General features: G+C 40.0%; 1 protein-coding gene and 2 long non-coding RNA genes across 5 annotated transcripts; 1 reads left to right on the plus strand and 2 right to left on the minus strand.

Annotated features, from left to right (window-relative positions):
* Positions 1–628: 628 nt before the first annotated feature.
* Positions 629–174,557, minus strand: LOC120556420 (carbohydrate sulfotransferase 8-like). 3 transcript variants are annotated; one of them, XM_039796027.1, is made up of 5 exons: positions 173,852–174,557; positions 170,414–170,530; positions 133,172–133,365; positions 6,372–6,409; positions 629–4,912 (listed from the first exon to the last, which is right to left on the minus strand). In XM_039796027.1, exons 3-5 carry the CDS (start codon positions 133,329–133,331, stop codon positions 3,671–3,673), a joined length of 1,440 nt encoding a protein of 479 aa, XP_039651961.1. In that variant the 5' UTR covers positions 133,332–133,365; positions 170,414–170,530; positions 173,852–174,557; the 3' UTR covers positions 629–3,670. The 3 variants fall into 3 exon arrangements, with proteins under 3 accessions (XP_039651961.1, XP_039651960.1, XP_039651962.1); XM_039796026.1 differs by lacking the exon at positions 170,414–170,530; XM_039796028.1 differs by lacking the exons at positions 133,172–133,365; positions 170,414–170,530.
* Positions 174,558–231,647: 57,090 nt separating this feature from the next.
* On the minus strand, positions 231,648–235,306 carry LOC120555521. The gene is made up of 4 exons (XR_005638724.1): positions 235,243–235,306; positions 234,815–234,843; positions 233,739–233,863; positions 231,648–232,354 (listed from the first exon to the last, which is right to left on the minus strand). It is a non-coding gene; the product is annotated as an uncharacterized LOC120555521 (long non-coding RNA).
* Positions 235,307–237,496: 2,190 nt separating this feature from the next.
* LOC120555549 lies at positions 237,497–241,550 on the plus strand. Its single transcript, XR_005638731.1, has 3 exons — positions 237,497–237,784; positions 238,340–238,506; positions 240,903–241,550. It is a non-coding gene; the product is annotated as an uncharacterized LOC120555549 (long non-coding RNA).
* Positions 241,551–272,832: the final 31,282 nt, after the last annotated feature.

The raw sequence follows: 272,832 nt of genomic DNA on the forward strand, positions 1-272,832 counted from the left end.
TCCACATCTCTGACTACATGGATTGGCACATATTGTTGAAAAGACTTTCATAGTTCCCAGACAATGTATTTTACTTTTCCTCCTGCACCACCATGAGGTTTACATTTGTGGCTTTAAGTGAAATGTTTCAACAACTATTGGATGAATTACCATGGCATTTGGTACATCCATGCCCCCCTCAGGATGAATTGTAACTTTGATGATCCCCTGATGTATCATTGAGCACCAACATCAGGTTAAAATTTTAACTTACTTTGGTTTAAATACCTGCAAAAGCAGTGGCATCCCATCAGCTGCACTATGTGCTGAACATGGTAAACATTATACCTGACATCAGCGAGTTAACATTGTCATTGTGAGCATGCTAGCATGCTGGCATTAGCCTTTAACTCGAAACACTGCTTGCCTACAGGCTCCCGATCCCAAAGCACTGCCACGCGTTTAACATAATAAGAATGAAAAAGTCACAAATACAAATGTACCCACAAACAATGAGCCAAAGGCCAAGCTTTGCACTACTGATTCTTATCCTTGAGCTCATCAGGTCATCAACTGACTCTCCAAAGTTCAGAAACTACACTGGACTTAAGACAACCAAACTAACAATGCAACTGCAAGAAAACACGCATTAAAATGCTAAAGACAATTTATTAGTAGACACTCATTAGTCAGAAATAATAATCTCCTGAAGAATGTCTTCCTGAAATACACCATTTGATTGGCAGTGTAAAATAAGGCAAAGGGCTTAAGATCGTACACTTTTACACCAACAATAAACAGTTATACATTCACTTGTTACTGTAATTACGCTTTTGATAAATCTGTCCATACACCCACATACCAAGAAAACTTTATTAGCAGGGGGGGGCGGGAGGGGGGCAGGGACGGACAGAGTTTTAGCAGAGTAATACTCAGCATAATGCAGTAGCTCTTTTGGCCAGATATTGGCTATACCTACATAGAATCCGACCACAACCTAAACAAAGATTTTGGAATTGCAAAAGCCAACACAGTATACTGACAAAGTTCAGACAATTACCATCATTGTGAAACGTTACTACCACCAAAATTGTTAAAGGTGTTCAAAAGTTGGTTATAGTGTGTATAGATTTAAATTATATAAATTTCCCCTTACTCATAGGCAAATATGTCTCTTTATAAAGTATTTTGTTACATAAAACACATTTTCAGTGAGCTGCAAAGTGTATAGCTGAATAGTGATTGCTACTTTATAGGAGACTAGCCACAGATTGTTGTAGCATCAGAATAAATACAGTTCAGCTTTGCAACGCGCCCTCTTTAAAAATACACTGCTACCCACTTTGGTTGTAGCCAGACTTGTTATTTTGATTTAAATTGGTTTTACTCTGTATTTTGTTTATTAAAAGGTATTTCTGTGTAAATGTAAGTATTTATTTGCAACAGTTATTTTGGTGTCACAGTTATCATGTGTATTCACTTAAACCCAGCGTTTTGTCTGAGGTCTCTATTTAGTCAATATAATCTTGGAGATTTTCTGAACGTGATTATCTTATGAATGGGTCTGTTCCTTTTTACCCAATATTAAATCTTTTTGTATCTTGGACATGTTTAATGTTAGAAAGGGTTATTATACAGTAGAGCCCCAATTTAAGAAAGGTTTGAGTTCTCAGGAAGTAAGAATTGCAAGTCTCTGTGCAGTTTTCACTAGAGCTCATTATGTGTTCTGACCTGCACCAAGTCGTAATTAAGAAAAAAGCTTTTCCGACTTTAGTACCAGCTGGATGGTGTCTTGGAGATATAGCAGTAAAGTAATGTTACACACAGGATAGTCTACCCTTTTAGTGTCTTTTAGCAATGTGTGCATGTTTCCAAAAGATGCAGGAAGAAGATTGCAAAACATCTACAGCTCTTTCAGTACCACACACACGCACATAGAGGAGTTGCTATGGGTAAAAATGTCATTAGCCAGGATGAGTAACTAGGTGGAATGCAGCTCATCTGTACAGGGTCTATTATCATATAGATAGACCAAACAGAAGTAATTGAAGAGCTAATTTCCAAAAATGTATACATCCATTTTCATTAAAAACAATATTTAACTACCTCTAAAGCACCGACTGGTATCAATTCATCAATCAAACTTTTTCAGTTATCTTCCTCCACTTTAAATGGCACCGCAAAGGTTTTTCAGTCATTTAGTTTCTTGAGAGTAATACTTCTGGTTTTCAGCTGGTGGATATTTTATTTTGGAAAGTAACTCTTCTGTTACACAACAACTCTACAGAACAAATGACATCAAAAAGGAAATAAAAATACTTTCACCATAAGCACTGAATATATATTTTAGAAATACATAGAAAAATATATAGTCATCTGAATGCCCATTATACTTTGTACAATTGTACACAGTAGTGTCCGAAAAAAGCCTATATGGTGATGTAGAATAGATGTGATAACTACAGACGCTATGGAATTACTGAAAGTTTGAGATTCGTACGTGATAGCAGTTCAGGGGGTGTTTAGTGTGACGGATGGAGAAGTTTGGGCACACTCTTTTCATTTTCTCATCCTCAAAATGTCCAAACCATACATTTGTCATAATACAAAGTCTTAACATCTGTTTTTGTGTTGTTTTTTGTTGACTTTTACCAATTTGCTTGCCAACTCCATCAACAGGCTCTAAAACGGAATGATTAGTAAGTCTTTAACACTGACAGGCATTAGGAGGCATTGTCAGCAACACTTTGTACCCTGCAAATACCTGGATGTCCTCCCAACAAACCTAACCAACAAAGTTAGAAATACAAAAATGCTACAATAAGTGCACACAGCTTTAGAGTGGGCAACACTTGACACATTTTAAAGATGTATACAATATATAGTTTTTAATTTAGCTATGGTTTATGTTTAGTAAAACCATTTACATGAAATATCTGTATTAGTATGCACTGATACATAGAGGTATACTGATGCCTAACCTGCTGTAGGTCAAATAGTAAATGCAAATATATCAAATAAATTACTGTACAATTAAAATGCAGTGAGTTCAGATGAACAAATTGCAGTACATGGTGGTGATCATTACTTGATCTTAATATGAGGTCAACCAAGGACTAGATAAACTATTCATAAATTTGATATCATTATTCTAAAGGTAGGTTATAGGGACTTACATAACATACTGTTCTGTATAGTGAAATCACTTCTGGCACTTCTTTAGCAATGTGATTAGAAGCTATATTAAAGTGCACCCAGGTGGTGCCTATGTTAAATCAAATCATAAAACACATATGCAAATCCTATTTGACTTACAGTAAGGCATACCGTAATTTAAATCCAGTTGAACAATAATACACTTGTTTTTTAGAAGCATAACATTTATTATTTTAATATTCTACCTCACCATGTGCTAGCATTGAATAAATAACCAATTACCATTTCAGGCCAATTTAAAATAATTGGAATCACATGAACCTTTTCATCTCATCTCATATTTGTCTGAAAATGAAGATTATCTGGTAGAAATGTATCCATAAAAAGCAAAATCAGAGGAAGTTTAGTTTCTGATCCGTCTGCTTCGATGCAAAGATCCATGTGAGCGTGCGAGTTAGCATCTTGATGTTAATACTATCATGGTAGAGATGTAGATGTGAAATGTGACTGTGATTCAAGAGTTGATTAGAGTCAGTCAATATAAATCTTTAAAAGGCTTGGTGTAGTTAAACATCAGATAGTCTGTGTAGTAGAAGTCATAGATACGCTGTCTCTCCAACGTGCTGACCTGTGAAAAGTATTTTTCTGTGATCTCCGTAGATGTTCTCTTGTCAGCTGGGTTCCTATCTTTAAAACTGGGCAGCTTGACGTTGGGTGGTGCCCCAGTCAATCGCAGGAGAAAGTTGGACTCTTCCTCCATGCTCTCAAACTTGCCGATGAAGTCATAGTCTATGAGACAAGGGTTGCAGAGCTGGTTTGCCTGCTCCCAGTGGATGTCCATTCCCACGGGCCGGTGGACATCCAGCAGGTACTGGACAAACTCCTTGAACGTGACCCCATTGCCTGTCTTTAGGGCCTCAGCGGATGGGTTCGCCCTGTACTTGGAGATGATGGGTTTCCCAAACAGGTTGTGGTAGTAGTCGTTAGGATTTTCAAACTTGTCCCTATAAGCTGACACTATTCTCTCTAAAGGCTCTCGGACAAACATGACTTTGGTGTAGGTCTCCAGACGGTGCATGACTCCTTTGTGGTCAAAGGTTCTAAGCTCCCTGAGATGGTTGCCGTCATGTACTGTGTCGTGTTTAATGCTCTGAGCATTGGGGGCCATGCCTGCCAGCACCATCAGGGTCCTCTTCCAGTTGGAACAGCCCGCCTTCGGCACCTGGCAGTACAACAACTTGTACTTGTCCTCCACAAAGAGGTTTTTCACATGATGACCTGTGATGGTCTTGGAGATGTTGCTTTTGTACTTGGCACAGATCTCCTTCATCAGTTGCCGGCGTGCAACCTGAATATCGGCAAGCTTTTTCCACCTGTCAAGGATGGAAGAGCCAAAGACAGAAGGGGAGGAAACTGAGGATGAGGAGGAGGAGGAAGAAGAAGAGGACAAGGGAGAAGAAGGGGATGAGGAATCCTTTTTGGTGGTGTGATGGATTGGAGGACTTGTTTTCAGCAGTTTGCGGTGTCTTTTAGAGACATGAAGGGAGGTTATGTCCTGCTCCCGAGACCAAGTGGTGAGCATCTGTCTATTCTGCTCTCGAGACCCAGGGATAGCCGTCTGTCTACTCTGCTCCAGAGACCCAAGGGTGGCCGCCTGTCTACTCTCCTCAAAGTGTGGGAACTGCATTGGAGGGATTGGGCTGGACAAGATGTCGTCTGTTTCTTGTAGCTGATAATTATCAGATTTGCCTCTGTCTTTGTCTTGCATGGAAAGAGTCTACAAAACAAAAACAAGACGGGTTGTAGTAAACAGTAGCAGATATGTGTTCAGACCAAACAAACAGCAACATTTTCAGATGATAACAAGGATATGTGTGCAAGAAAATAGAATTTATGCTTTGTACCTAATGGGGTGGTAAATCTGAGCTGTATTACCAGAAACAACCACATGCTGCCTTCAGTAGTCACATAGGCCACTTGATGGTGCTGTTTCACTACACCTTAAACAAAGTTCTAACTTTGTTACACACAAATGTCACACACCACCCAATGCCATCCATGACCTATCAATAAACTGAGCTCTAACATCAAATAAATGTCTTATAAACACTTAATGGGGAATGTAAATTAGAATCATCTACTGCCTAATTACCATCAGATGATGCCCAAGGCCATTATGCATTCTGACATTTTATTTCAATTAAATGCTGTAATGGCATCATAAAGCCAATGGACTGGATGTATAATTTTAATTTTACAACAGACAAGGTGATGAAACCATTATGAATCCTGGCTCATCCCCCTCCTGACTTAAATGGCCATATTTGTTCATATGCAGGGACAACTGCAGGAGGGGGTGGTTCCTCCCTGTCTATTTAATGTGCAAGGCGAGCACGGGGCAGCAACCTATACACCAGACATCACGTACTTCAGGGTTTGCACTGATGCAAGTCTCTCCTTGGTGCTGATGATCACAGCAGAGACGAGTGCAAGCAGGGGTCAGCTGAGAGCAGATACGGTAGTACGCTCGCTGCATGTCTGACATAGAAACCTTGTTTATGGATTGTCTTGGAGTCAAACAAGATGTTGCTCTCTCTTCTAATCTCACCTATCTGACCCTTGCAGCTATCCATGACTAATGCTGTGTGGCAATTTAGGACACATTTTTAACCCCTGCAAGTGTTTATTCAAACCTTGAAGCTTTAATTTAGTTTTGTTCGGGCACAAGAGAACAATTCCCTACAAACTTGTTCTTGTGCAAATAACTGTCTAACAATACAGGAACTGGCTTCAAAATGCAGAGCTGTACGTGTACCAAGGGATGGATAATCATAGTTTGTTGTTACTGTGATCCAGTAGCTACTAATGCTGGAAAAGCCTAATGTAATAAATGAGATTCTTTGTTTATACATGCTGGTTCGTCATTCTTCAATAATGGATATAAACTAGCCAACAAGATAAATACAAGAAAGGAAACTTCAACTGTGGTAGATTTAAAAAAAAAAAAAAAAATAGGTGTGATTACACTTTGAGGAACCTAGGCCTTGTTCGACTTGGACCGTTTACTCAGTAAAGTCTGACTGGCTGAATGCACAGTGTGAGGTCAGCCTCTCTACACAGATACTATCAGACACACTGAGAGGTACAAGGCTGACAATCACTTTTTTTTTGCAATAGATAACAGTTGGGAGCAACCTGTGGATCTGTGTTTTGGGAGAATTGGAGTAAACATTTACCTCTCTGGACTGCCGTTGAGTGCTTCCAAGCTTCACACCTGGGGAAAGAGAAGAGAAAAGAGACAAGAAAATCAGCACTAAGTAAACAACGTTTATTTTTGTCCTTGTAGAAAAGAGTTAGGCGCCTCCGATGCATCAGAGGCTCCCAATTATTTAACGTTTCCTATCACTTAGTAGACTGCTTTTGATCCCCAGGATAACCACCACTGCTCTACTAGTCCACAGAGGAAAGACAGGTAGCTCAATATGTGTAATGAGCATCCACAAGCATAAAAAGCTGGTAAATGAGTGGTGCTCCCAGTAGCAAGCAGTGAGGACGAGACAGGGGAAACAGCACAAGAAAGAGAGGGAAGGAAGCAAGGAAGGAAGGAGGAAAGACAGAAACAGAGCCAGCAAACCAGCAAATAGAGAAGATGTAGTTTGCAGACCAGAGGAAAGGCAGGAAGACAGAGCAAGATAAATATGCAGTTTGCTAAATTTCTAGAGGACAGCAAGAGAGTGATAGAGACATACAGATTGGTTTTGTGGCAGACTGGCAGCCTTGGGGACAGGTAGTAGGTATTGGCAGATGTGTGGCAGCCGGACAGACGACGTGTTTAGTGGTCTGTCTCCAGCTGGACATCTCCTTTACTTGGGTCCCCCCATCCTGCTGATATATAATCAGGCTGACAGCTCTGAGTGGGGCTGCATGGCTGCTGATGGGGGGAGTGAAGACACCTCTGCCTGAGTGGCCTGTCACTTCCAATTTGAGGGTGGAAGTGATTGGAACCTGCACAAGGGGTGCGGGGGAGGGCTGTTGATGCAGGCCACAACCTTGCCTAAGTGATGAGATCTGCAGAGCCCTATCTCACACTTAAACACGCCTCAGTGGGGAGGGAATAGAACGCGTTGCCCAGATGCAATGTTGTTTTAGATTAGTATGCGCTGGAGAGCTCTGTGTTGCTGTCCGGGTCTGTGTGGTGAATCTTTTTCTTGTCTCCATTCTTCTGAACGAGACACGGGAGGAAGAGGCGGAGGAGGAAAACGAAAGGGGAGTGGGCTAAAGAGGTGGCGTGTGACATTTTCTAATCTTGTTTGGGTGTTGCTGTGCTATTTGATCTCCTAACCTCCAAATAATAGCCCATGTAGGTTGTGCATCTTTTGATATCAGTTTCCATTTGCACATCATGTGAAACACATGAATATTTATCACAACACGCACAGATGCCATTGCCAGGGAAACACGTCCACAGCAGCAACGGTCAGTGTCTGCTGTTCTAAACTGATGGAGCGGCACGCGAGCCCCTTGTAGCCCTGACTATCTTGTCAAGATACACGCTTAGTTATTGATCTTGAAAAGCCCATTCAAGGTGGTAATTGAAATCTCCAAAGGTTTAATTGGTTCCTTCTAAGAGGTGTTTTATCTGGCCGTTGTTACAAGTTTGTCACAGCTGTTGATATCAATACTGTCACACTTTCCCATTCAATGTCACACCTTCAAGCAGAGTAACATTTTAAACCCTTTATTATGCCAGGTCTGCTGAACCACTGACAGAATTCTGCAGACGTGAATTTTTCAGGACAACAATGTTTGATGCAATACATGCATTTAGTTGAATATTTGACATGTATTTATATCATTTATTCAAAGGGAAAGGCTTTAAGAAACAGGAAAAAGGTTCAACTAGATTGAAGCCCGAGGCATTGAACTGAGAATACAGGACACTCATTTGTTCTGTGACAACTGTGTCTTGTTAAAGTTGTTTTGAAAATGAACCTGACATGGCTTGATTTGATTTGATAAATCTAGGCTTGAAAAATCTGTTACAGAAAGGGAATGAATTCTGGCTCTGAAAATGCATCACTCTCTCAAGTAGGGAGCCCAAATTACATTTCATGAGAGGAACATTTTTTCCAAGATCGAGGACAACTGAAACAAGTAATATAACAATGTAAACTGAATTTCAGCGGGGATTTGTAAACATAATTTTCTCTGTAGTATCTATTTGGTTGAGGGTAATAGTTGCTGTTTGATTGCAATTTCACACTCAGTCAATTCCACTCAGTATAACTATGTTATTGATTTTTACTGCTGCGTGCTGAAACAGTGATAAATTGTGAAGACTGAGGTTTCATCCTGTGAGATGCAGACAATTAATCATTGTAATTCCACATATAGATGTAGTAGCTACAGTAGCCACGTTTGTTTTGAAATAATTTTGTAAATAATCTAATAATGCAATATTAATGTTTCTCCCAAGGTATAATTTTATAATTTTGCCCAGAGATGTGTGGTTACTGTATACTGCAGCATTCACAAAAAGGATTCTCTGCAGCCCTAATGGAGATATCTATCTATAAATGGGTGTTACCGCCTTTGACTCTTTTCCTGCTTCCAACGTTAGCTACATGATTGCTGGATATACCAAACTTACTTTTTTTCACTTTCCTGGAGCACGAGCGGATAGCTGAAAGGAACATAGCGACTGTTGTGTGGAATAAGGTTGGCGAAAAAAAGGCCCTACGCTTTTCCGTGTCTATTTTTTCGCCAACAGGAAACTCAACAAAAAGCCATTTGCCAACACTAAATATCAAGGGGGGGAAGAAATCTCCATCATGATGAACAATGTATTTTATTTTATTTTTTGGTGTGTCATTGCTTATTACTGCTTTGCATAGTTGCATGTTTCAAGAAAATGGCTATAATCTGTGATGCTTGGGTGTATTGTGTTGTTTGCACGGCTTCATGTACTGAATGTGGGTACTGTTGATGTGTAACTTTACTAATGTCTTGCTGCTTCCTGTCACTCTGCAAGGCTTCTTGAGAAAGCTTGTTAAATGGTCTCTCATTGACGTCTGTCTGTACATTTTAACCTGAGTTAATGTCTCGTTGTTTCCTGTTGCTCTGGTCTCCAAACATCTGGCCAAAGGATATGGCACATTTATAGAAATGTTGATTAATGTCTTGTCCTTTATACATAAATGAAAATGAAATATATCTAAAGAGCTCCTCCTCTAACTTATGCTTTGATTTTCAGGTATTACCCTTTTATTTTGCCGATGACGGAAGCTGATTTAAAAGCAGAATCGGCTCTCGAGCCTCATCGTCCTCTGTTGCCCTCTAAAGTAACCTTGAGCATCCACCTCCCTCTCAAAGACAAAGCCTCTGAATATTCATGCAGACGACCCAGCATTACTGCAAGGATCCATATAAGCAAGGGCCACATCATTAGCGCATCCATTATCATCCTTCCCTCTCAAAGACCCTTGTACAACTTTTTAACAGAGACACACATCAAACATCCTTTTCCCGGCCACTGCCGCCGAGGAGGAGCAAAGGATAAAAACAATGTGAAATAATGAGCTTATTAAGTAAAGGATTGTGGGCCCTATGTTCTGCGAAAAAATGGCAAACGCCTGGTGTTAACCGGAGACAGCCCAGGAGGGTGCTAGAAACCAGACAAGGCGTGTCCTCCTCCAGCCCGCTACTGCGACTAGGCAGCCATCGCTGCTCCACCATAAACCTTTCATTAGTCATGCAGCACACTGAGCCACTGTGACCCCAACCAGCTGCACTCCCCTCTCTACCCAACAAACCACCCACACCTGCACTCTGCACACATGCTCCTCCTCCACTTGACTCTGTGTGGGAATAGAGGGCTGTGGCACGCTGGGGTGGTTTATCAGAGGAAAAACGCTTGAGAACGAAGGTATTACGTTTTAATCTCTGGTCCATTGATGTCTTAACTCGTTGTGGTAAGAGATAAAACGATGTTTCAGTTGGTGCTGAAATCCTCCAGGACTGGGCCAGAGAGAGCAGGTGCTGGGGAGGGGGAGGAGGAGGAGGAGGCGATGGGTGAGGAATCAGTGATTCGGGATTGAAGACATGCCTGCTGAGGCTCTTGAAACACCAAACATGGTCCAGCTAAAACTTGTGTGTATCCTCATCTGAGGGCTGTCTTGTGTTGCTAAGGCCGGCTCGGAAGCTTTGAGGCTTTCCTAAGTGTTCACAACTCACACAAGCACAGTTTGGCCAAGAATTAATTAATAACGCATCTTTGATCTGTAAATGAAACAAACAAATGAGGACAAACAGATTCTTCCCACTGTTTCAGTAGTAGGAACCATGACGCCATACCAGACGCAGTCAATCAGTAGGATTTAGTATTAGAAAAGATTAACGGCAATAGACAATGTTCTTTAATTTGATTAATCACAGTTTTACATACTAAATCTGAACTGCTGCATATGAAACTCTCCAATCAGAGACCTAGGAGTCAATTACACAGGGTCATGCGCTGACTAGTCCATATCCACGACGTTCCACTGCTGGGATTGCTGCGGTGCTGACGGACTTTTCGGCTGGATGTCCGTTACCTTCCACTTTCTTTGTGTTGGAATTTTAATCTCTGGAGGATTTATGAGGACTACGGTTAACTTCTCAGATCTCTGCAGGGTAAATCCAGACAGCTAGCTAGACTATCTGTCCAATCGGAGTTTTCTATTGCACGACTAAAACAACTTTTGAACATACATGTTCCACCAAAACAACTTCCTTCCAGAGGCTATTTTGCAGCGGCACCGTGGCTCTGTCTGGCGCTTAGTGCCGCCCAAGACGATTGTGATTGGTTTAAAGAAATACCAATAAACCAGAGCACGTTTTTCTCCCATCCTGGAATGCTGTGTGGACTCACCAGTCCCTCCTCCGTATCGCTGTGGAGGAAGGTCTGGCAATGCAAGTCTATGCGCTGACTTAAGCCCATGATCGTAGGAATTAAGTCCATATTGGACAATCCTGCAAGCCACGATTTACCAGTGGTGGAAAGTAACTAAGTACTTACTTACTAAAGTACTGTACTTGAGTGCAGACTTTTTCTGCATTTGTATGCCTTTATTACAGACAGAAGAGAGACAACAGCAAATTAGGTTGAAAGTCAATCAACAAATGTCCTCCGCCAGACTCAAACTCTGAGGTTCCTTGTCAGCATTTTAACCACTAAACTAGAGGGATGCCTCACAATATCTGTTTCATGCTAGTTTATACTTTTACTCCACTAAATCTTTGAAAGAATATTGCACTTTTTACCCTATCAAATGTCTGTGAAAGGCCAATATTCACTCCCCTCTACACTCCTCTGACAACTCCTGAGGGAAATATCGGGCTCTTTAGCTGCTAAATGCTCCACTGTGTTCACCAGCTAGTCACTAACTGTGTCTGTCCACAGTCCCTTGCTGGGCAGGTATAGTTTACAGTGGCTTTTTGATATTTTTTTCTCCTGAAGATAGATGCATTAGAGCAGTGAAACTGAAACTTCAAAACCAAAACAATGCTAAAATATAAATAAAAAAATAGTAAAAATATTTTTTTTCCAAAAAATGACTCATCAGTCACTGGAATTCTCACTCTCCTCTTCCTACCTACTGAACTAATCTTTGACGGAGCACAGTGCCCTGAGCAATCAGAAGACATGCCACCTACAAAGGTTACAAAGCGTCAAAGCTGAAATGTGTTGACAAAGCCGTTTCATTATTGCTGGATTTTGCATGGTGGCACCTTCTTTATTAATTTGACATTTTTGTGTCTAGCTCTATGTCCTAATTATACGTTATTAGTCTGTGTTTGTTGTTTGTTCCAAGCACAGGATGATTAATTACAGACTTTATGTCACTGCAGTTCCTTCTGCTGATCAGTATAGGTTGATAAATGTCATAGATGACTATGCTTCTTTAAAGCTACGTTATAGTTAATGAGGTGTTATGGTGTGGTGATATGGTACTATGACTTTATAGTAGGGCTTGGACGATATGCCTTTGTCCCGATTCGATTCTTTTACGATACATGGTTGCCGATTCAATTTGTATTGTGATTCAATAGTATTGAGTGTTGCGATTTTCTTTTCCTTCTTTAACAAAAACAAAGGTTGAATAATGCCCTTCAAGAGACAATATATCATGAGACATTTCTAAAAACGAATTGTTTTCTAAGAAGAATGCACATCACATGTCAGTCAGTCAGTCTGACATTTATTTCATTTGTAAAGAAGTACATAACATGGGTTTTCTGCATTTTCTGCTTTCGGTCTGTGTTGCTGGAAATGGATATGATGTAGTAGTAGTAGTAGTGATGTAGTCAGCGGTAACGTATAAACAGAAAATATTTAGGTGACTCATTGTTAAAAAAAAACTAAAAATATCGATTCTAGGGAAAAGAATGGATTTTGAAAAAATCGTCACAAAAAATATCCTGATGCATACGATTTCTACTTTATAGTACATTCATGAGAGCCTGATGTGGCGTGGGAGAGGGTGTGACATGTGAGTTGTTGACAATAACAGTTTATGGACATTTTGTTTAGTGTAGATCAGCGCTGTATTCAAAGCTTGTGTAGATTTAAATGAAAAAAATAATGTTACGTGTGGTCATTTTTATGATAAAGGACAATGTCATTTTATAAACAGTGGCTTGCTAACCAGCGGTGTGTTAACCTGCCTCTCGAGCTCCCCTCCTTAACCCCATCATGACATTCTCCTGATCTCCTCAACGCAATTCCTTTTTACTGCCCCTCAGAGGGTGCACACAGGGATAAAGTTATCAGTGAAATCCATAAATTACATGAGGTTCACAATGCCATGTATTGCTTCCCCTTACAACTCTGACCCCATATGGTCATGTGTTGGGAAGATTCAGCAGGGATGCACTCTCTTATTAGCTGAAATTCAAATGAAAAAGAGCACACTTTCTCCAATCCCCGGCCACATTAAATGCCTTGCATGTGTGTATGCACCATAAATAACACATGGTTTGGCTCATGATTGTCTGTAGCAGAGCGCAGGCTAAGCATACAAAGACTGCATCAACATTCAGCGAGATTAAAAACTGAGCTCGGTAGAAGACTATATTCATGACGTGAGTCTGTGGTGCTGCATTGACACCTTTGCACTATTTTCAGAGCACTTTGCTCTCCTTTTCTCTGAGGCAGTGCAGCTGCATGGCTCATGCATCGTCACTTTCATCATCCTTCCAATGTATGAGTTTGTGAATGGGTTAAAAATATTACATTACAAAATGGTGTATATATATATAGTACTGGATTAAATATGTTCAAAAAGCACTGGGTTTATCTTTTATACTGTTTTGAAGACGTTTCACAGAAAGGATCTGCTATATCTCAGAGCTATTAAATGAGGAAACTGAGGCAATGGGATTTTTCCCCTTTAAATGGACATGCTGTATATTGCTTTAGGAATAAAACCCTCTATACAGAACCAAAAACACGAGAAACTGCATTTAATGATAAAAAGAAACTGCCTCTGTGGGGCAATAAAGTGGGTAGCTATAAAAATCAGCCTCAAGTTTTTAAATTTGCTCCAATCTTGGGCTTCTTTTTCTGTGCAATCTTCAAATTATGTTCTCATGCTGCGAACGCTGGGCACTGAACACAGCAGGAGGGTAAATAATGAACTACACAGATAGGAAGCTGCTGAAAGGGGGTATTAAACATGGCACTGATTACCGTTATGACAATTCATTTTGACAACAATATATTCTTACAGTTGATGCTACTGGGGTACTTTCAAGGTTACGAGAGGGAAAGACTTCCCAGGGCAGATTTCCATGGAAACAAAGAGTCAGAGAGCTGCATGTTGGCGGTGGGATGCGACTTGTTTTAATACCATATAGAAGACAAGTTCTGGCAGCTTGCATAAGGAGGGATGTGCAACCAAATGCTACCTGTTAGCTGCGAGTCCGGGGTTAAGTGAATTATCTCGGCCGAGACGAGGTGCAGGAGGCTTTAATTGGCACGTCTTATTCAGATTCTGCATAGCTCTTGACCTAGGCAAGTACTCACTGCAGAACTCCCTTTGTGAGCCACTCCCTTGCTGATGAAAATGGGAAGCCGATACGATCCAAAAAGTCCACACAGTGTGTGGAGATTTTGTAAAGTTTTTCTGGTTTGAAGCCAGAAATGTGTGAGAGGAGTTCACACAGTCAAATGTGGTGCAGGTGGAGCTGCTGTATGCTGTCCTGGAACTGGCACAGGCACTGCTGGATAAACAGAGCTGATGATGACATGAGAGGAGCGATGTGCTCTCATGTATACATAGCCTGAGTACCGAGTCCCACAGACGCACTGTGAAGAGAGCTGCAGTTCTGACAAACTCTACGGGCGGCTGTGTGAACAAAGCAGTCAGTGAAATAGAAGGATGACTGTGAAAAAGATTTGGCAACGGCATTATGTATCTTAGAGTAATACTCACTAACCACAAATCTGGTCCTCCACAAAGATAATTTGGCGCAAAACCAAGTTTCTTTGTTGGACATCAAAACTTTTAGCTATGTTCCACAAATTCACTTAAGCTATAACAATATAATGATACAGTCCATTTTAGTTTTCCCATGCAAAAGCTGGTGTAACAATATCATATTAATATATTATATTTCTTCAGGAAAAACAAGACAGAGCTGAATCACAGATATGAAGCTCTTAACATCCTTACATGTATTTCTTGTAATTCTATTCTTTATATTATTTTAGTCCACCATTTTGTACACACAACATAAAGTTGCCAATTGAGAGTAGCCTCTGGTCTTAGAAGTTCCTCATTTCCCCATTCTGTATAACCATTTCAATTGTTTCTTTAAACAATATCCTTAATTTAACTAATAGGGACACAGGACTCTCCCGGATGATGTAAAGACCCTATAAGTTTATGTTATGGCCACCAATTTAAATTATTTCAACTTATTTTCTGAAAAATCATATTTTTTGTTCATGATTTTGGTGGACAGGTCTAAATACTACAAAACCCGTGAGCTTCAAGGTGTGAATCAGAGTGGTGGCAAATTCTAAACGCTTCAACGTTACAGTTGAGGACAATACACAGCACCATAGTTGCATAATTCACCCACAATTGTACCAGAATTTAAAAGTAGACTGAGCTGCAGAATGTTTTATTTTTTTTGTTTTCTCAACAACGACATCTTTAACTTCCATCCACCGTGTACGTCACAGAATTATAAGTTCAGTAGTTGTATGTTTTATGTCAAAATGCACCTTGGGAGTCATAGTTAATGTATTTACCTTGAAGCTTTGATGTACACAAGCTTGTAGAATTTAATGCCGATCCGACACAGAGGGTGTCGTATGCTGTATGGATTATAAAATCCCTTGAGGCAAATTTGTGATTTGTGATATTGGGCCAGAAATAAAATTGATCTGACTTGTGCATTTACTCCTGTAAAACCTAGAGTCACAGGAACCACCCCAAACTACCCTTCATTGATTTCAGCAATCAATTATTGTACGTTTAAGCAACACACCCAAGATCGGTAAGGATTGACAACACACTCATCACCACTGTCATCACCAACACAAGCGCATACAGGGCTGCGTCCTCATTCTAGTCCTCTAAAGTTTTCTATAAAGAGCCATCAGTCCAGTCCAGTCATGTTATACAGAATGAAAATGTTTGCTTTTTCCTAAAAAAAATTACATATACAGTTGTTCACCTGATTACTCTCACTACTATTTGCTTGAAACTGCCCTAACATGGAAAGCACACACAATTGTGACTGACTGACTACTTGATCTACTATGGCTTTACTCGCCTTCCCTCCCATTTGCTAATACAGGATAATCATGTACAGGACGGCCTGCTTCTGCAAAAGTTTTATTCCCCTTATCCCCGCTACATGTTACATTCTAAATGAATACATACGCAGCAAATGAGAACTCCAGAACGTTTTAAAAGTTTAACACACTAGTTTGACAAGGGTGAGGATGGTGACTTCACACAGTTGGGCCATCGACGACTTACGGTGCTTAATTTAAGGGCTACATTTACCTGAAAAAATCCCCAACTAAATTAATTAAACAATACCATGAAAATGTTTTAGTATTATATCAAAAGAGATTATAGTATTTGCTAAAAGCGATAGCTACTGAAAAGACACCCGTCTGGAATTGGCTAAAAAGGGTAGGAAAATCATTCTCTTTATCCTTTTATAGTAAAACTACAGTTTCATTATCCACCATGTTTCTTCTTTGATTTGAGAGTGCCCTGATGGCTTTTATTGGAAAAGGGGCGCTGACTTTGAACGTACCCTTCAAACGAATAAAAGAATTCAACATCACTTCAACATAATTGCGCATAGTGCTGTGTTTTTATTATTATCATTTTTTCTTTCTTTTCACAAAGCCATTTAAGGCTTTGTGCTTTGGCTTTTGGGAGGGATTAAATGAGTTGTTTGATGACCTCTTTTAAGTCTTTTTTTTTCTCCACAATTTTCATTTCTTGTAGATTAAAGTCAGTGCCAAATCCTTTTATTGTGACCAGTTGGTGCACTGGCGTCGCGCTGAGGTGCTGTGATCAGATGCTGCTATGTCTTCGTTAAGCCTCTGTACTCCCCTGTTCACCTCTATTTGCAATGAGATTGGGAACTGGAATTGGGCCTGTCACTGTTTACCCTGGCCTCTCATTTGAGTTAGCTTCACGTTCCCCTACACACCCCTTGTTTTCCTGTCAGAGCACTACTGATTACAGCAGAAACTGATGAGTCCGGACATGTGAGTAAAGCACAGGGACCACGTCTGAATACCAACGCGTCAGCAGTCACCCTCTGCAGAACATGCAGAAAGAGGATTTAGAACCAAATGCAGTCAATGAAATACTACTACATTAGGTTTCATGAAATACAGGATATATATAGTCTACATATATCCTGTAATTCATGAAACCTGTTCGAAGATTTCTGAAAAACTAGACTTTTTGCAACAAAAAGATATTTAAAGGGCATATTTGTAGTCTTGGGGTTTCCCAGAATAGGTTTACATGCTTTGATGTTCAAAAAACACATTATGTTTCTCATACTGCCCATGGCTGCAGTGCCTCCCCCTGAAACAGACTGTCTGAGCTCTTGGCCCGCCTTCCTGAAAAGCCCAGTCTGCTCTGATTGGTCAGCTAGCCCACTCTGTTGTGATTGGTCAACCAAATTCAAACAAGCCACTGGGAGGGCTGTGCTTGCTCAGACAACACCTATGGGCCAACCCAGTCTCATGGCAGAACGTGAAATGGTCACGTTATTTAATCTATTGATACGTGTTCACGGGGACGTTTTTGTCGTTTTGTTTTCCCGTTACCCGTCCCGTTATTGTCGCGCGTTCGCTGCGGCTGTCTCCCAGCGTGTGAGGTTGTCCTTTCCCTGTTGTTTTTTTCCTAAACCCAACCTCTGCCATCCCGTTGTTGTCGCGTGTCCCCCGCGGTCGTGTCCCGGCATGTGAGGCGTCCTCCCCCGCGGGCGTGTGAGGCCTCCTTTCTCCGTTGTTCCCGTCATTGTCGCGCGTCCCCCGTGGTCGTGTCCCGGCATGTGAGGCGTCCTCCCCTGCGGCCGTTTCCTGGCGTGTGAGGCGTCCTTTCCCCGTTGTATTTGTCCTAAACCCAACCTCCGCCATCCCGTTATTGTTTCGCGTCACCCGCGACCGTCTCCCGAGGTGTGAGGCGTCCTCCCCCGGGGTGTGGCGTTTGCTTTCCCCGTTAATGGTATAGACCATTTTGTGCTGGCCACCACGAAAAAAAACGACAAAAACGTCCCCGTGAACACGAATCAATAGATTAAACATAACGTCATCATTTCACGAGCTACCGTGAGACCGTGTTGTATGGGCAGCACATATGAAAAACTGGGCTGGCTTTCTCAATCTTTGACATCACTAATTGAAGAATTTCAAACAGGAATGTGGACGAGATGTTTTAGACATTAGAGAAAAAGTGCTCTGTGTAGGAGAGAAATCTCCATTTGGAGTGAAATGTGTTTTTTTGTACTTTATACACGTATTACATACACAAATAACTACATAACACACTTACAGATGGGGAAAAAATCCAAAAAAGCATAATAGGGGCTCTTTAAAACTTTTACAGATACCAAACTGCTACTGACAGGAGCAAGATGGAGTTTGTGGAAATATGATGAAAAAGAAATCGCTTCATAAAAAAATCACAGACGAGCACAAGCCTTTAATAAAATGTGGTAGTTATTAAGGAGGAAGCTGATTCAGGGCTTAAGCTCTATTTGAACCACATTAGTTTCATTATGACCAGTCAAACGATTTTAACTATAAGAGATACAGAGTTGTCGACACTTTTAATGAGTTTCGAAAGTAAACTTTCTGAACGTGCAAATTACCTTATGACTTGATCAAAACTGGAGCTGTGATTGACATGTAATTTGTGATACTTTTGGCAGCTATCAGATTGTCCATTGCAGCAGTGCTGCAGTGTCTCCCCTGTGGTTTAGCAATGAATAGTTTTATGTTTTTAGTGGCTGTGCTTGTTAAGTGAGAGTCAACATACAGAATGAAGAGTGGACTGTAACCTTGCAAATCTGGTAAACCAGCAGTCATTTGAATGAAATCACAAGGTTCCTTAAACCTGTACAATCCCCTGGGATTACACACATAGTGCTAATAAAAATGACATATAACCCTCCCAGGAAAACCAATCCAGCTCAGAGAGATGCTGTAGATGATTGCGGAAAAAAAATCACTGAAGTGTAAATATCTCAAAACGCACATTATGAGTTGGAAAGAACATGACCTGGGTTCACTCCTCCAAGCAACCTTATTTGTCTGTCAGTGGCCCTGAAGCCATGCGTTCCTAACATGCCTGCTAGCTCACCTCTGTGCTCCAACCACCCCACAAACAAGACCATTCCAGGCCTTAGCAACTCCTGATTAGCCTTGAGCACTTTATTCTGTTTTCTATCCTTGCCTCTGGTCTCGCCTCGGTTTTCCTCTGCATTCGCTCCATTATCATTCTTTCCCCCTCCAGATGCTGGTCTTTTATTCTATCCTCTCCTAAGTGTCTTATCTCTCTCCTCTCCCCACAACTCTGCTCTTCTCCGGCGCATCACCTCTGACCTCCAGTTTCCAACCTATAATTTCCTCTTGCCTCCGTCTGTGCCCTCTGCCTCGCTCCCCAGCCACATTCTTGATAACCAGCAAAACAATATAAAAAAAAGAAAGAAAAAAACCACAACAACACGCCTACTAAATCTGCGCCGTTACAACTCCTGTGACTACAGAAGGTTTCTCTCCGTCTTCGGCACTGCATGTTAATAATGCTGGAAATAAAGATGGTAAAAGTTTCTTTCTCAGACAGCAGCCTCTCGTCCCACAGTGCTCTGCGTGGTTGGGCTCTGACAGCCAGTAAAGTGTGTGTCTGAACATCTGAACACAGCAGCACTTACTCAACTTCTCTACAGCTCTGTGCTAATGAGGTGTGTGTGTGTGCGTGTGTCTGTGTGTCTGTGTGTCTGTGTGTGTGTGTGTCTGTGTGTCTGTGTGTGTGTGTGTGTGTGTCTGTGTGTGTGTCTGTGTGTGTGTGATTTCGCACTGACTGACACTCCCTTATGCCTGAAATAACTCCCGTCAGGTGGCTGTTGCCCTAAGGTCCCAAGAGCTGAGGTGTCATTTAAGAAACAGTTTGTTTTTGCTGCAGCTTACATGCTGCTGACTGCCAGCCCACTGTTCTGCTTATTCTGGAGGAAAACAAAACCAAAGAAATTAACCGATATAAATGCAACAACGCCTGGGCAGATACTGACCTTGAATATGACCAAAGAATGTCTGAAATCTGCAGCTATAATACTGCAATTATTTTTATGTTGCCCAGGTTTTTTTTAAACAATAGGTTTTTCTCTGATTTGCTTTTTCAGTCCAGGGATCTAATCTAGCAGCCTTCTGTTCACATGCTATGTTAGCCTTAGCTTATTGCTGCCTACTTTGTGAAAACAAACCCAGAAAGAAATAAAAAGCCTTTTCATAAGGGAGCATGAACTTCTTTATTTATTTTATTTGGTTGTTTATTTATTTATTTTTTGTCTAAGCACCTGGTAACTGACCATTAATATAATACAGCCTTGCCTGGAAAATCAGCTGAAAACCATCCATGGCAAAAAGTCTTCGATCCCACAGTTCTCTCCTGGTCTCACTGAGTCTGTCTGATTACCTGGCTTCAGCATTTAAAGTGCTCATTGAGCCCCAAGCCCTCCCTCGTTCTGCTATCTCAGGCTCCTTTCTTCTCCCTGTCAGGGAAAATGCCAGAGAGGTGCAGTGAGAGCCATGCTCCGCTTCCAGCACTGGTAATTTGACAGCGAGTAGAGAAGGTGCAGAATAATTGGAATAGCATTTATGTGTCAATGTGACACTGACGGAGAGAGCTCAACATTTAACACGTCCGATTGGAATCGGAGAGAGGCGAATAAAATGCAAGTCTGAGATTCCTGCAATAGATTTCACAAGTTGTCTAGCTAAAGAAGCGGTGGGTTAATCAAACAAACTAGACATCTGGCCTTTTGTCAAAGCTATTTGTGTCTGAGGCTCTGGGAGATCACACTGTCACAAATTGTGAGTTTGGTGGAACTGCGGTCTTGTGAACAACAAGCCAATGCTGGGGCTTGTTGATGGTTATAACTGGACCAAACTCAGTGGGGCAGATGCATCCAAAGGCAATAGGATGATATGACTGCCAGCTTTTCACTGATATTTTTCAGAGAGCCAATCTTCCTGTTATCAACTGATGCAAGAAGTAAAACAGCAAGTCATTTTTGTCTGAAAGTGTGTGTCTGTCAACTAAAATTAAAAAAAGCAGGATAACGATAGACTGGCAGGTGTCACAGAACTTTTGCTTCCTTTCATAGAACAATGCAGACTCCCATCTTCCAATGTAAAAAGAGTAGGCTACATTTTCCTTTTAGCAAATGACACAGGAGCAAAACAGCATGAGTCTGTAGTTCTGTGCTTTTGTACATCTTGGACAATAGAGGCTGCCATGTTGCTGAGATGCTGTACGTATTCATTTATCAGAGTTTGTGTTTGCATGTCGGCCAAAGAAAGGTCTACAGGGAAGGATGTAATCATATAGACAAAGACAAGACAGTAAAACTACTGGTTACAGTCTCTCTTTCGTGCTGGATAGCCAGTGTCCCTGCTCTCATAATGGCTGCTGCTGCTGCCAGTCTCACAATAGAGGGACAGCACAGTGTAATGAGCAGGATTACCAAGGGAGACTGGCAGGAATAGTATGGTATCAAAGGAAATCCAGTCAGTGAGGGATATTCAGACAGCACTCGCGTTCTTTTATTCATTGCCTGCACGCCCAGAGTGACTCAGCTCACTCTCCTGCTGTCAAACCCTGTCATTATCCATTAGTGTGTTTCTGCCTCGCCGGGGACCGCCCACTGCTGCTGCTGGCATGTGTGAGTAGTGTGTGTGCTCTATGCACCTGTGCATGTGTATGTCGTGTACGTTTGTTTGTGTGTGTGTATTTGTTCACATTGCACTCTTCGAGTACACACTTGAGGTTAGTGTTTGCCCTGCAGGCTGCTGATAGTGGGCAGATTTTCTGCCATGATTGTTGTAGCCATGGTAATGCCTTGTTAAGCTCAGTGAGTTTGATATAGCAGTAACAAAGCCTCCATTAAGACAATTCAAACTAATAAAAAGATAGATCACTTGCAGGGTTCTGAGAGGATGGCAGTCAATGTGTTCTTTTTAATTGCAGTTCTGCATTTACATGATGGAAAATGATTATGTTCCCAGTAATGCTTCATTATATGGGTCCGTCATTTTTAAAATAATGTCCTTATTATATCCTTAGATGTTCACCGGAAATAACGATATAATTTAGTACTAATTGTAGGAAAAAAAGCTCTATTTTAACTATTTAATTAAATAATTAAAATTAATTAAAATATTAATTATTCAATTATATTATAGACTTTATCAGATATTGAATTATATGCATTCCTGTTGACACATTTCACATTTTTGCATGTTCAGTTAATGTATAAAACCCCTCCTTAGTTAGCAAGAAGCCAGCAATTCATTAATTAGAAAAGTACCAACCTTTTTCTCTTGATTAATACCAAATGACATAGTTCTTAGGGAATTATTAAAAAACATTAAAGACCAGTAAGATGTGGCATTGCCCCCCACATGTTATAGCCTTTAACTATTTCTATTAGATAATTATGTTGAATAAAGAACATGAGTGTGATTTTAAGTGAGACAAAAGTAAGTAACTTTTGCTAGACAGTGGCCACAGTGGACAAAGTGGTAATTTCAAGACACTGTCATCATTTGGCAACTTAAATGGGTAAATGCTAAATCAGATCTGCTAGACGTGTCGACCTAGTTAGGTTTAGGCATGAGGAGTGAGGATTGATTAGGGTCAGGGTAAGAATAACAGGGTAAGCCAATCAGAGGCAGAATAAGGCAAAATCACATTTTGTGACGTAAACATGTCTAGCTGATCCGATCTAGCATCTACAAATTAAATGATGAAAGTGAGTGGACCAAAAGCAAAAAAAACATCCATACGTTGTTTTTTTAAGTAAATTCTATGAAACAGAAGCATTGCAGCAAGGTCACAACAAGATGTATTCACTTGCAAATACTTGTAGTCTCTCTTCATTTACAGGTAGAGAATGTCAAAACCTTTTCACGACACCTTGCTTGTCAGCCTGTATAAGCCAAGGTCTTTCGGATTTTGTCTGCAAGCGATCTGCTAAGCAGCACTTCACTAAAAAGTGTCACCTTTAGAAGGTAGCTGTCTGCTCTGTCATACTATCAGGAGGGCTGAGGCACATTGCTCCCTTCTTTTACCAGTGCCATATACACCTTGACATTGCTGCAAGGCCAGTTTGTTATAATTGTTCGTAAAATCAAAAGCTCCTTAAATTGCTGCGAAAACTGTGATTGATCAGGAAATTTACCCATGAGAATTGCAATTTAGTCAAGTTGAAAGGACACTAGTGTTCATTTATAACTCCATACATGTTTGGTGGGTTGAGCATATGACAGTGTGTGTGTGTGTGTGTGTATGATAAGGCTAAGGAGGCTGGGGTTTAGGCGTTGCTCTTCTTTTCTCTCCGCTCAGCTGTGTCCCCCCGAGGAGGGCAGGCAACGGGCCAGAACTGCCGGGCTGGTACAGATCCAGATAAGATGGACAGAAAGAAAGAGAGAAGGGGATATGTGCATCGGGGCGTGCGTGCGTGCACGCACATGTGAATGAGGGTGGAAGAGGAAACATATATCTTGACAATGAAAAAGGAAAAGTGAAATAAGATGAGAAAAAGACAGGAAGAAAACAAAGCGAGAGAAGAGGGAGCAGAGGGAAATAGAGACTAATATATTGAGAGAGAGAGAAAGAGAAGACAGACAAATGTGATGGAAAGAAACAAAAAACGTTTGAACGACAAGAGCTGCATAAGGAAAAGAGGCGGAGGGAGTGAGGCTAAAATGTAATAGAAAAAGGGACAGAGACAGAGTGATGTAAACAAAGAGTGAGAGACAAAATGGGAGCGAGAGAGCGAGAGAGAGAGAGAATAAACTGACTGAAGGAGAGAAAGAAATGGCAGAAATAGCATACATGAAATGGAGTGAGAGAGTTTCATGCCAGCAGTGATTTCTTTCAGGCCTTCTGTCAGCTGTGTCCACCTGAGGGGAAAGTCCTCTTTGGCCATCTGTAACATACAGCCTCAACTCAACCCAACACCAAGGCTGATGTGCTTACTTTTTTCAGCATCAAGCAGTGTATTGAAACACTTCTTATCCAATTGTTTCAAGTGGAAGAGAGAAGAGAACACTTTACTACAGTGCGTCTCTATTGCTGTCCTCCAAGCCTGATTCGTTCATTTGCTTTTAGTGTAGTCTAAGTAAGATAGTGGGGGTGTAGAAGAAGAGGGAGGTGGAGCAGCCAACTACTAAAACAATCTCTTGAATATCTCCGCAACTGCAATTGATTAGAGCAAGATTAGAAAATATAATATAAACAGAATTTTAAAGTGGCCATATTATGCTCATTTCAGGTTCATTGTTGTATTTTGAGGTTGTACCAGAATAGGTTTACATGGTTTAATTTTCAAAAATCACCATATTTTTGTTGTACTGCACATTGCTGCAGCTCCTCTTTTCACCCTATGTGTTCAGGTCTCTGTTTTAGCTACAGAGTGAGGCATCGCACTTCTATCCCATCTTTGTAGGGAGGTGCACATGCGCAGTAGCTAGGTAAGGATCAGTGTTTGTTTCTACAACTTCAGTTAGTACAAGGCAGCATTAGCTTGGACACTTCTTCTAAACGAGGGCGCACTTCCAACTTTGCGTGGAATACCTGCAGAACAGGGACATGTTTTGCCATTCAGAACGACCTAGCATGCTAGCGCTAACATGCTACGGTTAGCAGTGTTAGGAGTAACGGGGTTTAAGTATAACGGTGTTACTAATGTCGTTATTTTTTCAGTAACGGAGTAATCTAATGAATTACTTTTCCCATCATTGCAACGCCGTTATCGTTACTGAGAATTTAAAGTGGCGCGTTACTACAATTTGGTTGAATGAAGCGCGATGTGTCAGGCTTTGGCTCCACACCAGCTGCCTGGAGAGAGCAGGGGTGGGGATGATGACACCGTTGCAAATGCGATGATGATTGGCTGGGTGGGCGGATGCCCTGCTCGCGCTGTCTCACCACACGCTCCGACTACCACTAAACACAAGACAGCGACAATGGCATCGAGCCAGGGAAATTCAAAGGTAGCGTTCTCGAACTGGAAGTACCCGGCACTACTTCTCCCTCATTGAAATTAAAGGCAAGAGTGTTTATGTAACATGCACGCTATGCCCAGGAAAAAAGACTTTATCCACGTCTGCCTCAAGCAACTCGAATCTTATGAAGCACCTCACATCAACACATGCTAACACGACACTGGTTGCTGCTGCTAACCCAACCCCAAGCCCAAATGCAGCTAGCGTGAGCTCCAGCGAAGGAGACGGAGCCACTCTGTTACGGTTAAAACCATAGACTGTAACAGTCTATGGTTAAAACAAGCAACGCTCGATTTTTCTTTCTTTGACGTTAAAGATGTTATAGAACGTAATAGCGTTATAGAATATAAAAAATAACGTCACAGTTACTTTGCTGAGTAACTAATTACTTTTACAATGTGGTAACTGAGTTACTAACTCAATTACGTTTTGGGAGAAGCAATTTGTAACTGTAACTAATTACTTTTTTAAAGTAAGATGACCAACACTGACGGTTAGCCACCTCGTTTCAGCTAGTGACGTAGAAAGCCGTGCAGATTTTCAACAGCTCACCCGGAGACTGAAGGCAGGAAACATTCAAAACCCATATCTTACTCAAAACAGCATGGATGGTTTTTTTTCCAAGTTTGTATGCGTGTGGAAGCACCAGAGACACAAAATAAAAAGAAAGAGTGAAAAAGTGTTTTTTTCATAATATGGGCACTTTAAGAAGAGCAAACCTGAGTTAAAGGAGGAAGGTTATATACTGACAAAAAACTCAGACAATGAATTGAATGATTCAATGTTAACATACTGTTTAGATTGCTGCAGTAGTAGTGATGACAGCATGTTGGGTTAACTGTGGGCAATCAATTTCATCAACCTATCTGATGATTCATTACAAAGAGAGAACATACTTTAGATCAGTTGTAGTTTAATTGTGTATTTCCTTCAATAAACATGCATTCATCAACTCTTTTAATGGCCTCAGAATAGATTTGCACCTCCTGAGTCTGTCGCTCTAAATTAACTATGGAATCTATAGTGTATATGTGTCATTTATCTTGTATGCCACAGTTGTTACACTGCCTTCGCAGATTAAAAAATAAATAAATCATTTTAAGTTTTAACATGTTTCACGAGTCTTGTTGTCAAAACTAAGGGCAAAGGCTGCAGCCAAGAAAAGCTGATTTACTGGAAGAGGTACGTGCTACAAAATTGGGGATGCATTGTGCTATAAAATGAATGGGTACATTGTGCTATTTTGTCTGACACAATTTGGTTTAAGTCCATCATAATCAAGGAGAGAGAATCCAGTGCTGCACAATTGTACAGGGAGAAAACTCACTGTCCTGTCCTTACTGTCTTATTGCTATTGTCCATATATGTGCAAAACTGTATTGCTGCAAGTCCAATTAACTTGGCTTTAAGTCTTATGAAAATGTCTCATTATATAAAAGCTCAATCATCTTATGAAGTAGTATTAAAGTTAAGGCAGGTTGAGGTTTGGATAGGCGAATTACAGCACTAGCTTTAAGTCTTATGAAAATGTCTCATTATATAAAAGCTCAATCATCTTATGAGGTAGTATTAAAGTTAAGGCAGGTTGAGGTTTGGATAGGCGAATTACAGCACTTCATTGCAAAATAACTCTTATGATAAATATTACAGACTGATGAGACATAATAGTGGACTGTTTTGAGCATGAAGTTTCTCTTTACTGTACTCCACAGCTTTAGAGAAGCTCATTTGCTGGTGAACAGTAGAGGACTGCAGCTCTGATGGGCAGCTGAGCTTCAGTTTGTGTTACTGTGTGTTGCAGAAAGTGTTCACTTCAGCTCCATGGCCAGTCATCTTAGGTTAAAACTATGTAGCTTCCCCAACGCTGTTATTGTGCTTCAGGCTGTTTGATGTTGCTGACCTAAAACTTTAAGCTTATTTTATCATTGCACTCACAGCATCGGTGAAATGCCTACAATGAAAAAGTGAAAGTAGCTATTCTTTCCCCCCGCTGTGGCTGCTTGCTTTTATAGCAGAGTCTTGTTGTCTTGTTTTGTAGCGTGTTGAGCTATGAGACTGTGTTGCAGAACCTGGCCGGTTTCTACCCTCAACGGGTCGATCGTCTGACAGCTCTGATGTTGCATGAAAAGCAGGTTCGACTGATGAGGGCTCCGGCTGAGCGGGACTTTGGCCGGCGGTGCGTTGCGAGAGTGACAGCTCTTTGGGAGAACTGTGCTATTGAATGGGGCTCACTTTGAACTCTGCGTCTCGCTCAGTGGTTAACAATGGACTTATAACACATGTACAGTTCCTTAGTTGCCAACGTCGACAGCCAGGGAAGAACCCCTGGTGGGCTATACGTGGGGCGTGGGGTGTAAACACAAAACAATTAAGGCAAAATAAAAAAAAACAACCAGAAAGATATGGAGAGCAGAGTGAGAGAGAGGAAGTGAAAAAATGGTGCAGAGTGGCGCAGAGAGAGAAACAGATAATAAGAAAGGGGAGAAAGAGAGAAACAAAAAGCACAGAAGCACAAGCTACAAAAACATAATACCAGTGGAGCGCAACGGAACAATATGTGACCCAGATATGGCAATGAAATAGAAAGAGAAGTGGGTAAACATGAGAAGCTCTCCCCGGCCTCTCAAACTATAATTATTCATGAACTGAGGTCAATCTTTCATATCATGGAGTGCCTGTTAACCACATGCTGATCTGGTATCAGTTACAACTGTACTTCTATTGTTTATTTTATCCACACTTTTTTTGTATTTTAGACAAATGCTCTTATGTTTCACATTTAAAGTATACATCAACTTCCAATCATCTACTAGGAGCACATCTGAGGTTTTTCTAGCCTGGCTCCGCCCTCCTACGTACTTCTGCTCAATTTTCGTTTCCCTTCAGTACTCCGACTGGGTTTGCGGTATATTCTTGGGTTTTCTCCGGCCAAACATTTGGCGGTCCAATCAGTGAACAGAGGGAGTGGCTGACAACGATGACGTTGAGAATGTGCGCTAGAAAGATGCGAGTGAAGCCATTCGTTCCGTTGTGGCAACGCTGCCTAATATCCTGAAGTTAAAGCCCGAGCAAGAATAATATTTTCTGAGTTGTGTTGGTGACCATGATGTTGTGGCCCTCCTCCCCACGGGGTTCGGGAAAAGTTAGATCTTCCAGCTCGCTCCGTTAGTGGTGGTCTCCCCTTTTGTTGCACATGCGCATGACATACGTCACGACCAAACGTCACGACCAAACGTCACGACCAAACGTCACGACCAAACGTCACGACCAAACGTCACGACCAAACGTTACGACCAAACGTTAGCGATTGGTCATCGCAGTATGTTGCCCAGAGTGGCTCTGGGCAACATACTTCATGGAAGTTAACACTGGCTACTCTCTCAATGGAGAGTGGCCAGACTCTCTGTACAAATGAAATGTACAAGAGTCTGGTAGGACCAGGCTAGGGTTTTTCCACCCTGTTTCAGAGAAATTCAATTTACATCCTGCTAATATGCAACAGCAATTAGTAGAGAAATGGTATTGGATTTTTTTATCCCTTTCCTTAACTTTAAACAAAGAGTTTTACAAGCCAAAACCTAACCACAAGCAGGATGCAACACCTTGTCTGCAGTGTCAAACTCCTGCACTTTGTAGGCTCACCATTCATCTTTACCACTGCCTGGCAACTTCTGTGCAGTGCCAGAATGTAGCAACTCCATGCATAGAAAAACTAAATTGCAGCAATTACATTTCCTTCAAAATAAATAGTATATGAATGTCATTTCTAGGAAACTCTCTTTATTAACATGCCCAGTTCAGTTTCAGTTTCCCATTTCAAACTCATAACACAACAGGGAATTAGAGCAACTGATCAGCTTTTTTGACGTGCAGGATTATCTCGATGCGCTCAAGTCTAAATAATGAATGAGAATTGTCTTCTGTTTACTTTCTGGAAATTCAGTCAAAATTTGGATGGACAATTGTATAATGATTGTGTCAGAGAATTACTTTAAAGTTCCAGATTGTAAGGATTAATAACATAATTTAAGAATAAATAGATAGTTATTATTTGCAGTGAGGTTTTAAATTTTATTCATACTGTACCATTTAGGTTTAATCTCTGTGAGATCAAATAAACTGTGCTGGAAGTATCCCAGCAGGGTTTGAACATCAGAATGAGCTTCATTCCCATGCATCGGGAAGCATCTTGTCACGCTACTTAAGCCATTAATCTGTCCTGGGCATCAGTGTAATAGCGAGCTGTCCGTGGTGGCCTTAAGTGAACAACAGAAGATGAGCTGTCAGTCAGGTGATTGACAGACTTGAAAGGGACTCACAGCCGCTGAAAGCTAGAAGGAAACAGCCGATTGCTCACTGAGAAGAGAAAGGAGGGAGTCATCCCGCCTAATGATGGCGGCCCACAAACCCACATACCAGGATAGATCAGCCTTGCATCGTGTCAGCGCAGCATTATTAATGACAGACACTTAAAACCTTATTACAGCCTCTGCTTGTGGGTACGCTTGACGGCTCGGAGGTTCAGCCTGGCGGGGATTGGCCTGGTAATGAATAAATGACACGCTTAACCATTCCACCAAAATAATATTGCGCTACATTAATACCAGAAAGGAAAGGAGGGAGTTTATAAAAGTGAAAGAGCAGCCTACAGTCTACAGTCTACAGTCTGTACAAATCACAGCTTCCATATGAAGAAACGGCAGCCAAGTTACAATAATGGCTGTCAGACAGCAACAATGAGCAGGTGAGATATGAGCTGATGTGATAATGTTATTCCCCATGGCCAAGTCTTATATTCAAAGGAACTTAAATAGCTGAAGCATGATAGGGCTGTAGACTGTCATTAATCTTCACAATGGTTGCAAAGAACATGGACGAGTAATTCTATCGGTTGTCCAAAGAGAGTCAGCCACTGTCAGAGGTGGACTTAACTAAAATTATCCCTTTTCATGCCTTTTTTAAAAAAAAATTAAAGCTGCACTAATCAATATTTTCATATTAACAATATGTCTAATTATGTGTAAAGTGATGATGATCTCGGAGGATTATCAAAGTTGTTGAAAAGCGCTATACATACACTCTTGCCTTGCCTTCAATTCCCCAAATCCCCAATTGACACCATTAGAGTGTTTCTGCCAGTGAACCCTTCACAACCATTCTCTATCCAACCCAGTTAACATGGATTTTAGAATATGTTTAGCAGAACTAAAACTGCACCAGCTGTCAGCGAGGAAACAGGAGGTTTTAAGCGTTATTTTGCTAGGTTGCACCCTTAATCCCCCATGTAATGCACGGAACGGCGTAATAAGTAAACTGAACAGGAACAAAAGCTGAGTGTGCTTCATGAAAGTGGTAAAAAGGGATCCGTTATCAGAAGCAACGCATTCTCATGAACGGGTTTGTATGATATCGTACGAAAAGTTATGCACTCTAAAACGTATGATATAATACAAAAACTAGCAGACCCGTGCTTGTTTAGTGCTACAGCACTAGTTGTTTAGGCGTACAAAGCTTTGTGACGTTTAGGAAAAAGGCTGTGGTTTGTATTAAAACGCTCCCAAGGAAAATGCATTTTCTGGGTGAAAGCCTTTTGTTTTCCCCAGGAAGCAAACTCTGCTCCCTGGCTTTAAAGTCCTGTGTGTTAACGCCCACCCATCCAACCCAACCACCTCGCTACGCAGACAGCCACGTTCTTACAACAACTAGTGTCCATAATATGGTAATTTAATGTAGGAGTACTTTTTTTTATCTTATCTGTCTTATTTGGCTCAAAGGGATTTCCTCTTTTGTTGGATACGCACACCGATTTACATTCTGCTGATTTTTATGCTACAGAACCAGACAGCAGCCGTCAAACTGTATCAGAGCCATGCCCATCACCAAATGTGAATAATTTGCTATTAATGCAACTGTTAACACATAACACAGATAATACTGTGAGTGCCAGAAAGATTGCATTAGCCTATAGTAAATTACAAAAAGCAATTAGTTGCAACTTCTATTTTAGCGAACCAGCATTTTATTATTTTATAAAAATAGAGCCACCAGACTTGGTGGTTTACATGAGTACAAACTGCAGTTAATGGCTACGGATATTTTAGAATATAAGTGGAAGCTGTAGCAGCTGTGCTGTAATAGAACCACATAACACTCCTGTCCTCGTCTTCACACTGTGATTATTTGACAGTGTGTCAGTGGTAAAGGCACACTATACACCCTACCACAGCACATAGTTACAGCGGTGTCATCTTAACAAGCCATTGGCACTGTCTGCAGTGCTGAATGACGTGAAGCATTTGGCCTAACTATAGAGACCAAACCTAAGCTAATTACCAGTATTGCCATTAGCTCACCTTCAGTGTGTATTGAGTACCAGTCCATAGGGTGTCCTTCTGTAATACAGAGGCCCAACAATCCACAGCCAGCAAATATTAAAGGTGACTGTACATCTGCTAAATAATCTTAATTGCAAATGAAACTTGGGAGGCATCATTCATTACAGCGGCAAATACACTGGAGCTCAATTCAGATGTTTCAGCCTGTGACAAACAGTGCAGTGGGGAGATGCTCTCCTTATTTCTCAGCTATTCACATCTAGCTCCAATTTCCTTGGCTGCTGAAATGTAGCATTAGAGGGGAGATTGGCTCCTGAGAGACGGTCTGTCACCAGCACCCAGGGATCATAATGTGAAAAAATGAAAGCAGCCAGAAGTTGCTCTGCCACTATAAGTGAGGTATTTCAAAGTTAGGCTAAAACAGGGGAGAAATACAATCATCTTCATAAGTTCTCAGAGTTCATCGAAATGCCTCATTATTCGTCTAAAAACTTGTTTCATACCGGGATTTGCTCCTGTTTTCTGTTTTACCAGTATTGGGATATTTCATTAAGTGTATTCTGAGTGTCTTCCCTGCACATCCTCAAGAAAACGTTGGCATCCATCCAAGTTTTGGCCTCATATCAAGTAAAAAACATGAAGCTATATTATATCCCTTGGGGAGCAGAGTTGGACAGACTGTCATGATCAAAAGACACTGAACACACCATCAGCTTTTTTTTTCTTGTCTTCTTTGCTTTGTCGGTAAAATGTGAGACAGATAAAGGGACAATATTAACATTAGCAAGCCGTCTCCAAGTTGATGGACAGCTTTTGATATTGGTGGTTTTAAACAAAATTAATCATCTTTTTAGGAGACAGTCGTGTGGGCTGTAGAAAACATCCTGCTGTCTCCTGTGTCACATTTTCATTACAGTCATTTAGTTGATGTGCTAGCTCTGATATAACTTATGGTTGGTACAGTGAGTGCAGCATTAAAATTTGTTTCAATTCCTACATCACCAGTATCCTAGCCTTGTGTGCCAACGCCAGAGTTCTGAGTTTGATAGCAGCAGCCAGAAGGAGCCGTGTAGGAGGAGTGACATAGGTGAGTGTGGAGAGTGATAACAGCAAAATCTGAACCCAAAGCTGTCCAATAGAGGATAGAGGAGGCTTCCCCCTGCACTCCGACCCCATTGGTGAAACGCTAACATGCCTGGATCAGAAAAATATGCAAGGACACCAATTCCTTTTGAAATTTGAATCACTCTATAACATGAGAAAGCAATAAAGTTCAGCAAGAGTGATGCCAAGACGAGGATCACAACCCTTTCAGAGTCCATATCCTGCAGCTCCGAGTGCTGGAAAAGGTCAGCTCTGTTTTCACCCGAGGTGGCTGGAGCTGGATTGACTCCAAAGCAACTGGTGTGGAGAGAGCTGGTGGAAGGCGAACATCCTGACCTGGCAGCAACCCCCGCTGTGTGGGCGCCTCCCACTATCTCTGCTCATCTTTTCTTCCATTTCTCTGTTTGCCTCTCTTCACAGCTCTAATACGGATGCTGTTTATAATGCACACAAATGCACGGGCACGCTCACACAAAGGAGGCCATCTGCTATAAAATAAATAAGTGGAGCAATAATTCTGGATTTACCTCCTCCCACTGTAGCCATCTTTGTCTGATTTCTTGGGAAATCATTCACATTAAATAGATAAAGAAAGAAAGAAAGAAAGGAGGGGTGATGTGAATTACACCCTTGTAGTGGGCGTGGCTGATGGGCCTTTGGGTGAGACTGACATTTCGCCACAGAAAGGGATTCACACAGCTGTTATGAAGGGCTTTTAAGAAGAGGCACACATTGTGCTGCAGCAGGATAAATGCCACCCACAAAGGTTGCCGGTTCCCTATTTCCTCTAATGCCAAGTTTAAAGGGCCTTCAAATATTCATAAACATTCCCATCAATAAAGAAAACCTGCAGTTGTCACCTCACCACCACACAAAAGGTTCTAATGTCCGTGAGGCTGAAAGGCAAAAAGGTTGGCAGTGCGGCCGGGTGAATGGTTGTTACCACCTCTCCCACAATATTCAGGAGCAAATGGGTACTTCATGGCTATTGATTGTCAAGGTCCATTCACCGATGCACTGTGTGTATTGGCCTTTGCAAAATGCATTCCCGTGTTCGCTCGTGTCCCCTGGGTCTGTCGGCGTGGTCTATGTTAACTTTACTTTACTTTACTTTATTCTTTATTCAGGACACACAAAAATGGTCCATAACACAATACAAATCCTAGCAAAAGACAGACAAATACAAGACAAAACACATACAATAAGAAAAGACTACAACAGTCAGAGTACCACAATACACAAAAAGAGTGTTCAGATATTAGCATATAGACTAAAACGCCAGTGGTTCCACAATCTCGAAGTGAACCTAACCACACTCATTGCAGGGTTCACTATTGTTGCAATTATGCTGTTGAATGATTCAGTTAGTCTACACATACATCTGTACATGAGATTACTGAGTACAGCACAACAGGTGGATACATCAACACTTAAAGCAGCCTTAAAGCTTCATGCCATCATTATATGCCACATTGAGTTTCTGCATATTGATTTTTTTTATAGCCAGTGTTTCCCACACATAGACTAATTTGTGGCAGCCCCCTCCCCTCCGTGCACACAGCGTCTGTCTCCATGAAAACGAGAGAAGACGGCTGGCGAAATCCACAAGTTCACGAAAGGTTGGTATCTCGTGAACACCTTTACACAATCACACATTAAAAAGTGCTATAAAAATATTTTATATTCTGAATACAATATTGTCTGTGTGTTATTAATGTTGGAGTCCTGACCTTACTCAAACAAGCGATTGTGCCCGCTTTAGAAAGTTAACTAGTGGCAAGTTTGCGGTAAAATGCAGTTGGGCTGTCGAGGTCAAAACACTATATGTTGCAGCTGTGAATCAAATAAACTTATTATAAATAATGTTATGTCATTTTTTTAGATGAGTATTGAAAAGTATTTTCCGCGACTGAAAAAGGCACGTGTTGAGGATGAGGAGGTATCAGTCTGAAACAGAGCTGAACAGTCCCACCAGTGTAATTAGTTATGTTATTAATTTGTTTACAGTATTTTCAGGCTTCAACCAGTGCTGCTCAAGCAGAAAGACAGGGTCAGGGAGAGAAAGAGACAGATACATTACAAAGTATTTCACCCCCCCCCCCCTGCGCCACAAATTGCTTTCTAGTCGGTGGGAAACACTGTATAGCGCCGCCACAAGTGGGCAGTATACATTGGGGTGCAAAAGCTTTAAAAAGTGTTGTCTTCACAGACAATGAACTAAATTTGCGCTTCAGCATATTAGCTTGTGCATACATCATACATCATTCGAGGGGCTTGTGACTGAAAGATGCTAATTGATGCTGGTCGGCGGCTTGTTTTTCCTCCAGAGATAGCAATCACCACACTTAGGCCTGACATAGTTCTCTGGTCCCCCTCTCTGAAGAAGGTCTTCATCATTGAACTCACTGTACCCTGGGAGGACTCAGTGGATGAGGCATAGGAGCGAAAACAACTACGCTATGCTGAGCTAGCTGCTGAAGCACAATATCGCGGATGGAAAACTGAAGTCCGTCCAGTGGAGGTGGGGTGCAGGGGGTTCGTGGCAGTGTCTACTACCAGACTGCTTAGAGACCTGGGAATCAGAGGCCAGAACCTGCGTCAGGCCATCAAAGCAATGTCAGAGGCCGCTGAGAGAAGCAGCCAGTGGCTCTGGATGAAGAGACAAGACTACTGCTGGGCTCCGGCTTGATTGGGTGATTGGGGGGGATACGCTGCGGGGACTTGATCACCTCCGTAGGGGCTTCCTCAGCTGAAGATATCTAGTTATAATGGCCGAAACATCCAATGAAGCCTGAGGTGTACTACTGAGAATGTGTCCCTCGGATCACCCATCAAGGGGGATGCCTCCCTGAAAACTTCACTGTGTTAACTACACTGCCAAGGTCAAGTACATTCTCTTAGTACGCGCTTGCACTTAAAGGATGTATTACATCTCGTCCTGTGTTCCCTGAAAACAGTACTGTCTGTGAATGTCCCTATCATCAGACAGATCATCAGTTACATAGTGCCCTAAGTATTTGACCTCACACACTTTAAGGACTGTACCAGACAGAGAGAAAGCAGGAAATGACAGTTTATTATCCTCCCTGCTTCATCATCATAATATTACTCTTCTTAAAATTGTACTTAATGTCAAAGTCTGAGCCATATTGGGAGCAGACCCTTAGTAACTGTTGAAGGCCAGCACTCATCTGCGTACATCAGGTGGTTGATAATGGTCGTCCCAACCATACAGCCTGTTCCACAGTTGTTTAGCAGCTTTGATAGATCATTCATATACATATTAAAAAGAAAGGGAGATAAAATGCTTCCCTGCCTAACTCCACTGCTTACATTGAATGAGGCAGACATAGAGTTACCCCATATCACATACATCGACTGATGAGCATACCAAAAAGCCAAGATTCTCACTAGATATTTGGGAACCTCTCTGTTGTGCAATTTGTAGAATAGCTTCTCATGATTTACATGATCAAAGGCTTTAGAGGCATCAATAAAACACATAAAAATTGTGGAATTATGCCTGTTATACAAATCTAGGATTAACATTGCTTATTGAGAAAATTTGATTAAGTGATTAAAGGAGAGAGTCAGGACTTGGACCAGCACCACTCAATCAATAGTTATCAACAAAATAGAAATACTCTCTTTGCTGTTTAGCTGCAGACCTGATGGAGTGTGAATGAGGACGAAGCAGCACATTTTGCCAGTCCTAAGAAAAAGAGGGCCCTCTCACAGAAGTTGCTGCAAAAGACAAAAAATCTGAGCTGCAGCAAGAAAACTAAAGCAACCCGGCTGTTGGTGATATCTCATTTTCAAACCACTTTTTTTTTCTCCAGATTAAGCATATCATTACAGCATTAATGCAGCTACAAGCATGCGTTTGTAATTACCCCTTAGATAATTTAAGTCCTAAATGTTTTCATTCTAAGGCAAAAATGGAATTTCCTAGTGAACATGGTCATGGTGCAGAAAATTAGACATTAATACCAGGATATTAGAATGGAATTGAATTTCACAGAAAAAAAGTAGAAAATCATAGGCTCTCGCTCTCTGGGTTACGCCCGTCAAACCCTGATGAAAGCCCATGAAGTAAGTTATTAGTTAGTTAGGATCCACCAAAGAGAATCAGGTTTTTTTAAATTAATTAATTAATTCAGCTGATCCTCTTTGCACATATAGATTTTCAATAAAACAGCTGAGAGCAAATTTTAGCATTAGACTGACAAAAGAGAGTGTTTGATTAGAGACATTTGGGTTTGCATATGTATGCATGTGTGTACAGTATGAAAAATTCTGGGTGAAAGCAACCCATGCAAAACTATGCTTCATTTAGTCTCTGTCATGGCAAGACCTACGGCAGATCTGATATAGAGGATACTGTTTTAGAACTCCGGGGTTACTCCAATAGCATGCAATTTATTTGACACCACAGCTAATCTGAATGCTCCATCTTATTCCAGCGTGTTATCTGTTAAAGCACTGCATCTGTTCTTAGCTGTGGTGTATTAACGCCCAGTGCGCACGATAAATCGCCACCCCCCTGCGAGCAGGAGATGGATTACATTGCTTTCATGGGGAGAAAATCACCTACATTAGCGAAACGAAAGGCCACCGTCATATACAATGAACCCAGTCCCCCATAAAAAAGAAGCTAATTCCATAAAGAGATGTGTGTGTGTTATAGAGAGAGCATGAGAAAAGAACAAAAAGGGAAAGAAAGAGTTGTAAGTTCCCATAAGACGAGAAAAAGAATCCTCATAACAAAATGCTTCCTGTTGGATACATAGTAATGGAATGATATGGACACAGTCATATCAAAACTGCTTCTGGTTATGACTGTGCACTTAAATTAGAAATAGATCTGACGAAAAGCATGCAATGTTAATTAAAAAAGCATGGAAATTTGAAATTTAAATAAGACATTGTCATGCGATTAGATTCATGATTTGATTAATCAAAAGATTATATGATTCAAATATAGCTCTTTTGAAAAAAAAAAAAAAAACTGAGCCCCTTTTACACATCAGCACATTCTATCCTAAACCATTTATCATATAAACAACAACATTGTTGTTGGAGGCATGCACAGGAAGTGTGGAGGTATCCAAATCAAGAGATACATTTAGGGATGAGGAAAATAAATGTTAATTTAAAACAGTGTGATGAAACTGCATGCAAACTACGAGAGAGTGATAAAGTGTCAGGCACACTGATTAATTAAAGGCAATGTGATTACATACTGTAACTGGGAACATCTCTCACTTTGCAAAATTGCCTTTCTTTAAAACACATGCAGCCCAAGTTGTGTTGGTTATTGTTAAAATGAATACTTTGGAGTCCTGGAATACTTAGTCACTTTGCAGAAATTTGTAGCCTCTTTTGTTTTGTTTGCATAAAGATATTGTCATCAGCATTTTATTTTTATTATAGAGTGTGGATGGGACACTTCTAGGCTGAGATGGATGTGTTTGTACATCAAATTCTTTGCTGGTGCAACTTTAAGCTTTGTGGTGAAGAGGATGGAGGTTAAGGAGTAGGATTATGGAGATAAAACAAATCTGATATTACACAGGACCCCATACAAACGATGTGTGTGTGTGTGTGTGTGTGTGTGTGTGTTTGTGTCCTTGTTTACATGTATACATGTATACATGTGTGCCCGTGCAATATGTGCAAGAGCACCCTTTTATGTGCATTTGTTATTGTGTGTGTGTGTGTGTGTGTGTGTGTGTGTCTGTCAGTATGTGTCTGTGCTGTTCTTGCAGGCGTGTGCAATTGAGTGTGTTGTGTGCTGTCTGAGAGGTAAAGCCTGTATTATTGGGCAGCAGCCCTCCAGCTCTCAGCTCTGTGTGTATACAGTCAGAGCAGTGGGACAGACAGAGAGATTGCCACCACCTGCGGCTCAGCTGGGAGCTGCTGCAGAATGAGAGGCGAAGTGGTATTGCAAAGGAGGCGAGTGGAAGGAGGTGAAAGAGGAGGAGTACATAATTACATGGCAGTCTAGGTACTCCACACACACACGCACACAACTTCTCATCACGCCCTCCCCCTCCTTTATGTCTTCATTTGGGAGAAAACAATCCATCAGACAAAGGTCAGTGTACCCCCACCTTCACCACACCAGACACACACACACACACACACACACACACACACACACACACACACACACACACACACACACACACACACACACACACACACACACACACACACACACACACACAAATAAGGAGCAGGATGAAATTCCAAACAAGATAACACCATGAAAAAAAAATGAAAAAGCTGATTTCTGTGGGGTATGTTACCAAATAAATATACTGATTCAAGCTATCATTGGAAAATGAAAAATAGACTGTCGCCCAAAATAGGTCCTATGTTCTATATGTAAATGATTGTGGCCTATACAGCTATGAAGTGATGAAGGCAGTATCTCCAGAAAGCCCAGAACACAAATAACTATTCAAAAAGCCTACGTCAATGTGGCCGGTTAACTCAGTTGGTAGAGCAGGCGCACATATATAGAGGTTTATTCCTCGATGCAGAAGGTCCAGGGTTAGAGTCTGACCTGTGACGGTTTTCCTGCATGCCTTCCCCCTCTCTTTCTCCCCTTTCGTGTCAGAGCTGTCCTATCATTAAAGGCAGAAATGCCCATAAAAAATCTTTAAAAAATCAATCCTTTGTATCTATACTGTATGTTCAGGGGTTATTTTGTAATCAGCCTTGTGTATTCTTGTCTTACAAACCTGTCATGGTCCAATAAGACAAAGGGATAACATGCACCTCCACATAAAATGCAAAGCCAAATCCAATCTCATGAAGTCAAAGTGGTAAACACTTATTTGTTGCAACAATTATCTTGTTCTTATAAAATTAACAAAACTTTACTCATGCAGTTGTTCTGAAAGACGTGAATTATAAGGATGACCCCGAATAGTCGAATATTTGATGCTTCAAACGAAGGAAGTCGAAATCTTCGTAGAATCGTTATGAAATGAGGATCATGCCATTTTGGCTGTATGTGCTCAATGTTATACATTTAACTAGCTGTTTTCTCACACTAAGTTAATATACAGCATATTATGATATAAATATCAACATATAATGCTGTAAATAAAAATCTGAAAGAAAAGAAACTTTGAAAGTCCGTGAATGAATCCAAACGCCCCAATGAAAGATTTAAGTTTCCCTTTCCATGATCTGTGACCGATGGAGGAGCACCTTGGCGGCTAAAGTGTGGGTGCAATTTGAAATAGTAAGATGATCCAAAGTAAGATGCAAGTTGTGTGCCAAGGCCCGATACATCCTACACACCAGACCAGCAAGCCGCGGCGTAATATGCAACAATGCAACATTTGCGTTTGTGGCAGAAAAACAGTGGAATATTTCATCACTGTAGTGAAAACAACCCAGAAGTGATAAGCGAATAATTAAAATCAATAATAAAAAAGAGTAGTGTTGAAAGAAGAGCAACGAGTGGGCTCATTCTAATGAAACTACTTTGCTGGTGTTTGTCTCAGGCACAGGCCCGCCCGCAGACCTGCCCAGGCAAAGTTGGATCTGAGTCAACCTTCTGAAAAGCCGTCATAGTGTGGTTGCACACGACTGACCAATCGATGGATGCTATCCTGCCTGACAAATGAAATGAGAGTCTGCTGCTTCTCAGTCATAGAGAAAAAATTGATCGTATTTGTGTGTGATTTCCCAAAGCTGTACAACTGCTATTTATCGAGACATCAACAGGAGTCTACAGAGAGGAACAAAACAAAGATGGAGGGGAACATTAAACAGCTTGCAAGATGCAGTAGTCTCAATGGGTCACACATATAAAAGGGATAAAAAAAAGGGATTGTGGCAAACCTGGATTTTATAAAGAGACTATAACTGTAAACACCACTGGAAACTGTTGTTTGTGTTCAGTAATTAGACATAACCTTTTTACTAAAATGCACTGTACGTGTGTGGTGCTGGAAGAAAAAGCATCAGTTATGGTAAAACAAGCACTGGTTGCATGCTACTGTTTGTACCATAGCGCTAATAATTCACGAGGAGCTTGAGATTGTAGGTGAAGCATTTTCTTCACCTGATGATGCTGGTGTGGCTTCACTCTTTTGATATTTAGTGAGGGAATAGCTGCATTTTTTAAATGTACGTTGGTAAACAAGACAACTCAGCGATAAGATTTACTTGGCTTGCCAACAGCAGCCATCTTGCCTGAAATGCTCCTCTGTTAGCACTTCTTTTACAACTACATGTGTGTCAAAACGTAGCTGATATTTACTGTTTGTCTACACTTAGTTATCAGATACAGAAGTTCTTTACACTTCCTACCGGGTATTAGCCTGACAAGCCAGACCCACATCAAGGTGTTGGGTCTGGGAACTCACCATTGACAGGGCTCAATCCGAGGGGCGGGATAAATGGTTGTCTTTCAAATTCCCTCTGCACGCAATAGGATAGCGCTACAACCAGGCAGAGCGACGAAGAAGGTAGCGGAGCTAGTTGATAGATTAAACTTTTGCCGTATCCGGTTGGCAAAATTACGAACACATCTTCCTTTTTTAAGAATGACTTCTGTGCCGTTCTTTGTTCCTTTCTCAAAGAAAAGCTTAACTCCAAGTCTTCCAGAAGACCGCTGTTCCCAGCAGCAGCAGCCATAAGCTTGCCCACCGACTCTATACACGATGTGATTGGCCTGACCAGAGTTTGGTTTTTCCAGCTCGCAAGTCAACGGAGAGTGCCTAGACCCCCATGGCTGCAAAATAAATTTGCTGCCACTAGGGTGCGTCTAGATTTCTAGGCTAACCGGGTATAACAATAACCCACAAATCATATACACATAAAGCTGGTTTCAAAATCAAGTAGTTGACAACAAAACCATCAGATAAATGTAACACTCATTAGGTCAAGACAAACAAAACAGTGAGATTTTTCATTTGTGTTCAGGCCTGTGTATTGATAACTTTGTATTGAAAACTGTACTGTATGTGCGGCCCTTCTGCAACCTTACACAACTACAGTTTAAATGAATCCATATGTCTCAGTGTAATTATTCCTACTAATTTGAAACCATTGGACTACAATTGTTTTTACATGTGCATTTGTTAATGCTGACCTCCTCATGACACACTGAAATGTGTCGATGGTAATGTGATGTAGTGTAGGAATTATGCATGTTATGAAAAGAAACACACTGCACACAGGGATTAATATCACAGGGCTCTCTCAAGTTGAAAAGACATATATTCTTTATATGTAAATTGGATAGCTGGATAAAGAAGACAAGCTCAGCTTCAAAATGCCACTTCATTGAGCTGCAGTTCGCCGGAAACCAATAAATAATTCTCAAAATGAAAGAAAGCAGTATGAAAAGATCATGCCGTTTTTATTATGAATATCCAAAGCAATATTTTGTTATTAACATCCTCTGTTTCATAGCCAGTACCCCACATTCCCCTGAAGAGCTATTTTAATATCCTCATGATTTAATATCCTCAGCAGGATTCATTTTTATCTCTCTGTCTGACACGTCTTCCTGCAACTCACATTCAGTGACAGCAAATGTAGATGTAGTGCATTAAGTGACACTCCTGCATAATAATTTCATGCCAACAATATGAGGATATTTCTGTTTGCTGTTTTTTCTATTTTTTGTATCCACAAGGGTGGGTAATGATTCATATTTCCCGTTGAATCTCTCTTGTAAATTTTTGCATAATAGTTTTAAGAGTTTAGCGCTTGAATAATTTTCCCTAACAGAGGGAAGGTCAACAACCCATTTGATTTAATGGGATTTTAATTCCTAATCAAGACTATTTACATCAGGCATATTTACATACCTCCAACAGTTTTTGCTAAGCGTTGAGCCTGGAGCACAACTGTGAAGGCTCAGAGTATGGTTTGTATTGTTAATATTTTAAAGTGTGCTTCTGTTTTGGGATTAGGGAGGGTTAGATTGAGAGTATGTGTTTAGGGGCGGAGGGTAGGGACATTTAGGTTGTGGTTTAATAGTTGGATAAAGAAACATTGCCTGTGACTGTACAGCTGCAGAGGCTTTCACAGCTTTTGTCTGGTCTCATTCTCTCGTCCACCTCGCTGCTGCACTCACCTTCAATGTCTAAAATGATCCATGGCCCAACCTCCAGGGTGTGTTTGTGTGTGTGTGTGTGTGATGTTCACTATTAAGCACACACATACTGTACACACAGACTGCAAGATCAGACCCCAAATAGGACAGTAGCAAAGTCAACAAAAATCAGTGTCTGTTTCTTTTACCGATATTTATTATAGTTTTATGGCCAATGTATCGGATCCTTTGATTTTTTGTTTGCAAGTGAAGAAGCTGTGACCCTTTTGAATTCCTTGTTGGGTGATGACTTCTACAATAAAAGTCTGGTCAGACAGTCACTTGAGCTGCTTTGGATCAAATACTGTTTTTACTGTATGGTAAACAGAGTGGTGAGAAAAATGGGTAACGCTTCTGTGATGGACCTACAGAGAGAGAAACCGTGGAAAACAGAAAATAAAAAGGACAAACAATACATCTTATAGCATCTTGTGCCATCTATGAGGAAGACTGGTTAGACTGCTAATTTCTAGGTCAGAAGGAAAATGGGTACTGCAGTCAATTCTTTACTTTTACTATGGATTTCTGAGCTCGGCGGGAGACAGAAAACATCTTGCCACTCTCCTTTTTTCTTCGCCACAGTGCCTAGTATTGCCGCAGGGTGCCTTATTAAGAGATGTTTGAGAAAGATCTTTTGGAGAATACATTTTAATTATTGACAGGCAGGGACGAGCTAAAACACATCAATGCCAGAAATGAAAAGTAGATCTGACTGTGGCTGACTGGTCCCGTATTCAATACATGCACAATGTAAGTCTTAATAACCACACATACTTTGTGAACTGAATCAACTTAAAAAAAACAAAAAACACACACAGTAGCTCAAATTAAGCAATCTGATTGGTTCATAGCCGGGATATAATAACTACATACAACAGACATGATTCAAATTATTTTGGTAAATGGATTGCATTGATATAGCACTGTATTAACAACCACTCAAAGTGCTTTACACACTACAGACACCATTCACAGACTTTTGACTGAGGCTGTCATTCAAAGTGCCACCTGCTCATCAGATAAACATCCCCACACATTCACACTTTGGGGTTTAGTATCTTGCCCAAGGACACTTTGACATGTTGAGTGCAGGGATTGAACCACTGACCTTCTGATTGGTAGATGACCACTCTACCACCTGAGCCACAGCCAGCAGCTAACAAACGGATAGCTGGTGCTACGAGGGGAAGTTAAAATCGGCAAAGTATCCCTTTAAGTGTGCACAATTTTTCAGAATTTTTTCACCGCTTTACCTTGCAGTCAGACAGCCCTTTCTGTCAGGGAACTAAAGCTGTTATAGCCATGCTCTCTTCATAGCCACCAGACAACATTGACAAAAACAGTAATTTTACCTCGTAATTTTACCTTACGCTGTTCTACTGCCTCGATAGTTTAGTTTGTTTGCTATCGTGTGCCTTTCCTTAAGCAAGCGTTAAGCAAAACAAAAGCCAGCTAAGGAGAGCCTATTTTATTGTGAACATGATTATTTATTATTAAAAATCTATTTAAATTGGAATGTGACTATAACTTTTATAAAAAACAGTAGCTCACTTCAGTCCATGATATGTTGTAATTGAATATTGATTGGCTAACTAGCTGTTATGGACTCTGTATCAAAAAAGTAGGGTTACTATAGTAGCAATATAGTATGTATTTGTATTCTTTTTACTTTATTGAACTCTGTTTTATTCTGACAAGCATTGTGCACATGGTCCACTCAAACAAGAGACCCATATGTTAGACAAGCTTCTTCTTTTTTTTAAACTGATCTTGAAGAAATGAAATGCTGTGGTAAACCATTTTCAGTTGATTGTACTTCTTACAGCATATCAAGACATACAGGTATCACATAAACTTCATACAATGTAAGTGAGTCAGAGGAGATCAGTTCTCTACATGATCTCCATTACTGCCCAGCCTCGTCTCCATGCACCTTTGGTATAAATGCACAGAGAAAAGGAAAAAATACAAAGTATAGTACATCATTGACTTATTATTCGAATATTCACAATTTATTTTAGTTTTTTTCAAATTGTTCAGCACGCTGACCTTGTTCACAAAGGAGTATAAGGAACTAATATAATGAATTACCCCAAAAGCTTTGCGTTTAGCGAAATACCTTTAATTGGGATAATGTAATAGCTGAAATCACCAGTTCTCAAACACAACTGTCTAACATGTGTCCCTGTCTGTTTTAGCAAAGCCACAGTTTGTACTGGAAAGGCATTGGGTTCAGCTTGCATACAATTGTCTTATCTGGGGATGGGAGGAACAAAGGTACATTTAAATCCACCTTCACTGTTTCTTTGGCTCATACCTTGCATGCTTTGTGCACATATAATAAAATGACTCAGTTTATTCTATAATGATAACAGGGCTGAAGAAAGAGATATCATCATCCACTGCTACAGTGGAGGTGGCCGATGTTGTTTCTCTCCTAGCATGAAAACCGCACCTTTTCCTCACGTGGTGACTACCAGGCAGCATATCACGTTAGATCTCACATCAGAACAATAAACAGCTCTCCGCACTGACTGGCCAATAAGGTGCTCAGTAAAGCAGGCCGTGTGCCACTCAACTCCCATTCCAGATGCCGCCCGACACTGTCGGCCCATTAATGGGAGACAGCAGCATGTTCAGTGATTAGGCTGGGTAATGGTGAGTGACTGCCTCTGGAGGCTCTGGATGGTTTGTTGGGATGGCGTCTGTGGAGGACGCTGACAAACCCTAATCCAGTGCTGCATATTTACAACGAAGAATGGTCCAGACAATGGTGTGTACATGTACTTTCCCACATGAAGTCTAGATCCATATAGTCTCTCACTTCTCTCATGTGAAGGTGATGGAAGGGATTAGAGTGAGAGATGGTGATTCATTTCCTGACTTTTGGCACAGCCACTCTGGAATCTCCTGGGGGACTGCAAAGCCTGTATTATACTGGGGATGCTCACAGAACCCAGCTGCTAATGAAATAAGAGCTCCTCTGAGCTTACTCTCACTCCAGATTTCAGGAGAGGGTGTTTGCAAGCACCTTTATCTCACATAACTTTGGTTAGAGGGCTTGAGGGTGTCCTTTTAAAGCAATTCCGACTCATTTTTCCTGGTGATAATTATACAAGTCTTTGAAAAAACTGGAATCAAGGGTTTATTTATAAAACTGGAATCAAGGGTTTATTTAATTGGTAATAGGCCTGAATGTTTTAGCATGAGTTCAATCAGAAAGTTAATTATCACTCTAATTTACTCATTCTGTCAGATTTCTGCCGTTTTTCTGTTAACCAACAATCATCCTGATCATGCTAGGGTATTTAGACTACCTCACCTGCTGTGTCTCTTTGATAAATGTGGACCAGAATGAGGGCATGGCCTATAGGAAGGTGGTAGAAGGCAGAATCAGAGACATTGTCAGGGCCCGTTCACATTGTACGCAGCATGCGCTGCGCTCGCCACTAGGTTGTCCTATTCCCAAATATATTTGTTGTGCTTGCCGCCGGGCGCAGCGCAAATTTACGTCATACATGCGCCAATATTTGAATGCACGTCACGTCTGCGTCCGGTGTTTACATCAGACGAGCAGTACGCAACATTATGTAGGATACACAGTAGAGATTTGTGTCTTTGAACCAAAAGAAAGCCTTGGCAATTGCCCTGGGTGTGAGGAGAAGACAGAGGAAGGCACCCGCAGCAGCAAGAAAGGTGTGGGGGCACGAGACCCTCAGGTCCAGAGAGCACTTGGGGGAATTCCGACTGCAGGAGCTCCGCTTTCGCTGTGTTGCATGGTTAATTTCGGCTCAACAGGGAGCAGACAGTCTGCTGACGAGAGTCGGGCCTACAATTTCTCGGATGGGTTATGAATGGGTTTTCATTTCTAAATAAAATGTTGCATGTCAACACTGTGTGTCATTGCATGTTTACGAGATGTCTGCAGTTATTGCAGTTGGGTATAATAAAGCTAAGCCATGAGCCTGAATTCATACATTCATCATCATTCATTCATACTCTGGAAAACACTGTTTAATGCATATGTGCAATTAATTCCTCCAAAACTGGAGCTTACACACTTGGAAATGGGTAGTTATTCTGTGTAACGGCCATATACCTAAATACCTATATGTGAACTACAATGAAAACGAACATGACTTGTGTCAATCAGTCCAAACATATTTTACTTCATATAAACATAAAATACAAATATATCCTACAAATACCTGTATGGAGCTGTATATCAACTTGGTATTTGGTTTTCGCAGCTCACAACAGTACACTTCTTCTCAGTTGCTTTGGCACATTTCTCAGATCAGAGATGACAATAATGTGTCACATAGGGAATAGTGCTCCCTTTCATGTGCATTGTTCATTACACTATACTTACAGAGTGAACTCTTAAATATGGACAACAACACAAAGCAGTTTCACTATATTGGTATAAACGATGGCGTAAGGACTTGTCAGTTTGATTGGGTCATGGGTATAAATACTTGCTTTGGACACATAAAAGATTTCAATCTAAATACACGCTTTTGCAGGTCAGTCACTATGCGGTGCCATTTACACCAATTGTTTTAAGAAATGCACTCATTGTTTTTAGTGAAGACATGTCCATGTTGATTTCACATAGCTAAAACAAACCTGAATGATTTAAATTAGGAGGCTACAATAAGCTACACATCTGGCATGCCTATTTTTGTGGAAATATGCACCACAGCATAGTTTTGCGTCCGAGGTCTCTGTACGACCTCGAACTGTGTCGTACAGCTCTGGGAGATCGCTGACGGCCCAAATCAACCTCTCGTCCATGTTCCGTTTGTGTTTTTTTCAGACACCTGAATGCACGTCACAGCGCACCACGGCCGCTCTTGTGCGTGCCGCGGTCAAAGTTGAACCATGTTGAACTTTGACCGCGGCAGGCGCAAGAGCGGCCAGCCGCAAGATGCCGCTTGCGCTGCGCTTTGCTCAGCGCAGCGGCAGACCAGTTCTTGCGCGCGCAAGCCATTGACAATAATGGGTTTCATAGCGCAGTGCTGCCGTTTGCGCGTACAATGTGAACGGCCCTTCAAAGTCTAAAAAACATGATTTACTATAGGTACTATAGGCTACAAAGTATGCATTTAAAACAAATATAAAGAAAAAAAAAAAGAAAACATTTTATCTCAAAATGCAACTCATCAAATTAACTAAAGGCAACATCCATGTATACATATGAGACCATAAAATGATTTCCATATCTGCCTTACCAACAGCTAGGCTCCATTCTTTACTAAAAAAAAAACTCTGTGACATTAGCCTGAAATGTATGGAAAATGTTTGGAGAGGGTGAAAGTCTTAAGATTCTAAGTTAACTTGGACAGACCACATAAATAAAATAGTGTGGAAAGGGTCAGAAACTTCTGAACATCATAAGGTGTATAGCGCAGTGGAATGCTTCTTTGTGTAGCTTTGATTCGGTGTGTAACAACTGTGTTGAAATTTAAGCACAAGCTCCGAGACAGTGCTGTGTATCAGTAAAGTCAACCCCCATTCCGTCCCCGCAGGTTCTGGCTGGAGTAATGCCACTAGATGTCAGAGAAATGCAACTAATGATCAATTACTTGGTTAACATCAAAGGGCATGGGGAACAATGCCGCGCTAAAGTGGCATTACAGGAGTTTTGGGAAGAAGGAAGAGGGCAGAAAGAAAGTTTCAGGGTGGGTCGGAGAAATATATGCTCCAGACTGTTGAGTCCAACAGTGGTTATCCCAGATGTTGAGCCAATTTTGGTACACCCAACACCACTGACTGACATGCATTTATTAGATCTTAAGAGGACTGAGAATGGAAACAACTTGATAACAGCATTCTCAGTTCATGTAAGAGAGCATGTTTCCTAGTACCTAGTACAAACATGTATCTACTAATTTATACTGATGGCTCTAAGGATCCAAAAGAATAGATTTCCAGGGGCTGCTTTCTCAGTTCCAGGCAGGAAAAGTGAACATTGACTCATCTTGGGATATAATGGAACTGGAAATGCTGGCTCATGGCTCTGAAATGGGAAACAAACCAGAACATGTTTAATCTGCTCCGACTCTGTTTCAGTCCTTAAGAGAGTGGGCATCCTTTAACTCCTGCTGTCATAAGGTTTTACTTAAAGTCTTAAAGTGCAAGTGCATACAGTGCATAACAAGGTACATCTATTCTGTCACTGTGGGCTCCTGCTTATGTTGGTCTGAAAGGTAATAAAGAGGTGGATAATCTTGCTAACATGCTTTGCAGAGATCAATAGATCTTGAAATTGCATTAGTTAAATCAGAGGTCAATAGTATAATTCAAAAGAAAAGTGGCAAAAGCAGTTGAACACAGAGACAAAAGGAAGGTTTCTTTTCAACTTAAACAACAAAGTCACCTCATTTAGAAATACAGGCATCAGGAAAGAGAAACAGCTTATGGCATTTGGATAGGAAGACAATACTGCTATTCTGTTATTGTGTTACCCTTATTGTGTAACAAATGTTTATTTCAAAGAAGCATCGCCCAGTGAAATGTGACTCTTGGTTGCTGGCAATTATCCACTGTAGTAAACAGCCCTCTCCAATGCCTCTTGCTCTCTGCGATTTCCTCATACAAGACCGGTAATGACATGGCAAACCGTGGCCTAGCAATCATATCTGATCATGCTGTGCATAAGAAATACACCCTGATGGCTTAGTTGAGCCTCCATTAGTTCTGATTACCATCTCTATTTTCATGTTTATGCCCACTTGTCTAAAGTCATATCTTGCCCTGTTTCCATTGGCTATTTCCATTATGCAATCCATGTTTTCCTATATATAGTATATAGTTCAGCTACTGTATTGAGTACATTCATTATATAAATCAAATGAGCAAAACAAAAAACGCCACATCTATTTTTGTGCAACTATGGCAGGGACCTTAGGTCTCAACAAAGTAAAGATACAGGGCCCTATCTTGCACCCGGCGCAGCGCAGCACAAAGCCCAAAGCCCAACGCAAGTGTCTTTGCTAGTTTAAGACAGACGCAGTTGTCAATTTCCCGTCCACGTCATTTAAATAGCAAATGCACCTGCGCCCATCTGTGCGCCCATCGGCGTGCTGGTTCAGGTGTGTTCAGGTGCGTTCTTGGCATATTGCTATCTTGAGGCAGCGGAAAGTGATTGCGCCATTGACCAACAAAAGGCAGCACACAAACATGCAAAAGATTAAAAATATGATATTGTGAAATAGTATTATGATATGATCTGCGCGCGCACTTTCACTTCACGCACGAGCAGATCAGTTTCTTCTACTGAAAATCTCTGCTTGCTGCTTAGCAAATCCGCCATCATAACAGTAATGCGCCAAGGTACAAACACGCCTGGCTTTTAAAGGGAATGGGAGATGAGAATCTGATTGGTTTATTGCATGTTACGCCCAAAACACACATATGATTCATTAAGACACTAAGTACAACCCTTTTGAACCATGCGCCCGGCGCACGGATCCTTTTATCCGCCGTTAAACTAGCAAAAGTGGATTCGTACACGCCCTGCGCTTCATGCCGCACGCTTGTATCGTTAAAATAGGGCCCATAGTCTGATCTCTGAATGTATCCAAACTGTGATGGTAGAGTGGATGAACCCATTGTGAAATTCTCTTTTTCATCCTATGCTAATATAAATAACTTTTGATCGTAGATAATTTAAAAATGTACTTGTTCCAGGAAAACATTCAAGGTGGGGATCATACTCAGGGACAGACATTTTCCGGTTGATTAAAAATGTATTTTTGGCCGGTTGGCGGTGCTTGGGTTTGGCTCGACTGTTTTTAACATGGAGGCCAGGTCACAAACTTTCTCATTTTACAGCGAAACAGTGCCCTAAAATATGTTTAACTTTTGAGATGAGAAATAGGCAATGCAGTAACAGAACCTTGATTCATATTTTATCAGCGCTGCCTAGTTTTGACAGTTTGATCGACGTTCACGATCGATCAAACAGTGATTGACACTACTTAGAGACTCCTCAGCTCTGATTGGTTGTAAATCTTCGGGGGCGGTGGAAACTAACAAATGCTATTAGGACCACTAGGGTGAGGCAGGGGAACATGATTCCCCAGATTATCTGTCTAATGTGCTACTGTCAGGATATAGTGACAATTTCAGCAAATATGAAAAAAACAATTTTTGTAAAAGTTACCTACTGCAGCTTAAACCCCTGAATCGGTATATATACAAAATTAAATTCCACATAAAGTCAGAGGATATTTTTCTAAACTGTACCCTAGGTCTTGAATCCACCACCACAGGTTGTATTTGCTCTGATGCTGTGCTGTCCTGCCCTTCGAGCCTTCCCCTCCTCCGAGGTCCTGCCTTCTGTTCACTGGTACTGTTTGTTTCTCACTCCAGGCTCAACTACGGACTGCCAACTGCTCGTCCTCTGCTCCTCCTTCCCTGCATCTCCTACAGTAGCATCCTGTGTTGGACGAAGGCCCAGCGTTTCCAAGCTTAAATAATGTGCATTTCTCTCTTGCATCCTTGCTTCTGAAAGAGGAGCAGACTCTTCACCTGGAGACAGAAGAGTCCTTTCAGTCCGTTCCATCCAGGCAAATGCCAGCCGTGTCTGCTGTTTTATTTACCAGCGCCCTGAATTATTCAGGACAATTTAGCCGTGCTTCAGTCAGTTGAAGAAAACGACAAGCTATATTATAAGCAAGGATGCCCTCAAAAACCTGATGAATAATACACTGTAAAAGGAATAAATCTCTTTAAATAAACATTTGTGTGATTCATTTGGAGCACGCACTGTGTCTCACAGTGGCTGTCTTCTTTGTGGCTATCACATCTTCGAGAGGGAGCATAGCCTGAGGAGCTGCATTGTTTGGTCAGTGAGGAAGCTAATATCCTAGTGTAAATCAGCAGGGCTAAACTGAAAGCTGAAAAATATGGCTTCCTACTTTTATCACCTAAATTAGTCTCTGTGTGTGTGGCTTCTGTGCAAATTAATATGGCAGCAATAAGGTGTGCAGTCTCAGAGAAGGAGCTCATTGTCTTGGAATCATGAGCTTTAGTTTGCAATATTCAATTCCCACCTAGTTAGAAATGCACACGTTGGGATTAGATGCATAATTCAACCTCCCTCGTTTTATTATTTCAGGTAAAAGATGAATTCTTTATTACGTGCCTTGCAGCTTTGAAACATAAGTCTCCTCCTCAAATAGCTCAAATGTACTGCATAGTCCCATTTCCTTTAAACCTGTCTCCCAGGGAAGCTGTTAAAGAGGCAGCACTCTCCATCTGTCACTCAGTGAGCGTGGAGCTGGAAAATTCCTCGGTGGTGATTGTGCCTTGATAAATATGTCATCAGCTGTCCATCCCTTCCTTGCCTGCCATCCAATTTATTTCTTGCTTGTAATTGATTACTTACTTTTCCGCACCATGTGAGTTTAATATTACAGTTTGGGATTTTGCAGTGCACTGTGTGAAACCCCTATTCACTTTGCATTAACTCACAGCTGTGACTCATAAACAAACTCTTGGACGCGTTCGTAGAGGAAGCGCCACTGACCTCATTTCCTCACTTCGCTAGTCAAAGTTTTACACTTCTGCCACCTCCATCATCAACACCACTAATGCCAAACTTAGCAGCGCCATCTTATCTGTGAGTGCTGCTTAACACCGGCGCTATTTCTCTAACAAGCCTGAACTTGCAGTACAACTAAAGGTTCAACGGTATTGCCATGACAGTACAGAGCAAACACACCGGCTGCTATAAATAGACCCCTAGTCAACCTCCGAGCTTTGCGGGTCGCTGACTGCTTCTATTGATCTTCAGAAATTACAGGGAATGAAAACACCTTTGCCAAGACAATGTCTGTGTCTGGGCTTAGCGATGACGTTGACCCAATGAATGCCACATGGATGGAGCCAGGCAAAATGGGACAACAGTGTCATCTCTGCTGATTTAAAGCCTCTCTTTCCAATTGATTTATTCTGCGCTAAAAGCATATTCTCCCTAGGGTGCCCGATGGCACTTGTTTCTAACTGCTTGAGGAGATCTCCTCTGGAGTTGCACTCTTAAGGGAGAGCTGATAGCCGGCCAAAGGCCAGGCGTGACAAAATGTAAAACATCCAATCAAAGGGCAAGGGATAAGGTACAACAACCTGACCTTGACGATATCATACAGAATCATAATTTTCCACAAATGTGTAAAGTGGTGAGTCTTTGTGTCCTTGTGTGTCTGGGAGTAAGAGGATTGGCCACACTGCATACTGTTTATCAAGGTAATCTGAGACCAGAAATAAATGTGATTGATGCAATCTTCTTAGGTTCCCTCTTCAGCTTGAGAGAAAAGCTCTTTTTGCTATCAAGTACAGAGATGAGCTTTTTAATCAAGTTTTTTTCATTCATTCCTCCAGCCCTCATGGTAATAGAGTAGAATAATCATTTTGTTTGTTTCATTGCTTTCACTGTTGCCTGCTGATGATAGGTGTTTTATGTAAAGTCTGCAGGTTTTAAGAACTATAATGTAGTGATGGCGCAGTGGATATGACACATGCTTTTGTTGTGGGAGACTAGGGTTTGATTCCCACTCCGATACATCAACCAAGATCACTGAGCAAGATACTTAACCCCTAGTTCCTCCAGAGGTGTGTTGACTCTGACATATATAGCAATTGGAAGTCGCTTTGGATAGAAGCGTCAGCTAAATTACATATAATGTATATAGACACTTTTAGATTTCTGTCAGTTAAGGCTGCAGCAATCAACAAAAGGCCTATGACTTATCTTTATCATAATGTTTGTCAGGAAACACAAAATGTCTTATGAAATAAGCCAAGTGCATGAAGTAATAATCAGAAATCATTGAAGTAATATTGAAATCTTTACTGGGTGTAACACCCATGTGAGAAAAACCATCAAGTAACGTTTCTGTTCCTGAGGACCTCTTTTCTTCCTCTTTCTTTGTTGTTTTTCACCACTCCACAAACTGCAGATGCATGAGCACTGTGAGAGACCATCTGCTTCGAAACCATCTCTTTTTTCTCTCCCTGCTTTCTTTGCAGGTAACTTTTATCCCCTTTGCTGAATTAATGCAGCTCTCACTGCACACAGCACAGGCGTCAACATCTGTTGGTGGGAGGCGGCTTGGCTACCGGGTTCAAGAATGAGTGGATGCAAGCAAGAGCCACCCACAAACAGCTAGCAGTCAAAAAACTTTGATTTCAACATGCTGCCATGTTGTGTACACTGGGAGTGGGCCTTTATTTATTTATTTTTTGTTAAATGAGCAGAGAACTCTTCTTTTCTGATTTTGGCAGGTACTGTGGGTATTGGGTAAATCCTCCTGTCACAGCTTTAGAAGCTGGATTTTACTTGGCTATTGTATTCTAATGAGATATTATTAGCTCTGGTGGCGCCTCAGCATCACAGAAAGGTCACAAGCCGTTTAAAGAGAGGATTGCTCAGAGGCCATTTAGGCGAAGAGGGAGGGTGGAGACGGAGATGGAACTTCTGATGAAAGAATGAGGGAAGAAGAAGAAATGCTCCCTGGTGGTTCATGGTTCACCAAAATAGATCAGAGCTTATTGCTCTACACTTTCTCTACACTTTATAAAATAATAACACTATACAAGGTATCTGCATAATGCGTTGGTTTAAGCAAAGCAGTTGACTGAATAGTTCACAAAATCAAATACCTAACTTTTTACTCAACATTCTTTTTTTCCGATAGAAACACAAGAAAGAGAGTGGACGACTATTTGCATCTTATTAAAGCTGTAAACTGAACCAGGCTAATGCAGCAACAAGTGAGAGATGCTTGACTTTTCAAAGGAGGGTATTCCTTCAGTCACAACATCCTTTGCAACACATTCGCTTGATGGGAACGATGGAAAAAAAATAATGAAGCTGTCATTTTCGATGCTATCTCAATTTCATTTAATGCACTTTCATAAACATTGTATCGGACCAATTATACCAAAACGTTTCTGACAGTAAACATGGTGCACAGTGCAGAAGGTGTTTATTCAGATGAAAGCAGACAATACGCTTGCCTTTGCTGAAGGCATTTGGCAGAAACGACAGAAGAAATCCCTGAACTGGGCCTCCAATCCAAATGGAAATGAACCCTCCAAGATGTGTATGATGCGCGGAGCAGTGGGGCATGGGAATCGGAGGAGATTATTAGGGTTGCTCGCCTTATCATCTTGTGTTTACAAGGAGAGAGGGACTCGTTTTGTATGCTGTTGATTGAAGGGCACCAGAACTGACAGAGCAGATAGACAACCCAGCACTCTACTCACAGGCCTCAATTTACCCTGAAACTATTGACCAGGAGGCACTACTGAAGAAGAATGATAGCCTTGGGCACAACAAAATATTCCTCAAATAGAGGTTATTTTCTGATGAAGTAATTTCTCTACAATCTCAAGAAAACCATCTCATTTTACCATTCAGCCATGATGAAGTCATGAGAATGCCCTGGCCACCTTGGAATGAATCCTGCTAAAGCCTTTTCTCCTTTGTCTTCTCTACTGTTTTAATTACATAAGCGCTAGTCTCCCTTTGCCCTCCTCCACAGCGCAGCTGAGGAGGGTCTGGCTAGTCCACACAGTATTCCGGGATGGGAGAAAAACGTGCTGTGGTTTATTGGCTTTTCTTTAAACCAATCACAATCGTCTTGGGCGGCGCTAAGCGCAGGACAGAGCCACGGTGCTGCTGCAAAATAGCCTCGGGAAGGAAGTTGTTTTGGTGGAACACGTGTACGTTCAAAAGTTCTTTTAGTCGTGCAACAGAAAACTCAGATTCGACAAATAGTCTAGTTAGCTGTCTCAATTTACCTTGCAGAGATCTGAGGAACAGTTAACCATAGTCCTCATAAATTCACCGGAGTTTAAAATTCCAACACAAAGAAAGCGGAAGGTAACGGACATGCAGGCGGAAAGAGTGCTACCCGGCTGAATTTCTGGCAGCACTGGAGCAATCCCGGAAGTGGAACGTTACGGAAATAGACTACAAAAGCGCAAACTGACAAAGGCACATTTGCCTCACAACAGCCCCATTAGTTGTGTATCTTATGACATGTAGACATGACAGTGAGCTCAGGGATAGCATGAGTGCATGTAATCTTATGTCCACAGTACATTCAGAGTTACAACCCACAAGCCATAAGCTGACATAGAAATGCGGTCTGTGGTAGAGGTAATGGCGGTGCTGAGTGGCGTATGACAGTGAAGTGAAAATGAGCAGACATTTCAGTCTATAGAAAACTGCAGCAGACGTTTTACACAATACATACCTAATCATGTGTTATGTATTTTTGCGTTTTCCACAAAGGTGGAAAATATTAAATTTACCCTCCAAATGTTGATCAAAATAAAAAAAGAATCTATATTTATTTATCAATATGTACAGTACAGGCCAAAAGTTTGGACACACCTTCTCATTCAATGCGTTTCCTTTTTATTTTCATGACTATTTACATTGTAGATTCTCACTGAAGGCATCAAAACTATGAATGAACACATATGGAATTATGTACTTAACAAAAAAGTGTGAAATAACTGAAAACATGTCTTATACGTATTTTTGGTTTTTAATGGCAGGCCTACAGCATGAGCAGTAAATTGTAATGCACTAGGGTAGGATATGTTATAAAATAAAATTGCAGACTGTTCCTTTAGTTTTAGCCCATCATTGTGCCATTCTGGACCTTTTAGATGTGGCTGTTTTAGAGGTTTATAATTGTATCTGGATGCATTGCTTATAGCTAGTGCTTACGTGCAGCAGTCTGATTCTGAAAAGTAATCTAAAAGGTTTTCAACTTTCTTTGTATCTGTGAAGTAATATGAGATAAACCTTTGTTGCATTTAACATTCCAGGAGTGGGAAGGCATTTTTTTTCTTTTAACCAATGACTTGAAAAACCACAGAGGGGTGTTAAATATTTTAGCACATATCTCTTTTAAAGGAAAGTTTGAAGCAATGACTGCTGATTAACCTTCATTTTCATAAGTACAAGCCAAGCACATAATGTGTAGTAACAGCTCAACGGAATGCAAATGAACTCTAATAAGAGCTTCTCAGTTCATCGGAGCCACACAGGGTATAATGCCAAGATCCAATTCATAACTTAAAAATTGGTGGTAAAACAACACTGCCCTCTTTTTGCCTGGAAGCTGAGGCAGAAAGCTGACATGAACACAACCTTTCAAGTTCCTCATACAAGACAAAGCATGCCATTCTTTCAATTTGAATATAAATCCACCCCACAGGAGAGGCTTAGAACATGCTGAAGTAAACTATTATAAGACATGTTTTATAGGCTTTTACAGGCTGTTTAAGATGTTTAATACAGGCAGAGATGAAGGGGATAAAGATTGTTGCCAGTTTTTTCACAGATGAGCGAAAACTAAGTTTTAATGATGTCTGCCCTGAGTTTTAATCTTTGAACTCTGCACACTGTAAGTAGGGTAATAACATACAGCAGTTTTACTCTTATTTCATAATGTTCAACACTATGCTTGCTCCTCTGAGAATGAGCACACAGTTGCCCTGGATTGGCCATGGAGACATCTACTGCACAATACATGCAATACATGTGTTTCGTTCAGCAGAGATCAATTATGAATTGCCACAGCTGGGTCTTATGATAGGATCCTACTGTTGCTCTTAATGCTATACAAGTTAACTGGTGACAAAAAGATGAGGTAACTAAATCCTCAGTGTTTACCAGTGCATGCTGGGATAGGTTAGGGTAGGATAGGAAGAGGATCACTCCCAGCATTTAAATGCTGTGGTTCACAGGTTTGGTACAGGTACCTTGTTAGCCAATTAAGAGGCTACTTTAGACCCCATGACCACAAGGAAGGCTAAGGCTCCAAAGAAGGACATTACAAATTTGAAGAAATAGCCCATTTGATTAAAACTGTACTAAACAGTATTGTGTATGTATATACAGTACAGGCCAAACGTTTGGACACACCTTCTCATTCATTATTTTCATGACTATTTACATTGTAGATTCTCACTGAAGGAATCACAACTATGAATGAACACATATGGAATTATGTACTTAACAAAAAAGTGTGAAATAACTGAAAACATGTCTTATATTTTAGATTCTTCAAAGTAGCCACCCTTTGCTTTTTTGATAACTCTGCAAACCCTTGGTGTTCTCTCAATGAGCTTCATGATGTAGTCACCTGAAATGGTTTTCACTTCACAGGTGTGCTTTGTCAGGGTTAATTAGTGGAATTTTTTCCCTTATTAATAAAAAAGCAAAGGCTGGCTACTTTGAAGAATCTAAAATATAAGACATGTTTTCAGTTATTTCACACTTTTTTGTTAAGTACATAATTCCATATGTGTTCATTCATAGTTTTGATGCCTTCAGTGAGAATCTACAATGTAAATAGTCATGAAAATAAAAAGGAAACGCATTGAATGAGAAGGTGTGTCCAAACTTTTGGCCTGTACTGTATGTTTTCTTCCAGGTATAGAGATACAATTATAGCAGTTATAATTGATTTTGTTCTTTTCTTCTCCTACTTTTGGGAAGCCCCTTAGTGATATAAAGTTTGCACCTCTAACTAAACTTCGCCATCAGCCTTGGTAACACACTTGCAGATCATGATGGCTTGAGCTATGATGTAACAGACACTTCACACCGAGTGTGCAAGAGACAAACTGATAAAGATATTCAACCATTTTCTCTGCAGGAAATGGATTCTTATTTTCCTTTTCTTTTCAGTAATTTGGTAATGTCTGATCTTCAGGCGAGAATTGGCATATTGCATGTCAGCTTTGCTCATTGACGCCTTGGCGACCAATGATTCACTGCTGAGTCATGCAACACGAGCTGTGAGGCTTATTCAACTGTTTCTGGATGCGATCTTGCACCGAGATGTGTTATATTTTCTCCTCATTAGTATACACTGTGAAGGGAACTGAAAAGAAGTTTCTGAAACGTCAGGAGGTTGAGTCCAAGGGGTTACGGAGTGTGGGCTGAAAAGGAGTTGTTTACTTTTTCATAGTTAGGCTTCCAGAAAAAAAAATATCTCCAATTTACCAGAGGCACTATAATGATCCAGGTGCAGAGCGTGTCTGTCCTTTTCCCAGTGGCTAAATATTGACTGTGCATGATAGCAGCAGATGGGCTGAACGGTGAATGCAGGCTGTGCTGGAAGGAATGAGTGAGTGTAGGAGCGACATCTGGTCCTTCCTGCGCCCAGTGGACCTGGTTGCTACATCAAGCTGCCTCATTAGGACTAGCTGGGGCTTTAGGAGCATTCTGCCACTCAAGCCACTGCTCTAGTGCTCCCCATCAAATCCCTCATTTGCTACTGTGCCAAGACTGAAGGACCATATAATGTGTTGCGTCGGCAAGTTTTGCACATCCCAAAGCTTTCTCTGCATTCTGCTGGGGTCACCTATTCACACTTTGGGTGATTTCATTTTGCCAGGAGAGAATTATGATGTGGTTGCTGTCCAGAATGTCTGCCTTCAACCTCAGCTCACAGCTGGCTTTTAGTAAAGCTTCCTGACCGGTGGATGTGACATATACAACCCTGGTTTTAACTGACATTGAAAATAAATAATGTCCCTTCTTTTACACTTAACAATAGGTAACCTTTAGTTAGTCCTTCTATACATTTACAGTGTTGCCATCACATTAATTAAATAATATTTCCATCCTGGCATTATGTGCAATACATTGTTATTGTCCATTCCTTATTCCACACAAGAATAGTCAAATCTGCAATTTTGCATAGAAAACAAACAAATAAATAAAAATAAAATCCATGCCTTAAAGTCCATGCAAACACTCTTCTGCCAAAGGAACAATTTTCTTTATGTTAGCTTTTCACTAGCTTAAACTATTTCCAACCTTATACCAAACTCAACAATCTAAACTGTCTAAAAGTAAGCATTTGATTTATAGAGCCTGTGGTACACAATCTGAAACTGTTGGTGTAATTCATTACACTAAAGTATATTCCACCACTGGCTGCACGCTATGACAGAAATGCTCACGGTTACCAAGTTCCCTTTTTTTCCCTCTTGAGCTGATTTATATGTTCTGATTATTCTTTTTAACAATCACAATCAAGTGTCATGCTTTTTTTTCTTATTTTTAAGCATTACTGCAATTTATACACAGCACAACAGTTACAAATTTCATTAAATTTTCTCAGAAAAAACTGCTAATTTTGGGCCGCACTAATCAGAAAAAAAGATCCTGGGCAAAGTGTTCAGTGGTGAATTACTGTGATTGTAAGGCATGGCTCTAGTGCTTTCCACTCTGAGTAAAGAGTCATCTGTTTCTCTGATGACTGTTAAGAGTGCTCATCTCAGTGCAGCCTGTGGCCCTCTCCTCTGCTGGGCTCCGGTTCAGCAGCTCAACTCACCTCTCCTCAGGGCCGCAATCATCTGCAGCACCATCTACTTATCACAGAGGGCTGTTTGGATTACCACACCACGTTTAATGGCAAGCTGCCATGTGATGAATATCATAACCCAGAACACAAGTGGCGCTACACATTCTGTGTCCCTTCACAGAGCGCTGCCTTGCTGATTTTACCCCAGAAAGCCCTCCCTCCCCGTGGGCTCCTCGATTCAAGCATGCAGTACAAATCGTCGCAAAATATATATATATAAAAAAGGGGGCGGGGAGGCAGGATGCATTTTGTGCTTTAATATTGAGGCTCTTCCTCATTTAGCGCGGACTGTTTGCAGCACTAGACACTAGAAAAAACTGCTGAATAGCACTATATTCCTGTGAGTTATAATATTCCTGAACTTAAACATATATAACTAATAAAATCCACTGGAGATGTGCATTATTTTGGGCTTTCTGAGCAATAAATAAAACCATCAAGCTGTGACAGAGCAGGCAAGTAATTTGCAGTTAGCTTCAAACTGGCTGGAGCAATGGGAAGGTGTGGTGGTCATATCACATTTTCTCATTTTAGTCCATGGCTTCAATCAGGAAGCTGAAGTCCTGGCACAATAAAAGAGTTACTTTAGGCTATAGGGGGTGGACACACTCAATGCACCACCTGTGCAATATCCATCAATGCAATATAATACAATAACCCTGAAAAGAAATCCCTTTTTGAAGCTTAAAGTTTTCATCGAGAATGTGTAAGAGAGCTGTTAATTCAGCTCTGTGGTCATTCATGATTTTAGTTTATAGAATAACTTAACCGCAGCACTTTATAGTGCAACACACACTATGGCCTCAAAACTTACGGTATTATTACATTTATTGCAGCACTTGTATTAGATTGTCTTATGATTTACTGTACATGTATTCATTTTATTGTGTCCACACCACCTGTACGATCAATCATTTGAGCTAACAAGACAGATACACTAGGATAGAGTAGCTCATTTTAGTCTGGGAAACATCAGTTAAATATTTGGTAAACAGTTGGAAGTGGATTAAATGGTGGCATGACTCTGAATTTTTACCACCAAAACCTCCCAAAAGTAAATGTCCTACATAAAATGACTCTGATTCTTGTGTAAAACAGTAATGGTAGTGTAAAAGGGTAATTTGACAATGTTTCACAAGCCTCCATATTTTTTGAGAGGCAAAGGAGTCTCTGTCAGCTGTGCAACAAGAAAGATCAGTTTAATTTTGTTAATGTCATATTACTGTAATGTGCGTTCGCAACCAGCCTTGCATGTCTTAGGACTGGGCCTGTAAACCCTGTACTGACTGCACTTCAGGATCTCAGGACAGAGGCAGTGCTACAGGAGCCATTCACATCTTCTCATTATTCTTCTCACCTCTTGTCCAAAGAACACATGTCTTTTGCTAAGCCAGTTTACTGCATTACTGTCTTGTTGTGTTCTGCCCTTTATGTACCCCCTAACTCTGACCTCTGCTTACTGGAGTAACAATTGTGTTCTCACTCTCTCCAAAATGAAAGCTATAGTGTGCAACTATTTTACATAAATGGACATGTGTTACATTCAAGCCATTGCCAAATTAGTTGATACAATTCCGCTGTATGTCCCGCTTTTCGGCTGAATGTCCGTCACCTTCTGCTTTCTTTGTGTTGTCATTTTAAACTCGATTTATGAGGCTTATGGTTAACTTCTCCTCAGATCTCTGCAGGGTAAATCCAGACAGCTAGATAGACTATCTGTCCAATCTGAGTTTTCTGTTGCACGACTAAAACAACATTAATGCAGATATGTGCTGATTAGTTCTCATAACGGGCCGGATGGGTAGCGCACTGCCATGAGTCCATGAGACCAATGTCTGATTACTCCACATTGTCATTGTAATATTTTGTGATTACATTCTGAATCTGCAGCGTTCTCTGTCAGGTAAATAAAGTAGTACAATGTCTTCCACTGATGTAGACGTAGCCTACACTGTAAGTCAGTAGTAGGCAGTGGAGTTGCATATTAAGTGGTTTGGGGTCCTTCTGTAAGTAATTTTGGGGTACAATTTGGTTTTGAAGAATTCTGCAAGCAGCAATACCACAGACCAAGCAATCGCCCGTTCCAAACAGGCACATTTTCAACGGGCACTGCACTAGTTTCTTAGACTTCCTCACGAGGGCAACAGAAATCACGCACTATATCTTTAAGTTAATAAAAAACTACTTAATTCCATGTTCTGCCTAAACATTGTCATTTCACCATTGTACTCTTGACTATTAGTTGCTTGTAATGCTGCACATTTATAAATGTAAACTCTCTCTACTGGTGCACCCATTTCATGTCACTCTGGATAAGATCTAAATAGCTGACATGAATAATGTAGAGTGAATGAATCTGAAGCAGTGCCGGTGAAAAGCTGTGGTCCAATCCCAGAAAGCCTTTGTCTGAAATTTTTTTTTTTTTTTTAAAAACTATTATCAAACCGATCTATTAGTGATCAGACTGCGTATAGTATAATACAATGGCTTTCATTTTCATATTTACATACACTATGTTGAACACTATCCTAACTCCCGCAATGGCCCTCAGGTTTTGTGCTGTGTTAAGCATGGAGTTCAACAAGCTCTTGAAAATGAAAGAGCATCACATAATATACAGCGTACAAAAGTGTGACAATATTGTTACATTCAGAAACTGAGGCTATCTATTATTTTCCGTACAACATTAGGTTGCTGTCCTGACACTACAAATATGTGTAACTATGACGGTAATTACACATGTTGATGCAACTTAAGGAGCATTACGGCCAATCAAGAGAGGTGGAAAAGAATAATTTGCAAATAATGCAACTACATGACGGGACCTTGCTCAAATCTCATTTTGAGGGTTTTGGAGGAAAATAAATGATTTACGGGTTTGTGGTTTAAAGCCTAACTTTCTGGCTTGACTGTCACACAGACTGATTTAGCAGAGTAACAAGCTATACTTTACCTTTAAGCCACAGACTAGCTTCAAAGTCTATTTCCTCAGAATTTACTGAAATACTGTATATTGAATGATAAACATACATTATAATCATATATTTGCTTATTTATGTCTTTTAATGGATATATTCGTTTTTGCACTCATGTTTGCAATCAGGAAACATTCTGCACATTTCTTTAATCTTTCATGCATGTATCTGGGTCTTGCGCATCGATATCAAACAGCCATCTGCAAGTGACAAAATTGTCAATAAATGCACAGTGCTATAGGACTAAAAACATCACATGCTTGCCAACATAGTGACCAGGACGTGGCCAGTGGCATTCCATTTAATTCAACACTGTCCCATGGGCAGCAGTCTCTGAGCCGAGCTGCTGCATGAATGCACGATCTTCTGGGGTGCTAAGATGCGTCTGGGCACTATATTAACAGGGAGAGGGCTCCCGCCTGATGGAATATTGATAAAATGTTTTTTGTTTGCCGCACATAGCTCTGAGAGTTGACGGCTCACTGCACTAAATCATAAAGCCCACTTGGGCGTACTGCAGAGTCAATAACCAGTTCTTTTTCCATTCTGGGAATGCACTCAGTTTCTGGGAGGTCGTCCACTGAAGCAACACTGGTGTTGAAAGACTCACAGTAATGCTCAGAGTACTTCTACTCTGTGGTGCACTGTGTAGGCTATGTTATATAAGTAAACGGTCAGTTTAGGCAATACTATCAAGAAAACGTTGTGCAACAGTTTGTCATACGAAGCAGGTACTGATATGTATGCCATCTGCTTAGAGCTATGCATTTGAGTGCTTAATATAATGTATATACAGTATATAGTCATGCACTGCTATTCTAAACTTGCTGCTCTCATCCCAGTACAATGTACTTTACGTCAGTATGTATTCCGACATGTCTCTACACCTACAAACCACCAGGACAATCCCTGAAAACGTTGCTGTACTTGCTAAATAAAGTGATCCTGGCTCTGACATCCGCTGTATGCTCACGCCTTGAAAGTCAGATACGCATATCAGGAAAAAGCCATAGATATTTTACCCCAAAACCCAGTGATTTGACAGTTATTGTAAATGCTTGTGGTTCTCGGTGAGAGCTAGTGACATGTATCTTCGGTGTGAATGAAACATTTTTTCTCTACCTGACAGGTGGGTAGAGCATGCTGGAGCTTTGGCAGGCTGTGCACAAGCAGCAGCAGCAGCAGCAGTGGCAGCTCCAGCATTGAGGCTGAGAGCAGGAGACTGCCTGCCAGGGGAGGTGATGATGCCAAGAGCTGTTGTATCATTACAAAGCCTCTATTTCCACTATAAATTATACATTACATCTTGAAATCTTAACTCTGGTGTTTCCAAACAGTTTAAATGTCACCTAGTTGAGTTGCCACTCTCGTTTTAGCTTAATCCAGGATATTTTTGTGTGATTTTGTAATTAGCTAAAATGAAAGTGATAAGAAACCCCAGGGAATCCTTGCATTATTAATAATGGTGGGCACTTGGGTAATTATCTGTGCTTAACACTCATTAGCCATAGACTATGCATGTAGTAGTAACAAAAAAGAAGTGACTATGTTATGAATAACTATGTCTGAATCTCAGTTTGCAGTTAAAAAACAACCGAAAAAATGGCGCAGACGTAATGCTGAGGTATATTTAGTCTGTTTGCATCATGACAACTCATGAGGGGACGATTTCCCTGCCAAAGAAAGCGACAGTATAACAGAGGTCTCTGATCGATGCCATGTCTTTGCCCGTGTGCCCTGATCGCCAGACTGGATGTTGAGACGGTCGCCTATATCTCGAGGGGCAGGGCATGGGAAGGCTGTGATATGTTTATTTATAGAGTACAATGAGCCTAATTGGTAAATTGCTCTAATGATTGATTCACTATTGAGTTTGGTGTAGTCTGTCTTGACTCCGCAGTGAGGGATGTCTCGAAATAGCAGGGATGACAGCAAAGAGAAAGGGGAGCCTTTGCTTTCCCCTGAGTGCATGATCCTCCTATTAACAGCCCAGAGTCTCCCTGAGAGTTCAGCCCACTGTAAGCAATTAGACACATCAAGGTTATGGCTCAGTCTGGCTGTCACCAGGCTGAATTAAAGCTGCTTATGAAGAAGGGGTTTCTGTTTCAACACCCACTGAATAGGATCTTACATTTTTATTTGATGATTTTTTTTTTTTTATTACCTCTGTTTTTGATCCATTACTACCATCCCATAACTGATCTAAGGTCGTTTTAGAAATGCGGTGCCTAATGATGGGATGTAGCAGCTGCAATTTACATTCAAAAATGTATAAAGTGAACAGCCTCGGGGCCTGATGATCCTAACCTGTGTAGCAGAAAGTGCAAATCAATCAGATCTAGGTAACGGTGCCTTGTTCAGACTTTCATGTCTATGTAATTAAGCATGTCCCTCCGTCCCGTTGAAGTTTCCTTAGCAGCGGGAGTCAGGTTAAATGCCTAAATTTAATAACTGCTTATGTCTGTTGGTCATAGCAATCTAATTTTTTCCACAGACGTGTTGTTTCAACAAATGGGGTTAGCCCTCTCCATGGCAGAGAGCAGCCCATTACAAGATTTGATAGGCACAAATAAATCATGACTTTATGCATAACAGTATTCCGCCTCATGCAGAGGACTTTGCTCAGGGGCCTATCTGCTTCCTGGCTTCAGGTTTGAAATTCAATTATCCGCTGCCCTGGGTAGCTGCTTGCTGGAAGCAAATCATGGATCTGAGGTAAGGTTTAATGGATTTGAAATATAATTTAGCTCTGGCTTGGCTCCTTAGAGACAGGTCACCATTACCTATAACCACATTAGAGGTAATCAAAGATTCTTCTGAATTTGTTACCTTGGCTTCCAGCGAGCGCCTCAAGTGTTCTATTTTTTTCCCCCATCTCGGATGCATTTAAAGGGCACGTTAGGGCCAGGCATAAATCATGGATTTAATGTAGATCTATTGTGAAAGATATGTAACTGATACAGTGTCTTTCCTTTGTGGCAATTTAGAGAGATATTTCACTGTGACTGTATCAGGCCCTTGTCACTGAATAGCAGCCTCCTTTTTACTCTTACATTTCTAAAAATGTCATATGGCTCTGTCCAGGCATACTGTATTACTTATTAACTATAGGACCTAAAGGTATTGGGTGAAGTGACAGCAAATACACTCTGGCTAAAGGTACCCGCTGCTCCTTTGCTTTAATTGCAGATTGTGGCTTATTGCTTGGCTTTTCCTACTGAGAAACCTTTTTTTTCCAATAGGCAGAGCCTCCTCTTCCTCAGACACCTGTTATCAATTCTCTCCTGTTTAATCAGAGACCTGGGAGGTAGCAGCTCCTCGGGCTGTGAGGATGACAAATGAATTGCCAGGTTAGAAAAATGGACTTAAATTCATCTCTCACCTCTCTTGGAATTTGTGTTCACATCCATGCATTGTTCTTCCTCAAGGATAATGGATGGCATGGAGGGGGGGGGGGGGATTTTGAAAGTGCAGCACTGAATTCCAATAAATAGTTAATGTTGCAAAAAGTCACCCATTTCAGCTCTCTGGCGCTTTGGTGGTTTGGAAATATCTTATTGCAGCTAACACGGTAAAGTCAGTATAGTGAGAAAAGATGGAAGATTAAGTTAATAGATAAACCATCGCTGTCATGACAATGCATCTGAGAAATGTTAACGGAAATGAGAAATCTGAAGACATCATAGGCAAAATCTGTGGCCTATAAATCGGTGTATCCTTTGCATATAAATAGGACCGATTCTAATACGTTTTTAAATCCCTTTTCTTTGCTGTCTTTCCTCCATCACTGAAGCCACCTGGAAATGTCACTGTTGCCATCTTCCATACGAATACAATCCCTCCACTGATCCATTGTGGAGCATATGAGGACAAGCAGGACTGCACATTTCACATGTACTGTACTGCAACATTTCCATAAAAGGGTGTTAATGATTTGACATCTAATTATTATTACTCATGTTAAGCAAACCATGAAGTGATTCAGTGATCAACCGTTGATAGCTGTCAGTTTAATATTCCATCTTTTGTAAATCATTTATATTGTCTTGCATCAGTGTTCCTAATTCATAAATCATTAATATTTCTGATTAGTATTACTCAACTCTGAGCGTACTGAATATGCATAAAGACCGAGCATGTGGCCATGCAGGCTTACACAAAACTTTTTCCAGTGGTAAAGAAAACGTTTTCTGGGGTGCAAAAGTATTGACTCAGTGTTGCGTCATCAAAAAGGAGCAGTAGCTCTCTAAACTGTCGGAGAAGGGAAGACATGTTTTTCTCTTGTCAACTGGCATTGGATACAGAGCAGAAAGGAGGTGACCTTGCTCCGCCAGGCGCTGTGATGGGCCCACTCCAGTAATATAACTGCTGCCTACTGCCTGCTAAAGCTTTAGACAAGCTTTGTGAAATGAGGTTAGCTACAGCTCTGGCTTAAAAAGGTTTGTTTACTTTTGCTGTGGTTGTGAAATGGAACTTTAAATTGAGACTTACTTTGGTATAAAATGGGCAACTTTGGCACACATACTTGTGTATGGGTTAACAAAACCACAACATGACATCACTTGCTCTAATGGTGTTTTCTTTTTATAGTAGGGCAGACAATTCATTTTAAGCAACCAAATGTCTAGGGAAGTACAATAAAAGTTCCATAATTGATTGTAAGGACACATGTTTGTAGCATTATACTCACTGAATGTAAAAACATCACTATTAAAGAATCAGCAACGGATTGTGCTTATTTAGTCTTACATTTGATCAAAATCACCCTTCAAAGCAGATTTTCTGTCCAGTGTTTTAGAAACTATATAATACTGTATGTAATGGGAACAGCTGTCAAAATATTATACCATCGTCTTTTTATCACTAAAACTGAGTTCAAGCAAGACAAGATATACCCAGTGCCTGAAATGGGCCAGTACTCACCAGTACCAAGTACCGGCACTTCTTTATTTTTTATTTTTCATAAAGATTATTTTTGGGGAATTTTAGGCCTTTATATTTTTTATAGGACAGCTGAAGACATGAAAGGTGAGAGAGACGTGGAATGACATGCAGCAAAGGGCCGCAGGTTGGAGATTTTTGTCCACATGAGTACCCTTACTTGTTATTGTTAATAGCAGTTTTATTTATAGACTGATATTGATACCAAAATAGGTTATAAATCACGATTTATTATAAAAGACCAAACAATTCTATGGAAAATCAGACATTCAGCACTCCCATATAACCCAAATGGAATGATCCTTACAGACACTGCGACAATCCGACTGTGAGATTGGTAGTCGAATCAGACCCCCTAGATCAAATCTAGGTCCCCTAGGTCTAAAAAATGTCAGAAAATGGTAAAAACTGTTGATCACTGCTTTCCAAATCCCAAGAAGACATAGACGTCCTCAAATGTCTTGTCTTGTTCCTAACTCCAATATATTCAGTTTACCTTCATGGAGGAGTGAAAAAACTAGAAAATATTCACATTTAAGAATCAGTTTTTTTGAAACTTTTTTTCATAAAAAGTAACTCAAACCGATTAGTCGATTATAAAAATAGTTGCTGATTTATTTAATAGTTGACAACTAATCAATTCATCTTTGCAGTTCTACACACACGATATATGAATGAACATACATATATCCAAATGTTTCAAAAGGTATGTGTGGTGTTTTGGCATGAAAAAAAATGTAATGCAAAAATGTCAGCTTCTCAGACTAAATAAACATGTATTGACATAGATTAAGAAACAAACAACCACAGCTGGTGTTTTTTTGTTGGCCACCGATTGCTAATAACAACTGGCTGATAGCACGCCACCACATGACTACATAAATATGGCAATGGCCATTTAAATTGATGAAAATAAGGACAGTGTGTTCTGAATCCTACATGGCTGCCGTCTGGGGACCGACTCCATTCTGTTTCATCTTCATTCTGTTTTCATCTGACAAAAAGGGTCTGATAATGTAATATAGCCAATGGACTGCATTGTGCCAGATTCCAGAAGTTCCAGTTGTCATTCAAAGTCCTTGCTTGTACAAGTCATTGCATTGATTTTTTGAAGAGAGACTGCTTTCTAGGATTTATGAACATAATGCACAATATATTAGCAAACATAAAACCTTAAGAGGGTTGGGGTGTTTAATGGGGAAACAGACAAATGAAGTGTCACGTTTCTCAGGTTTCAACCAGCAGGTGCAGGTATGTGTTTTGAAAAATCAAAAGCTGACAAGTAGCCGTCTGTTTTCTGCTGCTCTTCTGGTACAGTAGTCCTGAAGAATTGGATTTTTCTCCTAAGAGCTATCAGCCTTTGATGTGACACAGTGACCATAAGAGGCAGTCATCAGGTGTAAAAATGAACAAAAACCCTCAGATGCTGCAAAACGTAAAGGTCTCAGCATTTCCTTAACGTGAGTCTCTCTGTACTTCAAACATGGACGCCTGCTCAAGGCATACATCAAAGCCCAAAACCCTCATTCACTCCTCAAAACTAACGTCATTTTCAGTGTAACTGAATCTGACTGGGGGAAAAGAAAGCAAATTAATTTAATTTTTTTGCTTTTTAATGAGCTCGAGTGTTAAAGTCACATTCAAAGCGTCTGACTGAAACAAGATAACATTTGGCAACAGAGAGGAGCTTGACTTCCCCTTTTAATGAGACTAAAGGTCTGGAAGCCTCATTTAACGAGCTATATCCAAGAACACAAATATTTGATGGATGAAAAAAAAAGAAAAAGAAAAAAAACATTGGTTAGGATGGTAACACGAGGGATTCTCAGTGACTTTAAAGACAACAGTTCCATCAGAGCCATCCATATTGTGCAGAAGCAGCCCACGGTCAGGTGGTAATCAGGCTGCTTTGTGCTGCCTCTACACGGGTTTGTGGATAATCGGTGGTGAATAAGGCCTGTGTGGTTGTCTATCCTCTAGCTATTTGATCATTGTAGGAGGACAGCACTGAGGCAGAGCAGGAGAAATAATCAATGCCACAAGGCTATAAACAAATAATTATGAGGATGGAGAAACATCTGAATGTCTGTGAGATTTGTGGAAGAGTCTGCCAGAGGGCCGGATAAGTAATGGAAAATAAACCGGTGTCATTAAAGTAAGCACAAAAGTTTAGCAAGTCACTTTAACAGTGATCACATGGCTTTTATATTTGCAGTGGCTGACACATCTGTCAGTAACTACTGCTCTGCTTTTGGCAACCTTGACATAAACAGAGAACAAAGAGAAAGGGGCTTCTCTGTGCAACTGACAATAATGGTGAACAGATCCAAGGACGATCCACTGTGAGTGACACATTTCCGACATGTAGTTTTAAATCCACTGAGCTGCCAGTAGAACATGGCCTTCCACAACTACTTTTCAGCCGATGGCGTCCTTCTTAAAGTATGACTGGAGATCCAGAAACCAAAGAAACGAAAGTTTGAAAAGGCTGATAGATCGAAGCAATTTATCCCAGGCTTGTACTTTCTTTATGAGGTCACAGTCAGGCCTTGGATTTGGCTCCACATTGATGGGGTCTTTGAGACATCACAGCAAGCAAGAATAGCTAAAATTGATGCATTTATGGCCTTTCCCCCCAAATAATTAGGATCTACAATTATTTCTCACAAAAACGGGTATTAAAAACGAACAACCTTGCACCTTTGTAAAAAGGGTTCTCTGTGAATCTTTCAGCAATGCGCAGCTGAATCAGGTGCTTCTCAGAACAAGAACTGCAAACTTCAGAATTAAAAATAGCCTACTGTGGGACTGGAGCACACATAAATTTGCAGCCTTTCAAGTTAGAATTCTTAAAGGTCCCATGGCATGAAAATGTCACTTTATGAGTTTTTTTAACATTAATATGCATTCCCCCAGCCTGCCTATGGTCCCCCAGTGGCTAGAAATGGTGATAGGTATAAACCGAGCCCTGGGCATCCTGCTCTGCCTTTGAGAAAATGAAAGCTCAGATGGGCCGATCTGGAATCTTCTCCTTATGAGGTCATATGGAGCAAGGTTACCTCCCCTTTCTCTGCTTTGCCCGCCCAGAGAATTTGGCCCACCCATGAGAGAGAGACATCATGGCTTTCAAACAAGCAAAGTGGCAGTTGGTCAAGGCCACACCCCCACCCTCCACCTTGCCCCCCCCTCTCTCCTCCTCAATAGCTACAGACACAGAAATGGCACATCCTAAGGAAAGCTCATTGTGGGACTGGCTCTAGTGGCTGTAATTCTGCACCAAGGCTGAATTTCGGGAAAGAGACTTCAGATACAGTATTAGGGGAACATTAAGGTCTATATAAAAGAGACTTCAGATACAGTATTAGGGGACAACTAAGGTCTATATAAAAGAGACTTCAGATACAGTATTAGGGGACCACTAAGGTCTATATAAAAGAGACTTCAGATACAGTATTAGGGGACCACTGAGGTCTATATAAAAGAGACTTCAGATACAGTATTAGGGGACCACTAAGGTCTATATAAAAGCATCCAAAGAGCACCATGTCATGGGACCTTTAAGATTTTCTACAACAGCCATTCAGTGTATTTCCATTCAGTAATTATGTTTCTATTTACTGTGTTTTTTGTGTGGCACAACTGGCAGAGTCCGCCACTAGATTTAGATGGCTATACTTTAGCAGAAGGGATTCACAGGGCATAGATCATGCATTCTACTGCTGCTGCTTCACATTAAAAGTGTTCAACTGGTGAAACACTGGGTGGCTTTTATTGGGAAGCAAACACGGTCAGTTTTCTATTTATTGGTTGTATTCTGCATTTGTTTCATCTAGAGCAATTACAATTTTTAAAAAACAGTAATGAAACAAAAAGGAATATAGTGTTTCTAATGTGAGTAATGTACCTGTATATAATGTGGCCCCCTTGGATGCATTATCCATTAAGATTCGGCTCAACCTACCATCCATTGTACACCTAGGGTTGGCTATGTATTTGCCTCATGTGTTTGTCCATTTTGACTCTGATGAAGGTAGTGTCAAAACGTTGGCCTGTGTGTACTATAAAAGGATATAAATAAATCAGTGTGTTCCAGTCCTTGAACCTGAGGAAACCTTTCCCCCTTCATGCGTTGTCCAAGCTCCGCTACTACTAGCAAATTCCCACCACTCCCCCCAAAAAAGACACAAGAAATGATACTGTAGCACATTAAAGTTTAATGCTATATCTTATTGTCTGTCCTCATCATATCCTTCCATCAGAACTCCTGCTAACTGCATATAAATCAATTCAAAAGATTAGCTTTCATTAAAAACCTTATGAAGACAATAGTCCGTCAGCGGCCATCGATCCTTCAACACAAAGAGCCACTGTACTTTTATTCAGTTCCATATCAGCGGTCTGTACTCGGCCCCACAGATGCCCACAAATGGATGCATAAGCTGTGAATGTGTACTACACACGCACACGCACGCACGCACACACACACACACACACACCATTGCATGAGCTTGCTTCATCAGTGAGATGGGGTGCGGGTAAGAGCAGGATTATATTCAGGTCTGGCAGTGTGGCTCTGAGCCGTGGGAGGCTGACCCTGATAAATCTCCACAGACTGTGAGGCAGCGTGGCCACATTTTGTTGCGACACGCTCGTGGTATGGGGTTCAATTTATGTAGGAAGACTGCTCTAGTTGGGAGGGTGAGATGGGAGCCAAGCAGGAAGACAACAACGCCCGCCTGTCTCAGCAGAGCAGCAGCGGCAACAAACAAGCCGGACGCCTCTCATGTGAAAGAGTCATCTCGACGATATGCTGGCAGCTGATGTGTCATGTCACTGCCCCGCGAAAATCAAAGGCAGTGCTACAAATGCAATAAACAAGCTGCGGGTGGGGGCATGGAGAAGTGGGTTGTGGGGGGAAATCAAAAGAACGCCACTGTGACTGGACACACATAGTTGAAAGGCCTGTCCCTGCTGAGTATCTGATTATCGTCTGACCTAAAGTATAAATCACACAGCAAAAAAAATGGGTCAACTCACTTTCATTCTCCACAGCGTGATGGTGTACAAACTACAGAACACTTCACTGAACTATGGCTGTAGCTGCTATGTGTATAAAATAATCATTTTATGCAATTTATTTTGCACATGATAGGTTGTGCTTTGGTGTAAAAATGTGTTATTTCAGTTTGGGACAACATGTCTTGGGTGCATTATTATTATACAAATCAGTTATTCCCAGCTGGGTGGGCCGTCTTCCTTGTATAATATAGTTCAGTTTCCGGACACATTGAGGAAATCATTTGTGGAAGCTGGAAGAGTCAGCTGTCTTAGTTTGTTGACTAGACAAAAGACTGCTGTAAAATGATGGTGTGGAAGATGTGAATTAGGTGTACAGTACAATAAAGTAGTGCAGTATAGTGCTGATGAGTATAGTTGAGGGTGGGTGTGTTGAGTAGGATGGCTGTGAGGTCCCAGACGATCATATGTCTAAATTAATGACACTGTGATATTAGGGAGCACAGATCAACACCCAGTGACATACTCACCCAACTGCCCTTTGCTCTAATATCCAAAAATATATATATTTTAATTTTATTTTATTTTAACTAATATATCACCATGTAACTTCCCCAGTTGATTACTTTAATTTTTTTTTTACACGTTTTCTGAAATGTTATCTTTAAGTATGCATATGATGCATAATCTTATTAAATATGCGCTTATTTGCATACTTTTCCAAAACAGATATCTGAACATTGGATAAAGCCAGGTTCAAAATACTTGTTTTCAGGTTTTTACAGAGGGAATTTTGGATATCTGTTTTTATCACAGATATTAATCCTGTCAACAGACATAGAATATCCTTTATTGCCATGTTTTTAGGAATAAAATGGTATATTGATCCATCTATGTGAGGGGTTTGATGTATGAACACACCCCTCTGTAAAAACCTTCAGAATATAGATAGAACTAAAACATGAAAGTTTGGTGTATGTATGCAAGTGCTACAGAAGTGGAGATTTATGGCTGCCTTAGAGTATGAGAAAAGAGTCCTTTTGATAATACAGCGTTCAAGATATGTATTGTAAAATTCCATAATTTCTTTTTTTTGGAAACCACTATTTACAGACACAATATCTAAACTAATCTTTCTCTCTGTTTAATCAAATCCTTAGCATCCTATAACCTACCTCGTATCCATAGATACATAGATATAGCCCAAAATCTCTAAATTGACCAGTGCATGTAAAGACAATTTTTTTGCCTGCAGTGTCTGGCTTGTGGTTTAAGAAAAGAAATACGGCTTTCATACATTGGATGTGATCAGAAAGTCAATACAGAGCAAACAATATGTGGTACAGCTGAGTTTCGGGACCTTGAAGCAGTGGTCAGAAGGTCTCAGCTCAAACCGCTCTCTAAGGGTGTGGTTTAGACAGTCAATATTTGGCTTCCTCATTACACGCCTCTCAAAGATTTCAGTGCTTAGCTTGAAAAAGTGCAGAGCACTGATAAGATCAGTGATTCCAGGTAGTGACTGCTGCAGACTTGTTGGTACGCAAAGTGGACCAGATTACTCTCCGCAAAGTCCTAGTCAATACAGTCAATAAAAAACGAAAATAACAACTGACCCTCATAGTGTCAGATTCAAGAAACAACTTGATCACTGTCTCCATTCTCTCTGCAATGTCATACTACGAGAGCGAAGGATTTACTCCATACAAAGAACCTTCAGCTGACAGTTTCGAAGCATTCTTTAAATCCTGTCAACAATATTTATTTTCTAAGGTTACTTTTATGAAGCTGCTCATAAACAGATTCATTACACGTTTTGCGCAACCACCTTAAAATAGAAAACAAATCATAAAAAGGTCCTCCTCCAGCAAGCCAAATTCCTCAAGGGGAAAAACAATAGCCTTGATATCTTCAAACAAATGCAAGTATGCAAGCTCTGCTCAAATGTTTTCTGCCTTGCTGCACTGTGTATAGGGATGTATTTTGCATATCTATTATGCACTTTCTCTGTGAACAAGCAACCTTGTGGAACTCATCGAAATCTGCTTTATATTTCTTTTGAAATCATTTTTCAGCTTATTGCGGTTTTCAAGTCTGCCAACAACAACTGCCTACAGGCACCCAAATCTAAGGGCTCTTGTGCGAGGACGAGCTTCACTAATACTTGCATTACTTAACTCTTGGAGGAAACAATGCGGGACTGTTTAGAACTACTGTATACTTTTGGCCAATTTAGTTCTGCATTACTTTCAAGTGATGCCTGTGTGACTGTGTGGGAACATTTCCAAGACATGACTTAAACTGCTGGTTTAATGAGGGTGAATATTCGTATACATGAGCCCTTTAATGCTTGTAAAGCTCCATTATTGTTATGTATTCACTGTGATGTTTATGTGATAGTAGGAATAGAGATGGTGCTTACCTGTCAGGCATCAGCATAAACAGATGATTGAAGGGCCGCACAGAAAGAGAGATAGAAAAGAGGAAAAAAGAGAAAATAAAGAATTAGTCACACATTTCACAAAAAGTCTCTTTGTAGAATGACTCAGTGTGTAGGCCTATACCATGTGCAGCAAACTGATCAGGTGCATCCAACAGACAATTATGATTTTTATTGGCAGCAATTTGCTTTTTTCATCATAAGAGAGATGTATGACAGATGTCATGAATGCCCTCATTTGTTTTCTTGCCAAGAGTTAGAAAAGAAGATTGATACCACTCTCACATCTGTATGGTAAATATGTAGCTGGACAGGTAGCTTAGCAACAAGACTGGAAACAGGGGAAACAGCAAGCATGGCTCTGTCCAATGACAAGAAAGTCCGCCTACCAGAACCTTTTGTGTTACCGGTATTAGTGAGGTTTAGAGGGGCTAGTAGGCAGAGTTTGTTACCTTTGGACGGGGCCATGCTAGCTGTTTTCCCTGTTTCCAGTCTTTGTGCTAAGCTAAGCTAACCTGCTTCTGGCTTTAGCCTTATAAATAATGGATAGACATGAGAGTACTATAAATCTTCCCATCTACCTACCAAAAAAGTGAATAAGCGTATTTCACAAAATGTAAACTATTCCTTTAAGCATTAAGACAATAAATACACAACATGAAGGTACAGTCTGGGCATTAATTGTTTTACAAATTACATTTACATTTTTATTCCACATTTGAAAAAGTGCATACTACGAGTACCCTACAGTATGCACTGCAATTCTCCGTCTACGCTTGTATGTGTGTGTGTGTATATGTGTGTGCGTGTGCGTCCACGCACGCAAATATGTGCACACGTAATTTGAGAAAGACGAGTTTCAGAGGAACAAGAAAAATGCATTAAAAACACTGTACACAGGACACACAGTATGCACAGTGCTCTCAGTGTCAGGCAGCAGGACGCAATAGAAGGCGAGGAGCAACTTAACCTCCCTCACCATGAAACAGAGAAATCTCCAGAGGCCATTCAAGACAATCCCTGCAGACTCTTTTTCTTCCCTAAAAGCAATTTCTCACATCCATACTTGCTAATTAATGCAAGACCCGAACCCTGTCAGCCTGTGTCTTTTATTCTCTTGCCCACAGCCATGTGCCCCGGGGCCTGAGGACTGCCCTTAGCCCCCAGCTTCCTCCAGCATGACTACAGCTCGGCTTCGAGGCCTTGCCCAAGGCAACATAGACCAAAATCAATGTGGGAACAGTGAGGGGTTGAGGGGTTGAGCATTGGGATTATCAGATGACGCAAGAGAAAATACAAATGCTTAAGAAGTCATTTAAATTTGTCTGCTTATTTTAGTCCATGCAGAAAAGGTGAAAACAGAATAGGCTGAAAACTATTAGCTCAATACGAAAGAAATGAATCTAGGGCATTGTTTTAGCACAGCTTTCATGTCATCCTATTTAGTCTCGACAGCCTGTGTTGCCGCTTCATAATAAATTGCTGGTGATTTAATTAATTATACAGCTGTATTAAATAAAACATTAGGGAAATTATATTTTATCAAATTAAATGTTCACCTTGGCAATTAATCTACATTTAATATGGCCTGGCTTGTTTAAATTATGAAAATCACTGGTGGTGGCTGCACTATTAACCTCTTCCACATACATATCCTTACCTGACATTATGCAGATGACAGTGGTTGTTTCTTTAACTAACTTCCTCTATTAGTATCTTGGAAATAGAATTATCACTTAAAGATTTTGGCAAGGGGATACGGTGAAAGCTTTCAGCAACAAGAGGCAACGCTGAAGGGTAAAAACTATATTAAGAATGTTTTCAGGCAAGAACATTGTCTAATGCTATTAAAGTAACATGGCTGAGAAAATACCTTGGGTGCTGCTGCTCATTAGAGTTGCCTTTAATAACCTGCTGTATGTGTTTAACCATCATGTTGCCACTGTTATCCCCATGTCAAATACAAAAAAGAGCATTACAACCGGGTTTGTCACTGTTCTGGTTTAAAAGGTTCCACAGCAGTTGGGTTTGCTGTGCAGAGGGCACACTAACAGTCGCAAACAAATATGTTATAGAACAAATATTTGAATGTTTTAATTTGGTAAAATGCACTGTCTAAATGTGTTCCCTTACTCCCTCGAAACTTTGGCATTATGTCACTTATTCCTTTAATACACCTAAGTTTATGATAATGTATTTCAGGAATCTTGTGATTGGTGGAAATTCTACACGATAAAATACCCTCCAGCATGCATGAGAAAACATTGGATATTGACTGACCAAGCTTATACACTGTAAATCATATTATGGCTGCAAATACGGGCAAATATTATTAATTAAACAAAGCAGACCATCTATATTCTATAATTACCCTCAATGAATGGGGTTTTTTCTTAAACATTTAGATACGAGCATTGCAGTAATGAATTTCCTGTCTATATAAACAGATCAAAGCTGGCTCAAATACCCATTTGCAAATAATGTTTGCTTTGACCTGCTGCAGTGGTGCGGGTGGGACTGACAATTCAGATATGTCAGATAAGTTGTCAATCACAGAGCAGTGGATTCAATTGAAATTCCCACCTGTATAACAGAATAGTATGCAGTGATGTTACTCTGAGGCATTTGGAATAAAGGTGTCCATCAAATTGCAAATGTTATGCTACAAAGCAAATTGCTGAATTGCCACCTGGGGACCAAGGTGGAAATTAGCATAATAGCCGATAGTGATGTATTCAGGTTTAATAGAAGGATCATGCTCTATAATTATATTAATGCAAAAGTTCAAAGGCTTGAGGTTTCTGTATAATTCATTTTAACTACAACAAGCTGACTGGTAATGCAATGTTCACATTTAACAAGGTAAATGTATGAAGGCTGAAGTTCCCGTTGATCCTCCAGCTCTTTGACACCATTGTTCTTTTGCAAATTATTGACACACTTATTTTTTTGGGTGAGGTTAATTTATAGTGCTGCCTCGAGTGTTGTTCAACATAGCTGTAATTGTGTCAATGAGCTAAATTGCCTTTCTGTAGCACTGACGCTTTTGCTCAGAGGTGCAGGAGGAAATTGGAGAATGGAGGAAACAAAATTTGCCTGTGGAATATATCATTTTTTTTATAACTTATAAAGTGCATTTGACACGACTTCCTGTATTGAAAAATATAGAAACAATAGAAGTTACGTAGCGATAGAGAACGAGCCCTATGTGATTTTACGTATAGGGCAATCCAGTTTAATTCAAAATAAAAGAAACCTCACTTGTATTCGCCTGTTGTTAAAGTTTGCACACTTTCTGCCTACTAATGACCCATCTCAGCAATCTGGGGATCACAGCAAATTTGACTATCCTCATTTCTTACTATTTATATTGTTGACACACACTCTACACACACACTAACTCTAACCAATTACTAACTTCAACTAATTCTGATATTTCTCACAGGCATTAAAAATCTGCGTAGAATTAATTAATTAGAGCCAACTCAGTTGCAGTTTACGCTCAACACAATTAACTTGGCAGTCTCAGTTTAGTGTGCAAAAAGCAAAATTGTCTGAGGTAGAATCCAAGTAGGAATGGACTTTTAAATGTGATTAACTTGGGGACCCAACAGACACACACACCTGGCTAATCTTCGACCGACTGTTTTTTTTTTGTTGTACCCGTGTTGCTGCTCTCACATTTGGAAAAGCTTTCATGGAAAATTCTTGTTGCACCTGCTGGAAAATTAAGCTGTAACCTGACACTAAACACAGGTGTTTTCAGATCCATCCAGCTGAGTAGACCTCTGCTCAGACATTTTTCACAACAGACATTTTGACTTGTCATAGCAGGAAAGGAAACGGTTTAACTGGTACCATTAACAATAGCTCAGTGAGCCAGCATGCACAATACCAGGGCTCCTGAAACCTGCACACCAAAATGGAATGCAGCCATCATTGATGTTATTAATTACATCTGCTTTTCCTGCTCTTACATTTTCAAATGTCTGCTGTGCTCTCTTTGGGCTAGTTTATAGGGAAATTATCTAAGGTCACCAAACTCCATGTATTGATACAATGATAATCGGTATGTTACTTTGTTTATAATCACACGTCTGTACTTCTACTTAAGTAGTATTATGAATGCAGGACTTTTACTTGTAGGGGAGTATTTTTATAGTGTGGTATTGCTACTTCTACTTAGAGGCCTAATATGTAGTGATTATCGTTACTGTTTGTAAACACACAGAGTTAAGTTAAGTTGACCCCTCCTCCCCCGCTCAACAGTTGGGGAGAGAGAGAGAGAGAGAGAGCACAGTGGTGGTCGAGGGAGCTACACAGTGAAAAAAGAGATAGGGCTCTGAACAAAGCAGTGATTTAGAGGAATAATAATAATAATAATAATAATAATAATAATAATAATAATAATAATAATAATAATAATAATAATAATCTGCTGGATGGTGCCACATTGCAGGATTATCAGTGAATGCAGAACATTATCTTTTCTGTGTGTGTGTCTGTGTCAGTTAAGCTTGTGTGTCGGAATGAGACGCTGAGGGACAAAACGGTGGTTGGGAATGAAAACGTTGTTATTGGCTGGGGGTTACACACCCAAGTGGGCTTGGGCAGGGTCACACCACCACACACTTCTTGTGGGGCACAAGGATTAACTTTCGTATTAGTCTGTACATTGTTTTTTTAGGAAAAAAATATTATAAATGTAAGCGTTTCAATACTTCATCCACCACTGACTGAGGTCTATTATTGGACCATGATATTTTAATAGTCTTTTGATGCTGAAACAGCCCTGAAAAGAAATCTGTGGGGGAGGCCTTTTGGAGTGTAGGAGCTTTGAAAAGGTGTAGTTTGTATCACCTTTGGAAAAGTGGTACAAAAAAGTTTTATATTACGTTATGCTCTTTATTATTGACCCCATGTGTCCTCCCACCTTTTTCTTTGGCCTCCTGTGGGTGGCTTTATGGCAAGATGGCACAAATATCAGGTTCAGCTGGTCATACTGGAGCTTTTGGTAATATTGTTTCCAGGGGATCATAACTTTTATATAGGCTCCCAGTTTTACCACTGTAGTTCAACTGCAGGGAAGCCTTAACAACTGATTCAACCGGGAAAGGCGGAAGGGCAGCTCATTATGTGAATACTGCCAGGCTTGAGATCAGTCAGCAAAAATAATTAGGTGTATATTACAGAATGTCATATCTTAGAGGGACTGAAGCCATCCAGTTGGGATCGATTGCACTCACTTTGTGTGGAGAAAAGTAATAAACATAATTATGCTTTTTGCTGCTTTTTGAATTGAAGCCCCACAGTGTGACTGAATGGGCTGTGTATGCACGCTCGAGCGGAACGCCTTGCCAATTACCACAAATCATAGTCAGCTGGTTTTCTACTTCCTTTAATAGGACTCAAAACTTCCCTCCCTGCCTCTGCTTAGCATCATTGAGCACGGCCCATTCAACACTTCCATCTAATGTCATGCTCATTAAAATATAAATTGGTTCATGGTTACTACCTGCAACTTAGCAACCGGACCAACTGATAATGATTTGGCCAGAGGCAGAAGAGATTAAAATTACAGGGTAGTTAGCTATCAGCATGTACACATTACAGCCATACTGTCACCTCTACTGCTAATACAACTGTATGGTAGTAATACCTCAGTTCTGTCTAGATTCATTGATATCTGCACTACTGTGCACTAATGAAAATGTATAAATAAAATCAAACTCTATCCATCTCTTCTTGATGAATGAAGAGGTTTAATATTAGGTGCCTGTAGAAACATCAGGATCATATAGACACTCAGGTAGTGCTGCCAATCCCCGTGCATTCCCATTACAATGAGAAAGAAATTCTTCTTTGGTGTTACTGCATGAAGCTGTACTGTAAATATGTAAGTGCTGACATTATGTATGTATGTATGTATGTATGTATATATATACACACACACACACACACACATTAAAGGTTAGGTAGTGCTCTTTATTGATTCAATAAGGAGACTGAGACTTTTTACCCAAACCCGCTATGTCTGTATTGTCCAACACAGTCTCCTGTGGTAGTTGCCCTTGTTGCCCTAACGCAACTATCCTTCTGCATTATGAACTGACTCAGTGTTGGGCTGTTTTTATTGTAAAACCTTGAAACTACAGTTGGTAGCCTAACTTTCACAAAAAAATAACTCGTCATATTTGCTCAAACTGTCACTCTATTCTGACAGTAGTGCATGAATCAGATCATCTGTGAAAAAAAAAAATCACATTCCTCTGCCTCCTCCTGGTGCTCCTTTAGTGACAAACAACCAATCAGAGCAGAGGAGTTGCGAATGCAGTGTCAATCACTGCAAACTAGGCAGCGCTGATCAAATATGAATCAAGATTCTGTTACTGCTATGCCTATTTCCACCTTAAACATCTTCAGAAACATGTTTCAGTGTACTGTTTAGCTGTAAAATAAGAAAGCTTGTGACCAAGTCAAGCCAAATCCAAGCACTAGCCATCTCATTTTGCAGCTAAACGGTACATGCTTCTGAATACATGTTAGGTGAGAAATAGGCATAGCAGTAACATAATCTTGAGTCATATTTGATCAGCGCTGCCTAGTTTTTACATTCATTGACACTGTGTGTCACTGAGTGACTATGACAAAAAGTTATTTTTATAAAAGTTACCTACTGAACTTTTAAAGATGAGGCAAGCATCTGCAAAATGTTTAAAACTTATTAAAATGAATAAATTGTACTTTTGTATTACGTGGTAATGGTGATTGCTATTGGCCATAAAGTGACTCCATTGGTTTCAGAGTTGTCATGCTTGCTTTTGACCAGCTTGTAAAAACAGTATGTTATGTATGTGGGAGAAGATCATAACATGCATAAAGAGGCTGCCTGTTGTTACAATAGGTATGGTCGTAGATGCCTAAAGTTAGCCAGGTTGAATTTGATGGTACTGTCCAGCTTTTTAAAATCTAGAATGAATGTTTGAATTCAATGTCGACAAATGGATGCAATTGTATGCAGTTGCTGTTGTGTGATATAATGTATGTATAGCTCATTTGCCCATGACAGCCCATGTGCTGTGCTCACATCTGTTGTAGCACAGAATTTTTTTCCTTGCTATTAAAATGTAGTTTGCACTAAAATAAATTCTGTTTCCTCAGTGGAGACTATGATTTAAAGTCGTGCTCCCGAAAAACAAGAAACAAAAGGTTTGCTGAGGAATTCATGAGTTTGTTTTCCCTAGTGAACCCCTGTCTTTGCTATAGCGCCTATAAAGCTGCCACCAAGGTACATATAAAACCAAGGACTAGCTGTCTCTTTCATACCAATAAATTTCTGTCGGATGTGGCAGAGAGCTAAATGAAATACATTCCTATCAACAATGACAACAGAGTGTTAAGTAGCCACAACAAATCCAGTTTTCCGGCGGTGATTCACTGTTCTTGAGAATGATCGGGAGCTATTTTACAATGCCGCGCTTCTACTCTGGCGTCAAACACATGGAAACACAGCTATAGATTAGAGGACAGACAGTCTGAGCCTTCAGACCTCATCCTACTCCCATGCACAAGCAGCCAACATGTGACGCAGACTTGTTGATCCCCGCACAGAAGGAGGATCCCGTTATATTAAAGCCTGATTGATTTCAATATCCTGCCACACACAGAGCTTGACATTTATATTGAATTAAAAAGTAGGACTTTAATTAATTCACACACCCGCTCTCTTCCATCTTCAGCACGTTGAATTTAATCGAGCATGACTCATTGGAAATGTGAAATGGATGTTTGGTTCAAATAAGCATTCTTATAGAGAACAATAAATCTGCCTAATGTACTTTAATACAACTGCCAGGCTTCTAATGTCTTATTTTTGCGATTGTGCTAAGGAAGAAAGTGGTGTGATTATAGTAACAAAGGGCTTGGCAAAAGCTAAATATCAAATAGATTTTTAATAATGAAGCTGCATATGATGGTGACCATAATGCATTTCAATCACTGAAAAAAAAACCTCAGTAATAAGAATACAAACACTATTGGCTGCCAGTGTTGAACTGCAGAAGACTGAATCTAGCACCTATTCAACCAAAAGGGGATTAAAGCTTTAGTGCGTAACTTTTTTTGATATTAATGAAAGTCCGTTACATTCAAGCCATTGCCAAATGAGTTGCTACAAAGCTAAATCAGCTTCACAAAACTCTCTCTGTATTTCTTTTCTGGTTATGTTTAGAACATGGTGTCGTAAGGCCATTTTCACACACAGAAACTTGAGTGAACATAATTGCCTCTTGTGAAGAGTCCATGTTCTTTTAAGCCTCTGTTTCCTCCTTGGCTACTGCATGGGGGAGGGGTTGGGGCGCGTGTGCGGTTACGGAAGGCTTGTGTCATGTGGATGCAACTACAGTGGTGTTGTTATTACTTAGAATTCCTCATGGGGCGACAGAAACTACGCACTATAGCTTTAAGAGCAGGTTTTGTAAGTCTTTTCTAGATAAATAAGAGAGGCGACAGACTACAATGATAAAGAAATAAACAAAAAAGCAAGCAAACCATGGTCAGAAGACTTCCACTGATAGAGATTGGGCCTTTGCACATTCAAGGTTGCTACTCAGTTTAAAGGCCCACAACTCTTCTGTAGTAGCACAACTGACACTGAGAGAAACCTTGAGATTGTCGTCTACTCAGGCATTAAATCAAGTTTGTTGATCCAAGGAAATAAGACAACCTCTATGCTGTTGAACTGATTGACTCATCTACCAGTTCATTCTGTGTGTTACTGCACTTTAGATACATCTCAATTAAGCCACTACTTTATCCACAGGACACTGTCACAACTGTGCTGTGTCTGGAGTTATATTCAGATAAATCAGTATTTATTGTAAGCAAAACATAATACATGTGATGTGGCATTATGCAGATTTGCTTAAGGAGTTCATCTTTCAACATTGAAGATCATCATGAAGATTAGTATGCAGATTTCTCTCTGTAGACACTGCATGAATTTCCCTATTCATGTAGCATCATGAAATAGTTTTTACAGCAGGGTAAAAAAGCTAGAAAAATAAGAGGAACTACAAGAGATGGACTTTGACACTCTTGCAAGCAGTCATATGATCTACCTTGTGTTTTCAGTTTGGTCCATCATGGTACTATGAGACTGTCCTTCCCCAAAAAAGATTGTGTGTTTGATGATGATGTGTGACTGTTCAAGCAGCAATAACGACTCATATATACGTTCACAGTGGCGCCACCCTCTAGTGGCTATAGTAATTATGATGGGATCAATGCAGGAAGTAAGGTGACAAAGTATAAGAATGCCAAATTCTGCACGAGGAGGCAAGTTTGGGTTGTGGATTTGTCAAACGGACACAAGACATTCACCCAGGAGACCGGAGTTTGTGTCTCGTTTGAAGATAAAAGTAAACAATGACATATATATATATTTTTACTTTACAGAATAAACGGAACATGAGTAACCAGAAATGAAGTAACATAACGGATGTACTAATTTGAACCAAAACCATGATCTTTTCTAAATTTTCTAAGTATTTTTTTTGCCTGAAAGCGCTGACAAAGTACGACCGCTGCACAACGTTAACGACGTGTTTCAAACCACGATTTTACGTTCTCTGTTTAGATATGAGGACGGAAAACGCTCCAGTGGGTCGTATTTCCTGCCACCACTAGGGGCGCTACTTTATGAAACGCTCCTGTGGGGCATATTATAGGGTATATACGACCAATATCGTTGAATGGTTTGGAGGTCTTGTTGGGTATTATGGGTTGCACAGGATCATAAGAAGCGGGGTGGGGAAATAATGAAATAAAGATTAAAAAAAAAACTGCATATAAAGATCTGATATTCTTGAGTTGACAGTAATACAAAACCATTTAACAGAAATGTTACTGCTGATTTATATTCTCTAGAAGAAAACAACACATCCACTTACAATCAGAGTAAGCATAATTAGAATCTCCCTCTTTATGGATATATATATATAGCTCAGTGATGCAGATGGTTAGGCATAATGGCAGACCATTCCAATGAGTCAGTTCTACACATACAGACACAAGATTGTACCGGTTGTAACAATATGCCCAACATCCCTTTTCTTTTCCTTGCTTCTGTAGTGGACTTGCTTCTGTAGTGGACATGTAGTAAGTGGACATGTAGTAAGTGGCCAGAGGTGCAAACAGGGTCCAGCAGACCGTGAGGAAGTTGAATTAAATGGGTTGCATCAAACAAGCAATGCTGAACTATAAAGAGCTACAACAACACCCCACGAAGAAATAACCACAGCAGACAAACAACACTTCATGGCCATGTGATGGAATTAATGATATTGCTTTTGTTTTCTTCTTGGTCTTTTTTTTTTTTTTTTTCTTAAGTCTGAAATGCCTGTCATAAAATAAACACAGCTTTTGGCTGTGCCTCATAAACCTCCCTTAGGGATATGGGGGACCTTTTGACAGAAAAGTCCAATCAAAGCAGCAATGGGTCAATGTGGAGATGTTCCAGGAGTCTGAGTTATAGCCAGGTTCAGAGTGTTATTTTAATGGGGCTCCAAGCAGTGGCTGTAAAATCTTTGGCAGCTTGTTGGCTCTGCAGGCACCATTCATGTGTATCTCTTAGTTGATACAGGCCTTAAATAAGCTCTCTGGCATGGGGGCTGTCTGTGTAACATAGTGTCCCAACTCAGGGAATTTAATACTGAAGCTGGATAATGACTTCAAGGTCTGCTGCTAGTGGCAACGAGACAAAGTGGCAGATCCATTTCAACGGCAGCATTAAAGTAAATACATTTTGATCTACAAATATGAGTCTTCTGGATTGAACTCAACATGAACACCTTTAAAGTCCTGGTAAGACTAAAAGAAATGTGCTTGTCACACCACAGAATTATTTTTTTATTAACCACCCAGCCAAATTTAAATGATTACAAAACTCTCCAAGTATATATAATTAGTTTGCAAAATCTTAAAAAAATAAAGAGTATTTTAGGTAGCCTATTCAGGCTGAAAGACTGAAAAGTACGTTTGTGACAGCTACTTTGCTATTATATTTATTATTATATTTAATACAGTTTTTTATTCATGTATGTATCAGGGTGAAAGAGCTGAGAGAGCTTGCGGAGTGTAGAAAACTCGCCGCTCACACAGGGTGAACGAAACGACACAATGCGCTCTAACGTTAGAAGTGACAGTTTTCATATAGAAGGGGAGGGGTTATGTTAACGATGGTCTAAATCCATGACGTTCCACTTCCAGGATTGCTCCAAAATTCCGTCGGATTTCACTCTTTTAGGCCAGATGTCCCTCACCTTCTGCTTTCTTTGTGTTGGAATTTTAAACTCAGAAATCCAGACAGCTAGCTAGACTATCTGTCCAATCTGAGTTTTCTGTTGCACGACTGAAACATCTTTTGAACGTACACATTTTCCACCAAAACAAGTTCCTTCGATTGGGATTGGTTTAAAGAAATGCCAATAAACCAGAGCACGTTTTTCTCCCATCCCGGAATGCTGTGTGGACTAGAGGATGGATACCCGAACTGTACCCAACGGGCTGGGCCGGGTTCGGACAGATATTTAGAAATGATGTTCGGGTTCGGGTCGGGCTCGGTCACATCATCGCGATAAGGCATTGAACATTTTAAATTTAAAACAGCTTATTATGTAGGTGCACGCCTCTGTTAATGTGTGCTTGTTGGGCTTTCCACACAAACAAACGTATGTGTCATTAGTATCAGTATGTGTCTGGCTCGGGTCGGGCTCGGACATAAATATCTTAATGCCCGTCGGGCTCGGGCCGTTTTCGATTACTGCTCTGTCGGATGTGGCCCAATCCGCACTCTAGTGTGGACTAACCAGACCCTTCTCCGCAGCGCTGTGGAGGAAGGTCTGGCAATGCAAGACTATGTTAACAATAACTCCAGTGCGACACCAAACCATGATTTCAAGCCGCCCAAAAGATTCTGGACACAGAAATGGTAAAAAACAGTTTAACGGTCTAACTCCATAATTCAGTACTACACAGTTTACAGTCTTTTCACATTTTATATTTTATTTAAGTATTTTAAAATGGCTATAATGTGTTTGGAAAGAAAGTTGCTGATTTTGCTTTCCCCAGACTTTAAGTGTCCCAAGGGCAACGAGAACGAGGCACATAACTGTTCTGTTCTTTTGCTGTAAAGAAAAGTCACATCATATGGAGTTTGATGAATCAACTCCCATCCTCAGCACTCCTCTCACACCCACAACATGCTGCTATGAATTATACTTGACACTTCTCCCCACGTAATTTTATCTCCAGATGGCACCCTGCCCAACATTTCGGAAGTTAACAAATTAAAAGAAAACGGGCAGATATTTTTTTTACTCTTGAGTAGAATTGAAAAAGTGAGTAGCAATGTAGAAGTGGAGTTTGTATAATTAGTTTTCCCTGACCCCTGGAACAACAGACTATTATCCTCCCGTCAGTTTGTACCCATACTGTCTCCTCTCGATTTGCAACTTAATCACTAGCCAGTGCTCAAAACCTATCGTTCAGAAAAAAGCTTTCAGTATTCATGGGCAGTCGACCCAACATCTTCATCATGAGATAATGTGCTTCATGTTTATTCCGCCCAGCGCTAAACCCCATTTGATTATAAATTTATCACCATCATGTTGCCGCACTGCTTCTTTCAGAGGCCTCATTTCATCACCGTAAAAGCAGAAGTGAATTGCTTTGCAAGTAAACAGAAAACACAGACAGCCTGCAACTGACCACACATACAGCACGATGCATGTACAAGCTTTTATGCCCACAATCATAACCAACATCTAACTGTAAATAAGACACACACAGACATAGATGTGTCTCCCACCGAATATTCAAACTATCTAAAGAACAATGGCTGCCTTCATTTTCTCATCCACAGATGACATCTTTCAGTCCTGTCAGCTTGTTCATCACATGGATGTCAAGAATAATTCATTTTTGTGCGTCATAAAAGACTTTCTTACAATACAGAGGGGCTCTAATTATTGTATACTGAGAATGTTTCATTAGACATCGCTGCATTATAGTAAGAAAGTGTGCATGCAGGCATAGGGAGTGTATGTGTGTCAATCCACTCAATAGCTGTTAAAAGTAATGTGAATATCAGTAATAGACTGGCAAATGACAGGGGGGCACTCCTGATTCATTTGACATGCAAATTAAATAGGAAGTAATATCTCCTGACACTGAATTCATAAGAGATCACAATCTGCAATTCCATGATGGTAATAGAACCAATATCTGAACATATACTGCTATTAGCCTTTAGACGAAACTGTAATTTGATGTGATTTACCACATGGTTCTCCCACTTGTATCTCTTATTGAAGAAAATAAATTGGATTCACTAATATGGGTCATGTATGGGGTGGCATGTCTCCCTGACGGTGTGTATTTGGCTGCACATGTGTGTTCTAAATGGTCGAAACACAGTTAAAGCCAATGATTAAATAGTTTGTGAAGCGATTGCATTTTGAAAATATCAAATGGTAAGAATTGTATGTGTTCAATGTATAAAGTGTGTGTAAATAAATAAATATAATTTTGTAAAGTGTTTACATAATGTCTGTGATAGAATCACTACATTTTTTTTTAAATGCAGGGAATCTTGTTGACATTTGTGAGTTAATCTTAAAATGATGAGTCTTAAGTAAAACAAAATGGCTCATTGCAGTGCTAAAAACATGAATTATAGTTTATCTGTAATCTAATCATATCCCAGCCATCTTTGGTGTTCAAAGATTCACTGTTAATTCAGGTCTGTTACCCTCACAGCAAACAAAATGCTATATATTTAAATGTTTTATTTGATTTCACATTCACACTTTCCCAGTGTGTGGCCAGTAGTTGATCAAATGTCAGACCTTTAAGACAAAAAAGAAAATAAATGTATAAAAGTGTAAAACTGCATGGTGTGAAATCGTGTCCCTTTTTCGTTTACTAACTAACCTACACAACACAGTCAATGTTTGTATCATACATGAAATATGCATCAATACGGAAATTCCAACAGTTACCAGACTACACTGTCCCAACCACATTTTGATAATGTGTATCAACCATTTACTAACAATTAGATCAAATCAAACCAAAGCAACATACCGTGTACAATAAATGTCCGGTAAGTAGAAATGTGAGTGTCAGGAACAGAGCCATAGGGTCAGCATCAGTGTTGTTTTTTGTTAAAGATGAGGGTGTTTCAGACCCATGGAGCCACCAACGCTCACCGTGTAATACACACGTGCATCTAACTCTTATAACCAAAATGTCCAGTGACAGTTTACAAAAAGTGTCTTGTTTCACACCTCAATTTTGATAGCGCAGACAAAGCTGCGCGGGTGCAGGTGTACATGTGGAGATGAAAGAGTCCCTGTAACCATAGAAACTCTCTCACTGCTGACAGGCTGGCAGATGAGACAGAGAAGGCCATGGGCTGATGTTTGCACAGCATATTAGAGTATTAATGATTCATGCACAAATAAATTGCACATTTCCTATTTTGTAAAGCATCTGTTCATTACAATGCAGGACACTTGTCTTGTGTTCCATGCAGGACGAATAGTCAAAAAGCAGGACTGTTCCGGACACATTGTGACCTTTGGTCACCCTATTGGTTTCTATATGTATGAAGCATGGCTCATACTTAATCCTCCATGCCATCTTGGCAGCTTATATAGAACAAGAAAGTTGCCCAAATGTGGGCAACCGGAGGGGGAGCCTAGATGGAGCTGAAGAGAGATCAGCAGTCTCATTTATCTTCTTAAAGGAACACGCCGACTTATTGGGAATTTTGCTTATTCACCGTAACCCCCAGAGTTAGACAAGTCGATACATACCCTTCTCATCTCCGTGCGTGCTGTAAAGCTGTCTAGCGCAGCACCTCAGCGCCCATAACAGAACAGGCAGGTGAATGGTTGTCGTTCTTACTGCTACGAATAAGTGATAAAATAACATACCCTGTTCCTATTTACATGTTGTGATTTTGAAGGCAGCGTAACAACGAATAGCGTAAATGTCTTCTAACCGAAACAAACTCGGGAACTATATTCTCAGTTGGAAGAATATAGTACTTGGGCGGAGTGATATGCTCGCAGCAAGCCTGTCTGAGAATATAGTTCCGTTTTTTTTACGGTTAGAAGATGGCTGTGTCTCATGTTACGTTGTTTTTGTACACGCTGTGACTCTAACAAATCACAACATGTAAAGGAATATGTATGCGCGCTTATTTTGTCACTTTTGTCACAATTCGGAGCAGTAGGCTAGTTGGAACCAGTTACCTGCAGGATCTGTGCTGGGCTAAGCTAATGCTGGAGCCGTCAGACAGCGTTACAGCACGCACGGAGATGAGAAGGGTATGTCTCGACTTGTCTAACTCTGGGGGTTATGGTGAATAAGCTAAATTCCCAATCAGTCGGCGTGTTCCTTTAAAGAAACAATATCTGCCGCCATATTAAAACATCAGCTGCATTTTGCGCTTGTCTGTATGTGTCTATATACCTCTCTACCACTCTTTACTAACATTGATCACAAGGAGGGGCTAAATGCTCTATCCCATCATTGAAAAAGACAGAACTGGAAATTATGCCTCCTGCTGCCTTCATCTTGCAACTTGCAGAATGGACTTTGAATAGTAATGTTTTTCAGTTTTAGAATCACTTTTATAAGCAGAGAAATGGCCATATTTTTAAACGTTACCCTCCTGAGTGGCTCGGTGTCCTTAAACCCTTGTCTATATACCTGTCTTTATGTTATCTGTTGATGTATTTGTCCGAGTATATTGCCATGTGCATGAAACCGACTGTGAAAACGAATTTCCCCCACGGGAGAATACATATTTATCTATCTAATCCTCATTCTTTGTGGAAAGAAGGATCTTCGTGGTGATTGCCAATTGGCACAAACATATACAATGTATTGTATGTATAAAATATTAACGATTTGTTTCATAGAAACTACAAATGATCTAAGAGCCCCCCCTCCCCTCCCCTCCCCTCTCTCTTTAACACTGGCTTCCTGGCTTTTTTGCAGTTCTCACTGCGGAGTGCCTCTATGATATCGTCTGGGGAGCGCTCCCTCAGACGATATCGTACAGCTGCCAAGATAAAGTTAGAGACACAAGGATAAAATACACAAGGTATTTAGTTCCTATCTCCAAGAGTTACTGAAGCCTTGGTTCAGCAGATAAAGTGACGTTACCTAGAGCAACACTGGATGATACAGTGTAAGGGCACTCTGGTGTCACTACCCCTTGTGGACTATTTATGCAAAGTACACAGCTGCCCAGGTTCATTAAACATCCATGTCATAAAATGAAGTGAATTATGGAATGCCATTTTATTCAATATTAAATAAAATTATAAATTAAAAATACATGAATAAATAAATAAGCCTTTGAAATACATAATGAAATAAATAATTGAGGCAATTAATACATAAATAATTAAATAAATGTAAATATTCATGTAAAAATGAATTAATTAGTTAAATAAATATATTAAAAGCTTTTACTTTTAATTATTTCATGGTACTTTTATTTCACAAGTCCACGTTTATTTATTTCAAGAGACTTTTATTTCATAAGTCCACATTTATTTATTTCCGTGGACTTTTATTTCCTAATGCCACATTTATTGATTTCCCTATCTATTTATTTCCAGTTCTTATATGCAAATCAGGGGGGTGTGGCTATCTCTCACATTCAGAACAGAGCCGTGCTCTGTACCCGGCGCACAGTCACCTGTTCTGGGGTAACTGAACCACCAACTAGCGCTGACCTGACAGAGCAACATGACCGGCAGTTTGCGGTGCTCTATACCCAGCACACAGTCACCTATTCTGGGGTAACTAGATCACCAACTACCACTCAACTGACGGAGCACCACGATGGGCAGCTCGTTTGGCTATGTACCCAATGCACACTGCGACTTTTTTATATGAATATTTACAGTTATTCAATTATTTATGTATTAATTGCCTCATTTATTTATTTCATGGTGTATTTCAAAGGATTATTTATTTATTAATTAATTTATCTATTTATTTAATATTGAATAAAACGGCACTCCATAGTAAATGAAGCGGAATGAAATCTGAAAAAAATCTGAGAATTTTAATATGAAATATAAAATCACATTGCTCCTCATAAATTATCAATCTGTAGATCCAAAGCTCGGAATTATGTGTGCAGAGCTTAGTTAAGTGATTGAGAAAAATATTTCCTCACTAAATCAATGGAACGTTTTAGCCTAATCATAATCGACGTTTGATTGAGTAGTTCATAAACTTCCCACAATTTAGGAATGCGTGTTTAGCCACTTTGTAAAAATGTAATTCAAAATGGAGAATCAACCTTGACAGCTTACCTACTGAGAATCCCCTTTATTGTGATGATGAAAAGATAAATGCACAACACAGCAGATATTACGTGGGCTTTGTCATAAATCATCAGTTAAAGTCTTTTCATGCCCGTAAAATAATCAGCAGATTGGCGAATAAATGTAGCCTGATCTATGTATTCAAAGCAGATTTGCATGAAGTCACCCCAGGGTTACTGCCTATGTAACCAACTCGGAATCCCCAGGCTCATATTTGCTAATCGAGAAAGAAAAATAAGTTTGTCTTGTCAGTTGTGGATGATTTGATTAATGGCCACCCTTTCCGGTGTGCCTCTCCCATGATGCATATCAACCTGGAGGGGATACTTGCTTGTCTCATAATGTGTTGCTTAGAAATTGCAGGTGTGTGCTAAACTGATATTTACATTAGCATACTAACAAGCACCATTACTGTGTATGCTGTATCTCCTCTGCTTGTGGACGGTCACAAATACTGAGGCAGAACATGCTTTTTGCTGAATCCTGGAGATGAGGGTAATGAATTGCAGTCTGCATATGGCACATTCATAAACTCGCTTTGTGTCATTAATCAGCAGCAGAGGGAAATGGCAGAGTCTTGGGGAAGTGCGGTGATTGACAGGCTAATTTAGAGAGAGGAACAGCTTTTCTTGCTATGAATATGGCTCTGCTTACATCGGCTAATTAAAGGTGGCCAGTGTGCGGAGGAGACTGCCACAGGTTTGTGCAGTCGGATCGGTTTTGGTAGGATACCATTTTATGATCAGGTTTGTGTGGTAGAGACAGTGAGACCAAGGAGATGCAAGAGCTACTGCAAGACAGTGACTGGTGCAGACCGACTGGCTTGCAGTGTTGGGCAAGTTACTGAAAATTAGTAATTAATTACAGTTACTAGTTACTTCTTTTAAAAGTAATTGAATTATGTTACCAATTACTTTATATCAAAAGTAATTAGTTACTAGGGAAAGTAACTTTTAAGTTACTTTTATGTCTGCTTTTTAAATGTAAATATGAACAGTACTGAACAGTCAAACACAATAAACATAATTTTTAGACCTATTTATTGTATTCAACAGGGCAACAGGCCTTCAAATCAAGCAGTAGTACAAAGGTCCCTTTTAATACTTGAAATGAAATAACAACTGTCTCAGTCATTTAACAGTGTTTTTTTTTTTTTTTACCAGATTAGGCCCAGTGAAATAAAAGTGATTGGCCTACAGTATACCTAGCAATTAATTTATTCAGCTCTGCCTGGCTTATCGGCTGCACTGCAGTCCGTGTAAAATCTCGCTTTGGTTGTTTGCATGGAGTGGCGCCTTCAGCATCCGTAGGGCTGGGGCTAGTGTTACTTCAACAGGTGCTTCATAAGATTTTAATTGCTACTCTTAGATGTTTATAGGTTCTTTACACCTGCACATAATTGACAACTCACCACTACATTTTTGTCTTTAAGTTCGACGAGCAAAAAGTAATGTCTGTCACATACAGTAGTTAGAATGCGCCTGTGCATATACTGTGATATATACGGTAGCACCCACCACGTGTGTGTCACTACTCACTTGTTACTTGCATCGGGACTTCAGTGGTTTAATGCTCATTGTTCGATTGGTGTATCATTGCACCACCATAATGTCCAGCAATGTTAGGCATATCTATCTTCTTGTCTGCAAGCGTTCATTTTTCAAAAAAGAGAGTAACGCGAGTAACAAACTCATATAAATTTCAGTAATTGTAATTGCGTTAATTGATGAAAATTTTTTTTTGTTACATGCTCGTTACCGCTAAAAGTAGTGGAATGACAGTAACGCTTTACTTTGTAGCGTGTTACTCCCAACACTGCTGGTTAGCTACAAGCATGCAGACACTGGAATTGTTTGCATAGGAATGGATTATTGCTGTTATGATTGCCTACATTAAAAGCTGATTGTGCTGTGTGATTATCTCACTCTGATTCTCATACTCGTCTTACAGCAGCAGAGCTAAGATGGCGTTAGACATCAGCCTTGCCCTCAGTCTCAAAATATCTTGTATGCATTGCCTCCTTTGAATTTCTTCCGAGGGGCAATTCTTTCATTCTATTAGCATCTCATCTGGCCTTACACATTGAATTTTCTCAATTTACATTTGTGTGCCAAGCAGCGCTTCTGCTTGAATAGCAGAATAATCCAATCAGCAGGGAGCGCCTCAGACCCAAGACATCTGACCTCTACTGAGGGATCTGTCGAAGAGCCTCTTATTTCAGATAATAATTCTCATGCCTTGTTTTTAGAGCCTCATTTCTGCTGAGTGCTACAAACCAATTTGTTTTTTCCACGTGATGTGTGGCATAAGGAAAGGTTCATGGAATATTCATTGAAAGAGGGATAATATCAAATTAACATCAAGAGGTAGAGAATGCTTACACAATGTTTGTCTGCATCAGCATGTGGTTGCCATCATGGGTTGCTTTATCATTATAAAGATTAAAAAATGAAAACAAAAAAGAAAAATAAGAAAACTGGTAGTGACCACCTTTTGCTTTTACCTTTTATACTGTCTCTGTCTTTAAATCTGTATGGATTTAAAGTATTTGTTTCCGCATTCATTTTTAATTAAAGCTATGGTGCGTAGTTTCTGTCTCCTCCATGAGGAATTACAAGTAATGGCGACAACATAGTCGTTGCATCCACATGACACAAGCCTTTGGTGATCACGCACCACCCCCACCCCTCCTCCGCACAGTTACTTGTAGCCAAGGAGGGCATGGAGGATTGAAAAAAATGATGGATTCTTCAGAAGAGGTAATTATCTTCCCCCGAGATTCTGACTGCGAAAGTCGCTGGACTACATTTTCTAAATATAGCCATGAGAACCACTGAGAAATAGAGAGTTTTGTGCAGCTGATATTCTTAATTAGCTTTGTATCAATTAATTTGGCAATGGCTTGAATGTAACAGATGTTCATTAATATAAAAAAAGTGATTCACTAAAGCTCTAATTGTTAAAATAAAAGTTTTTATCGTAGAAAATCACGTATCTGTTTTTTTATGGGCTTTAATAATTAATTGATTGGTAATGTGGCTGCACATTTGAAATGTTTGGCAGTCTTACATTTGTGAGGAAGCCAGGTATAGTCAGAGTAAGCCCTAAAATGGATAGGCATACACTTAATATGAACCATGAAAATAATCATTTAACAACGAACAAAAGCACACCTCAATTGCATTAAAACACAGAAACTGTTCATTATCTAGATGTCGTGCAAATTCAGCTCCCCACAGTTAATTTTCCAATATTATCATAATGAGTCTTTTGCTCAGTCCAAAGAGAAACATTTTCCAATGCTCAGCAGAAAAATATTCCTCTATGGAGTCCCTTTAGTCCAAACAGAAAGTTGCAATCAAAGTATGAAATTAACCTATTGCAATTTCCACACAACCAGACAAAAACTGGGGAAAAAAAATATAACAAAAAAAGAGAGAAAGCAAGTAGGAGGAACATAACATGACCGGGAGCCCAAATGAAGAAAACTGAGTCCAAAGGAATAGTTGTACAGTAGGAGTACCAAATGATCATGTCAGTATTGCATGATGTGGTTACTTGAGGCTATAAAATGTAATCTCAGAATACTTGACAAAATAGCCAACAGCTATCTTATTTTGTTTGCCTTGCTGTTGTCTTCCACAGTCTTCTGCTGTGAAGCCAATCACCTAATCTTTCCACACAGGAATAATGTTGCACACCCAACACTGCTTTGACAGGGACTCTGTGCCTGCTACCAACAGTGATCCTTCCCTTTCCAAAAAGGCCTACAGTCATATACTAATGACTTGTAGAATATGACATGCAATCAAACATTACAACACTTGGTGGACTGTTACATTGCATTGAGTCTGAAGTAAGAGGGCATTAGATCTTAAAAGCTTCCTGAAACAGTATCTAACTTGCGTGATTGTGCTGTATAGTTCTTTTTATGCAGGAACAGTCATGCAAGTGCAAAGAAATGGAATACATACAGTAAAGAGAAAAGCACTTCAGGATATTAGATATTTACAGAGGAAGGCCCACACATTGACAGATGATGTGGACACAATGTAGTGATAAGTTTGTTTGCAGGGTAGACAAAAGGCAGCTACTTGACTCTTGATAAGCTGATAGTATGACCTCTTTATTAGGTTACACTCTTGAGTAGCTTAAGTTCCAACCTCTCCCTGAGGAAGTACTTCAAAGTTGCCACTAAGTGTTTGCAACCCCTCAACATGGAACCATAGAGGTTCTGCGGCTCTATAGCAGTGCCTCTGATGGTTAAATCGCATTATGCTTGAGAAACATTATTTAGGGGACTTTTTATTAGCAATAACAAAGAATCATGCAGGCTGCGCTGCTGTGAGTTGACGTCTTCTGTTGTTAAGTCACATTATGCTTATGAAAAATTATGCAAGTAGACCAAGTAATGGCAGAATATTAATGAGGTGCAATTTTTGACGGCTGGTGAGGACTCTGGAACGCACAGTAGAAAAGGCTAATTAGAAGAACATGATAAGTTATGGTTTGATAGGTTTTCAACCCCCGCAGTATTAATCTTATTTACCAGTCTTCTCCAGATGCGTGCACATCTTTGGCTTTGAACCTACTTGTCATGCCTACAATATGTTTAGTCTGCCATCAAACAATATTCCCCATCTGTTACATGTGCCAGGTCCTGTTATGTTGTGTCCTTCATGTAAGTTGCCAATCCTCTATTGTGTGGCTGCCCTGTTATGTGTCAGCAACAACCAGTTTCCTATTTTATGCGACAAATTAAAACAATTCAGGTCCTGCCAGAGAAAGAAATATCAAAGACCAACAGTACGACTGAGGGGAAAGACAGAGGTGAGAGAGAGAGTGAGCAGTATTCATAGTGCACACCACTCTCACTAGCATGTAGGGAACCTCTGCCATGGTAACATAATCCTCATCCAAGGCCTTCAGGTTTAGTAAAAGGACGGAGGGCATGGAGCTTGAATCTTTCATTAAATGAAGGCTTATTTCATTATTTAGAAGGTGTTATTTTCTGCCTCAGCTCACAGGCTAAACGCCAACTGGCAACACCAAGGCCTATTTAAATGAGTCAGATTCCCATCTGCCCTGCTGGTTCCTTCACTATGCCCTGCGAGCGGGTGGGCAGACTGGATAATGCAGTCAGCCTGCGAGATGCAGACAGTCTTCTGCTGTGTCATCCGTCTTCCCACTAAGCATCCCACTCACCTGTGCTAAAAGCCATGGCCACACAGACCTCCCAGCCACAGGTTGGATTTTTTTTATTATTATTTGGAGAACTTTAACTGCTTATATTCATTAGGAATATAAGCCCTTGGCCTTGGTAGTTTTGGCCCTGGTAGTTTTGGCCCCGTGACCACTCAGTTATGGGATGACATCTCGCAATCATCAAGCCATCTAACCAGGCTCATCAAACAGAGTCACAGAGTAGCAAATTATGTGAAAAATAAATAAATAAAAAATACGTGCAGAGAAGAGCATTAGGACCACTGATAAACTTATACTTAAACATCATGCAGCTGCTGGGGTGATATGTTATCTGCTTAGTAGTCTATATCCTCGACTGATTGATTGGCTTAAAGGTCCCATGGCATGAAAATTTCACTTCATGAGGTTTTTTAACATTAATATGAGTTCCCCCAGCCTGTCTATGGTCCCCCAGTGACTAGAAATGGTGATAGGTGTAAACCGAGCCCTGGGTATCCTGCTCTGCCTTTGAGAAAATGAAAGCTCAGATGAGCCGTTTTGGAATCTGCTTGTTATGAGGTCATAACAAGCAAGGTTACCTCCCCTTTCTCTGCTTTGCCCGCCCAGAGAATTTGGCCCACCCCCAGAGAGAGAGACATCATGGCTTTCAAACGAGAAAAGTGGCAGTTGGTCAAGGCCACACCCCCACCATCCACCTTGCCACTCCCACTCTCCTCCTCAATAGCTACAGACACAGAAATGGCACATACTAAGGAAAGCTCATTGTGGGACTGGCTCTAGTGGCTGTAGTTCTGCACCAAAGCTGAATTTCGGGAAAGAGACTTCAGATGCAGTATTAGGGGACCACTAAGGTCTATATAAAAGAGACTTCAGATACAGTATTAGGGGACCACTAAGGTCTATATAAAAGAGACTTCAGATACAGTATTAGGGGACCACTAAGGTCTATATAAAAGAGACTTCAGATACAGTATTAGGGGACCACTAAGGTCTATATAAAAGCATCCAAAGAGCACCGTGTCATGGGACCTTTAAAGAAATGGAAATAAACCAGAGTACATTTCTCTCCCATCCCAGAATGCTGTGTGGACTAGCCAGACCCTTCTCCGCAGTGCCGTGGAGGAAGGTCTGGCAATGTGAGATTATCTGCTTAGTGGCTCTCAGAATCTTTGAAGCTGTATTCATACTCTCTAATATTATGGCGTTTTTCCATTTGCCACTCAATGCTACTCCCCATTTTTTGTTTTTCCATTATGAAAAAAAGTCCCTGGTACTAGCTAACTTTTTTTAGTATTGCTTCCGTCGAGGTTCCAAGCGAGCTGAGGCAATACCAAAAGGTGACGTGAAAATCTTCATACTACTGATTGTTCAGAGAGAATCGTTACTAATCAGTGCATCATCATTGCTAGCGACAGATGGGGGTGTCCTGAACAAACCCGCCATTTTTAAATAGTTTAGCCAGCGGTGTTTTTTTTTGCTGCCTCCAGCTTCTTTTGAAACTAAATTTGTCTTCTGGCTACGGCAAACAGCCACATGCCGAGAATCAAAAACAACACACCTTCGACGTTCTGTGTGTGTGTGTCGCGTTAGGTCACGGCAGTTTCCTGCCGTCCATGACGTCCAGCCACGCTCACTTGACACATGAGGCGGTATTAAATCTACAATGGAAAAAAGAGGACGGGGCAATGGGGCAACGTGGCCGAGTCAGGTTGAGCTGAGCCGAGCCGAGTAGAGCTGGTACTAGCAGTGGGTAAGCACCATTAGACTTGCTTTTTTAAAATACTCTGCAAAAAGTCTCTCACATTGTTACTGTATGAACTTGTCTGCACTGGATTCACCATAAGAAATTCATGCATATCGACAATACTTATATAATAAGGTAATTCAGATTCTGAATGAGGATTTTCAAGAAAAAGATATGTCTTTTTTATGAGCCGTGCAGCGAGCATGGCCTTTTGCTCTCCCAATGACATTAGAGGCATGCATAATCTGGTCATGTACTTCTGGATTTTGTGTGCATTGGGAATGAATGGTTGCAGTTTCATAGACTGTCAAGAGAGCATCATTACACACAGCTCTGACTGCTGAGGGATAATTTGAATAATGTAGTTGGTTACATTATTATCTGTTCCATTCATTATTGGCTGGTAGAGTGGTTCTGTTGCTATTACAGAGGGATAACACTTCACTGTATGAAACCTTTCATTTACTGAGCTGGGTTTGGTATAATGCTCTGTGTTGTCTCCGAGGAGAAAACCATTATCTGCGGTGCAGAAATCCTCTCTCCATAGGAAGTCTTCATCTTCATAACAAACAAAGGTTGGCTTTTTCTTCCTTTTACTTAATTTTCCAAATGACTTAGTAAATAAATCTCTGCTGGGGAATGAAGCAGATTCCATTGCTACTTATCTGGGGATTTGTGTAGCTTTGAGCGCTAAAAAGGAAACCTAGCCAGGGGAAATAAAAGAGCCAGCACAAGCCCATAACATAACATCAGTTGACATCAGCCGTTAAGTGAAATATGACCACGGTGTGCGCTTTCATAAAAAATAAAAAAAATAACACAGTTTTTGTTGTTTGTGGTCCAATCTGCTTATCTACAGAGCATTTTAATGGCATGATGGGAATCTCTGAAATTAATTAGAAGATTTGGCAGCCACCAGTCTCGTTTCCCCAGTGAGCAATGTGCTCTGTTGTTACAGTGATGCACAACATAATTCCCCACTTTGCCAGATGTCCTGTTATTTGGAGCCATGAGTTTATTATACTGAGATGTAAGGGGATAGTCTGACTTGCAGATCTGTCATCTATATTCCCTCCAAATGACATTCCTGATATTGGAGGAATGTCAAAATGAATGTGCAGAGGTGAAAGATATCTTAACTTATTACTTTTTGTGATACTTTATTGATCCCTTCCACTGCCAATGAAGCCAGGGTAGTGGGTCAAGCACAGGGCAGGGCCCCTGTGGTCGGTATTGTCTTCACCTTATTCAGCTCAAGGCCAATACTGTACGGATATCTGCACACCACATGATCCATTATACAAATGGAAGTTTTACACGAGCAATTGTTGGTGGTGAAATGCATTCAGGATTGGTGTCAATATTGTCATGAATTACCTCCACATACAGGTCTGCAGTGGGGTACAGAATGGAAATGAAATCAGGCAGAGTGAGGAGGGCGATGATAGAAGAAAAGAAACATGGCGAAAACAATATTCATTTTGTCATCCATTATTCATGTGCTCTGTGTCATGAAGGAAATGTTGATTAAGGCTCATTCAACTAACATTGCAGCACTACTGGCAATACAATTGGATATAATGACTTTTACCTTTCTGCTTGAGCTTACAGGGACCGAAATTCAGCCTTTTGAGTTTAGAAGTTGTCATCTTCTTTTATTTTAGGGGAATAAAAGCAGACTAACCCTCAGCAGACCTGAAAAGCGTCATTCTGTTCAGCACTTTCTGTAACGGCCAAATACAGCCCTGATGTAGCAATAACTGGTGCAATGAAGTCAAACAAAAAGGATTATACAGAATTAAAATGAATTGAATTTGTAGCCTAAACTAAGCAATTTGACACATCATTAACTTCAAAACCAACTGTTATTGGCTAAAACATACAATCAAACACACCACTAATGTTTCCTGAAAGCACCAGATGTGATTTCTTAAATGTTTTTCAGACAGATGCAAGCCACTTAAATCATCAATATGCAGGATGGTATATTGGTATATTACTGTATGGATCAAATCAGCATTTAGTCTGTATTGGCCACAAGGTTACAATGAGGGCTTTTTAAGTTTCGTTTTATAAAAGCTTTACCTTACGCTTGTGTGTGTTAGTTTGTTTCCCACTGGCTTTTTTTCTGTGGAAGGAATCAGAAGTAAAGCTGCGAAAAGAGCCAGCAGTATAATTAGAGTAATTAAGAAAGTGCGGGGCAGGCAGTGTTTTGAAAGCCATGAACCACTAAGCACAGTCCCTGGGTTCTAATTACATGTATACACTAGCCAGCCTGAGCTTTGTTCAAGGTTTTGCTACACTGGCCTTGGATTCTATAAGACTGGTTTGCGTGTGCAGGAAGGTATAATTGGCTGTAGAAACAAAAACATGATCTCAAACTGAGATAGTTTTGTAATCTTGCAGCTTGGGAAATAAACAGGTAAACAATGCTCAAGTTCAATAATTCACTCAGATCACGTAGTTAACCAGTGTGAAGGGTTACAATAATATTGCATTTCTTATTTCCATGTTGTGGAGGATAATATTTAGTCAGATTAAGAGGTGTTTCAGCTGTGAATGAGTTTAGAAATTAGGGATGGGTGATACCACACTTTTAGGATTCGATACGATACCGATACTTTTTCTTGCATTTTCATCGATATCGATACCGTTAATTTCTTATTGGCAATTTTTGTCAGTAAAAATATTATTACATTTAAGACAAATCTTAAAATATGAACAAAAACATACACATTTTCACTTTTCTTATTTCTCAAAAAAAGAAAAATGACCAATCTTGGTAGTGCTGGGCTGGCCTTGGCTGTGTCGCTGTCGGCTGTGTCGCACGTTGACGCTCATTCGCTCGTCTCCTGTCACGTGACATGGGCCGGCTCAATACGCCGCCAGGTACAGGGGTGTCCCGGCACATAGTAATTTAAGTAAGTAATCTAAAACAGCTGAAAGTGATGCATACACCCCCAATTATTATTTTTTAGTTTATATCGATATTTTTTTAAGGAAATCAATGCCAGAATGTTTTTTTTTCCAGCCCTTAACATACAGTAAAAGGTGAATGAAGCTATCCTTCTATCTACTGTGCGTGACATTTTGAAGGTTCACATTTCACTGCATGGATTAGATTGCATCAAAATGACCTTGCTGCATTGTTACATTAGTGCTGCTTCTCCTCTCTGGCCTGGAAGTACCGGCATGTCCCGCTCTCTCTCCTACGCTAACATCTTCTGGAAATTACGGCTTTTGTGAGGAGAATTCCCCGTTTCTAGCAGCACTATGAACCTCACCACTGGGAACACACTATATTAGGGTTACACCTGGTGAGCACACCTGGTGTGATACTGATAAGATTTGTTTTCCAGAACCCTGCCCCTCTGATGGAGTCGTGTCTACCTAAAGAAACACACAATTACAAAATCATTTACATTCTGCCCGACCCAGCCCAACAGATCTTCTCTAAGGGGAGAAAATCATACATTGGATATCCAATCTATTTCCTCTCCGTCAATTACAATGGCTAACCTCAGCACTGCGAGTCAGACCTGTGACACACACCATGTTTTAAGTGCAGCTTTCACAAAGTTAATGCCAGTTATATTAGACATTAAATATCACAAATAGTCTGACATACTTTTAGAAAGAGGGTTAAAAAGTCACTTCTTCTCAATACCATTCCAATATGCATTTTACACGCTACTTTGCACTATTACCTTTTGCACTTTACATCCCACTCCATGTGTACTTGATATTCTTGATATTATGTCTTCTTTGTATATTTGTATTTTTGTATATTATGTTGATATGTGCCTATATGTATATTGTTGTCTCTTGTACAGTATGTGTCTATATTCTATCTTGTCTACTGAATGTTTACTACCACGTCTATTTGTTGAATGTATCGAGAATTGACACCAACCGAAGTCAAATTCCTTGTGTATGTAAGTATACTTGGCAAATAAAAATTATTATTATTCTGATACAGATTACACATTGCATTTTAATAATAAAATAAAGAATGAAAGCTACAGGAAATGCTGAGTACACAAATTATTTTTCAGTCATAATGCACTTTTTGTTCCACTGAGTCACAAATGTGGTTGTTTCACATAGAGAAACTTGCCTTTTTTCTAACCTGTGCTTGCTTGTTTCAGACAGTAAGTCTTTTCAAATGACTTGTGTGTGATTCAATGATCAGGTGCTGCTTCAAGTGGAATATACTGCTTAGGTAATTGTTATATGCAAATAAAGGGTTAATCGGAAGGTGGCACTAATTTCCAAATGTATGTAATTAGATGGTATATTAAAACCAAAGCTGGGTAATATTCATCATGCTCATCACCTACAATTTTTTAGGACTGCTGTCGTGTCACATTTACTTAATTTTTTTCAGAGGAAGAGAAAGAACACGAGATACTGAGAGACAATTTTGTGTGTATGTAATGCAATTTCTAGCTTGTTCTCTATCAAGGTCAAATTAATCTGTGCATAATGTAAGGGTTGCTAATCCAGTATTCTGTTGGGGTTTTTTTGCAAAAAAACCTCTGATTAGAAGAAGTCACCAAGTTCCATATAATGAGGATTTCATATAAAACCAATGAACCAATACAATTGTGTCTTCTTTGAGCCTAACAGGCCCCTATGGCTCTACAGTGTGCTTTAATAGCAGCTTTCACTGGACGATGTTCTTATATACTACCGTGAGAAATCTCATTAATTCCCACTTATTTATCATCACATTCCATTTGGTGGATGATATGTGGAAAGCGTGATACAAGAAGATATCAATACTGGGATTGCATTCTGACAGGCTCCTCAGTTACTTAACAAGCGCGTGATCCCAATGCATTCTAGATACTGTAATTAATCATTTACATACTCCAAGTGTCACCTGATGGGTCATCCTGCTGTGCTTTGCCAGTGCTCCTCTCATTAAAATGCTAATCTAAATTCCTGACCCATTCTGCTGCTGAGGAAGACTACTCATAATGACTCTCTCCTCTCTGGCTTCTTCGTGGCCCCCTAAGACCTCCATATCAAGAGGTGCCATGCATGGGCCCAAAACAGGGAACTTCTCCACTAAACAGGAGCACTCCCAGTACGTAGATATTCATTTATTCAGATGTGCTCCCTGGTGCTGCTGTGAAAACGCAGGGCTCATTAACCAAATGTGTTTTTTTTTTAGAATAGCTATTTCCCCTCGCTTCACCTAGTTCATTTTAGTTTACACCATAGGTGACTGATATTCATTGAGAAGGTGTGACCTAAGAGATTATGAATGGATGAAGACTCATCTGTTTGTCAAAGCAAAATAACCAATCCACCAGAAAGGTGTGCTGAGGGGAGGACGATCATGAAGTGAGAAGCAGCTCAGGTGGCCAAAGATAATGATGATTCAGTGATTTAACCAACACTTATCCAGGTAGTTTTATTAACTCCCAAACTGGAAAGTTTGTTAAAAGACACAAGATTTGTGGGGCACTAATGTGCAATGTTGAGCATCTTTGTAGAAACAGACTGCACAGTAGGTTGAGGGGCAGGTGGGGGGACACGTCACAGCACAGATGTTTTGTTAAAATAGCCCCATGACATCATAACAATTAAAACAGGCATCCATAAACCAACCCAGCCAACACCTGCTATCCTCATCAATAAGACCTAATCAACACTTTCACTACAGTATATCAGTTATTTTCCTCATTTAACATTTGAATCAAGAAAGCATCATGGCAAAGGTATTATACCATAAACATGGAGCAACGCCCTTTCATGGAATACCTTTCTATCGAACTTGCATGAAGGAAAACTCACAGTATTCTCTATGATAGGCTCATAAAGCATTACTGAGAACTAAAGTGAAGGGCAAACTCTTAAAAAGGATCTTGAGCAAACAATTGCTTTTGGTATTGTGTGCCATTTGGTGCATGCTTCAGGTCAGCCAACAATGGAGCTAAATTTGAAACAGGCAGTAACAGCTTATAGTTCTAAGCACTGTAATAGCAAAGTAGACCTGCTCTGTTAGATATTAGTCTACATTTTACTTCCTTCTGTATGTTAATGTCTTCCCATTTGACATGAAGATACCCTGAAGCATTTTAGCCTTTCAGTCTAAAAATTGTTATAAAACACTTTGCCCTAGCTGATGGATGTTGAAGTGCATTGTGATAATGGAGCGGCTATTTTGACTAAGCACTGCAAGTAAACAGGGCACATAAGAACACACATGAATGGGTGGCTGCACAGCAAACCATGCATGCTGGCATCACAAGCCAGAGGAAGGCATTCTTTGACTGGTTGGACACGACTATATGGACTGAAAATATGCACACACATTCTCACAGTTCAGTGAACTGGGGATCACAATGTGATGCTTCTTCACATTCAAATTAAAATATATTTAAATGCTGCTTTGTTAACATAAGTACATGAATCAAACTAAATTAAAGTACATGAATCAAACTAAATTAAAATAATAAACATAAGTTGGGTTCATGGTTTCAGGGTATCTGCAGCATGCACTCAGAGATCAGATATCCAAATGTTTTACTTCATACATGGGGAGCCTCTTAATGGCTTATTGGCTTTCTGGTGGATAGTTAGATGAGAAGATCAATACCACTCTCATATCTGCCCATTAGATAGAAGGCTACAGTCAGCAGCTGGTTAGCTTAGCAAAAAGACTGGAAACAGCTAGCCTCTGAAACTCTCTAATTAACGTGTTGTATCTTGTTTGTTTAATTGATACAGAAATGTAAAAACAACCGCTCGCAACCCTAACCACTTCCTGGAGTTTCTGCTGGTTGCTTGGCAACTGGTCCAACACACCATGAAACTTTGAATTGTTGTTTTTAGACTTTGTTTTTGTACAGAAGTTTCAAAAGTGTTGTTTTTATATTAATATTGTAAAAGCAAATTATGCCAAGTTGCCGCTTTAAATGTGTTTTTTCCTGCCAGACTAACAAGGATACCGAGAATATCACGTTCACCGATGACAGTGATGAATGTGATGATGTGTTGAGTGGCAGAGTGACAGAGTGATGGCTGATGGGTACCACTGATGACTGGGGTTAAGGGAACTGATAAATGGTCTGTTTATGTCATGTCAAGTTGAGTAACGTGTCCAGTTCCTTTTAAACACACTGAAATGAAATTTGTTATAATACTTCAATTTTTAGTATTATCTATATGAACATTAACATTCTGAAATGTGATTGTTGTCTTTTTCAAGTAGCTTTAAGAGGAATACATTGTGTCAATTTAAGCTATAAAGCAGATGATATAACAGTATTATTTTTTATTTTACCAGGAAATAATCCCATTAGAATCTCTTTTTCAAGGGAGTCTTGGCCAAGACAGCAGTATAATAGTTCCATATTTAAAATAGACAGTAAAAAAAAACAGACAACATAAAACAGAAAAAGACAGTTGGTAATTTAACATCATCTCAACATAATCACCAGCAGCGCCCAGTAACAGCACATGTGCATTTAGTACTCAAATAGTCCTTTATCCTAATTTTAATCTGTGTCATTGTTGGTTAGGTAGTGTAATTTAAGATGATTCTGCAATTGATACCAGGATGAGGGTGCAAAAACTTTAAAGGCACTTTCACCAAAGACACATTCGGGGAATGTCATACATGATTTGCCCATATGATCGAAGATTACATTTCCTGGTAGTCACTTTAGGAGTCAGGAGAGAACATAAGTAAGGAGGCAGTTTACACAGTATGGGCTTAAAAAGAAAACTATACCAATGCTCCAACCTACTATTGTGCAAGCAAGGCCAACCAATACAAGCTACAGTGATGAGTACGAAAACTAGAATTAGTTACAAATCTTAGTGCTGCGTGGCATACTGAGTCCAGCATTTTCAGAGAAGATTGATTTGCATGCATGTATAGAATATCAGCATAATCCAGCATTGACAGAAATGTTGCTTGTGTAAGTATTTTTCTCGCACTAAAAGAGAGAGTATGAGTATGCATACCTTGTAACTGTATAAATTACTACTCAAATCTGCATATATTGTAAGCATTTTTAAACATGCTGTACTGTCACTATTGCTACTATTATTACTGGCAGTAATAGTACTAATAGTGGTAGTACAGTAGTAGGTTAGTTCAGTTGTATTTGATGTCAGTATTAACAGTATACTGCTTACAGACGAGGGAGATTCAGGTGCTAGAGGTGTTGTACTGGCTCAAGGTGTTATATTGTACAAAGGTGTTTTTTGGCAGTGCTGTGCCAGTGCAAAAACAGGAGTATGTTCAGAATTCTGCCCTGGGCATACAGACTTCACACGGTGCAAATACATGTCTTATGTGCTGCCGAACAACAGATCTCAACTGAGGATGTCTGTTGTTTCCTGACTCTTAATCATGAAGCTGCAGTTGTAAAATAAAATGTAGGCTACTTTTGTACAATTTAAAAATAAACGTTGAGATGGCTATCATAGCTAATACAACCAGACACAAAAAAAAAACCACACACACTTTTACTGTTAAGGGATTACACTTAATGATTACTACTTTTTGAACAACTGCTGGGTCAGACAGACAGCCGGATGCTAATACATTTCTCTGTATTTCCGACTCATATAGCCTCCGAAGACACTACAGTGTTGCAGCAGACAGCATGAATTAAATACATAATTATTTGCCAAGGAATAAATGTGCAGGAATTGTAATGACAGTGGTCCAGATTAGTGTAACAGCATAGCTATATGTTGTTACAGTAGGCATATAGCAATAGGCATTAGCAGTTAATCCTGACAGACGTACTGTATCAGCACATATGCAAAGCATAAACAACAGAAAATCTGAGCAAAAAAACAGTGACACACAGCTGAAGAACACACTATCTCCCGACTGTGGCATTTAGGATATACTATAGAAAACAAGAACAGAGCATGTGCAGTGCATGAAATAATCATGTAAAAACTCTTCATGTCTTGTTTGATCCACAGAGTTGAAGCTCTCAATTTATTTTTGCACGTGTGAAAGCTCTGCTTTTGTCTGCGATTTAAAAATAGACTTCTAAAAAAGACTTTCATTAATACTGTCCACGACAGTATTAATTATGTCAAACCTTCAACGGAGTGAAGGAGAGGACTGAAGCAGCCTGTCATATTCAGAAAACATATTCTGCTGTAGTGGCTCTTCGAAAAAAGCTGCTCTACAGCAAACAAATGGCTGCAATAACTCCAGGCCTCAAACACAAAAGGTTCTTTCTAGGAAGAGGAATCAAATAAATGGAACAAACTGGGTGGAAGTGATTTGTCACTATATTAGATGTCTCTGTACCAATATTAGATGCTACTATACGCACTATAGCCTCTGGGTCAGATTTAGACAGCGTTGGGGTTAACTGTGCCTCTACATCATATTGAGATACTGTTTTGAAAAGAAACTTGAGTCAAAAAGTTGCGTACGTAAGGTACAAATTGGGCAGAGAATGAATCCAATTAAAGGCCAAAGCGGCACAAAAGAAAGAATCAATAATACAGATGTCAAGATAGACCAAAGCGGATCCAAAAATCCCCTCCATCTCCCATGGAAAGGATGAGTATTTATCATTGTCTCTGTGGCACCTTACTTATCGTCCTCTTAACTTTAGCAGTACTGATAATGCAGGCGTGATTTATCACTGGTCAGCAGAGAGGCTACTGATCCCTGAAAGAGGTTTGTGTTTATGCATTATTCAAAACCTTTTTTTTAACTGCCACTTTAGGATAGGGGGGGAGAAATGCTTAGCTCTTTTTTCCAAAGGCTTACTACAAATGTGCTTTCTGCTTTCCACTTAGTTTGACTGTTTTATTGTGAATGAATCAAAGAAGCCAAGAGGAGATGACAGTGAAACCATGAGTTATCTTCAACAGCAGATTTTAGTATATTGCTCTGGACTCATCAATGCAATCAGTGCATTGTGTAGATATTATAATCGTCGAAAATCAGAGCCAGGTGGCTGGGCTGGCTCAGTTGGTAGAGAGGGCGCACATGTACATAGAGGTTTATGCCTCAACGCAGAGGTCCAGGGTTTGAGTCTGACCAGAACCAGATATCATGGTGCAACTGTAGCATATCATAGCAACTGCTATGAATCCTGTCTTAACATATCCTGTGCTTTCACCCTGCTCATCTTTTCGGATTGTGCCAATAATGTTAACAGCTGTAAAAAGAGCGAGCCCAATCGATCAGGCTGTGTTATGAGAGGCTCGCCACGGTCGCTGGTGAGCCTCCATCGAGCCGCAATAGAGTGAGAGGAGCCATGTGTTAATGAGGTGAGTAATTAAAGAGGGGGGATATTGAGCCTGCTGACCCCTCAGGCCCTGTTGAGCAGAGGGACCGGAGAGAGACGGACCATGAGGCCAATTTACGCTAAGACAACTCATTAGATGAGCTTGGCTGCGTGAGGAGGCCTCACCCATTCTTCATACTCCCTCTGTCCTACATCTCACGCTGACCTTCCCAGATTGAATCAATTATGGTAGTGTTTTTCAGGGAAACCATGTGTTCCACTTTTGACAAGAGACGCCAACCAAAAAACTACAACAGAGAAAATGTTGGTGAGATTTGATCCCGGCAGAAACCGGAGGACTTGCACTTTCAGTCACTTGGATGGCCGAGTGTGCATTAGGTGCCAAGAGAGAACAGTATCATGAGATAAGAGGACAGATGAGACAAGGAGGAACATGATGCGGGGGAGACGTGGGACTTTTGGCCAGTGCAGATGTCTACGAAAACGAGGAAAGCATCTGCAACCACTGCCAGGAAGAAACACTATATCCGAGATGAGACTTATGTAAACTAGGTTAGCGTGCATGTTTATGTCAGTGTAAAGGACGAGGACTAATTGTGAAGAAAATTAATCATGATATGGAGATATATAAATGTTAATATTAAACATGAAATATTGGAGTAACAAACCAATGTGACAGCTGTGTGATATATTATTGACGTATAGTATTGACATTGGAACTTTTAATTTTGTTTACATGTTAAATACAGTTATTACATCATTCATAAATACAATTTTAGCTAAAATCATAATGCAATATACTGCACATTATCAATGGGAAACATCTATTCCATTTTAACTATGGGCAGGTTATTCAGTTATGAGCTTTTATTGAAGTTTGTATACTATTTTGCACCATAATCACATCATGAGTTGATACATTGTAATTGTAATATAATCACTGGAAATTTGGCAGTAATTTGCCCAACAGCTTGTCACTGGCAACTTTGCTGTGATGTGTTATCAGGCAACTGTGTGGCACAGGCAGTGACTTATCAACTACATCATCTCTGGGCAAAAATTTAGACAAGAGCAAATGAAAGATTGTTCTCCAGGTATTTTGGTTTTTGGTGTCACACTGAAACAGAAAAGCCAGAGAGCCAAGAGATGAATCCTCTGTTGCAGATCACTTTGTCTCCCTGCGGACAGTGACAAATAGGATGAGCTACGGCTCAATTAGATAAAGTGCTGTATTGTTCAGGTGGCACCCGAGTGAGGTGATGAAATATATTTTATACATTTTGCTTTGATTAATTCTTAGCAACCCATTTATCAAGCAACATTTGGAACATTGTAATTATAGTGCACCACGAGGAGTTTGTAATTTGTATTTTTTTTTTTTTAATTAATAAGACCTTTTTGTCTCACTTTGATGCAATGTATGATGTAGTTTCAAGCTCAAATAAATCTCTCAAAAACCATTAATTCTGCAAACTGGCAAAATGTCAGCGGAGAATAACTTTTAAAAATAATAACTGCATTACTTCAGACATTTTACCTCCTCAATGTGATAAGTGAGAAGCCAGAATGGAGGCCTCTTTGCATATCTTATCCCATGGTCATCACCCGTATTACAGAAAGGCACTGACCTCCTAATTAAAGCGAGTGTAAACAGGAATGCCTACCTACTCAGCTGCTCAAATTTGAACACGGTAATCATCTCTCTGATGTGGTGATTGGCACAGAGTCACTCCAAACATGACAGGAGCTTTACTGAAAAGGAGCCAGATAAAACCTTCTCTTTGAACCCATTTGTTAATTTATTGTTGTCCAGGAGAAGCTCCTCTCTTTATTGACAGATCTTCTTCCAATATTAGACAATATGAATGTGTTGTGGCATCTGGCAGCTACTTCTTTTCTGCAGTTCTTGAATGCACTGAGTTATGAGATCTGGATAACCATAACATGTGTGTTTTTGTATAGGTGTGTGTTTGCTTAAATCTTACTCCCATTTAGTAATGAAGAATATTTTCAGCCTCTGCTAAAACAAAAAAAGAAGACATTACCATAGAGCAAATCTATGAATAACAAAGTGTGAATACCCACATCCCTTCCCAAATGTATAGCTCCATCAATTGTTAGTCAGAAAAACTGGATTAACACCTCTGTGCTGACAACACAAGGTAATCAATGCGCAGTTCCCTCACCCACGCTCAAACTATTTATGTTAGGGGTGGATAATCCACACAATGGGCACATATCCAATAAGAGGTTCCTCAGTTTGGTGATGAGCGGTCATTGCTTGCACCAATTTTACAGCAATTGCACTTGGATGGTCCGGAACTGACAGCTGTTCCCAAACCACCAAACAAAACAAGCTTGTCTGGTCTACTGTAATTACTTAGGTAACTACAAATAGAAGTTTAGCTGTAGTATCCACACTATATAAACATTTCAAAAACATTTTAGACAACCATTTGATAACGGTTTGTTACTACTGCATATGTATTACCATTGGCAGCTGAAAGCCGATGAAATAAAATTGTTCCAAATACAGGTTTGTTGTTATTTGATCAAGCCTGGAAACACATGTTAATGTTTGAGCCTCAAAAAGATTTCTTTTGGCAAATGATAGAGCCAATGGGGCACTGGCTCAATATGATGGTGGAAACACTTAAAATAATAAATAATGCTGAAGCTTACTAGCATAAAAAACAGGACAATTTTAGCATCACTCATCTTTCAGCGTTTTTAACCTGGGAAGGACATATTGATGTTTTATTTGTTGCCCTCATCTGAACGATTCCTGTATCTATTTTACTTTCCTGTATGAAGCAGCCGCTACTGTATCTGTGAATATAATTGTTGTAAGGTTCAGAGAATTGCGGACCCAAATGCAGAGACAGCCAGGCAGTGTTGAGCTTGAGGATTCAATCACAATCAAAAGAATACAACTAAAGGAGTCCTCTAGACAGCAGGCAAAATCCTTCCAGAAAGCAGAGGAAGCAAAAGAACAGGAATACCGAAAAACTGGAACACAGGGACAACGGGGGTAGACTCCACACACAAACACCCTAAACAACACAATGACCTGACAACAGAAAAAGGAAACACAGAGACTTATGCTACGTTTACACGTGGCCGGCTATTTTCATAAACGGACATTTCAACCTCTCCGTTTTCAGAAAAGCGTTCGTTTATATGTACCCGTGCATATATGCCGTCAATGCCGTCAAGAGAATGCCAGACCTGTAGGTGGCAGTGTAACGAGAAGCTCAAGCCCACCTTAGCCAATCAGAATCCCGACAATAGCAACAACAGCAACCAATCACGTCCTCTTTCTCTCTCTCGGCTGCCTAAACCTCCGTTTGTCTCAGTTTACATGCAAACGTGCAAATGCAGTTTTCCAAAATCTCCACTTTGGCCGGAGTTTTTAGAAATAATCGTTTTCTGTGATAAAAACAGGGTTTTCGTGTAAATGAGAGGCCAAACCGCAGGAAAATATCTCCGTCTTCCCTTCGTGTAAACGGGGTCTAAATGCAAGAGGCAACGAGGAAACAAGAGACCGGTGAAACGAGGACTCAGGAACAGGTGAAACAAATGAGGGTGGGGCGGACAATTACAAAGGCGGGAAAACACAAGGCAGGAAGTAAAACAAGACAAGTCAGAAAAACAGACCAAAATAAAAGAGGAAACAGAAACATACCATAACAATAACCAATTTTCTGTGCAGTGAGGGATTTTCCCAAGGAAAGATCTGTACAGTACAGGTACCAGATATTGAAAATTTACAGTTACAGGTTGACCTGCTGTACAGTACCAATCACAAGGTAAATAAATAAATACAAATGCATAGAATTAGAGTACAACTATTTGTAGAGTTTTACTATAATGTGATAAGGCGTTACTATGGAAACGATGAGTGGCAGAAGCTAGGTGTCCAGATGGAGCAGCTGTTGGGGTTTTCCTGAGCTGAGTCGCTCTGATGCCACAAATGGAGCTGATGATGCCTTTGAACTTTACACAGTCAACTCATCCCCCTTGCTCCAGCTCCGCACAGTGCCACTCCATCAAAACCCCACCTGTTACACACGCTCACGCACACGCACACGCACAAACAATCAGGATCTGCCTTCCGCCCAACCATATCTCCCTGTTTTCAAGATAAGAAGAACCAAGCTCACACCAGGAGACGCTGCACGGTAGGTCTCTTTCCTCAAACATACCACGCTTGTCTCCATGCAGAGATGGCCTAAAACTGACACCAACAACAGGAGCGCCATTAATCTTTATAGCAGCTCGAGAGTTCCCCTATTCTCCCTGCCTGACTGCTATGGTGGCATATTCTCTTGAGAGCACCATTCAACATCTTGGAGGTGCAGCACGTTGTCAAAGCAAAAGATTGAGCATGTGGAGGGGAGCAGATGAAAGGCAAACAGGGCATGTATTTGAATATAACCTGCGTGAAGGCATTTAGAGAATTAACAGCTTAAGCAGCTGTGAAATCTCCTCTTTTATATTTCCTACACCTGTGTCCGTGACTCTGCATACTGCAGTGCAGCTTTGGCTGTTAACGAGAGTTTGTGCCCTCAGCCTGCTGTCAGCATGGAGACAATGTATGCATGCACCCATGAGGGCCTGCCTCATGTGAATGGGTGGACTTTACATGTGCAGGAAAAAAAAAAAGCTTGTATTGATTGTCGTTGTTTTTATTGCAGTGAAACCTGTCTTGTTCCGAAGATATTAAACACACACAAAAGGGCACGGAGAAGGTATGATCGAGGAGATGCCCCAATTCTGTCAAAATGTTCTCTCACTGAATCCTCCCTACTTTTTTTCTGTGGTGCTTTGTTGCTTGGCTCGCCTGTAAGAATTGATCAGCTCTTCACACCTGGGTTGTGATGGCCCCCACCAGCCTTTGTGTGTTACTGTGGCATCGGTAGAGGAAGGAGAGAATTCTTTTTTTTCCAACAAGTTGGCAATTTAGTTGCTGTGCCTTTTCAAATTCAATGAAGGTAAGAGTTGATAATTAACTAGATTACAATTAAAACTAATGAAAAAATTTGAAGTTCTCTATATGCTTATGTTCAAATGTCAGAAAATGTTTACAAACGTCCAACTTTGTCTTGTCCAGCTATGAATGCATGGGTTTAAAATGTAGTCATGGATCAACTTTTTTTCAGATTTATTGTGACTCAGCTCAGTTCAGTTTCTCAGAGTTCAAAATTTTTTTTTTTCCTCAAAATTACGGAAACTTTTCAGTCAAAGAAGACATTGCTGCACAGACTAAAACAACCTGGAGGGGATGTGTGGGGAAAAAAAGCAGAATAGGTTTCTTCCATAAGCGTGAGCAGAATTCTTATTCTTAGTTAAGGGTCAAGAGCTGCGACCTGGCTCCAATCTTTGTGGCAGATCCAAATGTCTCCCGTAGCAAAATGACAAAGATTAACTGTCCCTTGGAGCTTGAAGGCTCATAATTAATGCTGCCTCACTTCCCTCTGTGCCTCTGCTGGGATCAGGATTGACACTGAATTGATAGAGTTGCCATTTAAGGGTCAGGCGTACCATGATGGGACAGACAGTGCTGTGCATGTAATTGTCAGGTTTAAGCCTACATCGATCTGTTAGCAGAATTTTTAATTTTCACAGTCTCACGTAAAGAAAAGGCACTTATCTTTTCAACTGTCAGAAATTATACTCAAACTGAATAGAAGGCAAACATTTCACACTGTGGACAGAAGCAGTATTGCATTTTGTTAAAAAAGTCATATTGGTTAGTTTTCATGAAGCTTTTAGCTTATATTGTTCTCTTTTTTTTTCTTTTTCTTTTTTTAGCAATTACCAACAATAAATAGACACAGCAGGGTTTGACAGGTCTTTGGTGGAGCCTTACGTTTTTGAATGTGGTGTTGGTTCTGCTGGCTGTAGGCTGAGGGAAACCTGCTGAGTGCTGCCAGTCTCTGTGTGGAGTACAGTGCAGTAAACAGCCTTAGAAAAAGGGCGGCTTTGAAAGGCTCCCTCCTACCTCTGAGTGGGCTCTGCAAATCCCTCTATTGAAGTGGGCTTATTTCTTAACAGCGCTCCTACCATTTTGTATGGATCCTCCGGAATCCTCTTTTCACATAAACACCCACAATGAAGTTGGCAAAAAAAAAGGAAATGTTCTGTCATGAAATATAGTCTGATTCATAATCAATAGACGGAGGCGTGAGAGGTGGGGTCCTATTTTCTGTGCTTCAACTGTCTGAAGTACAGATAAGCCAAAAGGCCAATAAGACACACAATACAGTGGGGTGAGTTTATCAATTCCAGTGGAGGTGGACTAAATCCCTCACTGTCCTTCATACAGCAGCATTAATAAATGGAAGACAGTCCTACTGTATATCTGAAAGTAAAGTCCTTTTGCCACTGTCTCACCAGAGCCAGGTCTCATAAAAAAAACAGTCTGTGCTGTGTTTTATGGTAGAGGAAGAACAATGCCTGAGAGACTTAGCGAGATATCAGGAAATAAATAAAAAGGGGATCTATGCCTAATTCTCTTTTGTGCCAACCTCTGAGAAAATCGGAAACGGGTTGTGAATAGCTCAATTTGTCTTGATGTAATTTAATGGCCTGTACCTGTTATGGGCTCAGTCTAATGCAGTAAAACACAATGAGCAAAAATGCTTCTGACTCAGGGAAACAATTCTGCAAACAGCTTGGCAGCTGCCTGAAAGCTTTTAAATTTTCTGTAAAGCTGTGTTAAAAGGCACTAGCAGCTAGTGCCTTTAACAGGGGCGATTCTAGGATCAGACCTTCAGGGGGGCTCAGCCCTGAATGAGAATGTGAAACTGCTAAATCACTAATTTCATTAGCCGATAATCTCTGAGCTAGCTACTGATAAAACACGTCAGCTATCGTTTTTTGACACTATAAACACTATGATGGAACTAAACCTGACACTTTATAAGTCACAGTAATAACAAGCAATTTGACACAATGTTCTAACATTCAGCAATTTTAGTTGCTTATGTTTCAATTTGAGTTCTAATCTGCGCCATGAAATTACCAACTTCTTCTTCTGGGGACGACCAACGTTAAACTTCACAACCGCACTCCTGCTCTCCCTCTGACAGATTAGATAGAGTGAGACTCAGCGGGAGTCTGGCACAACAACCTCCAATTGGCCAAAACTATGTTTCTGTTAACCCTTTCCTTGACTGGGTTACAGGTGCATAGCATCGGCGACAGCAAAACAGGATATTAAACCTGTTTCAAGCCCTTTGAACCTGTACTTGTTTTTCCTCTGTCACTAACAGACAAGTTCACAAACTAACTTGAAGCACTAAACTAGATTCTTTTTAAATAAAACTAGCATATATATGGCAAAAAAGTACATTTCTCAATTTTAGCTTTACCTCAAAAATGATAAATAAGTTCAAGTAATGACAGTGCTATGGAGGTTCATTTATGTGTCAAGCGTAAAAACAATACAGAACTTCAAGAATGCAGGCTGTCAAAGGAAAAAAAATAAGCACTCATTTTTCATTTCATAAAAGTCTCCTTGTCCCAGAAGTAGTCATCAGCTGACAGTGGTAATTGAGTCAGAAAAGAGGTTAAGGTTGTTGTGCTACATCCTCAAACTGACATTAATGGCCTCTCATTGGGCTGCTGAAAGCCATTAGCTAAAAGGACAACGCTTTGGAGCTGAGGTAAGGTGGGAAGATGTACTGTGTAATGGCTGAAGTAAAGTGGTCCACTGAGTATGTTGCCTATACAGATAAATGACCAGTAAATTATACAGTATGTTACTTGATTGTCAAATTGCACCTGAATTAATTTACGGGAGACACCTGCTAATGTCTTCTGCATGCTTGTCAGAGAGAAAAACCTAGGATCTGCAGAGACAGAGAAGAGAAAAATGACACTGATCAAAAGTGATGTGAGAGTTTAGATCTGATGATTACTTTGGCTATATGATTATTGGATGGCTCATTAATTCTCCCCTTTTCAGTAGCTTGACAAGGAGCCATCTTCCAAGCAAGGCTATTTCCAATGCAAACTTTCCCGTCACTCCCTATTGCAAAAATAATATAGCTAAATGTGATTGCTTCAGGTACTTCATAAATGAACAACATCCTAATAATGTACAATACGTCCATCTGGTGTTGCATCAGTGGATTAAATTCTACACTATATCCGTTTGGACATGCATGGGGCATACAAATGTATGCTCTCCATCGTTACGTTTGGCTGTCTCTAACATTACAATGAAGAGCATTACCCTGGTTTTAGGCTCCTGCTGAAATTCGCTTGTTTCTATTATTTTTTCCTTCTACTATTTTTAAGTTGCTATTTATCAGAAATACCCTGATTATTTTTAAGTAGAACAAACAATCCCTCTGGGATCTGCCCAGCACAAACAAAGTCTTCTTGAGTTCTTGGGATTTAAGTCTTATACATAAGGGCAATTCAGCAGTGCTTATTATATTTGAGGAGAAGAGAGTATTATCTACTTGGCCCTATTTCTTCAGAGTTTCAACCTGGAAAATTGACAGAATCTTCCCCTCATCAGTGTGTCTAAAAGTGAAACTGGATGGTGCTAAATGAAAGCATCCTTGCACTGTCAATCTACCCCATGATACATGAATGTAAAAAGAAATCGACCACGACAAATAACAGGATCTTCGGTCTACATCATTTCCTTTCTTTGTCCCTCTGGTTTCACTTACATCAGCCATTGGCACAGACACACTCATTACCAGACCACTAACCCAGCCACAAGGCAGGAAATTGACTTTTTTGTCCAAGGCCAAGCTCATAGTTTTCCAACCACTGTTACTGTTTGATCGGCCAAATTGAACAAGTCTAACTGAATGTCAATCACTGCTCATGCACACACATTCATTCTCCCCTGTGGGGGGAGGGGCTTAGGAGACCGTTTTGGGCTTTAGCAGAAAGGGGGGAGGGACTGAGAAGTTGTTGATGTTCACATTTTTTGGCTAAGTCCTGGATCTTCGCAATCCTACCTACAGCACCTTTAATAGTTAATCAAGCAGTACATGTATACAAAAGGGAGGCCCTCCAGAATAGTTCACAACACTGATCACAAACTTTCAAAATTGATAAAATATCCTCAATACAGGGAATAACACTAGACCACAACTACATGTTAGTTAATTGCTTTGGGATGCTGCAAAAGGTCTTCATCAGCAGTACCTGTATATATTTAGCTATGGCTACAAAACTTTAGGACGGTAATGACAATCTGTCGGTCAGTAAGTCTACCATTGTCTCACAAAGCCGCTAGCATGGCTGTAGACTCTTAGTTTTGTTTAAGTATTTTGTTGAGACGCACAAAATGCTTATTTTTTTAATGCATACAATTAAACTACCTATTTTACTTTCTGCACAGCCATTTGCTGTTGGGGAAAAGAAGTTCCAAACTTTGTTCTGTTGTCTGGGTTATTTGACCATTATCAATCAGTACTTCTGAGCACCTGACACCATCAAACTTGCCTGCACAGAGTGACTCCAAAATAACACCAGGTCAAAGTCATTTCTCTCTCACTTGGCTGTACTGAAAACATCTAAGAGTATCTATTTCATATCATATGACTAGTGTTTCAGGATCAATAGCCTCAAGTCCACAAGGAAAAAACCCTGTGGCTCTGGTCTGAAATCAAATTGTAAACCGCCTGAAATAGCTCCTATGTGAATAATTCCCTTTCTCTACCATTACTACTAAGATTGTAAGTGGCTTTTGTATGGACCAGAAAATCCTTTCTTTACCCTATTAGAGACACAACACCCACACAAATGCAACAAAAAACTGGCTTGTCAATATTAATAGCTAATATGAACAAAGATGGCCCTGCGTGTTTTAATAGCTATCTGGCGTGTCTGTTGAAAGCAATTTTAGAGTTTGGGAGAAACAAAGAATGTGGGAGTGGGATGGCAATAGGTTGATGAGAGACACAGTAGGTGCGGGCAGTTAGCTGTATGGCAATCCCCTTGTTAAAAGGCTGGGTAATGCCCAGGTTGGATTGATTTACTGGCTGCAGTTTGGTGACAGATCCCATATTGCAGCCTCACAGCCCACTGAAGTGTGCATTAGGACTTGGCGTTGGCAGCAATGTGGCTTTTACATTTAACAATCTGTGCCAAGACAGAGTGGAAGGGCTCGGGAGACAAGTTGACGGAGGGGAGCCTCCCATCACTTGTCAGCATTGTCAGGGGCAATGCCTCATTATCCCTAGTCTATTGGCTTCTATTCATGTCATTTATCATTCCCATCACCTTTTCTTTGTGGCCCACATCAGAGAGCGAGACAAGGTCTGGAGGGGATATATGTATATAAATATGTCGAAAATTTGCTCTGTATGGATTCCTTTGCCTGTGCAGACCTCTTTGTTTGGTGGCAGACAGAGGTGGCTTATGTGTATCTGCCAGCAGGGCCACGGCTCTCTCCATCAATGGCACGCCATTCAGGAGATAAGCATCAGCTGGCGGCCCACTCTACTGACACCACCACTTCCTCCCGGAGTCAGCAGATTACATTTTAGAAGTTGACAGCTTGTTATCACTCTGGATAGCAGGAGGGCTTAATCTTTTGTTCTTTTCTGGTTGGGGTAGGGCTGAGGAGTCGTCGGCTCAGGCCACTGATTCCACCGACTTTCCTCCTTGTGCCCTTTGCTGTGACACACACGGCGAAAAGGCCACTCTCTCCTCGGCTCTTTTCATTTTCCTCTAAGAGTGCCTGCACTTTGTAGAGGGATTACAGTGATGGAAGCCTCAGCAGTGCACAATGATATCCATTCAACATGTCTCTCTGGCAGACAGGGGCTGGGTTCAAGTCTGATTTGATAATGGGTATGCTGGCTTCAGTCTGGAGGGATGGATCACAGCTCCTAGGCCAGGCTTGTCCTTTGGGAACAATCATGTGGAATCCCTCTCAGAATAATATCTATGACCATAATAGGGGCGGCGAATGGCATGGTTCTTGTACAATAGTGTAGCTTACAATGATAGTGTCCAGAGGAAAGCTTTTCCTTAGCTGAAGTTACTGCAAAAACATCATGCTACTGTGAAACAAACTACACAGAGGAGTGTAGAGACTAGATGTTTTATCAGGAATGGAAGGTCCCAGATGCCAAGGTTCCACAAAAAAAACCATAACATTTCTTTCGTTACATTTCGACCTTGATATGGCAGCTGGTTATAAAGCTGCCTTTTGTCCAAGCTCTTCTACAGCGGTCTATTCATGGCACAGTAGATAGACTTCATTTTGGTGACTCAAATATTTGATGATCTGAAAGCCATTCGTCTATGAACAGATAATTAAATAAAGAGGCACATTCAAAAGCACAGATAGGCACTGATACAACTCACCAATGTGTTTTAAAGAGTTCACCAGACTGGAGAAGCAGGTTATATCTTGTAATAAAAGATTTGAGCCTTGGGGGTCTCATTGTTATTGGGAGAGAGTCACTTAATACTCACAAATATTAATTGACCTGTTTAACAGAATACTAAAATGTACAGTTTTGTTGTGCTAACAATAACCCATCTTGCATAATCTTCCCATCCTGAGCGGATGACAACCTTGAACATTGGTATTTATTATCACTGCTTTGCTTTTGAAGCCACAAAATGTCGACTTGGTAAGAACTCTGGTTATATAACCTCCCTCTCTCCTCCCACTCTCCCTTTGTATGTCTCTTCCTGTCTATGACGTACGCAGCATCTCAAACCTACTGAAGAAAGCTACAACAAAGCCCAAACTTACAAGCTTTTTTTTGTTGGGAATACTTGAGACAAGGCTGTTTGCTTTTCTGATGTCGTTGCAGTGGTGAAGACAAGCTTTCTGAAACGAACATTATGTTTGATATGAACAGACTCGTACGAAGGCAGTGATTCTCGAAAGAAATCATACAGCTTATGCAACACATCAGAGCTGTCTGATGAAATTAATTCTACAGACAGGTTTTTTCTCCGACTGCAGACAGGCATAGGAGTAGATAATATCCCCACCAAGTTTTAGTAAGGCTGAAATATTACTACCATTACTTAGGCCTGTAGAGGGAATTGGTTCGGTTCAATACTCCAAAGACTTGAGTAACCGTTTGTTTCACTGAGACTGCATATTACCTGTACGATCAATCTGTTTAATTACTTCTGTCTTTTTACTTACTACGGGGAGAGGTACGACACAGTATCTTTTGTTACAAGATTAAATTAAGCCTAGTTTTTTAATTTATGATTGGTTGCCTAACACTTTTCAACAGTTCAACAAAAGTTGATATATCACACGTTGACTCATATCCACTTTTTTGCGACATCAGGCCAAAGCAGAAAGACAGAAGAACTGTTTAAGCCGAGTGACTACTCCAAAGGCTGCTGCCTTAAGAATTAAATAATAAATGAAATGTACAAATGAATCCCTAAGTTGGTAAAAAGAATCTGGTGAAACTGTGTTGGAGACACATGACTGTCTACAACCTCTCAGGGTCAGCAGCTTCTTACTTCTCATTTTAGTATTGTTGAATGAAGTGACAGGAACTGTTTTACCCTGGATAACCTCTTCAGTCACAGTGTACTGAAGTCCTTGAAGCCAGCATCAATTTATTCCCCGTGATACATTTTTTTTCTGTTGCAAAATAATTAGCAAGATGTTTAGCAACTGAACAAAAATGTAACTTAACTAAGTTTCAGTAGCTACGAAATAGGAAAGCAATATGTTTAATGCTATTATATTACTATGGATCAGATAAACATTTGCAATTATTTGCAAAACATTGGTGTTTATTAAGATATTTGTCCAAATTGCAATGGACGTTACAATATGACAGTCTTAACCAGATGACAAAAGTTAACGCATAAATATATGAAAGTGAAGATTAAGCTATGCGATTTTTTTTATAGTAAGTATACAAATGCAACTTTAACCAGCAAGTCACAATATAACCAAGGCTCTTTAGTGCATTGCTTGATTCACTGATTCTGGCAGTGTGTTTCAAACCTTACCAACTGAAAACTAATTGGCATATTTACTACTGCTACTAGTACTACTACTACTACTGCTACATCAAATCAGTTCCTCTCATTGAAGCTCACCAGTTTTGGGCTTAGTCAAAGAAAAGAAACATTAACGGACAAAATGTTGTTTTATTCCCATCAGTTTGTACAAAGATGTCAGTTTTTGGCTTCATATGTCAGTCATGTTGCTGTTAAGCAGTTTTTTACAAGCAGTCAATTCCTGATTAATTGGTGCTCCAATGGAAACAAGACACCTTTTGTTGCCTTAAAGGGGTGACAGACTGATTATATAGGGTATTTCACACTGTTCCTTATGGTCTCCTAATGGGGTATGTAACATTAGTTGGGCTGAAAATGGCCTGGTTGATATTTTATTGGCCCTTATGCATCCCTGTGTTTTGGCCCTATTTGTAACAAGAGCTTTTCTTCCAAATATGGTATGGTCATGAATATTTAGATGAGCTGCGCGCTGCTTGGTTGAGCCTTATCCCCGTACACACACGTAGAGACACGTGCTGATAGGTTGAGCAAATCCCCAATACACAATACATTCTATCACACACATTAGAGACGCGACAGAATCTCATATTCCAGACACTGCAATGTTTCGTTACCAAATTCACTTCTGAGACTTTTTTTATGCGAGAAATCCACTATATAAAGCTCAAATATGGGCCGTTTTTTTTGGACTTCAAACTTGGTCTGTACCATCCCAACACCTTAATGATGAAAAGTTATTAAAAGAAAAACTTTTCGTCAGACGGTGTGGGCGTGGCGTGGCGGCCATTTTGAGTGTTTAGCGATGAACAAAGAAATTGTTGTAACTTCAGTGTACGTTGTCGTATCTGCCCGAAATTTCTCACGATTGACAAGGGTCCAGGCCTGAGGATACCTACAGGCCAAAATTGACTTTTGGTCATAGCGCCCCCTGCTGGCAACAGGAAATCTGCCTTATATGACATACATCATCTGATTTACATGAAACTCAGAATGTGTGGTCTACATGTGATACTGAGCTGCCCCCTATAATATGACCACGCCCACTTACTCAGGCCATGCCCCCTTTGATAACATCTCAGCAGAGGCTTCATTTTTAATTGGTGATGGTTGGACCCGCCCCCTATGCATTAGCCACGCCCCTTTTCACAGCTAATCAACCGTATGACGTAGAGTCTTGTGTGAGGTATTGTCGACCTCGGCGGGGAGTTCCCTTTTCATTGGTGACAATTTGCGGCGTTTGAGTGCCGCGCAAATGCCGGTAACACCGACGCGCACAGAGGCGCGAGGGCCCGTCCATCGCTGCTCGCAACTTTAAAGGTCCTATGACACGCTGCTTTTGGGATGCTTTTATGTAGGCCTTAGTAGTCCCCTAATACTGTATCTGAAGTCTCTTTCCGGAAATTCAGCCTTGGTGCAGAATTACAGCCACTACGAGCCAGTCCCACAATGAGCTTTACTTAGGATGTGCCATTTCTGTGTCTGTAGCTTTAAATTCTAAATGGGCGGGCCAAATTCTCTGGGCGGGCAAAGCAGAGAAAGGGGAGGTAACCTTTCCCCTTATGACTTCATATAGGATAGATTCCAGATTGGCCCATCTGAGCTTTCATTTTCTCAAAGGCAGAGCAGGATACCCATTTCTAGCCACTGCGGGACTATAGGCAGGTTGGGGGAACGCATATTATGTTAAAAAACCTCATAAAGTGAAATGTTCATGCCATGGGACCTTTAAATATATATGGTCAGTCATCCAAAACAATCAGATATGGGCAGAAAATTTGAATTCAGAGCATGAATGCTACTGTGAACTCGGCCTTTGTTATATCTATGATTTTCCACCTGTCTATGTTCATCTGAAACTGTCTTCCTAAAGATGAACCCCTTTTGTGTTCACACAGCCACAGAGAGTGTATTCAGCCTCAGCTGTGGTTTTTGCAGTGACAGACTGGGTTAGACTAAAAGCATCGAGAGGCAGCATCTGTGATTACAGTCTTCAAAGACAGTTTCAAAAATCAGCCTCACTGTTGGATCCACCTGGTGATCTAGCCTTGTTCTTTTTCATTTCCTTTGGAGTTTTTAATGTTACCCAGTGTGGAATTATGGAAAAGGGCAACCTGAAAGCCCCCCTACCACCAGCAGGACGGCCATGCCATGTGTTGCTGCTCGGTAGGGTTTCTAACCCTGTCTGCGTGTCAGTGGCTCAAAAGATGCATCTTTAAGTCAGCCGAGTTGAAAGAAAGATCAGAGCATGTTTCTCTTTTCTTTTTTGGTTTCAATCAACGTCCTACCATCCTTCCTCGCATACTTTATGGCTGCTTTTGGATCTGGTTTCATATTTCATGGTCTTCTGGATAGCACAAGATCAACTACTTAGAGTTTGTTTTTGTTTTTTACTTTTGAGAGTGAAAAACAGTTCAGCGTAGAGCTTTGCAGTAATGTGATTTGTGGCTGTACACACCCATTCCCATCTGCCACAGAGGTTAGCCTTTCTCTGACAACCCCAAAAAAGAAACTGAGTGTTTTTTCAACCTTCATTTGTTAAAAGTTTATGTAAAAACTTTTCTTTTTCAAGCAACACTTATTTATTTAAGCTATCCCCAAGTGTCTAAAAGTGCTTTTTATTTTTTACACTAAACTCTGCTGGACCAGGAAAATGAAAAATAAAAATCTATTTGTATAGATTGGCATATAGAATCCATTGCCGAGCAGGATCAGATGGCAGGGAAAACAGATTATGTTGCAGGGCTCCCGTGGCATAACCCCAGGCATTAATGTTAATGGAAAACCACATGACCTTCCAGTTGCCTCTGAGCAGCTCCATTTTAAATCCAATTGAAATGGCCCAAGTCTGGAAGGGGCTCGAGAGACAGTGATGCAGGCACCTGGTACCCATGCATGAGAATAGTCTGTTTGGTTATTTTATTTATTTTTTTCAGTGAATCCCAGAGGCCTCCCTGTTAGGTTTCCTCTGCTCCCTGAGATGAACAGGGGTAAGCAGAGCCGAATGTGGAACCGCGGTTGCCACAATATAATACTTGCTGGGATACCCTTGCCCCATGCCAGATGTCATGTCATAACAAAACTGAGCAGGATGGCAAAGCTCGGCTTGCACGGCTTTAACATTTTAATCAAGGTATGTTGTTGTACTTATGCTCAAAAGACAGGATACCCCTTGTTTTCAGGGAGCAAATTGTACTTAAGGTTGGTTAAAAATCACTGTGATGGAGTTGGCTTTGCCAAGAATTGCTTTCCAATGATCTTCCTGCTCCGGAAGGAATGGTGGGGATAGTGCCAGCACAACAGAAACAGGCTTTGTTAAAGGAGCTTTGCGCACACAGATGAAATAATGGAAAAACAGGGTAGAATAACATTTCCGTTTTTTTCCACAAACATCCAGTGGAGGATTCACATTCAAATACGGTACCACTGCTCTGAGGGTCATCAGCACAATTTAATTACATTAAGAGACAGCTAAATTGGACTTTGCAAACAGACAGGGCTTAAGGGATTACTAGACCTCTGACGGAGAGATCAAATTTTACCTTCGAGCATGAAACAATATGCCCGATTCCTGGCAGGCTCCATGTGGAAAGAGATAGAAGGACGAGGAGTTGGAGGGAGCCGCCAACAGTGGACCACCAGATGATTAATTTTATTCCATTTTTTTTATTTACTGTATTTGAAATGGCCTGAATGAAAAGTATAGTGTTTCAGGATAAACTGCATGATCCCAGCCAAAAACACAAGCATTTAAAGATATTGTTTATCTCGATAGCTTTACCTCCTCTGTTCCCCAGTATCTCCCAACTGCAAACCTTTCCTGCTTGTGAAATGTTTTGTCTGCATGTCTCCAACAGTTTATACTATTTATTCTTCAGTGATTTATTGAACACTTTGCTTACTCTGCAGCTGCCAGCTTACTGTGTGGCATGCTGCCTAAATGTTCCATCATTCAAAATGGACCTTTTATTTATCCTTTTTTCTAGTAGCATTGGTAGTAGCAGTACTCTAGTAGTAATATACTAGAATAGAATAGTAGTAGTAGACCTGACTGGATTATATCATGGGATTAAATGTGACATGACATTCAAAGGGAAGCAGTGTTATGCTAAGTTTGTATACTTCATTTATGGAAAGTCAGTCAATGGAGTCCAACATTTTCAGACCTTGGTCTTTTACTGTGCCAACCCCCCTCTACAGTTGCATATGTCACCCACATTAGGCAAAACATGAAATCATAGGTACTGATGACATCTTCTCTGCTAGATGTTTTACATCTTGCCAGGTAGCCTCCTGAATAGTGAAAACACAGGAAGTCATAAAACCTCCAAAGACCAGGCCACTTGTGGACAGCGGAAACAAGCTGTAAACTGGTATGACTACCTGCTTAGCATAGGCGGCGCCAGGGAGGGGCTTGTTGCTGTGGTTTATATAAAATATTTTCGTTAATGTGTAAATAATATAATTTATATTTGAAAAATGAATAAATACATTAATAAAACAAACCGATTATTTTTAGAGTAAAAACATAAAGCCAACAGAGATGATCCCATTTGGCCAATTTACACAGAAGAAGAATAGTGCAATATTTATTAGCCGTTAGGATTAGCGAAGTGAGTGTAACGTTAGCAATGGATTGTTTTTTACTCCCTAAACGTCAATGTGTGGCGACTTTATCAAAACCTGTGAACGAGATTTAGAGATATGGTGAACCTAAAAAAAATTACATTTAAAAAAAGTCTTCGTTTTGTGTGTAGTGTGAGCCCTGTTCCTACCACAGAGTCACAGCCAGCTGAGGCCAGCAATGCCGTGTGCACTATAGGGTAATTTAGGCTACTTTTGTTAAAGGCACTTAACAAAAGGTATGTTGTTATCACTTACACATTCATGCACTTGCTTGCTAGTAAACACACATTTAACCTGACACACATGCAATGTGGCAACAACTTTGCCTCGATCTCCTCCATTTATGGATTGCCCTGCCTTAAAGTGTGTGAGGTGACACACAGGGCGGCCTTCCACTCACCAGAGCAGTTGGTCCTCACTGACACACTTTTCTGAAAAATGCCCAAAGGTTTAAATTTCTGCAGACAATTTATCTGAACTGCTAGCTCTTCAGATGTTTCGTCTCCCTGGAGCTGGCTGCAGTATCTCCAATTGTTCTTAAACAATTACTTGGGAGAGATCAGGGGAGGGAGGGCTGTTGCCAGTTAAACTGCAGTTTTCTCAGCTTCCATTGTGCAGGCCATCTAAACCATGGGGTACAAAGCTCTCACGCGCACTGCAAGCCAAATAAAGAGGTGGAGAAAGAGAGGGAGGCAGATAAAAGCTGACACCAAATGTATTATAGCTCAGCTCTATTAGATATGAGCTTCTGCTCGGGTGAAGCACCATAGCTTAAGGCACAGACACTGCTTGCTCATTGTGCTTTAGCGAGGGGGCTGGGACGACTGTGTTCTGTATACAGCACACAGCCTCATGCATGATTTAGTAAAATATAATTCTTACTTCAATATTCAAGTAGCTATATACAGTATAGCAGACAAGAAAAAAAGTATAAAATAAATAAAATAATGTGCTTATGCTGCAAAGGTTATTAGGTATTTAAAAGAGAGAAATCGTCAATGAAACACTGCTATCTCTTTCATTTTCATCATTAATTCAATTTTAGTAACATAAACAAATGCTGTATATTTTACTTACTAACTAAGACCTCTGCTTTCACATATTAACAATAAACACGTGGACGTATTTAGTTTTCTGTTCAACGATATCTATTTTGGTGATGAATAGTACTGTGTAATCATACCAGAATGAATAGTGCTACAAATAACAGTTTTCCTAATGATTACTTTGAGATTACCTTGAAAAAGGGCCCAAAAAGTTGGTGAAAAGCTTTAAACTGTATGTTGTCTAATAAACCACAATACTTCTTGCTTGATTAGTTATTATATAAGGATATGAGAGGACATCACATCAATTTTACATGGAACCCCGACTACATTGCTGTTTACACTTATTTTATCACAATTTTTTAAAACATACACACATCTTTTATAGCTATAATAGAGTTAATAAAGTACACCCTTCTTAATAGTAAGTCATTTTTACAATGCATGTTCCCAAACAAATTATATAAATATTTTGTATAACATCATATTATGTATTATATAATATATTATATTACATGATAGACTTACTTCATTGCAATATTAGCACTGTTACCCAGTGTTTTCTGTCTTGTTAGACAGTAACAATATTACCGCACCCTGTTATTATTAATTAAATAGCAGCTTTTCAAACATAAATATATTTATAATATATAATGTATGATATTAAATATCTGTAGTATAATCACATCCATCACAAATGTTATTATTCTCTTAGTCTCGCTTTGCCAGACCATCCACACGCTGCGGAGCGGAGGAGGGTCTGGCTACTCCACATAGCATTCGGATAGGAGCAAAAGGTGTTCTGGTTTATTGGCATTTCTTTAAACCAATCACAATCGTCATGGGCGGTGCTAAGCTCTGCATGGAGCCGCTGCAAAATAGTCGTGCAAGAGAAAACTCAGATTGGACAGATAGTCTAGCTAACTGTCTCAATTTACCCTGCAGAGATCTGAGGAGCAGTTAACCATAGTCCTCATAAATCCACCAGAGTTTAAAATTCCAACACAAAGAAAGCGGAAGTACATACAAAAATATAATACATAAAATGAATGAAAATACATGCATCCGGCGGAATTTCCTGCGGCACCGGAGCAATCCCAGAAGTGGAACATCATAGACATAGACTATTATTCCCTTAACTGGACACCAAAGTTTTGCTCAAGAAGACACACTATAGGCAGCCAGTGGGAGTGGGAGATTGTGGAGGGTTTAAAAAAAGATGAAGATCTATTTGCAAAGGTTTGACAATGACAGACTTACAACAAAAACTTACTCACCCCTCCCTCATCAATCAATCAGAACCAATCAAAATCGATATTGAACCGTTCTTGGAAAACGTAGAGTGCCTGATATAAAATCGATATAGAATATCACATGCATGTACATTTTGCTTTTATCAAAAATAACAGTAATTGTAAATATCTGATACTGCAGCACTTGCACCAACTGCTTCTACAGCCACAGCTAGTTGTCTACAGTTCTTTGAGAACCACAAAAATATTGATCATTTACAGCTTGCTGACTTTTCATAGGTGAAAACTGGAAAAAGAAATCCCTTCATGTTAACCTCATTATGATTCTTAAGTACGACAAAGAATAACCCCAAAATGTGTAGTTTCTGAAAGATGAGGTGAATTATCACCAATGAGTCCCTGCTGTTTATAATAAATAAGAGTCTTGTCAAGTCCAACAACAGCAGCAACATGCAACTAATCCTGCTCTCATTTAGGTGGAAAGTGTAGTACAAGCCAAAGAGGCACATAGGCAAGCTGCTGATCTCTTGTTTCTGAGACATGAAGCAGCTTAGTTTTACACGCTCAGGAAACACTTCTATCACGGCTGCTTAAACCCCAATCTCCTTAATGCTGAGTGCCAAGCTGAAGCACATTGGGTCCCTCCATGAGTACAAAAATTTGATTCATTTGGAAATTGAATGTCCGGCCTTGCTCTATCTCGGTGGAAACTCTGACCGCCAGGCTGTGGTGGTTGAAGCTGTGGCTGCGGATATTGCTGAGGCTACGACTGCATGTGTGTGTTTGTTGTGTGTGTTTGTATCTATGGGATGGATAGGGTTATGGAAGCTGTACTGTGACTTCTCTTTACTACTCCACAGTGATATGTGACAGACTAAGTCAGGAATAGCTTCACCTCAACGCTCAACCAGTACAACCATGTCAATTCACTGCGCACATACACACGCAACTCCTTGTAATAGTTAATGTTTGGCAACCGCCAAAACTATGTCATCCCATGGCTATAGTCACAGCAACAGTGTCAATCAGCCATGTCAGCAGCCAGTCTTAACATAGTGTGGAGAACTAGGTTAAGTAACTCTGTCAGTTATCTACAGACCACAGCTGAGGGTGTGCCCAGTCACACTGTTGTCACAACTAGAGGTCTGTCATATAATGCATTAACACCATGGGCCCTATTTTAACGATCTGAAACGCAAGTATGAAACGCCAAACGCAAGTAGCTTTGTGGGCGGATCTCGGGCGCTGTTGCTATTATACCGGCGGGATAAATGACTCTTGCGCCCGACGCAAATCTTAAATGGGTTGGTCTGAAGTAGCTAGGTGTGGTTTGGGCGTAACGTGAAAATAACCAATCAGAGCGTCATCTCTCATTCCCTTTAAGAGCAGGCGCGCTTGTTCCATGGCGGATTGCTATTATGATGGCGGATTTGCCTGGCGCACGCCAGCGGGAGCTGTCCGGGATGTGGCAAAGTAATAAATGCCCGTCTTAGCCGGGTGGCGATGTTGCGGCCTCTCGGGCACATCTCCTCAAGTCTGGAGAGGATTCTGCAGCCATGGAACGTGGGCCTCCAAATGCACCACCTGCACCTGTTGTGCCCCTTCCTCCTCCCCCCACTCCATCTCCGTCCACCCGATCCACCAGGAGCGCATCGCGACGTACTATCCGGACCAGATTCCGCCGGACTGTCCAATCCCGCCGTAGTTCAGCATCACGTCTCCTTAAGTCCTCTAATATTTCCTCATTTATGTCATCAACACATCCATGATTCATGGAAATGTGTAAAACACAACAAGCCACAAAGAATGCTGCGACTTTTTGAGGATTGTACTGTAAAATGCCTCCTGATCTATCCAAACACATGAAGCGCATTTTCAGTAATATTTTTCTTTGTAATTATGTATGATTTTCAAAAATGGGAACTGCTGTAGATGAGAGAAGTGTATGCGCGTTGTGCACACGCTACATTATGGCCAAGCATGCGCCCCTAAAATAGCATCTGAATAACGCGCTACTGACTTTAGACTAGCGCCACTGACTTTAGACCAGGTTTTTCCTGGTCAGTGGCGGAATTGTTTTCTGAAACTGCAAAATAGGACCACATAACGTTTGCGCCGGAACACGCCTCCTCTTTTCGCTGAACCGCCCCCTGGAGCGCAAATAAATTCCCTAATTTACCGACGAGCGTCTATGGAGGGAAAAGTCCGCTGTGCGTCGGGTGCAAAATAGGAATGATACATGCGTCGGTGTACAAAGGCAATTGTGCTGAGTGCAAGATAGGGCCCCATATACACAATATAGCTCAGTCTTCCTCTGTTGATCAGAGGTAATGCAAAATGGATTGTGAGGAAACGCAAAATATTGTGTAGGACAAAATGTTATGCTTAGTAACACAAAAGTGATTGCAAGGTGACACAAAAGTAGCCTGGCTCCACCCTCCTACGTACTTCCGCTCAATTTTCATTTTCCTTCAGTACTACATCTGGGTTTTGCGCTATATTCGCGGGTTTTCTCCGGTCAACTTTTTACCGGTCCAATCAGCGAACAGAGGGAGTGACTGAGAACGATGACGTTGAGGTCGTTCGCTAGTTTGAGTTGTAGTTCTGCAATGGCGGCGGAGAAAGATGCAAGCGAAGCCATTCGGTCCGTTTTGGCAACGCTGCAGAATATCCAGAAGTTAAAGCCCGAGCAAGAATTTTCCAGCTCGCTCCGTTAGTGGTGAAGGAGTTGGCTAAGGCGAACGCTAGCGATGCTAAGCCGACGTCATGACCAAATGTTTGCGATTGGTTATGGCAGATCCAGAGTGGCTCTGGGCAGATCCAATAGTTATAAACTTCCACAGAGTACCCGCCTTCAAGGAAGTTAACACTTGTCAATGGAGAGTGTCCAGACTCTCTGTACAAATGAAATGTACGAGAGTCTGGTAGGACCAGGCTAACACAAAAGTAGTTCAGACAGATAATTCCTATTGTGACCTTTCGGGAGCGTGGTAGAATTCATCACATCAAAAACCCAAAATATTTCCTACTTGTGAGACCATTCCTATAGTAAAGAGGTCAAAATATTGATGACCACGAAAAACATGCTCAAGCAAACCAATTTATGGTATAATCAATCACTACATTGCTATATTCCTCATCAGTCTCACTGCGATTGGACAGTTTTTGCATTTTGGCATGGATATTGCTCTGTTGCACCTCCTCATGAAAAATAATGGCAGTGCTGTGCATTTAGTATTGACAGGTATCTGCTCCTCTCTATTTTAGTTTTCCTCAAAATATTCTCTACAGCGTACAAATCTATGCTGTTTTAGGGGAAGTAGAGACTAACCTGGGGCTTGTTGCTGGACCATTTCTGACAGATCTCGCTGGTGGATGAAGAGAACCAGACCTCCAGCAGCGAACAGCAGGAGGAACCAGAGGTAACAGGGCAGCCTCCTTCTCCGTCCACGCAGGGAGTCCACCACCATCTTTAACTTCATCCACGGCATGATGAGGCACAGTCAGACGACAATGTGATCAGTTCTGGAGAAAATCAAAGAAAGCGGGAAAATGGGAAGAGGGAAAGCGAGACATAGACAAAAGTGTAGTGAGCAAAACTCTGTGACGGTCTCTGACCGTGTCAGTGCTCCTGTGCTGTCTTTCCTTTGCATGTTTGCCTGGGGAACTTGATGTCATGCAACTGAGCCTATAGCTTTTAAAAAGCTGGCTCCTCCTTCTGTTTTTCTTTGTCTCTCCTCTATCATCATCTAGTCTTTTTGGGCTTCACAACATCACACATACATTCAGCATTGCACACACCATTGACTGTACTGTACTTAATCCTCCAGTTATGTTGCAGATGAAATCGACCCATTTTAAAGAATGAAAATGTAGGAAAAATATTCAGTATAAAGATAACTTGCAGATGAAATCGACCCATTTTAAAGAATGAAAATGTAGGAAAAATATTCAGTATAAAGATAACTTGCAGATGAAATCGACCCATTTTAAAGAATGAAAATGTAGGAAAAATATTCAGTATAAAGATAACCAACATTTAAAATAAAAATTGTACATGTTTCATTCAAGGTAGCTTCAATTATCTTTATTATGTTGCAGGTAGAGATGGGCGGAATGATACAGAAGCTCCGCACCTTGTTTCACACCTGTGAAGCACACTGTTTAAATAACTAACGTGTCAGAGCTTGTATCAAATGAGGATTACCACGTGACTGAAACGTCTCATTATTATTTTGAGATACTAAGTCATTATTTTGAGAAAAGTTTCTCATTATAGTGACTTACAGGATCTTTTTTTTATCACATTGACAGAAATGGGCGTCCAAATACCATCTACATTTAATGCAGCACTTCTGATCAAAAGTATTTCAGATTCCATAAATAACATGCAGGCTTGTTGATCTTTTACCGCACATGAGACTAAAACACTATCACTACAATCACTATGCAGGTTTTTTCCTTTGTTCAGATCCATCATGCAGGACTCTTCTTCTACTTCTTCTTCTTCTTCTTCTTCTTCTTCTTCTTCTTCTTCTTCTTCTTCTTCTTCTTCAGTTTATTGGCTGTCTACAAACCAACGTTAAGATGCATGCCGCCACCTACTGTATCGGGGTGTGTAATACCATGACTTTAAATAACCATCAACCCAAAAAAAAAAAAAAAATTAAATTAAAAAAAAAAAAAAAATATATATATATATATATATATATATATATATATTATATTCTGGAAATTAAACCCTTTTCATTTAAATAATTAAGCAAAAGCCTTTTAACCTGTATTTGTTTATCCCCTGTCTCTAACAGTCCTTTTATTAGGACTACTGTTTGGAAGCATGGATGTTTTTGGGGAGGGGCCAGCCTAGCATTTCTTGATTTACAGGGTATTGGTGATGTCATAGATGACATGTTGTTCCTATTTTGTTTACATAGGAATTTGTTACAGGTACCATGAAGATGAAGACTATTTAGTGATGGAGCTTGAATCCTGAATTGTTGGTGGAATTTCTTGTTTTCAGGTAAGTGTGTATTTAAAACTTCAATGTAATGGTACGGGCTGAAGCAGCTTAGGTGTTAATTGAAATACCTACGGTATATAAGTCATATGGACTCGTGCTCCTTATGCGAGAAGAAAAGAAGGCTGTGATGCCGGAAACGGGCAGTTAATTTGACTCGCTTTGAGATAATTAGGGGAGGCTGTGCTGCTCAAAGACATTTTGGAGTTATTTTCCTTGTATTTAGTTTTACTATGTTTCCTACATGTGTAAAGGAGCGCACTGTTAAATACGTTTTGTCAAAAATATTGACATACCTGTTGACATTTTCAATACAGGACATTTAAGCCAACATTACACCAAGGGACTTTTCGTGTGATTACACTGTCGCAGACAAATTTCCAATATTAGAGTTGGGAGTGTGCTCCCGAACCCTCAATCGTCTAAGTCTGAGCTGTTTTAACTCAGTCAGGCTCACCTCTTTTATTGGTCTTACACAAAAAAAAATTCTGTGCCAAAGCCAGCATGTAGGTGGTCACATGGTGCTCTGGTTTCTTCCCACCATAAGACATGCATGCTAGGCAACTAGGACTACAGTTGAAAATTAGCCAATTGGTTAACACTGGTGCATTTACAGAAATGTTCATTAATGTGCATTGTCAAAAATAAAATAAACCATAAATGCAACAAAAAACAAAGAGATGAAGAAAAAAATTCTACTCAGCTCTCCTGTCTTAATCAGTGATCAGGTAGTGGAATGTGTTCAGTCGCATTCAGTCAAAAATTTAGGGACTGTCTTGGACATTTGGGTCTTGTATCAACACGGTGTGTAAGAATGCCAACCAGCGCTTGTGCTTCTTTCATAAGCTACGAAATTTTAACGTTGGTGTGACTCTGATGAGAATGTTTTATTGTTGTCTCATTGAATCACTTCTTACTTTTGCCCTCATAAGATGGCACGGTTTATTGAATGAAAAGGACAAAAACTGACTTCAGGGGATTGTAAAAGTGTGTGCGGAAAAATTGCAGGCACTACTCTGACCAATCTCTTCAATTTGTTTAAAGCTATAGTTTATGTATTCTGTATGTATATATATATATATATATATATATATATATATATATCAGCATTAAGTCTGGTTTCAATGTGCGCATTCACAGCACAGGCTGTTCAATTTAGATTATAGATACAATCCAAAATCCATGAAGTTTGACGACTTAAAGCTGTTTAGAAATTCAACATGGAAACAAGATGAGCTGACACCAAATTGAAATTCCTCCAAATAAAGAAATCGGTTGTATTTGTAAGGATACCGTTAAGTAAAAACGATTCCAGTTGGACTGGCATGAGCGCAGACCAACTTGGGGCTCTGTTCGTACAGCAGAAAGACCGTGTAGCATCTGTCTGCAAATTCAGTGACTACTCATGCAAAAAATTAAATTGGCAAGAACTTTTGTATATAACTTTACTTTTACATTGCACCCTGTCCTAAAAAAACAAGTTATAAACATTGATGCTTGAACATTCTGTGATTTCTGTCAGGTGTTATTGTCAACTTGTTTAAATACGGATGATCAAAAACATGATGATGAAATATGAAGTACTAAAATACAGGTGCAACAGATATCCCAAGGTGCTTATAACAATGTCTCACTACATAATCAAAGCAGCAAACAATGACACATAAGACATCAGAAAGTCAACATGAAGGAGAATGGCAATTGTGTGTATTTGTGTTTTAACAGAGAAAAGTGATGAGAGAATGATGAAGGATAAAAAAAAATGTGTTGTGTACACCACAGTTTTTCGAATTATTCATTGTGGATAAGCATTTTACTGACATGAAACTTTGCTTTTGGCCTCAGTGCAGATGAAACCACAGCAGAAGTTCAACAGGGTTTGCTGATGCATTACAGTTATGGCATTGGTCCACCCAGAGTGGGAATAATTTTAGCTAATTCAAATCGTATCAACAAGGGCTGGAGGGACAACCTTGGAGAGACAAGCTTTATGCGGCAAAACTCTCTTTGTCTTTGGATATGCAGAAACGTCATTTATGCAACATAATCTGGTATAAAATTTGATGCCATTAGCCATAGCTTCTACAACATTTATGCTGCAGTATAAATGCAGGTTAGCTCCATGCTGTCAATGGCTGCCACTAGGATTAAAATGACACTTTTCCCTTCAACATTAAAAGACATTAATTTGACTAACACCTATATCAAAGTGAACAACATGACAGCACTCACTTTTGTGGGGATTAAACTAGTCATGGAAATGTCAAAACATTAGGCCACCCTGAAAGCCATTTATTCAGCTTTGTATTGACAACATTTCATTTCCATATGAATGTCATTTACATCATTCTGAAGCAAAACCATGCAGGTAGAGATACCCAGAAAGTGTCATTTAAAAGGTGTAAGAATTTTGCAAAGAAAATGATTTTGCAACACACAAACATGATTATTATGAACTGGCAACCCTGTATTTGATTCAAAAGAAAGGGAAATGTATTAGTTTTATATTTCTGTCTCTCTCCACACTGTGATGACTGTACTCACAAGTGCATTCCATTGGACGTGTGTTTATCGTTTCAGTTCAGTACGTCAGTCTTTGCAACCCCTACAGAATGAAAGTAGCCTTGACAAAGGTTAAAATAGAAATAGTTTACACCTTTTGCACATAAAAGTGATGGTGGAAGCAAGCTCTGTAAACATAGTTATATTCAATGTGGTTGCATAATGAGGATATACCCTCTGTGCTCAGTGGAGTTAATAACAAGTGTCAAAAAGCCCAACAAATTATGTTTTAAATAAAATAAAGAAAGAATTATGGGGTGAGATGGGAAACAGCTAAATGACACAAAAGTGGAAATGATGATGAGATAGACAGGCTTACAATAGAATATATAGCAAAGTCCCACAGTCCATCAAATATCTTAATGAATGATGGTCCTGGTCTTATATATAATTGTTCTGTTTTTTTGTCTTATGTATGAAGTAGGGCAGAGCTCAAAAAGAAACATGCATTCCAAGTCAACTGTATCTAAAGTGCTAAAAGAAAAGATAAAAACAAAATTACTGCAACTGTCACAACTTGACACAAACATCTCATCATGATCAAACAACACTTCAAGCCATTGCCTTAGTTCTTTACTTTCAAACAGATGTATATGCCAGGAAATGACATAACACCTCCCATTTTCTGCAGAAAAAGAGTCTTTCTGTGTCAGAGTGGTAATGGAAATGATTCTGTGTTTGATGTTCATGTATAATACACATCAAAGAATTGTGTTTTTAGTTTCAAGCTAATGAAAATGCTGCCAGTCAAATCGATTTGTAAAACTTTTGTTCCCGAAGTGAAACATCTTCCAAAATATGTTTTAAAGGTCCCATGGCATGAAAATTTCACTTTATGAGGTTTTTTAACATTAATATGCGTTCCCCCAGCCTGCCTATGGTCCCCAATTGGCTTGAAATGGTGATAGGTGTAAACCAAGCCCTGGTTATCCTGCTCTGCCTTTGAGAAATGAAAGCTCAGATGGCCGTTCTGGAATCTTGCTTGTTATGAGGTCACAACAAGCGAGGTTACCCCCCCTTTCTCTGCTTTGCCCGCCCAGAGAATTTGGTCAACCCATGAGAGAGAGAGACATCATGGCTTTCAAATGAGCAAAGTGGCAGTTGGTCAAGGCCACACCCCCACCCTCCACCTTGCCCCCCCCTCTCTCCTACTCAATAGCTACCAACAAAGAAATGGCATTTTTTGAGGAAAGCTCATTGTAGGACTGGCTCTAGTGGCTGTAATTCTGCACCAAGGCAGAATTTCGGGAAAGAGACTTCAGATACAGTATTAGGGGACCACTAAGGTCTATATAAAAGCATCCAAAGAGCACCATGTCATGGGACCTTTAAACAATGCTCAATATGATTCAAGTCTTGGAAAAACAGTGAATGGATCATTTATTACTTTACATCATTAGACACAGTTATTAGTATACAGCACTCTACATTCTAAGAAATAAATCCGTAAAATAACAGAAAGATTCTGGCTGCTCATTACCCGGACTTTTGCCATATAATTAAAAAACGGAAAAGATGTGTAGCTGCAGTTATAAAACAGAACGTTCGAAAAAAACTTCAAAAATGTCAAAAAAAGTCGGAAAAAGTGTCACAAAGGTAGAAAAAACAGACAAAAACATTGAAAAAACAAACGCCCAAAATGTCGTAAAGAGCAACAAACTTAAAAAAAAAAAAGTGACAACGTTGAAATAAACTTCTGTGGCCGACCAAAGTTGTCGGAGCACAAATTATGCAATTCGAAACGTAATAAACAAAAATAATACAGTCACTCACGTTCTATGGACAATTTCTGTTAAAATATATACAGACATACACAGAGATTTATCAGAGTGTACGGCACTCACACTAACTTTGGTAAAGCGGTAAGTGTGCTCTTTTGTTTACGGAATTTCACTTTATCAAGTGTTCTGCAGCAGCACCATGCACTAACTGAACAAGTTTCAAGTACTGAAGAACATCAGTGCTTTTTAGGGTGTAGGACAGAGCAGCTGGATGCTTGATTTTCCCACTCCCCACTGGTGATAGTCAGGACAAATTGTATCAATTGTGTGAAACATTTCTGGATCCTCTCCGAGTCCTCAACTCAGAAACTGTGGACCTAGGTAACTAATTGTTGCTCCCCTCAGCTGGGAAGAGGTTGAAGCGAGCTGGCTTTTCCATTTAGAAATGGGGCAAGCCTGGATTCATGCACTGAGACTTGTGCATCCTTTCTGCTTCTTCATACCCTGTTACTGCTGCCATCAGTTACTAGGCTAGCTGTTGGTGTTTTTGTTCTTTCTCTTGTGCGCAGTTGGTGTGCTTGACAGATGTGTGTGTGTGTGTGTGTGTGTGTGTGTGTGGTTTTCCCCCTGATAATTCCACCCTTTTGTTAGAGGTCCCTCCAGTGTATCAGTGAAAGTGAACAGGGTTGGCTAGTAAACAAAAAGAAATGGAAACCGGTGCCAGGCCTGTTTCATAAATTAATGATAATGTGCAAGGGAATCTGACGAGGGGAGAATGGGAGCTGGTATATAGGCTCAGGTTCAAATAATTGCTAATTGTCTTTATGGATGACAGCCGGTGATCTCCGGGCAGAATTAAAGCATTCTTCACACTGCTGTGATGAGACTTAGCAATCAGTGTAGGAGATCAGCCATCAAACGCTGCTAGCTTACCCTACCGTTTACTGATAGAAAAAGTCTGGAGATATTTCTTCTCCTATTCAGCAGCAAGAAGGGAATGCCCATGCAAAAAATACCCTGACTACATACTTTATGTATATGTGTGGCATGCTGAGATGATAGTGGTTATACTTTCATTGCATCTTTTATTTGAAATTTTGACATGTATACTACTGATCCATAGCTGTTCCTTTGGATCCATTCCCAACAGCACCCTACCATTTGGAATAAAGCCAAATGAATAAATAGTCACAAATCAAAGTACACAAAACAACGACGTTCATACGCTAACAAGAGTAAATGTAACCGTTACTTCCACTCCTACCTACAGTGCAGTAACGGCCACCAAAGTAGTGCCACGCTGAAACCATCTCCCAACTCCCTCACAAATGTGAAAGTGGTGTGACGGTGACTAGGCTCAGTGGCCTCAGGATAGCTACCAGCTCAGGTGATGACAGCTCCAACACAATCAGACATGCTCAAATACAACACATCCTCACCATATCATGTCAGCCCAATACCTGCCAGAGGGCACTGCTGTGCTCAGATACACACCTCTCAGATGAGGTTACAGATTAGTTTCTATTTAGGTCATCCCAGCCACTCAATGACCAACAGAGTAGAGTAGATAAATAACTTGCAAGCCAATTTGGTAGAACAGAAAGGACATCCAACCGTTATCTTTTTTACAAGGCCTTAAAATCAAGTATGACTAATCCTGTACCGTTCGATAGGGGGCAAATAAATCCAGTTGATTCTATCTCTCAGGACAGCATTGTTTGTGTGTGTGGTTTTTGTATTGTCCAAAAGCTTTTTGCCAGCAGTCATTTATTTATGAATTCCCATCACATACAAAGATAATAATATTCAAGTTTGATTGGCCACTACACGTAGGGTCAAAGCGACAGCCCATTTCTCTGCTAGCAACACACCTGACCCTGATACACCAGACACATGGCTCATTTGACAAACATTTAGGCTGTATTGTGCTCATGCTTTCATTGCTGTTTAAAACTCATGTAATTACACTCAATGGGCTCCTCTTAGTAATGGTGCAATGAAGCTCACCAACAACTCACACCGTATTAAAAGCTATGTGCACGAGGCCTGTTCTTCCTTAGCAGTACAATAATCAGATGACACTAGCTGGAATCTACAGTATGCACTGTACCTATAATTAAATGCACTTCAATCATGAAAGGAAGAAGTAGATGGAAGGGAGGAGACAGGCTGAGCAACTTTTACAGTTAGACATTCTGAGAGACAGATGGTGCAATGCTGCTGCAACTCAGCATTGAGCTATTCCTAATATTGTCTGCCTCTGGGCCTGTCAAAAGGGGAATCAAGAGGAAGATTGGATTTAAAGGAATCAGCTGTGCGGACAACGTTTGCGTTTGAGTGTTTGGAGTGTAAAATTCAATGAAACCAAAGCAGACACGTGTATGGCCACAAAAAAAGATTCCTGTCTTGGTTTGTGATGAATATTATACACCCTTGCTCTTTTCTGTACATACATGACCAGTGTTGGTCATCTTACTTTAAAAAAGTAATTAGTTACAGTTACAAATTGCTTCTCCCAAAACGTAATTGAGTTAGTAACTCAGTTACCACATTGTAAAAGTAATTAGTTACTCAGCAAAGTAACTGTGACATAATTTTTTATGTTCTATAACGCTATTACGTTCTATAACATCTTTAACGTCAAAGAAAGAAAAATCGAGCGTTGCTTGTTTTAACAATAGACTGTTACAGTCTATGGTTTAAACCATAACAGAGTGGCTCCATCTCCATCGCTGGAGCTCACGCTAGCTGCATTTGGGCTTGGGGTTGGGTTAGCAGCAGCAACAAGTGTTGTGTTAGCATGTGTTGATGTGAGGTGCTTCATAAGATTCGAGTTGCTTGAGGCAGACGTGGATAAAGTCTTTTTTCCTGGGCATAGCGTGCATGTTACATAAACACTCTTGCCTTTAATTTCAATGAGGGAGAAGTAGTGCCGGGTACTTCCAGTTCGAGAACGCTACCTTTGAATTTCCCTGGCTCGTTGCCATTGTCGCTGTCTTGTGTTTAATTCAATTAAATTCAATTTTATTTATAGTATCAAATCATAACACAAGTTATCTCGAGACACTTTACAGATAGAGTAGGTCGAGACCACACTCTATAATTTACTAAGCCCCAACAATTGCAGTAATTCCCTCAAGAGCAAGCAGTGCGACCAGTGGCGAGGAAAAACTCCCTCTTGGGAAGAAACCTCGGACAGACCCGGGCTCTTGGTAGGCGGTGTCTGACGGTGCCGGTTGGGGATGCGATGATGTTTAGTGGTAGTCGGAGCGTGTGGTGAGACAGCGCGAGCAGGGCATCCGCCCACCCAGCCAATCATCATCGCATTTGCAACGGTGTCATCATCCCCACCCCTGCTCTCTCCAGGCAGCTGGTGTGGAGCCAAAGCCTGACACATCGCGCTTCATTCAACCAAATTGTAGTAACGCGCCACTTTAAATTCTCAGCAACGATAACGGCGTTGCAATGATCGGAAAAGTAATTAATTAGATTACTCCGTTACTGAAAAAATAACGACATTAGTAACGACTTAAACGCCGTTACTCCCAACACTGTACATGACACAACAGTTTTGTTCACATGTCATTTGCATCAGGAAGATACGGATGGATTCATTTTCTCATTTGAATTGGAAGGAGAGTGGTTGAGAAAAGGTTTAGGTTGAAGCAAGTCATTGATCTGTTTGAGAACTTTAGTCTTTAAATCAAACATCTGCATATGGACCTATTTGATGTGCAGCTGTTGTCAAACAGAAGCAAATCAGGACCACACAGGTTGGACCAAACAGGAATATAGACACATAAGCTCAGCTGTAAACATTTGGGGTTTAATCCATGGCTCCATGATAAATGATTGGCATGACTTCATGGCTGCATGACTATAAAGTAATAATTTATCTATTCAGTTTTTGTGCACATATTGGATTGATTACAGGGATCTCCTTGACACCTTCTTACTTGTCTTAGTGAGAACCACACAATATAAATACATGCAATACATGTACTAGACAATGGTGCATTAATGATAACACACTTACACAATACAGTATGTTTGCCTTGATTCAGAAAGAGGTCCAACCACAAATCATATTTATCTAGGAATTTCATTGGACTAGATGCATTAGCTGAATGCCTGGAATGTCAATATAAGCCCATTCTGCAACTGAGGTTGAAAGAAATTCAAATGGGGGAATAAAATGAGATAAAGCTAAATCTTACAGGTATCAATACACAGTGAAATGGGTCAAAAGATGAGCATTCCTATGGACCCCCAGTATTCATGTTAAATAATGGTTTGACCTATCATCATAACTCTACTGGGCCTCATGACAGGTGATACCAATCATTACATAACATATGTTAACACTCTCTTTAAATCCTACTCTCATCAACCCAAGCAAAGAACACATACCAGAGGTCACACTAAATCCTTCAGATCTACTACTTTATTAATTCTGTTAAAGCTTGCTGGTGTATTTTTTTAACATGATTTTCATATTCTTTGATTAAAGTGCGGCACAAAGTCAAACTGGATGGTAAAATCATTGGTTTCTTAGCTCCCTTGTGATTGCTGTCAACTGAAGAGCAAGCATAGCTAGTGATCTATTTGAAATAAAACAAAAACTAATTTAAAATAGCGTCCCAGATTCACCCTTACATTCATGACATGCCAGACAAGTATGTCTAGCAGAAACGACAGAATCCCATACAAATTGCCTACATCCTGTATCGGTGAGAATAGCAATTCAAAAACGTAACGGCCACCATTGATATTGAGAAAGAATATTCTCCGTGTATAATCTGAATACAGAGACATCTTCCAAGCGGTCCTCTTTGGTTCCGTCCTTGAGTGAATTATGCTCTCAGCTCTAAATAAAATGAATGTACCACTGAACACCATAATGCTAATTAGAATGTAATTAAATTGAAAGCTGGTTTCCCCTTTCCCCTCACAGATGTGTTCAAACAGCATGTGATTAACGCGAACAAATCATGCTATGGAGGGACACTGTGACAGATCGCAAAACTCAAATGCAGTTCCCTTTTTGAAGTCTCTAATCCTTTTCAGAGCACAATAGGGCCTTGGAAGATGTACCATTTCATGAAATAGTATGCAGTTTGTGTCATTAGAAAATGTAGTGGGCAAAATCCACATCTACTGTAATTAACGAGCAAGGCCAAAACCACAGACCTTTGAGATGCGTTTTTTGTTTGTTTGATGTTATAAAAAATTAAGTCTGTTTGGTGGTTGTGTAAGATTAATTATTCAATCAAATCCAAGATTCCTGTTTTGGTTCTGCTCTCCTTAAGAATTACAGCCACTAAAATGACAGCTGCCTCCAACACACTAGTACACTGAGATAATTGAAGCAACTGAAAATAACCCTTTTTCTTTCAAAAGAGCTTGGATAATTGATGGCAACAAGTCAGTAGCATGCAAGAGTTGCTGAGGAAAATTCAATAAAAACTCCAAAGCATATTAGACATTTTTCAATATACAAAACCATAAAATATAATAATGTTAATACTAGAATTAATTAATTACTAGAAGTAATAATAAGACACAATTCTGAGCTTCTGGTGGTTGTTTATGGTCTTTTCTACAGGTTGTAATTTTCCACTGAGCTCATTAATTTTTTAATGTATTCCAAACAAAAATGTTTGCTTTTACCATAAACTAGAAAGCCCAAATGTGTTAAGAGCAGCACATATTAAAGTTTTCATGTCCTGGTGTTCATCCATGATTGATCCAAAATTAAATTGTAGTTCTATTTAATATCAATATAACTACTAACTAATAATATTTAAGTTATATTAAAATACAATTTTAAAATGATTAGATCTTAAAATCACCCATGCAATAAAAAGGAGGAGCACAGGCTTTGGACCCCCTACAGGTTGGAAGCAGAGTTGTCCATTACATTACAGCAGAACCGAGGCGACCCAATCTGGCAAACTTGCACAATGTAATGTAATGGACAATTACGCTTCCAACCTGTAGGGGGATCGAAGCGGGAAAAGTTACATAGTGTTGCTTTAAGGCGTCACAAGCGATTCACTCCTGCAGTGAAGCAAACCTTCAACGAAAAAGGAAAAAATGTTTGCTTATGTTTTGCATAAGAATATTAAAAAAATCCATAGATCTCAGATACGAACAATGTTGGGAATATTGCGTCTCCTCCTGCTGTGAAATCACTGTAATGTGCAGGAACACCCATCACACAACACACAAGAGTTGGCAGCTCCAATAGATCACAATCAAATTGAATACTGTGGAATATCCACTACACAGCTTACAAAGGGCCCTGTGCAGGGCATGCAAGCAAGGTTTAGCTCAAGTCAATAACTATTACTGAGACCAACAGGAACCTTAAGGTCCCCTGTGGGTTGGCTGGTTTGAAGGTCCATTAAGAGTGGTTTTAAAATTCCTCCCTCCAATAATCCATGAGGCCGGTGACTACAAACCTTGCACGTTCTGCCTGTAAATTACTGTGTTATTTTACCAAAAGCTTTCAGCCATACTTTATTAATTTTACATTATGTTCAGTGAATGTGCACCCTCTTATCCCCTTGTGACTGAAATATTATAGTCATTGATATGGTGTTGTTATTTAAGTAGATGGATGGATGTTGGACAACCTTTCATATTGCATAATGCAAGATTCAACACATGCACTGTGTATTGCATATGTGTTTAACTGATGCAATGCTGTGTGTATAAACAAAAGGTTTTTAAAAAAAAAAAAAAAACCACCTTTTTTTTGTGCAACAGCCACTAACAGTGCTCTTCTGCTCAAATTATCCGAGGAAGAATTCAGTAACGTAAAGATGAAATTAACGATAGACTAAAATTGTGAAACTGGCAAAAGTGCAAAAACATGCTCAGTTCAGATAGGACTGTCTGACTGCCTTAAAGAAACCCTTTCCATGACAATATTATTCAGATAGTTTTTCAGTTCAAAATACACCTGTCACATTAAGGCTCAAAGTTCATTTATTGTCATTGTACAACAAAGGGTTGCACAACGAAAGGCAGTTATAGTATCTAATGTTTAACTGGTTAAATGGCTCGCAATAAAAGAAATTGCTTCTGATATCAATGCCTGAAATATTACAGTGGCCTCTACAGAGGCAAGCAGAGGAATTTTTCAATTCAGTTCAACAGCTACAGTCATTGATATATTTCTATAATTACGTGTCTGCTCACGTGCAGTTTGATGCCAGTTGTTGATAGAGAGTTATTTCATTATTTCTTTACCCAGATTCACAGGCAATGTGGAAAACACTGCCCTCTAATTTCTAAATTCAAATCAGGTGGGAGGTTTTATGGACCCATGCTACCAGAACCTGACCCACTTCCTACTTTGACCCACAGGCTGAGAAAAGCTCAATGCCCTTTGCACAATGTGAAAGGTGTATGTTGACAATGTCTGTCAATATCACTCAATGTGCACACCACATCACGCGTGCTCAAGTCCCGAGGGAGCCAGGGCTTACTGGGCCTTCTGCAAGACTAAAGCAACACAGTGTGTTATGTGTTATCCTCAAGCTACAATGTTCTTCAATGAAATGTTTCAATTGACACAGATTTAGAAAGAGAAAAGGGGTACTTGATGAAAAAAGCACTTGTGAAGCAAAAGCCTCTCTCTCTCTGCTCATGAATTCATAAACAACCAGCAATGTTATGATGTTCCTGCAAGGTCAAAATATATATTTTCAAATAGCATCAGTTGTGAAACTAAACTAACCGAATAATGTGAGTGAGAAATGTGAGGTGGTTAATTAACACAGATAAGTTACACGACACAGTTGTTACATAGGCAGGAACAGAAAAGCGAAAAAGAAAGAACAAATAGATTCCTACAGCACATAAACACAGTACATCACAACAACTCACAGAACAGCACACAGCAAATATTTTCAGCCAAACGGAATAAAGCATGCAAAAACACCTGTATGGTGCTTGAATCTTGTTATAAAAGATGCAATAGCAAAGTGGAAAAGGTGAGTTTCTGTCTCTAAGGGTTCAGCAGTACTGAAGAGAGAGGCTGCTTATTGGAAAAAAATGCAACAACTTTCACCAACTACGAATATTGATCTGCACAGTGGTTGTATATGAAAGCCATGAAACATACCAGTTGCAGTGTTTGGATTTTCAGCTTTTCAGATATGAATGCTGTGAGTGGCAAGTCATGTACAAATGATGTCCATCACTTTAAAGCCTTAAAATGATTTTGTCCTGATGCAGAGAAAGGAATCATTCTGTCTCTATGTCATTGGACATACCAGCACCTAAAGCAGCATGAGCATACTAACATACATGGGGCAGGAGCTGTCATTTTGTAGTTGTGCAATACATTGAGACAAGAATGTCTAGCCTAGGTCTATGCATCAAGCTTTTTTCGCGATCTCGCTTTTACAATGCTGCGTGGAGGTCCTTCACAGGAGCGAGTTCTTAAAAGAATTGAGCGGCTTTTGCGGCTGCTAAACCTGCACAAATAAGGCAAAAAGAAACCGTATAATTCTCAAATTACCCAGAAGAGTGTAATGCACCCCTAAATGTGCTGCTAAGCAAATAGTGTCTTGGTGCTCCTGTGCTATTAGCGTATTTAAATGAGGCAATATGCATACATTTGGTGCAAAATTGGCCCCCTTCTGGGTTTCAGCTTGTGCAGTTTGTCTGTCATTGAGTCTCTAGGTGTGAACACTGGGTCATTTTTATAAGGTGATCCATGTATGGTGCCACATTTATCATTTATACAAAGCCATATTAAAAAAAATACTATCAGTCCCTCCTGGTTGAATGTCAAAGCATTTCTTTTATCTTTAAAGCTGAGAAAACCAAGACTACTCAGTTGCAAATTGAAATAATCAATTTACTGTTAGATTACAATCTTAACATCTTTCGGTGCAGTTCCTCTTTTGTCAGGAATGTGATTACAATACATATATTTAGCACTAATTATTATTGGTATTCAAATTAGTTTTGAATCCTAACACAGTTCTAAGCAAGATAGAGGTCTTAAAATAAAGTGTTGCCAAGGCGCAGCTAGCACATATGGATGCTCAAACACTGTTCAGATTGGAGATGGCCCTGCCCTTTTTATCCTAGATGCCCTTTTCAGACTGAAATACCAAGGTAGCATTTCCAAATAGAGCATCACAGACATTGATCATTTCATGAGACGCAGTAAAAACATTCAACAAGTGTAAAGGACATTTACACTGTACTTTGACCTGGCATTGATGCTTTTCTTCCTCTTACTGTATGCAGCTTGCACTGCTCATCATCGAGCATGGGTGGCCACATAAATGTTTTCATACCCCACAAAACATCATTAAAACATTTCTTATTCAACGCATGCACATGAAATGTAGAAGAAAGTGGAAATAGAAATTCTTTCGCTATAAAATAGAGCTTTGCTGCAATCCTGTTTGATACAGTATTTTAAAGTTGTTCAGTTTCATGTTGCATTTATCTTTTACATGTATTTTGTAGACCTCGGTGAATCTGTAAGAAATGCGTTTGTCTCCCCTGAAAGTGTATGTTCCCTGCAGGATTCACAACAAACAAAAATGGATGTTTTAAACGCTGATTTTAAATATTCTTCCCCAAGGGGAGCATTATAAGCCAGGACCCCCTGAGCATTTGAGGGGAAATGCAAGCTTATTTTTATTGTATTTTTTTATTTTATCTGACGGCTCCCAGTGATGATCAGTCAGAAGGGATGGAAAAGGATGCAACAAAACGTTTCGTCCTGATTTTGAACTGAACTGCTTTGTTTGCATTGCACAAGCCTGAGCTAATTGATTGAGAGGACAATACATCTCAGTTTTTAAATGATCCTTTCTTTCCAGTGAGTCCAATGTCCAATCTATGGCCTATATTTGACCTACTGCCAATACTGAAAAGTTACACTCTACATGTCTAACTGCCACAATACAATTGGTGGACAAAGATTATGGCCGTCAATTTATTACATTTTTGGATTAAAACAGACAATGGAGTTATTCACTGCCTAGTGTCGCTTTGCCAAACCTTCCTGCACAGCGCTGCGGAGGAGGGTCTGGCTAGTCCACACAGCATTCCGGGATAGGAGAAAAACGTGCTCTGGTTTATTGGCATTTCTTTAAACCAATCACAATCGTCTGGGGGGCACTAAGCGCCCGACAGAGCCACAGTGCCGTTGCAAAATAGCCTCGAGAAGGAACTTGTTTTGGTGGTACATGTGTACGTTCAAAAGTTGTTTTAGTCGTGCAACAAAAAGCTCAGATTGGACAGATAGTCTAGCTAGCTGTCTGGATTTACCCTGCAGAGATCTGAGGAGCAGTTAACCATAGTCCTCATAAATCAACCGGAGATTAAAATTCCAACATAAACAAAGCAGAAGGTAATGGACATCCGGGCGAAAAGAGCATGATCCAGCGGAATATCCGGCAGCTCCAGAGCAATTCCAGAGGTGGAACGTCATGGATATAGACTATTCACTGCCTAACCCACCAAGTAGCCATTTTCGCACAGTCTTGCTCAAAGGATAGGAGCTAGAAAATATGAATTATGTGCATGCATAAATACATTGTCACTAACCTTAACTACTTAAATGAATAAATACACAATTCCCTCTATCCTTTTCAATTAGTATAAAATAAAAACAATGGGAACCAATCCTAAAAGAATATTTTGTAGCATATACTCATTCTTATTCCTGTCAGCTGGTCATCTGGTGCGAAATGAATATATTTGATAATGTATATTTCCCAGTGACTATCAAATTTGATTCAGATGAACAGGAAAAGCCCTAGGTTCATGGGATTAAGGGAAAGGAAACCCAGCATGGACTGTCGCCAATTTTATGCCAGAATAACACATTTGCATTACTCTGAGTTGCTCCTCTCCGGCAGATTATAGCCGATTATAGTAAGTAAGTATTTTCTGTGATTAATTTGTCAGATGGGTCTCTGGTGAATAGCAGCTTATTGTCTTTGAAAATATTTATATGGTGAATGCGGAAAGTCTGCAGAGCACGTTTATGACCTTAGTAAAACCAGTTCTACTACTAGCAGTTGGTGAAACAAACATACACATACAGAGCAAGGAATAAAGTGAGTATATACTGTAAAACTACAAAATATAAAAAGTATAAAATGTTAAGAGTCTCTATCGCTTGCACTGCAAGAAAGCAACTTGGCCCTCATGTTTGCTCAGTCAACTCTTTTAATGTCTTATATGCTAAAATATGAAAATGTACAGGATTTTTGCTGCCAAAACTTTTGCTTTCATTTCACCTAGCACCCATAATAGAGTTAGGGAGCAGGCAGTCAGCATTTTGTTAAAGGGCTTTTTGACAGGACACGACTATTGATGGACGCAAATTAGCTGGTGGTGGAATCTAACATGCTCCTCACTGTTAGTTGCTGTAAAGTCTGCTGGAGTTTAGTTTTCACGTCAGCATTTTGGTATAAGACATTGGTCTGTGTGCAACCTTTGAGCAGAGGGGATCCGTTCTGGGATCCTCTCAGTCTGAAACCCTTTTAATTACATCCCAGATGTGGTGATGACAAGACAGTTGACAAGATTAAAGTTATTCATTATGCTCTGCGGACTTCAACATCTACAACTACATCAAAATGTGTTATAGCAAAAATAGAATAAAAAATTGACATCAAGTTGAAAGATTTGCAGCATCATGCTGTATGTGTAGAGAGTGCAGGCATGATTTAAAGACTAAATGTGTTACTAAAAACAAAAACAAATGAGGTAGCGGAAATAAAGATGACATTTACAATTGAATGTGATAGGAGAATCTATAAGATGTCAAATATACACAATATAACAGTTTCTTTTTTGATGTTTTGTTGCCAGTGGGAGTTAAAAGATTGCTGAATAAACCACTCAGGGAAAATCAATCAATATTCTATTTCACCGTGTTGCCTTTTTTAAATCTTGCACCTGGTCAGTGTTTTGGATGTACTGCCACACTCGAAGGAACCCAGACAGACTGACAGACTACTAAAGAAAAACAAACTAATTATTACTAATACTGTATTGTCTTGACCAGCCTGATTAAGTAGGCTTTAGCACTATAAAGCGGTAGCAGCTACTGGTGTTGTTTGCTGGAGCTGGGTTACTGCACAGCTAGTCTGGATCGACGACGCTTCATTTACGGGATTGTTCCGGTGCCGCCGGCCTGATGTCCCTCACCATCCACTTTTTATTGTGTTTACGTTAAACTGCGGTCGCATCGATGAACAGCAACCAGAACCTCTGAGCGACGTTACAGGCTGAAAATGGCAAGTTTAGAAGAACATTGGGATCATCACGGCAGGCCTGCTTGGTTGGTTCGCGGAATGATTGTAAAGATTTTGTAAATAATATGTTTACGGCATTTACACTCTAACTGTGAGGTTTTGGGACCTATTGGTGGGGATTTGCTATGGACAAAATACAAACGGAGATACACTGGTAAGAGCAAATTACGTTTAACCATGTATCCAGCTAATTTAAATAGCTCATGTAACTGTATCTTGTGAAAAGTTAACTTCATTTAATATTGTATGTGGCGTTTTCTTCTGCGGGGTGCAAATGTTCAACCTAAACAAGTTTTCTTCCCGAGACCATTTTGCAGAGTACACTGTTCGAAAATGGGTGCTGCGGGGGGGGTTTTTGGTTCCGGGGTGGGGTGTGGTTGTTGGAGTGGTGTTTGTTTTGCTGTTTCTTTTGGTTTAAGTGTAGGTTAGTTTGATTATATGTATTTGGTGGGGGTTGTTGTAGTTGTGGTCGGGGTGGTTTAAAAGGCCAGGTGTGGCTAAGTTTTCTAGCGGTAGTGCAGGTGAGGAGGTTTGTGGTGCAGCTGTGTTTGTGTGGTTGGTTTGGGGGAGGGGTTCTACATTTTGGTGTGTGGTCGTTTAGTGAGGTTGTTTGTTTGTTTTTTTTTTTTTGGTGGGTGGGTATCGTTGCAGTGTGTGCTGATGGGGAGGAGGTTGGGTTGTTGTGAGGAGATTGGTAGTGGGGGTATTACTTCATTATCGCCAAAGTGTTACTTTTCTCAATAGGGGTTGTTAGAGGGGGAGCTGCTTCGTTGGTGTTCGGTGGCCGTTAGCGTAGAGCGGGGAGACCCAGACTAGGTGGAGGGTTATATCTAGCAGATGGTTGTTGTGGAAGAAGTTTGGGGCCCCCTGAGTGTTGAAAAGTCCGAAGAAATACAGGCTAATATACCATGTTAATATGAAGGAATTTACTATAATGATTTCTCCCAGGTGTTTTTCTATATTTTGGTTTTGGATTAACAGAAATGTCTGTAAACTTGACGGAAAAGGTACTGTTAGTTTTCTGTTAGTTATCCCTGACCGTTTTTTTCTCCTATCTAGGAGTAACGCCCTGCAGTGTCCTGCTACACCATGAACTACTACAACTACTATTTCTAGTAATAGTTCCATTATCTTTATTGTGACTATTATTGCCACTGTTCATCACACCCCCAACCGGCACCGCCAGACACCACCTACCAAGAGCCTGGGTCTGTCCGAGGTTTCTCCCTAAACGGAAGTTTGCCTCACCACTTGAGGTTTTTGCCAAAAAGGGAGTTTTTCTTCGCCAGTGTCGCACTAAATGCTTGCTCTTGGGGGAATTACAGGAATTGTTGGGTCTTTGTAAATTATAGAGTGTGGTCTAGACCTACTCTCTTGAGATAACTCTTGTTATGATTTGATACTATAAATAAAATTGAATTGAATTGTATGCTCCTGTTGCCAGACCTTCCTCCGCAGCGCTGTGGGGATAGGTCTGGCAATGCGAGACACAGCAAGAAATTTGGTAATAGCTAAAATTAGTGAGAGAAAAGCTTGGCACTGGACAGCAGTGATAACCCCTACTGTTTTTGGCCTTTGTTCCCAGTTGCCTTTAATTCAGCGCTGTTCAAGGTTGGATTTATCACAAACAAGCTTGTCAACAGCAAGGTTACAGCCAGTTACACACACACACACACACACACACACACACACACACACACACACACACACACACACACACACACACACACACACACACACACACACAGCGATTTCAGCTTCCACAAGTCACAATTGTATGTACTTTGCACATCTGTGGCTTTAACACACGAGCAGATTCTTGCCTCTTTATTTTGCATGCAAGTTCTACAGTAAGAGTCATACATTACCTCTGTTTGCAAACTTGGCATTCTTAACATTTATCAAATTAATGATCTTCAAGTTGCCCAATTTGTTTATGGATCTTTAAACAAAACACTACTTCCTATATTTTGCATTTTTGTTTTCTCTAAGGTTCTAAGATATGTAATTTGTTTCCTCCCAGCCTACAGAAACTCTAACATTCAAAAAATCTGTGAAAAATATTTTATAGCCCAACATGTTTGTTTGCTTTTTATGATCACTTTTCTGTCTTTCTTCACTTTATATTTTCTCCTCATAAGTATTTAGTGACAACAAAGTAATGGCTGATAATGGCACTACATTGAAAGTTACAAATGTCAACCTTATGCTGAGGCTTGAGGAAAAGTTGGAGAATCTCCAAGTCAAAAATTACGATACGACAATCACTATTGTCTGGGAACCACGAATGTCCAATTCATCTAGTAGATGTTGAGATATTTTACAGGATACCCTTTAGTAAAGTAAGTCAAGTTTATTTATATAGCACTTATCACAGACCAACAGAGTCACAAAGTGCTATCATGCTATCAAATCATGAGACAAAGCGTTCCACAGTGTACGTACCACTTGACCTACTGGTGGTGCTAATGAAAAAAATCATTGGATTACCAAAGGAGTTACGTTTCACCCTCTGGTCACCATGGAAATCTGCACAGAATTTCATGGCAATCCATGCAATAGTCAAGGATAGTCACAACATATCACTAAAATGTCCACCTCATGGTGGTACCAGAGGAACAGTCAGTGGATCACCAAAGTCACTAGGCTCTAGTCACTGCTCTGCTGGGGAGCATGTCTGTACAAAATTTCATGGTAATCCATTCTATGGTTGTACCAAATGGTCGATCTACAGAGTAACAGACCGTCCGTCATTGGCATACTTTTAGCTAGCTAAAACCAGTGTTATTAGTAATACTAGTCTTGTCTTGGAATCGGACACACTTTTACTCTGGGTTTTATTTCAAGACAGATCAAGACCACAACTGCAGGAATATCACTTAATTGCCTGTGCATTGTCTAATTTTATGTTAATTCATCATTAATTCATTGCTGTGATCGGATGTAAACCTTCCTGCATCAAATGCAACCAATAACTTGACTCATTTCTAATTTGAAATTTGTTATTGTTAACCCCCTCTCCCTGCCGCCTTAATACGCACTCCCAAGAAAGTGAATCTCGGAGACAGAAGAAGTTGTTCTGGTTGTCTGGTGCTGGTCTTGATCATGTCTCAGTCTCAATACACCCTGGTCTTGGTGATGACTTGGTCTCTGTTTAAGTGGTCTTGACTACAACGCTGGCTAAAACAACTTAACTGATCTAAGAAAGACATCATCGACCCATTTCATTTAGCTCTCTTTAATTCAGAAAGTCTGTTTGAGGCAAGCTTGAGACCCTGCTGACGTTGGACCTTACCTCACTGTACCGACACTTACTGACTTTGGATTCAAATCATTTTGCTGAACAGAGGTACCAACAGTGCAACCTCAGCTCTAACATCCCAAGAATTCCCGCTGGCTCATCTGCTCTTCAGATTCAAAAAATTATTCATTCATTCACTCACTCTGTACATGCCTGAGCAAAAAAAAAAAAAAATTAAGGCTTAAAAAACTGTAAGGCACTGTGTGATGCCCATATGGTGTCATTTGTTACAAACGATGGCTTCCATAGAACACATGGTGCATCTCCCAACAAGGAAAAACAAGCCCTGGCTACAAAGCACAGCCAACCATGAAGCTTGCTGTTCCAAAACAAAAGGAACCACTTGACTTGAAACCTTTCCTGGTTTCTGTTTTATCTGTTTTCCTAATAAAACACATTCCAGTAAACTTGGCTGACATGCCAACAACATATTGAACAATGAAGTCTACAGTGGAGCTTCTACTGATATGTTTTAAGTGGACACGTGTCACCAGTGCACCGGTACTAGGCCTGCAGCCTGTCAGAGGTTCAAACATGAGCAGGATCATAGAGCATATGAAATAAGGAGGCAGGTAACAAAAGCAGGCTTGTGATAAAGAAGGTGTTGGTTTGAATTCCTGAAGCAGCTGGGAAAGTTTGGTCCAGGGAAAAGGAATGAGTAATGCTCTTTGAACCCTTAATAACTGTTCACAATTCAACAGTGGTTGGTCATCTCCCAGGTGTGAACAACTTCTGTACAGTATACCTGAATGAATGATGAGGCAGGCTGTGCTTAAAGTAAGCCTTCTCTCTCTACAGTATATGAAAACCCTGTCGCATAGGACACACGTTTATATACTACACATTTCCAACAGCAAATACATTTGGCAGAAAACATATTGCCACCTGCACAACAACTCCTCCAAATTAAACTGGAAAACAGGTTTGTCTTCAAAAAGCATTATAAGCATTTAGCATTTTGTCCTAAAAGTATTGTTTTGCATTGTTTTTATATGCATAATAAAGAATGTAAAAAACAAAAAGCATTATAAATCACAATCGAAAAGTAAATCAGTTTTATTATCTGACAATGCTATGGTCAAGGTTTGTTTATCCCTTGTGTTGACTTCGGGTCAAATTGACCCGTTTTCAATTTTTGTTTTATATAAGAAAATATGGGACGTAGAAATAAGCACTGAATATGTGTAGAAGAAAAATTTAAAACATTGAAAAATTTAAAACAAAAAAAGGCATCAAAAGCATCCGGAAAAAAAGGTTTTTTTTCAAGTTTGACGAGAAGACAACACAAGGGTTATAAGTTTAGACACAAAAACAACTTGGTTATGTTTGGCTATAGCTCAGGGTTTTGGCTAAATTACGTACTTACTTTAGGTTAAAATGGCTACGTTGCTAATGTTAGGGGAGCTTCATTGTCATGGCTGAAGTCGCAACATGCTGATATTGAATGTACATTGTTTTTAAATGTTGAACTTAAAGGCTCTGACACACCAACCCGACGGCTGACCGTCAGCAGAAAAGGCAGTCGGACTGACTGCCTCCCTGAGTTGGTCAAAAAAGTGCCTCGGAACACATCGAAGCGGCGCCAACTTGAGCGTACGTTCTGCGCGTGCGCAAGAAATAATACGTCTCCATAACAGCAGGCGATGCTAATCTGTATTGTCGCCCCCAAAAAATGAAAACTGGCAGCTGATTGGACGAATGCATCACGTGGGTCTGGCTTCTCCCGAATTTCAAAACCGACCTTAATGGCGGCTCGTTCGGAATACGATCTCGTATTTAATAGGCCATGCAGTTGCTGAATCTGTCTTCATTTCAGATCGACAAAGGTCAGTTTAAAAGATTTTCGTCAGATTTTGGGAGGCGTTCGTCACACTCATCCTGTTCTTAGCACTCCACCAATCAGATTGGTCATTGAGTCAGACTGCCCACTGGCCGATTCAAAAAGTAAAATCGGCCCAAATGAACGCCGACGGCTGCTCCGACTGACGACGGCACGGAACACACCGAACAGACTTGAGTCACTGACCTCGCCAGACTGTCCGACGGCCGATAATCGGGTTGGTGTGTCGCTCGCCTTAACATGCAAATTGTTCCCTGACAGTGTATACTGTTTCTGCCTATCATATTAAATTGTTCCCTGACAGTGTATATGTGTTTGCCTATCATACCCACTCAACTAGAGCATGATTAAACATTTAATGTTTAAGCACATACAGAACTTGGCTTAAGCTTATGGAAAGATTGTGGTCTTAGTTGAATACTGAAAAAGTCATCAGTGACTCGCAGCACAAGACACAATGTGTACTATTAACATTTAACTGAAACTACGAAGCTTTGGTACTGTTAACCAAAGTGCTTGTGAAAACAGGTGTCAACTGATTTTAATACACTGCAAACACAGCAAAATGGGATACTGGGATGCATTTTAGGGATGCAAACTCTGTGTCTCCAGTGTCAAAGTCCAATCAGTTAATAAATGTAGCATTTCCTTACTGAGAACATTTAGGGGACAAGGTGGAATATGAAGATGTTATTTTACGGTAAAAGTTAAATGGCAATGTGGAGTTATTTGAGTATAATCAAGTTAATTTGGCCCACCATGTGGCCCTGCTATACCCTTTGTAATACCTGCTTTAATACCAGGCTTAAATTGCCGAATTGTAATTGACTTAAATCTGATTAGGAGCTGAATAACAGTAACTGGGTGCTATTGTGAATTTTTAATGGCTGCATAAATGGATCATTATTTGTTCTAAACAGCACAGACAAGAGTTTACTTATCACAGTTTTGAAGACATCAACACTGAGCTTACAGCCGGACATTAATGCTGGAATCCTTAATGTAAAATATTAATAGCCACCCTTCATTAAAATTTAAAGCAAAGCACTTATAATGAGAGAATAATATTCCACCACTAAATGTGCTTAGCAGCAGGTGCATATCAAAACAAGACGCAATCAATTAATTCCACTAGTTCTCTAAGAAACAACATGGCTGAAAACTAATGGCTCATATCAAACTTTAATTCAGTTTTTCCCAATCTGATAGCCACAGTTCTTCATCCTGGCAGCAATCCACTTTCAAAGAGCATACTTCTTGTTGGAAATTGAAAGGAAAAACAGAACTTGGGCACAAACACTGCAACACATTCTGCCTACAGTTGACCGATTCTGCCTACAGTTGTCAAATGAGAAAAGGTCATTAGACATCTGTAGACAGATTCACTTATTTTTAGCAGTGTTGTATAAGTGTGGTGGATTTCTGTAGATTTTAATGCCAAAACCATTACGTTTTAAATGTGTTGCAGTTTCTTGTACATGACTCCAATTAGTGGTAATTATGGGCATGCCAATTATAAGAGTGTGCAAAACATGCAGTTTTGTTTTGAATTAAAGACCTCCCTTAAACCTATTCATGAAAGAAGAATACCAAGAAGTATACCATTTAAACACATATTACTGTAACTCTTCATTAAGGCACAGAGGGAGCTGACAGGCATCAAATATGCAACTGCAGTGTAAGTTGGGGGAGAAGAGAGGGGGTGGGAGTGTGCCTGAACAACAATAGACACTTTAACACAGCTGTTACAGTGTAAGAAGAAAGAGAATGAAAATGACTGTGCAATGTGCATGGGTAGCAGGATCTAAGTAGCCTACACAGGGTAGGAAGAGTGCATATCAGCCTTACAAAGCCAACATAATATAATCAAGTAACCAACCAACAACCATACTCTCATGCATATTTATACATACGCCTGCATGTATGCATAACATGAGAATGTGTATGAGTAGGAGTAGATGAATGAGTATGTATGTATGTGCATGCTTAGTATTCGGAAGGCATATGTATCACCTCTAGACTTACAAAAAAAGCCTCTTGGAGCCATACCCTAAACCCAAAAGGAAGTCAGCCATATTGAATTTACTATTCAATTTTTTGACTTTTTAGACCGTTTCCAGAGGCTGTACTTTAACGTACACCTCTTAAAAGATCTAACCCGATTGACTTCAAAATTGGTCAGTACAATCTATCTAAGGCCTAGACAAAGCTAAATTGCAAAGCTTTTGAGTTTTCGTTGAACAGCCTGGGCATGCCAAGGCATCAAATTTCCATGTTACGCCGCAAATGAGGAAGTGGTTTGTAACTAGACTGTGCATTATCCAATCTGTCCCAAACTTCTCATGCTTGATAGGAGTCCTGGCCTGAAGATATTAGTTATAGTCATAGGACCACCTACTGAGAACAGGAAGTTACAGTCCGTATACTTTGATGCTCTCTTCCTAGGTTGACCAGATCCACCTCAAAAGTCATAGGATACAGGAAGTTGTTGTAATTTAAATGCACATTGTCCAATTTTCACAAAACTTACTAAGTTTGATAAGTCCAGGTCTGAGAACATCTAAATGCCAATATTGAGTCATAGTCATAGCGCCACCTACTGGCAACACAAAGTTAGCCTTATGTGATAAATATCATCCAATTTACATGAAATTCACATTGGTCTACACTTAATATACATGAAGCGAGCTGACTAAAAAAGACCTGATTTAAAAATCTATCCAGTGCTGTGCCGTACAAAATGAAAACTAACAAGTTCAAAACACTTTTTCAGCCAGTGCCAATGTGCACTTAATGTTCAACAGGTAGGCTGCCCAGTAAGAATTGTGACAATTTGTGGCTACATGGGCTTTTGGAAGATCAAAGTGTCTGGAGTGGCCGGAGTGTTGAATGACTAGAAAAATCACAGGGGCCTTCAATACAGGCTTGAAACCTCTTTCCTGTCAAATACTTACACATACATAAATAGCCTACCAGGCCAAAAAAATCCTCTAATCTTCAATCACCATATATACTGCCTTCCTGTGAACAGATGACAGGAAATAGACACTGATGTGATTTCCTAGGCAAAGAAATCAGGTGAGTGCACTCATTAGTCATACGAGGCTTCCTGCAGGGTCAAAGAGGGCAGAGATTGTGGGTAATTAAATGTGGTAAATGAAACTCTAATTGAATGAGCGACCCACTGCCTCTGGTTCTTGTTTAATCATATGGAGAAGCAGATGACAAAAAAATGGGATTCATTTGCTTTCACAAGGGGGGATGTAATTATGATGGTACACGAATTGATCACCTAACAATAAACATTAAATAACAATCAAGGTGGATGTGTTTGTATTGACACAAATAAATAGGGAAACTCAGGCACTGAATGATTAACAGCTTAAAGGTAAATTGCATCGTACCTAAAGTGATCAAATCCGTATATGAGTAATTATAACTTTTTTAGGATTTACCTCAAATAATGAATCATGATTCAATGTATTAGTTCAATGGTGAATGACAGGCACACTATGGCACTTTAAAAAAATTAATTTAAGTACCATGGCAGTAATGTGTGAACAGATTTGCATTATGTAGGTGTTAGTTACAGACTAACCTACATGTAAGGTAGTCTTTGTTTAAATCCGGGCTTTTGACCTAGTGATATAAGTGTTACCTTAATTCCTCAAAGGTTGCAGTTAACATTTCAACACAGTTAGTCTTCTGATTGAACTAAGCTTTCTTGGTTTGACTCAGTAATTTGTCAAAAGGTTGCAGTATACATTTTTCTGTTTAAGTACAGAAATTATCTGACAGTCAAATTTGTTTTAAGACACCACAAATATATTTCTTAGCTGATTTGTCACGCCCCAATCTTCTACTGTTGTACACAGCCACCTCATGGTCTGCATTCCTAATGCAACGTCATCACATGAAGTGTACAAGATCGCGTCCAGATTATACAAGCCTTACGTGACCGTGAACCACCCCCACGCCTCCTCCACACAGTTGCTTGTAACCAAAGAGGACAGGGAGGATTAAAAAAACATAATGGACTATTCAGAAGAGGGTATTATCTTCACTCGAGTTTCTGTGTGGGAAAGTCACCGGACCCCACAATCTTCTGAACACAGCCATACTGAGAAATACAGAGAAAGTTGTGTGGAGCAGATAGTCTTAATTAGCTTTGCAGCAACTCATTTTGCATTCATTAAAATCAAAAAGTTACGCTTTAGTCATTATTTTTTACATATACAAAACAAGGAGTAGAATTCTATGGATCAGCACCTAATTTATTAATAAAATATTTTTATGCCATTTTCAAAGTTCTAAGTTCAAAATTTGGACAGGTGTTATTTTAATTGTACTGTAAACTGGCATTAATTCTCTAATTGGTGTTTTGCCTGATTACTCTGCGAGGGAACGATCAATCCATTTGGATCAGCCTACAGTACAAATTAAGACCTAGCCGCTGCATCCAGAAAGACCAGAATGTGTTGCCAAGTCTTACTGACTTTGGCCCAAAAAATTAGTTTAATTAACTTAGGCAGCTACACTCTGGCGTAATTGATCAACACCCTAGGCTTGTTCGAGATGAACTGCGCCTCGTCTGTAAAGTAGACGAGAGCAGGAGGCAGTAGCCGGGGGCGGAGACAAAAAGCCACGGTCACGAACAGTTTACAGGCTTACAGCTTTTACAGCCGTTTCCAGCAGCCTTCAGGTTGAACAGGAAGTCACAGAAACACTCACATCCTGTTAGGTCAGATTCCGATTAATTAAAATGTTATCAGATCCATACATCAGCTTCTACACAGTCTCCAGTTGTTTTATAATGACAGAGTAGTTGTCAAAATGCTCTACGTGCGATCTATTGCTGATGTTAATAAACAACAGACTGTAGATGATCCGTAATCTGAATGGATTTAGTCTCTCTGACTTCTGAATGTCAATATCAGCCGCACAACATGTGTTCTGTACAGAATAAGCCTTTAAATCAGACATATATCAATTTAAATCCCTCCAATTCAAAATCAATAAAAGGTTTATATAAAACGTCATCATGTTGAGTAGATTCTGAAGAGCCAGGCTTTTCCCGTCATGCCTGGGTCTTGCAGTCAGTGGAAAGCAACTGCGGCGCCTGCCTCTCAAAACTGTGGCCACCTTGATCTTGTGAGGTTATCGTTGCCCACGTGACCACGCTTTTTCACTCCATTTGCGTAAAATACGGACGCTTGGTCAGGTGCCTTTGGCGTTGTTATTGATGCTAAAAGTTTCCTCTAGCATCATATCTAAGCACTCTATCTAAACGCGCTTTGTCAGGACTATTGGCGTCACTTAGGTTAAGGAAAAGATCGTGGGTGGGCTTATAAAAGGTACGGTTCTGTGACATGCAGGATAAGAACGGGACAGTTGGGGTTAGGAATAGAGGCACGGGACAAGAATGGGACGGGTTTAGGAAAAGAAGGATCCAGTCGGAAACAAATCTAACCGGCATGCATTGGGCGGCCGGTGATCATTTCTGCGCAGGCCTGGCTCATCTGGAATGAGCCTCCTGGCACCTGGCCATGTGCGGATCCAAAAGAGTTAACCGGTGAAGGCTCAACGGTGTTGGGCCTTGCAGTGCAGCGAGATGCTGCAGCAAGAATGCTCATGCTATTTCCTATAAAGCACCTGTGCTGGCATGGAATCACTGATTGTTTGATCTCCACCTGAGGAGTATGGTTACGTGTGTGCAGACAATCTCAAAGAGAAAAACAGTGGTTGCAACAGTGAATCTGCTTACCTGTTAAGTTAGGAGCCTGTCTACGGGCAGCCTCTGTGGATTGTTGTTCCCGTGTTGTCTACGTGACAACAGTTTTGACTGTCTCCAGGAGTCTGGTTGTAGCGGCTGCTTGTCCTCACGTATGTCTCCCTTTACCGGCGTATTGCTTGCATCCTCGTGAGCTGACGCGCCGTGTGGGGTCTCGTGATGAGTAGGCATGAAGTCGGCTAACAGACGAAACAGACACTTTCCTGCTTTCCTTCCTGGAGCGTATTGCTGGCCTAGTCAGTTCACGCGCTCTGGGAAATAAGCAGAAATGTTCGATGCCTAACAGGCGTCTCTCTGCCTCGGGTAAGGTGGCTGGATGCTGAAGTCCCTCGGGCGTATTGCTGGCTTGGTTTACGCACCCAGGGAAAATGCGTGTTTCTATAAAAAAGTGTTTCCAAACAAAAGAGAAAGTTACCACGGTTTGCCTGTCTCTGGTAGTCCGGTTGCAGCCGCTGTTTGTCCTCCCGGCTGTGTCTCCCTTTACCTGCGTATTTTCTTGCGTCCTCGTGAGCTGACCAGCGTTGGGCAAGTTACTTCAAAAATGTAACACATTATGGATTACTAGTTACTGTCATCTGAGAATAATTAGTTATGTTACAATATTACTGTCTGTGAATTGTAATGCGTTACATTACTTTTGCATTACTTTTGAGTTACTTTTACCAAAATATCCACGGAAGTATGACTTGGCATTCTGAAATGCTAAACTTAGGCTAGCCTATTTGACTACCCAGTTGACCAAAATATCTGTTGAAGTGCATCAAGAGAAGGCGCCGAAGGCATCCATCACCAAGACGGTTGCGTTTTGGGGTGAGTACAAGACTCACAAGACAGAAAAGTCTTTCTACTGGCGCACTGGATGGTGTTGGGGCATTATAGCGGAGTGCGATTTTTTTAATTCTTGGAAACTGGTGCAGACTTTCCATCACAGGGGCAGAGCATAAATAAGACATTACCTCTGTTTCCACTGACATGGGCGCATCAGTCGTGGCATTGGGCAGTGCATCAAAGGAAAAAAAAGGCAACAGCAGCAGGTTGAGGGACATCAGGCATCAGGGCTGCAGGCTCTTCTGTTGTTAGGGAGTGGCACTCCACTGTGAGGAGGAACTTGATGTGGTCTCTTCTGGCTTCTTCTTTTACCCAGCGTAGCTTGAACTTCGGCTGTGAGACGGCGGCCAGTAGCGCAGCCTTGGAGTCAATTGTTGCGTCAAATCGAGTTTTAATTGCTCCCACAATAACCTCAGGCAGCCCAGTGGTCATTTCCGTTAAGCCATTTTTCACTGCTAAGATTTTGGCCATTAGAACTTCTAGCGTTGGTTTAAGCGTTCCATAAAAACAAGTATCCTCACCCTGTGGGATGTCCAGTGTGACTGTGAAAGGCTTCATAATGGAACAGCATTCCTTGAAACTGGTATTCCCTGTCATTCATACATTTAATCTGAAGCTCTGTGCAAAGTTTATTGATGTCAGATAGGGGCATTTAATCAGAGCATGGGCGTCATAGAATGAGTTCCACCGTGTTACTGTGGGGACAATCAACTTTCTATCACTGACCTCTTCCAAGCACTCGGTTGCGACTGTAGAGCGGCTGGCCTTTGTCCATAGCGCTGAAAATTTGGCTGTGGCACTACAATACACAGCCCTCAATTCTGGATTAGATGCTAGCCATTTATCAACCTCATTATTAGCAATTAGGTTAAGTGTATGGGCTGCACATCTATGGTGGGGAGGCAGTACACATAGCCCATGCTCGGGATCATCATCATAGATAAGATAAACACACTGTGTAGGTCTGTAAAGTCCACTTCGCCCTCCACCTCATCGCCGGCATATTTCCATTGACTCTAACTTGCTTTTGATCCAGTTCACCAAAATACAAAAACAACTATAGCACCCACTATGCATATATATGTCAGGCACACAGACATACTGCTAGTGTACACAATTAAACCAAACTATGATTTACGGGTAGAGATAGCAATGCTATTGTTTCTGTTGTGGTTTGGTAACACTTTTCATGCAGTGCAGAAAACAGTGAGTTATTACTAAGGGAATAAGTGAGGAAAAAATCAGGAACAACATGATCATTAAAAGTCCTTAATAAGTAGTTCCTGAATAACTAAAATAGTAGATAAAGGTGGGTTGCCAGAGATATAGTCATGATATTAATATTAATTTGTTCCTCATTCGTTCACACAATTTACTTACTCAATTTACTTACTTATTTACTTACTCAATTACTCAATAACTGTGTTCAAAAAGTGTGTTCACCATGTAAAACTGTGTCAGTTTCAGCTGAAGTATCCATTAATACAGCAGTAGACCTAAATACGTTTATCCATAACTATTGACTATTGATCACTGAATATCTTCTTTAAAGGGATACGCCACCATTTGTTGAAATAGGGCTTATCACGCTCTCCCCTAGCTGTAGATAGGTGGGCCAACAAATTTTTTGTGCATGCATTGTTTTAGTCCGGTGCAACACCGGCAGCGCTGCTGCTAGTTAGCTTAGCATAGTGAATGGAATCCTATGTTGCCGGTTACCATGTTGTGAGTAAAAGTGAGCCAACAAAAAGACAAAAAAAAACAACCTAATTACTTGCAAAGACAAAAAATGCGTTGGCCCACCTATCTACTTCCGTGATAAGCCTTATTTCAACAAACGGTGGCGTATTCCTTTAAGTGCAGAGCAGTCACAGCCCAGATGGTCTGCTCTGCCTTCACCGAGTGCTACAGTACAGTACAGACAGCAGTAAGATAGTGGCCAAATAAGATCAGGGTCATTCTGTTGATTGCATTTACAATGACAGACATGCTTCTCATTTGATTTCCCCTGGGCTACATGTCATCTGTTGCTTGATAGAAAGCATACTGTATCTATGTACCTCTTGTTCAGAGATGGTAGAGTTGGCATAAGGGTGGTCTCTTTCTTTTTTTCTCTCTCTCTTTTTCTCTCTCTCTCACACACACACACACACACACACACACACACACACTTTTTCCCACTCTCTCCGCCTAATCTGTCCCTCTCTTTCCCTCCAGCCGCTCACATAACAAGATGAACATTTTCACTTTCTCTCCTTCCTCAGAATCCTCCCTCTAATCCTTCCAGGGAAGTGACTCACATTACAGAATTCTTCAGTTTAAGGCACTTTAATAGCATTAATATCTGCTTTTGCCTCTTCAGCTGCAATAAACACCCCTTACATCTTAAGAAAGCCGCTTAAGAGCAAATGACATTGCGATTGTACCAAAACAGATACATACCACGGGTGAAAAACAGAATAACTCGTTGTAAAGAAGTAATCTACTTTTTAGTAAATACATTGGCACCAGCCCGGCGCAGCCTGGCACATGGTGTACTGTAAACAGACACTGGTGGAGAATTTAGACAAGGAGTAGCCAGCTCCCTGCAGTCCTTCCTACCTATTCTCGCTGTGTGGAGGATTCCTGCAGATACGGGAAGAACACAAGTCCCTGCCACCTTCTGTGCCACCCATGATGCCGCTGCAGTGACAACCAAGGTCAGTTCAGGAATGACAGAGGGCTCCGGCATGGAGATAAGACTCTCACAAACATCTGAACCACCGCGCCGCTCTTTTCGAAGGAAAGAGAATCCTGTCCCTGAATTATTCAATGGGTCTCCCCCCCTCAAATAACAGCCAATGAGAATTGTTTGACATCCCGGATGAATAATTAAGGACTGACCTTTTGTCCCCATCAGAGGTGATGGTTGATAGTGCCATACTTTGGGGTGAGGCTGTGAGACTATGTGAAGGTGCTGTGCAGAAGAATGAGAAATTTTCTCTATTAAAATCAGCCAAAGTCTCAGGCACAAGCAGTGATGCTAAGAAAAGAAACACTCCACGTCCCAGTGGGATGCATTGATACACAAAGATGTAGATGCGGCCTCTGTTGATTGTTCCTAAAGCACAGCCTGGAGCCATTCTTTGTCACTACTTCCATGTTCTCTTAAGAATTGTACTGTAGTTTGTATCTGACACATCACAGGCATTTTGATTATGCCAGTTAAGAGCTTGTAGTCAGCTCTTTGAATCAGAAATGATATATTAACACAAAGTCAATCCCAGCTCAGCCGGCTAGGTGATGAGTTATGGTCTATTTCCTGTTTTGTTTTTCAATGAGGTAATGAATCACAGCACCCTGAACAGCACCAAATCTACACAGTATGTCCGAAATGTAAAATATTACAACTATGATAATACATTATAATTTTGATTGGCAGTATACTGTATATGTGTTGAGTCTTACCATTAATACAAGTCTGTGTATCCAAAGCCTGTTATATCTTACTCCCTAATGTGCAATAGAGCTCCATTGCTGTCCAAAAACTATTAAAAGCACATCAGTTAGCCACACCATTGTTCCAGATGACATTTTCCTTCATTACAATGAACTTGAAACTATAGTTTATTTTCCTTCATTACAATGAACTTGAAACTATAGTTTATTTTGGGTCAATCCCACAGTGTACAGTGTCTTGCTGCCGTAAATACTAGCGCACAAAATGTGGATTCATCCATAGCAAGGTTTGGTTTTAACATAAGCCAATTTTTCGTCTAACGACCAATATCAGTGCGTGCGTGCGTGCGTGCGTGCGTGCGTGCGTGCGTGCGTGCGTGCGTGCGTGCGTGCGTGCGTGCGTGAGAGCGCGCTTGATTCTGCAAAAGGGTTTCTTTATGCAACATATTTTTGCTTATATGGATTTTTTGTGGTATTTCACATTGTGATGTGCTAACATAAATCTGTGACTAAGATCAATATTAAAAACAGACATATCACTCTACTTTATGCTACTTAGTTTTAACCTGTACCTGCAGTTTCAATTTCACCTGAGAGCCTGCAGCTCCATCTGCCTGTGTGTCTCTGTGCTGGTTAAGCTGCTGCTACCAGCATTTTGCTGATACAGATAAATGATGCATGATATTTAAAAAAAACTAAATCAAGTGGACATGCTGTGGCTAATTTTGCATACAAAATGTCATAATTACCCACAACAACTATTCGCCTGATCAAGGCTACACGTTGCTGATGTCAAGGATGATACTGTACCTGTGTGCTCTGCTTCACACACAAAGGATTATTGTTAGCTAAGCTGTTTCTTACACACTTACACTTTTAGTTCTTCTCACTCTTTTATTCTTCATTAAAATAACCTTTTTTTTTTTTTACAAGAAACACACAAACCTGGCAACAATGCATAGACCTCACCGGTAACCCTTTATGGTGTTAAAATGACAAGAAATCTGCAGACAGCCCAAAGAAGGGGCTCACGGTTGCTTCATTCTCAATGAAGATGCCAAAGAGTGAACATCAAGTTCGGACCTCTTTATCGATTCCCCCCCTTTCAGGCACAACAAAATTTATAATCTATTAACACATTTTCAACAATAAATTGGCGGTTGTAATCGCGTTTTGGTTCACTTTCATGGCTCTCATAAGCATGCTTTTGGGCTGCAGCAGGCAGCTGTTTTCAGCGGAAAAAAACTCAAAAAAAAACATTGTACACTACCTGCTCAGCAAACTGCAGACAGACACCGCTAGATACTAGCTGGTGGAGCATTTAGCAACTATTTTCCTCAGGAGTTGGTGGAGACCAAAACAAAGCTAAAAGAGAGTGAATATTTAGGTAAGGAGGGCACATTGCAGCCTGTGCATACAATAGATTATCAATTATAAATATACAACCGCCTTCCTCTATAGCCTTATATAGCCTCAATAGCCTTATTAACCAGACAAGAGGACAAAACTCAGACAAATACAAAAATGGATCGACAATAAATGAACAGTCCATGCAGCAAGCATTATTAATGCCACATAGTAAATAACCTGCCACAGCAGAATAAAAGCAGAGCAACATGAAGATCTATAAACAAAACTCCACAGCAGCTACAGCCATAGACCGTAAAAATAATGGACGGAGCTTCCGAGCCTGAAAAGTAAAGCCAATGCATAGGTGCCTTAAAGCTGCATTCTATCTAATTTCCAGCAGGAGGCATCTTCACTGGTTGCATAAAGAAGCTGGCTTGCATAGAAGTCTATGAGAAAATGACCCTGGCTACTTCTCACTTGATTTCTTACTTCAGTAAACATTTTCATGATTAGCAGTCACAATTTGGGCTGGACTGCAACAGTAACAAAATGGAATGGCAAAATGACTAGTGTCGAAACAGACGTACTATGACCATGGTTGTCATGGTGTATTATTATGTTTTATGTTGATCAATACATTTAATATAAAGCTGCCAGAAAGTGAACATTGTGGGCAGACATCTCATCAGGGAGGAGAAGTCAGAAAGTATTGAGAGACGGACCAACATATTGTTGGTTTTGGTCTTTTCATGGTCTTTGATGTGACTGAGAAAAATATAGAATAACACCAGCCTAGTCCTCACAAAGCTCTTTTGATGTTTCTTACATACAACGTTTTGCACAAAATAGTGCGATTACTGGGTTGGATTAAGTCTATAAATCACAGTCTTCTGTAGAAAAGGTTATCACTGAGGTAGGGCTTCTGGTTCCTTCACAGTGTGAGCAAGAAAACCAGAGCTGCAGTACACCCGCCCTGCAGTGACACACTCAGGAGAGCACTACTCTAAGGCGAGCACAGATTTCAGGTTTAAGTAAAGAGAGAGAGAGAGATATCGGGTGCTGAAGACAGACCATATTTATAGCCAGGGATAGGAATAATTCATCGTGATCAAAGTGCAGATCATGCTCCATTCCATCAGAGAGCAGATGTGGCAGAATGAAAAGAGAACGCTTTCTCTCTGTCGGCTCTCTAGCGGTTTCCCAAATGGAAATACTGAGGCAAAGTTATCTCTGTGAAGCCGCTGTGTGTTTGTCGTCATATTGCTCTGCTCTTGTATTCAGGTAGCTTCACTTTAGAAGGAGAGCGACGACTCCGAGGTGTAACATGCAATACAAGGTCGAGGGAAAAAAAGGTGTCCCACATGCAACATGTCTTCTCAATCAGAGCGGGTTGTGAATATCAGATTCTGAGCTCACAGCAGGAGGCCATGTACCTGCAGCCATGTGCCATAAAGAACATACACAACGACCACTGCCTGACACACGGCTCCTGTACAAGGATGTGAATACATTAAATCACAGAGTCAGAGGTCAGAGCTGACTGGCTGAATAAAAAGCTTCAAGATTAATTCTGTTTGAGGTAACACTCCACTTTACTTGTTTTCTTTGTGTAATTTTCCATGCAGCTTTGAATTTTTAAGATTATCAGTGAACACCACTGTCAGTATTAAGACCACACACGTGTGCACCCCGCACCACGCACACACACAAACACACACACACACACACACACACACACACGCACACACACACACACACACACACACACGCCACCTTCTTCCAGTTTCATTTTCTCTCCCACCCACACACAGACACACACATGCGCCTGTTTCTTTCACTCTTTCATTTTCTGCATCTCCAACCCTTTCTGTTTCTCTGTCACTCCTTCAATGCACACACACACACACACACACACACACACACACACACACACACACACACACACACACACACACACACACACAGGACTACACGATCCCATGCACACATGCAAGCACAAGCGCACAGATGTACAAGCTCCTTCATCTTCTCTTTTATTTAGTCTCCCTCCCACACTTTTCCTTGTACTACTTCCATGCATTAACACACACACACACAGAGTTGCCTGTTTTATTCACTCTCATTCTCTCTCTCTCTCTCTCTCTCTCTCTCTCTCTCTCTCTCTCTCTCTCTCTCATACCACCCTCTCCCTCACAATCACTGCTTTAAACACTCATATACACATAAATACCTCTTTCTCTCTCTGTCTTTTTGTTTGTCTCATCCTGTCTCCTTCCTACAATCACGTTCACACACACACACACACACACACACACACACACACACACACACACACACACACACACACACACACACACACACACACACACACACACACACACACACACACACACACACACTAGTCCAGCTTCCCTTACCCCCAGCTGGGCTTGGACAGGTCTCTTCCTCTGGCCTCTCTGGGCCATCTGGAGTGCAATGTCCTCGCTCCGCTGGTCCCCTGCCAGCCTCTGAGCCTCCCAGGATGAACACAGCATCTTCAAGCACAATTTGTACGCGTCAAAGCTCTGCTGTGTGTCCAGTGACCCAGCTGAGTGAAGTCATTGAGTCTCACATTTCCCACCTCAAAGGGGCCTCATTGTGCTTTGAGGACACCTGCGCTCGCCATCTCTCTAGATGGAGGATGGCACAGTAATTGATTAAAGCCACTGAGCAACCTTGCTCGCAATTACAGCTCTGTTTATGATCTAGTGGTGGGTTTGTCTTTGCGTAAGGAGTGAATATCCAAATCTGGCACAAAGGTTAAGTACCTCAACAAGCCTTTCAGGTAAAAATACACCTGCATTCTGCGAAAATTACAAATTATAGCTGGGTTAAGGAAGAAACTCACATTTCCTCTAATATAGGCGTGTAAAACTCAAATGAATGTAAATGGACACTGGCAGGAATTCTTGTCTGAACAAAATACAATCTTCAAAATAGCAGTGGAACCTAAGAAAGCTGCATTCAATAATGTTAGATCCTCTGATTCTATAGTTATATAAAGTTATAAAATCCTTTAATATAAGGTGTCAAAGACAGGATGGATTTGAGCCACCAATGCAGCTTTAGGCTCTGCAGTCTCCCACAAGCACACAAAGTTTGGAGCTAACTGACTTTACTGACTGACACACACAATACCAAATATCTTTCAATACAAATTAAGTTGTGCCCTTTTGAGATTAATCGTGACTTGACTTAAGTCATTCAGCCATAAGTTTCCCACCTCAAAGGGGCCTTGTTCAACTTTGATGACACCCACGCTCCCTCTCAGCTCGACAGGGTAATTAATTAAAGCAAGTAAGTCACAGTACTAGCAATTACAACACTGTTTAAGATCTTTTAGATCTTAGTTGGTGGTCAATTTAACTGACCAACAACAGACCTAGCCTAAGGAAAACAAAGAGGAAATGTTGTGTTTGTAGCTAGGGTACCTTTCGCATCTGAACCAACATCGTTACCGGTACCGGTGCCCGTTGTTCGGTCTCGGTATTCAACGGTACTTTTTTCACCTGGTTGTAACAACTACAAAATTTGATTACAGTTTTAAAAAACTCACAACTTCTAAGTTTAAACATTTTATTTAAACACAATACAAACATCCTCCCCACCCCACATATGAACATTTTATGCCCCTCCTAAAAATATAAAAATATAAACATATGAACAAAGGACAGTAAACATTTTTTTTTTTAAAAACACACACACTCAGTCAAGCTCAAATAGATCAAACTACTGCTACTACTACTACTAAGTAGTTCTCGTTAATTCTTTTTAAGAAAGACTAGCATGTCAACTCTTTCAGGTAAGAACCACGCCCACTCAACATTCACTGTGTCCCCAGCTGTTGAGAACACCCGCTCTGAGGGTGTGGAAGGAGCCTGAACAAAAATATATTTGTTTGCAAGCTTGTTCTGCCGTGCAGTTCACCTGAACAGTTAGCTTGCTATAAATAATATGTCGTCTCGTTATTACTTTCAAGGTCGGCGCAATAAATTCAGCCATTTTGCTCACTGAAACAAATTGGCTGACTGAGGAGCGTGCCCCCCGCCACAGCCTCACTGACTCCCGGGGCTGAGCCTGGTCTGGGGGGCTAACGGGGAGCTAGACTGGCCGCCTGGCTGCAGGGGCAGCAGCTAGCTAACGGGAGCTAACTGACCTGCCCAGCGTTAGCAGCGTTAGCGGCGGTGATTTCACAACAAACAACAAACCCAGTAAATATCAGACGGGATGTTGTCGTGTCTCATCCTACCTCCAGCCTTTAGCTGAGAGAGGTTATTTCTGAATAAACCTGAATGCCTCACAGGCTAATTCACATCCAGAATCAGCGGCAGCTAGCAATAATAATAACAGGGATGATATTAACGTCTGGCCGGTGTGTGAGGAAAACATGGCGGGATGCTGCGGGATGTCAAAGTTTACAAACAAATAAACAAGCAAAGTACCGAAATTAGGCACCGTTTGATTTTACGTGAACCAATACTCGGTAATACCGACGTGATTCGGTTGGTACTGGTAAAAGTAAAGTAAATTTGTAGCACATAGTAATACTTCTAAACGTTTTTATTGGCTACTACATTTCATTGGTTTGCTTTTATTCTGATTTCTTGAGACAGCACTCTGGAAGCATCTAGAGTTTTAAAGTCACTACAAAGCTTTAGATTGTGTTCAGGAAGCTGGAGCAAAATCATTTTCGCTATAAAAGTGGCCTAATCCAAAATATATGCCTGAGGCCAGTTAGCGTGCAGTGGCTGTTTTTATAGTCGAGTGAACACACCAATCCTGTGTGACACCCGAACAACAGCACACACAAACTCTGTCCTGATCGTTTCTGTTTTCTAACTGCACTCCACCCACAGGTTTGTCAGGCTAGAACAAAATTAATAAAAAGCCATTAAAACTGTAGAATGGATCACTGACCCTCATCATTAATTACAAAGTTTTTTAGTTTAAGACTATAAACATGAATCGATATTGTAAGCCTGGGAACCACTAGCGGAGTTTTACCATACGGATGTGTGCTGCATGAAGTTATCAAGTATCAGCAGGCAGCAGATTTAGAGACCAAGCCTAACCGCTGGCTCCCTCAGTCACTGCTCCAGTACAGTGAGTCTTCACTGGTAAAAACAGTGCCCAGACAAAGCATGTCATTGTATTATATTATGTAACAGAATACATATGTTTTTCCTTGTTATATGATATGAAGTAATGTAACACCACAGAAGAGAAAATGTCGTTCACAGTCAGCACACAACAGGTAATTATGTCTCTTTGCAATGACCCCATGGTCATTTCTCAATGATGAATTATGTTTGAATTCAAAGTAACTAAACACTATATAGCCTTGTGCACTGTAACCTAAAAGGGAAAAGACAAGCATTGCGTTCATTCTCAAACTTTGTTGCCAAAAGGTTTGAAAGCCACAGCAGGAAGGAAAAATAATTTGGGGTGGGGCAACAGTGAAAGTGGACGCCAAAGGGAAAAAATAAAGTAAAATACTTAATAATGGCAAGCATAGTGAAATCAACAGGCAAGATCTGTGACATCTATGGGTCCATACTTTGTCAATACTTTTTTTTAACTCTAGCATGCAAAGCTAAACAAAATTAAAAGTGTGATTGATACTGTAACTTTGTAGGTAAAATCCATATCAAACTTCAAAATAAAACACATGCAGACACGTAGGACAACACACAAAGTCACAGAACAGGCTGAGTGGACGCTGGTGTCTTTATAGGCTATAATACAATATCTCAGAGACATGACTTAAAAACCAGATTATCTGCGCTTTACCGTACAACACATCGCTTTGGACTTACCTTACTGAAGGTGCCAAATACCACGGAAGCTCAGAAGCAGGTGAGCGAAGTGAGAGCGTCTCCCTCTTCTTCACTAGTTGATCCGCCAAGTCTTTCTGTTTCAGCACTACGGACAGCGCGTCCTCCTCTTTTGGGGGGGAATGATGCAAGTTAAAGGTTGACGCTGTGAACGCATCAACTGCGCAGACCGAGAACACGTCTCCTTCAAGTTTGATGGCACCTCGTTGATGCTTTGGCTGGAGCAAACATGATGCTGATGCTTTTAGAAGGAGTATGGCCAATCACAATGCCTCTCACTCTTTACTCACATCTTTGCGCATCCCCAAAGAGTCTCCTAGGACCGGTGCCTGTCTGCCTCCGGGCGGGCACGGTTGCAGAAATAGTGACTTTAAGACTGGCTTCTCCTGCTATTGGAGCACATCTTCATTCGCTGGGCTCTCTTTGTCTTGTCAAGGCGATGCTGATGCTGATAAAGATGGGGCTATGTGTTTCCTCCCGCGCATCGACTCAGTACGGAAGCGGCGGAGCAGTGGGAGCCGGGAGCAGGAGGAGTGTCTTTTACGGTCTGAGTTTATTAAAGACTCTTCTAATATGGATGAGCTCCGTGTCTCATCCTTATTATACTAACCCGTGTTTTCTTGCCAAATGGCGGATCGGGGCGCGCTGCAAGTGCACACTAACTCGTGCACTGCTATAATGAATGCAACTGAGATACAGTTTAGATGCCTATCTGCTTTTATCAGCGATGTGAGGCAGAGATATAGCCAGTCGATGAAGTCCAACGTCATTAATTCATTAATTATGAATTAGGTATTAATTATGATTTGGAAAACACTGTCGCTGTGTGTGTGTGTGTGTGTGTGTGTGTGTGTGTGTGTGTGTGTGTGTGTGTGTGTGTGTGTGTGTGTGTGTGTGTGTGTGTGTGTGTGTGTGTGTGTGGGTGGGTGGGTGGTGTTTATGAATGTTTGTGTCTAAGAATGTCTTTCAGACTTTTAACCAATTGATTGGGCACAACATCTCAATTGAGGACAGCATGAGTGTCTCCAATTTGTTTCCACTAGAGCTGCATTGAGCATTTTTAAGTAAAAGGATTTCTGCTTTCATTATGGTCAGGAAGTTAGTAGTAGGACTAGAGTCATGAAGTCTCCAAAGTTTAAGTCCCCAAACATGCATAGTTGGGGACTTTTTCAAGCCACCTATATTCAGCCTCTGAGTCAGATTGCATTTACCAGACTATTCTAGTTCAGCTGTTGTAGAGGAGACAGAGACACAAAAAAACATGCACAGGTGTGTGCGCCCACCTGCTACAAGTGTTATGCCTCAGACAACCGTCTCAGGCTGTCCAAAACTGCTGGTATGCAGTGCACTATTGATTTCAGTGCAATTGTGATTTTGAGGTCCCGTCAGTCTGTGGTCTGTTTCAATGCGATAATATCAAAGTGCCAGTGCCACTTTCAACACATTGGCCTTACCAAACTAGGCTAGTGTAAAATATATCAGCCCCCAGTCAGTGAACAGCCATCAGCCTCAGAAAGAAAGCACACACAATACACAGTTAACTCTTGCGCTGATTTGAACTAAAGGATTTTGCCCAGTCATTTTCTCTAAGAAACAAATGGATGCATAGTTTGTAAAAAAAAATAGAGCTTAATGAAAAGAGAAAAGGCCCTGTGGGATGGATATCAAAAGCCAGTGGATGTGCATAATTCATCTCAGACTATTTCATACAGCCCTGCAGAAGGGCTTTCTTTAACCTGTTTTTTCATTTGAAAAACTCCAAATATTGGCCCTCTGCTCTGCGCAGGAGGCAGACAGTTCACTTGGATCAACTTGAGGCAGTATGCTTTTCAGTTTTGTTTCCTACGTGACAGCTAGAACAAGTAAAAACTTCAATCTAGAACCCTTGGGAAAGTCTATGGCAGATCTTGGCAAGGACTAATTTAAATTTCAAACTGCTAGGCATGCTCATCTCTATTATCTGGCATGAGCCATTAGAGTTGGTCAGAGTTGATGTAATATTTAATTATCGTTATTCTAAACTGCTAGTTTTTTTTTTTTAATTTGAAAAAAATACAGATCACAGATATTTGTGTTCATGTTCAACTGTAACTGTGTATAAAAGTAAGAGATATGTTGCAAATGTACCAGAATGTACACAATGTTCATGTTGAAGTGAATACGGTATTATAAGTCATTGCATGTCTTTGGGTTTTTGTCAGTAGCTGGTCTTATTTCAGGGTGTGGCTGCTGAGAAACATCCAGGGCTTCGGCACAGCTGACACACTCACATGCTCCTCCTGACTTGAGCACACCCCCCTCTGCTGGTGTTGGGCAGCAAAGAAAAAACCTTCTCTCAGCTTTGTTTGGCTGCAGGGACTCTGGGTACAAGTCCAAGAACACTAATTCAGACCCACAGGAAGGCTTTGCTATCCACTGCAGCACAAACAGGGTTTATTGTGGAGCCTTTTTAATCCACAAAGCTGCTGCATGTAAGTGGGACAAAACATCGCCCAAGTCCTGAAGATCTAAGAGGCACCAGCACAGCAGCTGCAGCTGCAGCACGTCTCTACTGGGACTGTGGGCCATTCACTGCTTGTGGTATCAGCAGACCTGACAAGAAAATATGCTGAAAATCATCAGTGTTGCCTATTTTGTGTCAAAAATGGTGGGAAATATGTGCTTTTGAATGTGCATCATTTATAATACTGAGTGTTTTCCTCACAAATAAGACACACCTTGGGATCAGATTACCTCAGAATGCTTTATTTATCTCAAATATGATGTTTTATTCATTAAATGAAAACATCTCATCTTGCCCTGTTATCATCAGAGCTATTCAAAAGTGATGAAGAATTATATCATTTTGTGTGCAAGATCAGTGAGATGTCTAGTTTTGTGTTTCGATGACTCTGCTCAAGAAACAAAGTCTGAAAGTTGACGGGATCATTTAGCAGTGTTCACAGGTCCAATGTACTTTAATGAACATGTAGTCTGTTGGACAGCTAGTTACTGATGGATTTTGGAGGTTGTGAGTCTTGACACAATTCCCTGGCCAAAAGACAAACAACCCCCTCATAGCACACTCATCAGTTCCATCCTCTCACTGCTCATCACTCATCCAACTCTGGCATCTGGTGTTACTCATAATCAATAGTGTAGGGATCCAAAGTCTGCCCATAGCAAGAAGATACCAATTACTGTATATAGCACCCACAGAATATTGTTACTGTCATGGGAACGTGTTTTTTTTCTTAGCTGAACTGAATGTTTCGTGTTTTTCATGTTGGGTGTTATGCAAAGAAGATAGTGCAAGTGAAATGTTCAGTGGTTTGAAAAACAGCATTTGTGTTTTCCTTGCTTAAAAATCAGCCATAAACCTCCATATGTTCTCAACATCTGGCCTACTTGATCGCTGTTACCTTAAATCTATTCGTATGTTCACGCTAAATTCATTTTTATCTTTATCTGTCTATTCTCTGCATTAACCTGTGGACGAATTTCTAAGTTATGGATCTCAAGTAATGAATGATTCATTATATTCTGACACAAACTGTACCCCGAGGTCCAATGTTGCCTTATATAATATTCCTCAAACTTATTACAGACTCAGCAATGGCATAACTCTGCAGTGCTCTAAATTGCTCTTATGGCCCAGCTGCCCTTTGATTGATAATGATAAATGAGCAACTGTTTAATATATTACGCTGACCAGAATAAAACCAGGATTATGCATCTGCAGGCTGTTTCATTCTTTGGTATTGACTGGTACACAGCATACAAATATCTCTAATTTCAAAACAAGTCAACGCCTCAAAAGGTTCACTGTGTTTTCTCCATGGTCGGTAAGAATTCTGGTACAGTGGTGATTTATGAAAGGGATGCAGCAGAAAAGAAGGATTTGACTTGCTAAGAAATTGAGGGTATCAGGATTTCATAACTGAAATATATTCAACATGGAAAATAAGTAAAGTAAGTGCAAATTATAGCACTGCAGAAGTCTACATGGTTGGAACATCTCATTACAAAAAAAGCCAACAAACACTGCACAGAAGCACCATGTAATTAGATATGGGTGAGAGGGCCTGCAATATAGTTTCATCATGGACACAGCACAAACATTGTGTGATAGTGATCGCACTTGAAGTACTACAAATAGAGGCAAACAATCATCTGGTTTCAGTGCTTTCCTTGTACCCTTCTCTGCTGCACAAAAACTCCCTGATACTTTTTCCTGTGCTTTTCTGATGAAGATGAATGCATTTGTGCTGCGCCTCATTTGAGGTTTCCAGTGATGGTGCACTAAGCTGGAGACAGGCCCTGATCAATTGACAGGCAAGGCACCACGTGGGAAGCCAATCCCCTGGCTGAGTACTCCAGTATCAGGGTGTGGACAAAAAGCATTATGCCAAGCGTGAAGATGTGTAGGATAGGATAAACCATAGGCTGTACATTTCACTCTCTATATGCCAATTATCTGTAAATACTCAGACAGCTCAGGGTAATGTTTAAAAATGCATGCAAAGTCAACCGACTGTGCTGTGGGTAACTGTGTTTTTATGCCGTTTTATCTTTTCTTTTTTTGTTGTTGCACAGCCTCGTTTCCTTTTAACTTCAGATATTTTTCTTTGGCCTCTTTTGTTAGGAAAGAAAATAAACAGCCTCTGTGGCTCTAAGCATTGGTATCTGTTTCAGAGCACCTGTCTGCAGACTAGGTGATGCGCTTTGGAATGGCTTTATTTGGGTTCGGAGGATTCATGTTTGTGTCAGGACCACAGGATGACCTGTCTCTTCCAGAGAAGTGTAAAGTGATGAGTTGTGACCTCACTTGTCCGGCAGTCATATAATTGACTTCAGTATCTGCCAGGTTCTGCTGGCTCCTGGCTACCAATTTGCTATAGTTTAGGAGAAGACAGAGTGAAAATGAACATTAAATATTGATTTCAGCCATCGGCGCCTGGGCCCATATTATAATATATATTTTACTGGTTATCATGTGTGGCATGTTTTTGTACTAAACCCTAATCATAGCTGCATAGAAACCAATGTGTTTTAAATGGGATGGTCAAAGCAAAGTGCTGACGGTACAAACAACAGTTAGTTCCAGACAGCTTTCACGCCCTGAGTCAGGCCACCAAAATGAAGATACTATAGTGAAAACATCGCGGGAGAGCTAGCTTTACTTAGAATTAAGTTGTAAAAGCTTTAAAAAGTTTTCACTCAAATTGTAAACTTCACCATAGTATTAAAGTTGGCAGCCAAATTCTATCTTACAGTATGGGTGAAATCAGCAGGGATTTCTGAATTGCATGACACTTTATCACAGGTGTTTTTTTCCCTTAAAATCACCATTCTGTTAGATTATAGTCTCATCTCGGCTACAGTTTGGTCTATTGATAACATGCTATGTCTCTGACAACATATCAGACATTGCCATTGAAAGTCTTGGACTTACCCCTGTTGCTGTCCCTCCCGTTTACCACCCTTCCTCAAGACGCCAACAGGAATTCCATGCCTGATGTATGGGAAGATAAGATCAGCTTTGTAACTTTTTAATGGAGAATATATCATTTGAGAAAAATTGCATACACGTTTCCTGAGAGCCCGAGAACTTTTCTTATACTGAACCACTAATAAACTCTCTATGGGTGCAGGTTCACATATACAGATCCTTTACAGTCTTTGTCTTTTTAAAACTTCAAGAACAGATTTAGAGAACCTCACCATATTTCAGCCGGATATTGATCAGAGCATTAATATCTAACGCAGCGGCGTTCTGGCATGAGTGCCAGCGGACTTAGTCTATCTCTGGTGAATTCTGAGTTGGAAGCAGCTATGGAGCAACACGTGCTCACTGCCGAAGGGAGCACTTTCATACCGCACTGCAGCACCCGTCTGCCAGACGAGGATGGTGCCTCTGCATATCATCACCTTAAATCACATTCTCTCTGATCACTGGAACACACGTGCTGTAAGAAGCAACAGCCTGGGATTTCTTTTTTTAAATCGCTTGTTCCGAAGTAGAGTGTAAGATGACTAAAAGCAGAAAAATAACAGGTAAGTTTAACTTTTTTGCTACACATTTAAAATATAATATGTATGTAGCCTATACTTTAAAATATTGCTGCATGGAAATGATATACCATGTGAACTCTACTTTACCTCTTCACCCTCTACACCCAGGCTTTCATTGAAGCTGCCACTCTGTAAATGGCTTTCAGATAAAGTGCCCCTCAGGGTTTCCTACTGGCATTACCTGTAGCTCTCTCTTTTTTTTTTTCTTGTCAAGGGCATTTTCCCCATGTCACAGCAGGTTGTGGAGAGGCTTCTGACAAAAACCCCAAACTGCCTAATGAGCCCAACGGATCCACAGGGCATGTTAAAAGCACTACAGGGCAGACATGGCACTCAAGTCAGCTTCTTGCCCTGTCTAAGAGCGTTATTTTAGCTCTTTCTAATGTACTCTGGGGCTCAAACTGCACGACTGACCTGACCCAAATGAAACCATTCGATCCTTTCAATGCTCCCCATGGAACACAACAACAAGTCCTGTCTGGAAAGTAATGTTTGTGAGTCTTCCAAACTCACTGAAGTATTTATGCTCTCTACTGCAATATCAGTTTTGTGTCTTTGTCATTGGTGCATGGTCAATTGCGTTGATTCCATGTTAAGCAGCTGACGATGCAGTTTCAACAAGAACATAGACAACTGCTCCCTTTTGTGAGGGGATTGCTGCTGTAAGTGGAAATGAGCAGTGTTGTTCCCATTGCGTGCACGATGCAGCCAGCCACACCCACTGAAGTGCCTGCTGTTATAATCTCGACTGTGAAACCTCAAGGGAGTGTGAATGCATGGTAGATTAAACAAAGTGCTCACTGCAGAATGCATGAGATTTACAAAGTGACTGTCACCTGTGCAGTAAATGGATTCAGTGTTAATTAGAGCTAAGTTTATGGAGTCAGCTGTGGGGGGGCGCGTTTAGCAGATTTTCATTCTTGCTTTGGAAAAAAAACTAAAACTTATTTAAACTTGTCTGTGAAAGTTCTTGGTCATCCACGTCATAGTATCCAAGGAGGGTAAATTCAAGGGAAACTGGACTTAGTTTAGGTTTCTCGAAGACGTTTCGTCTCATCTGAGAGACTTCCTCAGTTCTAACTGAATGGTAGGGAAACCCTGCTATTTAACCTCTGTGGGGTCATTGTTAAGATGATCGATGCGCTTTGTTCATCAGTGCTCCTGGCTGTTGCAACGACAGCCATTATGGTATGGGACTAAATGACCTCGAACAAGTGTCCACCAGATCTGACCCACACAAATACTGCAACTTGTCTGAGTTCAGCGAGTAGTCCTATCAGGGCTTACGTTTGACACCATTCCAAGCTTTCATTACAGCCTTTTCTCTTGAACCATTCGTACAAAAACCTTCTTAAAGAACTGCACTGTAATTCGTAAGCATTCCACGTATTTGTTGCTGTATGCACCACTGTGACTGGGGCTGTATAAGAACGCAATAGACCACTGCAGAGCAGAGTTTGCTTCCTGGGGGAAACAAAATACCCAGGAAATGGGTATTCCTCGGAAGTGTTTTAATCCAAACCAAGATATTTTTCCTACACTTAACTAGTTGTTATGGTACCTAAACATAACTGTCATTGCCGCATGACGGTCACATTTTGCCGCCTAAACCACGGAGGTCTGTAGCCGACGTCACGCGACCAGCTGGCAGTCGCTTGAGATATCATACGTATTGGTGTGAATACATTTTGAACCCGTTCTAGAGAATGCGTTATTCATTGACTTGTGTAACAGCTGTTTAATTGGTCCTTGTCCATTTGTTATGAGGAACTGATTCTACAGCATAGCAACACACTGTGACTGAAAAGGCTTCCATACAGGAAGAAAGCAGACAGATTGGGAATAGCAAGAACCCAGTGTTAAGAATAACCTGGCTGTGATGCAGGTTATCAGTCATTCCTATCATACAACCTCTGTTGCCGAAGGTTTCGCTGTGGGTCAGTTGCACACCATCCTGTTGCCCAGGAGGAGTATGCGTCTGTGTGATTGTGCACCACAGATGTTCTCAAGCACACAAATGTCAGCATTTTCCTCAGTCTGCACCTTGAGACCCCCTTGCTCTGGAACATCCTATTATCATGGTCACAGGTTGTCATTTGTTCTGTTGAGTGGTTGCCAAATGTCAAGAAGGCGAGTCTTACCCAATATGAGCCTGTTAGAGGGCAGGCGACGAAGAGAGGAAAGGAAAAAAAGAGGAGAATGGCGTGCTGTTGAGATTGTGATGAACAATGAATGACAACCCTCATCCCTGAAGTATGTTTGGTTAGTTTCTATGTGCGTCTACTTGTCATCCTAAATGAACTGAAACCAACGCTGAACTCAGTGCATGGTTAGTTACACAAGAACAGGGAAAAGAAACGGAAGCTCATTTTGTTGTTAGAAACTGAAAGTGATGGCCTGTTAGTAGCTGACACAACCATAATGCTTGTGATAATTACGTCCCATAGACCTAACAACAAATAATTTTACCAGTACAACCTGTGTTGTGGTACTATTCTGTGCTGGATATGTCTCCAGTAAAAGTGGATGCTACCCCTCTATCCCCAGGTGATGTTTTTATCAACGAAACGCTACTGAATGAGTTTCTCAATACCTTCAGTGCTCACTTTGGACTATGAACACATCACAGCATCAACACAAGTAGTGCATTCCCCATTCAAAGAGTACTTTACCAATTTGGCATTGCACTCCTATCATATTGTCAAACCCACTAAGGACAGCTTTTTTTTAAGTATCAACCTCTGGAACCACAAAAATCTTTCTTAAAAAAGAATTATTTTTCTGTGGCTGTACTTTTGTTTTATGTATGAAATGTTTAGTTCTAGTTGAACAATTTGTATACATATATATTAGTGCTGTCAAACGATTAAAATATTTAATCGTGATTAATCACATTAATGTCATAGTTAACATAGTTAAAAAAAAAAACACTGGATGGGAAAAGGGTATTTTACAGTAACTTTGAATGCTGGTGAGGCTGAGTGTGTTTTTCAGACAACGGCAGCTACAGTCTGGTGTTACAATTCTCTCCAGTGAAATACAGACACACTTTACACTGTTTAGCTGTCAGCATTTTAACCGTGTTTACTCCAGCTGCTAGCTAACGGTAGGCTAACGTTACCCGCTGCTAAGTGTAGTGTTGACTAGCGTCCCGTGCGGCGATGTTTAGGTTGCCTCTAACGTCCGTTTTCGGAGCATCAGAGAGAATAGTGGGCATTTAAGCGGCACCTAAATAAGGCACCGAAATCCGCGTTGCTATTCGGTCCGGTAGATAACTGTCGTTAAGGCACCGGTGCCGTATTAGAAAAGAGACTAGTTCGCAGGTATGTACTAGCCTACTCTCTGGCCGGCTCGCAAGCCCAAACAAGTGTGTGCGGCGTGCCTATTGTTTTGTTTCCAGTCTAGCTAGATCCTGTGTGGGGTTGTAGTTTTCTAACGTTACTAGTTGTTGCAACAGCATGTGAAAAAAACTGCTAAGTTTGCTAGGCCAAAAAGAACGTTAATCTCGCGATAAAAATTTTACGCCGTTAAATTGGGTTTGCGTTAACGCCGTTAATAACGCGTTTAACTGACAGCACTAATATATATAGGTTTTCTTTATTTTGTGCAAAGTAGAGTATGTTGTTTGCGGGCATTGGACCAGAACCTGTGGAGGAAATGTCTTTGTACTGCGGTCATGCAATTCCGTGTGGTATAGGCCACTTAGTGGAATTACACATGAATAAAATATCATATCATATCTGAGAGATAGATAGATAGATAGATAGATAGATAGATAGATAGATAGATAGATAGATAGATAGATAGATAGATAGATAGATATCTGCTGTTCACCGCTTGGGTCATGTGTCTGAATCCTGTGCTGTCTTCTGCCTTTTCCCTCACAAGGCCTTGAACAAACCAGGCAAGCATCCAGTGATGCCTCTCATGCTCCATCCAATCCTACACCACAGGTCTCTTCTCTTTCATCGTCCTTCCTTCTGTCCCCCCCCGACCATTGATTGGCTCTCTTACATTCTACACTGCTTCAAAGTACACCGGGGTCTGTTGGATTGATATGACATGATCGGCTGTTATCCCTTTCATTCGTGTATTTCTTTCTCAGGGTTTGTAGGTGGGAGGGTGATGTAAGTAAAGAAGATTTTTTTTTTATAGGAAATATATTACTTTAATATTGAACTAAGCTGCTTTGTGTAGTTGTAAAAGTGGGAAACAAAGAAAAAGAGTAGAAGAAGAGGATCAGGCAGAGCATTCTGTTGTGTGTAGGTTGAGAATAAGTTTACATAAAGTTACATAAAAGCGTATCCTCCACTCTTGCGGTCTTAATTTTGTACAGCTGCCAAATAGAAAAGGAGTCAATCATAATTCATTCATGCCATTTACTGTAGCAGGTGGCACCTTCCAACATTGTGATGTGGCTTTAGAAAACTCAAATTATTAATTTGACTTCAACATGAAATCAAGCATTATGCTCAGTGGCTGAAGCAAAGCAATCACAAGAGGACGTTTCCCGTTGAAACAGAGGATGTTTCACAGCATATTTAATTCAGAGCAGGTGAGGCTCATTAAATATGCAGGCTTTGGTTATTATCTTGGAAATCACAAGCCTACTGAAGAGAAGTAGCTGTAACAAGTGTGTGTTCAGATTTTTGCTCATTACAGAATGTAAAACAGCTGGACATTTTTATGCGTGACCATAGGAGAGTAAATACACTGTATGCCCTCTAAAATATCATCACCATCTCCCTCATCGCCTAATCTGTCTGAAATATTGACAGATAAAGAGGAAGCTAAACAAAACTCTCAGGTCGGAGAGATTCTTTTGCCCATTGATAAGAGATCAAATCTTTTTTGTACTGCCCCTGTTCTATTTGTTACGCTCCTGAGAGGCAGAGCAGCAGCTTTCCTCAGCCAATCGTCCATCACTGTGTCCTCTAGGTGTGGGCGCAGGAAAAGACCAATGAGCAGCAAGCCGATCTATCAGCCTCCAGAGGCAGTAGGTACAGTTCAAGTTGATAATGAATTTATTCTGTGAACAACAGGTTTCACTAAAACAGTCTCACAATGGCCTCACTTTAACCTTTTCTACTCTGTCTTCATTCAGCAATTCTTAAAATGCTTTGCACAGTTTTGGGTTTTTTCATCTATGTGGACTAATTTGCAACCCCAGGGTTGTGAGTTTATTTATTACCTTTCTGGGTAATAGAGACGTGAGCAGGTACGGAAAAAACATTTTACCGGTGTATGGTAGGCTGAGAAAAAGACTCACTTGTCACTTGTGTGGTGGACATGTTAGAATGGCAGCGGATCGTCTCTATAGCTGCAACAGAGTCAGAACTCTCCATCACCAAGACTATGAGTTCTTCCTCATATAATTTATGAAGTTTTGCAAATTTGGGTTTGAATCAAACTTCTTCACTCAGGGCTTTACATCACTGCGGTTAGTAGAATGATTATATTCTCAGGAGAATGTGTTTTCTGCAGCTTTTGAAGTACATGCTTGTGACTAAACACATTTGAAGCCTCTAGACCCCCACTCTAAATTCTATGAATACCTGTAAAATATGTAAAATACATTTTATTTGATTTATTCTTTCACATGCTGAATAAAACTGTGTTCCATCACCTACAGACGATATAATAATATAATATACAGATTTTAGTTTCAAGTTTTATTTGTCACACACTCAACAAATTTCTCAAAAATGCTTTGTCCTCCAGTACTGTTTTATATATATATATATATATATATATATATATATATATATATATATATACTATCATCCTTCACAGAAACTGAAGACTGCAGCACTCTGAAACATGAAAGCTTTGATTTTCTAAAGAATGACATCTGTATTGTTCAGAAAAAATGGGGATTCTAACTGGGATGACTTTTCGCATTTGTTTAATTGGATACTTCTGCAGCTTCAGTATTAAACGGTGAATGTACAGTAGAAAGCAATATTGTATACTTTGTTAATTCTGCCATTCTGAGTATATACACAAGGGTTCCTCACATTGGGAGATGACTTTTGGTGTTCAGTAGGGGTTGAACATGAAAATACATCTGCATACTCTGTGAGCTGAGAAACAAGTACATGGGTGATGACTCCTGGGCTTTTATGAGGCTCTTCCGCTGGGCTTTTAGAGTGATGGAGGCAGTGATGGAGCAGCCTCTTCTTCTCCAGGCAGCCTAACAGCATCCAGCAACAGAGAGTAAATCATTCAAGGTGCCTCTGCTTCATCACACCAGAAAGGAGCGGCATCATTTTTAAATAAATCCAGTTTGTATATAAAATCTTTTTTAAGCATATGTGTGGCATTCATCCCTTTTTGGTGTGTGGGAAAAATCTCAGAGAGTTTTGAAACCTGACTCCACAGACTTTTATCTTTTCAAACGAGCTCAGCTGTCAGGAGTGCAATCTGATATGACTTTAATCAGCAAATTGAATAGGTGTATCAAGCTTATCAGAAAACGGCTCTCACACACTGTAGAGCTCCCGTAGAGGAGTGCTTCAGCTTATGGCAGATCACAATGAAAGGAATTTACTTTTCTCCATTGTTGATTTCTAAGTATTTATTCAGCTCCTGGCTCTGATGCAGGCCTTAAAGGTTCCTCTGTTGTACTAATTACAGCTGTGCTGGCTTATCTTTCTGACTATTGTGGTGGATATGGAAGCTTACCTAATGGGACACACTATTTCTCACAAAGTAAGCATCTTATTTTCCCTAGATATCACTGCTGATATAGCTGTAATGGGAACAGTAAAGTATTAACTGTTATATTCTTAATTGCCTGCAAACAACTTGTGAGGCATCTCCCCCAATGACATGCTGTGAGAGAGGCTCAGAAAATTAAAGAGTATGCCATGGCCGCAGCCATTTCCATACACAACATCACATTTTTAATCTCCATTTTCGCTGTATAAATTTGGGTGAAAAGGGAAGCAAAACATTCTCCATGCTTCAAACCTGAACAAATGAAGCTCAGCATAAGTTCTTACAGGAAGACTTCAAATTTCTTTTTTCATCACTCCTAATTGATCAGCTGTTCCATGGCATTCACTTGTCAGCAGACAGTCGGATTCAGCTGTTTCATTGTTAGTTAAACCAATCGGATTCAGCCATGTATCACAAGCCAATCACAGCATGACATCCTGTTTTAAATCTTCTCTCTCCTCTGCGATTGTCAGCTGTCGTTTCAGGAGTAGAGTGCGCCCCGCCTCCTCCCCTTCAACCACTGGTCGTCTCACCCACGTACTCTGGGCATCGTCAGCTGAATGGCAATCTTTATTGGGTTCTGGGCGCCTTCATCACCACCAACAGTGTCTGGACTCCATCGGGGGATATGTTTGGGTTCACTACCCCTTTTATAACATATGGATTCGATGGAGTCTGATCTCCACAGACTTTGCACATTTCATTTTTCATATTTTGTCCTGTACAATAAACATTCATATTTGCAAGGAAGTCTCTCCTGATTGAAATAGTGCTTTATCTGTTTTCCCTTTTGACACTATGCATTGAATGTATTCAGTATTCTGTCACTAGTTATTTAGTTTCTTTTTCTGAGCATCCAAGTCCATTTGACTTGCACGCCTTTGGAGAGTGGGACTAAACTGGAGCACCTGGGTAAAGCCTGTGCCAACAATGTGAGATCATACAGAATCCACAAAGAAGTTAAATGAAACCTCTGTCCTTCTTGCTATGACACGGCAGCACAAACCACAGTGGTTCAGTGGCCTTAATGTCGCCACAGTCAAGCTGTATCATGCCTTGACGGATGGAGGACCGTTGCACTCCCTCTCCCTGCAGTGAGCCATCCCACCTGACTCATTTGCTTGACCTTGGCAATAAAGTCACTGTGACTCTGACAGTGTGGATGTAAGCACCCTCGGGAGACAGCCTAACCATCGCATTCACCAATTCACTCTACCGCTGCCTCCCTACGGGCACGCTCATTAGAGGAGGTTGTGTTGGCCCGTGTTGACAGGTTCTGCAGCATGTGAGCTAGGGCATAACTTAACAAAGAAAAAACGCTGTCAGGTGTTGTACAAATGAGTGGAGTGGAGGCTTTTCTTTTTTGCTATTGTCTTTTTTTCTGTGCTGTCACTGATCAAAAAGACCTGACCTAATTATCAGAAAACAAACAGCAGAACAGAAAGAAAGATGCATTTATTTACATAAAAATGAAATAAAAGACAAGTTAAAATGTACTTGTGAATTTCCCCTCGCGGGATAAATAAAGGCATTCTTCTTCTTTTTTTTCTTCTTCTTCTTCTTATCTTTTTATGATCACAGCAGGTAGACAATTATCGATAAATAGCTAGCTATCTTACCTTTATCTTCTGCTATGGGAGAACAAAACCCTCAGGATGGTATGTCCATAGACACAGTCTGTATCCATGCAGATTTGCATGCTAATTAGCTTGATGTTAGCTGTCTTTCTCCAGCATATGGCACATTAAGATTAAATATGCATGCTTTTGCTTTGCCACTTACTCAATGCGCTTTAAGATTCAACACCTGCTTGTTTAGGGAAAATTAAATAAGGGAAACTGGACAAAGTGACACAGTGATGAATGGCATTAAACCTATAAGAACTTTACATTCTTGATTCTTATTATTTTGGTTTGTATGAACTTGACACTACAGACTTTGTTTTCTGGTGAATCATTTTTTTTTTCATTTCTTTGCATTCACTTGATCACAAAAGAAATATAGTTTGATGTTATTTTTTGATGTGTTTTTTGTTTCTGTTCCCAGTGCCAACAGGTTTTTGTGAACAACCTTGAAATGCTTTCACAATGCAGGAAGTTGTCTACTCTCTGCTCCCTGGGTTTGTCCTTGAATTATTTTTGTAGGTTAATTAGACTTAAGAGACTGCTGTCTGGCTGGTCGTGTGTAGTGTACAATGAGAAGAATATTTTGTCTTGTACACAGTATTTAGTGCAAAGCAAAACTGGAGCACAATGTGGACTTGGGAAGGTCAAGGGCGTGGTTCCAGAGTTGGCCATTTGTGGAAAGAAATAGGTGAGTTTTCCAACTCAAATAAAAACTGTTGTTTGTTCAAGCAGCAATTACAACTCATATTTAGGCTTACGGTGGCGACGCTCTTTTGTGGCCTTCTGACGAAGCATTAGAGCGCCAAATTCCACGGATGGCAGCAGGTTGGAGTGGTAGAAGGGTCAAACAAACACGTGACTTTCACCCAGGAGACCAGGGCCGTTGAAAATAAAAGAAAACGATTAGGGTATTTTTACCTTTACAAAAATACATCACATTCTGCGTCACACAACTTAACAGTTAATGTACTTATTTTAAACCAAACCACGATCTTTTTCTAAACTTATCCATGTATTTTTGGTGCCTAATCCTAACCAAACTGCGACCGTTTCACAATGTTAACGATGTGTTTACGTCGCGTCTGGTTTAGATATGAGGACGGAAAGCGCTCCTGTGGGTGGTATTTCCTGCCACCAGTAAGGGCGCAAATTTATTTAGACCTGTGGGTGGAATAAGAGGCTAGGAATAAACAACCTATATTGTCATATGGTTTGGAGGACTTCTTACATAAATAGTCACCTACACCACACATATTTAATGTAGATTTAGGCAGACATGTACAATTTTGATAAACAAAAAGTAGAACGTGCCCATTTAGAATTTGCATTTGCATGTTTTTTTTATGTCAAAGATACTCACTTTTTTTAACAAACATTGCTTCTGATTGTCGCATTGAACTCTGCACAGCTTATTATACATTAGGCTGTTTTGTTGCTTGACCAGAATGCTTAGTTCAGCTCACTGTCGCTTAGCAACAACAACAATGTGTGGATATTTTTGTGTGATGTGTTGACATCGTTTGGATTACTTGCATGGCTTCTTTTTTCATTTGCATATAAGACACATTCCTACCGGGATTGGGGTTGGGGAAGGCGGGGGTGGGGAGAGGGGGGGGGAGGGGCAGAGATGAAGTAAAGAGGTGTTCATTTCACATAAAACAATCAGATGGCAGATGTCACACTAGCAGTTCAGTGTTATTCTAGTTTAATATTTGAAAAGATACAAAAATGGGGAAAAAAAGACTGCTGCCAGTGCAAAAATACATCTACAGCTCAATCTGAAAATAGTATGATCATCATCAGGTTTCTTATAGCTCTAGGTTTTTTTCAGCTTTGCCCACCGTAGTCTGAATAATCTGTATTGGCTTGTCAATAATTCAGCAGCATTGCAACAGGGTATTGTGACTCACTGCAGGAGGCGGCTGGAAACAACTTAAAGCAGTCTGCTGCACTTTACTGGGCTTCATGTTGGTAAGGGATTTGTTTTTGCTTTGTTAAGAAGAGAACACAGCCATTAAAGTATTCAGTTGCAGAATGACACCAATAGTCTTGTGGCACCACTAAAGAAAGAGGGCTGGTTGGTTTCTTACAAGCATTGTTCGACATCATGCGCTCCGGGAGGGAGCCCTGTGCTGGTTATGAGAGGTGTTGTCTGCTCTGCCCCCAGGGTGAACACTCCTCTCACCACACAGATCCAGGCATGGTTTGATATCTCCCCTCCGCAGCTTTTGATCCTGCTATGTAAGCAGTGCAATATGAGGAGAAAGTGCCCTGCTGTGAATATGAAAACACACAGCTCTGGTGTTTGTTAAACAACTGCAGAATGTGAAGATTTTCCAGTTTGATAATTACCCCATGATCATTCGCTGCTTTGTATGCAGTGCATCTCATAGAAATGTATGCTATGCTTATTTTGCCTTTATCTAACAGATCACGTATTATTCTACTGCAATTTTCATATGCTCTCCTTACAGGATTGCACAACATTATAAAAAAAAATTGTTTGAATAAAAGAGGGCAACAAAGTAAGCACATTGGCTAATAGTCATTTTTCAACACTAAACCATTTAAGACGTCCATGCATTTTAACAACATTGGACCTAGAATTGCACATCAGAACAAGTCTAACTGCTTTGTTTTGTGCTACTTGAAGCCTGTCAACAACATCTACCACTAAACCAGTATGTTCTATGAAATTAACAGCAGTAGTAGTGTGTTGGATTAATAGTGACACTGATATAGTATTTATTAAAACCATTAAAACTAATGAAACATAGTGTGACAGCAGACATTAAAACAAACTGTGGTTGGTGTTTTTCAAAGTTCTGTACATTTCATAAGAGGAAGCTAAAAGGGAACTGGGCCCTTGACAATTCGAGCATTAAACCTACTTTGAATCATCCTCTTCTATTGCATGTAATCTCTCCAGAAAAGCCCCTGTGCCCAGTGCTGTAATTACAGCTGCTTAACGTATCTGCAATATGCAAACAAGCCTATCTTGATTGCTTGTAATGATCATCATTTTACACTTAACTGGTAATCGGCTTTTCGGATGTTTTTCATCTAGTAAAAAACAGTATAATTTAGGTTTCACCAGATTTCGCATCTGCACCCAATAATAAGTAAACACTGTGTGTGAGGACACGCTGCCATGAAAAATCATAGGTCAGATCTGAAGCAGAAAAAAGAATCTCACTAAACGGTAGAAAGTCCCTTTAATCATTATGGTAAATCTAAAAATATCAACAAATCAAGTAATGCAATCAAATTCACTTGGGCATTACAATATTGAATGGATTCGTAATCAAGTGTCAGCCCAAAAGAGTGAAAAAATTGGGAGAGATTTCAGCCCCCCCCCCCCAAAGTAATGCACTTTTAGACGGAGGATGAGAATGGTTATAACAAGATGATGGCTTACGCTTGGATCCCTCTGGGTCGTTTAAGCAGAATTAAATGACCATCACTGCCCTCATACATCAGCTTAATAGCTGGGATTTGCTCATGCATTTAACCCCCCTCGAGTTTTAAGTATGTTGATAAATAGGAGTCTAGTACAATCCCTCTGACATACCCCGTTTATACGTACATGGTTATTTTAAAAAACATACATTTCCCTTCGTTTGTACCCTTCGTTTACACGCAAACGGAGAATTCGCCTCTGAAAGCGATTCTTTCTAAAAACTCCAGCCAGAGTGGAGATTTTGGAAAACTTCGTTTGCACGTTTGCATTTAAAGTGAGACAAACGGAGGTTTAGGCAGCCGAGGAAGCGAGGAAGAGAAGAGAGAGGAAGTGATTCGTTGCTGTTGTTGCTATTTTCGGGATTCTGATTGGCTAACGTGGGCTTGAGCTTCTCGTTATACTGCCACCTACAGGTTTGGCGTGCACTTGACGGCATTTACGGCATATATACACGGTTACGTGTAAACAAACACTTGTCTGAAAACTGACAGCTGTGCATGATGGTATTTTTGAAAACAGAGAGGTTGAAATGTCCGTTTATTAAAATAGCCGACCACGTGTAAACGTAGCATCAGTGTTACATTATTGGTTGATGCTGAGTAAGCCTACTGAAGATCTCGTACTTTTCTTCACATCATTGCTGCACTTAAAGCTCTCTCCAGAGCCAGTGGCCAAGCAGATAAAGAAGCAGACCTGTGAAGTCCTGCACTGGCAAAGTATTCTAATTGAATGTTTTACCACAAATAAGATACACCTTGGAACCTGTGCCAATCATTCTGCAAGGCATATCAGGGTGTTTAAATTTGTTGAATATACTTTGTCTACCTTCCAGGAAGCCATTGGCCTAGGTTTGGTGATTTAGATACAATAAGGTTAATTACATTTTTCTTATATATATGTTGATATTCTGGCAAAGTAATCCAAATTGAAGAAAGCATTTATTGGTCCTTCACCTAAATATTAGATGTGGTGCCCACCTGCACACGAACGCACAGTACCAGAAATCTTCAGATCAGTCCACACTTAACGGTGATATCATGCAACAATTAACAACACGTCCTCCAAATTACACAACAAAAACACGTGGTCCTCTAGAACGACACATAGAGGCGGTAATAAATAAAGTAATGAATCTGTTTTTATGATGTTATGGTTTGTTTAGGTTTAAGCAGAAAAAGACTTCGGTAGATTGGCAGCTCTAACCTGCACAATGCCTTCACATGTTCCAGTCCACACCGATAACAGTTTAGTCTAAGATGAGCTAATGAGCTAAGAACTAATACATCTATGAAGATACAGGCCATGAGGGGACATGTGCAACCGTGGAGATGATAGAGCCGGGGAAGCAGCAGCTAGCTAACATGGCTAATCGTGCTAACACGGATAAAAGTGCTAATGCAGCTAGCGGGATTACTCACCGAGGCTATCGAGGAGGCGCTATGTTTTCCACAGTGAAGCCGTTTTGTCTTCATTAGCACTGTTGCCCATATTAGCACGGTTAGCCACGTAGCGTTAGCATTCAATCATCCAATGTGACAAACATCCTACTAGCCACTGATGCAGAATGTCATATAACCTTAGCTGATGAAGTGGAGGCCGAGGAAGAGCGGCCGAGGAAGAGCAGCCGAGGAAGAGCGGCCGGCACGCACCACTTTCCCCTTTTTCGACTTATCTGGGGAGGAAAGGGCTGAACGTCCCCTCCAACCCGAGTGCAGCGCCTCAATGCTAACAGTATTAGCAGACACAACATGGCTAACAGTACTAACACCTGAACCAACCTGAGCATCAGAATATGCAGGGAAGAAAAACCAGGGCTCTCAAGTGTCACGCATTGAGCGTGACAGTCACTCATTTCAGTCTTTTGTCACGCACTCCCGCCACACATTGTATTTCTCACACAGAAAAACTATTTATAATAAATTGAATATGCCGCAGCGCCCAAAATTTCTCTGGCCGCACCGCTCTCACTATGGAACCGGCAGGAATCAAGCGCGTCTCCCCTGGAGTTCTTAGTCAAGCCTGCCACTTATCAGCCAATCAAAAAAAAGAAAGGGGCTACACAATAGCCAATCAGAAAATAGCATTATTGTATCTGGGTAAGATTTAACGCAACAACCAATGGAAAAAAAGCAAAGAGGAGCGTACAGACACTTCCCTAAACGTTCGCGCATTCAGAGACCAGAGACCCAAACGGGGCTCTGTGTCTGTCAGAAGGTCTGAGATCTACCGTATCAGCAGAGCAATCACGTAATGCACAGCAGACTATGGTGCAGGTAGATTATTTTCTGAAATATATTGACTATTATAACTTTATTTTTCTCAAAATATCACGACTCCTCCAAAACTCAGATAACACAGATATATTTTGAATGTGCACAAAGTTTTGGACATGAGCAGAAATGTTGCTCAAACAAATCTGAAATATTATAGTCCAGGGGTTTAGTAATTCATTAAAATGAATGAATTTATCATTGACGTGAATTATTGTCATATGCACATTTAAGGAGTTTAGGCTACTTCCTAAACAAAAGATGGAAAAGAAAAGAGTAAATGATGCTAGGCTGTGCAGTGTGCTGACTCAGATATAATTAGAAAAGCTGATCTACAGGAGAATAAATAGATGAAAACAATACAGAATGCCTGAGAGCCTTACTGCAATATATTCCATTATGTTTTTATATTTGGATTATAATCTATGTGTACCTTTTACATAAAGATTTCCAGCATCAATTAATTCAGAAAAATGTATAAATAGGTGCATACAAATTCACCAGAATGCAGGAAATGAAGAGTTTAATGCTCAAATTTTCTGGGGGAGGACCCCCCAGACCCCTCCGCATCATAAGTCACCATGCGGAAATTGTATAATTACTTTGTATTTGGTTGAATTGTCAGTGCCATGTGTCAAATCTTTTCTTGTGTAAATCTGAGCAATTATTAATAATAACATAAAAAAATACTACTAATGATATTATTAATGAAACACCCCTATTTTTTTTTGGGGGGGGGGGGATGTCACTCTTGCCTGTCTTCAAAACTTGAGAGCCCTGAAAAACTCTTGAGCCCATTTAAAATGCACGCCCTTTATTGATAAAATAAGGGAGTTGTTGGTGGTTGTTGGTAGCGGCATGCACTCCATTTAAATTTAGGGCGGGGAAGTTGCCACAGACACTCAGATCCTATTACTTGACAAAGCAGCAAATACAAGCACTTTCATCAGTGGGTTAGGGTTATGGGTTAGAGTTACCATTGTTTTAACTCACTTTTTGATAGATAGGCACTTTCTGGACAATTAACTACATGAAAATATAAGGGCAATAACTTTAAGGCTAGAGGGTTTTCATCGTTATGGTTACAATAATATGATGTTGGTTATAGAACTGTTGTTGTTGACTGTGATACTGTTGTAAAAAGGAAACAAACAGCGGTCCAATGTTTTCTTGACTCATCCATCCACCTCTATCCTCTCCTTATGTGGACTTAGTCATTCTTTAACAGACTCCTGACTTCCTCATTATCACCACAACCTCAAAAACATGTCATTTTTGGGGCACTTGCTGAAACGACTGATGCTGTCATTCATAGAATGGATGGTCTCACCCTAAACAGACATGATGTTCACTGTGATGGATTATCTATGTACTGTATAGTGTCAACTGTCATACCAAACAGAATGAAAGCAGACCATTGGCAGCCTCAGAAGGTAAGAAACATGCATTAACACCATTGTATGGTGGAGTTTTGTCATACATAGCTTATTTATAGTGAATAAGATAACGTACAAAAATATCAGGATGGTCCTTTATTAACACCCAGATGCTTTGGTGCTGATACAAATTAGTCTACAGCAGCATATTGGGGCAGTAAGTGCTTGAGGGCTCCCTCGCAGCCTCATTTTGCTGCCGTCTCTTCCCAGGTAACGTGATGTTACAAAGTGCTGCCCCAATGCTATAAAAAAAGCATTTTGAGCCCTTGCACTCCTATTGCATTCTCACATTTTTGCTGAGCACACACATAATGTTAATTAAAATGTGTGAGGGTTGTGTGCTTAGAGCTTGGGGTGGGGCATTGGGACTGGACTGTGTGTTATAATAATAACAATACATTTTATTAATATAGCGCTTTACATGGTACTCAAAGACGCTTTACAGTAAAACAAGCACATATAGCATATTAATAAAACCAACACATAAAACAAGCATATTAAAAGCAATTAAAAACAATAAAACCAGTAACTATCAGGTGAGAAATGTAAGACTATTGTATGTGGAAAGCTAATCTGAAGAAGTGTTTTTTGATTAGTGATTTGAATGGATCCAGGTCAGTACAGTCATGGATGTGTACAGGTAGGGAGTTCCAGAGGGAGGGTGCTGCATTGGTGAAAGCTCTGTCACCCCAGGTATGGTGCTTGGTCCTGAGTGGTGGGGAGCGGAGGTTATGGGGGGGGCATTGTGGCGGTGGAGCAGGTCTGTGAGGTAGCCTGTTTTTGGAGGGCTTTGTGGGTGAGGAGAAGGACTTTAAACTGGATGCATTGGGAAACAGGGAGCCAGTGGAGGTTCTAAAGGACAGCAGTAATGTGATCATGGGAACGGGTGCGGGTGAGGAGAGGGGCAGCAGAGTTTTGGATGTATTGGAGTTTATTTAAGGCGTATTTAAGGGTTCAAACCCTTTCCCTAAATAAAAAGGTTGAAATAAACAAACTGACCTCAAGTTCTTAAATTAGTTTTAGAATATGTTGGTCCTTATATGCTGTCTGGACGAAAGAAGGGGTACTAGTCTAAGCTGAAACTGTCAATCAGGATTTAAAAAGAATCATAGCACAGAGACGGCACTGGTGAAAATTACTAACGACCTTTTAACTGCTGCAGACAAAGGTCTTGTCTCCATTCTTGTTTTACTAGATCTTAGTGCTGCATTTGACACTATTGACCATTCAATCCTGTTACAGAGATTGGAACACTTGGTTGGCATTAAAGGAATTGCTCTGAGTTGGTTTAGGTCCTATTTCTCTGATCGATCTCAATTTGTGAATGTTAATGATAAATCCTCCAAGTACGCTAAAGTTAGCCATGGGGTTCCTCAAGGCTCAGTGCTTGGACCAATTCTATTCTCCTTATATATGCTTCCTCTAGGCAATATTATTAGAAAACACTCAATTAACTTTCACTGTTATGCGGATGACACCCAATTATACTTGTCAATCAAACCAGACGAAACCAGTCAGCTAGCTAAATTTCAAGCGTGCATTAAGGATATAAAATCCTGGATGACCTATAATTTTCTGATGTTAAACCCTAACAAAACTGAAGTTATTGTGCTGGGCCCTAAACACCTCCGAACTTCATTATCTAGAGATATAGCTACTCTGGATGGTGTTGCCCTGGCCTCCAGCACCACTGTTAGAAATTTAGGAGTTATCTTTGATCAGGATATATCCTTTAATGCCAATCTAAAACAAACCTCAAGAACAGCCTTTTTTCATCTTCGTAACATTGCCAAAATTAGGAATATCCTGTCTCAAAACGACGCTGAAAAACTAGTCCATGCATTTGTTACTTCCAGGCTGGACTATTGTAATTCCCTACTGTCAGGTTGCTCAAATAAGTCTCTTAAGACTCTCCAGCTGATCCAGAATGCTGCAGCGTGTTCTCACAAGAACTAAGAAAAGAGATCATATTTCTCCTGTATTAGCTTCTCTGCATTGGCTTCCTGTTGAATCCAGGATTGAGTTTAAAGTCCTTCTCTTGACCTACAAAGCTCTAAATGGTCTAGCACCATCATATCTAGAAGAGCTCCTAATACACTATTGTCCCACTAGAGCACTGCGCTCCCAGAATGCAGAGTTACTGGTGGTACCTAGAGTCTCTAAAAGTAGAATGGGAGCTAGAGCTTTCAGTTATCAGGCTCCTCTCCTATGGAACCAGCTCCCGATCTGGGTTCGGGGGGCAGAAACTGTCACCTCATTCAAGAATGAACTTAAAACTCTCCTATTTGATAAAGCTTATAGTTAGGGAGTGAGGAGTTGCAGTGTTCACCTAACTGGCCCAACTGCTTCTCTTCATAATTGTTAGATTAATAATACATAACAAAGTAGAGGGAGGCAGGCCAGCCAAGCCAGATCCGGCAGGGGGAGAGTTCTAAGCCCGAAAAAGCTACCTCTCCTTATGACCTGTCTCTCTTAGTTACCTGTTATAGTTACGCTGTTATAGTTCTAGACTGCCGGGGGACTTCCTTCCTTTGACACACTGAGCTGCTCTCTCCTCTCCCTTTCTATTACTGTTACTATTACTATTACTATTACTATTTGTGTGCAGCCCGTCCCAGAAATGCTTGTTACTAATCCTAGCTTCTGGGGAGTTTACTCCCCGGAGTCCTTATGCTTTTTTCCCCCAGCGTATTTCCTTGGAGAACGTTGGCACCAAGATCCTGGTTGCAGCTGTCGCCGTGGTCCTGCTGCACTCCCTGCTGAGCTCAGCGATGCCCTGCAATGTCATGCTGCGTCCTGCTGAACCCTGCAGCTTCCCGCTACATCCAGTCACTGTTCCATTATTAATGTGACTACTATCGCCACTGTTCATCACACCCCCAACCGGCTCGTCAGACACCGCCTACCAAGAGCCTGGGTCTGTCCGAGGTTTCTTCCCAAGAGGGAGTTTTTCCTCGCCACTGTCGCACTGCTTGCTCTTGAGGGAATTACTGGAATTGTTGGAATTCTTGGGGCTTTGTAAATTATAGAGTGTGGTCTAGACCTACTCTATCTGTAAAGTGTCTTGAGATAACTTATGTTATGATTTGATACTATAAATAAAATTGAATTGAATTGAAACTCAATTTTGGTTTGACAAATCACCTTTGAATCAGAGAGGCGCTGCCCTTGCTGGTGCAGGTGAACATGAAAATACCACCGTGAATTTTAGAAATGATCCTTTGAAGCTGAAAGACATCTTCACAACCTTCAAATTTGAACTAAAGTTGGGGGTGTGGACAACATTTTCTATCACCTGCATTGACACTTTCAGGAAGCTACTCTGAGTGAGCTGGACTGACAAAGGAAAAACAGGGCCTCTGCTGCTTGTTAGAGACTAAAACGATCTACACCAAACACTCCCAGAGATGTGAGTGCTTTGGTATATTTATTGCCTCGAGGCAATTTGGACATTCCCTAATCACTCAAACAGCAGCAGTGGAAGGCATGATTGACGGCAGGACAGCCATGGCACATGTACTCCAGCACACCTGTCAAAAGTGTCTATTTTTATTTCTCACAACATTCTGCAAACTCACATTCATATTTGTACAATTTTGTCTTTCCTAATCAAAATCAGTTGCAACTGATCTTAGACTATCATAGACTATCTTGATATCCTGAATACTGTGACACTTATTTGTACTACAATTTATTTACAAGTGATGAAGTTCTACTGCAAGTGGGGAGATAACAATCCTGATCCTGTTGCCAAATTCCAGGAACATTCAACGTGAAAACTTTTATGGGAATTAACGTGAATTTATGTGGATTAAAGGGAAATAACAACAATGAAGTGGAAATTAAGGGGTTATTTGCTGAGGTTATATTTACCATGTCATATGCAGATAGGAACAAACCTTTGAAAAATATCATAATTTGCCTAATAAATCCATTTATTTGTCAAACATACACAATGTGAAATGTGCCATGTGGTGAGTTAGATAACTAGCAAAAATGAACTAATTGGGAAAGGTACGTTGAAAATTTGAGCCAAGTATGTGGGCTGTGTGCAAACCTTTTACTTTAAAAGTAAACAACACATTTATAAAAAAAAAGTTTTACAATAAAGAATGAATGGAAATATATTAAAGCTAAGTGAGGAATTCAAAGTAATGACAACAAAACGGTGCGTCCACCTGATAGAAGCCTTCCATGACCGCACACCGCCCCTATTCTCTGTTTGCCTTAGCAGAGTCATATACATTCACATCTTACACTTCTGTAATGTAACCATTAAAATCAGATAACGCTTAAATCCCTTAATCTCAGTTAAGGTACTGTAGCACAGGTATTAAGGCTTGTATGTGCAGGTTTTAGTATATGACGGCACTGTAATGGTTTAGCCTTTAGTTTGAATTAGAGCTTTGTATTGTTTGGTTATGTACCACCTATGTGCACTTCTCTGGGCTAATTGCCCTCATCTTTCAGTATGCCTGTGAACATTACCAACTCAAGGATGTGCTGCGTGACACTTAAGCTGTTTGCAGATGGGTAATAAAGTGTGCTAAGCTCATTTGAGCCGTGCCTTTTAAATGTTCTGCTCTGTGCCAGGGGAGCTATAAAACCACATCACTGCTCATGTGAGACACGTCCTTGTGTGGAGCCAGAAATCACTGCTTAGTCTTTGCATCAGATTAGTTTGTCCCTGTACACCTGTAATGCATTAGGGCATGTACTGCATATATATGGATGGACAGATTCACATTGTTATTTGATATATTTTTCTATTATATAAATATAAGTTATAGCCACTTAAAATATTCAGATCTGTCTTGAAACAATAGTCAGGTGCCCATATGTACAATGAAAAAGGTTTTGGTCGCTGTAGCCATTCTTCCTGCTCATGCAAGCCATTAAGAGATCCATCCTAATGCAATCCGAAAGTAAGTGATGTGGGAGAAAACCCACAGTCAAAATCTATACTCGTTCTGTGAGTAAAATACTTTTCAAAGCTTTTGTGAGGTGAAGTCAATATGAGGCTTCAGCAGCCTCAGTTAGACATATCAAGGTTGCATTTTGGAATAAAAAAGACTTGGTAAATCTGGACGATACCAACTTCATTTGTCTAACTCAGACTGCTGATGCCTCGTATTAAGTTCAGACAAACTTTGGAATACATTTTTGCACATGAGGATGGATTTTGTCCCCCACTTCATTAAAAGAGGACTACTAACGTTTTAATGCACATAGTGACATTATTTTGAAAAAATATATAAACCTAACTAATCAGCTTTGGCTGATACTTAAACAATAAATATGTTTTGGGACACTCTAGATTTACTATACCATATAGGGTACAGGCAAAAATAAAGATAATAATTGCAAGGAGAGTGGAGAAATATTGAGAGCTGTTTTCAGATAAAAAGTGAACAAAGCATCAGGTACAGAGAGCTTTACAGCCAACAAAACCTTCAGAAACCAAATACCACCTATGCTCCTGGTTAATCCCAAAAGAGGGCCAGGACCAGTTTCTCTACAGAGCACACAGGATGACCCAGACAACACAGACTCTAATATAACAAGCAACAAGAGCACATTAAATCTGCTTTACATGTCACTGATGATGTGATTAAGGAGGACATTATTGTTTCTGTAATCAGCTTGTATACATAAAAAAGCTTGGTAGAAAGGGATTATCTACCTTGTTCTTTTAATCACTTTCAAAAACAATACTGTTAGGTGCATTCAAAGTCTATATGCCTCTCCCAGTATAAAGATTAATGGACATCTTTCTGAGGTTACCACCCTAGAAAGAAGCTGCCTGCAGGTCTGCATGCTTAGCTACTTCATCTTCTAAGTTTCTTTCATTGAGCCTTCAGTCTTTATTGAGGTGAGTCGATATTGTTGGTGAACTCATGACCAATGTTGGACACAAACTATAAACCATACGGTGCTTTGAAACATGGTTGTTTCTAGCCTCACATTGGGCAGGCTAATCAGTGCCAGTATCACAGTCCCCTTATTAATTAGTTAATACCTGTAACCCCCTCGCCAGCATCAGTTTTCGCACAGGGCAAACATGAATTACAATGATTTTGTTAAATCCGTTGGCTCTGGATATTTGAATGAGCTTGATGACTCAGAAAGAGTGTTTAACTCAAGACACTGAATTTACATAATTAGTTTAACTTCGTGCAAGTCTGAGTCAGCAGCTATGTTGTCTTGCATATGAAGAAAGCTGGCACATCACTTGTGGATACTTGTTTTAACGCCAAAGGGAGATTATTAATGTAAGTGGACAGTGATCAGAAGCATTTCTCGGTTACTGGTGACTGTACCAAATGACTATGAAAAGAAAAGATTGGAGCAATTTTGGATTATTCACTTAAACTTTCAAAGTCACCAGTTCGCTGTACTGTTCACCCTACACACCTTGCTGTCTTGTTTTCACACTACCTGACTGACCGGCTACATGGGCTCCCACACTACTAGATCTTTCACCAGGAGGAATCCCAGGGTCTAGTCTCTAAACTACGTTTTGTCACGAAAAACACATGTGAAATGTGACTGTATGATGTAGTACCATATATGCAAGACAGGATTTTTGGATGCCCGCTAAAAATAAACGCTCCAGGTTGTTGGTGGCTGATTTGTCGCTGGGTCCAGGCCCCCCACTATTACATCAATATATACTGATCTTAACTATTGCATATTTTAATGAGTTTAACTCCCTGAAAATTTTGTGAATTGTGTAAAGGAGAATTAGGTTGTGTGTTTAAGCCCACACAGTTTGTAAATAGCTATTTATATTTTAAAACACGTCTATTCCTGACTGATCAGAACATTAATAATAAGAATTGTTAGATCTTATCTATTAGCACCCCCTGCACCCCTATTTCTAACATCCAATTCTCTCAAGTGTTTTGTTAGCAGTTCAATTTTAATATTGTTCCTAACTGACTATCAATTATAGACAATTGGTAAATCTGATAAATTACAGACAAATTCATTCAAAGAAATTGTTTTATGTAGCTACAATACAAACGTATCAAATATTTTTTTTTAAATATGGTCCCAAACGAGTCCACTGAACAGCAGTGCTCAAAGTACTGTAACTGTAGGCTATACATAAAGTGTAAAAACATCTCTGTCACCATGTTAGTCTATGGGGAAAAGTATTTTTGGGGCAGAGGGCCGGGAGTTACAATTCCACTGTTTGGCCACTGTGTTCAAATTGCTTCAAAGCCTGGCGCACTTCCTGGGGGACTGGTCAGCACCTTTAAAAATCAGTTTCCACGGAAACTTTATCAGCATTGTCATTGTGAGCATGCCGACTTTAGCATGTTGCTCAAAGCACCGCTGTGCCCAAGTGCAGCCTCACAGAGCTGTAGACTTTAAGTGAGCACTTAGCACTGCCCCTGTCTGGACGCAGTACCTGTCTGTATAAAACACTCTGCCAGGCAGAGCAGTAAGTATTTGCCATAAGAACAATGAAAAGCGTGATTCTGCCGGATGTCCCTCATTTCAGCCAGATGTCCATTACCTTCTGCATTCTTTCTCTGCAGGGTAAATCCAGACAGATAGCTAGACTACCTGTCCAATCTGAGTTTTCTGTTGCACAAATAAAACAACCATTTGAACGTACACATGTTCCACCCAAACAAGTTCCTTCCCGAGGCTATTTTGCAGAGGCGCCAAAATATACATAAGCCACACTGTTAAATGCCCCATTTTGTGAGCATTTCCCTAGTACTGTAGGTATATAACTACAAATTAGTTTAAGTTGTAAAATTCTAATCGAGACATCAAAAGTAGTTGTATTATTGCCTGTAATACATATGTCTAACAAATCCTCCTTTTTATTTGCTGAATAGCTACTGGTGCAGCTCAGAAAAATGCTATTTAAAGTGATGGTTCGGAGTAATTCACCCTAGGGTCCTTTGCACTATGACCTCGAGCCAAACACCCCCCCAGAAGCTTTTTTCACCTGGGTCTAACATTGGGAGAGTTAGCTAGAGTAGCGTGATCAGCTGAATAGCTTAGCGCAGGAGCTAATGGACCCACGTTTGTATCTTGTAAGTTACCCCACTAATAATGCCCGAAATGATACCAAACGTCTACAAGTAGTACAAATAGGTTATGCTCTCATAAAACGATGGATTGGAAAGTTTGTAAGTACACCAGAAGTTTATGAACACTTGCCTGCTCTCTTCAGCTCTCTGTTGCTGCTGCTGCTACATGCAGTTAGAGGAGTGTAACAAGAGCTTTTCTTCCAAATATGGTATGGTCATGAATATTTAGATGAGCTGCGCGGTGATTGGTTGAGCGACTTGCCATACGCAGGCATTAGAGACGCGCGCTGATTGGTTGAGCGAATCCCCAATACACATACATTAGAGAAGCGACAGAATCTCATATTCCAGACACTGCAATGTTTCATTACCAAATTCACTTCTGAGACTTTTTTAAGCGAGAAATCAACTATATAAAGCTCAAATATGGGCCGTTTACAAAAATGTATGGCTAATTGCAAATTTGGTAAGACGGTGTCGGACTTTAGGAGCTCCACACAGTCTGACGAAAGCGACAGCCTGCTGGGCTCCATACCCAGGGCAAAGTCACCCTTTGTGGATACTGCATACGGGGCTCCGCGGCCAGCTGCCGGCATAACTATATCTATAAATAATACATTTACGGTTTTGAATGTCCCAATGTTTTATAAAGCTAACCGTTGTGTCCGATTTGATTTTAAGGCATTTTTATGAACGCGAGGCGTCTTTGTAGGACAAGCAGCTGCTTGCTATATGTCCCATTCATTACAATGGGGAAATACCGCAGCTAGCTAGCTACACTTTCGCCATAACTAAATTATATTTACTGTTTGAATTTCGTCACGCCACTTATACAACATATTCCCCAATGTCTTATAAAGCTAACCGTTGTGCCCCCGATTTGATTTTAAAGCATTTTTATGAACACGAGCGCTCTTTGTAGGACCGAGCAGCTGCTTGCTATATGTCCCATTCATTACAATGGGGAAATACCGCAGCTAGCTAGCTACATTGTCGTCATAACTAAATTATATTTACAGTTTGAATTTCGTCGCCACGCTTATACAACATCATTCCCCAATGTCTTATAAAGCTAACCGTTGTGTCCGATTTGATTTTAAGGCATTTTTATGAACGCGAGGCGTCTTTGTAGGACAAGCAGCTGCTTGCTATATGTCCCATTCATTACAGTGGGGAAATACCGCAGCTAGCTAGCTACACTTTCGCCATAACTAAATTATATTTACAGTTTGAATTTCGTCACGCCACTTATACAACTCATTCCCCAATGTCTTATAAAGCTAACCGTTGTGTCCGATTTGATTTTAAGGCATTTTTATGAACGCAAGGCATCTTTGTAGGACGAACAGCTGCTTGCTATATGTCCCATTCATAACAATAGGGAAATACCGCAGCTTGCTCACTTTCGCATAACTAAAGTATATTTACAGTTTGAATTTCGTCACGGCATGAATATTACAGGTTCCTCAAGGTCTTACAAAGCTTAGCTAACACTTGTCCGATTTCGGATTTCAATTGAATGTATTTTTGTGAATTTCAGAGTTAGGAGGAGGCTAGCTAGCTCTCATTGATGGACTCCATCTCACCGCAGCTCTATCAATGAGACTCGCGGACAAGAGGCGTTTATTTCCCCGATTGTTTGTTTAAATAACTCACCCACATACCCATTATAAGATTTACTGGAACCTGCGGGCTGCGGTAAAAGATTGCGGGCGTAACAAGCTCGCTGACACTGCGGTCAGGGCGGCGATGTAGCAACCCAGGCAGCACCAACACCGGCACTAAACTCCGACACACCAGTCGGAGAAAATTTGCAATTAGCCATCCATTTTCGTAAAGCGGCCCATATTCGAGCTTTATATGGTTGATTTCTCGCATAAAAAAGTTTCAGAAGTGAATTTTGTAATGGAATAGCAGAGATCTGCGTGACCTAGCTAGATTCAGAAAACTACCTGATCTCAGGTCAGTTGTGTAGCCTATGTAAATGTTGGGGCGTGACTGTTCTCTTAAGGTTCCGGATTTTGAGATGCTTGCGCAAGCAACTCAGCTTTGTTGGGATTCGCCCGTTTTCAGAGGCAGTTTCAAAATATGAGATTTTCATAGTAAAGGGGTGTCAAGTGGGATTTTGAGCTTCTATGTATGTCCTATTTACCCACCAAACTGTTGTTATTCAACTATGACAGGGTAAAATCGGTTTTGCATTCTATCACCCCTTTAAAAAAAAAAGTTAAATTAATAAATATTTTTGTTGCATCTCTTTTCGGTGTTGTAATTTGTAGACGGCCCTAAGCAATCGTCTTACAGCAGCAACAACAACAGCAGAGAGCAGAAGCCAGCAGGCAAGTGTTATTTACATAAACTTCTGGTGTACTTACAAACTTTCCAATCCATCGTTTTATGAGTGCATAACCTATTTGTACTACTTGTAGACGTTTGGTATCATTTCGGGCATTATTAGTGGGGTCATTTACGAGATACAAACGTGGGTCCATTAGCCCCTGCGCTAAGCTATTCAGCTGATAACGCTACTCTACGCTAACTCTCCCAATGTTAGACCCAGGTGAAAAAAGCTTCTGGGGGGGTGTCTCGAGGTCATGGTGCAAAGGACCCTAGGGTGAATTACTCCGAACCATCACTTTAACATTCAATACAATCGAACAAAGAGATGTGCTCTTGAGAGATTCTTTATTTAATGGACACATCACTTGTGTTTGTATCTTGTGATGCAACCCACTGAACAGCTCACCTTCCTTGAACCGTGGCTAAAAATAAACATCTCTATCAAAAATCTCTCTTTGACATCCTGTTCACTGCAACCCAACATTGAATCTACACCATGAAACATCAGCTAATGGTGTTGGCACATTAGTAGATAAATAGATGATATTTGGAGGAAAGCCTAATTGTATGCCAGCTTTGATGTTATAACTGTTGGAAAGAATTCCATGTTCTCAAGCCACTAATTAAATCAAACTGAATCAAAGAGTACACTCGCTGAGCATGCTATTGACTTGAAGTTATTTTAGAGGAGAAAATGCGTTGTTTGTTTTCTCCAGTCTAAACGTGGGAACTTTACTTCATATTTATTCCAAAATGTTGTCCTAAATATCAGCAGGCAAACACAGGAAAGGGCTCTTATGAAGTAGAGGAGGTGTTGAAAGATTAAATATCACGTTACTCCTTCTAACTAGCAGAGACATCAGAAAATAATGTAATCGCTTTTTAAAGCCTTTCCTGTGTCTGCGGAGAGCGGGAGTACCACTCTCACAATGAAAACAAGAATCTGTATTATTTGTGGATACACAGTATGTACTGGATTGATTCTCATTAAACATGGTGCGGAAGCGTCTAGCTAGTATAGACAGACAGCAATACATAGCGACAGAAGACCCGTGGATTATAGGACTTAACCCTTGTGTTGTCTTAGGGTCAAATTTGACCTGTTTTCAAAATGTCTATATCAGAAATATGGGTTTCATTTTGACTACCCAATTTGAATTACCCAAAAATAACCTGGAGGATTCTGTACAACACGCCTCGCAAGTACAACAAATAATCGGATCTCTACTTTCATTGAATTTTGGGTGTTTTATTCAATTTTTTAGCATTTGAAAATTTTTTTTTAAATGTTTCAAAACAGTATTCTAACTGAACATTGACATATACCAGTCTGTGATTATTTTCCTTTAATATTATTCGAAATAATTCGTCATTTCTGCTTTTTTAACTCAGGAATAAGTTATAATTTCCTATAAATGAGGTTTATTGACCATGAATTCCAAAAATAAGTGTAAAAGTAGTGGTAATAATTTGGTGTTAGTGGTGTTTATACATGGTAGTGAAAAGTAGCGCTAAATGTTAAAGAAAAGCGCCAAAAGTGTCGTCACTTCTCACAAAAACGTCTGAAAAAGTGTTGATTCTCAGTTTTGACCCGGGAGGACGACGTGCTTTGTCCAATGGAAGACAGCACAAGGGTTAAGAGCACAAAGGACATTACACAGAATATGAAACATGAATAATAAATATGCAAAAATATACATTCACTGGTAAAAATTGTGCATTCAAGTCTGAAACTACAAGCTTTTCATTCCTCCAGTACTCATAAGCATTGAATCTTATAGCACACAGTACATCACATTGGTTGAGTGTAGTGAGAGATACTTACAGTGACTGGAATGAAATGCTTCGGTATGATATGAGAATGGAAGGGCAAAAAACTATATTCCAGAGGCTGTAAAAGAACACAGTGTGCATGCCCCTGCAGATGTTGTAAAGTTGTCCCAAGCTTGTGTAAGTACCAAAATAAATAGCAAGATAATGATGATATGTGTGTGATACTAAGGTGTACAGTCAGTTCAGTGGTTTGGGGAGAATGGTGCAGGTTTATGTGGCGTTGTGATAACACAAAAATCATGGCAACCTTTTATTCAGCTCCTACATCTTTTTTCTCCTGTCAGTTGTGCTTACTGCAAAGCTGCAGGCAAGGTTAGGAATCGGATGGCTTTACATCAGCACCTCTCCGTGTGACCTTCCTTACGTACAGGATTTCTCAGCATTACGTAACGTATGCCTGTGTGTGTGTAACCTTGAGCCACAAGGGAGCAGTTTGTGACTTTGGTCGACTTAAATTTAGAGGGTTTTTTTCCATACTGTGACGTTTTTAGTTAGCAGGCAGCCGTTTTTTGACTCACTTCCAAATCGTGTGAGATACAGTACAGTAACTATGTATGTGTGCTGTCAAAGTCCAAGCAAATTAAATGCGGAGTTAATGGAACTTCTTAACAAATCACCGTCTGCAATTTTCCTCTTCAAGCCTCAATGCCATTTCAAATGACTTCCTGCATCTCATTTTGTGCAAATTATTTTTGCTCTGTGCTAAAAGATCTCAGTATGACTCGTCATTGCATCTATTTCCCCTTGAACAGCTACAAAAAAAAAAAGTTCCAGCAATTAGAAGTTGGGGTGCTTTTTATGTTTTGTGATTTGTCAGCTTAGAAAATGCGTAGCCTCGAGGATTTATTTTTCACTAAATGCTATCAGTTGAAATTACATTGCACACCTTAACAGATTTAACATTAGTTACCAAGGAGAGAGTGAAACCATGCATTTAGATTGCAGTTAGTATCCAGAGAGCAGCTATTTTTAACGTGAACTAGTTGTGACATTTTTCAGTGCTTTTATTTAACATTGCAGAGAAAAACCTGAGCAAGTAGGACCCATTGCTTCTAGCATAAGTACACCATCTCTTTGTGGTCTGTTTGCCACACTCCACCTCTGTCCTGCTGTCCTGACGAAATACTCCAGGGACTGCACTCACTGCCTGTTCTTTTGGACAAAATAAAAAAATAAATAAAACAGTTCTAACATGTCTTCACCTTTGGCACCAGAAGGAAATATTGGCTGCAACCTTGCAAGAAAATTGTGTCTGCAGTCAAAAGCAGGTGGGGTTGTGGGGCTTTCTCTGAGCTGTTTTTGGCCTCCCAGACATAGCTGTAAGCCAGCCCGCTCAGCTGTAATGGTCTTCGTGCTTGCCTGGCTGCCCTTGTCATTAGACGCAGACCTTTATTACCCGGCAGGAAGCCGGTTCATTATGGCCACGCTTCTCTCTTCTACAAACTTTCTTTTTTTTATTTCCTCGCTTACAACCAAAGATTTCCAAAGAGAGTTCAAGGGCTGAACCATTCTGATGATGTAACATTTCTCAAATGAGCCGGGACGTCAGTCAGCAGGCACATCTCCCACCGAGAAAAAAATATTGACTTATATTTCCAGGGTTGGGTGGCTTCAAATGAATTGAAAATGTGTTTTTTGTTGTTTTATAAATGAAAATGACTTCAGTGACAATACATCCTGACACAACGGGTTGCCGCCTCGGATTAATTGGAACTTGGGAATGAAGTGTGGAAGAGATCAATGATACCAGGTGACGTCATCGCTGTAACCATGGGTTACTGCTGCTGCTGTTATTCCTGTGTAACTATTTTTGTAAAAACATTAATAATCTCTGGTGTCTGTTGCTTAGTGAGTCATCGGAGGGCGGTGTCACTGTTGAAGAATCACCGAGCAGGAATCATAAGAGAGTGACTAAAGATAGACCATTAGGAACATCTCGCTAACAAGATAACAAGTGATTTCTCTGACATTTTGAAGGAATCAAAGGCCTCCTGGTAGAGAAAAGTAAGACGTCTGCACAATACAGAAGAAAAGTTTATTTTGTGACAACACCACACAGCGATATCATATATATATATATATATATATATATATATATATATATATATATATATATATATATATATATATATATATATATATATATATACATATTTCCAAAATGATCCTCACTATGAAATCACAATGGTGTGCCATACGGAATGATTCATAATCATAAAGATAAATGTCAGTCAAACATACTGTAGCGAGTACTCTTACAAGAAACAAACAAACAAGGGAATTATGAATAGTTTGGTCACTAATTGAACAACTTTAACTCTGCCTGACATTTTAATTAGTTTCCTGCTGTTTCCTGCTGTTATTAATTAGCACCAGTGAAGTAAGTGTTTAAAAGGTTAGGTAACTGAAAAGTTTTAATCCAGTTACAGTGTTCCTTGGCTGTATTCATACATGGTAAAACTGATATTTGATAAATATTTAGCTTGCAGGGTACGTACCTGATGTAATGATCAGAGAGAGCGGATCTCACACTTGCTAGTTGCTGCCTGTTCTCGCAGCCTCTGATTAAGACAGATAAGCAGATGGAGGTCCTGCACTACACTAACAGGATTTCCAGTCATGCCTGCTAAATTGTAAAAAAAATCTTGCAAGACTGGACAGACCTGGCACAGGGGAGAACAGCTCCTTATTCAAACTCATCACATTTTTCAAAAACCCATGATCTTAGCATTTTGGAGATGGGAGGTCGGCATCCTTTGCGCCACTGTGCTCAGGCTGTTAGAGATGTGGTGCTGCAAATGCAGAAAAGAGGACGCGAAGCCTGCAGCAATACAAACAGAGTTGACAACTATGAAATGTCTTTTTTTAAACTGTGTGTCAAACAGTATGGCTAACGTGTGTTTATGTGTATCATCAACCTCTACATATCCAGGAAATGTTTAGGTGAGCGTAGGTGCGATAAGGACACTTCAAATTTGTATTCTAAAAAAGTATGTTGAGCAAGTTAATTGGACAGTCACTGGCCTGTTCAGGCCCGTGACATTGTTTGTGCCTATCACAGTCACAAGTCAGTTCGGTGCAACACTAACTGGCAATGTTAGCTTTTAAATGTCCGCTAACGTCAACAAACGACTGTCGGCATCCGCCAAAAAGAGTCCACACATGCTGTGGACCTTCAGTATCGTCTGCAGCAACTCAAACCCAGCCAGCCCACAATCGGAGCTGCTGTCTCCTCGAAGCAAAGTGGCGTTATGGCTAGGAGTGAGGCAGAGGGACCGCAGGGAGTGCTAATATTACTAGCTAGCTAACTGCAAAGTCAGCTTCCCCAGTGCTGGGTTCAAACACTGTTAGATATTGTACAAAATGAATGCTTAAAAAAGCCTAGTAAACATGGCTGGGAAATATTTAGATTACTACTGTATGAACACTTTTACTTTAAATATCTGATATTTGCCTGATCAGTATGTCTTCTCCTCATAACATCATGCAAATTAGCTATGCATGATTTAAGAACTAAAACATATATACCAACACCATATCACAAAACCTATTATTGCTCTTTGTTAATCAAAATACACAATATGGATTCATGACAATCATCGACATTGGGAGTTTACAAAGAGTGAGTGAGAACAGCATTCATGTTTTTGCGTTAAATCAACGCCGTGGGTAAGTCATTATGTACGTGGAGATTCGGACCCTATGCCATAGCCTGACATGCACCTCTCAAAAAATGTAACTACACGTCGCAGCAACGCAGACTGCAACAACTTTGACTGGTCCGCTTGGCCGTGGCTTGGTAGCGGACATTTCCCCCTACTTATTTCTGGGTTCTCCTTCTCCATAATCAACATGGAATCAAGGAGAGGGTTAATTTTTTCCTGCTACAGATTTCCAACTGTGATCAGAAAGCACAGGGGAGATACTTTGTTTCTCTCACTATGCTTCTAGAGTTGCTACTCGCTCCGAAGCTAATCACGGTCACTCGCTCTACCACGCGCACACCCATGCCGGCCCAGCTATTTTCTTAAAGAGATCGACGCACACACCAATGCACAAGTATACATTTCAGGCCACTTACGTAACCTACTGGAGTTCTGCGTGGAGCCTGCGCAGAAGCATAAATCCCGCTTAACACTGCAAATATAGCCTCACTCACTTAAATCAAAACAAGGATTAGCCTACTGTCTAATAACTAATTATAAGAGTGCAAATCCAACTAAATTGACTAAACTCATATTTGTAGATTTGTAGGCTTTTTGTTTGTTGTTTGGATTAATCATTAAATGTAATAGTTTGGAAAAGGCCAGTAAAAATATAAAAGGAGCCAGTAAAACTCTAATGGTGTGGGGTAAGAAAGATATGTTGGACACTGTAAAGACACAGCAGTCTTCTCCTTTTCAGTAATACACATCAAACAAAGTCATCTACACTGCAACCTTGCTCATCACTCTTGCTAAATAGAAGTTAACTGGATATCCACTTATATAACTAAGTGCAAAGCCAAACGTCGCAAAGTAAATGAAGGAATGTAAATAATCGTTTCTTGAGATATTCTAGTGCTGATTAAACAATTTTTTTATTTTATTTTTAACCAGGAAACATGTAATGTGTAAAGGGTGAGAAAACCAAGGGGGTAAACGAGCATCTGAAAAGCGTACCTCCTATGGGGAGGTTCATAGGCAAGCCATAACCTTCTGCTAGCATTCCATTGACAGCCATTCATTTTGGCGTCACTTTGACGGTGAATAACTTTACATCTGAAGTGTTTAAAGACTCTATTTGTCCATTGTTTATTTATAAAGAAACACAACAATGTATAAAAGGCTCCATTATCTTGTATCTCATGTTATGGCCCCGTAGCAGCCGTTTTTATAAAAATAGACACGATTGTGTCATAACCATGCGACTTTCTGTCACACAACAGATAAATTACTGTATAGTCAGGAGAAGCTGGCAGGCAATCGGGGGGACGTGGAGGCATACAGTTAAAATGACAAAATAATTAATCTTACCAAAAAAATGCTCCTGCTCCTACGCTCATGGACAGCTCCTACTCACGCTCGCCATCTCTGCAAGATTGAATGATTGAGATTCTCTTGGCACAGCTACCAGGAGACTAACAACTTTCAGACAGGTTGCTCACGTCACATATGTCGTCAAGCTCAGTTTGAGGCTGCGCAGCAATGCTCAGCCATCACCGGAAAAGTGCTTCTAATTGACTTCACTGATCTCCGTGGAAGCCTATGGCGTCGCTATTTAACTGTCTATTGAGAAAACTGAATAGGGTGGAGTATCTTTCATAAATTGTTGCTTTTGGACCAGAAAAACACAATTCTAATACAGAGATGGCCTTGAAAGACAAGGCTAATTTCTCCACTTGCCTCCTGGTTAGCCCAGCCTTGAGCTGCCTGAGGCGTTGCCTCGTGCTTTCTGCTCCCGTTTTCAGCAATAAAGCTAGTGATGTATATTAAATGACATAGGTCTTCATAAGTGTCATTGTCTCAGTGGTCTGATGAAGAATAATATGTGCACTCCTTTCACCAGCTGTGGCTTTCTTTTTTATCGCTGCAGGGATACTCTGAGACGTACAGGGCTCTGGAGTGAAAACCAATAGATTCCACATGTGGAATAAAAATGGCCTATACTGTCTTCGAAAGTGTATGGGGTCAAGGCGAGTGCATACGGGCAGGCCTGTGCATGTTTATCTGATAGGAAGGTCCCCTAGGGAATTAAAATAGCATCCAGTAGAGGTCTGAGTAGACTGAAGAAGCAGATATGTCGTTAAATGTAGCATGTCAGTGGGATGGAATAAAAAAACAATTTCACCGTCATATGATATTATGTTATTAACATCTTCTTTCTCACATTTTCACATTAACACTTGGCATGTCTGTTACATTGAACATGGCTGATACTGAACTCAGCATCCTGTGAATTGCAGAAGCTAATGGATGCTGAAGTAGTTACACTGCAATCCCCTTCAGTTAAAGTGGTACTGGTGCCATTTTCCTTACGTTTTTCCAGAATACTTTCTTTTGGTGTATGTGTGTAGTTCCGTACAATACATTATATTGGTTATAGTTTCAGACGTGTTTTTTTTTTATTGTCTATTGAAAATACAGTATCTCTATGTTAAGGGGGGTAATTGTTCCGGATGTCATCAAATCAGAGAATCTTTATTACAAAACCGATTTTTGGTATTAAGTAGCTTATAAATTAAACAGATGCCACAAGGTACATTCTTGACTCATTCAGTCCATTCAATGCAATGGTTTCTCCCAAGGTTAGAGGTTCAATTGCTTTTATGTCTTGTTATATTGCTGACACTAGTGAGCATCATATCAAAATCAATAAGTGCCTCTAAAAAGCCAATGCTTACTGAAAAAAGTTGCCTGTGAATTAAAAAATAACCTCTCTCGTAAATGTGGTTAAGGTTTTTTTCAGGGAATATTAACCCTGTCCCCAGTCTCTGTACATTTTTTATTAATTTGTTTTACCTATAATGGCCCTAATATGTCGTCGTAAAAAGAGGCTCTGCAGTTTTTCTGACACAAACAGCAGAAAGGCCTCACACACCTCACTGAAAATAGAGGCTCCTGAGTGAACGCAGAAGTTCACAAGTGGTGACTTCTGCGTAAACTCAGGAGTCTCTACTTTAAATGAGGTGTGTGAGCTATAAGCATTTTAGCATTTAGCCAGACAACGTTTAATTTCCGGGATTGATCAGGTGCCGCCGGAAATTCCGCTGGATGTCCCCACGTTACCTTCTGCTTTCTTTGTGTTGGAATTTTAATCTCTGGTTGATTTATGAGGACTATCGGTTAACTGCTCCTCAGATCTCTGCAGGGTAAATCCAGACAGCTAGCTAGACTATCTGTCCAATCTGAGTTTTCTGTTGCACGACTAAAACAACTTTTGAACGTCCACATGTTCCACCAAAACAAGTTCCTTCCTGAGGCTATTTTGCAGAGGCACCGTGGCTCTGTTCGGCGTTTAACACTGCCCAAGACAATTGTAATTGATTTAAAGAAATGCCAATGAACCAGAGCATGTTTTTCTCCCATTCCGGAATGCTGTGGACTAGCCAGACCCTCTTTCGCAGCGCTGTGGAGGAAGGTCTGGCAATGCAAGATTAGCAAGACCTCAACACGCAACACCGTTTGTGCGTTTGATTTGGTGCGGTGCATTAAATTGAAAAATTGCAAATGAAGCTGCTGTGACAACCGTGGCCACTAGATTTGGCTGTACAACGTAAGCATGTCAAATCAAAGAGTCAATAAGGGCAACAAGATGGTAGCCTATTGTCTCCTCTCATCATAGGATCACTGTATAAACTCTCGTGTTTAAAACATTGATTTTATCGGTTTAATGCAGGAAATGTTATTAAGGCCTACATGCAAGTCTAAGTGCACGCTGCAGATCAGACTGAATGTGCACATCGCAGAAGCAGCAAAAATAAAAACAAAACAAAAATAATGTGGGGGTTCTTGTTTATTGGATGACCTATAAAACAGTAGCAATAAAACAATAAAAACTGAAATCTGACCTGTTTTCCAGATTGAATCAAATAATGAAATGATTGAATCATACACAGACCCATTCATTATTATGGGGGCTAATTAACAGTGTGTGGATTATTGTTCTAATAAAAGACAACAGAAGAAATCGTATTTCATTCCCAATTATCATCAAAATGTCGCCGTGTGTTATTCTGAGCTGCAGTAAGCATAAAAGCATTGACACTGTCAATGGCTCCTTTTTGGAATAAAAGTAACTTTTCATAATTAAAATGCAGCTAATACTGTCATTGATTATGTATTTAGGGTGGTAAACTATCCCTCTCTCTGTTAGAAGCTCTGTTTGAAAACCAGAGTGGAAATGGAAAACCTGGAATAGCAAAATGCAAATAAATATATTGTTTTTATGTATTGCTCTTCATTACTTGTCACTTTATTGTAAAGCCAATACTTGCACGTCCAGTTTACCATGGTGATCTACCCCAATTGAAAGTGAGTGATACCGGAAAACCTGCACTGTAACAAATTACCGTAAAAATCCTGGACCGTTCTCCCTAAATACAGTAGAATATTGTGAATGTTGAGGCATTTGAGGAACAACATATTAACAGCAAGCTGCTGTACAATTTTACAGTGTAGTACAGTATTCGAGTCCGCCCACAACTCTTTTATAATCATGTGGCATCAAGTCCCCACCACTTCATTAAGACAGTAATCGGAAAAAATACAATATTACACCAGAGATTTAATACAAACAAGTACAAAAAATAATAAGAAGAGAGAAACTAAAGAAACGTTGCCCTGATTGTGAGTGACTCTCCCGGGCCAGCACAGAGGTTGACGTTATATGTAATAACTTACAGTAGGTACACTGTAGAATTACAGTAAAGAGCAGGTACATGAGCTGCCAGTATTTTACTGTAAAGCATATTTATACAGCACAGTACCGTGAAAGTTTTTACAGTAATAAATTGCTGTTATAAATTACATTAGGTACACTGTAAAATTACCGTAAGGAACAGGTAAATGTAGCTGCCAGCTCTTTACTGTAATTAAAGGGACATTTGTGAGTGTGAGTTTTGTATCACTTTTTATTGTGTGATCTGTGAGATTGTATTTCTTGTTTATGACCAACATAATTTCACAGAGGAGTTATTAAAGCCAACCTTGAACCTTAACCCTTGGGTCAGCTGACATCAATACAGAAAAAGCATTTGATTTGATCAGTCAAAGTGTGCTACATTTCACCTCCACAACTAATGTTGAAGGGTGTCGCATTTAAAAATACTGCATTGTAGGGCTGCTTGATTATGGAAAATTAAATTATTAAATTAATTAAATTAAAATTATTTTGGGCAATATTGAAATAATGATTCTTTAACATGATTACTCATTGTCTTTTGGAAAGATGTTGCAATTATTGAACATAAAACACAGTAAAACAGTTAAACAAATCAACAGTGAAAACACCTCCAAATAACCACCAAAATAAGAGTTTACTTGCTAAAATTATTTTTTATTAGTTTTTTTTCTCAGAGTAATTTGTTTTTGTGATCATTACGAGCCAAAATCGTAATCGCAATTAACTGCACAGCCCTTCTGCATTGCTGATTAGCCTGAAGAGTCACAGTTAAAGGTGACTATAGGGTGAGCTGTACATAATTTGAGGTCGACATCATTTTGGCTGAGTTTAATTGACACAGTGAAGCAAGGAGCATCCTCAAGGCCAGTGGGGAAGGTGGAGATTGCAACTCCTAAGAGAGACGATACTCATGTCATGTACTGTGTTGAGAAAACATAAGAATGTGTCTCAAGGCCTCTTGTGTGTTGTAAATCTGGCAAGAGGCGGACTGCGTAGCCATTTGACCCTTGGACCTGCTTGATGAGAGGGTGCTGTGCAGGGTTAGGTCTGGGGAATAGAGACACTCACACACACACACACACACTGTATATTTATGTAATGTGTATAAGACTTGCCCAATGTGAGGTTGTCTCACTAGTGCTCACACTATGTCAATATAGATGGAGGCAGGGAGGTTCTTTGGGTGTTGTGTCCTTCACCATTGTTTTCAAGCTGCCCACACCATCTGTCACAGTAGAAAAAAAGCTTGTACAGCTAAATGACAGAAACACTGTTGCATGTCAGCATGAAATTCAATTGCATTACAGTGGGATGCTGACGAAGATATCTACTCTTATTGACCCTACATTTTCTACAGGTCTGACACCAAACAACCATGCGCAGCAGTCACACATGCCACTAAACTTTAATGAGGTAGATTATTTTGGCTCATTGAAATGTCAAAGCCTGAAGAGGGACAAGTCCATTTACATGTCCTGTGTCCAACTAACCTTGGCTTTGACTTGACAGGGTCAGCCTGCTTTGGCTTTGTCTTCTCTGGGGACATCATTAAATTTCTGTTTCCAGCACCTGAACCTCTTTTAGGCATCCGATCACGTTCCTGTCTATCTCCCTGAGCTATAATGTCCTCTTTCCATGCCCTGGCTCAATTTTTAAAATGCTTTCCCCAAGACTGGTTGCTTTTTTTATTCAGCCATGTATGGAGATGAGGCTGTGTTGGATGGCCAGCTGAGCAGACCTTTTGGAATCATTACTGTGCTTGGCCTAGATTGTGCCACTTAAGAACAGCTGCAATAAAAGTCATGATGATGAAGTAGACTGTTCTACAAAAAAAAAAAAATACTTTGTTTAAATGGTCAAGGTCAGGACTAGTGTCTGGAATTCATTTGAATTGAACTTATAGCTATTAAACACTTTAAACAGGGCTTAGTTGTGCTTTAAAGTAGATGTTCTATTTACACAGTTGCTGGCTTTTTTATTTATTTTTTAAGAAATTAGTTAAGTGTGCCAATTCTCCACAACTCACAATTTTGTTTTTAAACTTCTGCTGAGTGTAACTTTCCTAACGGTACACTGGAAAGTATATACTGTAATACGAGCCATTAATAACACTCCCTTTGGTGGCTGCCACCAGTGTGTACAGTATGCCATGTTGCTCAAAGTCACGCCACACATAGATTGCTGTATGTACTGTAGGACACCTCTTAAGCTCAGTAATTAGCACATTTTATTTCCTCTGGTTTATCCGTTCAAAAAGTGTTAAAACGGTTAATTATTGCCAGGCAACCAGTGGATGTCTTGCTGCCAGTTGTCTCTACTGTTTCAGGAACTTTTTCCAGGCTTTATGCTTATTATACAGATAAATGAATGTTATCAATCTTCTCATCTAAAGGCGCTGACACACTAACCCGATAATCAGCCGTTGGACAGTCTGGCGAGGTCGGTGACTCGTGTCTGTTATCCACGTGTTCCGTGCCGTCGTCCGTCTGGGGGGCTGTCGGCCTTCATTTTGGCCGACCTGACATGTTCAGTCGGAGGCAGGGCAGTCGGGACTTACCCGGAAATGGCGAGCAGAATCAGCGTTACTAGAGTCTCTCAAAATCTGACGAAAATCTTTTAAACTGACCTTTGTTGAGCTGAAATGAAGACAGATTTAGCAACTGCATGGCCTATTTCTCGCTTAAAATGTTTTCAGAAACATGTTTCAGTGAACTATTTTAGTACAATATGAGATCGTATTCTGAACGAGCCGCCATGACAGTCTCACACTGAATTTCCGGAGAAAACAAACCCACGGGACGTGTTCGTCCAATCAGCTGCCGGTTTTCATTTTTGGGCAACAATACAGATTAGCGCCGCCCGCTGTTATGGAGACGTATTACGTCTCGTCGCTGCGGTGTGTTCTGAGGCACTTTTTGGACCAACTCCGGGAGACTGATCAGTCCGACTGGCTTTTCTGCCGACAGTTGGCCGTCTGGTTGGTGTGTAACTGCCTTTACTCTTTGCAAAAAAAACAAATAATAAGTGTATTTCCAAAAATAGCTATTCCTCTAAACAGCATTGCGTTTATTGTACTGTTAAAGAGTTGTCCATTGGAAATGCATTATCATCATCCTTTAAACCTGCATTTGCTTTTGACCAGCAAGCCTATCAGAGTTGTTGACAATTCCCTGAACAACAGTGTACACATATCAATCAGTCGATTGAGTAAATTGATTAGATGTGAAAACACAGCGCTTCCTGTGTGCTGTCTTTGGTTCTTTGCAACAGTACTGTCAGACATGTTGACTTCGACCAGAGGAGAAAAAAAGTTTCATTTTCCATTTTAAACAATTAGCTGGTACCGTTATAACTTTTTTAAAAGACAATTGAGCAGAAGACATGGCTTTTGATGGACACAGTGTCGGAACCCAGCAATTTGTGGCAACTCTATGTCTCTTATTTTCAACCCTTAAATGTTACTCAGACCTACTGACTTAAAGTCACCTTCACAAGCCGGCAGTGAATTGAAGTGAACACTGTGATTTGAAACTGGTGGACGTGGGTGAAATAAATTGGCTTTTATTTCATTTTATCAAAACTGCGCTAGGTTAAGACCAGTTGCTACAAATGTTTTACAATCTCTGCAACATAGCAAAGTACATTTCCTGACTTAAGTATCTAACCAGTTGAGTAGCATGAGAGCTTCACTTCCAGCTTTCAGTCACCTGTACACTCAGAGGACAGTTGAGGGATATACTAAGAGCATTCTTTGTTTTTTTCACATTTCACAAATACAGCTTCAAGAGCAAAAAAGTCTTCATGTGTTAAAAGGGTTTGTTCTCTGGCTGAGTTGTCTCTTTTTTTTTTCAAAAACAGTGAACGGACTGTCTTACCTTTTCATCTTTGCCTTTGTTCTTTATGTCACGTTATGCATGGCTTTAGTAGAAATACAAGAGCATTCATTGCATCTATTGTCAGGACTTCAATAATGTGTTTATATTGAGTAAGCCATTACAAAATTGATTTAGCCATCATGTTGTCCATATAAAACTGTGTTTGTTACATAGGCAATAATGTTTTAGCAGGATTGATACTCAGATATTCAAAATAATTAATAACAAACTGTGGTTTGCCTTTTATTTTTTGTCTGAAAAGCATGTTGTTGGTTCAAGAGGTGAATTTCCATGACCAATAACATAAAGCATTAAAAAGAGAAAGGTGATTGAGTGTTAGGTAGTTCTAGTTAGGTACGTACTGCTCTTTCTCCATCGACGGAACATAATGTTCCTTATCAATGTCAGCATTTGTTCTGTAGTATATTTATCTTGACACAGATAAGACAGTACCTCTCTTACAGCTACCCAGAATTCATTTTTGCTCTTTAAACCAAGCCAAGATAAGATTTTGTGCTGGATTCTGTCTCCACTGAATGGATGATTCCAAACAAAATGCTACAGGGATGCTCGGGTAATTGCTTTAGCCGATCAATAGCAGTGTTGTATCTGGAGCCATCTGCTGTGTTAAAACTACAAGTACTGACCACAGATATGGCACTGTGCTGTATGTCTCATCTCATCATTGGACTGATTTCCTCTGATATCATTGTCAGACACTCCAGTATGTGCTCAGCGTGTCCTGTTTGTGTACTGGAGCATGATAAAATGGGATTGTACCTGTGATCCTATCTGTTTCTCTTATTGTGCACATGCAGCACTTGACCTGATGATTATTAAAAAAAAGGCATACTGCCGGCCGGGGTTTCTTAATCTCCTATTAGTTCCATTCGGGGCACTGAGATATTGTACCGGACATATGAGAGGTCAGACTGTGTGCTAATTAGAATGCAGACAGGATGTGGCAGAGCAGGTATAGGTGAAGGAGAAGCACTGTGGACACAGAGGGACTGCAGGGCTTTGTGAAAAGGTCATGTGAGGCAGCTGTGTGCCCACTGTGAAGGATAGTATATGACACGAGGACAGAGCCAGTGACCCAACATTCTGGGAGCGTCCTGACACATCACGCTCTGCTTGGCATACCTTTCATACAACACACCTGCTTTCCGACCTGCTTTCATCTCAGCAAATAGCAAAAAGAATGACCGGCTTCATTTAAAAAAATAAATAAAATAAAAAAACATTTGTTAAAGCTGCACATGGATTTTCTTTTTTTTTTGCCAGCATGACCAATTCCCTAGATTGCAGTGAGAAGCAACTTTTTAGAATTTCTTAAACTTCATTACCCAGCATAATGTGATCAAAGTAAACTCTGCACAGCCTTCTCATGCAGTACAGATGAAGCAAATAGAGTGACACCACAGGCTCCCAGTTGGTGGGGATGGGAGGCATTCTGTACTCTCTTTTTATTTATTCAGGCTTTAAAAAAAAAAAAAAAATTAATGATTTAAGACCTAATAGGCTGGCAGTTGTTATTAAATCAATAAATCTGGAAGTGCACCTACTGAGCTGTACAAGATGTTGTTTGATTCTGTTGTGAGAATGGGGAAAGGACAGGGGTGGGATATTTATTAACCATGGGGATTCAATCCGTCAAGACTAGAAAGCGTTTGGTGATTTCATTAATGAGTTTTGTTGCATTGAGTAATTACAGTCAGAGGTTCTCCACAGTAAACAATCGTGGGAAATGTAATTACTCTAAAACCAATTATTCATTTGAGCTTTCCTTGAAGGAACGCTTTGGAAACATGGTGGTTGCCTGCTTTTGGTTGATGCCCTTTCCTCGAGTTTTGACAGTAGTGTCAGCTGATGCTAGAAGGACTGACAAGCCCACAGTTATCCAGTATTTATTCTGCATTAGCACAGCGAGTACAGCTTTTTTCTTTTGGTACGTTTTTGAAGTAAAGTTTTGTAACTGGCATCTATTTTTGATCAGACAGTTTCCAGACCAGTTTTTTTTTTTGCTTCCTGCTGAGAGAGAAGCACGCATTGAACAGAAATTCCTCTTGGGACTGGAGCAAAAGTGCAGTTTAGTGTGGCTCACCAAGCAAACAGCAGACAGTTGTTTCTATCTTGAATTTTTTCTTTTTTTCAAATGTATGTTAAGGTTTGAAAGGACTTCTTGGACATTCTTGCAAATTATAGTCACAATTATATTTCTCCACACTTTTTGTGAAAGGACTTAGAAAGGAAGTATGATCTAAAATGATACTGCAGCAATTGTGCACAATTTACCTTTTTTCCTTAAAATAGGTTAAACATGTTTTTGGACATATTTGTGGAAACGTCTAAGCTGCAGGACTCTGGGGGAGTGTTTTCTTTGGAGACAAGCTTATTATCATGGTGCGCTACCAACTTCCTGTGTGGCAGTTGAAACTGTAGTGACATTATGAACTATATTAATGGCCACACACATACATATTGGACCAATCAAATTACAGCACAGTTATCATCATTTGGAAACAAAAATTTATGTGGAGACCACTAATGTATGGGGCGCTATCATGGAAAAAAAGTCATTTACTTTCAAGTCAAAACAAACACCAAGGATATACATATATGTTGATTTCTTAGAAAAATAATAATTTGAATTGCAGTTGGACTTTGAATTTTATGAATGATAATTGTTGAAAGACACTGACACTGGCAATATGTATTTGTTATGAATACGTAAGTGTGTATAGGCTAATATTAAAACACTTGACAGGATCTATATGTTAAAAATGAAAATATTTTAAACCAATAGTAGCACTTAGAGCAGGGGTCTTCAACGTTTTTTAAGCCAAGGACCCCTTAACTGAGAGAGAGACGGATCAGGGACCCCCTACTACATATATTGTATAAAATGAAGTTGCATATTAATCTGGTCCTACAATAACTTTTAGGGCAGCCTAAAGCATTTATAGATACCTGTTTTGCCTAGAATACTAAGCTATTTAAATAGCCTAACAATTGTTGGCATGATTTTATAAATCATGTTTTAATTTTTAACCTTAAAACGTGAAACAAATGTGGCACAGTGAATCTTTAGGATGAACTGTATCTGTTGATGGCAACCTTAGAGACTACATTAGCTATTGGCCTGTAAGCCTACTGTCAGTGGGGATTTATATTTGCTAATAATATGTTGAAATCATGTTAAGACTTTTTAATTTTTGAAAAAAATTTCAAAAATTAACAATAATTTGGAGGCCCCCCTAGAGTGACTCTGAGGACCCCCTGGGGGTCCCGGACCCCATGTTGAAGATCCCTGACTTAGAGTGTACTTAAAGTGTATTGAAGCAAGAAAGGTTCTGTAAAGCATCACACAGCATACAGTACTCAGCTGGTGGTTTCTTTCCAGGATAGTCAGGGAACACCAGGTCTCTGTCAGCTCTGCTTAAGATCCAAGTTTGGCTTTCCTTTTTACCCTGCATCATACTACTGTACTTGTTGAGTTGGATTGGTGTCTGATAAACATCAAGCATTGAGCACCAAAAATCCTTGCCTTTCAGTGTCAAAATCCTGCTTTCCTCCTTCCCTGTGTATCTCTGTTGCTGGTGTGTTCATGTACGGATTATCCGGCTGGGCATGTGGAGTGCATGGACTGAAGCCTGAGACTGTGCTCCAAGGAGTCTTTTTGGCATCATGGCATGAATTTGTTCCGTCTCATGAACTGCACTTGGTATATGAGTCTACGACGGTTATTTTGCAGTAATCTATGAGGCTTTTATTTCTTCTGTATCCTGTTGTCATGATTCCATACTCATTCCCATTGTGTTGTTTTTTTCTTCCGATGTTGATCCTGGTTAAGTGTACCGGCTACTTGCTATTGCTTAGATCATTCCTAATGGGTTGACACTGGATGTGATAAATGCAGCAATGTTACTGATTCCGGCATTCAGCCTGCACTCATAATAAACTTTTGCAATATCCTGGAGGGGTTCCGTAGTGGGTGCTTGCTTTAGTTTATGTTGTTTGATGTGCTAACTAAATATTTTTCTGGCCTTAGCTAATACTTTGCAGTCAAAATTAATGAAATGCTGTTGTGAAGATCTATTAGTTTCTTGTTTTCATGTTTTAACACTGAGATGGTTAGACTATATTCTATCACTGTTAGTATATTATTAAGGACTGTATAATGTTTTAGCTGTATAGCGAATGATGAGATTAATAATTAACGAGAAAATGTCTCAAGAAATTGCAAGAAATTTGCTCGGTTGCCACGCTCTGTAGCTGCCCTCAGTTTTTCCCTCCATGTCCAGTCACCTGATCTACACCCATCTGCACACCTGCCTCTTGCTCCCTCATCAGCCGGGCCGCAATACATGATTTGGCTTATGTCATCCACATCTCAGTCTTTTACAAATCCAATCTAATTTCACAATTCTCCTTTAAAGGTAAGTCACGTTGTTTCTTTCCTGATGTGTAAACAGTGTGTCTTGTGTTATGCTACGCAGGTAGTGTGTAAGTTTGGTGAGAGCCTATCTGTTCCTAAGCAAGGCTGCCGCCGCTTCAGGTGGGATGACGAAGGCAGGACACTCATACCCACACTGTTGGGATGGATGGAGGGGGATCCTAGGTCGCAGACTCTCGCTCCACATTGTCTCAGAAATTAATTCAGACTCACAAAAGCATACACCTGCCCACAACAAAGATATATCTACAGTATCACTCTCTTACTGTATTACTTAATTCAAAGTGTATTAAGTAGAAATTGAATTATGTAAATAGCTGAGTTATTCAAAGAGATAAGAGAACAATGGAAACCTCACATAATGTTAAATTGAAATTACAGTAAATTAAAATATTGAAACCACTACTGCAACTTGCTATTGTTGCTGCTATTCCATTGAAACAGTGTGTGAGCCCAGCTACAGTGTTAGGGGTAAAGTGATTTTAAGAGAACTCTGTCACTACAAAATAATGAGTAGGAAAAATTAAACTAATAAGCAATCTATTCTGTTTTGGGAAGATCACAGCTGATACAGAAAACACATGAGCATGATATAACTGTTAACACTAAATAAGTATATTGCAATGTATTATATTCATTGTGTAGCTCTTCAGGGGCATGATGCAAATCGACCAAAATCTTAGTCTAAAAGATAAAGCACTTGGGGTGCCTGGGCAGCTCACCTGGTAGAGCGTGCGCCCATGTGCTGGGTCTCAGTCCTTTGATTCCGACCTACGGCCCATTGCTGCATGTCACTCCCCCTCTCTCTCCCCTCTCAACTCTAAGCTGTCCTATCAACAATAAAGGCCTAAAAATGCCAAAAGATAATCTAAAGATAAAAATGATAAAGCACTCAACATCCATTAGACAGCATATTCAAGGTAAAGTGTTCCAGTTACCCATTTGTATAATAAGTTCACCTGCAAGATAAAGTGTCTAATGGCACTTACCCACTGCTAGTACCATCTCTGCTCAGCTCGGCTCGACCGCGGTGCCCCATTTTCCATTGCAGATTTAGTACCGCCTCATGCGTGGGTCGAGCGTGGCTGGTCGTCATAGCAACGCCGCAGGAAACTGACCTAACGCGACACACACACAGAACATCGAAGGTGTGTTGTTTTTGATTCTCGGCATGTGGCTGTTTGCCGCAGCCAGAAGACAAATTTTGTTTCAAATGAAGCTGGAGGCAGCAAAAAAAAAAAACACTGCTGGCTAAACTATTTAATAATGGCGGGTTTGTTCAGGACACCCCCATCTGTCGCTAGCTATGATGACGCAGTGATTAGTGACGATTCTCTCCGACCAATCAGTATTCTGCAAGTTTTCACGTCACCTTTTGGCATCGCTTTAGCTCGCTTGGAACCTCCACGGAGGTGTTACTAAAAAAGTACCTGTTAGCTAGTACCAGGGACTTTTTTTTCATAATGGAAAAACTAAAAAAGGCGAGTAGAGTCGAGGCGAGCCAAGCAGGTACCATGTCATGGAAAAACGCCATATGAGTCTCGCTGTAAATGCCGACAGCCATTGGCCAATAGTCTTTTGTGGCTATTTGTGTAAAAATTATACATCTGATCACTACCAAAGGTCAAAGCATGTGTAGTCATCGCTGCCATATATTTTATTTTATGGGCTATGGACACAAAATGAGCTTGAAAACAAAATGAACTATGGTTATGGCTCATGTTGCTTCCATAGATTTAAACTCAGTTAAAATTCAGTAGAAATTCAATCATATTAAAGAGTAACATCTATTTCCCTATAGTACTTGTAGATACATTCATTAGTCTGAATCAAATTAGCTTTTAGAATCACCTATAATTCAATATTTGTGCAATTGAATTGTGGTTATTATCACAAGTTAAAGTGTGTATGCCCTTCCTTGTTTGTACTGACCAAGACGCTGATGGATATCACTTGAAGTAGATCGGCATAGTTGATGAAGCTGATGTACCTTAATGATGGTTGCACTTTTTGGGGTTGTACCTACCAGTTGAATGCACTTATTGTACGTCACTTTGGGTAAAAGCGGCAGCTAAGTGAATGTAATGTAATGAAAAGCAATGTAATGTAACATTAGCATTCCTTTAACCCTACAATATAGTGCTGGAGTCTAACAGATCAGGCTGTGGCACTGTAGACACAACAGCAGGTTATGACTCTTGCGGAAATGTAAACATAACCACACACAACACCACACAATGCTCTGAATGAATGGCATCAGCTCAGTCAGGGCATTACTATGGAAACGGCACTTTCCAAAGTTTGCGAAGCCCCTGGCATAAGGTAGTACATGCCTCAGTAACCCAGCTAGTATTACCATATCCCAGGTGTCTTATTAGGATTTCTAATAGAAGGGATATGAGCTTTTCCCACACAGTGTAAACAGTTGACATGCACCAATTTATGGGCAGAATATCCCAAATATATGTATATGCCAAATTTTAGAATTAGAATTTCCAATTATACCCAATGTCCATGACCTTAAAAGAGTAAGTATTTGCAAACATTGGGCCTCATTCACCAACCGTTCTTACGAAGAAATGTGTTCTTAAACCCCACTTACGCACATTTGACGAAGATTCTGACATTCACTAATGTTTTCTTATCTTGGATTTGTTCTTAGCTAAGAACAAAATCTGCAAACACTGAAGAGCACTCTTACGCACATTTGAGTGATGACAGTTTGCTCCAAATAACTGGTTACTGCATTTTATTTAATTATACAGTTGTTTACAATGATAGTATTTACTGTAATGTATTTCTGATCATTTGTTGGAAAAAAAAATCATAGTATGCAAAGAAACACAAACACTGAAATTTACATCAGCGATTAAATCCTGCGTTATTTGGTGATTGATGGCGCTATTTATAGGGACAAAATGCAGTGGTGGAATGTAATGAAGTACAAATACTTTGTTACTGTACATAAGTACATTTTTCACGTATCTGTACTTTACTTAAGTAGAATCAATAGTGCATACATATATTTGCTTTATTTCAGACACGTAAAAAATGGTCCATATTACAAAGAAGAAAAACACACATAAAAACAATACATTTATCTCCTGGATAGGCTCATAAGCCAGTGAGTCTTACTGCAACTCTATTTTCACCTGTCTCAGCAAAATCGTCCCAGGACCGTTTACAACTAGTCCAGAATTCTGCTGCAAGGCTGCTAACCAGGTCTAGCAGGATGTCGCACATCACTCCGATTTTATACTCATTACATTGGCTTCCGATTAACTTCAGGATCAAATTTAAAGTTTTGGTTCTGACTTATAAAGCTTTGCATGTTCAGGCTCGAGCATATATCTCAGACCTGCTCCATTCATACACTACGAATAGGCCCCTCAGGTCTTCTAACCAGGGATTACTGGTTGTCCCACGCACCCGTTTAAAGACTAGAGGTGACCGTTCCTTTGAAGCAGTGGCTCCAAACCTGTGGAATGCTCTTCCTATTGTCTTACGTTCTGCAGTGTCTGTTGAAGCTTTTAAAAAGCAGCTGAAGTCGCACTGGTTTAAATTTGCTTTTGATTCCTGTATGTAAAATGTTGTCTTTTAATGACTGTTTTTAGTCTTTTTAGTTGTATAACTTACTATGTTTTGTACAAATTTTTATCATGTGAAGCACTTTGTGACTCTGTCTGTGAAAGGTGCTATATCAAATAAAGTTATTATTATTATATTATTGTGGAACCCTCAGTAGCATCCGCAAGGCATCATTATACGTCCATTTTTCTTCTCGTTTGGACTATTGTAATGCACTTTATATCGGTATAAATCAAAACGCACTCTCACGCTTACAGTTAGTCCAAAACTCTGCAGCCCAACTTTTAACAGGAACCAAAAAGCGCGCGCATATAACTCCAATTCTTGCCTCATTGCATTGGCTCCCTGTTAGTTTTAGGATTGATTTCAAGATTTTATTGTTTGTTTTCAAAGCTGTGAATGGACTGGCCCCAACATATATTTCGGACCTCATCCAAATTTATACGCCAGCGCAGACACTGAGGTCAGAGGGCCAGCTCCAGCTTGTGGACCCCAAGTCAAGACTTAAAGTGATGGTTCGGAGTAATTCATTAGCCTCGAAGTTAAACACCCCGAAGCTTTTTCACCTGGGTCTAACATTGGGAGAGTTAGCGTAGAGTAGCGGTAGAGTAGCGAGTAGTAGCGTATAAGCTGATATTAGTTGACGAGCCATCGGCCAGGTTCGTGTAAGCCACTTCATTCATCCGAATGATACCAAACGTCTACATAGTAGTATAGTTATTATATAACGATCGGATTGGAAAGTTTGTAAGTGCACACCAGAAGTTTATGTAAATAACACTTGCCTGCGCGCTTCTGCTCTCTGCTGTTGTTGTTGCTCGTAAGACGAGTGCTTAGGCGTCTACAAATTACAACACCGAAAAGAGATGCAACAAAAATATTTTTTAATTTAACTTTTTTTTTAAAGTAAGTGCTGTAGTATAACTAGCAGGAGACAAGTTATAATTGAGGTAAGTCTGGAGACATTACCTTATTTAATCATTAAATTAATAAATATTTTTGTTGTATCTCTTTTCGGTGTAGTAATTTATAGACGGCCCTAAGCACTCGTCTAACTGCAGGTGGCAGCAGCAGCAGCAGAGAGCTGAAGAGAGCAGGCAAGTGTTCATAAACTTCTGGTGTACTTACAAACTTTCCAATCCATCGTTTTATGAGAGCATAACCTATTTGTACTACTTGTAGACGTTTGGTATCATTTCGGGCATTATTAGTGGGGTAACTTACAAGATACAAACGTGGGTCCATTAGCCCCTGCGCTAAGCTATTCAGCTGATAACGCTACTCTAGCTAACTCTCCCAATGTTCGACCCAGGTGAAAAAAGCTTCTGGGGGGGTGTTTGGCTCGAGGTCATGGTGCAAAGGACCCTAGGGTGAATTACTCCGAACCATCACTTTAAGACTCGGGGGGACAGGGCCTTTTCTGCAGTTGGACCTAAACTCTGGAATGCCCTGCCTCTCCATGTCCGAACTGCCCCTACAGTTGAGTGTTTTAAGGCATGTCTAAAGACACACTTTTATTCTTTGGCTTTTAATACTGTGTGAGTTATGTGGTCCACTGTGGTGTTTATTCTTTCTTTTATTCTTTCTATATTTTCTATATTTTTAAACTTGATGTTTTTATTTTTGTTTAAATAATTTCATATTAATTGTTTGTATGTCTTCTGTGCAGCACTTTGGAAACTTTGTGTTTGTAAAATGTGCTATAGAAATAAAGTGGATTGGATTGGATTGGATCATTATACGCTACCGTTAGTTTTTGCATACTACTCTTTTTGTAGCGTCTCCACAGGTGTGCAGTATACATGGTAGTGCAGTACGCCTTGAAGAGTCTGATTTTAACAGGTATTGAGCACATTCCAAACCTGCGGATCAGCATGTTAGCCTGTCCATAAAGCATGCCACACTGTCTGTAAATGTCTCTGTCATCAGACAAATCTGCAGTCACATAGTGTCCCAAATATTTACATTCATTAGTGACCTTAAGTCTATTACCTGACAAAAAGAAATCAGGGAATGCCAATTTGGAGTCCTCTCTGCTTCAAGTTATCATAATAATACTTTTCTTTGAGTTGTATCTTATATCAAAGTCTGTTCCATACTTTTGACTTTTACTTTGTAACATTTTGCAGCAATATCTATACTTTCCACGTTCCGTTACATTTTCTGATCAGTTTTTCCCCCTGCCAAAACGTCTTCTGGACTGTCACAAGTTTGTCTCACCAGTGAAGTTTGGTTGCGATAGATATGTAGGGCATTGCCGATCCTCATAGTTGCCATCTATTTCTCTCCACAGCGTCGTTTACTTCTCTGCCAGGCTGCGTAAGACGCGTTCATATCTTATTTATTTGGCTGGACCTCTTCACATCGCCTCCCCATTCCCGCTGCTTAACACACTTTATTGGCTTACACTTCCATGGTTATAGAAAATAAAACCGTCTTAAAATCAATGAATGAATAAAACCAACCGCATTCCGATTCCAACAACATATTTCCGTTTTATGCTGGTTAGGATACACTGTAAAAAAAAAAACTGTGAAAAAACGGTAATATTCCGGCAGCTGGGGTGCCAAAAAATTACCGTAAAATAACGGCAAAAAACAATCTCGTAAAAATACAGTAATTTTCCATAATGACATAACAGATTGTATCTTTAATCTTACATGAAATCTTATGTAATTATTGGGCTTTTTAATGTTTAAAAAAGGACATATACACCTTTAAAAACAATTAAATTACCTATAAATACAGTCGAACGCTGCTATAATACAAATATTATGGCTTAAAATTGTGGAAAAGTGCCACTATTATTTCAGTTTTATATTATAATTTTATGTAAAAATCGTGTTTATTTAATAAATATTTAATGTAATAAAGCTATACATCATCCACAAAACATTTGATTTAACTTTAAAAAAAGGTCTAAATACTTTTGTAAAACAGATAATAAGCTTTATATTTACAACAATCTACCCTTAATTTTAGATCATATCAAGTTTATTATACGTTTTTACATGGAAATTTACATATAAATCCTGTGTATTTAATAGATTTTTAATGTGAAAAAAAAGCATATTCTGCCATAAATACAATGAATTTAAGTATAATTACAGCAATCTATCATTCATTTTTAAAATTTATTAAGTATTATATGAGTATTTATATGTAATTTTCCATAAAGATCATGTATATTTAATTCATCTTCAATGTTAAATAAGCATACTTTGCCATAAAAACAATGGATCTTCGCTTAAAAAAAAAAAAGAAAATACTGTTTTAAAACAAGTATGTGTGAGTAAAATTAGAGCAATCTACCATTAATTTTTGAGCATATTAAGTATAATGACTTTTTAATATGCAATTTTACATACAAATCATGTATATTTAATTTATCTTTAATGTTAAAAAAAGCATACTTTGCCATAAAAACACTGGATTTACCTTTGTTTTAAATGTCCAAATACTGTCAAAGAAATATTGATTATAGCAACAATCTGCTGATAATTTTGTCAAATATCATAACACTGCTATAATAATGATAACTAAACATATATTTATAAACATTCAACCTGCAAATGTAATGGACAATTTCGAAAATATCAAGCTATAAAAGAATAGTGAAATGACAAACTATAAAAAGATTTAGCTTAACAATAACAGCTCTTAGAAACAACCAGGACACAGTTACTACTGTTCAACATGTATTTATTCTGTTGACCAACAGATCAGAATAGAAAACAGTTGCTGCTCTAGCAACATACTTGCTTACAAAGCTTAACGTGGCATGGCTACATACTGCTAGCAGTCCAACAATTGGCTGCTTGTGGGCGAAAGTTCAAGAACAGTTTACAGTAGGTTCAGCTAATGTTCCCAGTGAAATTAAAAGACTTGAAACTAAAAAACAAGCTACATACAATTTAAAAGTCTGTCTGGTACTGCAGATGCCTTTAAAAACTAGCCCGTTTTGGAAAGATAAAATAAAGTTTTATTCCAGGTGCAGTGTAATGTTTGCTTCCACTGTTACTGCAGTAACTTAACTGAAGGTACTGAAGTAGCCTATAATTTTAAAGTAGTAACTTTGTCCAGTACTGTGAACCAATTCTATACTTAAAATATGGTACAATGTGTACCTAGTATTCACAGTGGTAGCATCTGACAACAATTAAACACCACTCAAGAATACAGTAGTGAGACCAACATGAACTGTGCATGAGAAAGAACTAGGGACATTGGATTGCAATGGGCTCCCTTCTGAAAAGTGTTTCTTTTTACTCCCTCCATTCATAGTCCGCAATTTTTGTTATCAGGGAAAGAACCTTTGGACTGACCGCCAGCTGCTTTCTGGTAGCATTGTTCTCCACTCTTGATCCCTTGTCTGGGTTGATCTTGAGGCATCTATCAAATGAAATACATCAAACAATTTCAGTAATAAAATGTGGACTCCTGCGTACCTTATATCCTGACATGAGGACGAATAAGGAATAAATTGGAAAACATACGTATGTGTCAAATTCAACATTTGGATTTATTATGTAAAAAAGAAAATGGTACAATGTGAGAATTCACCTGTCAAATTCATACTAAAAAAAGGAGGCACCAGGGGTGTGTGGGCCTTGTGTGCCTCAGCAGCACAGTGAGCAGCAGGTCCGCAATAAGCCACTTTAATATTATACTCATTAAAGGAACACGCAGACTTCTTGGGAATTTCTTATTCACCGTAACCCCCAGAGTTAGACCAGTCCATACATACCCTTCTCATCTCCGTGTGTGCTGTAAAGCGCGTCCGATGGCATGGCGGCAGCAGCCCATCACAGAACATGCAGGTGAATGGTTCCAGTAATCCTACTGCTCCGAATAAGTGACAAAATAACACCAACATGTTCCTATTTACATGTTGTGATTTGTAGAGTCTACTATAGTACTATATTCTTCCGCCTGAGAATATAGTTCCCGGTTTGTTTAAGGATAGAAGGTGGCTGTGTCTCATGTTACGTTGTTTTTTGTACACGCTGTGACTCTACAAATCACAACATGTAAATAGGAACATGTTGGCGTTATTTTGTCACTTATTGGGAGCAGTAGGATTACTGGAACCATTCACCTGCCTGTTCTGTTATGGGCTGATGTTGCTGGAGCCGTCAGACAGCTTTACAGCACACGACGGAGGAAGGGTATGTATGGACTGGTCTAACTCTGGGGGTTACGGTGAATAAGCTAAATTCCCAAGAAGTCGCCGTGTTCCTTTAATGAGTATAATATAAAGTGGCTTATTGCGGACCTGCTGCTCACTGTGCTGCTGAGGCACACAAGGCCCACACACACAGTTGTTGCATCATACACATCTCAGCTGAAACTAGAGGGGAGGAGGCATAAGCTATACTGTCGGACTATCACCTCTTGAGATAAAAAGTAGCATAACCACACAGGATGGGCCGGGGTTAGCTTGTTAGCCGCTGTTGCTGTAGAGTGCGTGTTAATACACTTCTTAAAAAGGTACTATGTGTCTAAAGTTTAGTAGGGGAAAAAATGAAAATGAACTAAAAATGAACAGATTAAGAGAGACTAAGAGCTCTGATGTCAAGTGTATTAATACACACTCTACGGTTGAGAAAATGTAGTGAAAAAGACAAAGGCTGTGACAGCAAGGCAAAGTTGTGAAATTCTGTCCTGTGCAAGGCTCTTTTATTACATTGCATTAGATTTTAAAGGGGTAACTATTTTTCTGGTCATTCTATATCTGTTTTGATATGGGCAATAAAATGGACTTCTGCTTTCTTACCTCTGCAAGAACTCCAATATTGGCAAACATCAACACAAGAGCATCGGTGAAGGCACTGATGTGACCATTCACAATGGTCGGGTCCACAGAAAGCATGAAGTACTCTGCTGCCAAAGGAGAGCTTCCTGTTGTAAACATACAAAAAACGGGATCTGTATTTTTGTGACAAACTGTGCTCAAAGACCATAAAGTCCAGTAATTACAAAATTTGTAAAGTTAAATTATATTTAACTAAAACACACAAAACACATGAAAAAACATCCATCGCACAAGTAGCAGGGGTGGGAATCACCAGACAAACAATACAATATTACCATTACATATAAATGTGGGGTAGGTAATGTTGGAGAAACTAGCAATAGATAGCTACAACCGTCATTGGGTTGGGATGTTTTCCAAAATGCAATAAAAAAAACAACCTGTGATTTGTTAATTTATATCAACCTTTATGTGTGACAAAAGTACAAAGAAAAGAACAGTTTTACTGGCCAGCGTAATTATATTTTGTAAAAATAAACATTTATAATTTCATGCCAGCAACCAAACAATTAAGCATGCATCTGTCCCAACTTTTGTTGTGTGCTGCAGGCATGGAATTCCAACTTTGTTTATATATTAAAAAAATACAATTATGCTGGTCAGTAAAACTATTGGAAATCATTTGTCTGTACTTTTTTTTTTAAATAGGGTTTGTTGTAGTATTTAAAAGTATCCCAACGAAAAAATCCCACTGAAAAAGACTTATCACAGTTTTTGAATGGGCATTGCACCTCCTCTCTTTTTGAAGCATGAGATTTCAGGTGACACAAAAGATCTTTCAGATCAATCCTACAGTGAGTAAGTTTACATTTAAATGATCCCTGCAAAGTCTCACACTGTGACACAGAAGATGCCTGCCGATGATGACAGAAAACATGACATTATAATTTCTAAAGTGAGACCTGCTATGCAACATGCATACTGGTAATGAGCCTCATTTCTGTGTAGCCCTTGATGTTGTACATAACCTTTTAGGGTTTTCACAGAAACACCACACATGTGACAAGTGTAATCTATGAACATGGCGAAACACTCACCTCTTCAGATTACTTTGAGGTCAGCAAATCTGTTGAGAGACAGAAAATAAAGTATTTGAGTGCATAGGCAATCTTAATTAAGAAATCTGCCAAAATTAAAATTTCGTTGGAAACTATTGTGTGCAAGTAACGTTAGCTAGCTAAATAGGTAAAACAGTTAAGGTTAGCTACATTATACTAGTGAGCCAACACTTCACTCATAACGTTGGCTACCTAACGTTACAGTAACGTTGCTTAATTTACTTGTTACTACTGTTAACAACGTCGAGGTTCAGGTCACAAGTTACAGAATTGCACGTTTGCCAAGCTGGAGTAAAGTCAAAGTTGGTAAATGATTAACAAGCTAACATTTATGCTAACTAAAGTTACCAAGCTTGAGTTGGTAACGTTAACGTTAGTTATACAGTTTATATTTCGGGCTTACGTACCTTGCAGTTCTTGTTCACGTGCAGACTGTCAATGGTATCTTTTGCATCCTGAATTTCGCACGCGAAACACTATGACAACGTAAAACAGCCGCGCTCCTCTGGCTCACACTGTATCTCTACCGGTCTCTACGCTGTATCCACCGCGCTTTCTAACGTAACCCCTCCCACTCAAACATTGTTCTTTAAAATGATTGGAAGTTTCACACGTTTAGAGTCACATGTCCCAAATCTCCTGCTCCTGACTTTGCTGAAATGAGACTTGTTGTCTTTGAAGTTGACCTGAAGTTGACCCTCTGTCTGCACCTGGCAGATCCGTTAAGGACTCTGAATTCTGATTGTCTACAGAATGGTTCCTGATTTAACCCTTTCAAGTCTTTCGTGCTGTTTCATATATTTCCAAGATATTTCAATCCAAGAAGTTGTTTACAATTCCTCACATGGAAAAGCCTCTTCATGTGGTTGAATTTGAAAAAAAACAACCAGTCTGCTTCTTACTTTTTTTTAAGAATTTTGTTGTTCCTGCAAAATATCCCACTTTCACTGTCCAGATTGTAATTCATGAAGGCAGACAGACACATATGAAATTATAAATTCGGAATGACAGAACATTATAAAATGTTTTAATGATGTAACACACAGAGTGGTTATTTTGAAAGTAGCTAAAGTACCAATGGTTTGTCGTGTGTTTAGACCACAGATTTTTGTGTGACTCAGACCAGATGTTATAACAATAAGTCACATAAAATGTATCTTTTCTAGTTTGAATTTGGGCCGCGCGTAATCAAAATGAGATACAGCTAGTCTTTTTGAGATGTGACATCAGTCTTGACAGTCTAATCAGAATTCATGCGACTTTGATGTCACTCTAGATCAGGGTCTCAAACTCAGGGGGCTGAAGTGATCTCTGAGCAAATGTGCCGAAAGGGGCTGAAGCAAGCGGCAACCTTCAGTTACTGTATTTTTTAACTTAAGTGCAATTATCAGACAGCTTTAATGTACTATTTCTTTCACATAAACACATGAAAAGGTTCAAAATAGGTTGGTAATGATATTACAAAAGTACATTTTGAGAATATTGCCCTTTCTTAGAGTGCTTTAATGCTGCTGACCACAAAAATCATGTGGAATGTATTTGCATCCTCTTTCAGGCTGTGGCCAGTTTACACTACAGTCTAATTTGCGGCACATTTAAAAATAGGACAGTCAATCAAAACATGTGATATGGGCAATAAAGAAAGCCTGCAGTGTGAGTGTAGTAGTTAACATATTTTTTTAACAACACAACAGTGCTTGACTGATGCATCCATGCCCACATAATGCCCAAACAACATACTAACAGGCCAGCCATCATATCAAGTTATATTGTCCCATCACAACTACCTTTCAAGAGTTGATTATGTTTTAATGAAAGTAATCATGCTATGTAGGAAAGCAGGAGATACATATGTATGGAAATAATCTCAAAAATCAAGACCTGTATATTTGTTTCTGTCAGGTAAAAGTATCCATTTAATCAGAGCTACCAGAGATTTCTGATAATAAGCATAGGTTAAGTCAGAGTTCTGAGGAAATGCCAGATACAAAACACACTTCAAAAGTGCACAGAAATTATACATAAATATATTTTACATTTGACTTATTTAGCTGACGCTTTTATCCAAAGTGACTTACAATTGTTATATATTTCCGAGGTCACATCTCTGGAGAAACTAGGTAAACCATTTTGTTCAGGGCACAATGGTGGATGTATCGCAGTGGGATTTGAACCCAGGTTTCTCACACCAAAGGCATATGTCTTTATTGAGTTTGTGCACAGTTAGTTGAAGTATACTAAAACACAGTAGCCAGAAATATTTTATTATAACCTGGTGAAATACTGGTAAAAAATATTCAATATTTACAATATTTGCAGTGCTTTTATGCTTTTTGTCAGTTTACACGCAATATATCTAATAGGTTATAATGATTTGCTTGAAAAGAGAAAAGCAACATAGTGTGTGAAGTGCTTTATTGGATGGCATCAATCTTCAATCAATCTTTATTTGCATTGGATATATATACAATTAAATGAGAAACTTCCATTTTCATAATCACAGGCTATAAGTCATCTATTTTAACAGAGACAGTGGCTTTAGGGTTCAGGTTGCGGCAGACAGGCGGTTATTTGAAATGGAATGAAGCCCACCCACGGCATTCTCATGACAGTGGTCGAACAGGCCCCACACTCCAGTCCAGTCGGTGACGGGTGCGCATGTGTGTATGATTGCGCGGGCAGCGCGGTGCGTTTGTAGTTCACAAGTAGGTAGTCGGTTATGTGGTCTTCTTGGGCGGCTTTCTGTGACGTTAAAGTTACAATTGACTGTTTGAAATGAACAATGTCATAAACAAAATAGATTCAGAGCTGTGCAACGGAGATTGTACGATGGTAAAACAGCCACAATCCAGTAAGGAAGAGTTTTTTTCACAACGAGGAAATTTTTTGCGACGTGAAGGAGGAGTGGGGCGCCATTGAAGGATTGGAGCAGCACTGAACACATTTCATGTAAGTGTTTTAATAAAGAAAATGCTTTCTATTCACTAACCAACATATTCAGTTCTTTAAAGATCGGTAGCAAAATATTTACAGAACGGTATTAGGCCACTTAGTGATAACAAAAGTTGCAAAACGAACTCCTTCCAAGTTAAGCTAACCTTAATGTTAGCTTATCAAAAGTGACATACACTTGTAACGTTAAGGTTTGTAAGTTCTGCAAAGCATCGATTGCTTGGTTTATTTTTAATGTTAAAATTAATATAATGCATCTTGAAAAACATGACATTTCACTGTGGACATGTCGAAAGCTCTGCTGCTTTTATGACAGTGGGTGCACTGCATATGTAAGTTAACTTGCCGATTCCACAGGCATACAGTTAAACCAGTGCCACAAACACATGGGAAGAAATGCTTTAGCGGCATTTTAGCTATCTCATTTTTATGTAAATATGTTGTGTATATCTTAATAACTAATCTAATATGCATTCATATCTAATAATGACAGCAAAATAATGTCTCGTTATTGAGGTTTAACTATACTTTTTGTTCTGTGCTTGTATGCAGAATCAAGAAGACCCAGCCAGCCACCTCTTCACCTGAGGGAGAAACTGCCCAGCCCTGTCTTCCCCCAGTCAAATAACCATTCCATGTGGCAGCAGCATGTGGGTGGACAAGTTCCAGGTGCCTTGGGAAAAAATAAGGCCCCTTTCTTAAAAGAGCCATTGATGCTGGTAAGAGGCCTTCTAGAACTTCATCTTGAACAGTTGTAAAGGTTACTTATTTGTTGTGAACAGAGTAGGCCTACAATATTTAATCCTCCACAATTCCATAGTAGTAATCTTGGGTTCATCAGGTAAACTTAGTATGAAAGGCTGACTAACATCCAAAAATGTTGCAGCTGCTGTTTCAGAATTTTATGAAATTTGAATTTAGCATTCATACAATCAAGAAATGTGAAATCACTGTCAAACATAAACCTCTCAATTTGGCAATATTAAAAGCTTTGACTTTAAACGACAACATAGACTGATTATCTGCGTTTCCTATAAATTACCAAGACTATGGTGGCCCGACACAGCCTAATTTGTTCCATCATAGTTTCAAAATTAACCGAAACTATTTTTACGCTTTGCTCTTTTAGTAGTTCCGTTTAACATTCAGATTGGGGGTCAGTGAGGCAGTGCATAAGACACATGACTTTGGTGTGAGAGACCTGTGTTCTATTCTCACTGCAACAAATCCATTGTGTCCTTGAGCAAGTTACTTAGTTGATGTGTGTAACCTCTGACATACACTCACTGGACACTTTATCAGGTACTCTTTGCTAGTACCAGTCAAGACCCCTATTGCCTTCAGAACTGCCTTAATTCTTTTGACAAACAATATGTTGGAAACATTCCTCAGAGATTTTGGTCCATATTGACATGATAGCATCACACAGTTGCTGCAGATTTGTCAGCTGCACATCCATGATGCAAAGGCTGTTTGAAGCCTGAACCATTGATACAAGGCAGGATGGATCCATGCTTTCATGTTGTTTACGCCAATTTCTAACCCACCATCTGAATGTCGCAGCTGAAATCCAGACTCATCAGACCAGGCAACGTTTTTCAATCTTCTATTGTCCAGTTTTTGGGAGTCTGTGCGAATTTTGTAGCCTCAGTTTCCTGTTCTTAGCTGAGAGGAGTGGCACCGTGTGGTCTTCTGCTTTGTAGCCCATCTGCTTTAAGTTTGGATGTATTGTGCGTTCAGAGATGGTATTCTGCATACCTTGGTTGCAGTGATGCCACGCACTAGTAACGGCTACACTAAACTTGACCACTTTTCGTATTCAGTAACGGTAATCTAACGTGCTACTATTTCCAAACCAGTAATCAGATTAAAGTTACTTATCCAAGTCACTGTACGATTCTTGTCATTTTCCTTAGTAAAAATATATATTTTTGCTTTCTTTGCATCTCGGGAGTGAAGTCATGTTTTCAGCATGTAGACAGTTCACGTGTACCACGCAGCGACACAAACGTAAACAACAATAGAGGGAGGAGAGATGCGCTGTTTTCTAGCTGGAAATACAGTCACTATTTTGAGTTTGGTGCCGGCTAAAGACGGCACATTATTGTTGGTTGTACACTCTGTGCTGGTGGCGACAAAGTGCTATCTAGCTACAAAAAGACTACGTCAAATTTGAAGAAACATTTGGAGTTGCAGCGCTGCAGTCAAACTTACAGAGCAAGTCCCAGCAGGTGGTGCGAGATAGGGGTGGGGGAAAAAATCGATACAGCATAGTATCGCGATATTTTTCGTGGCAATACTGTATCGATACACAGACTCCAAGTATCGATCTTTTATGATATATGTGTTGGTCAGTCTGTCTGCTGACAATCCCCATTTTGCAGCAATACAATTGAAGGGAGATGAACAAACAGAGAAATGTATCTTTTTAGATAAAACAAATGTTGACAAAATTGTCCTTTGGGGACATCATTTGAAACTGGGAAAAATTTAAAGTTGGAAAAAAGGTAATAAATTGCAATATATCGCAGAATATTGCAATATGTTTAAAATCGCAATAATATTGTATCGTGACATAAGTATCATGATGATATCGTATCGTGAGGCCTCTGGTGATTCCCACCCCTAGTGCGAGAGCAGGAGGTCCCCCACCACCCAAACAACAAAAGCTGGACTTCGGTGATAAACCAGTAAGTGAGGGAGACTTGAAGAAGTAGGTCGGGCAGTAGGCCTATGTTGTAGAGGAAATGCTGCCCTTAAACACCGTTGACTGGCTCTCTTCCGTGCCATAATAAACCAGATCCTACTACTGGCAACGCCGAGCTGCCTCACAGTAAACCGGTTGTCATTTTTATGTTGAGGCTGTGGGGGGTTGTCGGCAGCTGCTGAATGTAACTAATAAAGTAACCTTGCTACTTTTAAAATCAAGTAATCTGTAGGAACTTAGTTACTTTTTCAAAGTAACTGTGGCAACACTGCTTGGTTGTAACGAGTGGTTATTTGAGTTAATGTTGCCTTTCTACCATCTCGAACCAGTCTGCCCATTCTCCTCTAACATCAAAATGATATTTTGTACAATATGTGAACACACATTGAATATGTATTCCCTTTTCAGGATGTTGGAGACATACCAGGAAGATGCAGTGGCTCTGGTAGCAGTGGTCAATGAGGAGCAAGAGCCTGCAGGAATCACCTTTTTCAAACTCACCACGTCATTCATACTCAACCATCAGGTTTTAATGTGTCACAGACCTTGGATAGATATTCTGATGATTTTGTTTGGCGTTATTTATGTTTTCCAATTAAGCTACCTTAAAAAGCTTAGTGTTTTTTTTTTTTAACTTCATCCAGAGGTTTTGTAGTATAAAGTCAGAAGAGCCCAAAAAATGACTTTGGGCTTGCATGCTGTACTGGATACAAATGGATTTATTAAGATTGCCCTAAATGTTCCATATATTGTACAGTGTGCTATGGCCATTCAGTGTATGGTGTTTAAATAGTTATAATACAAACCATTTATTTATTTATATGTTAAAATGTTCTGCTTGGGTTTTGTTTGGATCACATTCCTGTCTTTTTCCCTGCATGGATTTTCATCTATTTTGTATACCAAGTAACTCCAGCGCACACAGATACACAAACTTGGCTCTAGAAAGTCATAAAATATAAAATTGAATCAAGAAAGTGAGGAAGTCTTTTAATTGTACATGGATGTTCACTGTATGGAATACCACCATTTTGTATTAGCCTCTCATATCTCTTACAGTCCTATCAGCAAATGCAAAATGGCAACATTCATTGCTTTATGTCCGCCCAGTTGATTTTTAAATAATATATCTGAAAATGCTATCAGTAATGTAAATAAAATTAAATGTTTTTGTGTTATGAAGGATTTTAGTTGGACTTTTTTTGTTGGGGGTGGACAATTCTGTAAGCAGAAATGTTTGACTTATTTCTAGCCCTATATTGTGGTTCTGTGATCCGTGTATGGTAGCTTCTGCTAGCTAGTTAGCTCTGCTTGCTGTGCATCTATCCATCCTACTGCTGATTCTGGGGGGGGTGTTATAGATTTAAACATTAACATTAGTTAATGGGTGTGACCTGTGTGCTCAGCCAGCAGCAAATACCAGATATAGGAAACCGGCTCAGCGTGTCGTCACATGTAGCCCAGAGTAAAGTAAACTGTTGAAAACAATTCTGAACAGTGGGAAATCTGAGGTTTTGGCTCACAGGGATTTCTTTAAATATGTTTAACTCAATATTTGACACTTTGGCCATGTTTAGCATGAACATCTGACATTGTAACATCAGATATGACAGAAAACACAGAAAAGCTTAATAGGTCTCCTTTAACAAATAGTATGAATCAAAAAGGGTTTCTGGTCTCTATTCTAACATAAATTAATAATATATACTACTATACTGTAATATAAAATGTAAATGTGGCAAATTAAGTAAATTAACAAGCAAATCCATATAAAATTACTGAAGAAATATCTTTTACTGTCAATTGTCACTAATTGCACAAACAGTTTTATTTATTTATTATTTTTAAATAAAATATTTGTGAATTGTACATGTTCTTCTTTGTGTGTGTAATTACAGTGATTGTGGCTGTTTTAAATGATAAAAACTGTATTTTGGCAGTTTAATAATGCTTATAGACAGTTTAACAATGCATATAGACATTTATACACTGATTAAAAAGCAATTATTCAAGGTTTTTGTTTTCAAAATGTCCATAATTTTACGAGATATTTGTCAATTTACAAGTATTCTATGTAAAATGACAGAAAAAATACTTTTTTTGTTGGTAATTGCCACTAATTGTATGGACTTTTAGCAGTGTTTTTACAGTATTAAACTTACACTTAACAGTTTTATCTTTTAAATAAAAAAATTATATTTGTGAAAATACGATACATTGTGAATGTATTTTGAAAGTCATTTTATGTGAAAAAACGTACATTTTCTTTAAAATAATGAAAATGCTATGCTTATTCACGGCTACAGGTTTTTTATGTTATTTTACATTAGACATTTAAATTCACAGTTTATTTTTGTAATTTATTGGTGTTTTCATGTATTTAAAAAATACAGAAAAAATCTGTAAAATTAACAAGAAAACGTATGTAAAATTACAGATTTTTTTTACAGTGTAGGAACTTTTTTTAAAAGCCAGGCCTTATTTGTGGTAGTGGACATATTATCATTTAAAATGGTAATATGCTAATAAGATTAAGAGAATAACTCATTATGCATGTACTTTTACTTTTAATACTTGAAGTACATTTAAAACCAGGTACTTTTTACTTTTACTTAAGTACGGTTGTTATTGTGGTACTTCTACTTTTACTAAAGTAAATATGTCTCTGGTTATTTGTACTTTTACTTAAGTACTGAGATTCAGTACACTACTGCAATGTACAAGTCATCTGCGACTCCGACAACCACCTCCACCTTCCCAGGAGGTGCACAGGAAGTGTCATGTCCTTATATGGGAATTTGCGGGGCGTTTTCTTATGCTAAATAGGAACAACTGGCACACACTTTCAAATCCTAAGAACACAGGTGCGAACAATTCTGCTCTTTAAGAACACGTCATGAATCCGACGTAGACTTTTCTTAGGGGGCGTTTCCCAATATGTGTTCTTCTATTGACTTGTGTGCTTGTGTCCCTGTGAAACGTCATCTCGTGTTGCCAAAGTACTGTCCCAATACACAAGTTCGCATTTCGCCAAGAACAGTTAAAATTCCCGGATGTATTCTTGACACGCCCATTTACCGAGGATACATCGGTTGGTAACTTGCATTGACATATATAAAATGGACCAATAGACCCCGTTGCTCTGGATGGAGACCAGTGAAGGATATTAGAAGCACTGGTGATGGCCAGCTTTACTGCGCAGCCTCCAACTGACAGAGACAACGTAAATGTGACGTGAGCAACGTGTCTGAAAGTTCCAGTACCAGAAAGTCTTCTGGTAGCTGTGCCAAGAGAAATCTCAATCATTCCCAATCTTACAGAGACGGAGAGTGTAGGTATATGTAAGGAGATAACGTAAGCACAGGCTAATTATTGCTAACTAACATGCTAGTTAACATTAGTTATTAAACCTAAACAGCTAACGTAAGTCGAAACTGCCTGTGAGCTTCTCCTGTACTATACGGTAATTCCTTTACTGTGCGACAGTAAGTCTCGTGGTTATGACACAATCGTTAGCCTATTTTTACAAAAACGTCTGCTACGGAGCCATAATGTGAGGTACAAGGTAATGGAGCCTTTTATACATTGTCGTGTTTCTTTAGAAATAAACAACGGACAAATAGAGTCTTTAAACACTTCAGATGTAAAGTTATTCACTGTCAAGTGATGTAAAAAAAAAATGGCGGTCAGCGGAATGCTAACGGGAGGTGATGGCCAGGTAGCCACAAAATGGCGCCATAGATGGCTCGAGTTCTGAAGCGAAGCTTACCCCCTTGGTAACTTGTATGAACTTCGCAGCACCTGTATCTCAACATTCATTTCGGCATTCAATGATGGTTGGATTTCCAGTACATAGACAGCCCAAAAACAGGACAATTTTAACAATTTTCGCCATCTTATTCATCACTAAATTCACTTCTGACAACATTTTAGGCGAGAAATGAACGGTTTATATTTCGAATATAGGCAGTCTTGCGAAAATCTTTGCCGAATTGACAATTTGCTCCAAAGTTTTCGGAGTTTTCGAAGCTCCATAAAATGCCAGCTTGCGCCTGCCAGGGCCGCTTGCTCGACGCTCAGACAGTCACACTCGGAGATCCCACTGTAAGACGGAGGTCTTTTAGACCGGTCCCGTAAATAAGAGGCTTTTATTTCGCCGTTTCGGATCGTTTGTTTAAATATCACAACACATGTGGTTAACTGTCTTTTCGGAGTTAAACTCAACAAGCGCACACACACACACACACACACACACACACACACACACACACACACACACACACACACACACACACACACACACACACACACACACACACACAGCGCAGCAGGCAGAGGAGAGATATACCATAGATAGACTGTATATTATTAGTCTATGAGATATACACGTTTCTTTTCGGGAGACTTGTTTAAATTATGCCATAGGCTATAGCCTACATTATATTTTGTATTTAGTTCATATTTTTGGTGTATTTGTTTTCTGATTTATTAGAAGTTGAGTTTCAGTCTTTATGATAAATAAACAGTGGTACATAAAGTGGTAACATGCTATGACATGTTATGTAGACTAAAGGGGAGACACCAACCTTTATAATTTGAATTTCTAATTTCCATCTCCCTGGGCATATACAGTGCACTAAAATAATATAGAAATGATAATTCCACATAACACTAATAGGAACACATAGGACACACCAGTGCATATGCCTATTTATTGGTTTAATTTAAACTGACTTAAACTTATATGCTAATAATAGTAGGGATCACATTCCACTCTTTTGAATAAGTGAGGGGTGTTTGAGCTAAACCATAAACAATAAAATTAAAGCTCAATTAGTTTTATTTTTCAATATTATTGCAATAGTTGTAACATTATGAGGTTTTCTTGTCCGGAGATTGTTTTAATACAAAGTGGTTGTATTGTTGTGGTTTTTATTTCTAGCTGGTATTTTGGAGCCTTGCAGGTAGCCTCTGTGCTGGGAGTGTTGAGCAATAACAGGAAGAACGCATCGTCTCAAACTGTTAACAGCGTTTTCTGTGCTTGTGAACTTGCGAGTTAATTCTTCCAAGAACAACCAGCAAGAACGTTCTCCCCAAGAACACAAGTCCGTACTTTGCATTCTTGGTATTGAGAAACGCCCAGGGACTTTCTTAAGAACATATTTAAGAGAAAACTTAGGAAGTTAATTGGTGAATGAGGCCCATTGATTTTACGTTTGCCAAATAGTTCAGAGAAATGTGGAATAACTGTGAACTGATTGTTGGTTTTGGAGGATGTTTTTTTATTGCATACAGAACCAGAAAGTTTCTGAGGTTTATGTTTGTAAAAGAAACATTGATCACCAGTATGCACCCACTTCACATGCTTTATGAAAGTAGACACACACATTCTGGCTTACATGTGCTTACCATAAGATACATGGAGGGATGTTTCAGCTTTACAATTGGCTGAATGTTTTTTGGAGGCTTACTTACAGTATGCATGGCTCTCGGAGAAAATAAATCATGTTTACTGGCTTCTGCAACTGAAACAGTATTGAATTGATTTCCAGCATGCCCACACTAAGTAATCCTGTTTGTGATATCCTCCTGTGCTTATAGCTGTAGTGATTCTTAGAGCATTGAGAGGAATGAAATGAAAAGGAAAAGGGAGACTATTGGAAGCTGCTCCATTTTAAGCTGATACAATATAAAGAAGAGATTATTTACCTGCAGCAAGTAAACAAAGAGCTCTTAGATAGCAGGAGAAAACAGATGCCGCAGCCACACTCCCACTGTCCAGCTTCACCCGAAAAACATGAAAGCAAAATTTGAACGCAGAATGGATTATTATTGAACCCTGCTAAAGACATGTCTTTTTTAATACCACCTGTCTTTTTTTTAAGCCTACAAATGCAAACAATGGAGTTATCATTGCACTCTACCACGTCAAACAAGAAGAATGGAGAGATCTGCCCTCACTTCGGGTTTTTTTCTTAAAAGCAGCAGGAGAATAGTCACATTATCACCTTTCTGTGGAGGTGATGATGTGATTGAGGTAGCTGATTGTGTGTGTGTGTGTGTGTGTGTGTGTGTGTGTGTGTGTGTGTGTGTGTGTGTGTATGTGTGTGTGTGTTTGTGTGTGTGTGTGTGTGTGTGTACCTGTGGTAGGTAACAATGCTGTGAAACTATTAAAGTCCTCCCTCTGTAGACTTTGTTTCTCACTTGATACAGGCCAACTACTGTACGTACATTTATCCACGCATAATACAACACTATTCATTATCCAATATTATAATCAACATTATTCTGAAATCAGCCATTCTGCATAATGAGTACTTTTACATTTTGTACTTTTGTCTTTTTACGTAAGTAACATTTAACTTGTAACAGAGTATTTTGCACTGTGGTATTGCTACCTTTACTCAAGTGAAAGATCTGAGTACTTCTTCCACCAATGAATCTCATAAACTGTAGAAAAGAGTTTGGTTACCAGTTATTTGTTTCTTTTTAAAATGTTGCAACATTGCATCATCTCAAATAACTGGTTGGATTTTCAGTATCTAAATATTTCTGATGTCTTATTAAGTTTGGAATGACAGATTGGGCCTTTAACTGTTCAACCTTGTACTGGCATTGGAATGGATTGAATCATTATTTTTAGCACGGCATTCACTCTGGCCCCTCTGCAGACCACTCTGTTCCTTAATTTGAGAACTAGAATGTGACTCATCTCATCATAATCTTTTAAGGCGCTCCAAATTACATTACACACAAGGTCAGAGCACATTCAGAAATAATAAGATTTTGATAATCATTTTTAATCCCCCTCCCCATCCCACTGTTACACCACAAGACAAATTGCGTTGTTTATTTATTTTCCATCAGTGCTGTTGCAAATAAACAGTTTTCGTTTCCACTCTCAGTATGGGGATTAAAGCTTCACCCTCTCCCCGCCACCCGCAGCCTGTGTTGTTGAGTTGATCTCAGATCTGTCTGCATGCGAGATTGCCACATTAGACAGTGGAGACTATCTCACCCCTACTATCCCACAATGCACTTGGGTCAGGTTCATTTAGGTGTGACCATGGGATTGGTCCCTCCGGGAGCAATTAGTTCTCGCTAAAGGATCTGGGATGGTGGGAGCAGCGGGATGTCAAACAACGTCTTCCCCCCTCGTCAGCTAAACGCCTGTTACCCTCGGCTCCTGAGAGGGTGAACTGCAAGCGTGTTGTGTTTCTGCGTAACTACTCCCCAGCTGCATACACTGTGACTCAGAATGGTTTCAGACTCCGTTTAACATAACCTGTGTGTGTGTGTGTGTGTGTGTGTGTGTGTGTGTGTGTGTGTGTGTGTGTGTGTGTGCGTGTGCGTGTGCATACATGTGACTGAGTTACTTAAAGTGATAAAACCATTGTGTTAAAATTATGGCTGTCAAAATGAACGCGATAATCAGGCTGCACTATAGTTTGGGAAATCAGGAAGCGATGCAGCAGTAACGTTGTGGAAAACTAGCAGAAACAAAACTCCTCGATCAGAAATGGATAAAGAAAAGAGTCTTTTGAATGGCAAGTTCAGTTTCATAACCCTTCCCAATGGTTCTCTCGACAAGACTAAAGTTATTTGCATGTACTGTCAATGTGAACTGAGTTACCGGAGTATGTCGAGTCTTAAACATCACATGCAGGCCAAGCATACGGCGGATGAAGAGAACCCTGCTCCCCTTCGCCAAAGTCCGGCCAAGCTTAGTCTCGCTTTGCCAGACCTTCCTCCACAGCGCTGCGGAGGACTGTCTGGCTAGTCCTACTTACCTCAACTTGTCTCCTGCTAGTTATACTACAGCACTTACTTTAAAAAAAAGTTTAAATTAATAAATATTTTTGTTGTATCTCTTTTCGGTGTTGTAATTTGTAGACGTAAGTGCTGTAGTATAACTAGCAGGAGACAAGTTGAGGTAAGTTTGGAGACATTACCTTATTTAATTATTAAATTAATAAATATTTTTGTTGTATCTCTTTTCGGTGTTGTAATTTGTAGACGGCCCTAAGCACTCTTACTGCCCGGTAGCAGTAGCAGCAGCAGAGAGCAGAAGCCAGCAGGCAAGTGTTATTTACATAAACTTCTGGTGTACTTACAAACTTTCCAATCCATCGTTTTATGAGTGCATAACCTATATGTACTAGTGTAGAAGTTTGGTATCATTTCGGGCATTATTAGTGGGATCATTTACGAGATACAAACGTGGATCCATTAGCGCCTGCACTAAGCTATTCAGCTGATCACGCTAACTCGTCCAATGTACGACCCAGGTGAAAAAAGCTTCTGGGGGGTTGTTTTGCTCGAGGTCATAGTGCAAAGGACCCTAGGGTGAAATTACTCCGAACCATCACTTTAACTATGGACCATCATCATCATCATCAAATATTTGTATCGATTGACAGCCCTAGTTAAAATCCATTCACCCATAAACCACAACGTGCCTGTTAGTCAAACTCTCAAACATGCAACAGACTTGTTTTCTTTTTTGCTCTCCATCCCAACGAAAGGAGACGTATCCGATCGGAGCTTGAAAACTATCTGCCAGCTCTTAAAAACTGATGCAAAGTAGATGAAACTTTGCCTATGCTGTTCTTCAAAGTCTCATTCATTTCTGCCAGTCACCCTTCAGTACTGTCTATTTATTCATCACGCAGGAACAAAGTGCTCAGATTTGTTCCTGGGATTCAAAAGGCAATGATTTTCACTGGGATGCTCTCTCTATAAGATAATAATGTAAATCCCTGCTTATAGCTGCAAAGTTATCAACATTAACATGTTTAGAGAGTAACATTGCCCTTGACAACACTGATAAAAGTTTTGGTGTGCTATATGATTTTGTTTTATCTGAAGCACAAAGACACCTAGTGACAGGAAAAGACCAGTTGTTATGGTTACAAGTTATAAATAGAGCAGCTAGGAGTGTAGGTGACAAGGGAACTGAGAGTTTCAGGATGAAAGACGCAGATGAAATCCACCCCACAATCCCTCGCTGCAGATCTCCTAACTTACAGGGAAACATCAACGCAGACAGACTTCAAGAAACATCCGCAGACAGAAAGAAACCTGTGTTGCATCAATTAAAGTATGAATATAAGATCACCTGGAAATTAATCATCATCTGTTTTTATTCCCCGTTGCTGCTTGGCTGACTGATATCTGACAGAAGCTGTGTTAATGACTTCTGTGACACTGCAGTTTAAAAGTCTTGAAATAGAGTAGCAGTGAGATATGGATAGTTTTTCCTGTCTGCTGGGGCTCGTGTCCCAGCATCCCATGTGATTTTTGGCATTTGTGTCATGCACATTGTTCCCTGCCCCAGTGCCCAGCACTGAGGGCCTCCTGATATAGTCCGTAATTAGAAGCAGCTCAAGGATTTAATGAAGAGGCGCTCACTTGATGGCAGCAGCGCTTGAGACATTGCCAGTGGCTCTGACTTCAAAGCTGGAGATATGGCTCTCTGCAAAGGCTAGGGAAAAGCTGAAACGAGATAACAAGTCATGACTTTCTTTTGATTTCTGGCATGCCAGGGCACTTACTATTTAGGTTTGCAGCCAGCAAGGGCATGCAAAGCGTTGATCAGTGTGGCATTGCGCTACTGGGCAATGAGTATCATGAGCAATAGAGCCCAGTAATGATGCGAGTGGGAGGCAAGATAAGATGGGATGCGTGAATTTCCTCCCCCTGCTGATTCCCACTCAGTAACTACCAGGATCACTCCCTATCATCTACTTTAGAGAGCGCTGCCTTTCAGAAACAAACTCTGGAGGAGCTTTTTGATCAACCCAAAAGGCTTAGAGGAGGAACATGTGTGTCAAAGTCGTTTTCAACGCTCTTTGACTGCTGCAGACCTAAGAAAAAATACACTGTTGTTCCTCAGGAAAAGTTCAATTAAATTTGCAATGTATGAATGAATATTAATGACAGTTGTCAGGCTATGCCCTAGAAAGTTTTCTCGTAAGGTAAGTAAGTATTGGTTAAGTGCAATGTTAATCACACAGTACATGGTGTTGTGTTCTGGTCTATGAGGATTAATGAAGAAGATAATGTCCTCAGCTGCATCGCTGAAGGGTTTTCCACCCACACATTCATTTTATATTAACTACAGTATATTCCTCTGACTTCATCCCGCTGATAAGATACTTTTTTTTCCGCTTTTAGATGTCCTCAAATTGCATTTAGCGGTTTCATAATTCCCTCTTTTACACTGTTAAATAAGATCTTTCATAGGGTATATACTGTATACTGTACACTAACTGACCTTTAAGCATTTTTGGGGAAGGATTTAAGCGATCGGGCATCTTTTTCCCCACATTATTAATCTCTAGATCTGATTACAAATGTGTGTTCTAGATCTCAAATTAGGAACAAAAAAGCAAATGACAGGAGATTACGTCTCTATTTTAATGGTGTTCAAGATAGTATAAGTCACGCGACCATTATCTTTGCCAGAGGTCCCCCCTGGTGTCCCTGTCGCCAAAGAAAGATCACTTTTTTTTTTAAATGTTAAAGGCAAAAAAAAAAGACTGTTGAAAAAAGATTCTACATCTTCAAACATGGAATTATGCTCCATCCAACATGATTAAGTTCAAAGAATGAAAAGTTGAGGTAGACTTTCTTTTTCTTTTGTTACTTCAAACCTTAAGTCTTACGGACTCTTTTTGAGATTCAAGCCCCCTTTGAGGATCATGCACACCACCTAGTTCTCAGCTGTGGTAACATTAAACAACCAATGCTTTATCCCACAGAAAGTAGATGCATGATGCAAGATGCATTCATTAATAGCACTTCATTGATGTTTTTTGTGTGCAGGCTACGTTCTCCTGTCTGATTAGTAAACTGACGAAAGTTTTTTCCCTCTGCTGCAGTCAATGTGAAAAAGGACATCAGATTATGAATTGAATTAGGATGATTAAGACGATTTACAAGCACTAAGGGGCTGTTAGTTTTTTATTAAAGGGGCTACCGGAGCAGTTTTGGGATCTTTAGTCAAAATAGACTTGACCCTCCCTTAGCCAGCAATACATTTTTCTTAGTGTTGACGAACTGATTGTTCCATCACTAATGTTTCTATGACCCTCCAAAATGATTGGAAAAAAAGGCATGACCCTCCCCAACAATGTATTGATGCCTTCTGTACTGGTTGGCACTTGGCAAAGATGTACAGATAGCCACTGTTTTTTTTTATAACCATGATATACATGACTTTACCTGTACTTTCTCATCTCACATCACACTCCACTATTATGGTGGCCATTTCAGTAGATTTACTCACTAACAATTATTGTTGCGGAAACACAATAAGCATGGAAACTAAATGCACACTAAATGCACACTAAATGCATTACTTCAAATACTAAGTTACTCTAGTAAACTAGTATTCACATGAAATAAAACAATAAAACATTGAGACCAACAAAGCACAATGGGTAATAACAAATTCAACACATGAACTGGTTGCTATGGACTCGTCACTAGGCTTCCTCAGTCATTGTATATTTTAGCATACAGGTAAAGCTGCCGAAGCTGAACATGATCCAAAACTTCATTTCTCAGATGAGCGTCAATTTGGGAGCTTGCATGCTACCACTCCTTCCTTCTCAAATGCCTTGAAAAGGATGTCGTTTGCACAATTTCAAATCACCAGGACACAGGCGTGGAGCTGTGGGCGGGCCTGGCCAGTCCAGGCATTGACAGCTGGCCCGCCCAATCAGAAATTCAAAGTGTGTTGGTATGCAAAGCGCTGCAACAATCACAACAACCACAGATTGCTGTTGTGGCCAACAACTGGAAACTTTATACATTGTTCATCTGCTATTTCATTACTAAATTCACTTCTGAGACTTTTTTATGCGAGAAATCAACTATGTAAAGCTGAAATATGGGCCGTTTTATGAAAATTGATGCCTAATAGAGAGCCGAAGTCCTGCCCCTTCCGGTGGACCTCATGGGACCTAAACTCAGAAAAAATTTGAACGGTACTAGTGAACGGGGAGAAGCAAATTATTTTTTGATCCCGTTTGAATTGAGCCATGGATTACAAATATGATGTTCGGCAATTTAAAAGATAATTTTTCAACCGAAGAAAGTCTCACTTAGCCATAGTTTGTCATAGTACCACTTAGTTTTGTGTGAAACCGCTCAGTGAACTACATCTCCCATCTCACACAATCTACCTCACCTAGCTTGATGCTCGGCTCGCTAGCTAGCTAGCTAGCTAGCTTAGCTCTGTTAAACAACACATGTAACGTTATCTTAAGTGCTGTGTTTTATCCAGTGAAGTGTTTTTTCAGCAGAGAAGCAAAAGAACAAGCAAGCACCTCTGCTCATTTGAGTAACGTCACATCCCCAGTACGATACACAGAGACATCGTAGCTTCAGCGAGACTTCATCCATGAAGTGTGTAGTCTTTCTAATTACGTATTTTCACAGTCTTATACTTCAACAGTTTAACAATAAACTGATACTTTCTTCGGTTGAAAAATTATCTTTTAAATTGACGAATATCATATTTGTAATCCATGGTTCGATTCAAATGGGATCAAAAAATAATTATTATCTCTCCATTGACCCTCGTTCATATTTTTTTCAAAAGATAGGTCCCATGGACCGGAAGTAGAAGGGCGGGACTTTGGCTCTCTATAGCAAATTTGGTCCAACTGTGTCGGAGTTCAGAAGCTCCACAGTCTGACGTGACAGCTGGCGGGGGCCTGCTGGGGTCGCTGGCTTGCCGCCTGGCCTGTCCTCCTTCACAGACCCGCTGTGAGCTGGCTTGAGCTCTCTCAGGAGACTCACGGACAAGAGGCGTTTATTTCCCCGATCGTTTGTTTAAATAACTCATCACACATATCCATTATAAGATTAACTGGAACCTGTGGTTTCTCGAGGTTATAATGCTCCACAAGAGATTGTGGGCGTAACAAGCTTGCTGACCGGGCTGTCACTCACACACACGGTGCAGGCAGAGGAGAGGGAGAGCGGCGTCTGACAGGGCAGAAAGATACCCGTCTCCCATTGACAGTCTTGTAAATAAATTATAACAAGTATATTAGATCTGTCAGTCTTCCTCTATCATAGGCGTCGATTGATGTTTTCCTCCGTGGGTGCTCACAAGCACACGCCCTTTAAAAAAAAAAGTAGCCTAGTCAAAAATGTTTGCATTTCAGAACCTTAGGAAATGGACAGTGGCCGACACGAACACACACGCCAATTAACTCGATAATAAAAAAAAACTGCAAACTGGGCCCTCCACTACATCCTCCAGCACCTACGCAAGGATCCTGTTTGTGGATTTCAGCTCTGCCTTTAACACCATCATCCCAGCTCTGCTCCAGGAGAAGCTCTCCCAGCTTGGTGTGCCTGACTCCACCTGCAGGTGGATCACTGACGTCCTGTCTGACAGGAAGCAGCATGTGAAGCTGGGGAAGTCTCCGACTAACAGACCATCAGCACCGGATCCCCCCAGGGCTGCGTTCTTTCTCCTCTGCTCTTCTCCCCTGTACACTAACAGCTGCACCTCCAGTCACCAGTCCGTCAAGCTTCTGAAGTTCGCGGACGACACCTCACTCATCGGACTCATCTCTGATGGTGATGAGTCCGCCTACAGGTGGGAAGCTGATCACCTGGTGACCTGGTGCAATCAAAACCACCTAGAGCTCAACGCTCTAAAGACAGTGCAGATGGTTGAGGACTTCAGGAAGAACTCTGCCCCACCTGCCCCCATCACCCTCTGTAGCTCCACAATTGACACTGTGGAGTCTCTCCGCTTCCTGGGAACTATCATCTCCCAGGACCTCAAGTGGGAGCTGAACATCAGCTGAAGAAATTCAACCTACCCAAAGACAATGATGGTGCAGTTCTACACAGCCATCATTGAGTCCATCCTCACATCCTCCATCACCATCTGGTACGCTGCTATCGCTGCCAAGGACAAGGGCAGACTGCAGCATGTCATTCGGTCTGCAGAGAAGGTGATTGGCTGCAATCTGCCGCCAATGAAGCGTGCTGGAAAGATTGTGGCTGATCCCTCCCACCGCAGCCACAAACTCTCTGAGCCACTCCCCTCTGGCAGGAGGCTGAGGTCCATTAGGACTTTCCCATACACCACTAGCCTTATCAACAAGGCCCGGAACCCACCCTGACACTCTCCACACCCCACGTCTAGCTCTACATGCCACTGTACTTACTCTGCTGTACTGCTCTTTCTAGTTTTATTTTTAATACATACTGTGTATATATATTTATACTTATATTATTTATATTCTAATACTTGATTTTCTTAACCTTCTTAGAGAATGTGTGACATGCACCTACAACACCAAAACAAATTCCTTGTATGTGTAAAAAACATACTTGGCAATAAAGCTTTTTCAGATTTCTGATTTCTGATCAGCGCTCACACGCTCCACTTAGCGCCAACTGCAATGTTTAATTTTAAATGAATGTAGCCTACTGGCAGTCTGGCACATGTGGATGCTCAGTATTTTCCGTAGGTGCTCGAGCTCGAGGCAACGTGAAACCTTTGAGCTAGTCAGCTTCATTATATTCCATCTTCATGTCAGTGACGATACTTTGGCAACAGGTGGTGCAGTTAGCTATAGGGTTGGATTCTCAAAGAAAGCAACTCCAAACTTGTGTTGCTGATCTCTGAAGACCTGTCCTGGAGCCACAACACAGCATCACTGGCCAAAAAAGCCCAACAGCGCCTGTACTTTCTACGCAAACTGAGAAGAGCAGGAGCACCATCCCCCATCATGCACACCTTCTACAGAGGCACCATTGAGAGCATCTTGACAAGCTGCATCACCGTGTGGTACGGTGCCTGCACCGTGTCCTGCCTCAAGACTCTGCGCGAAGGAGAGAGCAGCTGAGAAGATCATTGGTGTCTCTTTTTTCCTTTTCGGACATCTATAACACCCACCTCACCAGCAAAGCAACCAGGATTGCAGGTGACCCCACCCACCCATTTCACAGCCTCTTCAGCCTGCTGCCATCAGGGAGGAGACTGCGTAGTCTCCGGGCCAAATCCAGCAGGCTCAAAGACAGTTTTTTCCACCAGGCTGTCAGGAGACTCAACTCCCTCCCTGCTCTACCGTCACTCCCTCCCTCCTCACTTCCTCCTCTGCCCACCCTGCCCCCTCTGCCCCCTGGCACAGACTAGGACTGCACCCCCCCACCCCCAACACTCTCATACACTCTGAACTCAGGGACTGCACATTTCACTTCCCCTGTTTATTTATTGCACTACACCGCTGTACCTCACCTGTTTAAATATTTTAAATACTTTTTATTTATGCTGTTTATTTTTGTCAAAAATACTCAAGTGCCTTGATTGTGAGTCTGATTGTTGATTGTTTATTGTATGTCCTGTTAAATTGTTGATTTCTTATTTTATGTCTTGTTGATTGTTGATTATTTATTTTTATATCATGTTAAATTGTTGATTGTTTTTTTATGTCATATTAAATTGTTGAATGTTTATTCTATGTCTTTTCTATTTATAGAAACTTATTTACTTTTATTGCATTTTGCACCGGGGGTCCGAGAGGACTGAAATTGAATTTGTGCCGTATGTCATGCATGTATATCACATCTAACAATAAAGCTGACCTGACTTGACTTGATGTTGCGATTTTTGTTGGGTCAGACCCATCTGCTAGCGATGGGGGGCCGAGACTGAGATCTACACAGAAAAGTATGCACCACACAAGCCACTTTGAAATTTTGCTGTTTTCATGAATACAAAAGTTGGGTTAAAACAACCAGGTTGACCAAAGTGCTGGACATTGACATGATTTGGGACAGATTTATAGGCAAAATAGGAGCCTATTTTCACGTGCACAACATAACATGTCTAACACACTGTGTTATTAAGCAAATTAACCATTCAAGGCACATTTGTGCTTTCTGGGATCCTGTGTTTAGCTGTGGAAGGCCTTCATTCAGTCCCAGAGGAGGATGGAAGTGTCATCTGTATTGTGTATTGTGAGTTGTTTGAGTCTGAGAATGAAATGCATTTCATATTCTTCTGTCCATTGCATGAGTTCAGCAAGCGTTACCTTAAAATGTCTGCTGGACATTCCAGTCCGTTCAACATGACTAATGAATGTTGATTACAGTGCATGTTTACATACCAGGCTTTTGATTTTTGATCAGTTAAACGTTTTAATGCACAATATTTGAATAAAAGCTTTCCGCATTCAGCTTCTACTAGTCTCCAAGGCTACACTTTGAGCTGTTCACATTTTGACACTCTGCCACTGAGTGTAAATCAATTGGCAGAAGATTCCAATTCATTTGTGGTGTCCAACCGACAGACATAATGAATTTACCTAAAGTTTAAACCAAAACTAGGTTAACTTCTTTCATTGATTTTCCATGGTGGTGGGGGGTAGCTCTAGGTTTGGCTGCAGGTTGCACAGCTAAAATTATAGTTCCATAGACCCTTCATTTGTGATAAAAAAAGGGTTTGCATGCATTATCTTGCTAAATTATATTAATATTTTAATCTCATATTATCTCTGGCGGGAGACACAATTAGTTTGTGGTGATGGAGTGTCAGAGCTAAATGAATAAGCAGATGTCACAGCACACCGCTGAGGACAGGGGGCATTGCTGTGTGAATATAAAGCCCAATATATCTGCAATTAACTTCTACCCTCCATTCCCCTCCAAAGCCTAAATAACATTTATGTTCCACAGTTTCTATCAGTTGAGCTTGTTCTGCGGGGTTAGGCGTATTATAAACTCATTACACTGGCACACACACAGAGTCCTTTATTCTCATTAATCTGCCAGTCTCCCCAACTCTCACTATCTTCACCTAATGAGTATTTATGACCTCGGACTATCTGCTGTGATATAAGAAACTACACATATATAACACTTTATACTTGGGGCATTTTCCAGGATGCTGATGTTTCAAATAATACAGAAATAAAAGTATCTGAGTGGCAAAACGGCACTTTTACAGACTAGACTGACAGACTGATAGACTACAATTCTTTAACAGTATATTCTTAATTCAAAACCAATGCAAAATCTCAGTGGGTACTTCCCATCACGTTGTAACTCACCACACAACGGGGGTCCAAAATGATGATGTATCAGCCTATCACAATTCATTTATAGCTTTTCCACACCTAGCCATCTCTCACCTTCTTTGATAGTCTGCAAATCACTTTTCCATGTAATGAACAAGGCAGCAAGGAGAGGTTTTTCATTTTCCTTTTTTGCTTTTGACACTCCGCGTTCACTACATAGAGTTAATTGATCTAAATTAGTATAGTTTTCTCTGCAGAGTAACACATCCAAAACTGATCTTATACTCGAACAGCTGTTCACCTTCTCAACCAAACCAACAAGGATGTTACATTAGCAGAGATTAACAACACTGCCTCTTTTAATGTCATATTCCCCCCCTCTTTTTTTTTGTCCATGGAAACATAACTGACCTTCAGACTGCTTAAATGTTTGCGTGTATACTATGTAGAAGGAGAAGTGCAGATTAAAGTCCTGGATGGCCTCCAGTTTCTTTATTTTAAAATTCACAGGGAGAGAAAGGGGAAGGAGGAGAGAGACAGAAAGACTCTCTGTGGGTGCATGTGTTTGCTCATGTGCTGCTCAAGGACTCAAGGAGCTGTTCGCCCATGTAGTTCGTTCAGACAGAACACCTGGCCTTTCCAGCCTGGTGAAACCAAGCTGCAGTTGATCTGCTGCAGTCTTTTTAAGGTCAAATAATACAAGAACATAATTCTGTATGGCCGCTTGTTCCAAATATAGCTATATATATTGTACAGTGTGCATGTGGTGGCTGGATTGTGTTCAAATCATGAGAGTAGTCAGATTTAAATCTGACCACCTGTGTCACCAAACAGCAGCACCAAAACCCAACAAGTTCTTAGAACTCTCTTTTTTTTTTTTTTTTTTTTTTTTTTTTTTCGACATAGCATTATACGATCCACTAGTCCCGATAGCAGTATCGATAAGCTCGGACCTTATTGATTTTTGGGTTTTGAGAAATTTGGAACCGGGTCCCGGGTCTTGAAATCCATCCCTAGACAGAATGTATGACTTTTTTGGATTGATTACATGCAAACAACAAAGAAATCGAAACAAAGCAAAAATCCTATCAGATGGGGGCCCCTGGGACAAAATCTTATTAAATTGGGGTATGTGGTCTAATTTGTGTCAGTTTAGGGGTCTTTGGTGTGAAAGCGTTTGGGAACCACTGCCTTATGAAAAAAGACAGCTGTATATTTTTGGTTTGCAAAACGCAATTCTCGATGACATGTGGCATTTAATTCTGAAAATTTTTTGTTGTTTTATTTTTCACTTTAATAATTGATTTTGACTTAATTAACACTTGTAGAAGAGTAAACATTTTCATTTTGGGTTAAGTGATCCGCCATTATTCAGCGTGCCGTGATGTAATTGGATTGTAAAAGCTGCTTTAAAATAACATCAACCGCTTCCCCCTGGTTGTCCCTCTCAGCCTAATGAACTGTCCCTCACAGAAAACTCAGACAGCTGTGGACAATGACAGAGTCCTTACACTGTAGCTAGTCCACAACAGACTCAGACTCTTCACAGTTTTTCAACAGCTTCCCTTGTCCTTGTATTGTGATTGACTGTGTGTCTAAGAGAAGCATCTGTGTCATTTAGAAATGAAAACAGATGGTTTCCATTCTTTCTACTCCTGCGCTGTTAAACCTGAAGGACATGTGAGGGTAATAATGACTGATCTGCCAAATGCCTGGGACACTGGCAAAGCTGACCTCCACTGGAAAGAAGTTGAATAATAATTGAAATTATTTAGCAGCTAAAGTGAGAGGCTTTAGAGCAATCTAGTTTTAGGGCAAATCCTGATGAAATGTGTGTACTGCCCTTAATCCTCCTCAATCATAAACAGCTGTCCTGGGTTATGGATGTGACTGTTGCTTAACCTGCCGAGAGAGCGGCCTTTGATCTGGATTTGGCTCTGCCCCCACTAACCTCATCCCTTTTCCCCACCATCTGTCATACTTTTATTACTCTTGTTTTGGAAAGCTAAACAGCATCAAACAGAAGTTGAATTCCTTTTATGAGCCTTCACTTGTTTTTTAATCGTTGCTTTAAAGGTCCCATGACATGGTGCTCTTTGGATGCTTTTATATAGACCTTAGTGATCCCCTAATACTGTATCTGAAGTCTCTTTCCCGAAATTCAGCCTTGGTGCAGAATTACAGCCACTAGAGCCAGTCCCACAATGAGCTTTCCTTAGTATGTGCCATTTCTGTGTCTGTAGCTATTGAGGAGGAGAGGGGGGGGCAAGGTGGAGGGTGGGGGTGTGGCCTTGACCAACTGCCACTTTGCTCGTTTGAAAGCCATGATGTCTCTCTCTCATGTGTCTCTCTCTCATGCGGGCCAAATTCTCTGGGCAGGCAAAGCAGAGAAAGGGGAGGTAACCTTGCTCCTTATGACCTCATAAGGAGAAGATTCCAGATCAGTCCATCTGAGCTTTCATTTTCTCAAAGGCAGAGCAGGATACCCAGGGCTCGGTTTACACCTATCACCATTTCTAGCCACAGGGGGACCATATGCAGGCTGGGGGAACGCATATTAATGTTAAAAAACCTCATAAAGTGATGCCATGGGACCTTCAAGCACACTGTGCATGCATGCACACACACGAGTCCTACTTGTTACTGTATGTTCGCCACCCCCATTGGCATCTGGGTGCTGCTGAATGCAGCCACAGTCATCATCACCTCTTCTTAAGCGAGTTACAGAATATATGCCACTTTCTCCAGCCTGTGGGAAATAGTTTTGCTGTTTGAGCTAATTATTTTGGCATGAGACTGCATTTACATTTGTGAAGGTCAAGGCTGGAATTTACCCCCATGAGGGTCTCAGTGTATACCCTGAAGACCCTCATGGTGTGAATTTATATGCAGAGGACGTAAAGAATATGAGCATTATCCTGCTGTATTCATTCCCTTCTCAGACAGCAACAAATGTTTCATAATGCATTCTGTTTTCAGTTTCAGCTCTTTTACATTCAGATTATACTATTAAACTAAAAGCTTCTCACTGGAACTATACAATTTTTCCAAAGGATTAGCTTTTGTGTTCCCATATTGTCTCTTGTTCCATTTTGACAGTGCTCATTAATATAAGATGCTGTATTCAGGTGTGGTTGGTTTCCACTTCCAGGTTTATTAACTGTAACCAGTGGCTAGAGACGGTAAAAAATTAACAAGAATAATAATTTATATTACAGTAATATGTAACTTCATCATTGTTTTTTAATTCTTAACTAAAATATTGAAGTTATTTACATCAGTCCAATTAACTACATTGAAAAAACTACAATTCCTCCTTAAACAGCTTAATTGAACTACTGAACTGCTTCATTGTAACTTCAGAGAGGCCTCCTTGTGATGGTACAGGGCAGTTGACAGGTGTGAAGAAACTGACTATTGAAAAGGATGTGAACCCATTCTTATAACATGGGTTAACAGTTTTGATATCCTAGCTTAATAAGATGGGCTGCAGCACTGACAACATTGTCAGCATTCCAGTCAACAATTTATTATCTACAAGAGGATACCAACTAGGGAAAATATGACAATAGTGAAAATATGGGTGGAAAAAAGTTTTAAAGTGTTTCTGATATTTTTCTCCAGAAAATATATATATATATATATATATATATATATATATATATATATATATATATATATATATATATATATATATATATATATATATGTATAACATTTCAATATCATGAAGTCAATCAAATTAGTCATCTCAACCTAAACTGGACAATTTTATTTAAAGGAGTAGGCCTGTTGTATTACACCACTTTACATTGTATAAGAATATCCAATAGGAATTGTTCGGACTGCGGTAATATCATGTTTATAATGTTTACTCAACTTTAATAATTATCATGGTGATTCCCTTAATATATTTTGATCTGTTTAAACACACTTTAAGAGAACAATCTGTTTATGTGATAGAGAAAGAAGAATCAGACACATCTTAGGCTGTGAGCAAGGTTGTCTCCACTGCAAGTGGACATGCTTATACATAACTTGAGTAATATTGAGTAATATTTCTGCTACTACTGATGAAAAAGTGTTGTTTAGGTGAACAACAGACAACAAGAATGTTATTCATATGTTATTCATACTAATGGGCAGATTGCATGAGTCCATTTATTTGCACGCGTCAAACAAAGAAAATAAATAACACAATGCTAATTTATCAGTATTGGGATTGATATAAGGATGAATTCAATTATAACCTGATAAATTGTTTTTTGTTACGTCAGCAATGCATCATATTGTACAGGTTAAGGCTATGTTAAGAAGAAAAAAAAGGAGTCTAATAGCTGCCACAAGAAGCAGGTTTGAAAAGCAGAATGTAAGAAATTATATTACAGACTTGTGATTGTGATAATCTGATTTGGCTCATTTTCCAACACATAATATAGAGTACATTCTGCAGCTTAAATCAATATAATTTAAAGCTGTATTGAGCGATATAATTATTAATATTGAACAAAATGATTCTTAATGTGAGGCTGCTGACTGCTGATCCAAGTGAGAAGCACAAATCTAGTATGCACCTCTGTGCAGCTTTCAGACGCTTTCCGCTCATTTGCTTGGCCCGATAAACCACAAATGCTGGTTCAAAGGAAATTGGGGGAAGCTGCTCTTTTACCCACAACTTAACACAAGCCAATTATTAGCTACATATCCAGCATAACATGGCCAGGGTAACTAAACCAGGGCTTAAATGGCAATGGAAATTCAACTATTGGTCAGAGAGAGGACTGCTCTGATGGATCCTTAAGCTTGCAAGTGTTTGCTAACAGTTTAGCCATTAGAACTTGATTGGCTCATATTAGACTCCTTGTTTACTTGCAGCTTAATGCAGCTTTAACAGTTCCATCTGTGCAAAAAGAGCAGAGCAGAACACCTTGTCCTCTACTCTGTACAGGGTTATTTATGCAGCTCTGAAGGTCTCCACTGCCTCCTATAGCAGTGTTTATCTTGTTCAGCTCTCTGGAGATCAACGTCTAGCGAGTCTCCTGACAACAGCAGGCCTCTCGGAGGTACGTTAACAAGATGGAAACAAGCACAGCTAACTCTACTATACCATTCATCTCTTGCTCTGGCATCTCGGCAGATGGAAAGGAATTGGCACATCATACCTGTGCCAAAAGCATTGCACCTATAATGCAAACTTAGTGGCTGTCAAACTTTGATGGATATAAGTTATACAGTAAAGTTACTCTTGGTATGTTTATGGTTTTGTCTGTGTGTGTTGTATTACAACTGCCAATCCCCCAGGTCACCTCATGAATAGTTATAAATGTGTCTGTCTAACTAAATGGTCTTCTGTGTGTTGGGAAAAATGCTATCCCATAGGCTTATAAAAACATATAAACCCAATTTATCATGAAATGCAAGGAAATCAATCAGATGATTTCCTTAAGGGCTTTATCATGCAATCTGGATGTACCACACAGGTGAATAGTCTGTGCATGTGCATGACGATGAAAGTACACTGACCTTGGAGCAGTGTACGTGTGGCCTCAATAGATCAATCCCACCTGCCAAAGCCAGATTGATTGGGACTGTCACCCATGTGGCCACAAATAATGTTTCCCATTCTACAGACAGTGTGCAATGTCTGGATTATTGCTTGGACTTCTAAAGGCTGAAATCAAAGCAAATGTGACTCATCAATAAATAATCCAAACCAATAAATTCAAATCAAAAAATTGGGAGGAAGGTGGTAGATTGTCACTGTTATCAGTATAACAGAGCAGAATTATGCCATATTTTCTGACCAAGAGACCATGCTGTAGGTTAGAGATATAAGGAGGAGGTTTCTGTCACTTTGGTATGTGGGATTTTGATGGATGACCTTTTGACCTGGGGGGTCAAGAGGTCACGACCTGTCAGAAAGTGATTGATGCCTTCCAGGTGTGTGTGACTGGTCTGTTCTGGAAGCTTCTAGAAGGAAGGCGTGTCCGAGTGGACGTGTGTTAAGTGATGCAATGAGGGCGTCACAGGAAGTAGAAAAATGTTTCATTTAAATGATCCAATGGCGTTAGAGATGAAATATCCGGATGTGTTTGAAATGATCCAGTGAGAGAAGAGGGGGTGTAAGCGGTTAAATTTTGAGCATAAAAGGGTTTCTTCCCCGTTTGAAACAGAGAAAGATAGGTTTTTCATTCTACACACAGCATGAATGTAAGTTTGAGTAACACTGATGCGTTTGAAATGAGTCAATGACCAAGAATTAAATCAAGTATCTTTACACTCTTTGGACGAGAGAGCAGAACGTGTGTAAAGGCAGGGTTGTAAAATAGGAATGTGTAAGGCTCCTCTTACAACAGGCCAAGTAAGTGATTGTAATAAGCGTGAATGGGCCTAAGCCCAAAGGTCAATGCATTTCTACCCACATCACGCACACACACACACACACACACACACTCACACTCACACACACACTCAGCACACACACACACACACACACACACACAAACAGCCACAGTTCATGTTGTCAGTACATGTTGATCGTATGTCTGTGCATGCTTAGCTCTAGTCCATATGTCTGGCTGTCCTGCGTCCTCCGCTGCTCCGTACTCATCTGGGGCGGTGCCTTCTTCGTTCTGGCCGGGGGATGCGGTGTTCACTCCCTTTTCCCAACATACCCCTTTTTCCCCCCCCCTCTTTTTCCCATGCCCACAGCAACACTCTACCAGAAAGTGCGTTTTCAATTCAAATAAGCGAACCAGTGAGAAGTAGTAAAAAAAAAACATTTTCAACAGATCACACAAAACCACAAATGGCATTTGAACACATAACATTCATTGTGACTACTTTCTTTGAATTTTGAGTGATTTATTCAACTTAGTCACACTTATTTTTTGTTTTACGGTCAAAATGACCGCCATAGAAAAAAAGTATAATATTCATCCATACACACACTCCTACAACTTTCCTGTGCTTGTGTGCCATTATACACATGAAACACCGCACACAAACAGACACAGTTCATGTTGTCAGTACATGTTGTCATGTTGCCGCTGCATGTGAGCCACTAATGTTCGCACACATATGCATATGAATTTTAATTTGTGAATACATTTGTATCATTTAAATGTAACCACATTGACTTAAAAGATTGTTTGTGTTTAATGTGGTGAAAGATGCAAACAAAAATTAAAAACAAAAAGTATGCTTTTGTATTTATACAAAATGCAACCTGAACAAATATGTTTCTTTGTAAAACGCCAGCGTTAAAAGTAAATAGTTCTAACTTGAAGTTATATGACTTCACGGATGCATTTATGTTTTAGAGACGTTGCGTTGTAATTCAGAATTAAAACAATGTCGCCAAAATGTAAGTCTTACAGGCAAGATATGGTATGTTCAACATGAATTTGTGAATACAAAACTTATTTTGTATAATTTTAATGTAACTAGCACATTTGACAAAAAAAAAAATGTGTTTAATGTGGTGAAAGATGTCAATTTAAAAAAGATCAGTACTTCCTTAAGTATTTACGACCCTCATAAAACTGAATTCAAAGAAAAAAAAAAAAAAAAAAAGTTGAATCTGTTAAGATTATGAAGGGGCATACAAAGGCAAAGTTAGAGGGGCCGTAAGATAAACCGCGGGTAAAGATTTACACCGGGTAGAACATGTTAAGGACAACATGCGGGAAGAAGGTCAACATGGCGGCGACTCAACAACAGGAACGGGGTGCATGGGTTTCGAAGCTATAAGTAAGCAGATTTGCGACTTTAAATCGTAACTAAAGCAAGATCTAAAAATGTTTAAAGAAGAAATTGAACATGACACGAGAGAAGAATTCCACGAGTTCAAGCAAGACGTCAACCAACAGCTAGCGACATACATGCATGCTATAAAGGAGCAAAAACGAGAAAATCAGCAAGATGGAGACCCAGATCGATGACACGGATACGTGGAGTACTGAAGCTAACACCACTCTCCAACAAATGATGAAGGACCAACAGAAGCTGGAGGACAAATTGAATGACTTGGTCTCGAGAGCAGGGCAAAGATGGGTCAGTGATAGCGTTTGTTAAAAAACTGTTACGAACCAAACTGAGTGATGAGGTGGATTTGCAGATACAGCGCACCCACAAAGCCCTGGCACCGATACCTGGGTTTTTGTAAAATTAATTTCCAGCAATACAGTACTAAGGAGATGATTATCCTGAAAGCATGGCGACAGAAAATCACAATAGGATGTGGAGGGGTCAGAGAAAGCGCTTGGTAGGAAACATCTGATGGAGCGTCTTCACCATGGCAGAACGTGGGGTTGCACACAGGTGGAGACCTTGAGAACAGTGCCAGGCGAGCTAGAGTACGCCTCCAGAAATTTCAGCGCCAGAAACCGGGGAGGAGCAGTAGTGTTTCAATACAGACGGTAAATACTTGTCCCATAATATACTCTATTGTTAGCCAGACCCACATCAAGATCCTGGGTCTGGGAACTCACCATTGGCAGGGCTCAATCCCATGGGCGGGATAAGCGGAAGTCTTTCAAATTTCCTCTGCACCAATAGGATAGCGCTACAACCAGGCAGAGCAACGCTAGGTGATAGATTAAACTTTTGCCGTATGTGGTGGCAAAACTCTGGGCTACATCTTCATTTTTTAAGAATGACTTCAGTGCTTAACTCCAAGTTAACAGGTAGCAGCTAATGGGTAGGGTGATTTAAAAACTTTTGGCTAAGTTGCTAAACGCATCTTGTTGTCATTTAAGGTCCCTGTTCATGTTGCACAGACATTTTAATTGCATTTTTGTCTGTTAAGAGGCACAAAGGTATCTTATGCCCCCAAAACTGCTGTTTCAGCTAAGTGGAAGCTCTGGGCATTAGCTGCAGCAGCTCCGTGTTGCTACCACTGATTTGGCTCGTATTTATTTTTTGCTATCATCAGTACTCACATTGGTATAGCGATCAAGATTAGTGTAAAAATTGACTTTGAAAAACTGACCCTGGCTGCCGCTAGAGTGCGTCTAGATATCTAGGCTACTATATTGTATTTTATGTGCTGACTCGCGGGAGCAGTGAGAGGTCAGCTCTGTCTAGAGGACTGTTAGTCAAAGTATCATTCCCCCTTCACTTAAAACTTTTTTATAGTTTTATTTTGTGTTTGTTATAATGCTTGTTCTAAGCACATTATTGTGCCCAGTTATCTTTACTTATGGTTTCAATGTTTAGCCTGTGGGAACAGAATGGTGTGAGATATTTTCAGCCCTGCTGTGATGCAGTCTAATGAAGTGAAGTTACTGTCCTTAAATGTGATTGGGTTAGGAAACCCAATTTAAAAGGTCTAAGGTAAAGGCCAAATTAAAAAAGAGAGCGTACATATATATTTTTTTTTTGTTGAGTGCAACTCCTAATAGTAAAAACTATTTTTCAAATAACTAATGGATGTAACTGCACTGGAAGGGTGTCTGTTTATGTGTAGGTGATTTTAACATAGTATTGAATAGCTACCTGGATACAACTAGTCTAAAGAAAAATAGAATTGAGGTAGCTGATGTCTCTGACCATAGTGCACTATATCTAACAGTTCAACTAGAAGGTAGGATACGGAATACGAGGGTTAAATATAGGCTTATTAAATAACAAATCAGCTGTATAATAAATTAAATCAGATATAAGAGAATATTTGAAGATTAATGACAACGGAGAGGTGGATCCATCTGGGACTCACTGAAGGCAGTGACTTGCGACAATTGATTGCCTTAACAACGTCAAATAAAAAGGAGGGTCTTGGAATATAATAACCTTGTATTAGACCTATCTAATGTGGAGCAGCAACATAAAAATAACAGTGATCCACAACTTTTAGTGCAAATACAACAATTAAAGAATCAGATTAATGATCTATTAGAACAAGATGTTGAGAAGAAAGCTTGTTTTACAACCAGACATATTACGAATCAGGCCGCTAAATTACTTGCCTTACGTAAACAAAGACGGATAGTACCATACATAAGATGCGGGACCCAGAAACAAATCAACTAAAATATCATGCTGTAGAAATAGAAGACATTTTTCCCTATACTACTACAAAAACTATATACCAAAACCTCCGTTACTAAAGTAGAAGCAATGGAACATTTTTCTTAACGATCTGGATCTACCTCGTATTGGCAAGAAACAAAATGATTGTATCATTAGCAGATTTTTCACTGGAAGAGATAAATAATGCAATAGCCAACTTAAAATCAAGTAAAACTCCAGGTAGTGATGGTTTTCCAGTGGTATAGAACCTTTAAAGAAGAGCTAGTTCCGTCCTGCTGAAAGCATTTAATGGGATTAAAGGAGAAGGTAAACTCCGCCATCATGGAAAGAGGCACTTATTACAGTACTCCCAAAGGGAGGGAATATTGGAGTAACTATAATTAGAACACTTTATCAACAACAAAGTCAATGGATCATTGTATCCATTTTTCACGATGGAGAGGGGCACTAGACAAGGTTGTTGTCTCAGTCCCACACTATTTGCGTTTAATATTGAACCCTGGACCTCCTTATCTATACTGATGGAAATCCTAGAGGAGTTTAGTTATTATGCTGGTTATAAAATAAATATTACAAAGACACAACTTTGGTCATTCAACTATACTCCCTTCAAAGGAAATAAGATGTAGATATGATGTAAAATGGGATATGGAATCAATAAAGTACTTACGGGTGCACATAGTTAAAACAAATTATATAGAGTTAAACTATAATTTAATTAACCAAAATATTAAAAAGATATTGAAAGATGGTCTACACACCCATTGGATTTTAGTAGTAAGATTAACGTAATTAAGGAACATTTTGCCTAGATTGCTATATCTATTCAGGCCTTGCCAGTAGTGGTCATCAGTTCTTAGCCTGGGATGGAAAGAAGCCTAGAATAAAATATGCAACACTTCAGTCACAGCCAATTAAAGTAGGAATGGGCTCCCCAATCTTAAAGGCAGCTCAGTTCCGCCCCTATTTCTTTGGTGATAATGACAACTATTTTGCTAGATGGAAGGAAATCGAGACGATCGTTGAAGGTTATCCAATACAGTCAGTGTTAGGAGAAAAAGAGTTCTGGTTTAACTGCGAGGCAGCTAAAACTAAGGAAAGACCAGCGAGTGCTTAGATGGATAGCCTTTGACACCCTGTTTAAGCCAGGAGTTATTCAAGGATTGGTCAGTAAAGGGTATTAAGGCAGTTGTGACGATAATAGACAACAATGAATGACAGACTTTCCAAACATTAAAAGAAAAATGTTCCCTTCACAATCCGGAGTTTATTTAGGTATATACAATTTAGAGATTACTACAACAAAGAATTGAAAATGGAGAACTCACAAGAATGTAATCCAGTTATAAGATAAATGATAAATGCTTATAGACCAAATAGTAACTGCGTTAAAACCATTTCTATGTTGTATGAAAGAATTATCGAATGTAGAGAGCAACTCAACATTATATTTGAAATCAACGATAAAAGGAACTAATAATGGAAAATCCATCAGATGTATGGTACAATATGTGTTAAACCAACATACTTCCGCAAGTTCACAACAATTGAGTGTGTTTAACTGGAAAAATTTGGTGCGTTTCTTTATTACACCTAAGATTAGCAGTAAAACATCATCACAACACGTTTTTGGAGTTCTGAAAATAAAAGTCATTTTGGGAGGATGTACATTTAGTTTCAGGTAAATGTACTGGCTATAAGATTCCTTTCTTATGTACTGCATCTTGTAATTGGGCCATATTTCACTTGTAACAGTACAGAGGGACGGAAACTTCAGTATAAACCCGATTGTCCTAAACAGCAACAATAGTTTGAGGTCATACATGAAATAAGGGAAATGGAAAAGGTTGAACTAGGTCTGAGAAAAGGTGCCAAAAGATTGCAGAAGTGGACATTTTACTTAAATAAAGCATAAGGACATTGCAGCTTGGACTCATTAGTGGATAAAGCAGTGACTTAGAAATGTATATAATTTTATTTCTATTTTTGTATCCGCCTTTCCTCTTGTTTCTCCCCTTTTTACGATTTATTTTATTTTTATATTATGTTTATGGTGTTGTTTTTCCATATATCACTCCACAAATTGAGGCGACTGTTCAGTTGTTACAATGTGCTAAAAATTCAATCAAAACTTCACCAGATGCATTTATGTTTTTAGCGATAGTCGTGTCGTAATTTCCTAATAACGGAATTAACACAATGCCAAAATGTAAGTCTCACAGACAAGATATGGTATGATCAACATGAATATGAATTCATGACACATAAAATGATTTTGTATATTTTTAATATAATCTCGCTTAAAAGATTGGATGTGTTTAATGTGGTAAAAGATGTCGCTTTAAAAGAGTAGTAGTAGTAGTAGTAGTAGTTTAGCTAATTATAATAAATATACAAACATTAAACATTTTTAAACCTTATGTGATCAGTGTTAAAAACAAATGTAAGATGAGATTCAACGTTGCCCCAAAAATTTCTTTCTTTGTAAAAAACGTCAACGCGTTAAAGTAAGTAGTACTACTTTTGCATTTTACTCTGGTCTTATGTTATCTGCATTTCAACCTGAGCTCAGAGCTTCGTACTATGGATTTTACTTATTATTTAACAAACATTACCAGTGTTAAAAAAACAAAGTGCTTGTGACATTTTTTGTATTAATACAGCTTTTAAAATGATATTGTATTCTCCTTGACGTATACACAATATGTATAAAAATGTAAGATGAGATTCAACTTTGCACCCTGTCCTGTTTTTTTTTTTTTTTTTTTTGTAAAAACACCAACGTTAAAAGTAAGTAGTACTATCTTGAAGTATTTAATAATAAGTATAAGTAAGTAACCCTGGTCTCATGTTATCTGCATTTCAACCTGAGTGCTAGATTATTTTAATTTTGTCTTTTTTTCTATCTACAACATCTATCAATGTTGGAAGATCTCTTTCGAGTAGACTAGTTTCTACCTTTAACAGAGCAAGGGCCTCTAGCTTGCAGTTGTCAGCTACAATAAACTCTGCTCTGCAACCGCTACACACACACACACACACTCTCACACACACACACACACACACACACACACACACACACACGCGCACACACACACACACACTCATTTATATGTTTTATGAGGGACCAACTTTATAACCATCACTTGTGGGGGCACCCTTTCTAAAGGTGCTAGACGTATGAAAAAATCAAGTATACTCCAAAGCATAGCTTTGTTAGCTTATACCTTCAAACATCTGAATTGATAAAGTAATGACTTCCCCCATCCTATATGGGGACTTGTAAAAACTGAGTTAACATGGTTGGTTGGACCTCATTTGCAGTTATTTACATAATTCACACAAATTCCATCATGATTAGTGGGGACTTTGCAACAAATAAATTAAATAAAGGTTTAATTTACAGATTTAATCCATGTAGAATGAAAATATGCATAAACAGTACTTTAATAACAAAATTTGTAAATTCATCTTAGCTTAGTCGTTTTATAGATAGCGATAATCGTGGAGCATGAAGCTTGAAAAACCATCACACATCTTAACATAGCAAAACATATGATTTATTGATATACAGTTGAAACCAGATATTTACATACACTTCAGAAAACTTATCAGTAAACTTTTATTTCTTTACTGTCATACATGAAACCGGTAAACTTTTTCTGTTTTAGATCTCCATTTGAGTTAATTGGTGGCACGCCTGTGGATGCATATAAAGGCACACCTCAAACACAGAGCCTCTTTCTTTGACATCATGGGAAAATTAAGAGAAATCAATCAAGACATCAGGGAAAATGATTGTGGACATCTACAAGTGTGGCTCATCCTTGGGTACAATTTCCAGATGCCTGAAGGTCCCACGTTCATCTGTTCAGACAATAATATGCAAGTATAAAAACATGGGAATGTACAACCATCATACACGCTCAGGAAGGAGACCGATTCTGAATCCCAGAGAGGGAAGGTTTTTGGTGTGAAATGTGCGAATCAATCCCAGGACAACAGCAAAAGACCTTGTGAAGATGCTAGCTGAAACTGGTAAGACCGTGTCCACAGTAAAACAAGTCCTGTACCACCATGAGCTAAAGGTTACTCTGGGAGAAGAAAGCCATCACTTCAAAACCACCATAAAAAGCCAGACATGTGGACAAAAATCTTAATTTCTGGAGTCCTGTGGTCTGATGAAACAAAGATTGAACTGTTAGGCCATAATGATAAACGGTATATTTGGAAGAAAAGTGCGAGCTTTGAATCCTCAGAACACCATCCGAAGTGTGAAGTATGGGGGTGGTAGTATAATGTTATGGGGTTGCTTTGCTGCATTAGGGACTGGTGCACTTCACAAAATAGATGGCCTCATGAGAAAAGGAAAATGTTGTGGATATATTGAAGAAACATCTGAAGACATCGCCAGGAAGTTAAAGCTAGGGCAAATGGGTCTTCCAAATGGACACTGACCCCAAGCATACCTCAAATTAGTTACAAAGTGGACAACAAAGTCAAGGTATTGGAGTGGCCATCACAAAGCCCTGATCTCAATCCCATAGAACATTTGTGGGCGGCATTGAAAAGGCGAGTGCGAGCAAGAAGGCCTACAAACCCTGACCCAGTTACACCAGTTCTGTCAAGAGGAGTGGGCCAAAATTCCAGCAAACTATTGTAGAAAGCTTGAGGAAGGATACCAAAACGTGCCATCTAAGTGAAACAGGAAATCCTACCAAATACTAAGAAAGTGTTCCGCGTTGGAGGTGTCGATGATGATGATGAAAAGGATTTAGAGAGCGGTTGCCGCCAGTGCTGCAAATAACATCGGGTGTTAAGCGTCGTCCGGGGACGGGATGACACCACTCCAGATCCTCTGGGAAGAAAAAATCACACATTACAATCACAGTCGCAAAAAAAAAAAAACATTTTAACTATTTTGGCAAATAATTAGCACATAAAAAATTAGACCCACCATTTTTGCTAGTCTTTGTGTCTCACGATTTTAGGTCTATAGAGGGTCCGGGGTGGCAGGGGCAGACTGTTGGTCAGCATCCCCAAATATCAATCTTTTCTCATGTTTTCATACCTAACTCCTTATTTTGTCTCTTCTGATGACATAGTCAATGGTATCAAACTGTTTCTTCAAAATCTCCCAGTCACACCATTGTATAAAGAAGACGTTTTTAAACCATTTGTTGTATTCCTCGTTAGAAACAGGGTATGGTTTTACTTCCATTCTTCAGGACCACGGGCTGCAACTAACT

This window comes from Perca fluviatilis, chromosome 3 (genome assembly GCF_010015445.1).
Source record: "Perca fluviatilis chromosome 3, GENO_Pfluv_1.0, whole genome shotgun sequence".
NCBI lineage: Eukaryota > Metazoa > Chordata > Actinopteri > Perciformes > Percidae > Perca > Perca fluviatilis.

Excerpts from the sequence above, each read along its gene's own strand:
- LOC120556420 (XM_039796026.1), bottom strand. The coding sequence starts at position 133,331 with ATGCCGTGGATGAAGTTAAAGATGGTGGTGGACTCCCTGCGTGGACGG. Across the intron at positions 6,410-133,171 it reads GGTCCAGCAACAAGCCCCAG|GTGTGAAGCTTGGAAGCACT; the intron begins GTTAGTCTCTAC and ends CTCTTTCCCCAG. Across the intron at positions 4,913-6,371 it reads CTCAACGGCAGTCCAGAGAG|ACTCTTTCCATGCAAGACAA; the intron begins GTAAATGTTTAC and ends TTTGTTTTGTAG.